The sequence below is a fragment of the Nuphar pumila genome, chromosome 5 (genome assembly GCF_984573655.1).
Source record: "Nuphar pumila chromosome 5, dmNupPumi1.hap1.1, whole genome shotgun sequence".
Lineage (NCBI taxonomy): Eukaryota > Viridiplantae > Streptophyta > Magnoliopsida > Nymphaeales > Nymphaeaceae > Nuphar > Nuphar pumila.
Window position 1 is genome coordinate 57,789,644 of NC_143253.1, and position 288,358 is coordinate 58,078,001.

Below are 288,358 nucleotides of genomic sequence, written 5' to 3' on the forward strand. Positions count from 1 at the left end.
CCCCGTTGCGAAGCAAATTCAGTGTAGAATTTGAAAATTTGATTTTGAAAGAAATCCAGATTGTTTTTCTTGAGAAAATATTTCCAAACGAAATGAGCTATTTTTGGCAGTTTTTGAAATGAGCTCAGATTTTGAAATTTAATAGCTCGTTGCGAAGCAAATCCAGTGTAGAATTTGACAATTTGATTTTGAAATAAATCCAGATTATTTTTCTTGAGAAAATATTTCCAAATTTAGACTCCCGGGGATAAAAATGTCAATTTTGGAAACCCGGAGTTTGAAATTGATTTCTGAAAAATTTTAAAACTCAATCTGGATTGAAATTTATAAAATTGGAGTTCTGGACTTCGAAAATGGAATGAAATGTGATGAAATGTTATGAAATGCTGAGAAATGATATGAAATAATTAGAAATGACATGAAATGCTAACCCTGAATGAAGAATTTTGGATGTTAGACCCCGATTGACACTCGTACCAGTTCAAAAAGTGTTAAAATTGACAAAATTTGCAAAAATGGTTGAAGAAATGATTTTCGAGCTATGCCAAGCTAGAGTGACACTGGAAATTAGGGTTTGAGCTGGATTAAACTGAAATGAACTGGATTGAGCTGGGTTTTAGAGTTTTAGAACTCAAATGAATTGACAATGATACTGACTCAACTGACCTTTCTAGCTGATTTTTCAAGAAAAGCTGTCATTTTTAAAGAAATGATACGGAATGGTCACTGGAGCGAAGTGAATTACGAACCTGAACTGGCTTTGAGCTAAAATAAAGGTCAGTAATACTGAGATGAACTAAAATCAAGGCTCAAACACTAGCTCAACTGACTGAACTCGGCTCAATTTCAGCTGAAAGAGCTGAAATGGACTAAAATGGGCTCCTGAACACTTAGAAATAGTTTTGAACTGAAACAAAAGCACTCAAACTCCTGGTGAGCTCAAGTTAGACTCTGGGGAGTATGATTGACTATGAATGACTGACTCAGAGACAATTGGCTTGGATTTGAGCAAGAAATGAGCTCATTTCTGAAGAAATGATCCCATTTTGGCAGGAATGATCAGAAATGAAAATGACTTTCTCACTTTGAGCTCAAATGAATTTGAAATGACTGATATTCTAAATGTTCTGAACTAACCAATGAGCTTTGTTGACTCTGACTGACTGAGGTCCGGGATGACCTAGGGTAAAATGGTAATTTTCCTAATAAAAAATGAGTAAAATGGTAATTTTCTGAAACTGACTCGGGGTTTGACTCCTATACTGACCTAACAGGGTTGGCACTACAACGATAAGGGTTGTTTGAGAATGGATGTGAAAATTTTGGGGTGTTTACAGATGCCCCTCTTTGCTACTAAGCCGGCTTGAAGACGAGCTTAGTGACAAAGAAAAACACACCAAATTTTGGCTATAAAAATGCCCCAGTTAGAAGGATCTGACTGAGTATGAAGAGATTAGCCCTGATGAAAATGGTAGATATGAAGTGAAGAATAAAGAAGAAAATTTTACTTCAAAAGAAAGTGAGATTTAGGTTTTGCCCTTAACCTGGATGGGACGAAAAATACCTCATGTAGAAACGAAGCTCAGGTTTGACCCTTAACCTGACCGGGGAATGAAATACCTCATCAAAGAAGGCTCAGGTTTGTACCCTTATCCTGATTGGGCGGAAAATGAAATACCTCATCAAAGGAGGCTCAGGTTTATGCCCTTATCCTGATTGAACGGAAAATGAAATACCTCATCAAAGGAGGCTTAGGTTTGTACCCTTATCCTGATTGGGCGGAAAATGAAATACCTCATCAAAGGAGGCTCAGGTTTGTACCCTTATCCTGATTGGGCGGAAAATGAAGTACCTCATCAAAGGAGGCTCAGGTTTGTACCCTTATCCTGATTGGGCGGAAAATGAAATACCTCATCAAAGGAGGCTCAGGTTTGTACCCTTATCCTGATTGGGCGGAAAATGAAGTACCTCATCAAAGGAGGCTCAGGTTTGTACCCTTATCCTGATTGGGCGGAAAATGAAATGGATTCCACGAAGGAAGAAACCATGATGGAACCTTCGGATTTCCGCACAATGAATCCGATAGGGGTTTTGCAAAAGGATGAAATTGGAACTACAACATCAAAAGCCCACATAGAAAATGGCCATGGCGAAACGACAGATTGCAAATATGTCGCTGGCGCATGAATGGAAGATGCATGCATCTGGCATTGAACGCACTTGTTCACAAAACGATAACAATCTTGTTGCATAGTTCTCCAATAATATCCTGCTCGGATGATTTGTTTGACAAGAGTTTGGTAGCCAACATGACCACCGCAGATACCTTCATGTGCTTCTTGCACAACTTCTTTGGCTTCTTCTTCGTCCAAACATCTAAAATATTCAGAGCTGAATCCACGATGATAAAGGACGTCAACAAGAATAAAATATCGAGCAGACATGCGCTGAATTGCTCGCTGCTCTTTCTTTGAGAGTTCTGAAGGAAATTCACCAATTTCAATAAAATTCTTGATGTCGTGATACCAAGGCTTCTTCTTTTGCTCAGCCTGGTTTATCTGCTCTACTGGGACGAAAGAAGGTTGATCAAGTCTGCCAATTTCAAAGGAGCGACAAGATTCTCCGCTCTTGAAAGACATGATGGATCCGAGATTGGCTAAGCTGTCTGCAACTTGATTGAAATCTCTCTTGACATGGAAAAGTTGGAATTCTTTGAAATTGCTGACAAGAGCTGAGGTGATCTTCTGATAAGAAAGTAATTTCTGATCCTTCACTTGCCATTCGGCTAAGACTTGATTGACGACGAGCAAAGAGTCGCCATAAGCATGCACTTTTTTGACATTGAAGTCTTGTAGAATTTTCAGACCTTGTATCAAAGCTTCATACTCGGCCATATTATGAGTGCACTGAAAATCTAATTTGAGAGAAAAGGGGATCATCTCCTTCTCAGGTGTGATCAACAGAATCCTGATTCCTATGCCTGCCATATTCTTGGAACCATCAAAGAATAAATTCCAAATTGGAGATTGTTGAACATTGCAGATCCGCTCATCGGGGAAATCATCCTCGGCTTTAACATCCTCTGCCAGAGGAAAATCTGCCAATTGATCTACAATTGCTTGACCTTTGATAGATTGCTGAGAGACATATTCCACATCATACTGCATTAACAGAACTTGCCATTTGGCAATCCGTCCACTGAGGAATGGTTGCTCTATAATGTACTTGAGAGGATTTAATTTGGATAGAATCTTGACTTCGGACGCCAGCAAATAGTGTCTCAACTTCTGACACATCCAAACCAGAGCTAGACATGTCTTCTCTATTTGAGAGTATTTCTTCTCGTAATCAATGATGGTTTTGCTCACATAGTAAATGGCATGCTCTATCAGGCTGCCTTCTTCATATTGCATCAAGAATCCGCCGCAAGCAACTTGATTGACTGAAATGTATAGGAGTAGGGGCTTCCCTAATTCTGGCGGTTTTAAAACAGGAGGGTTGAGCAAATATTTCTTTATGCGTTCGAACGATTGCTAACACTCTGGTCCCCATTCGAACTTCACTCCTTTTCTGAGCAAATGATTGAACGGCTCACATCTCATGGCCAAATTGGATATGAATCGCCGAATTGATTGCATGTGTCCTTGAAGGCTACGCAATTCTTTGAGATTAGTCAGGGGCGGCATGTTAATGATAGCTTTGGCCTTAGCGGGATTCACTTCTATCCCCTTTTTGCTGACTAGAAAGCCCAACAGTTTGTCAGATTCAACTCCAAAAACACATTTTTGTGGATTGAGTCTTAGCTTGTAAAGAATGAGTCGCTTGAAAACTTAATTGAGAGCTTCGATGTGATCTTTCTCTTCTTTGGACTTTACCAAAATATCATCGACATAGGCATCCATGATTTTGTGCATCTGATGACGGCCATAGCACGCTGATAAGTGGCTCCCGCATTCTTAAGCCCAAATGGCATGACTGTATAACAAAAAGTGCCCCAAGGAGTAGTGAAAGACGTCTTGAACTGATCACGAGCGGCCAACTTGATCTGATTATATCCGGAATATCCATCCATAAAAGAGAACATAGCGTGACCTGTTGTGCTATCAATCAAAAGATCAATATTAGGAAGTGGATAATCATCCTTAGGAGTCGCTTTATTGAGATCTCTGAAGTCGATGCAAATTTGAACTTTACCATTTTTCTTGGGAACAATGACAATATTTGCTAGTCAATCTGGATAGTCAATGGTTCGAATGAACCCTGCTTTGAGTAGGTCTTCCAGACCTTCCTTAACTTGTTGTTCCACTCGAGGATCCATCTTTCTCAGTTTCTGCTTAACCGGCTTGACATCTGGTTTTAGGATGAGACGATGCTCAACCAATTTGGTATCTAGACCTGACATGTCTTCATACGTCCACGTGAACACTTCTTCATGTTGCTTGAGAAAATGGGTGAGCCTTTCTTTCTCTTCCGGGCTCAAACTGCTGCCAATCTTGAGAATTGTAGGATCGTCTTCTGATCCAATATTGATATCCTCAGTCGGATCCTGAACTAAGGATGATGGCTCATCTTGTTTCTGAATTGCTGCAAATTCTGGTAATTCTTGAACAGCTGAATCAAATTCTACAGGTTCTTCTGACTGCCTTGTAATCTGACTACATTCTTTTCTTATTTTAACCTGATGAATCACTGTTGGCTTCGAAAAGGCCTCTGGATTAAGAACGAGCTTCTTGATAGATCGGAAAGACATTCTGAGAATTGAAGAATAAATCGATTCAGGGAAATTGCCCATCATAAAACAAACTGCTTTTATTGAGAAAATAATTGAAAAAATAAAAGAGCAAAATAATGGCAATTTTGTAAAGATTGGATAATGAGATGTAAAGAGACAAATGAAATCCAGACAGACAAAGGAAATTTGCAACTTTATTGAAAGATTGAATTGAGGACAATGATTGAAATGAAACGGGATATCATCCTAAATGTGAAAAGAAAAGAATAGAAATGAAAGACAAGCAGATTCCCTTAGTGCGTCCCTTTGACAAAGATAGTGCCCTTCTGAGATCTTCTGCCCTTAAAGACCAATCCGGCCCTCTGAGGATAGTGCGGAGGAATTACTGGCTCGAGACGACCATCTCCATTTTTTCCCAGGCCTTGAAAAGGCTGATAGCCATGCTTTACCAACAGATCAAATCCCTTTTTGGCTTTCATGAATTGAGAGAATAGAGGATGATCTTTGAATGTGCTGTAATCAATTCGTCCTCCAATTTTGAAAAATTGTGGGCCTCTTCATCGAGTCATGGCCACTGTATGCTCTGGCTGTTCTATCGTCTGCAGTATTCCTGAGTTTTCTTCGAAACTGGCCTCATCAATGCCCCTAATGCTAGGGATATCAGTAGTGAAAGTGGGCCTAGGAACTATGGGTTATGCAAGCCTCTGTTCTGGATCCTCGCCCAAGACTGTTGTGATCATCCCACCTTTTGACCACTTAACACATTGGTGCAGAGTGGATGGCACAGCGTTCGTGTTATGGATCCAAGGTCTTCCCAACAACAAATTATACGTCGGTGGCACATTGACCACATGAAAAAGGACAGAGTGGACTGAATAGTCAATGAAAATTTCCAAGAAAATTTTCCCTTTCGTCGTTTGGCCCTGATTATCGAACCCGTAGATGGTGATTGGGTCCCGAAAAAAGTGGAAGAGTAACAAAAGAGTCCGAGCCATATCTGGCAGAATGGTATGTTCCAGACCACTATGCTGATGTAAGGTCGAACTCTGGCACGACTTCTGATAGCAGCCGCATCTCTATGTGCTTTTGTCTCTGAGAAAACTGTCGAACACACCGCTCCGGATGATAGTAAGCACAGAAGAATGGACCAAGCAACTTGAATCTCTTGCCATATGCATAGGTGTATCTGGGAGGCGATAATTCTCGATCAAAATAGTCCCATACCACTTCTTCTTCCTGCAGATAATCGATCATGAATCGGTACTGCGCAACTGGAAGAAGTTCCTTGCTGTTGTATTTGAATGAACTAGCTCTGGTCGGCACATGCTGAAGGAACCAAGACTGAAGAGCATAGGTACATCCCTCGACTAGGATGGACTCTCCAAGTGTGAAGCGGGTCAATCCTCTGTATAGAAAAGCAAGCGCGGCCATGGCTATCGAGAGACGGCTGGTCTGTCGACTTCCCCATCTTCTAAAAAACTGAACTATTCTGACATCCACATAATTCTGTCCATCTGGAAAGAAAGCAAGTCCCACAGTGCACAAAACCATCGCATGCTGAATTCTCTCTTGAGCTGTTCTGGACAACGAGCTGACTTCTGCGAATTCTCCATACTGCCGGTAGATCTCGATCAGGCTCACGTACTCATTCCCATTTTCTTCAATCAGTGGCCAAGACTTACGCCCTGTCATGCGAGCCACGACATCTTTAGGGTCGAGACCCTTGACATTAATTAGAAACTGCTGCTCTAACGGATCTCCAGGCTGACCGGCTGGCTCAGGCAGTCCCATGATCTCTGAAAATTCATCCATCAGTAGTGTCATCTCGCCCCACGGAAACCAGAACGTGCAGGTACGTGGATTCCATCACTCTGCTAGCGCATGGATCAGATTGTCGTTGACTGTCAACTTTCCCACTGCAGATGTCAGTTCCAACCCGCAATCGCTTAAGTGGTCCAGAAACATACGAGAGAAGTTTTTTAACCAAACATAGTACCACCGGGGGAAGAAGGGTCCGGTGATGAGAGCTCGATGCTCAAGAAGACTTTGTCGCACCTCGTAGGAGATGTGACCCTTAGGAAAAATGGAGTCGAGCTGACTGGATGCCATTGGACTGAAAGATAGTAAATTGGAATTTAGACATTAGAAAAATACAAGAATTTTGAAAATTGCAGATAGGATAAAAAGCTAGAAATTCGAAGTCCAAAAGAACGAAAGAATGGAAAATAACCTAGAGTTTTGAAGAAAAGGTGGATAATTTAAAAAAATCGTCCAGGGTTTTTGAGAAAAAGGAGATATTTCATAAAAGATGAAAAATGAGGTATTTTGGAAAATTGTTCGGTATTTTGGAAAAATTGGGAAAAATATGAGAAAATAAGGCGAAAATGAATATCATACATTCAATTACAAACAATTATGCACATACAGCAATCCCTAAGAAGCCGACTCTAAATGCATTGATTTTGAAAGAGCTTTAGGACCCTAATCCTGACTCTAGGCTCAGATCAACTGTGTCCAATCATGCTATGCTGATATACTCGAGCCGAGGCTCGATGTACGTGGCATAAAACTCATCTCCGGTTCTAGGCTTGTGTTTTCCCAACATCCTTGAGCGCCTGTCGATATACATTGGACTATGGCCTTTGGTACGTGGCAGGGGGGCGTTAGCCCAAATAAGTGGCCCAGTTGTGAGGCTATGTCCCGAACTATGGTTCTGGAAGAGCGCCCAGCAACATGAAGACCGGGTAGACATAGGTGGGGTGGTTTTTGAAAATATAAGCACATGCAGGCAAACAGAGGGCTCTAAGTCCTAAAGAGATAGAATTTTGAATTTTTTTGAAGAAGCAAACATTGTTTTCATACAATTCCTAGATTGAGGAGTGTTGTATTTCAGACCTAAGTCTATGTGAGCATGAATAATTCTTCTCAATTGGTCCTACCAAACCATGCCTAGTCTATATGCAATCCATGTCAGCTGGGTTCAAGTCTAGGCTCTTAGGTTCACATGATATCAGGAATTAAAGCTGACATTCCATAGAACATAATTTTGATAATTGAGCTAAGTTAAAGTACATAATTGATCAGGCGAAGACAGGTCCCATCACGGTCGCCAAACCTGTTATCATCGCAAAAAAAATTTTCCCTCCCTTGCGAGAGAGAAACGAATTTCGCGAGTCTAACTCGACCAAAGTTTTGAAAATGATTTTTGAAAATTAACTCGCCTCCGTTTTGAAAATTTGTGAGAAAATTTTGTGGAATGGGATCCGCCTGTCAGTACGAGGTGCAACCGTTCCTGGCGCCTTTACCAGGGGTAATTGAACCAAGGACCAATTATGTGCTTTAACTCGACTCAAATAGCTAAATTATGCTCTATTTTCCTAGAATGCACAAAGAATCAGGCTTGTGCTATGAAATTTTGAAAATAATGCAAGTTTGGGAAAATATGATGTTTGCTTTGGAAAATTGAAATATGCTTGAAAATTGATTGGAAAAGTACTTGAAAATTGAATTCTTGAGAAAATCATTGAATTTCATTGGAAATCAGAAATTTGCATTGGAAAGTGATTTCTCAAGAAAATTTGAACTTTAGAAAATTGATTTTGAAATTTGGAATTGCTTTTCTGAGAAAATGGATTTGAGAATTCTGAGAAAATCTAAGAAATTCATTGGAAAATGACTTTTGAAATAAAAAATGGATTCTTAGGAATCTGAGTTCTCAAGAAAATGGGAAATCTGAGAAAATCGATCTTTTTTTTTTTTGAAAACTTGAGACTTTGAAATTTGAGAATTTTAAAACATTGGAAAATCTTGGTTTGAACTTGGGAAATGCTTTGAAATCTCTTTTGAAAACTCAGGATTTTGAGAAAATCAGATCCTGAGAAAGACTTGGAAATTCTTGAGAAAATTGAATTTTTTGAAATTGAAATTGGAAAATGAATTTGAGAATAATGCAATTTGAATGATATGAATGAATGGATATGAATTTGAAAAGGGAATTTCAATTGAGGAATTGGGAAATCCTTTTAAAACTTTGAGAAATGCAGTGCATTTTGAAGTTAGCCTAAGTGTGTAGGTTGAATGTGGCTAATACGAAGATCATAAATCTTGGTTTTCTTTGTATTCTCTCTATGGCCATAAATACGAATCCCACCGAGTTTATAAACTCCATAAGAGCTTGTGCACGTGTCATTCGTGTAAACCATAGTGAATTTGAAATAATATGCATGAATCATACATCACATATTGAAATTTGCATAAATTAAACTATATGCAATGCAACTCTATTCTAAGTAGAAAAGTAACTCTTATTCCAAATATTACATTGATTTTTACATTGAACTGAAATAAAAGAAATAAAAACTAAATCTTCTTCTTGAATGTCCCTGCAAAACTAGAAAACAAGGTTAGCACAAAAATGTAGGTTTTTCTGAATTTATCCGAAAATATGGGAAATTATCAGATATTATTCAGATATAAACCCAAATTCATACCCCCTTTGATATAAACATGATAAATAATGAATAAATTTCTAAAATAAACTTGAAAATCCGAAATTAGGGTCAAAATGACCAAAATACCCCTGATGACCTTAAAATCAAAGTTTTTTTAAAGAAATTTTTGTAAATTTTGGAATTTTGAAAATCAAATGAAATAAATCAAACATAATATGATAAAATATGATGATATGCATGAAATTTTGGAGAATTAGAAATTGAAATTTCGAAATTTAGGTCAAAATGACCAAAATACCCCTGATAACAAGACTATGGCCTTGAAACCAGAGTTTTCTGAAATAAATTTTGCAAAAATGAAAAATGTGAAATGAAAATGACATTGAAATTAAGCCTAATATAATTTTATATGCTCATGTACATGATAAAAACCTTAAAATGATGAAAATATCATAAAATATCAAATTTAACCTGATTTTCGTTTGATTTTCGCTTCTGAACTTAAAGATAAACTAACACATGGAGCAAATGAACTTGGAATTAAGCCAAATTTGGCATGGACACATACAATATCCCTAAAAACAGAATGGAGATCGAAAATCTAATATTTTTGTATTTTTAAATATAGAAATTCAAGTAAAAACCCTAACTTTTGTGATTTTTGCCTAAAATATTGATTCTAAAGGAAATTTACGATATCAAACTTCCATAAACTTTTCCCAAATTTTATGGGGTGATAGAGGACAGTAAGGCAAGGATTTTTTCTTTTTACACTTTATAGTTTTGACCTATGGTCGGAGCTGTACCACTCCGGCAAGTCGGATCGAAATCCAGCGACTCTAGGATTTAGGGGAAACAGACAGGTTTCGGTAGAAAACATGGAAAAAATGAAAGACAGATTGGAAAAAGGCTGAAATTTTGGAAAAATGTCCCTGACAAACAGAGGAAGATTTGATCTTTTGACACCCTTGGGATTCGGGTTACGGTTTGGAAAAGGACACACTATTATCAGAGACCTAAATCTCTGAAATTTCTGGACATTGGAATCTGTTAGTCAGAAAGAGAAAATCTGGACAAAATACTGAAACAGATCCAAAAATTCCCAAATTTTGTAAAATGACAGGAAATAGTGTTAGGAATAACTTTTGTGTTGAAAGTTATTGCAAACAAGCTACATATTGGGCGGGCTTGATGCATTAGGGTCTGTCTATACCCTGACGAAGGAAAATCGAGATTTTCTTAAAAGTCTGGGAAATCCGATTTTTGACAGAGGTCAAAATTAATTGGAAAAACTTAAAAATTTCCAGATCACTATTAGATTCCATTATGAATCCACTGTGATTTTTGGAGGACTATTTGGATTTCCCATGAGGGTGGTGCCGGAGGTTCTTGTCTGCTAAAGCAGAAATTAGAAGTTCTGGAAATGGGAAATCCCAGTTTGGGATTTGATTGGTTTTAGAGGGTCCTCAAACCCAAATTTAACCAGATTTTCGGCATGAAAACAAAAACATATAAATACAATTACTCTAAAATTTACAGAATTTATCAATGCAAAAATTCACATAAAATAATGCATGGACTTTGCACAAAATCAAGACCTATCTAATTGAACATGCATTATGATACTAAAGTGATAATATAGACTAAATATAAAACCTACAACTTGTATCTAGCATGGAAATCAATAAAATAAAAGCAAACTGAAGAGGGTATGAGTTTTATTTTAATGTGGCTAAATGAAGGAGAGATCTTACTCATGTATCGGGTGGATCCTCTTTCTTATATAGCTTGGATCATGAGATGCAAATGCTTTCAACCATGTAAAAAAAAATAATAACAATATTATTTTAACTTACTTGGGCTTAGCTTCAATTAACTTGAGTTGGCTGGGGTTGGAGAGGAGATTTGAAGGTAGAAGGATGGCTAGAGCTAGACACCGGTGGGAGGAGCTTGGATGCACCGGCTGGAAGGTATTGTTGCTGCCTTAGTTGGAGTAGCTGGAAGAATGAAGTCACAATGGATGAAGAATGGAATGCTGTGGAGGTGGATGGGGCGTCTTGCTGCTAAGGAGGTGCTTGGTCGTGATGTTGAAGAAGAAAGGTAGATCGATGCTCCCTTTGCTGCCTTGAAGACGATGAGTTGCAGTGGCTGCTACCGTGGGGAAGCTCAAGCCATGGCATTCATGACTGCTGAAGAGGGGATGGCTTAGGCTGGAGTTGAGGATGTTGCAGATCTGCTGTGGGAAGGTGAAGGCGGTTGAAGATGGCGGCAAGGCTGAAGCAATGGCTGACGTTGAAGGAGGGAAGCTTCAAAGAGGCGCCCCGGCTGGTGGCTGGGCGTCCAAATCCTCTTTGGGAGCTGTTGTAGAGAGGTTGGAAGGCTGCATGCTGGTAGTGGTTGCTGCAGCAAAGGGAAGAGAAAGAGAGAGTTCAAGGGAGAGAGAGAGAGAGAGAGAGAGAGAGAATGAGCGTCTCTCTTTTCTTTTTGGTTTTTATCATAACTTAGGTTTTGATAAGTTCAAAACCTAAGTTTCTAATAATGCATAATGCCTTTAATCCCCCCAGCCATACGTGAATGGCTGTAGCCTTTATCTTTTGGGGGGAAATCCAAAGGGGAATAAGGAAGAAAGGGGAAAGAAGGAAGGGAAGGAAAAGGAAAGAAGAGGGGAAGAAGGAAAAGGAAAGAAAGGGGAAGAAAGGAGAGGGAAAGAAGAAGGAGGGGCTGGAAAGACTATACGTGAATGGAGGGAGAGGAAAGAAAGAAAGAAAAAAAAAGAAAGAAAAAGGAAGAAAAAAGAAAGAAAAAAGAAAGAAAAGAAATAATGAAGAAAAGAAAAGAAAATAAAAATAAAAAAATATATAAAAAAAGAAAATGAAGGAAGAAAGAAAGGAAATGGGCTGGAGGTTTGGGTGACCCCCTTGTGGGTCCCACCTTAGGAAGAATAAAATAATTTTAAAAAAATTAAAATAAATAAAATAAAACAAACAAAAAAAATAAAGAAAAAGATAATTTTTTTTTCTTATAAATTAAAACAAGAAAATGCAAATGGATGGGCCATCTCAAACCGGGTCCAAATTCCACTTTTGCAATTCATTTTGACGATTAAAGGGGTAAAATAGTCTTTTCAAAAAAATTCCAGACGAAACGAGCTATTTTTGGCAGTTTTTGAAACGAGCTCGGATTTTGAAGTTCAATACCCCGTTGCGAAGCAAATCCAGTGTAGAATTTGAATATTTGATTTTGAAAGAAATCCAGATTGTTTTTCTCAAGAAAATATTTCCAAACGAAACGAGCTATTTTTGGCAGTTTTGGAAACGAGCTCAGATTTTAAAATTTAATAGCTCGTTGCGAAGCAAATCCAGTGTAGAATTTGAAAATTTGATTTTGAAATAAATCCAGATTATTTTTCTTGAGAAAATATTTCCAAATTTAGACTCCTGGGGATAAAAATGACAATTTTGGAAACCCGGGGTTTGAAATTGATTTCTGAAAATTTTTAAAACTCAATCTGGATTGAAATTTATAAAATTGGAGTTCTGGACTTCGAAAATGGAATGAAATGTGATGAAATGTTATGAAATGCTGAGAAATGATATGAAATAATGAGAAATGACATGAAATACTATGCGAAATGCTAACTCTGAATGAAGAATTTTGGATGTTAGACCCCGATTGACACTCGTACCAGTTCAAAAAGTGTTAAAATTGACAAAATTTGCAAAAATGGTTAAAGAAATGATTTTCGAGCTATGCCAAGCTAGAGTGACACTGGAAATTAGGGTTTGAGCTGGATTAAACTGAAATGAACTGGATTGAGCTGGGTTTTAGAGTTTTCGAACTCAAATGAACTGACAATGATACTGACTCAACTGACCTTTCCGGCTGAATTTTCAAGAAAAGCTGTCATTTTTAAAGAAATGATACGGAATGGTCACTGGAGCTAAGTGAATTACGAACCTGGACTAGCTTTGAGCTAAAACAAAGGTCAGTAATACTGAGATGAACTAAAATCAAGGCTTAAACACTAGCTCAACTGACTGAACTCGGCTCAATTTCAGCTGAAAGAGCTGAAATGGACTAAAATGGGCTCCTGAACACTTAGAAATGGTTTTGAATTGAAACAAAAGCACTCAAACTCCTGGTGAGCTCTAGTTAGACTCTGGGGAGTATGATTGACTATGAATGACTGACTCGGAGACAATTGGCTTGGATTTGAGCAAGAAATGATCCCATTTTGGCAGGAATGATCAGAAATGAAAATGACTTTCTCACTGTGAGCTCAAATGAATTTGAAATGACTGATATTCTAAATGTTCTGAACTAACCAATGAGCTTTGTTGACTCCGACTGACTGAGGTCCGGGATGACCTAGGGTAAAATGGTAATTTTCCTAATGAAAAATGGGTAAAATGGTATTTTTCTGAAACTGACTCGGGGTTTGACTCCTATATTGACCTAACAGGGTTGGCACTGCAACGATGAGGGTTGTTTGAGAATGGATGTGAAAAATTTAGGGTTTTTACACTAACCAAACAGACTGACTTATTGTAGTTGTTACTCTAGAGCATTACACACTTTGGTTAAGTGGCTACTCTCTGTTGGTTAGTTCCTACTCTGTTACTTTAGCTGCTACTTTCTGTTGTTCAGTTTTTGCTTTGTTACTTTAGTGGCTGCATTTTTACTTACTTATAGTTTTATAGTCATGTAGCACGTGCACCTACCTGACACGCACTTGTACTTTTATTTCAAATGTTTGTAATTGTTCCATCATGATAGTTATAGTCTGGTACTTAGCACACTTGTATCATGCTGCCTACTTTTTGTTTTTCCTTAAAAATGAAAATGCATGGATGGTTTGACTCACCAGCTCGCAAGAGTACTGACCCTGTTTTATGGAGATACAGGTGACAAGTAGATGCAGCGCGGTGCGACGGCGCACAGCAGGAGCCTTGAGACCCACACTTTGCAGCAGATTTTGGGCTTCTTCTGGTTTTGGGGTTTGAGGGGTTGTACCTCTCCTTTTTGTGAGACTGTCCCTTTTTGTACCCAGTCTCATTTTTGTATCATTGTAACTATTGCGGAAATGAAGAATATTTTACTTGTCTACTGTGATTTGGTTTTCTCACTGTGGCTCGCTCAGACTTGCGGCCTTTGCTTTACCCTTGTTTTCCCTCCTTTACTTCCGCTAGTTGTTTTTCACTCTGGATATCCTTTAAAAAAAATTTTTTTGCTCAAAAACCAAGGGTTTTTACAAGGTCGGGGTTTGGGGCGTCACAATAGTTCTCCAAATTCTCATTACCACGACTCTTACTTAGATTCCTATAACACTCTCTTTTAACCTTAATAGCTAATTTGACATCCTCGTTCCACCATGATATATCCTTACCTAGCGGTGCACCGCCTTTATACTCAACCAATAGCTCCTTAGCCACTTTTCTCATGGAACCCGCTATCTTATTCCACATTGATTCTGAATCCTCCTTAGTACATCAATCAACTTCCTTAACTACCTGCTCTACAAACATTCCTTGTTTAGCTCCTTTCAGTGCCCACCACTTAATTCTAGGATCTATCCTATGTCTATCCCTTTTGCGACTAAGATCTAAAATTAAGACTCTATGTTGTGTAGCTACACTTTCTCTCGGTATAACCTTACAATCGAGGCAAAACCCCCTATCTCTCTTTCTAAGTAGGAAAAAATCTATCTGACTCATATTAACCCCACTTTTAAATGTTACTAGGTGAGACTCCCTCTTCCTAAACCAAGTGTTTGCTAAGATCATATAATAGGACAAACCAAAATCTAAAATCCTTTCTCCACTTTAGTTTCTTTCTCCTATATCATAGCCTCCATGGATACTCTCAAATCCATCCCGACTAATGCCTACATGTCCATTTAGGTCACCGCCGATGAAAAGTTTTTCTCCATACGATATCCCTTGTACTACTCCATCTAAATCTTCTCAGAATTGACACTTAATGGAATCATCTAAACCTACTTGAGGTGCATAAACACTAATAATATTAATAATATCCGTACCTAATACTAATTTAATAAGTAAAATCCTATCACCCTTCTACAAACCTCAACTACATTATCTATAAGCTCACGACTAATAACAATCCCTACTCCATTCCTAGTCCTATTTATTCCTGTATACCAAATCTTATATCCCTAAGGTTCTATCACTTTTGCTTTCTCACCTACCCATTTGGTCTCTTGTAGACATAAAATATCAATCTTTCTCCTACACATAACATCTACTAACTCTACCAGCTTACCCGTTAAAGACCCTATGTTCCAAGTGGCTAACCTAAGTTTATATTCTTGAACTATCTTCTTTACCCCCACCCGTCCAACAAAATGAGAGAACCCTTGCCTATTTGATACCACACTTGGGCGTCGGGCGCCGGCGAGGGCACAAGAGGTCCAGTTGCAAATAAATTACATTGCACATAAATTAAAAAATATCATTTCATTTGCAAATCGCTATAGAAAATAGTATATCGAGATAAGATCTTCATAATACAAATCATTTCATAGCCAAACCATTAGTCATGATGTATTGTAGCTAAATACTCATATTTTTTGTAAATGAAACTGGTTGTAAATCACGTCAATTTGTATTTATGAAGTTACCGCGATAACGATATGTCTTTGTTTGTCTTTATGAACGATATGGATATGTAATATCGCAATTTACTCATATCGATTTGCAACTGTTACTAAAATATTGTTTTAGTATAAACTTAAATCGGTATCAAGTTGTAAATCGATTTGTATTTATGAAGTTACCTCAATTTATACTTTACTAAGTCTAAACATCGTGTTGATTTGTTTACTGTTTTTCTTTTCTGCCTTTTATGAATCAGTCATTGTGTAAATCGTTTCATGGCCAAACCATTGGTCATGATGTATTGTAACTAAATACTCATATTTTTTGTAAATGAATGTGGTTATAAATAATGTCGATTTGTATTTATGAAGTTACCACGACAATGATATGTCTTTGTTTGTCTTTATGAACTATATCGATATGTAATATCACGATTTACTCATATCGATTTACAATTGTTACTAAAATATTGTTTTTGTATAATACTTAAATCAATATCAAGTTGTAAATCAATTTGTATTTATGAAGTTACCTTGATTTGTATCGTTGAATTTACCTCAATTTATACTTTTCTAAGTCTAAACATCATGTCAATTTGTTTATTTTTTTCTTTTTCGCCTTTTATAAATCAGTCAATGTGTAAATTGTGATAGGACATATCGTTCACATAGACAAAGCTCATAAAAGCAAATCGCGATGGGATCGTTCCTGCTTTATGTCCATGGTTGTACAAATATTGCGATAGGTCAAACAAATTTGGTGGGATGGGATGTATTCGATCGAGAGGATGGGTTTATGTGGGGGAGTGATTGGATTGGGTTGGTTATGAGACCTATTTAGCTCTCATCAAATCTAAACTCAATCTAAACTATTATATATGTATATAGATACACATTTACATATATATATTTTAATTAAATTTATTTGGGTCTCAAATGAACCCAAATTCTATTTATTTAAGTAGGTTCCATTTGGAATTTAGATAGATCCAAAACTTATTATATTCTACTAAAATTCATTTGAATATCAAACTAATCAAAATCTATATTTTTTTAAGTAGGATTCATTTGAGTTAAGTGGATCCAAACAAATTTCACAATATACTAAGAAGATTCATTTAGATCGTAAGTGAATCCAAATCTTGTTTTCTTAAGTAGGATCTATTTGTGTCTCCAATTGAATTCAGATCCAAACAAATTCATTTTACCTTCTTGAGATCCATTTAGGTCTCAAATAGATCTAAAAGCCTTATTTACTTATTGGAATCCAATTGAATCTCCAAATAGGAACACATCATTTATTTACATAAAGGGATCTAATTGAATCTTCAAGTATATTTGATATCTTATTTTCTTAATAAGATCCAATTTGATCTTTAAATGGATCTAAAATACTTTTTACATTAGAGGAGATTTATTTGGGTCTTAAATGAATCCAAATCTCTTATAGGTCCTGTCCAAACCCTGATCTGAGTCTAAACAATTGGTCATGATGCTGATGATGTCGGTTTTCTTTGATGATGATGGTCATGAATTGTATCTAAGCCAAACCATTAGTCATGATGTATTGTAACTAAATACTCATATTTTTTATAAATGAATGTGGTTGTAAATCATGTTGATTTGTAGTTATGAAGTTATTGTGACAATGATATGTCTTTGTTTGTCTTTGTGAATGAAATTGATTTGTATTTACGACGTTACCGTGATTTGTATCGTTGAAGTTACCTAGATTTATACTTTACTAAGTCTAAACATCGTGTCAATTTGTTTATTATTTTTCTTTTCTGCCTTTTATGAATCAATAATTATATAAATCGTGATAGGACATATCATTCACATAGACAAAGCTCGTAAAAGCAAATCGCGATAGGACAAATCGTTTTCGCTTTATGTCCATGGCTGTACAAATCGTGATAGAACACTTCCTCTATAAAAAATAAATCATGATCTGTTATAGAAAGAATTATATAATTATAGAATGTTACGTTATAACAAAAAATTATAATTGGTTGCAAGCCAATCGGTATCAAGCAAATCGCGATAGCACGTAGCCTTCATACGTACAAATCATTTCAGCCTTGTATCAATCATTGTGTAAATAATAATAGGAAGACAACTCGTAAAAGCAAATCATAATTTCCACAGTACACAACGCTAAACGCTTTTTCGATTTTTATTTATGAAGGTCGAACATTACAATGATTTGTTCAGTGATACTTGTATGTTACACTTATTAAAAAAAAAATTATACAATTATAGAATGTCACGTTACAACAAAGAATTATAGAATTACAATAAATAATTATCGGGATACAAAAATCACATAATGTTTATTCAGTAGCACTTGACGACTCAGACGGACTATGACATACAAATCGTCTCTTTCTTTTCCTTGGTGGACTCTCTTTTCTCGGTGGCCTCTTGGTTCCCTCGATCTTATTAAAACCATTGGTAATCATCTCTACTAGTGTACCATATTGTGATCGCATTTGTCTCCAAAAATTCTACACCTGCTTTCGTAACTTCTTATTCTCCCTCTCCAACATCTCTAACCTTATGGCAGAGACTACCTTCTTCTTTGTGAGTTGTGTTGGCTCATCATCATGTATTGCAATTGAGGGAATCATAGTTGTAGCCGGAGGGACACGATGAATGTTATTTCTATGCTGGGAGACGAAATGTTGGGGGACAGAAGGGACCTTACTTCCACGTTGCTTCTTCTCAATCTCCAGATTTCGACGCATGGGTTCCTAATATGTTTTGAAATAGCTGGGGTCATATTGTCGTTCTTTATAATCATATGTTATGGCATGAACACCTCCTTCATTCCAGCTATCCAATTGTTTTCTGAAGCGTTCTTGCCAATTCACGTTCCTGACCCCACTGAAAAAAAGTCGTTTCTGGGTCTTGGACCCAAGTCGGGTCTGTGCATGACAATACCCAATTTTTGTACTGGATCAGATCAAGATCCAAATAATGAAAGTGTGTTGTAATTATGTATATTGTTAGAGGGTAGTTTTGTACCCTAAAATTATGTATTAGTTATATACTCAATCCCTAATATAATGAAAACATGCTGGAACCTTTTAACGTGTTTTTGCAACCTCTTCTCCAATTTTTGTTTCTTCTTTCCTGCACAGGTGAATATGAAGATCTTTATGTTTTAACATGGTATCAGAGCAGTGTTAAAAGTTGGGCCTGAGATTGCTTTCCAGAAGGAATGTCCAAGGAGATAATCTGAGTTTTTTTAAGTCAGGAAAATATCTCTATTCAACCTAATTTCTACGTGCGCCTTCTTCCCCATTTCTTTTCTATTCTATTTTGATTCTGGTAAGAACCCAATTTCTGGGTACGTCTCCTTCCTCGTTTCTTTTCCATTTCGGATCTGGTAAGAACCCATTTTAGTGTGCGTCCTCTTCCCTTTTCTTTTCTGTTTCTGTTCGGGTAAGAACCCTAACATCTTTTTCTCTTTTTCTCTTCTTGATTTGACGTCAGTATATTCTCCTTCTCTTCTTCAGATCTGATTCTCTCAAAATCAGTTAACTGATCCCAAAACCATAAAAAAATGAGGCGATTCTTGTTTTGGATTCCTCGATCTGGATATTCAGTAGTTGAAATTAATGCTTGTGGTATTTCCAGTTTTTTGAACTATTCAAACCCCTATTTCATGATTTTATCAGATCTGGAACCACTCTTGTGTTGATATTCATTATTGAGCTGTTTAAGTCTGAATATTATACTCTCTGAGATCAATATTGTGTTGCTTCAGTCTGCAATATCCGGTTTCACGTTTTCACGATTGGCATTGATTCAATTTTTGATATTCAGGTTTTGCTTTGAAAACTATTTAATCAGTTACTTTTCTGAACATACCAGAATATAATACATCTGCCTATATATAAAAAAAAGGCAGATTGTTCCTTTTATCTTTTCTACAGTCTTCTTTTTCATTATCTTTGCAAATGGACTCACCCTTCCCACAGTCAGGCCTTTTCTCTAACTTTCTTAGCCATTTGGTCTCTGAAAAGCTGAATAATTCCAACTTATTGACCTGGAAAGATAGATTGTTCCTTTTATAAGGAGCTAGGATCTCTCTGGTCATCTGGATGGATTGGTCTCAACCCCTCCAGAGTTCACCTCGCAGGAAAAGAGGGATGATAAAGGGGCACAATTCATTGTTCTTCTCAAAAATCCAGATTATGTTGCTTGGATGAAAAGAGATCAAGCATTAGTAGCATACATCACCTTAACACTCTCACAGAAAGTTCTTGTTGCCATTCTCGATGATTGTTCAGCCAAAGAGCTATGGGACAAGTTAGTTCAGACATATTCGCAGATCTCTGAAGAAAGAATTGTGTTTCTCAAGCGAGAATTTCAAATGTTGAAGAAAGATTCAATGTCTATTATGGAGTAAATGAATAAAATGAAAGGCATTATATATCAGTTGGCCATTGTGGGATGCCTCATCAGTGATAAAGACAAAGTTCAGCAGACCTTGAGTGGATTGGGGTCGGACTATCATGTTCTGTCTCCCAGAGCTTACAAAATTTGAAGATCTTCGTGCAAAGCTACTGCAGTATGAAATGACCCTGAAAGGGTTTTCTGAGGACACCCATGTTCATTCAAGAACTCAAGATGTGTTGGCCACGAGACTGACTTATGGTAGAGGCAGAGGAGGAAATTCTTTTCGAGGAAGGGGAGGACAAGGGAGAAATGTTTTTGGTGGTCGTGGTATTCTTCCAACGCTCAATATACAGGGACAAAGGCCCATTCCTACCTGCTTCCTATTGTAAACACACCAAATTTTCACTCACCTTCCTAACATCTCCACCAATCATCATATTTTGGTTCTCCGAGATGATCGGAGGGCAAAATGGTCATTTTCTGAGATAAGACCTTGCAGAAAGTCCAAAATGAATTCTCAAATCTCAAAATTTCTCTATTTTGGCTCAGAAACATCTCCAAATCGCAAATTTTTAAAATCCTACTCTTGACAAGAAGCTAGAATTTCTAATTCCTGAGTCAGAGTGGTATTTCTTGAGACATGTCTTTGCATATCATTGCATGAACATTTCATATCATTTCACTGCACAGCATGTTATTTCGAGATCCAAAATTCCTGATTTTCAAAATTATCAATCCAGATTCGAATTTTAACTCTTTCAAAATTGATTTCAAATCCCTAGGTTTTTCAAAATTGTCAGTTTCCCTCGTTTTAACCCCTAGGACTCCGAATTACAAAAGTTTTCTCAAGAAAACAATCTGGATGGTTTTTTATATTGATTTTAAAATTTCGTCAATTGGAAAGAAGGGGACACAACTTTAAATTTAGAAGTTTTTATTTCAAACTTTTGCAAAAGAACTGAATTTCTTTACAAAATCTCTGCATTTTTTTTTATATATTTTGCTCTGAAGGACCATTTTCCTTCTAAATTTTTGAAATCAAGCCAAATTTTACTTCGTATTTTCTAATTTGCCTATTATACAAATTCCAAAAAGAATTTATTTTGATTTTTATTTTCAAATAAATAACGTGGGACCCACCCTAAAGTGGCATCACACTCAAATTCCCAGGCATTTCTCTTAGTTTCAAGCAAGGCCCACCCTGGGGTGGCGCAAATTTACAAATCCTTTTCTTTTCATTTTATTTATTTTACAAAATAAGAAAGTGGGCCCACACATAGGTGGCGCCTCACTAGAGCTCCCTGCAGAGAAAAAGCAAATAAAATTTTATTTCAAAAAGTTTTTCTCAATCAGGCTGAGGTGGCACCACCTTAAAAAAAAAAAAAAAAAACCCGTTTTACCCATCTTTCTCTGTTTTACTTTTTCAGCCCCCAAAGGGCGCCACCGTGAAACCCTCATTTTACCTAAGTTTTGAACTCAAAAATCTCCTTCAGAAAAGAACGTCGTCCTCTTCCAAAAAAATATGGCGAGTTTTCAAAATTTTTCAAAATTTTTCAAAAGTTTGTTCGAAGATTTTCAAATGCTTTCAAAATTCGGTTGAAATTTTTCAAAAAGGCTGCTCTTTCGGGAAAACCTCGGAAAAATCTTTAAAATGGAACCCAAATGACGGCAAAAGGGCCCGATTTTTGGAACTCCGACTGGCTCTTCGATGGCCTTCCCTTTTTCTCATTGACTCTCCCCTCACGATTCTAGGGGGATTTTCATCTTCCTCAAAAGGAAAAACTAGAGGACTCCAGCGGATCTGCAAGGTGCACGGAAGAATCCCCCCCATTTTCCTGCTACTGGTTCTGAGCCTTGCGCTTCTTCCACTCAATAGACCAGTCTTCAAAGGGCGACAAGGAAGGCATCCAGTTCAAGTGATCGGGTAAGGAACCCCCTTTACATCTGCAACTCTGCAAATTAGTTATCGCATTCATATTACATATATGGTAAATCCATTACAGTCGTTGATGTGATTTACAATTATGGTCGTTCATGCGTTGAGGATCGGGGATGCCTCGCAATGGCATCATCGATCCCTCAAAAAGATAGGTTTTAACTGCATTTAGGTCTGATTTATTTTCAAGATCATAACCCTTACAAAACAATAGTTGCTTTTCAATAAAAGTTTTTTTTTTTAGATTCATATACAAGCTTTTCTTTCATTATATATCATTACTTTCATCAAAGTTATCATAAAAGCAGTTTATGCAGGAATTTCTTTTATGCTACAGATAATCTTGTTTTATTGAAGCTCCAGTCCCATGTTCGTGATCATATTGTCATTTTCATGAGTTTCCTTACTTTTCTTATACATTCTTTTATCTGATTTCAACCTAGCATAACTCTTTTGCATTTCATACCTGCCTACACTTTCTTGGGTTAGGCGTCTATAGGCTATAATGTCAAGCGACATCCATGAGGATGAATCGTACAGTAAATGAGTGTTGATTAACCAAAGCACTACATTCAAATTTAATTCCGTCTCTTATGATGCCTCATTCTCCATTATGTCAACAATGTTGGTGTCAATAGACTTTAACAGTTTGTGGCTTCAAGTATTTCCCATTTCATAAACAGTTAAGAGGATTTAATCATTCTGTGGTTTGTTTTGGGCATCGCTGAATTTTCCAACATTTGACACAAACATGAAATGTTGTGTTCTTCTAAGATTTCTCATGCTGATGAATGATAATATGGATCTGTTTAAGCATTAATATTCCATTTGATTCCAGTACCCTATATTATCATGTTTCTGATCCTGTAAGATTTTATATCATTGAAATTGCTTTATGTAATTATCTGGAGTTGTTGTATACCTTAGTTTATATAATAGCTATAGCCACATTATAGTTTATTAAAGATCCCCTGTAATGAAGTATCCTGTTGGGCATTCACGTCTTTCATTTTTTTGTCATCCTTATAATTTATATAACTCCTGTTCTTACAGCATTTTCGCCTTCCTGCACTCCATAGCATGTTTACCTCTCATTTCCAACACAAATATGTGCACCCATTACACCACTATATAGCAGTGTATTTTATGAACCAGTTTAAAACCTCAACATTCTAGGGGTAGGCTATTTCTCACCGTTGAATCACAATCCATCTATGTAAATGCCCATCGGCATTAACATCTAGTGTCCCCTCACTTGCATACAGTTCATTTATATAATTCGTTCTCTACGTTTGCTTTCAGATTCTGGGCATTGATTCATACATCGTCATAGCCTATTACAATTACCGATTTTAGTTATCTGTGTCAACGTCTGCAGCATGTCTATCGTTGTATTCCTATTCCTTTATTATTATTATTTTTTTCTTTCTGTATGTCTTTTTATGTTAATAGCACATTCGTGAATGTATTTTACACTCTACTACCTGTATCTTCTTATAAGCCCATCCTATTTGTTGTTTCTCTGTAGCCTCTACAAACCAACATACTCTGCCTTCTGTACAGCAGAATATACATAAAATCTACCATGTACATCTGCAAACAATCTCATCTAAAGTCTTTTTATCATCATATTTGTTGTAAGATTGGTTTATTTGATTCATTGCATAAGATAGCATGATAAAGCATTGTTTTTTTATTTTGCTAGCTTAGTGACATCATTCCTATCATTTAGATTCTTCTGCATCCAGAGTTTAGTTCTATGTTAAACAATCATCATAGATTCTATTGGTAATGGTCAGTCTAGCTATATTTCATTAAACCAAATCATGTTAGTTATGATAAATATTGTACCTTCAATCAGAAATTAGTCATACTCCACCATAGTATCATTGTATAATATACACTTTCACTTATTTCATCCCCTAATGCAACATCCACTGTAGCATTTGCTGTGAGAACTCAGTACATTGAACATGACTGTTGAAGCAAAATATCATTTATGCTTGCTCAAAATGATAAAACCTACGATCATGATATAAGCCCCACACCTATATTGTGCAAACATTTAGGAAATATACTAGCCTCTAGATATTAGTCATCTAAGGTTATCTAATTAGGACGTTTATGTATCAAAAATATTTTTTTTTTACTGTCTTTCATTTATCAATTCTCATATAGAACATAGTATCTGTATGCTGCATATTTCATTATATTCTTGTTTCTGTTTTGCTAAATCATTGTGTCCCCACCCATTGTATCAATGTAGTTAGTGCTATCAAGACCAACGTCGGTTGAATAGTAGTAAGGAATACACATTTTTCCAACAAATTCCTCAGAAAATTTTTCTGGATATCTTTCTCAAAGTGTATTCATCCATTCAAATAATTTGCATCATGAAATCAACTGTATTTCTCAAACTTTTTCTCAAGAAAAAATTCATTCCAAGGAAATCAATTCCTCAAGAAACTCTGAAAATTTCCAAAGTTGGATTTTTCCAAGTCAAGTTTTCCATGATTTTCCCTAGAAAATGTTCTTTTCTTAAGATTCATTTTCAAAAGGAGTTTCTCATCATTCTTAAGAATCAAAATCGATTTTCAAATACTTCAAGGCTGAGATTCTCAGAATTTCAATTTCCTGACTTTTGATTTTCCTTCTCCAAAGAGTTTTCCTATGAATTTTCAATCATTTTCCAAAGAAAATTGTCAAATCTGGAGTTTTCTTGACAAACATTTTTCCTTTCAATATCTATCTTTTGTCAAGAATTCTTTCTATTTTCCCAAGATTCTCATTCCTTCATGATTTTCCTAAACCTTTATAAACTTTCTTGAGATTTCAAATCCTTTTATCAAAGTTTTTCTAAGAGATTGATTTCCATTTCTTGCTTGAGAAAAACTTTTTCAACTCCAAAGCATTTCTAAGCATACATCATGTTTTCCAACCTACATTTTATAAAGTTTCATAGCACATGCCTGAATTCTCTGTGCATTTAGGATAGAACACGATTTTGATAATTTAACTAAGTTAAACACACATTTGATCCTTGGTTCGATTACTCCTGGTAAAGGCGCTAGGAACGGTCGAACCTCGTACCGACAGGTCGAGCCCCATCCTATGGATTTTTCTGCTATTTTCAAAATGGAGGCGAGTATTTCAAAACAATTTTCAAACTCTGGTCAAGTTTGACTCGCAGAAGGTTTCCCCTCTCTCTCACAGAGAAGGAAAAAATTTTTGCGACGATAACACCTATGCAATAAGAAAGGGCATATTAAGGCATATTGTTGGTTCAACACTTAAAACAAGGGAAGAACTCCACAAACAGAGGCTAAGAGGGATGGAGAAGTAAAAGAGTTGCTATTGTCAGCCCTGGCAGGCTTGAATATGAAACTAAATGATAAAAGCATTTTGTACGTTGATTTCGGAGCAACGACACACGTCTTAGGTGATACAGGTAAACTCTTGAATCTTACTCCTTATGTTGGTAAGAGTAGCATAGTCACAGGAGATGGTTCTCATCACTCCATCTCACATATTGGAAATGCCATTATACCCATGCCCAAGTCTCGTCTTAATCTTTCAAATGTTATTCATGCACCTAATATCCAGAAGAACATTGTTTTTGTCTCAAAACTTGTTGATGATGTTAATGCCTCAGTTGAATTTACTCCCTCTTCTGTTTATGTCAAGGATCTCCGCACGAGGGAGATATTCGCTGAGGGAAAGAGACAGGGCAACATGTACATCTTCCAAGATCTCTCCTTCTCTGTTCATTCTGCTTATTCATCCTTGAAGCCTCATCAACATCCATATTTTGTTCCTTCTAAATATGCGTTTGCCATCTCTGAATGTAATAAGCCAACTCTTTGGCATAGTCGTTTGGGTCATTGTGGTCGTCATTTTATTGAAAAACTTGTCTCGAATAATTTCATTCCTAAGTCCAGTCTAGGTTCAAAAGCTAGTGAAATAAAGTGTCCTAGTTGTTATTTATGTAAGAGTCATGTTTTGTCCTTCAATTCAATTAATAGGAGAGCTTCAAGGCCTTTTGAGATCATATGTTCTAATGTCTGGGGCCTTGCCCCGATTGCTTGTGTTTTTGGTAGCAAATATTACCTTATTTTCATTGATAGCTATTCACGCTATACTTGGATATTCCTAATGAAACACAAATCAGAAGTTTTTGGATTGTTTCAAAATTTTCATTCCTTTGTCAAAAATCATTTCTTTACCAACATTCTCAATTTCCAATGTGATGGAGGAGGTGAATTCTCTTCTAGTGATTTTGTTAGTTTCCTTCAACATAATGGGATAAAGAGAAGAGTGTCTTGCCCACATACACCTCAACAAAATGGAATTGCAGAGAGAAAGCATCGACATATTATTGAGAGTGCAATGAGCATGATGCACGGGACTAATCTACCTATCACTCTATGTCCACAAGCTTTCCACTCCACAGTCCATGTGATAAATTGATTGCCCATGACAATTTTAGAAAATAAGACACTATTTTTCTCTCTATTTGGGATACACCCCGACTATCATGAATTACGTGTGTTTGGATCTATTTGCTATGTTCACATTGACAACTCATTGAGAAATAAATTTAAGGACAAAGCCTTAAAGTTCAGGTTTGTGGGATATGCTGAAGACTATAATGGGTATAGGTGTTATGATCCATTAAGCAAACACGTCAAAATATCAAGGAATGTCATTTTTGACAAGATGAACTTTGACAATTAGCTTGTTAATCCAAGTTTTTATATTGCTAGTTCAAGTCCCAATGTTGAGGTATATGATCTATGGTTAAGTTTAGAACTATTCTCTAATGCTAGAGAAGATTGTCCTACAGATTGCAGCCAGAAGGAGATATGTCAGGAGTCATCAAATGCATCCCAACCAGAAGAGGTTACCGTACAAAACTTGGAGCCAGTAAGGTATAAGGGTGTTGTATACACCCGCGAGAGAAAGAGCAAGAGCCCTCATCCATTCCTTGTGATAATGATTTTGGTCCTTCTACTTCCGCTCCACAGATGTTGGACATCAGAAGATCCACTCGGACCCGACATCCGCTTGACAGGTGGGTAAGCTATAAAAAATTTTCATTGAATTTTCAACTGTTCCTAACATCCATAAATAAAGAGGATGAACCTCTCACATTTTATCAAGTTGCAAACTCTAGAAGATTGGTCGAAGCAATGAATGAAGAAATGGAAGCTTTACATGAATGTGGTACATGGGAAGTTGTGCCTAGACCACTAGATAGAAATATAGTTGGGTCAAAATGGGTGTACAAGATAAAATATAAACCAGATGGGAGCATTGAAAGGTATAAAGCTAGACTTGTAGCCAAAGGATTCACATAAGAACAACGACAAGATTTTGATGAAACTTTCAGTCTTGTTGTTAAGATGGGAACCATTCGTAGTATGTTGGGTCTAGCACTACAAGAAACTTGTGGATTAGCGACGACCTAAATCCGTCACTAATCCGACACTAATCCATCGATAAACAACTTAGCAACGGATTAGCGTCGGATAGCTTCCATCACGATTTTTTTGACGCTAATTAGCGATGAAATATACCTGTCGCCCATTCTGTCGCTAAGTAGCGATGCAATGTATGTGTCGCCAGTTCTGTCACTAAGTTACGACGAAATAACGAATGTCAACATCCGTCGCAAGGCCGTCGTTACTATACGGCGATTTTGGTGTTGCGACGGATTTATAGTCATCGCTAATCCGTTGCTATATTCAACGCTAATAGTAATTAGTGACGGATATATCCATCGCTAGTCTATCGCAAACAAGGAAAAAAAATATTTGAATAATAAATAACGAGAAAAAATTTCTCGTGATACATTTTATATTTCCTGTGAAAAAAAAAACAAAGTACACATCAAAATACATATAAAAGGGAACTAAAACAATTAATTGATCCACTGTAAAATTCGCAAGTTCTAATTACTTACAATTCAACATTTACATTTTTGAAACAAAAAGAAGGTAGAACAAATTCAACACATGAATCTAATCATCGCCAAGATTTTGTGCGTCCTCTTGTTCATTGTCTTGATTTGTCCCTTCAGTTCCACTACGCTGATTATCGCCAGCAACCTACATGAGAAAAGAAAGGTTAGTATTGATAAACAAAATATAATGAAATAAATTATACTCTATATGTGATTCTATCATGCTCATATGTGTTCTAAGGCAGTAAAAAAACTGTATATGTGATTCTATCATGCTCATATGTGTTCAAAGACAGTAAAAAAACTATATATGTGATTCTATCATGCTCATATGTGCTCTTAAGGCAGTAAAAAAAACTTATATGTGATTCAATCATGCTCATATGTGTTCTAAGGCAGTCAAAAAAATGTATATGTGATTCTACCATGCTCATATGTGTTCTAAGGTAGTAAAAAAACTTTATATGTGTTTCAATCATGCTCATATGTGTTCTAAAGATAGTAAAAAAACTATTTTTGTGATTTTATCATACTCATATATATGTGCTCTAAGGCAGTAAAAAAACTATATATGTGATTCTATCATGCTCATATGTGTTCTAAGGCAGGCAAAAAACTATATATGTAATTATATTATACTCATATGTGTTCTAAGGCAGTTAAAAAACTTTATATGTGATTCTATCATGCTCATATGTGTTCTAAGGCAGGCAAAAAACTGTATATGTGATTATATCATGCTCATATGTGTTCTAAGGCAGTAAAAAAAGTTTATATGTGATTCTATCATGCTCATATGTGCTCTAAGGCAGTCAAAAAACTTTATATATGATTCTATCATGCTCATATGTGTTCTAAGGCAGGCAAAAAACTGTATATGGGATTATATCATGCTCATATGTGCTCTAAGGCAATCAAAAAAACTGTATAAGTGATTCTACTATGCTCGTATGTGCTCTAAGGCAGGCAAAAAACTGTATATGCGATTATATCAAGCTCATATGTGTTCTAAGGCAGGCAAAAAAAATGTATATGTGATTCTATCATGCTTATATGTGCTCTAAGGTAGTAAAAAAACTGTATATGTGATTGTATCATGCTCATATGTGTTCTAAGGCAGTAAAAAAAAACTGTATATGTGATTCTATCATGCTTATATGTGCTCTAAGGTAGTCAAAAAACTGTATATGTGATTCTATCAAAAAACTGTATATGTGATTATATCATGCTCATATGTGCTCTAAGGTAATCAAAAAAACTGTATATGTGATTCTACCATGCTCATATGTGCTCTAAGGTAGTCAAAAAATTGTATATGTGATTCTACCATGCTCATATGTGTTCTAGAGCAGTAAAAAAATTGTATATGTGATTCTATCGTGCTCATATGTGTTCAAAGGCAATAAAAAAACTGTATATGTGATTTTATCTTGCTCATATGTGTTCTGAGGCAGTAAAAATATTATACTAAAATATTATATAAAAGGTTAGTATTGATAAACAAAATATACTGAAATAAATTATATGCAATGCACCTAAGTTAAGGCAATTAAAGTTATATGAAATCTAACGACATGCAATATATCACATGAAACTTTCATACCTGAGAGGCAGCTGCAAACGAAGCTCCCCTGTTCTCCAAAAAACTGTTGAACTCATCCCGAAGAACGTCGGCAATTATTTCATGGAAGTAGTCACACATTGTGTCCTTAACGATCTAGCATACATCATCCCAAGAATCAGTCGGATGCTTGGAGTTGATGTTGATGGGAGAAGTCTCTGAGTCGTGACTAGAGGAAGCAACGACTGGTGAGGTGTTCATATTACTCCCAAAGCCGAACACACAACCCTTTTTGGTTTCACCTGCTGCAGTCACCCATGCTGTAGGATCAAATGATGAATGCTGAGTAGAGTCATCCCCATATCGCTCTACCATCTGTTGCTCATATGACTCCTACAAAATAATGTTTACAGTATGAATTAATAATTAAGAATTACAATGTTTATGATAACTTGTATATTACAATGATTATTAATAAAATAAATACATACCATTGTCGTTCTCGCCTTCTCTGATTCGAACTCTCTTGTGGTCTTACGTTTATGTGTTTGAACAAACACATCTTTGTATGGCATAATGCTTTCTTTTTTTGCTTTTTGCGAAGTGAAACACTACAAGAAAATTGCCAATTAGCGACAGATATTTGCGACGGATTTTTTTGTCGCAAGGTTGTGGCAGATTAACGAGAGAAACTGATCCGTTGCTAAGATTTATAATATTTACGAAACTAGTGACAGAAAAACTTTTGTCTCTACATCCATCGCTAGTTAGCGATGACTTAGCGACAACAGGTTTTTGTCGCAACACACGCAATGGTTAGCGATGGAAATATTTCCTCGCGAACTGGTCATGTAAATTTACGATGGAGTTGCGACAAAATTAGGTCGTCGCCAAATCCATCGCTAATTTTTTTGTAAATCCCTAATCAGAGCCCTTTTTTCTCTTTCCTGTTTCGTCTCTCCCGCCCGCCTGACGCAATCCTCCGCTGCCCGATGCACTCCTCTGCCGCCTGACGCACTCCCCAGCCCGCCGCCCAACGTCTGTCGCTCCCCAGTCTGCCGCTCGCCGCCCGGCGTCTCCTAGGTAAATCCCTCTTTATTTTTTTTTCGGCAGAGGGGGCGCCTGCCCCTTTTATTTTTTTTCGGCAGGGGTCACCCCTCATGCCTCGTTTGTTTTTTCCGACAGGGGGGGGGGGGGGCGACTCTCTGCGTGTTTTGTTTTTTCCGACAGGGGGGTGACCCCCCTGCCTCATGGTTTTATTCGGGCAGGGGGTCGCCCCCCTGCCTCGTTTGTTTTTTTCGGTAGGGGGGCGACTCCCTGCCTCGTTCTTTTATTCGAGCAGGGGGTCACCCCCTTGCTTTTTCGGTAGGGAGTCGCCCCCCCTACTTCGTTTGTTTTTTCCAGCAGGGGGGGGCGACCCCCTGCCGCATTTTATTTTTTCCGGCAGGGGGGTGACCCCCCTTCCTCGTTGTTTTATTCGGACAGGGGTCGCCCCCCTGCTTTTCTGGCTGAGGGTCGCCCCCCTGCTTTTCCGACAGGGGGTCCCCCCCTTGCCACTTTTTTTTTCGGCAGGAAGGGGCGACCCCCTGCCTCATTTTTCAAAATCTTTTAAATATTCCCCTTTTGCCCCTGATATCATTTTCTGAGCAATTGAGTCTCTTTTAAATCTAAATTCCAATACCTTTCTCAAGTTTTACTGAAATTAATTTTATTTTATATATCTGATTTGGTTTCAGATCCGGACCCATCATCCTGATCCAAATCTGAGTCTCATTGTCCAATTTTTAAGAAAATACCAAAAATAGTTTATAAATAGCTCGGACAGTCCATCCGACATCCGTTTGGATCCATCACATTGTATTTCTCGATTCGAGTGTCAAAACTCGAATATTTTCTCAAAACCTGGGTCCAAACCCCTTTTTCTGAAGAAATTTCCCCAAAATGGCCTGAAATTCTCGGAAAAACATTTTTTTTAAATATTTCTCAGAAAAATACAAAAATTTAGTGTTTAAACTTTGTTTTCATAAAATCTTAGTCTTTCTATTACAAAAATACAAAAAAATGGAAAAATGATACAAAAAAAAAATTTGAGGAAAGCAAATGGTTTTAAAACATGAAAAATTAAATTTTTGCCCAAAACCTCTTTTTGAACCATTTTTTTTACAAAAGTTCTTTCAAGGGGGCCTTCTTTTGGAAAATTGGAAAAGAGGCAACTGCCATCTCCCGCGCATCCTCTCTCTCGCCTGCCTACCCTCCATCTTCAAACAACTTCTTCTCCCTTAACCTCTGATCTTCAACCAACAACCCCTCTCTCGAAACCTCCCTTTGCTCTTTAAAAGGAGAGCACGCAGGAGGGAGAGGGGATCGCTTCTTCACCCTCTCATATTTTCCATTATGATCCATTCTTCACCTCTCGATCGGTTTTCTTCTGAAGGAAGGACTTCAATACATTTTCCTCACTTCAACATTTCTTTTTCACGGATTTTGCTTTCTCTCTCATCGATTTCTTCCCCTCTGAGTCACTGAAAAGGCCCCGGCTCCTTCTCTCAGAATTCTTGCAAGCAAGGTAGGTTCCTATTAACCATCTCTCTGATTGTTTTCTGTTGATTTGTGTTTTAAGCATCTTCTTCCTCTGTTTCACATAAGCACCATATGCCTCATTGGTTCGTCTGTAGCGAGACCAATTGGCATATTGCTACAGGAATCTGGCCTTCTGCAGGGTCACATTTTCTTGGGTTTTCTATATTGTTAAAAGAGTTTGCATTCGATCAATCACTTAATCACATTTTATTTTATCCATTTTATTACTATTTTCACCATATCTAATGTCTTTTTCAGTTTGAATTACTTATTTACTTATTTATTTATTTATTTATTTATTTATTTTTATCATTCGTTGAGCTACATCGTTCGATTCCATCCATTTTGATTGGCATCCCTCAGCCATCAACCTAATTCCATTTTGCCTGGACCTAATTCACGGTGAAATTCATCTGTTCTACAGTGGATTTCATCGTGAGTTCATCTTCTATGAAGATCGCCCTTATATTCACGGTGGAAGTCAATATCGACATTCCATTACAGCAGTTGGTGATCTGGAATCCAGATCAGAGCTGCTATGAGACACATCATCTGGTCTGGAGTTGCTGAACAAATGTCTCTGTGTCGGTTGGTATTTGGCATAGCTTTTATCCTTCATGAGAGGTTGATCTGAAACTAAATCAGAGTTGTTGGGGAACTCTTTACCCAATCTGATTGAAAAAATTTCACTCACAACGATTGGAATTCCCCTGATTTACTGTAAGAGCCGTCTTACGACTGGATTTCCCCTGCTAAAGAGGGAGCTCTACTTTGATTTATAACCACATTCGTTGCTCAGTCATCCATAGAACCATTTTTTTTTACTTGCATTTGGTTTGGTATATATATATATATATATATATATATATTTTCCCCTTTTTTTGTCATAGAGTCCATTACAGTATAGGTTTATGCTTCATCATAGCATAAACTTATGCTCTTGTTTTCCTGTATCTTTATTATAGTGTAGGTTTATACTTAGGAAAATTTATTTCCAGAAGCTTGTTACAGTATAGGCTCATACCATTGCCATGATATAAGCATTTGTTTTCTCTCTCTATGGTCCATTATAGCAGGTATAGGCATATTTTCACTCGTATTTTGTTACAGCACACATATGCTTTATTCTCTAAGACTCGTTACAATACATATGTGTGCTCTCCTTTATAGATTTCATTTGAACGTATATAGATTTTCATTCCCTGTATAGCCTAGATCCATGATTTACCTGTCATTTCTCATCTTCAGCGTGAGTATGTGGTTTGTTCCAGGAGTTTTTTTTTAATATTTCATCTTAAAAGGTGCTTATATTTCGTCCACAGTATGTCATCTCTCATAAATTGTGTTAATCATATACACCATTTCCCTGCCTTCCACAACACACAATATTCATTTTTTTTTCTTTCTCTCTTTTACTGTAATTTGTGTGTTTTCTTTTTTTTTACAACACCTACATGAAAGCACAATATCTCACTCAGAAGTGTTTGCTGAGATGATGGTTAAAATCTCGCAACTCGATCTGACAGCAGCTCATTACCACGCAAAGATCTATCACATCCAGTCTAGGAGCCAGTTAGAAGCTATAAGCTCCTACTTGCCCCTGTACTTACATCTTTTAAGTAGCAAATACCTTATCGTGTTAAGCAATTTACGTGTAAAACCTCAAGCCATTGTTGTGAAAGGACATCTGTGAATGTTCTATCACAAGGGCAAGTAAATTCTATTCTTATTGATGATTGTCCTAAAGATGGAGGCTACGAAAGAAAGTCATGAAGTGGGATTTTATGTTACTCAAAGCTAGCTCAATAAATGATATTGAGAAGGATTACAATATGAGGGCTGTATGTGAGGCGACTATATCATTGAGCATATAAATCTGTTTGGTTGTACTTAAGTGGTTGATTTTTATTTCGTCAATCTATTATGCTAGGCTTATACCATCCCCTGCACATCCATGCTATGGCACCTGTGGCAGCACCCATATATCATTGCATCTTTCATATTACACCCAGCACTTTTGGCATCATTCACCTGCTGTAATCACACTTCACCTGTTATATGCACTGTACATATATGTTCTGCATCCATACTACCCCCTTCAAAACCACCTCCAAAATCAGTCATCAAAAATGGTCATTCTAAGAAGAGGCTGGCTTCAAGAATGAAAGATTTTCATGAGAATGGTAATCTACATAACATGGTGTCTAGCAGTGGACAACATCATACAATGATTGCTCCAGAAATTCACTTAGTTGAAGAGGTTTCAAAACAGAGTTCACCACTCCGCTTGGATGTTGAGGTTGATGCGAGTTCAGCTACTGCTGCTTCTGCAGCTGCAATAAAGGAAGGGATAGAGGAAGCAGAAGCCGGGCTAAAGATTGCAAAAGAATCCAGGGAAAGAAGAAGAAACACTCTAAAAAGCAATAAGAAGTTGGCAGACAGAGAAGGGTTGTAACCTGTTGCCCTGTTGTTCTATCTCCCTGCAGCCTACCATCAGCTCATATCCAGCTACGAACACCTTCATCATCATACACTTCCCGCAACTACCTGTATCATTCTCATTTGCACACCTGCTGCACTTACACTCCCACACACCTCACCACCGTATAGCATACTTGTTGATAGTACTTTTTCCTGTTGTGCACTCATTCACTAGCATCACTAATACCCTCTGTTTCATCTTCTACCTGCTGCAAGTCATACCTTTCTTCTTCGGTCATTGTCATTCACCACCCTCTTCGCACCAACACAGTATCACAACTACCTTTTGCACAACACCACTTTACATATCCCATCCATATAGCCCTATGTGCCACACACATTTACTTATGTACCCATATCTCAGCACCTTCACTCCATCTTCCACACACTTACAACAGTATCTAACACTGTTGTAGCTTTCCCTATACCTTCAGCAATGGCCATGACACTCCCCATGTGCAAATGCCTAGCACAACCCTTACCCTGTTGTAAATTTTTCACAGGAGCATAGCAGTACCCATGAGCTTAGGGTACAGCCCATGATCACCTCTTCTTCTCCTAACACTCACCTCTACTTAAATGGTTGCCCCTTCACCATGTTTAGCACTTACAACTCCTTTATCATGATAAATTTCTACATTTATCCACTTATTCAAGGCTTGTAGACTCTAGCATTGTTCTCATCCACCTATGTTGTATGTAGGTCATATGTGGTTTATATATAGGTATATATATACATACATATATATATACGCATATATATACATACATATATATATACCCATATACATATGTGTTGATAAGTAGGTATGTGTGTATCTGCATGGAGATATGTCCATATCACTTCTTATATCTTAAAATCATAAATATCCTGACATATGGGCACCTCACATTTGGTATAGTTTAAATGTGCAATTCCCTTTTGCTTTCATACTAACTGTATTATTTTGCAGGGGATATGTAGAAAAGATCATTATTTGGAGTTATAAATTCAATTTCGTATATTGTAATAGCTAGATCTTAATGAGAATTTACATTTCCTATTTTAGATAGAATGAATGAGCATTGTAAATATCATAAATTGCTTATTTTCATGCATCTCTGCCTTTATTTCTCAAATTCTCACAAATGGCTACACGAATGGCACATGCACCATTTCATAAGAGGTAAATTAATCCTAAGTTAATGATTTACATCAACGGCCATAGTCGAGATGTAAACAAGACTTAGGATTTTTATCTTTTATGAAATAACATTGGGTCCACACTGGATCCATTCTCAGAACTCATCATATTTTTCTTAAATATTTTCTTCTTTTATCAGAATTTAACTTAAAATTAACTCAAAACATATACCAATGGCCATAGTCAGGGTATATTGAGAGTTCATTTCATTTTAAATTCTATAAAAGCACCAAATGTATTTCATTCTTCTCTTGAATCTAAATATAGATTATTATATAATACATTCAATGACCATAGTCAAGGATGTATTATATCTTCAATCTTATTTTAATTCATTTAAAGAATGGAATAGCTTTTCAAAATCCAATTTCAAATTCTTTAAATTCATTCATCATTTAGGATAGAACTGCATCATATTTTCAAAATTCCTTTTTCAAAAACTCCTAGTGATGTAAATATCTTTCTCAATCTATCTTCAATTCTTATAAAATCCAATTCATCCTTTCATTTTCAAATTCAATTTCATTTTCAATCTCAAAGTTCAATTTAACTTTGAGATTTCAAAGTCATTTTTATATTCAAATTCAAATCAGATTTCAAAGTTCAATTTGACTTTGAAATTCCAAATTCATTTTATATTTAAAACTCCAATCAAAATCAAAGTTCAATTTAACTTTGAGATTCTTGATTCATCTTCTAAATTTCAAATTCAATCAAAATTCAAGGTCTAATTTGACTTTGAAATTCATTTGTATATTCAAGATTCAAATTCTAAATTTCATTTTTTTAAAGTTCAATTCAAATTTGGATGTTCTTAATTCATCTTCTGAATTTAACAACTCCAAATCCATTTTAGGATCCAGGATTCAACACTCAAATTGGATCTCAGACTTCAGATCCAATTCCCCTTTAGGATCCAGAATCCAAATTTCACTTTGGATCTTAGACTTCAGATCCAATCCCATTTTAGGATCCAGAATCCAATTCCACTTTTTGATCTCAGATTTCAGATCCAATTCTATTTTAGGATTCAGAACTCAACTTCCATCTTGGATCTCAGACTTCAGATCCAAAATTTCCTTTAGGATCCAGAATCCAAATTTCATCTTGGATCTTAGACTTCAGATCCAAATCCAATTTAGGATCCAGAATCCAATGCCACTTTGGATCTCAGACTCCAGATCCAAAACCCATTTTAGGATCCAGAATCCAATCTCATCTTGGATCTCAGATTACAGATCCAAAATCCATTCTAGGATCCAGAACCCAATTCCATCTTGGATCTTAGACTTCGGATCCAAATCCATTTTAGGATTCAGAATCCAATGCCACTTTGGATCTCAGATTCCAGATCCAAAACCCGTTTTAGGATCCAGAATCCAAATCTCTACCTTGGATCTCAGATTTCAGATCCTAAATCCATTTTAAGATACAAACCCATTTTAGGATCCAGATTTCAAATCCAATTTCATCTACAGATCATATCTGAATTCCTTAAATTCATCTCTATTTTTTTTTTAAACACCATTTGGATTTTTTAGATCTATTCTAAATTTCAAACTTCAAAATCCAAATTCAATTCCATCTCAAGTATTCATTTCCTTTCCTAAATTCAAGTTCAAATTCAAAAGTCTATTTCCGACTTTGAAACTTCATTTCCTTTCATTTTAAAGCTTCAAGTCATTCCTTCCCAAAATCAAGATTTATTCTTCCAACTCTGATTTACTTCAAAAACTTAGAACTTCTATGATCTATCTCAAGTTTTAAGTTAGATTCAATCATTTCTTCACTCCTTTACCAAGTTCATCTCAGAATACTTGGAAATTTCCAAATCAAATTTTTCGAAAAGAGCATACATCCTTGCATTGCACAAGCATGATTCTTTGTGCATTTAGGTCTTTAGGATAAATTCTTAGATAATGTTTAGGCAAAGCAAAAGGCATAAATTCGATCCTTGGTTCGATTACCCCTGGTAAAGGCACCAGGAACAGTCGAACCTCGTACCGACGAGCGAATCCCGTCTCTCCATTTTTCTCGCAAAACATTTCAAAAACGGAGGCGAGTTAAATTTCTAAATATTTTCAAATTAAGGTCAAGTGAGACCGCGCAAAAGAGTTCCTCTTCTCTGTTTCTCTCTTTTCTCTTCTCTCTTTCTTTTCTTTCTTTTATTTTTCTCCCTTCAAAAAGGAGGAAAATAGAGGTCAGAAAAGGAAAAGAGAAGGAAGAGAGAAAAACCACAAGAGAGGAAATTTTTTGCGATGATCACAATTGCCCCCTACCTTATTTGTTTATTTGGGCACGGGGTCGCCCTCGTGCCTCCTTTTTTTCCGGTAGGGGGGCAACCCCTGCCTCGTTTGTTTTTTCCTGCAGGGGGTCGCCCTCTGCCTCATTTTTTTATTCGGGCAGGGGGTCGCCCCCCATGCTTTTCCGGCAGGGGGGAGGGGGGCGACCCTGCCTCATTTTTTGTTTCGGTAGGGGGTCGCCCCTAGCTCCTACCTCATTTTTTTTTCGGTAGGGGGGCGACGAGCCGGGTGGTGCCCGACGATCACCGGGTCCCTGGACCACAGCATCACCCCATGCCAGCCGCTCCGGGGGACGATCACTGCCTTCAAAGACCTCATGCTGCTGTCGTACATCGTCGGCCTACTGACTGGCCGACCGAACTCGAGGGCGGTCGGGCCGAACGGAGAGGTGGTCGACGCCCGGGAGGCGTTCCACCTCGCTGAAATCCTGTCTGACTTCGATATTTATTCTAATTTTTTTTCTTTTGGCAGAGGGTGACTTCATTTTAACACAATGCCTTTTGCATATTTCTTAACGGATCTCGCTTGTGCCCCTCCACCCGTGGTAAGTGACAAAAATAATGCAAATCGGGTAAATATCCGTGATAAGTAAGTGATGCAAGCACATCACATGTTATTTAATATTTTGGATGCAACACTTTACTGTTCACATACTCTCTTAGTTGTTGATATCTAGGACTGCTTTGTTGGAGTTTGGAGATCCTGCTGAGCATGATTTTAATGTATGAGAATAGAAGTGTTCTTAATTTTGGAGTACGGATTCCATGTTAGGCATGGTAGTAGTTAGCGGGGTATTGGAGTGTGTTTGCTGCAGGTACATGTTTGATATTTTTTGATATGAATGTTTTCGATGTATTGCAATGTTTGATGTGATTGCGTTCATGCATGTAGTTACTTTCAATTTGATTATGACTTACATATGAAATTGTATAATGAAAGCATGTTTTAAATGAATATATCGTGTTATGAATAGTTTGCACATGAAAATATTAAGTTATCAATACATGCATCATAATTCTTGTGATTGTATGACATCATATATTGCATGATAAATTTGATATTTTCTTTATCATAGCATTCTGATGATTCTCTTTTTAATTAGTTAGGATACTATTCGTAACATCATACGATAAAATGACTACAAACCGTGAATGGATGTATTGTAGGATAGTTGACAATGAGTTATCGCATGAATATATGGATGGTGTTGAAAGTTTTATTGAATTTGCAACGGCAAGTGTCAGTACAATAGATCCTATAGGTCAGATTAGGTGTCCCTGCAAGATTTATAAGAACAATCAATTTGTAGAACCTCATGGCGTTAGACATCACCTATACATGAAGGGTTTTGTGAGCGATTATCAGAATTGGACGTTTCCTGATGAAGAATTTAGAAACAATTTTGATGCACGGGTGAATGTGGTGCATGATAATCCATATATGGATTTGCTATTTGATGCCGCAGGAACAAAACTGGGTTCTGCTATGGGTCCTAGTGATGTAACAACTGCAGTAGATGAAGAATCACCAAATGATGCAGCCAGTAAATTTTATGATTTACTTAGAGATGCTGATGGGCCACTTTGGAACGGTTGTGAGAGACATACTGCAGTTCTTCAACTAATGAATTTGAAGTCCGAGTATAATTTGAGTCAATCATATTTTGACCGTTTATGCATGATTGTGAAGAGTATGTCGCCCAAAGATGAGAAATTGCTACAAAATTTCTATCGTGTGAAGGTTATGGTCAACGCTCTAGGTATGGGGTATAAAAATATAGATGCTTGTCCAAATCGCTGCATGTTGTATTTCAAGGATCAGAAAAATAACATATCATGCCCGTCATGTGGGCATCCTCGGTTCAAGCCAAAGACAAGAGGCAATGGTAGCTCAAGATCAAAAGAAGTTTCATACAAGTCACTCCGCTACTTTCCTATCACTCCTAGATTGCAACGATTGTATATATCTTCAAGGACAGTTAAACACATGAGATGGCATGCAAATAAAGTTCGACATGATGAAGATAAGATCACGCATCCTGTTAATGCGGAAGCTTGAAAGCACTTTGATCGTACTCATCAGAACTTTGCAATGGAAGTGAGAAATGTTAGACTCGGTCTATGTACAGATGGATTTAATCCATTTGGGGGTAGATCAACTCCATACTCATGTTGGCCAGTATTTGTAACTCCATACAACCTTCCACCAAGCATGTGTATGAAGCGTCCAAATCTTTTCTTGTCTCTATTGATCCCTGGTCCGACCTCACCTGGCCAAAATCTTGATGTATATTTAAGGCCATTGATTGATGAACTAAAAGTATTGTGGGATGACAGTGTTACCACGTATGATGCTTACAAAAAACAAAATTTCAATATGAAGGCCGTTGTTCTATGGACAATCAATGACTTCCTTGCATATGGTATGTTAGCTGGTTGGAGCTCACATGGGAGGTTGGCATGTCCATATTGCATGGAGGATACAAAAACTTTTAGATTGACACATGAAAGGAAGCCTTGCTGGTTTTAGTGTCATCGTCGATTTCTACCCAGCGACCATCCGTTTTGACGACAAAGGAATGCGTTTTGAGCATGCACAACTGAAATGGAAGGTCCACCCACAAGATTGTCTGGCATAGAGATTTTAAGAAGATTGCGATACTTTTCAGATGTATTAACAGATGCCCGTAGTTCGACGCCCTTCCTTGGATTTGGGAAGGATCACAATTGGACAAAGAAATGTATTTTTTGGGAACTACCATATTGACCGACCTTATTGATATGACATAATTTGGATGTCATGCATGTGGAGAAAAATGTGTTTGATAATGTGTTCAATACAGTAATGAATGTTAAAGGGAAAACCAAGGATAATCCGAAGGCCCGTATGGATTTAAAAGTAATATGTAAAAGACCAGAATTGGAACTCAAAGAGTATAATGGCAAAGTACTGAAACCAAAGGCAAGGTACGTGCTTGGACCTGATCAAATAAAGCAGGTAAGTCAATGGTTGAGACAGTTGAGATTTTAAGATGGATATGTCTCTAACATTGCTCGGGCTGTGAAGATTGATGATGGACAGTTACATGGGTTGAAGAGCCCTGATTGTCATATCTTTATGCAACGATTGATACCCCTAGCATTCCATGATATGTTAGACAAACCTATAATGGAGGGTATTGTCTGAGTTGAGTGGATTTTTTAGAACATTGTGCGCATCGAAAGTCATAGTATCTGATGTAAAAAATCTTGAGGACTCTATTATCACTACTGTTTGTCTGCTAGAAAATATTTTTCCGCCAACATTTTTCGATGTTATGAAACATTTGATCATATATTTGCCATATGAACTAAGGGTTAGTGGTCCTGTGCAATATCGGTGGATGTACCCATTTGAAAGGTATATGTTTTCTTATATTTGTCTCTTCAATGACAGATATTTCAAATTTGAAATATATATTTTTGATAGATGCATGTTTGACATAAAAAAAAGGTTCGTAATAAAGCAAGAGTAGAAGGCTCTTTTTGTCATGCGTACACTTTAGAAGAGATTTCAAATTTCTCATCTATGTACTTTGAACCTCACATTCCAACACGTTACATATATCTGCCTCGTAACGATGATGGAGAACAAGTAACTATTATTGACAAACTGTCGATATTTCAACCATTTGGGCATGCATTTGGTAGTTGTCGATCAAGACTCTTGGCAAATCGAGAGCAAGACGCAACACACATCTATATTATTTTTAATTACTCAGCGATCGACCCATACATCGAGTAAGTATATGTAGATGCAACACAATTCTAAATTCTTTTATGTTCTATATGTGCATATATCGTTCGGTAATATAAGTATTTGTGGTTTGCAGACTAATTGATCTGAAGTTGCGAAGAGAAGTTTCACATCTCATTGATGCAGAAGTATAAAAAGAACGTGAACCTAAGTTTATAGAGTGGTTGAAAGAGTTGGTAAGAACGCTCACATAAATTATGTACTTGTAAACAACACTAAGTTACTTAATTGGTCGTGATCACAATCATTGTTTATGTTTGTATGTAGGTCCGCCATGATAATGCTAAAGATCAAGGAATATGTGATTTACAAAATGGTTCGACTAAAGTTGTGCAATGTTACAACGGGTATATCGTAAATGGTTATCGATTCCATACAAAAGACTACGGTATAAACAAATCAACGATGAATAGTGGCGTGTGTGTCAAGGGTAACAACTACGGTGAAAATGAACATGATTACTATGGTGTTATAGAGGAAATAATGGAGTTGACTTACTTAGGCATTGTAAACACCCCAAATTTTCACTCACCTCCCCGACATTTCCACCAAGCATCGGCATCCAGCCTCTGAAATCGCCTGAGGGCAAAATGGTCATTTTCTGAGCCTGAACCTTGTAGAAGTCTAAATTTCATCTGCAAATCTCAAAATTTCTCTATTTTTAGCTCGGATGTTCAAAATTCTACTCCTGACAGGAGACGGGAATCCCCAAAGCCCGGTTCAGGATTACATTTCATAAGACATGGCATTGCACATCATTGCATGAGCATCTCATATCACCGCACTGCACAGCATGTCATTTCGAGGTCCAGAACTCTCGATTTCAAAATTTTCAATCCAGATTTGAATTTCAACTCCTTTTAAAATCAATTTCAAAACCCTGGGTCTTCAAAATTATCAATTCTTCCCATTTTACCCCCAGGACTCTGAATTTCAAAATATTTTATCAGGAAAACAATCTGGATAATTTTCAATAAATTTCATCTCAGATTTTGCCCTTTTGTCAAACAATTTCAACTATCATTCTTTTACAAAATCGCCCTATAGGGGCCAAGTCTTTTCAAAATTTCTGTTTTACCAATTAGTCTAGATTTTATGAAAATTCCAAAAAGAGGTTGTTGTCTTGTCCTTATTTCAATAAAGAAGCAATATGGGACCCACGCTGAGGTGGTGTCACACAGGCTTTTCTTTTGAAAAACCTGAATTTTGAAAAACCCAAAAATATAGGAGCCTTGTCCCCTGGATTGGTGCCACTTTTCTTTTCTCTCTCCTCCCATTTACCTGCCATGTGTCAGCATAGGGTTCACCTAGAGGTGGCGCCACATGTCACCTTCTCTCTTCTGCCATCCTTTGACACGTGTCAGTGTGGGGGCACCTTAAGATGCCGCCACATGTCATTAGACATCCTCTTCATTCCATGCCATGTGTCAGTGTCCACCATCTTCACCCTGTGCCATGTGTCATTCCAAGGCCACCATGAGGTGCCACGTGTCATGTGTTGTCCTGTTCAGAAAAAGTAAAGCTCGTCTCCCCTGAGGTGGCAATAGTTGAAGTGTGTCTCCAGCAGAGGACATGTGTCAATCTCTCCCTCCTTTAGAAAAAGCAGACTGACACATGTCACCTTCTGCTTTTCTCAGAAAAGCAAGTGACACATGTCATTTCTAGCTTCCTTCAGAAAAAGCAAATGACACATGTCATTCTCTGCTCTTCTCAGAAAAAGCAAATGACACATGTCATTCCCTGCTTTTCTCAGAAAATGCAAATGCCACATGTCATTTTCTGCCTCCTTTAGAAAAAGCAACAATTCAAATATTCAAACTCCAGGCTGAGGTGGCGCAAGTCCTGAAGTCTCCTCCCTAAATTCATTTTTTGAGATGGTGCCATGTGTCCCTTTCCCTCCTTTTCCTCCCTCTTGCCACATGTCATTGTAGGAGCCACCCTGAGATGGCGCCACATGTCAGTCTTTCCTTTTCTCTAGAAAAAGCAAAAATTTAAATTTCAAACTCTCTCTGAGGTGGCACCATCTGAATCCTCTGCCTTTCCTTCTGACACATGTCAATGTAGATGCTCTAAGGTGGAGCCACATGTCAGTCTCTCCTTTCATCAGAAAAAGTAGAATTCAAACCCCTCTGAGGTGGCATCTTCTGCTTCCTCTGCTCCTACCTTCTGACACATGGCAGTGTGGAGCCACCCTGAGGTGGCACCACATGGCAATCTATCATTCTTCTAGAAAAACCAAGCTTTGAATTTCAAACTCCAAGAGGACATCCTCTGAGGTGGCGCCATTTGGGAGACTCCTGCAGAGAAAATCAAGCAAGCTTTTTGAAAAATTCCAAATTTCCCTGCTGAGGTGTCTCACTCACAAAATTCTCATTTTTATTTTCTCAAAAAATCAAAATGGCATGCCCTAAGATGGCGCCACATGAAAGGTCCAGATTCACTGTGTTTGAATTTTGAAAATCTCCAAAATTTCTACATATACCCTAGCCCATGCCCAGTTCAGAGGGAGCCCTGTTTGAGAAATGAACTTCAGAATTCCATTTTCTTTCTTTCTTGGTTTCCTCTGGATTAACGCCCCTCTAGAGCCCATTGTCAAGGTAGTCGTTCATTTAGGGAGTTCCAAAACTGCAGGAGAACACAAGGTAAGCCCCTATTCCAATCGATTTCATCATGATTTGATTCGTGTTGTCGTTTGAAGAAAGAGCTCATCCGAGGGATGGATTGAGCTATTCTCGTAAAACAACATATATAAAAATATTCAATTATGCTTCCTTGATGATTTTTAGCATTCATGCATTTAGCTAAATTTAATTTGTATTTTATTTCGTCAATTTAGCATGTTTCATGAGTTAATTAGGTTTAATTTAGCATTTATTTCAATTCTGCTCAGTTTCAGTAACTCTCTGTTTTTGTCAGTCAGTCTATACGTCATTTCATGCGTCTAATTTTTGTAAAAAAATCCCAAAAAATCATGACGGGCGTCTTTAAATGTCCCTAGAAATACGCAAAAAATTTGGAAGCATTTGAATTAATTTACTGCAGTAAACATTCGAAATGGCAAGTCGGGTTTTGTTACCCGGGATGCGTTTTAAACATTCATTTCCGACTTGTAAAATCGAGAGCTCCCTCATGGAAGATCCAATTTTCTATCCGAAAGATGTTCTGAGCTCAAGAGGATGTCTAGTGTTTAACCTGATTTTCTCAGAATTTTATGATTTTGTTTAATGTCTGATAAAAATCTGAGAGTTCGGGACACGTGTCAGAGCCTGATTTGGGCCTCTGATACTTTGGATCGACTTAAGGCTATGGGTTCTCTTTGGGTATTTATCCAAATCTAAATCTATAAAAAGTGAATGTCATGTTCAGGATGTCCTTTGTTTGCATCTGAAAACCTGTGATTTTTAGAACAGTTGTGATATATGTTTCAGATTTTTCTTGTCAGTCACCTGTTTGGTCACATTTGTCTATTCTGTCGATTTAGGAATAAAAAGTTATATTTTTATCTGTGTTTATATTGATCAAATGCCAAAATTATGAACATGAAAGTTGTCTCTGTAGATGTCGTGAGTATCTCTGTTAAATATCAGAAATTTACATGGCTGTTTTCTATTTTTGTAGCATTTGTTATTAGATTAGGTTGATTTTACCTTCGTCAGAACCAAATCCCTGTTACCGAGTTCACCATGGCTCAAATCCCGAGGCTGTAAAAACCAAAAATGTTTGATTTCGGGTCCTTTAGCAGTCTGCAAAATATCAGAAGTTTTTATGGTGTAAATCTTGCATTATCATATTAAGCATTGCATTTGGTTCGGGTCCATAGGCAAAATCCACCCTTTTTAGGACTTTCTTTAAATTTTAGCATTCAAATCATATCATTTCGTGATTTTTAGCATTCTAAGTTGTTTATCAGAGTAGGTAGATGCTTCATACCGAATTTGGTGTAATTTGGAATTCATTTAAGGCTTGATTTAGCCATATCATCAAAATAAGGCCCTGTGGGACCCGGATCCAAGCGAAAAACAAGCGAAATTCGTTATTTTGGATAAATTGCAAAATATCAAATTCTGATTTTACAGTCCTAATGTGTTTAGCAGCATGTCATCATGCCTCATACTGCATTTCATCATCATTTGATTCAATTTGAATTTCGAAATCTCAATTTTACCAAAATTTCCTTCAAAAACCCTTATTTTAAAGGTATAACTTTAATATTAGGGGTATTTTGGTCATTTTGACCCCAATTCCGAATTTCAAACTATTTTCTACTAAATTTATTGCATTTTCATCATTTCAAATATCAAGGAAGCATGATAATAGGGTTTATATCCAATTAAATCCAATAATTTCATAATATTATTGGAAAATCTTGGAAAAACCCACATATTTGAGCTAACCTTATTTCAAGATTTGGCAGGGACATTCAAAAGAAAGAGTTGAAGTCTGCAAATTTCTTTTATTCCATTTATTTAGTGATGTAATAATGTAAACCTTGGCATAAGATTTTAATTTCCTGCTTAGACTAGGATGCATATCATATAGTTTGAATTTATGCAATATCCTGTTTATGTGATTCATGTACATTATTTCAAAGGCACTATGGATGTACACGAATGGCACGTGCACCAACTCTTAGGGAGTTGATGGACTCGGTGGAATCCATATTTACGGCCCTAGTCGGAATATGGACGAGACCCAGATCCATCATCTTTCTACTAGTCACATTGAGCCTACACTCTTAGGCTATCTCAAAATGCACATCATATTTCCAATATTTTCAAAACATTGTGCATTAAATCAACTAAACTCTAAACATATTCATGGCCACAGTCAGAATATGTGAATGGTTTACTTTGACTTAATACACATTTTCCAACAAATTTCTTAGAAAATCTTTCAAAGTGCATTCATTCAATCATATCATTTGCATCATAAAATCATTGGTTTTCTCGTGATTTTCTTAAGAAAATTTCATTCTCAAGAAATCAATTTCTCAAGAAACTCTGAGGATTTTCCAAAATCGGTTTTCCCAAGTCAAGTTTTTCCACAGTTTTCCATGGAAAAGGTTATTTTCTCAAGATTTTCAAAAGAAGTCTCTCACCTTTCTCAAAGATCAAAATCGATTTTCAAGTATTTCAAGGGTAAGATTCCCATGATTTCAATTTCCCAAGTTCAATTTTTCCTCTCCAATGAGTTTTTCCTATAAATTTTCCATCATTTTCCTAAGAAAATTCTCAAAGTCCAAGTTTTCCTGAGAAGTGTTTTCCTTTTCAAATGTTCACCTTTTTCTCAAGAATCACTTCTATTTTCCCAGGATTTTCAACTATTCATGATTTTCCCACAACTTTATGAACTTTCTCGTGATTTCAAAACCCCTTTCTTCTGAGTTTCCTGAGAAATTGATTTTCCTAAAGAAATAGCTTTCAACTTCAAATATTTTCCAAGCATACATCATGTTTTCCTACTTCCATTTTTCAAATCTCATAGCACATGCCTGAATTCTCTGTGCATTTAGGATAGAACACGATTTTGATGATTTAACTAAGTCAAGCACAATTTTGGTCCTTGGTTCGATTACCCCTGTTAAAGGCGGCAGAAACGGTCGAACCTTGTACCGACAGGTTGAGCCCCATCCCATGGATTTTCCCGCAATTTTCAAAACGGAGGTGAGTATTTCAAAATATTTTCCAAAATTCGGTCAAGTTTGAATCGCGAAGGTGTTTCCCTCTTTCTCTTCCGCAAGGAAGGGAAGACGGGGAAAAATTTTCGCGACGATAACAGGCATAAATAATAGGGTAACTTTATTCAAGTGTCATTGGTTTGATCCAACTGCAACAAGAGTCGACAAAGCCTCAGGCATTGTGGAGGTGAATCATAAATCAAGGTTTGGAACATATGAACCATTCATATTAGCCTCGCAAGCTCAACAAGTTTATTATACTTCATATCCGATTACAAAAAAGTCAGATAGAAATGAATGGTGAGCAGTTTGCAAGGTGAAGTCCAAACTATACCCTGAGTATGATCAGTTAAAGGAAGACAAGTTAATTGAAGAGAGTTATTACTATCAATCAGATGATATCTATGACTTCTCTTATGGTCACAATGTTGCGCATGATATGCATGTCATATCTCTATTGGTTGATGAAACATTCACAGAAGAATGTGATCCAAATGATATACTAAGTGGATGGACAAACAATAAAGAAGAAGATGAAGAAAAAAAAGATAAAGAAGATGAAGAAGAAGAAGAAGAAGAAGAAGAATATGAAAGTCAAACAAGTGATGAGGAAGAATTCTCAAGCTAGTGAGCAAAATCTTGTAATACAAACCTCTATTTGAATATATTGCAATACTTGATGTGAATGATTTGAATTATTTGAATGTATTGCAATACTTGATGTAAATGATTTGAATGTATTGCAATACTTGATGTGAATGATTTGAATGTATTGCAATGATGTGAATGATTTGCAGGTATTCCAATGATTTGAATGTATTGCAATACTTGATGTGAATAATTTGAATTATTTGAATGTATTGCAATACTTGATGTAAATGATTTGAATGTATTGCAATACTTGATATGAATGATTTGAATGTATTGCAATGATGTGAATGATTTGCAGGTATTCCAATGATTTGAATGATTTGAATGTATTGCAATACTTGATTTGAATTATTTGAATGCATTGAAATGTATTGCATTAATGTGAATGACTTGAAACAATTTGAATGTATTGCTTGACATTTTTTATTTGTTAGAATATGATTCGTGGAGCTTACAGTGGTCGTTCATCCAGTAGTAGCCAGACTTAGCCTTCATCTTCACGGGCTCCTTTGATAGGTATATCATTTAACTAATTGGATGCTTGATTAGTTGAAATGCGCATTCTGAGAATTTTTAACGTAATTTTTTACAGATGATGTTTCGCCTGTACATGACCCACCTACACCAGTTGATCATACAAGTCAGGAGCCAACACAGGATGCAGAGTCTTCTCAGTCTAGCACAAGAAGACTCATTCGAATAGTGTATATCGATAATCGACCGTAAGTATTTCATTTTCACTTATTGCATATCTTATAAATATTGTATATTGATATTTATTGTGTACCAATTCATGTGCAGCACAAGGTTTGAGCCACAAGAAGTAGTACGCGATATTAGGAATTCACTACTTCAACATCTACCAGGACCAGTCGCTCAATGAAAAGAGTATCCAAAAGAGGTGATAGACAGATTGTGGTCATCATTCACGGTATACAGTTGTTTGTCATAGTTAATGTGTTTCATATTTAATTTTTTGTTATAGTCATGTCTACTAACTTTCTGAAAATATATATAGGTTTTGAATCATTTCGTGACAACGATGGAGGAACATGATGTAAGGAAGGTGTGACAGAAGGTAGCTGCCAATCAATTTGCAGACATACTGCACAATATGAAGACTGCAGCAAAAAAAATATCTAGCGGAATAGATGAACCACTACAATGGAAGGGCCATGGCCCTATTACTGTCAGGAGAGATTATTGGGAGGGAATGTGCGATAAGTGGATGGGAGATGCATTTCGAAACCGCTTAGCGAAGGCTGCACAAAATCGAGCTAAAATGTCCGAAGCCCATCTACACAAAGGTGGATCTAGGACTTTGGGGAGCCACCTGAAGAAAATGGTAACTCATCAATATATATTGTCAATTTTATAAGTATTGTTGCAAACCTGTTAACTAAATCTTTTATCATTTCACTTCGCAGGAAGCAAAAAAAGGAGGCATTGTGCCATACAAGGATGTGTTTGTTGAAACACATAAACGTAAGACCACGAGAAAGTTTGTATCAGAGAAGGCGAGAACGATAATGTTATGTATTTATTGTATTAATAATCATTGTAATATACAAGTTATCATAAACATTGTAATTCTTAATTATTAATGCATACTATAAACATTATTTTGTAGGAGGCATATGAGCAACAGATGGTAGAGCGATATGGCAATGACTCTACTCAACATCCATCATTTGATCCTTCAACATGGGTGATAGTAACAGGTGAACCCAAAAAGGGTTGTGTGTTCAGGTTTGGGAGTAATATGAACACCTCACCAATCGTTGCTTCTTCTAGTCACGGCTCACAGACTTCTCCCGTCAACATCAGCTCCAAGCATCCTATTTTTTATGGTGATGATGTATGTCAGATCGTTAAGAACACAATGCGTGACTACTTCCATGAAACAATTGTCGACGTTCTCCGAGATGAGTTCAACAGTTTTTTGCAGAACAGGGGAACTTCGATTGTAGGTGCCACTCAGGTATGAAAGTTTCATGTGATCTATTGCATGTTGTTAGATTTCATATAACTTTAATTGCCTTAACTTAGGTGCATTGGATATAATTTATTTCAGCATATTTTGTTTATTAATATTGACCTTTTAAATAATATTTTAGTATAATATTTTTAGTGCCTTTGAACACAGATCAGCACGATAGAATCATATATACAGTTCTTTTACTGCCTCAGAACACATATGAGTATGATAGAACCATATACACAGTTTATTTACTACCTTTGAACAAATATGAGCACGATAGAATCACATATACAGTTTTTTTACTGCCTTAGAACACATATGAGCATGGTAGAATCACATATACAGTTTTTTGACTGCCTTAGCGCATATATGAGCATGGTAGAATCACATATACAATTTTTTGACTGCCTTAGAACACATATGAGTACAAAAAAATCACATATATAGTTTTTTGCCTGCCTTAGAACACATATGAGCATGGTATAATCACATATACAGCTTTTTGACTGCCTTAGAGCACATATGAGCATGGTAGAATAACATATATAGCTTTTTTACTGCCTTAGAGCACATATGAGCATGATAGAATCACATATAAAGTTTTTTTACTGCCTTAGAGCACATATGAAAAAGATAGAATCACAAAAACAGTTTTTTTACTGCCTTTAGAATACATATGAGCATGATTGAATCACATATAAAGTTTTTTAACTGCCTTAAAACACATATGAGCATGGTAGAATCACATATACATTTTTTTCACTGCCTTAGAGCACATATGAGCATGGTAGAATCACATATACATTTTTTTGACTGCCTTAGAGCACATATGAGCATGATAAAATCAGAGACAGTTTTTTGACTGCCTTAGAACACATATGAGCAAGATAGAATCACATATACAGTTTTTTTGCCTGCCTTAGAGCACATATGAGTATGATATAATCACATATATAACTTTTTGCCTTCCTTAGAACACATATGAGCATGATAGAGTCACATATACAATTTTTTGACTGTCTTAGAGCACATATGAGCATGATAGAATCACATATATACAGTTTTTTTGACTGCCTTAGAACACATATGAGCATGATATAATCACATGTATAGTTTTTTGTCTGCCTTAGAACACATATGAGCATGATAGAATCACATATAAAGCTTTTTTATTGCATTAGAGCACATATGAGCATGATAGAATCACATATAAAGTTTTTTTGACTGCCTTAGAACACATATGAGCATGATATAATCACATATACAATTTTTTGCATGCCTTAGAACACATATGAGCATGATAGAATCACATATACAGTTTTTTGACTCCCTTAGAGCACATATGAGCATGGTAGAATGACATATAGAATTTTTTTGACTGCCTCAGAATACATATGAGCATGATATAATCACATATATAGTTTTTTGTCTGCCTTAGAACACATATGAGCATGATAGAATCACATATAAAGTTTTTTGACTGCCTTAGAGCACATATGAGCATGATAGAATCACATATACAGTTTTTTTTACTGTCTTACAACACATATGAGGAGGATATAATCACATATACAGTTTTTTGCCTGCTTTAAAACACATATGAGCATGATAGAATCACATATAAAGTTTTTTTACTGCCTTAGAACACATATGAACTTGGTAGAATCACATATAGAGTTTTTTTGACTGCCTTAGAACACATATGAGCATGATATAATCACATATATAGTTTTTTGTCTGCCTTAGAACACATATGAGTATGATCGAATCACATATAAAGTTTTTTTACTGCCTTAGAATACATATGAGCATGGTAGAATCACATATAGAGTTTTTTTGACTGCCTTAGAACACATATGAGCATGATATAATCACATATATAGTTTTTTGTCTGCCTTAGAACACATGAGCATGATAGAATCACATTTAAAGTTTTTTTACTACCTTATAACACATATGAGCATGATAGAATCATATATACAGTTTTTTTGACTGCCTTAGAGCACATATGAGCATGATTGAATCACATATAAGTTTTTTAACTGCCTTAAGAACACATATGAGTATGATAGAATCACATATACAGTTTTTTTACTTCCTTAGAACACATATGAGCATGATTGAATCACATATAAAGTTTTTTTACTACCTTAGAACACATATGAGCATGGTAGAATCACATATACATTTTTTTGATTGCCTTAGAGCATATATGAGCATGATTGAATCATATTTAAGCTTTTTTTACTACCTTAATAACACATATGAGCATGATAGAATCACATATAGAGTATAATTTATTTTAATATATTTTGTTTATCAATACTGACCTTTCTTTTCTTGTGTAGGTTGCTAGCGATAATCATCGTAGTGGAGCTGAAGGGGCAGATCAAGACAATGAACAAGAGGACGGCCAAATCTTGGCGATGATTAGATTCATGTGTTGAATTTGTTCTACTTTCTTTTTGTTTCAAAAATGTAAATGTTGAATTGTATATAATTAGAACTTTTGAATTTTACAGTGGATCAATTAATTGTTTGAGTTTCCTTTTATATGTATTTTGATGTGTACTTTATTTTTTATTCGCAGGAAATATAAATTGTACAGGAGATATAAATTGTATCACGAGAAAATTTTTCTTGATATTTAATTTTCAAATAATTTTTTTTATTTTTGTCCTTGTTTGTGACGGATTAGCGATGGATATATCCGTCGCTAATTACTATTAGTGCTGAATGTAGCGACGGATTAGCGTTGACTATAAATCCATCGCAAAACCTAAGTCACCGTATAGTAACGACGACCTTGCAACAGATGTTGGCATTCGTTATTCCGTCGCAACTTAGCGACGAAACTGGTGACAGATACATTCTGTCGCTACTTAGCGACGGAATGGGCGACAGATATATTCCATCATGAATTAGCGTCGAAAAATTCATGATGGAAGTTATCTGTCTCTAATCTGACGCTAATCCGTCGCTAAGCTCTTTAGCGACGAATTTAGGTCATCGCTAATCCACAAGTTTCTTGTAGTGAAATGATAAAAGATTTAGTTAACAGGTTTGTAATAATACTTATAAAATTGATTTGTTTATATATTGATGAGTTACCATTTTCTTCAGGTGGCTCCAAAAGTCCTAGATGCACCTGTGTGTAGATGGGCTACGGGCATTTTTGCTCGATTTTGTGCAGCCTTCATTGAGCGGTTTCGAAATACATCCCCAGGCCACTTGTCACACATTGCATCCCAAACATCTGACCTGATAGTAGGAGGTCCATGGCCCTTCCACTGCAGTGGATCATCTATCCCGCCAGATGCTTTTCTTGCTGCAGTCTTCATATTGTGCAGCATGTCTGCAAATCGATTGGCAGCCCCCTTCTGCCACACCTTCTTAGCATCATGTTCCTCCATCGTAGTCGCGAAATGATTCGAAGCCTATAAATATTTTCAGAAAGTTAGTAGATATGACTATAACAAATAATTAAATACGAAACACATTAACTACGACAAACAATTGTATATCGTGAATGAGGACCACGATCTGTCTATCACCTCTTTTGAATACTCTTTTCATTGAGTGATCGGTCCTGGTAGATATTGAAGTAGTGAATTCCTAATATTGCGTACTACTTATTGTGGCTCGAACCTCGTGTTGCACATGAATTGGTACATAATAAATATCAATATATAATATTTATAAGATATGCAATAAATGAAAACAAAATACTTACGGTCGATTATCGATATACACTATTCGAATGAGTCTTCTTGTGCCAGACTGAGAAGACCCTTCATCTTGTGTTGACTCCTGACTTGTATGATCAACTGGTGTCGGTGGTGGTCATGTACACGCGAAACATCATCTGTAAAAAAATACATTAGAAATTCTCAGAATGCGCATTTCAACTAATCAAGCATCCAATTAGTTAAATGATATACCTATCAAAGGAGCCTGTGAAGATGAAGGCTGAGACTGGCTACTACTGGATGAACGACCACTGTAAGCTCCACAAACCATATTCTAACAAATAAAAAATGTCATGCAATACATTCAAATTGTTTCAAATCATTCACATCAAGTATTTCAATACATTCAAATAATTCAAATCAAATATTGCAGTATATTCAAATCATTGGAATACCTGCAAATCATTCAAATCACTGCAATTTATTTCAATACATTCAAATAATTTAAATCAAGTATTGCAATACATTCAAATCATTCAAATCATTGGAATACCTGCAAATCATTCAAATCATTGCAATACATTTCAATACATTCAAATAATTCAAATCAAGTATTGCAATACATTCAAATCATTCAAATCATTGGAATACCTGCAAATCATTGTAATACATTCAAATCATTCACATCAAGTATTGCAACATATTCAAATCATTCACATAAAGTATTGCAGTACATTCAAATAATTCAAATTATTCACATCAAGTATTGCAATACATTCAAAACATTGGAATATATTCAAATAGAGGTTTGTATTACAAGATTTTGCTCACTAGCTTGAGAATTCTTCCTCATCACTTGTTTGACTTTCATATTATTCTTCTTCTTCATCTTCTTCTTCATTGTTTGCCCATTTACTTGGTATGTCATTTGGATCACATTCTTCTATGAATATTTCATCGACCAATGGAGATATGACATGCATATCATGCGCAACATTGTGACCATAAGAGAAGTCATAGATATCATCTGATTGATAGTAATCACTCTCTTCAATTAACTTGGCTTCCTGTAACTGATCATACTCAGGGTATAGTTTGGACTTCACCTTGCAAACTGCCTACCATTCATTTCTATCTGACTTTTTTCTAATCGGATATGAAGTATAATAAACTTGTTGAGCTTGCGAGGCTAATATGAATGGTTCATATGTTCCAAACCTTGATTTATGATTCACCTCCACAATGTCTGAGGCTTTGTCGACTCTTGTTGCAGTTGGATCAAACCAATGACACTTGAATAAAGTTACCCAATTATTTATGCCTAAATAAGTCAACTTCATTATTTCCTCTACAACACCGTAGTAATCATGTTCATTTTCATCGTAGTTGTTACCCTTGACACACACGCCACTATTCATCGTTGATTTGTTTATACCGTAGTGTTTTGTATGGAATCGATAACCATTTACGATATACCCGTTGTAACATTGCACAACTTTAGTCGGACCATTTTGTAAATCACATATTCCTTGATCTTTAGCATTATCATGGCGGACCTACACACAAACATAAACAATGATTGTGATCACGACCAATTAAGTAACTTATTATTGTTTACAAGTACACAATTTATGTGAGCATCCTTACCAACTCTTTCAACCACTCTACAAACTTAGTTTCATGTTCTTTTTGTACTTCTGCATCAGTGAGATGTGAAACTTCTCTTCGCAACTCCAGATCAAATCGTCTGCAAACCACAAATACTTATATTACCGAACGATATATGCACATATAGAACATAAAAGAATTTAGAATTGTGTTGCGTCTATATATACTTGATGTATGGGTCGATCGCAGAGTAATTAAAAAGAATATAGATGTGTGCCGTGTCTTGCTCACGATCTGCCAAGAGTTTTGATCGGCAACTACCAAATGCATGCCCAAGTGGTTGAAATATCGACAGTTTGTCAACTACGGTTACTTGTTCTCTATCATCGTTATGAGGCAGACATGTGTAACATGTTGGAATGTGAGTTTCAAAGTACATAGATGAGAAATTTGAAATCTCTTCTAAAGTGTACGTCTCACAAATAGAGTCTTCTACTCTTGCATTATTACGAACCTTTTTTTTGAGGTCAAACATGCATCTATCAAAAATATACATTTCAAATTTGAAATATCTGTCATTAAAGAGACAAATATAAGAAAACATATACCTTTCAAATGGGTACATCAACCGATATTGCACAGGACCACCAACCCTTAGTTCATATGGCAAATGTATGATCAAATGTTTCATAACATCAAAAAATGCTGGCAGAAAAATCTTTTCTAGCAGACAAACAGTAGTGATAATAGAGTCCTAAAGATTCTTTACATCAGATACTATGACTTTCGATGCGCACAATGTTCTAAAAAATCCACTCAACTCAGACAATACCCCCCATATAGGTTTGTCTAACATATCATGGAATGCTAGGGGTATCAATCGTTGCATAAAGATATGACAATCAGGGCTCTTCAACCCATATAACTGTTCATCGTCAATCTTCACAGCCCGAGCAATGTTAGAGACATATCCATCTGGAAATCTCAACTATCTCAATCATTGACATACCTGCTTTATTTGATCAGGTCCAAGCACGTACCTTGCCTTTGGTTTCAGTACTTTGCCATTATACTCTTTGAGTTCCAATTCTGGTCTTTTACATATTACTTTTAAATCCATATGGGCCTTCAGATTATCCTTCATTTTCCCTTTAACATTCATTATTGTACTAAACACATTTTTCTCCACATGCATCATATCCAAATTATATCGTATCAATAGTGTGGGTCAATATGATAGTTCCCAAAAAATAGATTTATTTGTCCAATTGTGATCCTTCCCAAATCCAAGGAAGGGCATCAGACTACGGGCATCTGTTAATATATCTGGAAAGTATCACAATCTTCTTAAAATATCTATGTCAGACAATCTTGTGGGTGGACCTTCCATTTCAATTGTGCTTGCTCGAAACACATTCCTTTATCGTCAGAACGGATGGTCGCTGGGTAGAAATCGACGATGACACTCAAACCAGCAAGGCTTCCTTTCATGCATCAGTCTAAAAGTTTTTGTATCCTCTATGCAGTACGGACATGCCAACCTCCCATGTGTGCTCCAACTAGATAACATACCATATGCAGGGAAGTCACTGATTGTTCATAGAACAACGACCTTCATATTGAAATTTTGTTTTTTGTAGGCATCATACGTGGTAACACCGTTATCCCACAATACTTTTAGTTCATCATTCAATGACCTTAAATATACATCAAGATTTTGGCCAGGTGAGTGTTATCATCGCAAAATTTTTACTTTTGCAAATCAAACTGACCTTTGAAAAAGATTTTGAAAATAACTCGCCTCCGTTTTTAAAATGCGGGATAATTCCGAAGAATGAGACTCGCCTGTCGGTACGAGATTCAACCGTTCCTGGCGCCTTTACCAGGGGTAATTGAACCAAGGATCAATCAAATGCTTTGCTTTGTTCAACTTGTCTAAACCATATTCTAATTCCTAAATACACAAAGAATCAGGCATGTGCTATGAATTTCTAAAAATGCACATTTGAAAACATGATGTTTGCTTCAAAGATTGGAAAATATTTGGAAGATTCTTGGAAAATAAACTCTCTGAAAATTGTGAATTATTTTTGAGATGCTGTATTTGAGAAAGTGAAAATCGATTTCTGAAGAAATATAAGGGTTTTGTGAAAATCAATTTTCAGAAATGTGAAATAACTTTGAAAAACTTGATTTCTTTGAATTCAAACTTTGAAATTGAAAATCTAACTTAGAAAATCGAATTTGGAACTTGGGAAATACTTGAAATATCATTGGCAAATCCATATTTTGAGAAAATCAATTTTTGAATAAGACTTAGAAAAATTTGAGAAAACTGATTTCTCCTAATTGAAATTGAAATTTGTAAATGCATGAATTGAATGAATATGGATTTGAAACACTTGATTTTGAGGAATTGAGAAAATCTTTTTGTATTTTTGAGAAATGCAGTGCATTTTGAAGTTAGCCTAAGAGTGTAGGCTGAATGTGGCTAATGTGAAGATCATAAATCTAGATATCCTTCATATTCTGACTATGGCCATAAATACGAATTCCACCAAGTTTATAAACTTCATAAAAGCTAGTGTATGTGCCATTCGTGTAGACCATAGTGAGTTTGAATATGCATGAATCATCATCCATCACACATTAACATTATTTAAAAAAATAAACTATATGCAATGCAGCCTAAGCTAAGCAGGAAATGTAAATTCTTATTCCAAAGTTTAATTTAGTTTACATCACTATTGAAATTTAAATACATGAAAAATAAAGTCTTCAATGTACCTGCAAAACTAGAAAACTTTGTTAGTGATGATATGTTGGCTTTTCTAGATTTATCCAGCAATATCAGGAAATTGCTTGATTTTGCTAGATATAAGCCTTTTTGCCATGATTCCATTAAATCAAAATGATAAAGTATGAAATAAAATTGAATAAATAAGGAAGATAAGATATGAAATTTCGAAATTGGGGTCAAAATGACTAAAATACCCCTGATAACAAGACTATGACCTTGAAATTAGGGTTTTTAGAAAGATATTTGGTAAATGCAAATTTTGAAATACGAATAAAGATAAATCAAACTAAATATGATGTGACATGATTAAAAATATGAAAATTAGGGTTAGGGATTTTGAAATTTAGGTCAAATGACCAAATTGCCCCCGATAGCAAGACTATGACCTTGAAATCAGGGTTTTTCATAAAGATATTTTGGGTAAAACTTAGGTTTTATGCACTAAATGAAATCAAATGAGCATCAAATCAAACCTAAAGCATCCTAATATGATTATGAATATGATTAAACCCTAAAAATACATGCTTATACACGAAAATCCAAGAATATCATAAATTTTGTGATTTTTGCAGTGTTTTGGAATTCTTCGGGTGCTCTGTTTTGAAATTCAAAGCATTCAAGCATCAAACGGATTCTAAAAATTCTCAAAATTGGTACCTGCACTTGGTATAACCCTAATATCAAATTAGAAGTATAAAAACAATTTTTTGGCATTAAATGAATCCGAAAATAGCATCAAATTCTAAAAATATGCTATTTTTGACCTAGTTCACCAACCAGTCTCAGTCCAGGACCCAAACCAGGGGTTAAACCTCCATAAAAATATATGAAATTTTACAGAGACCAAATAGACAGGAGAACAGAACTTTGCCTTTTTACAAATCTGAAAAAGCACTTAGGATCAAGGAGATCCCCTTCCGGCAATCCGGGCCTGAATATTGCAAACCAAACATGAGTTAAAACAGACACTGCAGATTACAAATTCCGGGATAAATATCAATACTATTCTAAAATATCTAATATTTTAACAGCAAATAGTTGACTGAAAAATAACAATACTCATTTTTTATAGATTATGAATCGGATCTGTAGTTTGGGATTTATAAACAACACAAGTCTGATTAGGGTTTTGGAAAACCCTAACGAGTTTTAAATTGAAAATCCGGGTCTCTGACAGAGGAAAAATACTAAACAATAATAAAAAATTCTGAAAATTTCACAGTAGCTATATCTAATCAATATAAATCTATGACACTTTACAGATCTAAAATCGGATATAAGATGAGAACAATATCATCATAACAAGTTACCCTCTTGATTTTAACAACGATTTTAAAGTTTTAAAACCCTGACTTGATGTCTGATTTTTTTGACAGAGTTCCCGAAGTCCAAAATCTCGGATTTTTTTACAGTAGTTCAATCACATATGCATGCATCACATATAAAAAAATCCGAAATAAACAACAAGGATGTAAATCCGAAACAGCATGCTCTTTTCTGTTCTAAACTAAAAACACACTGAAATCTAAGAAACTTTAGAAAATATGCATTAACTAATAAAAAACAATAAAAAAAACCATAAAACATTAAAATAAAAATTATTTCTATTCTGTAAAACGTGTAATAAACATGAATAAACAAACAAATAAATAAAATACAGGGAATCAATGGCTGGAATTTGCTTTCACCTTTGAAATCATGGATTTAACCCATTTAATGGGTAAATCTCACGTTTCGTCGGTTAAGAAAATGAAAAACGTACCTCTCATCGATTCTAATGGATTAGAATCCTTGAAATCACCCTCAAACTGAGTTAGATCATCTTCTTGGGTCGATTTTGGGGTTCTTGGATGAAATCCATGGTTAAATTCATGAACACAAGAGTTTCCATGGTGAAATCTATTGAAAAATCATAAAAACTAATAAAAACTAATAAAATAATAATAAAATAGTATTAAATAAACTCACCTTGGGGCTGCAGATGCAATGGAGGAAGGTGGAGGTGCTGGAGAGGAGAGAGAGGCCACGAAAATTTGAGAGAAAAGAAGCCCCTTTTGACCTCTTGAAGTCCCCTATTTATAGGTTTTCAAAACCTCCTTAATTAGGGTTAATTAAGAGGTTTTTCATTTTTTCAGTACTCTTTCTAATAAATCCACTAAAGGGGACAACGATTTTTTGGAGAATTATAGCCTAGGTGGGACTCTAATTAATCCCTAATTAACCCCTAATTAAACCCTAGAAAGTCCAAATGTGATGCCACTTGGCATCTTCCACATTTGGTTTTTTAAAAACCTTTAAAAACACTAGTTTTAAAAACTAAACTTCAAAATGGGTTTTCAAAATGATATTAACTCTTCTAAACCCCTAACACTAACTAAGACACTGACTAACCCTAGTCTAGCCCTGACTTACTCGAATATGGTGCCACCCCGAGTGGGCCCTACTTGAGTTTTTCAAAAAGCGATTTTAGAACTTGAAATTGAAGATGTTTTCAAAAGGATTTTCAAAAGCAATCTTAAAATTAGAATTTTTGAAATGGCATAGGGTTCTAACCAAGTCATAACTCCTCTGGATATGGTGCCAACTGAGTGGACCCGCATCGAGTTTTGAAGAATTTTGAAATAAACACTGAAAATGGTTTTGAAAAGGGGTTAAAATCAATATTTGAAATTCAAGATCTTTGAAAATAGGGTATCAAGCGAACTGGAACTCCGAGTTAGAGTCCTGAACTCTTAGGATTCTGAGATTTTGGATTTTAAAAGCCAAATGAAGGAGTTTCTGAAAAGATTTTATCAAAAATGATGCAATAAGTCAAAAAATACTGTCAGGGTTAGACTCCTAACTCAATCGGGACTCTGAAATAGAGTCCTGAATTAACTGGACTCTGTAAAATGACCTAATTTTTTAAAACAAATGAAAATGGAATAAAAATAGACTTCAAAACAGACTCCTAACTGGACTAGGACTCCGGGATAGAGTCCTGATCGGACTGAAACTCTAGATTTTTTTTTGGTATTTTCTGAAAAACGGATGAAAGAACTTGTGAAAGCAGTGAAAACAATAACAAATATTGAAATAAGACAGAGTTCCGATTCAACTGAGACTCTGAGGACAGAGTCCTGATTGAACTAGGACTCTCAGATTTTTGGATTTTCTGAGAAAACAAATGAGAGAATTTTGAAAATCAGTTAAAAATAAGATGAAATTGAAATTTTTGTTCAGAGTCCTGATCTGATTAGGACTCTAAGAAAGAGTCCTGATTCAATCAGAACTCTAAGAATTTTGGTTTTCTGATAAGCAAATGATGAAATTTGGGCAAAGCTTTTGAAAACCAGTGAAAATGAAGTGAGAAAATCAATTTTGGATAGAGTCCTGATTCGATTAGGACTCTGGGGATAGAGTCCTGATTTGATCAGGACTTTGGGCTAAAACCTCAGAATTTTGAAATTCTTTGATAAAAGTATAATAGTTTTGGTAGATTGAAAGATTTCTAAAAGATTCTCTCAAAATTGAAATCAGGATCAGAGTCCTGATCCAACTAGGACTCTCTGAACAGAGTCCTGTTTTGACTGAAAATCTGATTTCTGACTCATTTTGAAAGATTTTGAAAGATTTGATTGAAAATGGATAAAAATAGTTGTAAAAGATTAGAGTCCCAATCCAATTGAAACTCTGAAGAAGAGTCCTGATCTGACTGGACTCTTGAAGAAGAGTCCTGATCCGACTGGACTCTTGAAGAAGAGTCCTGATCCAACTAGGACTCTGAAATTTTGGCCAAAACAGCAGATTTTGAAAGGTTTTCTTCAAAGACAGGTAAAAAGGTAGTGAAAAATAGAGTTTTGATCCGACTAAGACTCTAGAAAAAGAGTCCTGATCCAACTAGGACTCTAAGATTTTTGATAAGTGAAGGAATCCAGAAGCGACACCACCTAAATGGGCCTCATCTGAGAATTGAAATCAATTGAAATTGAGTTTGAAATGAATCCAGATCATTTTCTAAGAAAGTATTTCAAAATATAAGGTCCCGGGGGTTGGAAAATGACAAAATGTTGATTAAAAACCCAGGTTTTAAAATTGTTTTTGAAAGAAAAATTTTAAAAACCCGAATCTGGATTGAACATTTTAAAAACAGGAGTGCTGGATCTCGAAAATGAGATGGGATGACATGCAATGCTATGCAATGCAATGAAATGGTATGCCGAATGCATGCAATGATATGCAATGACACATGGAATGGACAAACACTGGATGAGGGTGAAAATTTGGGGTGTTTACAGTGAGGTCGGACAAGGGATCAATAGAGACAAGAAAAGATTTGGACACTTCATACATTAGCTTGGTGGAATATTGTATGGAGTTACAAATACTGGCCAACATGAGTATGGAGTTGATCTACTCCCAAATGGATTAAATCCATCTGTATATAGACCGAGTCTAACATTTCTCACTTCCATTGCGAAGTTCTGATGAGTACGATCAAAGTGCTTCTAAGCTTCCGCGTTAACATGATGCGTGATCTTGTCTTCATCATGTCGAACTTTATTTGCTTGCCATCTCATGTGTTTAGTTGTCCTTGAAGATATATACAATTGTTGCAATCTAGAAGTGATAGGAAAGTAGCGGAGCGACTTATATGAAACTTTTTTTGATCTCGTGCTACCATTGCCTCTTGTCTTTGGCTTGAACCAAGGATGCCCACATGACGGGCATGATATGTTGTTTTTCTGAATCTCCAAATACAACATGCAGTGATTTGGACAAGCATCTATCTTTTTACACTACAAGAAAAACCCTGATTAGCGACGAAAAAAATCTATCACAAATTAGCAACAGAATTAGCGAGAGAACGTTATTTGCCGTCAATCTTTGAAATTAGCGATAAAACAAATTCTGTCGCAAATCTGTCGCTAATTATCGACAGATTGGCGACAAAAAAACTTTCGTCTCAAAACTGTAGCAACTTAGCGACGGAATTAGCGAGAAAAATATTTCATCGCAAATCTGTCGCTCATTAGCTATGGATTTGTGACGGAATATTTTCCTTGCTAATTTCATCGCTAATTTTCGTTTAAAGCTGTCAAATTAGGGTGCTAACCGCCCTCTGTCTCTCTCTCGTTGCCCTTAGGGTGATTTAGCCTAAACCTGGTAACCTGTTGGTTAGTCGCAAGGGATCAACTGTTAGGGTGGAAGGGGCACAACTCCTTCCGCCTTTTTCTTTTCTTCTCAGATGGAGAGGGGTCGGTTGATGGAGTCGACCCTCTCTCTCTTCCTCTCTGTTGCAGGGCCCCGGTCGACTGGCCCTCTCTCTCTCTCTTAACTCTCTCTTGAAGAGTTTTTTTTTTCTTGCAACTCATCGGCAACCATGGCTACCAGCCGGATTCGTACTTACGGTGTCGCTGGCAGTGGTTTCGGTAAGCTTCCCCCTCTTTCTGCAACTTTGTCGATTTTTTTTCTTCACACCTCTTTCTCTGTCACTCTTTTGTTTGATCGACGGGTGGAGGAGACACACCGTGAGGGCTTTGGGTAAGGATAAACCTCACCTCCACTCGACGATCTTGGGGGGTGAGGTTTATCTCGTCCCCCCTATCATGCGATAAGGGGAAGGGGGAAGGCGGTGAGGTTTGATTTCTATTATAACAACAGGGTGCCCCACCTTGCATCTGTTGCCATATAGGAGGAGGAGAATTTTCTATTATAACAACAGGGTGCCCCACCTCCTCTATTTCGCTTCTTGTTTCGATGTTCTAGAGAGGCAGCATACTAGAGTCTGTCTGGTGCATTATCTACAGAAATAGGAAATCTGACCAATATTATCTCTAAAGAGATACCTGCAGAGCTGGGGAAATGTTATCGTCGCAAAATTTTTCCCGTCTTCCCTTCCTTGTGGAAGAGAGAGGGAAATGCTTTCGCGATTCAAACTTGACCGGATTTTGGAAAATATTTTGAAATACTCGCCTCCGTTTTTTAAAATTGCAGGAAAATCCATGGGATGGGGCTCGACCTGTCGGTACGAGGTTCGACCGTTCCTGCCGCCTTTAACATAGGTAATCGAACCAAGGACCAAAATTGTGCTTGACTTAGTTAAATCATCAAAATCGTGTTCTATCCTAAATGCACAGAGAATTCAGGCATGTGCTATGAGATTTTGGAAAATGTAAGTTGGAAAACATGATGTATGCTCAGAAAACCTTTGGAGTTGAAAGATATTTCCCAAGGAAAAAGTCAATTTCTCTGGAAACTCAGATGAAAGAGGTTTTTGAAATCACGAGAAAGTTCATAAAGATGTGGGAAAATCATGAAAATCCTAAGAAAATGGAAAGAATTCTTGAGAAAAAGGTGAACATTTGAAAAGGGAAATACTTCTCAGGAAAACTTGGACTTTTAGAGTCTTCTTACGAAAATGATGGAAAATTTATAGGAAAACTCATTGGAGAAGGAGATTCAAAACTTGGGAAATTGAAATCCTGGGAATCTTAGCCTTGAAATACTTGGAAATCAATTTGGATCTTTGAGAAAGATTGGAAAACCCTTTTGAAGATATTAAGAAAATAACATTTTCCAAGGAAAATCGAGGAAAACTTGTATTTTGGGAATCCAACTTCGAAAATTTTAGAAGTTTCTTGAGAAACTGGTTTCCATGGAAAACTGTGAAAACTTGACTTGGGAAAACCGATTTTGAAAATTCCTAAGAGTTTCTTGAGAAATCGATTTCTTTGAGAATGAAGTTTTCTTAAGAACCATCGAAAAATAAATTCCAGACTGGAGATTACTGGATATTGCAAATTTGCTCATCTGGGAAATCATCTTCGGCTTTCACCTCTTCTGCTAGAGGAAAATCTGCCAATTGATCTGCAATTGCTTGGCCTTTGATTGACTGCTGCAAGACATATTCTAAGTCATACTGCATCAGTAAGACTTGCCATTTTGCGACCCATCCGCTTAGGAAAAGTTGCTCCAAGATGTACTTGAGAGGATTGAGTTTGGACAAGATTTTGACTTCTGATGCCAGCAGGTAGTGTCTTAGCTTCTGACACATCCATACCAAAGCTAGGCAGGTCTTCTCTATTTGAGAGTATCTCTTTTCATAGTCTATGAAAGTCTTACTCACATAATAAATGGCATGCTCTATCGAGCTGCCTTCTTCGTACTGCGCCAAGAATCCGCCGCATGCGACTTGATTGACTGAGATGTATAATAAAAGGGGTTTTCCCAATTCTGGCGGCTTCAAGATGGGAGGATTGAGAAGATACTTCTTGATCCGATCGAACGATTGCTGACATTCTGGTCCCCATTCGAACTTCACTCCTTTTCTGAGCAAGTGATTGAAAGGTTCGCATTTCATTGCCAAGTTGGAAATAAATCGCCGGATTGATTGCATACGTCCTTGAAGGCTACACAGTTCTTTGAGATTTGTTGGGGGTGACATATCAATGATAGCCTTTGCTTTTGCTGGGTCGACTTCAATTCCCTTTTTGCTGACCAGAAAACCCAACAGTTTGCCTGATTTGACTCCAAAAACACACTTTTGCGGGTTAAACCTTAACTTGTAAAGGATGAGTCGCTTAAAGACTTGATCAAGGGCTTCAAGGTGATCTTCTTCCTTTTTAGATTTCATGAGAATATCGTTAACATACGCATCCATGATTTTGCGCATCTGATCATGAAATATAACGGCCATTGCTCTTTGGTACGTTGCTCCCGCGTTCTTGAGTCCAAAAGGCATGACTGTATAGCAGAAAGTGCCCCAAGGCGTAGTGAAGGAAGTCTTCGATTGGTCGCGGGCGGCTAACTTAATCTGATTGTAGCCGAAATATCCATCCATGAAGGAGAACATGGCATGTCCTGTCGTGCTGTCGACTAGAAGATCGATGCTTGGAAGTGGATAGTCATCCTTCGGAGTCGCTTTATTGAGGTCCCTGAAGTCTATGCAGATCCTTACTTTGCCACTTTTCTTTGGGACAACGACGATATTGGCTAACCAATCTGGGTAGTCAATAGCTCAGATAAACCCTGCTTTGAGTAGATCTTCAAGTCCTTCATTGACTTGTTGTTCTATTCTAGGATCCATTTTTCTCAGCTTTTGCTTAACTGGTTTAGCATCTGTCTTTAAGACGAGACGGTGTTCGACTAATTTTGGGTCTAAGCCCGGCATATCTTCATATGTCCATGCGAAGACTTCTTCATGCCGCTTGAGAAAATTTGTAAGTCTTTCCTTCTCTTCTGGACTCAGACTGGTTCCGATCTGGAGAATTTTGGGATCTTCCTTTGAACCGATATTGACATCTTCAGTCGGATCTTGTACTAGAGGAGATGGTTCGTCCTGCTTCTGAACTGCGGCGAACTCGGGTAATTCTTGAAGAGACTGATCATATTCTGCACAATCATCTGACTGCTTTGCAATCTTGTCATTTCCTGTGCTTGCCTTGACTTTGTGAATTTCTGTCGACTTCTGAAAAGCCTTGGGATTGAGAACGAGCTTGATTGTCCGAGAAGTCATTCTGAAATTTTAGATAAGAGATTTGGCTCAGATAAAATTGCCCTCTGTAAGACAAGCAATCATTTGAAGAGAACTTATGCATAAAATGACATTAAAATCATAAAATGAAGAGATAGACAGAAAGGAGATAGATGGCATCCAGATAGACAAAGAAACTTGGAATTTTATTGATTTTGAATTGATCAAAGATGTTGATAAAATGAGACATTTATTTTGGAAAGAATAGAAATAACAAATGTTCTTCAATGTGCCCCTTTGACAAAAATAGTCTTCTTTGACGAGCATTCGCCGGAGAACCCTAGTCCTGCTCTGTGGGGACGATGCTTCTGGATCACTGGCTCGATGCGGCCATCTTCATTTTTACCCAGTCCCTTGAAGGGTTGATAACCATGTTTTAGGAGCAAATCAAATCCCTTTCTTGCCTTTATGAATTGAGGAAACAACGGGTGATCCTTAATGGTACTGTAGTTGATCCGGCCTCCAACCTTGAAGAATTGAGGGCCTCTCCATCGGGTCATGGCTACCGTGTGCAGAGATGGTTCTGATGATGCCTGGAGTATTTCTCGATTTTCTCCGTGACTTATCTCTTCACTTTCCCTGATGCTGGGAATATCCGCGGTGAATGATGGCCGGGGAATCATGGGCTGTGGGAGCCTTTCTTCTGGGTCTTCTCCCAGTATTGTGGTAATCATTCCACCTTTTGACCATTTTACACATTGATGCAGGGTGGAAGGCACTGCATTTGCGTTATGAATCCACGTCCTTCCGAGCAGCAAGTTGTAGGTGGGTGGCACATTGACCACATGGAAAAGGACGGAGTTCACCGAATAGTTGATGAACACTTCCAGAAATATCTTGCCCTTGGCCGTTTGACCATGGTTGTCAAATCCGTAGATAGTGATGGGATCTGGAATATATTCTTCATCCTTGATCCCTAATGCCTTCGCGGTCATCTCGGGACATATGTTAAGGCTACTGGCTCCATCGACCAGCACATGGGGTACCGTCATTCCTCTCACTCGAACAACGATGTACAAAGCATTATTATGAAAGGAATGAGGCTTTGGGAGGTCCTCATCCGAGAAAGTGATTGGCGTGTTGGTCATGGCGGAGTTCACAATCTGTGCCATGTCTTCAGGAGTGGTACTGGGCTTAACTTTAATTTTCCTGAGTAAATCATCCAGTACTTGCTTGTTCTTGCTAGAATTCTTGGCCAAGTCAAAGATGGAAACATTAGATAGAGCGGTCAGAGGCTTCTGACTTAAATTCTCCGGCCTGGGTTTGATAATTTGCTTGAAGAAGTCAGGAGTTCCTTTTGACTTGGGGGCTGACTTTACAGGTGCTTCAGAAACTTTTATCTTGCCCAATGCTGAGATTAGGTCCATCTTCTTGGAATCAGGAGTTGCTTGTCGTAGCACTGACACCTGATGCTGAACTTGTAGATCTTATGCAGAACACGACTTGATGTGTTCGTGAGGTAGGAATGGCTGTGCGGACACTACTGCCGTGGTGTGCGAAGGAAAGGGGTGATTGAGAATGTCCATTTTCTCTTTTTCTTCTCCTTCCACTAGAAGATTTTTTTCAATAAGATCTTGTATAATGTTTTTTAGAACAAAGCAGTTCTTAGTGTTGTGTCCCACTGTCCTGTGGAACTTACAAAATTGATCTTTCCACTTCCTCATAGGCACAGGGGGATCAACCAATCTGGGCAACTTAACCATCTCTTTTGATAGCATATATTCGAGCACATCTTCGAGTGTTTGGTCTAAAGGAGTAAATTTTCTATCATAACTCTATCCTTCATGTCTAGTCTTCTCACGCAGTTTCGGCCCTTGATCCTGCTGAGGAGGCTTGCTGTATTGAGGGGCAGGCTTTGCTTTCTGATCTTTGTTGTTTGAGCTGCCTGCACCGTAGCAGTAATCCCTTTTCTGCCCTTTGTGCTGATTTTGGCCTTTGTTGGTAGAATAGGTGAAGTGAGCTTTCTTCTTCTGCTCAACTTGGAAGTTGCTTTTGGAAAAGGTGAAGCCTTCATAGACTCCATTTTTCACACTTAGTTCGAGTCATTCGGCTCCTTCAGTCAACTCGATGAAAGTCCTAGATGGTGCTGTGGAGATCAATCCTCTTAATGGTTGCGAAAAGTTGTTGAGGATTAAGGACAGGGCGTGCCTTTCTGAGATAGGATCTCTCATTTTGTTGCAGGCTGACCTCCATCTGTGAATGAAGTCCCGTGCTTTTTCATTTTCATTCTGCCTGAGATTGCAGAGATGACTCAATGTAGGAATCACTTCTGTGTTGAACAAGAAGCGTTCGATGAATAGGTTTACTACTTTGTCGAACTCCTTGAGTTCGATTGGGTTGATATGCTCAGCATACCACTTAGCTGCAACTCCTTCCAAGCTGCGAGGGAAGCATAGAAACAATGCTCGGTTATCCCTCTTGAATCTCGAGCATTCAGCAAAAAAAGTGGCAAGATGGGCTTTTGGGTCGCCAGAATCGTCGAATTTAATGAATTTTTGAAGAAGATTTTCCAGATCATCATCCCCTTCTAGGCCGTCGTAGAAGTCCTCACTGGTGAAGACTTTCTTGCCCTTGTCGCGGGCTTGCAGATCCTTGACAACTCAGGCCATTTCTTTGAATTGCGCTTGCAAAGGTTTTTCTATATCCTGACTCTTAGATCTGTGGCTTTTTCTCTGTTCTCGGCCTCGCTTCTGAAATACCGGAGGCACTTCATATTCTTCGTTTGTATCTTTAGTGGAGTCTGTTCCATCTGAGATTTCTTCCAGCTGAATTTGCTTTCTGGAAGCCCTCTTATCCCTTTGACCATGAAACTTTTCTCTGAATGGGTTTCTTTCCGAGCTGGTCTCGGGCTGCTCATTCATCATTTTGTTCATCATCTTTCGAAACATGGCATACATTTGAGGATCTATGCCATCATCTTCTTGTCGCTGCTCTTGACTCCTCTCAGACCGGGGGGAACCCATCTCTTCTTCTGAGGCCGACGAGTACTGAGATGCCGCTGTCCTTTTGCCTGATCTTGTTTGCACCATCAAATGCTGTAAACGCTCTCTGCAGGGCAAAGACATGATTAGACTCTGTAGGACTTGGTTTTTGGAAGAAATATTTGTTGAAAATATGGTAGACAATTTGAAAAAGATATCCCATTACTAAGGACTGAGTCGTCGCGAGAATCACGACAATTGTGTTGTCATTCTTTTTGCAAGAGAAATAAACAACGAAAATATGCCTTGTTACCTAGGCGAGGTTGTCAAACTACAATGGAAAGAGAGAGAATTTTATTGAAATGAGAAAGCATGGTTTTATTGATCTTGACAAAGAGGTGGAGGACAAACAATTTGCCACCATTTATGATAGTCGGCAGACACTCTAGGACCTGGAAAGATTTTAAGAGAGACAAAGGAATCCCAGCTGTAGCGGGCAGAATGATATGCCTCGGACCATTGTGCGGAGGTGAGATCGAACTCTGCCATAGCTCTTGATAACAGTCGGGCTTCGACGTACTGCTGCCTCTGGGAGAACTGCCGAACACATCTCTCTGGTTGGTAGTAAGTGCAGAAGAAAGGTCCCAGCAACTTGAACCGCTTGCCATAAGCGTATGTATATCTGGGAGGAGATATTTGCCGATCAAAATAGTCCCAAACAACGTCATCTTCTTGAATGCTGTTGATCATGGATCGATACTGCGCTACTGAAAGGAGTTCTTGACCATTGTATCTAAAAGAGCTTGCTCGGGCTGGAACATGTTGGAAGAACCAGGATTGAAGCACGTAGATGCAACCTTCAACTAAGATAGATTCTCCAAGTGAGAATCGAGTCAGACCTCGATATAGGAAGGCGAGCGCTGCCATGGCTATGGAAAGGCGATTGGTTTGCCGACTTCCCCATCTTCTCATAAGCTGGATTATTCTGATGTCCATGTAGTTTTGTCCATCTAGAAAGAGGGATAATCCTATAGTGCACAGAACCATTGCATTCTGAATCCTTTCTTTAGCTGTCCTTGATAACGAGCTGACTTCAATGAAGGTCCCGTACTGGTGGTACAACTCGAGCAGGTTGACATATTCATTTCCGTCCAATTGAATCAGGGGCCAGGATCGGCGGCCTGTCATACAGGCTAATGAATCTCGGGGGTCCAAACCCTTGACATTGATAAAAAATTGATGCTCTAACGGATCTCCTGGTTGCCCGGCTGGTTTTGGTAATCCCATGATTTCTGAAAATTCATCCATTAAAACAGTCATTTCTCCTCATGGGAACCAGAAGGTACACGTTCGAGGATTCCATCGCTCCGCCATTGCGTGGATCAGGTTGTCGTTGATGGTCTGCTTTCCGACTGCTAACGCTAGTTCTAATCCGCACTCGCTCAAATGGTCCGGGAACATTCAGGAAAAGCTTTTTAGCCAGGAATAGTACCACCGGGGAATGAAAGTTCCGGTGCTGAGGGCTCGAAGTTCAGGACGACCTTGTCGCACCTCGTAAGAGATGTGACCTTTAGGAAAGATAGGATCGACTTGACTGGATGCCATCAAACTGAAAACAGAGAAAGACTCAGAATGAGACTTAGGAAAATGTGGAAATTTTGAAAAATTTTGCAGACAAGATAAAATGTAGTTGAAAATTCGAGATCCAGTAGAACGGGAGAATGAAAAATCACCTAGAGTTTTGAAAGAAATTTGATATTTGAGAAAATCATCCAGGGTTTGAGAAAATATCTTGTAAAAAATAAGGATATTTTGAAAAAGGCCTAATAAGTTGAAAAACATTGGGAAATATAAAGAATTGAGGAAATAATACAATCACATCCTGCACAAACATTTATGCACATTCAGCACTCCTTAAAAGGCTGACTCTAGATGCATCACTTTGAAAACAGCTGTAGGACCCTAATCCTAACTCTAGGTTCAGATCATCTTTGTCCAATCCAGTTATGCCGATATACCCGAATTGAAATCCGAGGTACGTGGCATAGAATTTCAACTCCGGTTCTAAGGTTAGGTTTTCCAACATCCTTGAGCGCCTACCGATATACTTCAGACTGTGGCCCGCGGTACGTTGTAGGGGGGCGTTAACCCAAATAAGTGGCCCAGTTGTGAGGCTCTGTCCCGAACTATGGTTCTGGAAGAGAGCCCAGCAACGTGAAGACCGGGTAATGATAGGTAAGGGAGGTTTGAAAAAAATGATCACATGCAAGAAATAGAGGGCTCTAAGTCCTAAAAAGATAGATTTTGAAAATCCTTGAAGAAGCATACATTGTTTGCATTCAGATCCTAAATTGAGGAGAGTTGTATTTAGACCTAAGTCTATGTGAACATGAAAATTTCTCCTCAATCTAGTCCTACCAAACCATGCCTAGGCTATATGCAGTCAATGTCAGTTAGGTCAGAATCTAGGCTCTTAGGCTCACAAGATATAAAGAGTAAAGAGCTGACATTTTGTGAACACAGTTTCAATAATTGAACTAAGTCAAGCATAATTTTAATCAGACAAGGACAGGTCCCATCACGGTCGCCAAACCTGTTATCGTCGCAAAATTTTTCCCGTCTTCCCTTCCTTGTGGAAGAGATAGGGAAATGCTTTCGCGATTCAAACTTGACCGGATTTTGGAAAATGTTTTGAAATACTCGCCTCCGTTTTTTAAAATTGCGGGAAAATCCATGGGATGGGGCTCGACCTGTCGGTACGAGGTTCGACCGTTCCTGCCGCCTTTAACAGGGGTAATCAAACCAAGGACCAAAATTGTGCTTGACTTAGTTAAATCATCAAAATCGTGTTCTATCCTAAATGCACAGAGAATTCAGGCATGTACTATGAGATTTTGGAAAATGTAAGTTGGAAAACATGATGTATGCTCAGAAAACCTTTGGAGTTGAAAGATATTTCCCAAGGAAAAAGTCAATTTCTCAGGAAACTCAGATGAAAGAGGTTTTTGAAATCACGAGAAAGTTCATAAAGATGTGGGAAAATCATGAAAATCCTGAGAAAATGGAAAGAATTCTTGAGAAAAAGGTGAACATTTGAAAAGGGAAATACTTCTAAGGAAAACTTGGACTTTTAGAGTCTTCTTAGGAAAATGATGGAAAATTTATAGGAAAACTCATTGGAGAAGGAAATTCAAAACTTGGGAAATTGAAATCCTGGGAATCTTAGCCTTGAAATACTTGGAAATCGATTTGGATCTTTGAGAAAGATTGGAAAACCCTTTTGAAGATCTTAAGAAAATAACAATTTCCAAAGAAAATCGAGGAAAACTTGTATTTTGGGAATCCAACTTCGGAAATTTTAGAAGTTTCTTGAGAAACTGGTTTCCATGGAAAACTGTTAAAACTTGACTTGGGAAAACCGATTTTGAAAATTCCTAAGATTTTCTTGAGAAATCGATTTCTTTGAGAATGAAGTTTTCTTAAGAAAATCATGGGAAAACCAATGATTTCATGATGCAAATGATATGAGTGAATGAATGCATTTTGAAAGATTTTCTAAGAAATTTGTTGGAAAAATGTGTATTAAGTCAAAATAAATCCTTCACATATTCTGACTGTGGCTATGAATATGTTCAGAGTTTAATTGATTTGATGCACAATGCTTTGAAAATATTGGAAATATGATATGCATTTTAAGATAGCCTAATGGTGTAGGCTCAATGTGACTAGTAGAAAGATGATGGATCTGGGTCTCGTCCATATTCCGACTAGGGCCGTAAATATGGACTCCACCGAGTTCATCAACTCCCTAAGAGTTGGTGCACGTGCCATTCGTGTACATCCATAGTGCTTTTGAAATAAAATGCATGAATCATATAAACAAGATATTGCCTGAATTCAAACTATATGATATGCATCCTAGTCTAAGCAGAAAATTAAATCTCTTATTTCAAAATTTACATTATTACATCACTAAATAAATGAAATAAAAAGAAATTTCAGACTTCAGCTCCTTCTTTTGAATGTCCCTGCCAAATCTTGAAATGGGGTTAGCTCAAATATGTGGGTTTTTCCAAGATTTTCCAATAATATTACGAATTTATTGGACTTAATTGGATATAAACCCTATCCTCATGCTTCCTTGATATTTAAAAGAATGAAAATGCAAGAAATTCAGTAGAAAATAGTTTGAAATTCGAAATGGTGGTCAAAATGACCAAAATACCCCTAATTATAAAGTTATACCTTTAAAATTAGGTTTTTTTAAAGGAAAATTTGGTAAAATTGAGATTTTGAAATTCAAATTGAATCAAATGATGATGAAATGCAATATAAGGCATGATGACATGCTACTAAACACATTAGGACTATAAAATCAGAATTTGACATTTTGCAATTTATCCAAAATAACAAATTTCGCTTGTTTTTCGCTTGGATCCGGGTCCCGCGGGGCCCTGTTTTGATGATATCGCTAAACCGAATCTCAAATGGATTCCAAATTACACTAAATTCTGTATGAAATATCTACATACTCTGATAAAAAGCCTAAAATGCTAAAATTCATGAAATGATATGATTTGAATGCTAAAATTTAAAGAAAGTCCTAAAAATGGTGGATTTCGCCTATGGACCCGAACCAAATGCAATGCTTAATATGATAATGCAAAATTTACACCATAAAAACTTATGATATTTTGCATACTGATACAAGACCCGACATTGAACATTTTTTGTTTTTACAGCCTTGGGATTTGAACTATGATGAGTTCGATAACGAGGATTCGGTTCTGACGGACGCAAAATCGACCTAAGCTAACAAAAAAAAAACAGCCATAGAAATTTTTGATATTTAACAACGCTACTCACGACACCTACAGGGACAACGTTTATGTTCATGACTTTGGAATTTGATCAACAGAAACACAGATAAAAATATAACTTTTCATCCCAAAATCGACAGAACAGACAAATGTGACCAAACAGGTGACTTACAAGAAAAATCCGAAACAGATATTACAACTGTTCTAAAAATCACAGGCTTTCCGATGCAAATAGAGGACATCCCGAACATGAAATTCACTTTTTACAGATTTGGATTTGGATCAATACCCAAAGAGAACCCATCGACCTAAGTCAATCCAAAGTCTCAGAAGCCCAAATCAGGCTCTGACACGTGTCCCGAACTCTCGTATTTTTTTCAGACATTAAAAAAAATCCGAAAAATCTTCGAAAATCATGTTACAAACTAGACATCCTCTCGAGTTCAGAACATCTTTCGGATCGAAAATCGTATCTCCCATGAGGGATATCCCGATTTTGCAAGTCGGAAAAGACATTTTAAAATGCATCCCGGGTAATAAAACCTGACTCTCCTTTTTAAACGTTTACCGCAATAAACGAATTCAGCTCTCTATGAATTTTTGGCACAATTCTAGGGACACCTAAGGGCGCATTTTATGATTTTTTTAGAATTTTGAATAAAAAATAAATGCATGAAATGACATGTGGACTGACTGACAAAAATAGAGAGTTACTGAAACTAAGCAGAATTGAAATGAATGCTAAATTAAACCTAATTAACCGATAAAACATGATAAATTAATGAAATAAAATACAAATTAAATCTAGCAAAATGCATGAATGCTAAAAACCATCAAGGAAGCATAATTATGTATTTTTTATATATGTCGTTTTATGAGAATAGCTCAATCCATCCCTCGGATGAGCTCTTTCTTCAAACGACACCTGAATCAAATCATGATATGAAATCAAGAGGAAAAGAGATGCACCTTGCTTCGTTACGCAACTTTGAAACTCTTGAAAAGGGACTGCTACCAAGGGCTTCGTTTGTCCTTCGATCCGGGCTTCGGGTGATTCACCAAGATCGACCCATGCTTGAATCGAATTGGCCGCTGCACGAGCAATGTAGGTACTTCACTGCACCTTCTCCACTGAGCCCAAGGGGGCGTGAATTCCAAAGTTAAAAATCATGTTATGAAGAAAATCTAGGTTGAATTTCAAAGTCCAAAAGAAGCTCCCCTAGGGTGGGCGTGGAGCCTTGTTTTTATAGAATTTTTCTGAAAATTTTGAATTTCAAACAGACTCAATCTGAGCCCTCCATGTGGCGCCATCTCAAGGGTGCTATTTTGACTTTTTTGAGAAAATAAAATGGGAAATTGTGTGGGTGAGACACCTCAGCAGAATTTGAAAATTTTCAAAATTTGGGGTCTGCTTGATTTTCTCTACAGGAGGCTCCAAAATTGCGCCACCTCAAGGGGTGCTATCTGGGAGTTTGAAATTCAAAATTTGGCTTTTCTGAAGCTTCTCAAATGGCGCCACCTCAGGGGGCTAGTTTTATAAAAAAATAAAATAAATAAAAGAAGTGAAGCCAAGTGGGGCTCTGGAATGGCGCCACCTCAAAAGGAGGTTTGAGGTGTAAAGTTGGAAACAGTAGGAGCATGCCATGTGGTGCTACCTCTGGAAGCTCTTGACACATGTCAGAAGGATCGGAGTGGAAGAAGCAGACTGTGCCACCTCAGAGGAATTCAAATTCTACTTTTTCTGCAGGAAAGGAGAGGCTGACATGTGGCGCCACCTTAGGGTGGTTCCACACTGCCATGTGGCAGAAGAACAGGACTGGAAGAAGCAGAATACGCCACCTCAGAAGGGGGCTTTTCTACTTTTTCTGATGCAGGGAGGTTTGAACATGTGGCAGACAAGTGTCAGCTGTCTGGAGGTGCTTTCTCAAATGGCGCCACCTCAGAAGGAGATTTGAATTTCAAATGGGGGTTGGCTCTGGAGGAATGGAGGATGGACATGTGGCAGTTCCTCAGAGTGGCTCCTACAATGCCATGTGGCAGGAGGGAGGAGTAAGTAACATGTGGCACCATCTCAGACCAGATGGAAAAAGTAGAGTTCAGGATTTGCGCCACCTAGGCCTTGTCTGAAGATTTTTGAATGGTTGCTTTTCCTGAAGAAAGCCAAGAGTGACACTTGTCTTCTACTTTTTCTGAAGGAAGCTAGAAATGACATGTGTCATCTACTTTTCTGAAAAAAAGTAGGAGAAGACATGTGTCATCTGCTTTTTCTGAAAGAAGCAGAGAATGACACATGGCAGAGGGAAGAGAAGGAGGTCCAAGCCATGTGGCACCATCTCAGACAGAATAGAAAAGGTGGAGCTCAGGATTTGCGCCACCTCTAGAAGGATTTGAATATTTGAATTCTAGCTTTTTCTGAAGACAGCAGGAAATGACATGTGTCATTTGCTTTTTCTGAGAAGAGCAGAGAATGACATGTGTCAGTCTGCTTTTTCTGAGAAGAGCAGAGAATGACACGTGTCACCTGCTGCAGGAGAGAATACCTCAGATGGCGCCACCTCAGAAGGAGACAACTCTACTTTTTCTGGAGGAAGCTAAGAGTGACACATGTCTCCTACTTTTCTAAAAAAAGTAGGGAGAGACATGTGTCAGGTCTACTTTTCTGAAAGAGGGAGAAGTTGACATGTGTCCTCTGCAGGAGACACACTTCAAATGGCGCCACCTCAGAGGAGACAAGCTTTACTTTTTCTGGACAGGACAACACATGACACTTGGCCTCTCAGGGTGATCTATGGAATGACACATGGCGCAAGGTGAAGATGGTGGACACTGACACATGGCATGGAATGAAGAGGGTGTCTAATGACATGTGGCGGCTTCTTAAGGTACCCCCACACTGACACTTGGCAAATAAATAGGAGGAGAGAGAAAAGACAAGTGGCGCCAATCCAGGGGACAAGGCTCCTATTTTTTTGGGTTTTTCAAAATTCAGGTTTTTCAAAAGAAAAGCCTGTGTGACGCCATCTCAGTGTGGGTCCCACATTGCTTCTTTATTGAAATAAGAACAAGACAACAACCTTTTTTTTGGAATTTTCATAAAATCTGGGCTAATTGGTAAAACAGGAATTTTTGGAAAGAGTTGGCCTCTGTAGGGCAATTTTGTAAAAGGAAGATATTTGAAATTGTCAAAAGGGCAAAATCTGAGATAAGGTGGCTGAAATCCATATTAAAAACTATCCAGATCATTTTCCTGAGAAAATATTTGGAAATTTAGAGTCTTGGGGGTAAAATGGGAAGAATTGATAATTTTGAAGACCCAGGGTTTTGAAATCGATTTTAAAAATAGTTGAAATTCTAATCTGGATTGAAAATTTTGAAATCAAGAGTTTTGGACCTCGAAATGACATGTTGTGCAGTGCAGTGATACGAGATGCTCATGCAATAATATGCAATGTCATGTCTTATGCAATATAATCTTGAACCAAGACTTGGAGATTCCTGTCTCTTGTCAGGAATAAAATTTTGAACATCTGAGCTAAAAATAGAGAAATTTTGAGAGTTGCAGATGGAATTTGGACTTTTTCAAGGTCCGGGCTCAAAAAATGACCATTTTGTCCTCCGGCGATTTCAAAAGGTTGAATGATGATGCTTGGTGGAAATGTCGGGGAGGTGAGTGAAAATTTGGGATGTTTACAGGAAACTTTCAAAATTAAAGACACTTGATCTTTCTAATAACAAATTTTCTAGACCTCTCCCTGATAGCCTTGGTAAGCTCACCAGTCTTCAATATTTGTGAGCTTTTATCCTTTTTTAAGTTTTCACTGTGTGTGTGTTTTCTGTTTTTCCTTCTCTTTCTTCACTTGTAATGTATGGTCTTATTTTTCTTGAGGTAAATAACATGGTCATGGTTGAGTGCATGCAGAAGGTTAAACAATAATAGTCTTTGTGGAGGTTTTCCCGTTTCTCTTGCTAAAATCCCACAACTTATTTTTCTGTAAGTTTAGTCTCCCATTTATTTTTCACTGAGAAGTTGAAGTGCTAAATTCCTAAGATGTTTCTAGATATGGTGATGTTTAATGACTTTTAGATGCCATGATGTTACAGGGACTTGTCTTTCAACAATTTGAGTGGACCCGTGCCCAAAGTTCCTGCTAGAACATTCAAGTAAAAATGTTTTATGGCATCCTTTGTTATGTTCTTTTCATATTGTTGTTTTTTCTTATGTGGGTTGTATTTTATCTGATGTTAGTATTGAAGGCAATCTTCTAAAATGCAGGAGCGGTTCTACACAAGATTGTTCCACAACTCAGTCAACTGTTCTTTCTTCCCCTCCAAATGCATCACCTGGTACGTTTCTTTCTCTCCATCCACTATTTCTTCTTCTTCCTTTTGTCACTGTATGTTTCAACAGGACTTTCTACAATTTAGCATTTTGGTATCTAAAGATCTGTTTGTTGCCTTTTTGTCATTCTTTTTTTATTCAGGAAAACAAAAGGGCCATAAAGTTGCTGTTGCATTTGGAGTTGCTCTTGGCTGCACTTCAGATGCCCTCCTTGTTTTAGCTTTTGTAGCTTGGTGGAGAAAGAAGCAAAACAAGCAAATGATCCAGGATGACTATGGTTGGTCCTTTTCTTACTTTTTAATCTAAATTTTATCATCCCCCGAAAAAATTTGTTGTAATTTTTTAAAGCACACTTTGGAAACAAATGTATAGTTGTATACTGTCTGTATTGGAAAGTTAATTGTGGTATGAGATGATCACACTTTGGATCTTTTCTCAAAATATATGATTGTCATGAAATTTTGGTACATTGCGGTTGATTTCTGAAGCCCTTGGAAAGCCAACTCATGTTGCAGACACAACTCAAAGCATGTTTTCTACTAAAGAAACTGTATATATCACATTTATAAGGTTAGATCTGTAGGAGTGGAACAAATTGACAAATGTGTTGTTTTCTACTAGATTGCAGGTACAAAAGACTAGCAAATTTATATCCTATTAGGAGGCCTTCATGAGCAGTTCCTATTAGTTTTGAAAGTGTTGTTAAATGCTTGGTTGTGCTTGCCAACATCAAACAGAATCAGGCATAAAAAGATATTTCTAGTAGAACCTAATCTATGTAGGTGATTGTGCATTGGACTTACTCTGTTGACTCTTTCGGTCATATTTTTTCATAAGAATGTATATAATCTGTTACATGTTATTTAAGAGTGGAAGACAAAAATATTTCATTTTTGAGATATTAATCATAGCTTTCTCTTCTTTTATGACATGTAGCCTCATTGCAATCTTATATTTTAAATTTGATGTTTCAGATTGCTTCAGTCAGGTAACAAATCGTACCTCTGGCCAAGGTAGGCTTTCCCATTCCATATTCTTAGTGCGCAACTACTTTTTTATTCTATCTCAGGCTTAGTTTCTGTTAGATCTTTTGTAGAGATTTTGGCACTATTTTGCTTTCTCATGATTTAGTTTTATGTTATCCTTGGGCGCTTCAGCAAAGCCTTTGGTCATCTCATTTTTGGGGTCGAGTGGAATATATGCTGGTTGCACTGATCTGGCTTATCAACAAGCTGTGGAAGATGGAGCTGATGTCCTTGATTGCCCAGTTCAAATGACGAAGGATGGATTTGCTATATGCTTAAACACTTCAGAATTGAAGAAGCGAGAACAAGTGGGTCTGATGTTATTCATTTTGAAGATTGTATATGTGACCTTGTCGACACATTCAGGTTGTCTTTAAAAAAACTCTGTGCAATGACATTTGCAGTGCACAATATTGAAATGAAATTAAAAAAATAAATTTTCTTCATTTAGTAGCTATTGTAAAGGAATGGAAGCCCACATGTACTGCTAACATATGGTATCATCTTCTCAATGCTAATTTATCGGGCATATTTGCAAGTGGAAAAGTAGAACTCTGCCTCTGGAAAAGTGGTTGACCTCAAGACCAATAATGAAGAGAAATTTCATTGCCCCTGGGAAAGGCACATGAGGCACGCCTCGGGGCTCTTTTAATTTTTTTTTTAAATTTTGCGACGGATTAGCGACGGCTATTATCCGTCGCTAATATTTAGGGATTATACGTTTTGCAATGGATTGTATTCCGTCGCACAACCGTCGCAAACTTGGCCGATGAAAAGTTAGTGGTAGAATTTATTCGGATATACTCTGTCACAAATCTGTCGCTAATTAGCGACAGAATTGCAACAAAAATAAGTCATCGCAAATCCGTCGCTAATTAGCAACGAACTGACGACAAATAAATTCCATCAGAATTTAGCGACTAGAATTATGCGATGGACGATATTCATTGCTAATCTGTCGCTAAACAGTTTAGCGATGGATTAGCGACGGATATCGTCCACCGTTACTTGGCGTTTTTCTTGTAGTGTTATACCCCATACCTAGAGCGTTGACCATAACCTTCGCACGATAGAAATTTTATGGCAATTTCTCATCTTTGGGTAACATACTCTTCACAATCATGCACAAACGGTCAAAACATGATTGACTCAAATTATACTCAGACTTCATGTTCATTAGTTGAAGAACTGCAGACAAGATAGTGTGACTCTCGCAACCTTTCCAAAGTAGCTCATCAACATCTCTAAGTAAATCATAAAATCTACTAGCTGCAGCGTTTGGTGATTCTTCATCTACTGCAGTTGTTATATCACTAGGACCTATAGCAGAACCTAGTTCTGTTCCTGCGACATCAAATATCAAATCCATATATGGATTATCGTGCACCACATTCACCTGTGCATCAAAATTGTTTCTAAATTCTTCACCATGAAACATCCAATTCTGATAATCACTCACAAAACCCTTCCTGTATAGGTGATGTCTAACGCTATGAGGTTCTACAAATCGATTGTTCTTACAAATCTTGTAGGGACACCTAATCCGACCTATGGGATCCACTGTACTGACACTTGCCATTGCAAATTCAATAAAACTTTCAACACCATCCATATATTCATGCGATAACTCATTGTCAACTATCCTACGGTACATTCATTCACGGTTTGCAGTCATTTTGTCATATGATGTTATGAATAGTATCCTAACCAGTTAAAAGATAATCATCAGGATGTTATGATGAAGAAAATATCAAATTTATCATGCAATATATGATGTCATACAATCACAAGAATTATGATGCATGCATTGATAACTTAATATTTTCATGTGCAAACTATTCATAACACGATACATTCATTTGAAGCATGCTTTCATTATACATTTCACATGTAAGTCATAATCAAATTGAAAGTAACTACATGCAAGCATGGATACAATCACATCAAACATTGCAATACATTGAAAACATTCATATCAAAAAAATGTCAAACATGTACCTGCAGCAAACACACTCCAATATTCTGCTAACTACGACCATGCCTAGCATGGAATCCGTACTCCAAAAATAAGAACACTTCTATTCTCATACATTAAAATCATGCTCAGCATGATCTCCAAACTCCAACAAAGCAGTCCTAGATATCAACAACTAAGTGAATATGTGAATAGTAAAGTGTTGCATCCAATAAATTAAATAACATGTGATGCGCTTGTATCACTTACTCACCATGGGTATTTACCCGATTTACATTGTTTTTGTCACTTACTTACCACGGGTGGCAGGGCACAAGCGGGATCCATTAAGAAATCTGCAAGAGACACTGTGTTAAAATGAAGTCACCCTCTGCCGAGAGGAAAAAAAATAAAATAAATATCGAAGTTGGACGAGATTCCAGCAAGGCGGAACGCCTCCCAGACGTCGACCACCTCTCCGTTCGGCCCAACAGGTTTTTGAGTTCGGCCGGCCAGTCAGTAGGCCAGCGATGTACAACAACGACACGAGGTCTCTGGAGGCAGTGATTGTCCCCCGGAGCGACAGGCACAGGTTGATGCCATGGTTCAGGAACCCGGCGATCGTCGAGCGCCCCTCGACCCGTCGCCCACCCTATCGAAAAAAAAAATGAGGCAGAAGGGGCGACCCCCTGCCGAAAAAAAATGAGGCAGGGTGTCACTCCTCTGCCCGAAAAAAAAGAGAGACAGGGGGCGACCCCCTACCGGAAAAGCAGAGGGGCGACCCCTTGCCCAAATAAAAAAATGAGGCAAGGGGGGCGACCCACTGCCCAATTAAAAAAATGAGGCAAGGGGGGCGACCCCCTGCCGGAAAAAAAAAGAGGCAGGGGGGCGACCCCCTGCCGGAAAAAAAAAGAGGCAGGGGGGCGACCCTTTGCTAATGGAAAAGTAGGGGGGCGACCCCCTGCCCGAATAAAAAAATGAGGCAGGGGGTGACCCCCTGCCAGAAAAAAAATGAGGCAGGGTCCCCCTCCCCCCTTGCCAGAAAAAAAAATGAGGCAAGGGGGCCGACCCCCTGCCTGAATAAAAAAATGAGGCAGGGGGGCGACCCCCTACCGGAAAAAAAAATGAGGCAGGGGGTTTCCCCTTCCTGCCGGAAAAAAAAAAGAGGCAGGGGGGCAACCCCCCCTGCCGGGAAAAAAAATGAGGCAGGCACCCTCCTGCCGGAAAAAAAGAACGAGGCAGGGGGGGGCGACCCCCTGCCAAAAAAAAAAAATGACCCACTTACCTAGGAGACGTCGAACAACGGGTGGCGGAACGGGGGGCAAGGGGTCGGGGGAGTGACGGGGGGCGATGGGCCGTGGGAGGGATGGGCGGCGGACCAGGGAGCGACAGGCGGCGGGCCGGGGAGTGCGTCGGGTGGGAGAGGGCGACAACCAGGGGAGTGCGTCGGGCGGGAGAGACGAAACAGGAAAGAGAAAGAAGGGTTCTGATTAGGGATTTACGAGAAACTTAGCGACGGATTTGGCGATGACCTAGTTCCATCACAACGCCGTCGCAAATTTACATGACCAGTTCGCGACAAAATATTTTTATCGCTAACGTCGTCGCTACGTAGCGACGAAAAAACCATCATCGCCAAATCCATCGCTAATTGTCGCGGGTATTGTGACAAAAACCTGACGTCGCTAATTAGCGATGGATTTGGCGATGAAAGTTTTTCCATCGCTATTTTCGTAAATATTATGATTTTTAGCGACGGATTTGTTTCTCTCGTTAATCCACCGCAAAGTTGCGACGGAAAAAATCCATCGTAAACTTCCGTCGCTAATGGCCATTTTTCTTGTAGTGTAGCCATTGAACATGGATGGACGTTGAGCTAGTTAGATGTAAAAAATACCTTTTTACATGGGGACCTAAAAGAGGAAGTCTATATGGAACAACCCACCAGGTATGCAGAATAAGATGCCAATCACTATGTATGCAAGTTGAAAAGAGCTCTCTATGGATTAAAACAAGCTTCTCGGTCCTGGTTCGAGAGTTTTTCGTTGGAAATACAGAATCACGGTTTCTCTCGGTCTCTTCTAGATCACTCATTATTCATCTACAATGAACAAGATGTGACCACTCTTCTGTTAATATACGTCGATGATATTATTATCACAGAGAACTACAGAAGTCATGTTAAGGAAGTAAAGAAGCTATTAAATTAGAGATTCAAAATGAAAGATCTGGGTGATCTGCAATATTTTCTTGGGGTGGAAGTTGATAAAACATGTGATGCACTTACTCTTACTCAACACAAATACACAATGGATATTCTTAGTAGGGCAAGCATGAAAGATTGTAAGCCATTGGCAACTCCAAGCATCGTCCATCAGAAATTGGGTTCTAAAGAAGGGGATTTATATGAAGATCCCACTAGATATCATAGCATAGTGGGCATGTTACAATACCTGACTTTTACTAGACCAGACATAGTCTATTCGGTAAATCAAGTATCTCAGTTTATGCATGAACCTCATACACCGCACATGGAGGTAGTTAAGCGAATACTTCGTTATCTAAAGGGTACAGTTGGTGATGGGCTGGTGTACAAGAAAAGTGAATTAAATAAAGGTGGCCATAAAATCATTATCTATGTTGATGCTGATTGGGCGGGTGACCCAAATGAACGACGGTCAATATCTGGTTATTGTAGTTTCATTGGATCAAACATGGTCTCTTGGAGTAGTAGAAAGCAAAAGGTGGTTGCTAGGTCGAGTACAGATGCTGAATACCACTGCTGAAGCTACATGGATAAGACATCTCCTAACAGAGATGGGAGAACCAATTGTTAGATCACTTCTGTTGTGTGATAATCAAAGTGCCATCAATATGTCCTTTAACCCCATCTATCATAGTCGAGCAAATCATATTGAGATAGATCAACATTTCGTTAGGAAAAAGGTTGACAAAAAGGAGATTGAGCCTATGTTTGTGCGAACTGAAGAGCAAGTTGCAGATATATTCACCAAAGGACTTACAAAAGACAAATTCTGGTTTCTAAAGGGCAAGTTGTTCATGGTCCAGGACCATGCACAACTTGAGGGAGGTTAAAAAGAAGTCGTTTTTGGGTCTTGGACCCAAGTCGGGTCTGTGCATGACCGGACCCAAGTCGGGTCTGTGCATGACCAGACCCGATTTTTGTACTGGATCATATCAAGATCCAAATGATGAAAGTGTGTTGTAATTATGTATATTGTTAGAGTGTAGTTTTGTACCCTAAAATTATGTATTAGTTATATACTCAATCCCTAATACAATGAAAATACGCTGGAACCTTTTAACGTGTTTTTGCAGCCTCTTCTCCAATTTTTGTTTCTTCTTTCCTGCACAGGTGAATGTGGAGATCTTCATATTTTAACACCCACCACTATTCATCTTTATTCTCACTATCACAGGCTGCTTTGGGGTCGACTGTCCCAATCCAGCTTGTAGGAGAACTCGACTACCATGCTGTAACTCGACTTCAGATTTGCTAAACAACCAAATATCGCAGCCAGACAGTCTCGCAGCCTCAGCAACAAACTCTTTGTCCTTGTCCTCCCCATCTCCATACGGTCTCCACACAACCTGTATATTGGAGATTGTGGTTTAAGTATAGACATAATTATTCATGCTAATGAATGCTAAATATTAAAATGATTTATAATAATGAGTGCTAAATATATTACAATAATTGTTACTAATGAGTGCTTTGTATTAAAATGATTTACACTAATGAATGCTAAATATTACAACGATTTACAATAATGAATGTTAAATGCTAAAGCGATAACGCTTTGTACTAACAAAGACAAAATCCTACAACGATCATTATTTAAGAATGATAAACATTACAACGATTTACACTAATGAAAGTTAAATACTAAAGCGATAACGATTTGTACTAAGGAATATGATGTCTTCTTTTAAATCGTTGTAATTTTGAAAAGATTTTTATATGAAAAACATGTGAAAACCAGACATCAAATAATAAAAACTGGTTCTCACTAGTGGATGAGACCGAGTCGAACTCAGGGAATGAGAATATTTTGTATTCAAGCACACAATTCTAACTATTCTTTATTGCTGAATTATTGAAATGTAAACTGTTCTAAGAAAAGTAAAAACAACTAGCTATTACAACAAATGAATACCCTTCGCAGAGGGCGTAAAGTGCAATATTTACAAACCCAATTAAAATTCTAAGTCTAAACTGAAAAGTAAAATCTTCTATCTTCGTACTTCGTGTCACGTAGTCTCTTTTGCTCCAATATCGTGCAATCCTGCACAAGTCAAAAGGACACGAGCAGTACCAGAAATAGAAATATACTTGCTAAATGATCTAATGAAATCACAATTCACTAAGAAATGCTAAACAAGTAACTACTTAATCTACTAGCAAAGCACTTAACAACAACTAATTATATCTAGCTAATTATTTACTAACATCTAACAAATAACTAATATTCAATTAACTAATGTCGAACCAAAAACAAGGAATGGACAAAATAAGAGATTTATATAAGGAAAAGCAAAACAGTTATTGAAACAGGAACAAAATATTGAAATTCAACAACAAATGAAAAAATACTAAACAAGGAAAATGATTGAACTAAGTAATTTGAAAAAGATATGAATCATAAAAAAAAACATTGAAAACAAAGAATGCAAACAATCGGAAAATGAACAGTAACAGCTATTAAACTTTGAATAACGGATTGAGTTCAATTAATCAATCGCCAGCTTCTATCAGACACTTTAAGAAAATCATAGTTCAGCTTTGAATAGTTTCAAATTGAACAGAATTTTACATTGCTGAACAACATTTCTGCATATTAGTGAAATACAGTCAATTCAAATACTCAACAACTCCAATGGATGCCTGGATTCACTCATGCGATCAATTTCAGTTTGATCGAATGCATATGTAATGTAGATAAACACTGGAGATGCAACAGTTGCAGGAAATCACTGTAAATTTAAAGCTCAAAAACAACTTCAATTCACCAGAAAGATCAGATGATCTATTACCGGAAAAAAACAGAGATGCCGGAAAAAGAAAATACGATAATAAAAAATTAGAAACAAACATATCGATTTGCATTTTAATCACTTGGAAATATCTCAATCTGATTTCTTCAGTTGATCAAACAATGCTCACTCATACTGAAATTTCTTAAACATCATTCAGTTGATCAATCCAGATTTTCATTATCCAAGATTTACTCACCGGAAAACAACAACCGCACGGTGATCAGAATTCCAGAACTTATCTTTCACCGGAAAATGCAAATATCGATCCAGATGATCGATAATGCTTAGAACAGATTTTTTTTTTATTTTCTGATAACAAGAAACAAATTCACTAAATCTGAATCAAGAATTTGATCAGATCATCAAGATTTATTCATCAGAACAGCATTCCAGCAGAATACTTGTCAATCACCGGAGTTCTTCACAGAATTTTTTTTTTCGTTTTATGTTTCTTGTTTTTTTTTTGCTTTTTTATTTTCCAATTTGAAATTCAAACATTATGATTCAGAAAAAATTAAACCGAAGAAGAAGAAGAAGAAGTAGAAGAAGAAGAAGAAGAAGAAAAAGAATCAAAACTTACCAGAGGGGTTAGGAAAGAAGCTGGCCTCCACCGTCAACGCCATCGCTGTTGAAGAAGCACCTCCACCGGAAACAGGGAAGAAGAGAGATCAAGGGAGAAGGGGAAGAAGGAGGTAAGAAAACAAGGTGGAGGGAAAAGAGGGGTTAGAGGAGAGGGCTCTGGCGCAAAAGATGAAGACGGGGGAAAATTTCCCCTCCGTTGGGTTTTTAACAACAAGCAAACCGGTTTGAACCGGTTTGTTGCTGTTTGTTTTTCAATTTAAAAAAACTCCAAACCGGTTCAACCGGTTTGCAACAGATTTTTTTTTTTTAGTTTTCAAAATCACAAACCGGTTTGTAACAATTTCTTCAAAACACTCAAACCGTGTAAACCAGTTTGTTTTATTATTCTCAAAAAATCTAAAAACTGTTTTAAAGAATTTTATTTGCTAAAAACCTCAAAACTCAACTAAACAAAAGACTATTTCTTAAAAATATTTACACTAAACCTCATTTCAACTTATTTTATAATTTTTTTTTTAAAACTAACTAACTATATTCTCAACTCTAATTTTTATTTTATTTTTTTAGGAACTCACAATGACAAACATTAAAATATTCATTAAATTGCAAAATAACACTAATTTTCAAGCATTTTCTCTTTTTAATTCATTTTAGCTCATTCACTCAAAACCAGCATAAAATTGGGTTTTAAATCAATTTTTTATGAAATCATGCATATTTTTTATATGAAATAACCCTAAAATATATGCATGATCAGAATACAAAATCCTACAATGATCATTACTTAAGAATGTTAAACATTAGAACGATTTATACCAATGAAAGTTAAATGTTAAAGCGATAATGATTTGTACTAAGAAATACAAAATCCTGCAACGATCATTACTTAAGAATGTTAAACATTAGAACGATTTATACTAATGAATGTTAAATGCTAATGTGATAACGATTTGTAATAACGAAGACAAAATCCTGCAGCGATGATTACTTAAGGAAGCTAAACATTACAACGATTTATACTAATGAAAGTTAAATGTTAAAGCCATAACGATTTTTACTAAGGAATACAAAATCTTGTAACGATCATTACTTAAGAATGTTAAACATTAGAACGATTTATATTAATGAATGCTAAATGTTAATGCGATAACGATTTGTACTAATGAAGACAAAATCCTGCAGCGATGATCACTTAAGAATGCTAAATATTTCAACAATTTATACTAATGAATGATAAATGCTAAAACGATTTCAAATCATTTACCTCATTTAATTGCAAACCATCTAAAATAAACTTAGCATTATCCTCCTTGACATTTATTGTAGCCCACCGACCGATCTTGAAAAAACCACAAATCGCACGACCACACTAAGGACGCAAGGTGAGAATATGCTGTCACATCCAGGCCTAAAAAAATAATATATTAATAAAACTATAACCTTCAAGGATCTTAGTCTACAACTAGTAAATATGTAATAAATAATTACCTGGATAAATGGCCAAAACCCTTCGACAGTTTTTGTACCCTTACTTGCACAATAAAGTTGATTGTACAAGTGTATGAGCATAGCAGCACCCCATGCATAGTTATCGACTTCATCTAAGTCTTCCAAGAACTGCAACCACAAGTAACTTAATATCGAATCAGACAAATCCGAAAATAAAGTAAGTCCAAAAAAATAAAGAAGGAAGTCACACAACTCTTGGCCAGCACTTTCAGATGCCCATGTAGCAGACCGACCTTCCCATTTATTATAGAAAGAAGAAACTTTCATCGATGTGGAATTGCTTCCACCAGAAATACATTGACCCTAGTCCTCCATCGACATTCCCAAAAGGGTTGTGCACTTGTCCCTTATATTATAGTTTGAATCCCGTGCTAGGACAACACTTCCATGGCACTTAAGACTCGTAATCCACGCCATATTTTCTAGGGTCATGGTGATCTCAAAATAATCAAACTGGAATGTATTCGTCTTATGATTCTACTTATTGACCAGGTGGGTCATGGTGCTCTAGCATGTTTCAAAATAATGTTGGTCTAGAAGGCCGCCAAAGTGCATATTTTATAATTAGTCATTCTGATATTCACTCAGTTGTCCATACCATGACAGAACTACAGGTCACTGACACCGCCCTTTGAACTTTTCACCAGGTGCTCTACTTCTCTTCTAACCTCCTTGTAACACAAAATAACATATTATTCATATCAAATCATAATTAGTCTCATTTGTACTTCTACACGTTGTTGTACATAGTAATTGTTATATATAATAATCGTTGTACACTCGCTATCACTGTAATCATATACATAATAATCGATGTCAAAGTAATCGATAAACATACTAATCACTATTACGGTAATCGCTATACATAGGTCACAATAATCGCTATCATAGTAATCGTTATACATAGTAATCACTATACATAATAATATCTATCATAGTAAATCGTTACGTAATCGCTATATGTACTAATCGCTATTACGGTAATTGCTATGCATAGGTCACAGTAATCGCTATACATAGTTATCGCTATCACAGTAATCGCTATACATAGTAATTAGTATCATAGTAATCGCTATACATAGTAATCACTATCATAGTAATCGCTATATATAATAATCATTATCATAGTAAATCATGACAGACATGAGCGATTTACGTACCTTGGTCACACTTTTCTCCTATTCATCCCCTCCCTCCCTCCTCTGCCTTTCTTGTTGCTCTATCATTCGCTCCTCCTCTTCCCTAGATGGTGTTTCTTGTTCTCCATTCATTCTCTCCTCCTACTCTCCTCCTCTACCTTTCTTGTTGCTCCTTCGCTCCATCGCCTCCCTTCTCTGCTTTTCTACTTCTTCCTTCGCTCCTTCGCCTCCCTCCTCTGCTTTTGTATTTCTTCCTTCCTTTTCCTTTCCTTCTCTTCATCCTCCTGCTTTTTCCTTTTCCTTTTCTTATCTTCTTCGTCCTTCTTCTCCTTCCTTTTCCTTTACTTCTCTTCCTCGTCCTCTTTCTCCTTCCTTTGCCTTTCATTTTCTTCCTCATCCTCATCCTCCTTCTCCTTCCTTTGCCTTTCCTTCTCTTCCTCGTCCTCTTTCTCCTTCCTTTCCCTTTCATTCTCTTCCTCATCCTCATCCTCCTTCCTTTGCCTTTCCTTCTCTTTCTTATCCTGATGCTTCTTTCTTTGCCTTTCCTTCTCTTCCTCCTTCTCCTTATTCTTTCTTTGCCTTTCCTTCTCTTCCTCCTCCTTATTCTTTCTTTGCCTTTCCCTCTCCTTCTCCTCCTTCTTCAATTGTCTTTCCTTCTCTTCCTCCTTCTCCATATTCTTTCTTTGCCTTTCCCTCTCTTCCTCCCCCTCCTCCTCCTTCTCCTTCTTTTTCTTCAATTGTCTTTCCTTCTCTTCCTCCTTCTCCGTATTCTTCCTTTGCCTTTCCCTCTCCTCCTCCTTCTTCATTTGCCTTTTCTTTGTCCTCCTTCTTATTTTGCTTTTCCTTCTCTTCGACATCGTTCTTCTTCTTCTTCTTCATCTTTAGTTCTTCCTCATCCTTCTTCCTTTGATCTTCATCTTCAATATCTGATGGATGAGGCTCAGCATTATAAAATTCTAATGCTTTGTCCCTGTCTTTATCATTCTCAATCTTTAATATATTTTGGTACATTTCATAACACTCATATATATCGGACTAGCGGATAATTTCTTCAGTAGTCATCCCCTCGAACGATGGGGATTTCTTATCTTATGAATTTTAGTCATTTCTAACCTGCACAACACATAAATTTAACCGCATCATTATATGTTACAACCGCCTCCCCAAGTATATATTATTATAAATTATCATATTTGTTACACAATCACCAACATTACAAATCATTGCAATATTTGGCTTCATAAGTAAACATCATTGTAAGATTTAGCAAACTTAAGTACAAATTGAGGTAATTTTATAAATACACATCGCTACTGCATCAAACGTATAAATTGTTGTTGTTTCAAACATATAAATCACTACTGATTTAAATGTATAAATTGTTCATGTTTCAAATGTATAAATTGTTGTAGAAATCGCACCGTTCATAAGTACATATCGTTGTAACGTTTGGGCTTCATAAGTAAACATCATTTTACGATTTAGCAAACTTAAGTACAATTCGTGGTAACTTCATAAATCATAAATACACATCACTATTGCTTCAAACATATAAATGGTTGTTGCATCGAACGTACAAATTGCTATTGCATGAAATGTATAAATCATTGCTACATTCAAACATACAAATCATTGTAGAAATTTAGCCTTCATAAGTACATATCGTTGTAATGTTTGGCCTTTATAAGAACAAATCGTGCTAACTATTTTTCGATGCATAGAAGGTGGATAGGTACAAATCAATTTGTTTCAGTATGAAAATAGGTGTTATTTAGAATGAATAGTACAACTAGTCGTAAGATTTAACATTCAGATTTATAAATCAATTTGTTTACATAACGAAACCTTACACGAAACTCACCGACATGACAGGAGTTTTGGTAATTCGACAATGGAGGAGAAACACACAGAAGGTAGATGTAGTCGATGGTGGCAACGATGCTCCCATTACGCAGACGACGGTAAAGGGTGCTCTAGGGGTAGCAAACGATGGAAAAGGGTGCTCCAGTGACAGTAGACGACAACAAAGAGTGCTCCGGTGGCAGCATACGATGGCAAAGGGTGCATCGTTAAAGGGAACTCCTGTTATAGCAGATGGTGCATCATCAAAGGAGTTTACTGCTTAGGGAAAAAATGAAACATTTGGACTTTAAAGAGTTAAGATCATCCACTCTTTTCTGGATGGAGGATATTTTTGTCCTTTTCTTGAACCGTCGTTTCATGGCAGGAATGGTGAAAAAGGGTACTTAAGTCTTTGCAACCACACCAGACTCTGATGCTAAGTGATGCCGACACACATAGGGATACAAGCCTCATATGCTTATATATATGGTGCTTATTTAGAACCCTGAACATGCACCTGCATCTTGGGGGGGGGGGAACATATAACCTGCTTCGATGAATAAGTGATATATCGATGGCCTCGATGATGCATAGAAGATAGTCGGGTGCCAGAGGGCAGCCATTATTGTTGCTATATATCTCTAGTGTGTTATGTTGGTCTTGGTAGTGATTTTACTGTATTTGTACCATTATTATCATGTAATTTGTTTATTCTGAAATTATAAGTTTGAAAGTGACAACATGTGCTTGTGCGCTTATGTTCCTTGCTCCATTGAAAAGCTTGTTTTTCTAAAATAATTCCATCTCTTTTTATAGGCTATTCTTGAAAATATGAAGAAGCTGAACTATATTCTTATTTGAAAGTTCATCCATGTATTGGTCCTGATCAATGTTGTCAGTAGCGGTATCGACCCTGTATCGTTTGGCCAATGATTCAGGCGGATGTGCCTATACCGATACTGAAGTGAATCAAATCTGCCAAAAAATAATTAAAAAATATTATATGTCAATTAGAACATAACACGTGTTAAAGCCATTAAAATAATATTAAAAACAATTGTTAGTATTTTTTATATTTATTAAAAATAGCAGATTCAAGAGTAAAGCATATCGATTTTCTGCTGATACAAGCTGATATGCAACAACATTGGTCCTGATAGCTGATGTACAGGAGTGAGGAAGCCCCATGAGACTTTTTCCTACCAAAGTTAGAATTATCCCATCAAAAATAAAATATTCACTACAAGAAAAACTATTTTTATTGATACACTAATAGCGCTAGTGAAAACCTTTACTAGCATAAGAAGTCTACCAAAAACAACCCCAATAAAAGTATCATTGTTAATGCATTTACTAGCGCAACCTTACCTTGCCAGTAAATATGGTTTTCACTGGCACAAATTTATGCCAAAAAAAATTTAATACTGGCAGAGTTATGCGCCAGTAACAATATTTCAAAAAATGGGACTTTTATTGGCGCAAAATTGCGCTGATAAAAAATCTTTACTGGCATAATATTGCCTAAGTAAAGATATTTCAAAAAACAAAAGGATCTTTTACTGGCACAAAACTGCTCTGGTAAAAAATGTTAATTGATGCATTTCATGCGCCAGTAAAAAACATAATGAAGAACTTTTTTTTGGCACAGTTTTTACGCTAGTAAAAACAATTTTTTTTTAAATAAAAGCAATATAGGAGTTTTTGATGCACGAAATTCATCCCGTTATCTTCTAAAAAAGAATTTCACATATTATTCCCTAAACACATATTTGAGTCCTTCCCTTTCACAAACATGAAACTAGGAGAAAAATAATTTATATCCAATTACATATTGAAGACAAGAATACTCTCCAACGTCAATAACAATCATATTTCAAGCAACAAAGCTAGAAGGAATTGTTGGCATTCTTCAAAACAGAACTGAAATGGAAAAGCAGGAATACATACCGATAGACGACATGGATGAAACTAGCGTACACGGGTGCTCGGCATTCTCCTCAGCCAATTGATGCCCACAATGAACCCAGACCATCAAGTTGATGGTGAGCACGACCCTAAACCCAAAATGAGAAATTAAAGAGGACACCCCTTGGTTGTTCTCATCAAACAACCATACCTCAATTTATAGGTTGAGAGTGTGGGGGGTTACATACATGGCATTCATGTATGTGAACCCTTTATATGCCATATTGAATGTGAACCCTTCACATTTACGTAACCCCCTCATCACTAATTCCCTACTAGTGCCCCACTAAAGCCTTCATTAGTATCTTGTATCAAACCAGGTCACACTTAGGGTTGGACCCGATCTGAAATGTTCAACATTCTCCCACTTGACCCATTGACACAGAAAGGCACAAAATCGAGGTTTATACCATTATCTTGAATTAATTTTTTTCATGTAGGTTCACATGTTATCCAGTATCACAAGAATGTATCATATGAGTCATGGAGATGAACACCTCTTTATAAAATGTTATATTTTCATATACTACAATATCATTTATTTTCATTGCTTTAGCATGTCAAGATTACCTTTATGAATAGGTTGGTCTCTAAGCCATTCTATTGATCCTTTAATATTGTTATTCTGTTATTCTCTCTACCCAAATGAGATATCCTTTATGCAGAATCAACAATACACAAAGCTATAAAGAATCAATTTAGTTTCACAAATGTGATCACATATAACCATAATGTATTGTCATACATCAGAAGAAACCAAATAGACCCATCCCCTTTACATGTTGGGAATATAATCCCAGTGCTAACCCTTTAGTAAGGGGATCCACAGTCATTTCCTTCATACCGATTGTATAAATACATACTAGATTATTCTCAGTCATCTCTTTATCAACAAAGTATTTTAACTTCGTGTATTGACACAAGGTTGAGTTCTTGTTGTTATTCAATAAGGACACGATAACTTCATTATCACATAAAATCTTTAGTGCCCTCCCAATAAAGTCCATTATACCAAAATCCATAATAAAGTTTCTAACCCATATGGCCTGAGATAAAATCTTATATAAAATAAATAATTTCTGCCCAATGGCTTTCAAAAATTCCTTCATTGTCCGGTAGTGAGATATGACACCTCGAATATTCTTAATCACTCTTGCAATGTGCTAAGATTATTTAAGCACTCCTATTTCTCATAGACAACCTTCAAAGTAGTTGTTCTATTCTTTGTATGAGTGAGAGATTAATCACTTTATATGATATTTATATTGAAAAAGGTAAATGTGAAATTACTTATTATTCACCTTTTTTGGAATAAGCATAATTGGGTCATTATCATTCCACTTTGTTGAAAACTATAACACTCATAGTTGCTTCATCTCCTCTATTCAATTGGTAAAACTAGCAGATCATGTAACCAAAGACAATTCATCACTGTACCTTTGGGTACAAACATGCTTCATGGGTTGGTATACACATCTACTATTGCACCCAGTGTGAATTTAGAACACAATGACCTACCATTGGGTAGAATCATTGTTTCATAAAGGCACACAATTATAATACTGAATCTTAATACAATCCAAAGAATCCTCAATCAACACAACTCAAATCACTTTGGTGATTGCATGAGTCAGTTAATTAAGATATTTTACTGTAAACATATTTGTATTATAGATCATGTCCATGCACACATAATAATACATGTATATTCATAATAAAATATGTATTATATCATTAAAAATATAAATTCATGCTTCAACTTATATGCATAAATAAATTTTGATGAAAACACATCACATATGTCATGAATTTAGTCATAATTCATGCTTAAAATATTATGCGTAACTTAAATAACATAAAATGCATGTATTAGACATGCATAAGTCATGTTTTCTTGATAAACACCTATAAAGCATGTAAAAATGACAAAAACATGCTCTTATAGGTAAAACCCAGGGTCCTTAGTTTGAAACTAGTCTAAAAATATTCTGAAACGGCCCTGAACCGATCAACCAAGGGCCTGAAATGTCGGCGGGGCACGACCATCTCAAAGGCTCTCATCCTAGTCGAGACCCAAAAACTTCGACGTTCAAGTCATGTGCAGGTGGAAGACCGCATCCTCGTAGATGCCATAAACGACATCGAAACGCAGGAGGGCGTCGACCTCCTTCGGGGCGAGCGAAGCCGTGAAACGCCAAGTCATATGTATAGATAACCCGGTCCATGACCTCTGGTGGCCAGCTGTGGACAACCACAACCCACTGCCAGTTTCAATGTAAGGTGGATCCAGGTGGGGTTGACCCCTCCCACCTAAAATTGAAACAACGACAACCACCCATCGACCGGCCTGCTCAGGCGATGGGAGATTTCGACGAGTGTCGCAAGAACGTTGAAACACCCACATGCATAGGACTGCGAGGTGTGAACCCATATACCATTGTTGGCATTCTTCAAAACATAACCAGAATATAAAAGTAAGAATACATACAAAAGACACCATGGATGAAACTAGCGTACATAGGTGCTCGACATTTTTCTCAGCCTATTGATGCTCATAATGAGCCTAGGTCACCAAGTTGATGGTGAGCAGGACCTTGAACCCAAAATGATAAAAGAGGACACTCCTTGGTTGTTCTTGTCAAGCAACCATGCTTCAATTTATAGTGGGGGAGTGTGGTGGGTTACATACATGGCATTTATGTATGTTAACCCTTCACATGCCATATTGAATGTGAACCCTTCATATTCACGTAACCCCCTCCCCACTAATTCTCCACTAAAGACCCTTAGTGTCTTGTGTCAAACTGAGTCACACTTAGGGTTGAACACGATATGAAATGTCCAATAAGAATTGCATGGTATCAACTTGCACAAAAACAATTAAAAGGAATAATAAACCCCACAACCAACAACAAGCAACAATGGCATGAAATGAAAGTACTATTTTAATTCATTATAATCGTTACTCAAAAACATACATGCTATGACCCAAAATCACAGACAAATTTAGAAACAATGAAAGTTAATATGTATATAGACAAGTAGACCATTAAAACTATAGATATCCAATTTGCAAATTAAAGTATCTTGATTCTTAACTATCTAATTATGAAGCACTTGCCAACAACATCTGTAATCTGGTGACAAATAGGAATTGCATCACAAGTATCTCATCTGAATCCAATCACTTGCCAAGGAGAAACACTTGTGGACAGCAACGATGATCTAAACTTAGGTACATGCCTTACCATAGAAAATGCTTCATTAAGTCGTGATGGTTGTGCCATGAACCAAGAAACCTTCCGCTGCAAAATTCAAACAGATCCGTCAAACAGCTACATAAATAAACAGTTGCACCTCAAGAAAAAATTAACTGGTGAATTATCGAATGTAATGCTTAGCAATTGAATCAATTAAAAATATTAGCTTAAGGATCACAGTTAAAATTTCCCAGCATAACTTAATTGTTCTTGTGTTTTGAACTATACTTTGAGCATGATAAGTTGACAGCCTTGCAGTGGTTCTCAAAGGACTAGTGCTAGGCAATCTCACGAGTTCTAGGTTTGAAATTCATCCACATAACCAGTAGTAAATGATGAAATTCCACTAGAGGGGGGGTGAATAGTGAAATACGATGCAGATCGATAAGATAAAAAATAAGGCAATAAGGCACAACACAATAAACACAAGATTTATACTGGTTCGGCCGAGTTACTGACCTACATTCAGTCCCCAAGTAAAACACTTGAGCCTTCCACTATAACATCCGAGTCACCGGATAAATAGTACAACACCCTCTTCCTCAGAGGTCTACTTCTCTCAACAGAGAAGGGAAAACACCCTCTTCCTCAGAGGTCTACTTCTCTCAACAGAGAAGGAAAAACACCCTCTTCCTCAGAGGTCTACTTCTTTCAACAGAGAAGGAAAAACACCCTCTTTCACAGAGGTCTACTTCTCTCAACAGAGAAGGGAAAAACACCCTCTTTCACAGAGGTCTACTTCTCTCAACAGATAAGGGATACAACAGAGATCAGAAAGTTACAACACTTTCCTATAGAACCTTCAGAATGATATGCAGAGTATGAATGCATGTATGAAGATTCTCAAAATGATGTTTTTCTTTTCTTACACACTCTTGTATTTTTCTGAGAGCTTTTCTAGACTTTTGTTCTTTCTTTTTCTCTTTCTTTTTCTAAGCTCTTTTCTCAGAGTGTCAAGCAGGAATTTTTCTCGTTGAAAGTTTGCTTGTCTATTCACACTGTTGTGTTTGTATATATATAGTCTTTAGAAAACTAGTCGTTATCTTTTTAAAATGATTGTCCTTTTGGGATATGAGAAGTCAGGTCATTTCAAAAACAATTTAGTGTGAAAAAGATAAGTGTACTATATTGCTTTTTCAAAAAGTCTTCTTTCCATAAGAAGCATTTTTGGAGTACACTATTCGTTGGTGTATTTTAAATGAGTCATTCTTTGTATTAGGTCTTTTCTCATAATAAATGTTCTGTAGTATTTTTGAACGTTGAAGTGTAGTTTATATAGCTTTAAAAAAATTAGTCGTTGCCTTTTTGAAATCGTAGCCTTTTTGAGATGTGAAATGTCAAGTCATTTCAAAAACCAAATTCGTGGATGTTTGAAAAAGTCTTCATTCCATAAAAGTAAAATACAGGGTTCATTAGTCGTTGTAAAATTTTAGGTAATATATATTTTATGTAAAAAGTCTATTTCTTACAATAGTACATTGAACATTGGGTTGTAGGCTGTCATGTAGTTTTGTCTTTATCCTAATTAATGATTTATGGTACATAAGTACTTCTTTACTTTAAATGAGTGTAAGTACAATAAATGCTTTGAGATATTTATTTGTACATAGTCATATCAAGAGTTTTCTTTATGATGTGTTTTTCAATGTCTTCAGAGAGAATGAGGACTACAAGAAAGTCGACATTCTTGAGAAGGATATTTAACAAGGATTTCTTACAGGAGGTATTTAATGCTATACAAAGAGAATGATGACTTCAAGTAAGTCGACATTCTATGGGTTTGTAAAAAGGTAACTAGAGTCTTTTCAACATATATTATATTTGTATTTAATGTTTATGAGTAAGTCAACATTCTATGGGTTTGTAAAAAAGTAACTAAAGTCTTTTCAACATATATTATATTTGTATTTAATGTTTATGAGTAAGTCGACATTCTTGAGTGTGGGTTTTATTTATAAATAAATAGTCATTTCTCAAATGCTTTTTTAGGTGACATTTAATGCTTAAATGGTCATTTCTTATTTTAATAAAATAATATTTATTTTCTCAAATCGTCAATTCTAAAATGAATGGTTGTGAAGTACACTAAATGCTTGAGTAATACTTATATTACAAATAGTCATTTCTCAAATAAATGCTTGTGTATTATCTTTTCATAATTTGTCTTTTCTTACATAAATGTTTATGTATTATGAACCAAAATTTCTTACGTAAAAATTTGTGTATTATGAACTAATGCATTTTGTCGTTTCTTACATAAATGCTTATGCATTATGAACCAATACATCTTTTCACATTTTGTCTTTTCTTACATAAATGCTTATGTATTATGAACCAATACATCTTTTCACATTTTGTCTTTTCTTACATAAATGCTTATGTATTATGAACCAAAATTTCTTACGTAAATGTTTGTGTATTATGAATTAATTCATTTTGTCTTTTTCTTTCATATTTGAAATCATTAGCTTTTATATCTTTTCAAGTTGTCTTTTTCATAAATGCATGTTAGAAGGTACAATTAATGCTTTTGAAATCATGAGATATTATATCTTGTCAAAATGTCTTTTTCATAAATGCTTGTAAGAAAGTACAATGATTTGTTTCAAAAAGGTGTTTTTAAAATGCTACAATATACATAACGTATCCTTTTATGAAAGCTTAACTTTTTGTAAATAAATGGCTTGTATGATTTCAAAGCATATAGTCTAATATGAAATATGCATGCTTCTGAAGGTTCTGTTACATATGACTCTAAAGAAGAAAAAAGTCTTCATCTTGAGGAAGCCGATCTTCTTGGATAATCTTTATGAATGTATGGCCCAACAAGCTTTTTCTTCAGAGTAGTATGATTGCATCAAATAGTTGCACTTGATCAAGTTGTCTTCACTCTTCTTAAGTGAAATAACCTTGCATCAAATACTCGTTAAATACATGGCACATCATATTCAGTCATAATATAACATATTCAGTTTCACATATGAAAGCATATCATATTTATCATATCTCATGAAAGCATATCATGTATTTATCATGTATCATATATATGCATCATGAAAGCATATCATATTTATCATGTATCATCAAAACATAGTTTCTCAACATTCTCCCCCTTTTTGATGATGACAATATATGCGCCCCCTGTCACTAAGCCATATATATTATGATGATTTAAATATGATATCAGAAATAAAAAATGCATAGAAATAGTAATCATAAAAAACACCAGAATTAGCATAAAAAAGTTTGTGTATACTTCATGTGTATGAGATAAAGTGTTAAACGTTTTTCTCCTACATAGGAGAGGTAAGTTTTCTCTCCCCCTTTGTCATTGACAAAAAGGAGGGATCAGAGTCGAAGAGTTAATATTATAGACTAGGTTGAATCAAGTTGAAGACAACAAGTCAAGAAATGGATTTCAAATAATACATGGGGTGATCCATTGTTTTGAGACAGAGTAAAGAAGGAAGTGAGCTCAATTCATGTGAGAGAGATGAATAGAGATAAAGTCAATCTGAAAAGACATAATGAGAATTTTTAAGTTTGGCGTATAAAGAGAGTGATGACAAACATGGATTTTCAAATAAGACATGAATAGAGAAGAGGACAAAAATAATTAATGAGTGATATGAGATGAAAGAGATAAAGAAATGTCATGATTGCTTATTTAATATAGAAATAGTTTTTATGGAAATAGGTCATAGGGTGATCATGTGATGTGTACTTTGAAAGATATGACATTTTTGAAAGAAAAGAATGACTAAAAAAAATGTGTCATGATTAATGTGTTTTCATATTTGTAATTTTTATGAGTATACGTAAATATGAGAAGGACACACTTTGACTTTGAATAGTGGTAAGAGAGATGATGAGACAAAAAGGTATTCATGAGTGAAGAGTAATAATTGCTTATATAAGAAGTATTTTTATGGATATACGTGGAAGGAGTAAAAGTAGACATAAAGAAGGGTGATACAAATTTGTAGAGAGATAAGAGTGGTCATAAAGGACAACAAACACTTGATGTATGACATAAAGTAAAGTTATGATTGATAGGAATTGATGTTTTGCTTGAAAGACATAGTTTTTGAAAAAGATAAAATATAAGAGGTCAAAGATCACAGATGGAGTCTCACTTCATATGAGATAGAGAGAGAAAAAAAAAGTGGTACTAATAGTACTTATGAGAATAAAAAATGAAGGACAAGTTTTTCGAATAATTTTTCATAAAAGGTGTGAAGGATGAAAGAACGATAATAGATTGTACTTAGGATATGATATAACAGATGATGTAGTAAGATTTTACGTGAAATATGACAGCTTGATTTTGAAAAAGGTGGTGAAGAAAATAAGAAGGATAAACACTCGATTTATTTAACATAAAGTTTAGTGAAGTGTCTTAATAGGAGGAAAGGAAGTCATGAAAAGGGATATATCACTTGAAAAAATAACATAAGTGAAGAACACAATATCATGTTGAATCTCAGATAGCTTATCGTAAGAGAGGTTTTCACAAGAAGACAAAAGTGATAAAAGGTGTTATGAGATGGGTGATGTGAACAGAGTCATGATAGCTTTACTTAATATTAATTTTTTTTTCTTATGGATATGAGTGAAAAGGAAATAGGACAAGGAGTTATTATTGATGTGTACTTGAAAGATGACAAGTTGAAAGACATAAAGAATGTGTCATGATGAATGTGTTTTTATGAGTGTTTAGAGTATACATGAATATAGTTTGACTTTGAATAGTGAAAAAAAAAACATATAAGAAAAAACATCGATAAGAAGGAAAATAAGATTTTAATAGAACTCATAAGAAGTTTTAGTCTTAATAAATGTGATTAATTATAAGTCACTTAGTTTGCATATTCCTAATTCTCTTCTAATTCGTGTAAAGTCTTCATGTTTCAAAGGTTTAGTGAAGATGTCTGCTAATTGTTGATTAGTGGGTATGAATTCGAGTTTAATTATGTTGTTTAAGACTTGTTCTCTTAAAAAGTGGTGTCTAATTTGAATGTGTTTAGTTCGAGTGTAAAATAGAAAAGTTTTAAGTCTCGTACCACGCACGAGGTGCTTGTTTTAATCCATATAAAGCACGTTTTAGTTTAAAAACATGATCAGGAAATTGTTCATTTTTAAAACCTAGAGGTTGTTTTATATAAACTTGTTCATTTATAAAACCATTTAGAAAAGTACTTTTAACATTCATTTGATATAGTTTAAAATCCATATAGCTTGCATATGCTAAAAACATTCTTATAGATTCAAGTCTAGCAACAGGAGCAAATGTTTTATCAAAGTCAGTACCTTCTTCCTGATTGTATCCTTGAGCCACTAGCCTTGCCTTGTTTCTTACAACATTACCTGATTCATCCAGCTTATTTCTGAAGATCTCACACATCATTTCTTTGGAACTGGTTAAGTTCTTCAGACATTGCTAGCATCCAGAACTCGTCTATGATGGCTTCATCAATCTTTTTAGGTTCAAGTTGAGAAATGAAGGCCATATTTGCAATATGTTCCAACTGAGCTTTTGTTTGAACCCCCTTGGTCAGGTCTCCCAAAATCTGCTTTTGAGGATGATCTCTGATTTCAGCAAATGTTCTTTGATGATCATCTTCATTAGATTCAGCTGTGTTATCTAAAAGAAAATCTGTACTTTCAAGATCATATTCATTAGTCTTATTATAAACAGATTGACCAATAGATTCATTAAAACTGACATGCATAGATTCTTCAATAGTATTAGTACTCTTATTGAAATATAGCATGCAGTATTAACAACTTCAACCCCAAAATATTTAGCAAGATTGTTATGTTGAAGCATAGTTCTGGCAGATTCTTGAGGGATTCTATTCTTTCTTTCTACTACACCATTTTGAGGTGCAGCTCTAGGAAAGACAAAGTTATGAGAAATACCATGCAAGTTACAAAAATTTACAAAAAGATCATTATCAAATTGTCCTCCATGGTCACTACGAATTTTGATAATAGTGGAAGATTTTTCATTTTGTAACTTTTTACATAAAATTTCAAATTCACAAAATGTATCACTTTTGTTTTTCAAAAATATTACCCAAGTAAATCTTGAGTAATCATCTACAATGACAAAAGCATATTTATTATGATTAAGACTTGCTACCCTAGAAGGACCAAAAAGATCCAGGTGGAGAAGCTCTAAAGGTCTTTTACTTGAAACAACAATTTTTGATTTGAAAGATGATTTTGACAATTTTCCTAATTGACATGCATCACAAAAATAGTCTCTTTTAAATGGTATTTTAGGTAACCCACGAACCAAGTTATTTTTAGCCATTTTAAAGATATAATTAAAGTTAACATGTCCCATTCTCATATGCCATAAATTTTGAGAGTCATTATTTACTTATGAGATAATGTTCAGTAATATTATCTGAGTATAATTCATATACATTATTTTTCTTTATACCTTTTAAAACAATATTTTCGTTTGTGTCCACTATGAGGCATGCATCATGTTTTAAAACTGACATTATATCCTATGTCACACATTTGACTGATGCTTAAGAGATTGTGTTTTAAACCTTTAACAAGGAGAACGTCTTTGATAAGAGATTTATCGATATTACCAATATTGTCAATACCAATTATCAAACCTTTGTTGTTATCTCCAAAGGTGACGGTTCCTCCTTCTTTATGATGAAGAACAACAAAAAGATCTGGATGTCCTGTCATATGTTTTGAACATCCACTGTCTGATATCCATCTGTTCTTCTTTTTCAATGCCTGCAATAGATCAAGTAGAAACTCTTTTTGGTATCCGATCGGGTCCCTTTTTGTTAGATTTTGGAACCCATATCCATTTTGATTTGGGTTTATCTATAATCTTAGAGGAGTACAAGGAATTAAAATTAAGATTATAATACTCCTTTTCAGGTTCAGAAGAACCTTTGACAAAAGTGGTCTTTTGATTCATACAAGAAGGTTTGCTGAAATGAGAGTAACCAATACCATTCTTGTAAAAAGAGAATTTTTGAGAGGATAGGAGTTTATCCAAGTTCTCTTTTCCCTTGGTAAACTTGAAAACCGTTTTCATAAGGTTTTCAGTTTTACTTTTTAATTCTGAAATTTCTACTTGAAGATTTTTAGTCTTGGAACTAGTAGAAGAGATTTCAGAAGTAAGCATAAAATTTTTCTTTTTCAACTCAGAATTTTCAATACTGAGTTTTTCATTTTTCTGGGAAAGCTCTAAATTTTCAGATTTTAAAACTTTATTTTTGAGACTCATTTTTCTAGATTCTTCAAATAGTTCTTGAAAAGCATCTAGAAGTTCTTCAAAGGAAAAGTCAGAAATTTCACTTACAGAGCTTTCATTTGCCATGAAGCACATGTTTGCAGTTTCGGCTTTATCATCACTTGACTCTTCACTAGTGGATGGTTCTGAATCATCCCATTGAGCATGGAGAGCCTTCTTCTTGAAGAACCTTTTCTTTGGTTCCTCGACTTTAGATCTTCTCATTAGTAGAGGACAGTCACGTTTTACGTGACCTGGCTTATTGCATTGATAGCACATGGTGTCTTCTTTAGAATCTTTGTATTTTTTGGACAGCCTGTTCTTTCTCATGAAGCGCTGGAATCTTCGAGTAAGTAGCGCAATTTCAGATTCTTTTTCTGAGTCCTCATTCTCAGAAATGGCTGGGAAGGCTAGATTTTTCTTTGGAGGTTGTTCTTCTTCCTTTCTTTCCTTCATATGAACTTCATAGGCCATAAGATTGCCTATTAAGTCATCCAGAGTAAGCTTGGAAAGATCTTGGGCTTCTTCAATAGCTGTAGTCTTTTTCTCCCAGTCAGTTGTGAGAGATCTCAAGATCTTTTTTACCTTATCAGTCTGGGAATGAGTTTCTCCCAGAGATTTAAGATCATTGGTGATATTGGTGAATCTAGTGAACATTTCAGTAATGGTTTCATCTTTGATCATCTTGAAAAGTTCGTATTTTCGAACCAATGATGAGATCTTAGCTTCTTTTACTCAGTTTGTTCCCTCATGAATAACTTCCAAAGAATACCAAATATCATGAGCAGAATCACAAATGGATATTCTGTTAAATTCATTTTGGTCTATGGCACAGTATAGAGCATTTATGGCTTTTGCATTTAAGTTTGCCATTTTTCTTTCTTCATCAGTCCATGAAGAGTAGTCTGATGTAGGAGAAGAATATGGACATTCTACGATATTCCATACAGCAAAATCTATAGACTTGAGAAATATGTTCATTCTACATTTTCAGTAGCCATAGTTAGTGCCATTAAAAAAAGGAGGGCGAGATGAGTGTTGACCTTCAATATCACGAGCATAAGAGGTAGATGCCATATGTGCTGGAAGACTTGTTATGTCGAAACCAGCAAACCTGCTCTGATACCAAATGAAATTCCACTAGAGGGGGGGTGAATAGTGAAATACGATGCAGATCGATAAGATAAAAAATAAGGCAATACGGCACAATACAATAAACACAAGATTTATACTGGTTCGGCCGAGTTACTGACCTACATCCAGTCCCCAAGTAAAACACTTGAGCCTTCCACTATAACATCCGAGTCACCAGATAAATAGTACAACACCCTCTTCCTCAGAGGTCTACTTCTCTCAACAGAGAAGGGAAAACACCCTCTTCCTCAGAGGTCTACTTCTCTCAACAGAGAAGGAAAAACACCCTCTTCCTCAGAGGTCTACTTCTCTCAACAGAGAAGGAAAAACACCCTCTTTCACAGAGGTCTACTTCTCTCAACAGAGAAGGGAAAAACACCCTCTTTCACAGAGGTCTACTTCTCTCAACAGAGAAGGGATACAACAGAGATCAGAAAGTTACAACACTTTCCTATAGAACCTTCAGAATGATATGCAGAGTATGAATGCACGTATGAAGATTCTCAGAATGATGTTTTTCTTTTCTTACACACTCTTGTATTTTTCTGAGAGCTTTCCTAGACTTTTTCTCTTTTTTTTTCTAAGCTCTTTTCTCAGAGTGTCAAGCAGGAATTTTTCTCGTTGAAAGTTTGCTTGTCTATTCACACTGTTGTGTTTGTATATATATAGTCTTTAGAAAACTAGTTGTTATCTTTTTAAAATGATTGTCCTTTTGGGATATGAGAAGTCAGGTCATTTCAAAAACAATTTAGTGTGAAAAAGATAAGTGTACTATATTGCTTTTTCAAAAAGTCTTCTTTCCATAAGAAGCATTTTTGGAGTACACTATTCGTTGGTGTATTTTAAATGAGTCATTCTTTGTATTAGGTCTTTTCTCATAATAAATGTTCTGTAGTATTTTTGAACGTTGAAGTGTAGTTTATATAGCTTTAAAAAAACTAGTCGTTGCCTTTTTGAAATCGTAGCCTTTTTGAGATGTGAAATGTCAAGTCATTTCAAAAACCAAATTCGTGGATGTTTGAAAAAGTCTTCATTCCATAAAAGTAAAATACAGGGTTCATTAGTCGTTGTAAAATTTTAGGTAATATATATTTTATGTAAAAAGTCTATTTCTTACAATAGTACATTGAACGTTGGGTTGTAGGCTGTCATGTAGTTTTGTCTTTATCCTAATTAATGATTTATGGTACATAAGTACTTCTTTACTTTAAATGAGTGTAAGTACAATAAATGCTTTGAGATATTTATTTGTACAGTCATATCAAGAGTTTTCTTTATGATGTGTTTTTCAATGTCTTCAGAGAGAATGAGGACTACAAGAAAGTCGACATTCTTGAGAAGGATATTTAACAAGGATTTCTTACAGGAGGTATTTAATGCTATACAAAGAGAATGATGACTTCAAGTAAGTCGACATTCTATGGGTTTGTAAAAAGGTAACTAGAGTCTTTTCAACATATATTATATTTGTATTTAATGTTTATGAGTAAGTCGACATTCTATGGGTTTGTAAAAAAGTAACTAAAGTCTTTTCAACATATATTATATTTGTATTTAATGTTTATGAGTAAGTCGACATTCTTGAGTGTGGGTTTTATTTATAAATAAATAGTCATTTCTCAAATGCTTTTTGAGGTGACATTTAATGCTTAAATGGTCATTTCTTATTTTAATAAAATAATATTTATTTTCTCAAATCGTCAATTCTAAAATGAATGGTTGTGAAGTACACTAAATGCTTGAGTAATACTTATATTACAAATAGTCATTTCTCAAATAAATGCTTGTGTATTATCTTTTCATAATTTGTCTTTTCTTACATAAATGTTTATGTATTATGAACCAAAATTTCTTACGTAAAAATTTGTGTATTATGAACTAATGCATTTTGTCTTTTCTTACATAAATGCTTATGCATTATGAACCAATACATCTTTTCACATTTTGTCTTTTCTTACATAAATGCTTATGTATTATGAACCAATACATCTTTTCACATTTTGTCTTTTCTTACATAAATGCTTATGTATTATGAACCAAAATTTCTTACGTAAATGTTTGTGTATTATGAATTAATTCATTTTGTCTTTTTCTTTCATATTTGAAATCATTAGCTTTTATATCTTTTCAAGTTGTCTTTTTCATAAATGCATGTTAGAAGGTACAATTAATGCTTTTGAAATCATGAGATATTATATCTTGTCAAAATGTCTTTTTCATAAATGCTTGTAAGAAAGTACAATGATTTGTTTCAAAAAGGTGTTTTTAAAATGCTACAATATACATAACGTATCCTTTTATGAAAGCTTAACTTTTTGTAAATAAATGACTTGTATGATTTCAAAGCATATAGTCTAATATGAAATATGCATGCTTCTGAAGGTTCTGTTACATATGACTCTAAAGAAGAAAAAAGTCTTCATCTTGAGGAAGCCGATCTTCTTGGATAATCTTTATGAATGTATGGCCCAGCAAGCTTTTTGTTCAGAGTAGTATGATTGCATCAAATAGTTGCACTTGATCAAGTTGTCTTCACTCTTCTTAAGTGAAATAACCTTGCATCAAATACTCGTTAAATACATGGCACATCATATCCTGTCATAATATAACATATTCAGTTTCACATATGAAAGCATATCATATTTATCATATCTCATGAAAGCATATCATGTATTTATCATGTATCATATATATGCATCATGAAAGCATATCATATTTATCATGTATCATCAAAACATAGTTTCTCAACAAATGAGAAAGGGACTTCAAAACATGTAATTGTGTTTCCATCAACAAAGAATGGTCTACCTGTGACCAAGTGAAGCAAGAGGGCCATCCCTTGAGGTTTATCACTTTTGTATCACAAAGTTCAAAGAAACTCTTACCATTTTTGTATGGTGGAGCAAGGACTTCTGGCAGAAGTATGGTATAAGGCAATCAATAGTTGAGAGCTTGAACATATCATATTAGAAACCCAAAACTCTTACCATTTTTCAAAATATAAACAGACAAATCATGAATCTAATCATCTGATATATTTGACAAGAAAAGAAACTTATGTCCAAACTTGAAATACATAAAAGGAAGTACCAAGTATTATCTTTTAACATTGTCATCAAGTTCAACTTTGTTCAAGATAATGCATAAAAGTATTTATGCTCTGAAAAGGATGGTCTTCAAGCAAAAAATCTCCATGTTGCTGTGAAAAATCCAAATATTTTCCCTATTTCCATAACAACTAGCATGATCCACCTGTAACATGATTGGAAATATTAAACTTGAGCAAAAACAATTGAAAATCTTGAAAATAATAAAGAAACCCAAATAAGAGAAAAACATAACTAGTATTCTATTTGTTTTGCTGTAAATAAAAGGGCTTCGTGATTCATTCTTTTTGTGGTGGGGCATGAAAGACTAAGGTGCAATGCCCCATGTCCCGTTTGGTACTAGTAGTGAGCTCGGGCTAACAAGGAATAGCTAATTAGGTCTTAAGTGTCCAGATTTCTTTGGTAGGATAGACGGATCTCCAAAGAAATTCTAAGATAAAACCTTTACAGATGAAGAAACTGCAAATACACTATTCCCAACACAAGAAGATTAAACTTTCTGAAAAATGCAAGGCTTCTTGATCAGTAGATCAGATTCAGAATTTTCTTTTGTCCAAACATTTTATCAGCAGATGATTTCAAAATGAAAATACACATTCAGATGGTGCAGAGCGGCAGATGAACAACCATAATTACCATTATAAGAACCCTTATCTAGCCTTATTTGAATGTCAAAGCTTATGTACCAAGACAAAAGATTGTAACCAAGGAATCAATATTAGGCACACCTTTCGAATTGCCTGTATAACAAGTTTTAGCACAAACCCTTCGTCAAAAGATACAAATATATGATACAAACTGAATCTGATTTTCCAAATGGAATAAAGAGGTTGTCGATCCCTTCAACCTCTTCTTATTCTGGTGGGAGTGGACTGATGAGATTCATCTGCAGCATCAAAGAGACAAGATTAACCGAACAATAACAATGGCAGATTCAAAGAACAAAATAGAGAAAATAAAACCCTAATAGAATTTGAGAGAGAGAGAGAGATTTTATCCACCAAGACACCCTCTTCTGTGTACGGGGTGCATTTGCATATTCACGAGATGCCCTCTCTTCTCGTGCTTCTTCTTCTTCCAGTTATCAGAGAGAGGCCGACACACCCTCTTCTTTTTCTTGTGCGTTTGCATATTCACGAGACACCCTATTCTTCTTGTGTGTTTGCAGAATTTCAGGAGATAGAGAGAGAAAAGATTCTCGAAAAATGTTTGGCATAAAAAAAGAAAGAAGGGAAGGAATTGTTTGGCGCAAAAACAAGGCTTTTTTGCTAGCACAATCTAATGTTGCGCCAGAGAAACTCATTTTTGTTACTAGTGCATGCTGGAGCTGCACCAGAGAAAACCTTCTATGTGGTGCAGTTTATTTCTAGGCCAGTAATAGCATCTTTATGGGGTGCACCAGTAAAAGTTGTTTTTCTTGTAGTGATTAGTGTAAAACAAGCAGTTACATGTATGTAGTGAATTTATTTATTTATTTAGAGTTTGTTGTAACTTTTTCTCAATTTGTTGTAATCTATTTATTTTTCTATGTCAATTGTATACTAAATAGGTTGGACAATTTAAGGTTTGAATTTTGTTAATTTTGGCCAATACAAATAAAATTGATTTATATTTCTTTTATCAATGTTCTGTTGATACATATCCAAATTAGCGAAGCAGGTTATATGTTCCTCCCTAGAACACGCAGGTGCGTGTTCTCGGGTCTGAGCACCCTTTGCCATCATCTGTTGTCGCCAGAGCACCCTTTGTTGTCGTCTGCTGTTGTCGGAGCACCCTTTGCCATTGTTTATTGCCGCCAGAGCACCCTTTGTCGTCGTCGTCATCTATTATCGTCGGAGAACCCTTTGTCTTCGTCTGTTCGTGAGAAATAGTTGAACTACCAGAAAAATCAATATTTTGTTTATTGTTCATCATGATACGAGGGTGTAAACATCGAATTGAGTAGGCAGAGAATAATGATTTACAACAGAGATAATGATGGCAATGTCAAACTAAGTAGAGTAGCGATTTATAATAGAAATCAGATAAGAGAGTAACGATTTACAGTAGAAATCAAATCAGAGAGAAGCGATTTATAGTAGAAATCCGATAAGAGAGTAGTGATTTAAAGTAGAAATCAAATGAGAGAGTAGTGATTTACAATAGAAATCAGATAAGAGAGTAGCGATTTACAGTAGAAATCAGATAAGAGAGTAGAGATTTACAATAAAAATCAAATCAGAGAGTAGCGATTTATAGTTAAAATTAGATCAAAGAGTAGCGATTTACACTAGAAATCAAATCAGAGAGTAGTGATTTACAGTAAAAATCAGATAAGAGAGTAATGATTTATAGTAAAAATTAAATCAGAGAGTAGTGATTTATAGTAGAAACCAGATAAGAGAGTAGCGATTTACAGTAGAAATCAAATCAGAGAGTAGCGATTTATAATAAAAATCAGATAAGAGATTAGTAATTTACAGTAGAAATCAGATCAGAGAGTAGTGATTTACAGTAGAAATTAAATCAGAGAGTAGCGATTTACAGTAAAAATCAGATCAGAGAGTAGCGATTTACAGTATAAATCAAATTAGAGAATAACGATTTACAGTACAAATCAGATTTTGTCTAGCTCAAGTCTTCATACTTGGCATATCCGTATCCCACGCATCTAATGATAGCTTCTTGAGCTTCGCTTAGTCGTGCGGATACAACACGGGTCTTTGCCGAGTTGGTCCAGTCGTATACCGATCATGACACCTTCACAAAGGTTATGCAGGACTGACTCAACAATGTCCATCCACTCATACATTCAAGTATTGCTGAACCTAGAGCCAATGCATTGTTTCGATATTTAACCTCTTCCACCCTTGGTACGCAGGCGAAGCAATTGTCCGGGCATCAACTCAACATTTTGGGGGTTGATTATTCCATGTATTTTAGATACCCCAGAGGCCTGTTGACCCTATCCATAGTAGGGCGGTGTGTTTCAACCGGGAGAACGCTACTAGGCCCATATTCGGATGCATGCTCTACTTGCAGTAGTTGGGTTCAATCCTTAGATCTTAAGGATAACCACGACCTCAAAACCCATGAGTGACTGAGGCCATCGTGGACTCTATCACATTCAAAGTAAAATACATGTCACTCAAGGTTGTATCATCACTGTCATTCCACAGTGAGCATAATTCCTGAAGGGGTCTGCCAGTCTTACGATTACTTGGTCAGATATTGCATGTCATTTAGGCAGCCCGTGCCTCAGCACTACGGGAGTATGTACCCGACCCCATTTAGTATGCCCCAACTCAGTCATTAACTGAGGGGGATACCCCTAACATGAGTTTCAACCGCGGGGTATATGCGACCTTAAGTCTTATTCATATGCATGCTGAACACCGCTCTCGGCACTGCGGCCATCACGAGCATCACACTTATTCCGGGTGAAAACAACACACTCTGGCTTTGCGGCCCTTACGAGTCTGGTTGTGTAACCGTTCTTAATGAGCATGCATATGACTCAATCTAAATAGATCGATTGCTCGTCGTATTTTATGCAACGAGTCCACACATAGTCAATGCATAACCTCTACTCTGGCTCAGCGGCCCTTACGAGTAAGGTGCCCTTACAAGTATTTGGGAGACGAGCCATTCTGGCATCGTTCCAACAATGGACATCATTATGTCGTTCAATCAGTTCTGACAGCTCTTCTGCCAACCATTTCGTCAGCACATCCCATGCTCTATCGGCAGTGTTGCGACGATCCTTTCTACGTTGTAGAAAGCATTTCATGAACTGGGTAACACTCTGCTATATGACGAAGTATCCTGCTACGGTCTTTCTGAGCTATTTTTAGCTTCTTCAAAAATTTCTACAACACTTCCTTTCTTTGACGGAGAAAGTGTGTGTTTCCTTTATCCATTTCAGCGACATCTCCCCTCTTTGGTGAAAAATTATTACGCTTAACTCAAGAAATGGATGTGCATCGTTGTGCGTATATTGCATCCATCAAGGTTGTTTGGAACCTTGGGTCATAGCCAAGTCATACGTAAATGACTTAGTATTTACGAAAAGAGCATTTTGCCAAAAAATGAAGCCTTTCCAATAGGGGCTTCATTCGTCAAGCAAAATCTTGAACGAGGAGCGGTAAGGAAATCACATTGGCGATTTGGAGTTGATCTCTATTTGAACGCTCATTTACGTGCCATATACGTAATATAAGCAGAAGCATGTGCTTTATATGGCGGCTGCGTAAATGAAATGCATATACATATTGTTTAGGGTGTGTAACTAAATGAAACATTCTACATATATATTTGCAGAAAGCAGGAGCCTTGGCGTCTTTCAATGCGACGACGTAATGTAAATGCATAATCGAAAGTGCATTAATAAAAAATTACAAAAAGCAGGAAGTCTTGGCATCATACGATGCGACGACAAAGGTAAATTACAAGGCCTTGGCGATAAAATACGATGACAGTTACCAGACGATATATACATGAAGTTTGACATCCAATGAGAGTTACGAGGCGAGCGGGTAAACATCAAAGTGTCTCGAAGGGCTCAACCAAGAACTAGGGTAAGATACCACTTTTAAGAACGCATATACTGCGTATTCAACATATATATCCGACGATAGTTACAAGGCAAACAATTGAACACTGAAGTATCCCAAAGAGCTCAACCAAGAACTAGAGTCAGATACTACAGAAAGTATATGCTATATACAAACAAACAAATACTTGAAAGAGATGGATCAATGAAGCGAACTTACTTCAAATCGTGGAAGAAACGACTCTGGGTTGCTCCTTCTGCTTCGAGCCTTCCTTCGAGAGGTCAGACTAGGTCAGATGAGGTTGACCTAGTTGAGAAAGAGGTAGAGCAGGTCAAGTTGCTCAACCTAAGTGATTTGAACCAAATTGTGTTCGGTCCAAGTCAACTGGGTTCAGCAGGTTCGGTCTTAGCCCAAGCAGGCTAAGTCTAGGTTCAAAAAATCAAACTAGAATCTAGACCAAAAAAGACCTTGACTTTGACTTTAAACCAAACCAGGTTCAAGTCAAGTCAACTGAGTTTGGACCAAGTCAGGTGAGCTAGGACCAGATTAGGCAGGCTAGGACCAGATCAGGCAGGCTCAGACTAGGTCAGGTGTGCTAGACTAGGTAGGAGAGGTTCAGAAAGGAGGAGAGAGAGAGGGGGTCAATTTTTATGAGAAGAGAGAGAGAGAGCTCTCCTATTTATAGATTTTTAGAAGGCATATTCCATGGAATATGCTATGAAATATTCCTTGAAATATCCTATAGAATATTTTAAGAATATTCTAGATATTTTTTGAAGAATATTTTCGTTGGTCCCGCCAAGATTCTCGTGGGTCCCACAAAAATGTTGACTTTTTCGGCGATTTTTTTTTCAAAAAATTCTGAGTACGCCATTCCCTTCGTATTGACGTAATTAAGAAAGTTGGCTCGAGAAAATCTCTTGATTTCGTACAAGTAGGAAGTTATGACTTTCAGAGTATTTGAGCATATATTCGTAACGCGACGAATATCCTAAGTATAACTGGTTCGTAGAAATTGATTCGTTTCTCATTCTGAGTGAAAATTCTATTTTTACCGGTAAATGTCTTGTTAATTTTATTCAGAATTTATACTGAAAAATTGCAAGTCGTACACACACATTAGGATTAGAATGCTCAGATAAAATGTTAGGGTCTATTTGGATGAAAATCCAAAAATTTAATTTTTTTGATTTTCTATTTTCTGAATTTTTAAAAGTTCAATTTTTTATACCCTGTAACAAGCAAGTAAAAATATAAAAAAGAGATAACTCACATCCATGAAACCATTCAAAGCCACCAACAATGGCCTTTACTCGTTTAGACAAGTAATCAAACAGTTAGAATGAATGATAAAACCTATGAAATTAAACCTTGATTATATTGGTCAAAAATGCCCAAAAAAAACCCGTGAAGCAATTAAGCTAAAAATTGAAATGCATGTAAAGAAGAGCCAATTAAAATAATTGATAAACATAAACACAATAAAGAGAGACTGCACTATATATATTTACTATAAGACAAACCCCACATCACAGAAGCAACTTCTCTGCAACAATAATTTACTAAAAACCATCTTGGCATTCACAAAGCCAAGATGACATATGAATGCAAAAGCAATATAACCAAATACTTTTCCAATCTCATGAATCAAAATGTTCATAACAAAGAACCATGTTGATGGATTTAAAGAGAAAATAATGCATAAATTGCAATCCATGTTATAATCTAGCCAAAACTCATGAATTAATGTCCTAAGTAAGATAATTTGCAATGAAGTTGAATGAGCACCGCTTGGGAACCAGTAACCTAGAAGAACTAAATGAAACCATACAAGTACTTATTTGTGAGGAGAAATTTGGGGCCGTATTAAAGTACTTGTCATTTCCACACTACTTAGATCGAAAACAACCAAGACTAAGAACAAAACCACCATACACTGCAGCATCTTATTCCAAAAATACCGTTCCCATGGTCTGGATCTAGGATCTGACTAGAATTTTGGGCAACAGAAAAACAGGTGCAACATGCTACAAACAGAACAACACAGAAACAGGGATAAGATGTAAACAAACCCCCAAAAAAAAAATTTTATTTTCTCTCACGATTTCATACTTATCGATTCCATCGCCCACTAGCATCTCAAATTGTCCCAGCAGTGACGCCTGTTGCAAAGTGGGTGGTCGCCATAAACACAATGCATCATAATGCGAATGATTGCGTAGCACGCAGACGCAAAAATGAAAACCCAGAATTTTGCTTAACGACATTTCCAACGATCAATGACCCATCATGATAGCCAATAGGAAAGGAACCACAACCACACAAAGGAAGAGGGCGCTCAATCGGGGTCTCTTCCCTGTTGAAACAAACATGTCGGTAAGAAATATATGGTGGGACCCACGTAATTAGATGAAAAAAAAACTGCTTTCCTTTCTTGGGTTCGTAACCTGATCTTCCCCTGGGAAAGCACTTTACCCCAAAAGTGCCTCTTTCAAAGGAAAAGAGGCTTCCATCAGTGCCCCCTTAAAAATTCCTCGGTTTTTTTTTCACACAACTCGTTCTGGGATTTTGGGCTAAAATGCCTGACGGTTCCTGAGTGGAATGACTTGAATCAGGTAAGCGATCTATGCCGTTGCCGAGTTCAAGGCCCCCTGGTCGAGGGCATGGGTTCAATCGGGCATGTGACTCGGTTACGTGCTCAAGAGACTCGGGCCAAGCCTCTTTTTTTTCTTTCTTTCTTTTCTCTCCTGCCGCAAGTAATCCTGCCCCAATATCGACAATGCGTTGGAAGATCAAACAGATCTAGGGACGAAGAAATTACGCCAACCTACAAATAGGATCACAACCAATCTCTCCACACAAACAAATGGATTAAAAAGATTTAACCTAAATAAAAAACCATAATTCAATCTCATATGCCACCACTATAACAAAAAGAAAAAAAGTAACAAAGAAGAAGCAGCAGCCGGAGGAGGAGAAGAGGTGCCGCCGTCTGTTGAGGTCGGGATAGGAGGAGGCCATGAGAGAGAGAGAGAGCCGAAGAATAAAATTTTAAAAAGAGCCCATCAAGCCCTAATTACAAACTCTATAACGACCACATAAATGTCGCCGCTATAGAGTCTATAAGTACACCATATAACAACGACACAAGAATGTCACTATTATTGATCTATAACAAGTATATTTTATTAACGGCAATATACAAGGTCGCTATTACAAAGTAAACCATATAACGATGATATTTATATATCATCGTTATTGATCTTTAACAGCGAGATTATTGACTGTTAAATATTGTTGCTATAGTATTTTAACGATAATATTTAATGGCCAGATAATATCGCCATTAAACACATTTAACGAACATATATTTATGTCGCTGTTGTACCCAGCAAGTAGCGAAAACAAAAATATGTCGTTATTACAGCACTCTTTAACGGTGACTTTTGTTGTCGTCATTAAAGAGTCACCGCTATTGACCCTCCTATCCTTGTAGTGGTAGTTTCATAGAAAGAGAGAGAGAGAACTTGTGTGAACAACAAATAGCCAGAGGGCAGACCAACGGAGGCAATGGCATCTCGATCTCGCAAAGAGGGCAAAGGGCGGAAGAGAGAGAGAGAGAGAGAGGGGAGGCAAGGGAACCACAGGTGGGGTCGCAACCTAGACTCGCAGGGAGGGCTGGAGAGAGAGGGAGATTAGGACATAATCAAGGGGGAGAGGGAATTGGGGAATGCCGACCCCCTTTGGGTCAGACCCAGCCAGGGCCCATGTATTAAGCGGCCATATCCCCCTTGAGAGATTTCTACAGGTAAGGCTAGGCACGTGCCCACCCTCCTTGCAACGTGGCTCTGCCCCCTATGATTACACGTCGAGAAAGTGGAAAAACATAATGAATATACGGCGCATAAGTTCCTGAAAATGGCAATACAGACGCGTACAAACCTACACTTGTATGTTGGGCAGCAGGTCTCTACACTTCGGGAAAAAGGGTGGCCTCAGGATCAAATCTCTAAATGAAGGCAACTTGGTGCTACTTGCGAAATGGTGGTGGTCCCTAGCGACAAGCGAGCATGATTGGAGAACGTATCTCAAAACCAAATATTCTCAACATCAGCAGGCCTGGAAATGGAATCCAACTACATCTTACTCCCTCGCCTACGTGGAAAGGCTGGTGTGGCGCCTGGGAAGTGTTCATGGAGTATATCTGTAGAGTACCGGGTAATGGTGCACATAGATCCTTTTGGTTAGACTGTTGGCCCAATGAACAGTCCCTTGTATGCCTTTAAATTCGCAGCCTCACCAGATGCTACAGTGCGTCAATGTTGGCACATCCCGTTACTCCTGGTTGCTCTCAGGAAATGAAGTTGCGATGCATCGACTCTTATTACGCTCAATGGCAGAACTCAGTTTGTCCAAGGGAATACATGGGATGGTACTTTCAAGACATCTCCCTTATATCGGCCTCTCTTCCTATTGTGCATGGATATCCTACCAAAATCACTTTTCTAGGTCTCCATGTCCTACAACTCGTGAGAAAAAATTACTAATTTACTGTTATTTTAGAAGTTTGACCGTAAGACTGTCAATAGAATGTGTTTGCAATGATGCTTGAACTCGTGACATCTCTAAAATAAAACTTGAGTTAGCCACTACACCAAATACTTGTTTGTTGAGACATTTAAAAAAAAAAACAATTATATAACGGCGACTCTTTAACGGCAACATAAAAAGTCGCCTTATTAGCTAAGCAATAATGGCCATTTTAGAATTCCCCGTGAATGCCTTGACACCGAACAAATGTCGTCATTATGGACATATCTATAATGCCGCCTTAAGATATATATCATCGTTATAGGTATGTTTATAACGACAACATTATATGGCCAATAACTATATCACCATTATAAAAAGACCTATACTGGCGACCTTAGATATCACCATTATAAGTATGTTTATAACGATGACATTATATGGCCACTACGAGGATGAGGGTCAATAGCGAAGATGCTTTAATGGAGGTAATAAATGCTGCCACTATTGATAAACTACGACACACATGTCGCTGTTATAAACATACCTATAACAGTGACAATTGTCATCGTTAAAGATACGTCTTGAACGACAATATTGTTTGATTGTTAAATATTACCATTAAAACCACTTTAATGACAATATTTAAAGGTCAATAATGTCGACCTTAAATATCAATAAAGGCGATATATAAATGTCATCATTATAAGGTTTTACTCTTTGAGTCTATAATTAGGGCTTGACAAGCCCTTTTGAAAACTCTCTCTCTCTATCATCCCTCCTCCTTGCTCGGGTGACGTTGTCAGACCCCGGCCTCCCTCCTCCCTACTTGGGTGACACCACCATACCCCAGCCTCCCTCTCGAAGGTTTCCCTCTCTCTCTCTTCCTCCTTCTCTTCTCTTTCTTCTTCTTCTTCTTCCCTCGTTGCCGCAAGTGTTGAACCCAACCCTGACTGGGTTCCACTATGTCAAACTTAGCCTGGGTTGGGTTGTGCTTTTTTTGTAAATTTTCTAATTAACAATATTTTTTTTATTTTTTAAATGAAATGAATGTTTTTTTCTGTGTTTTTTCTTTTCAATGAACATTAAACATGATTTTACATACTTAATTTTAGTTAGAAACTTACAATTTTAGGGTGGTTTTTTCAATTAACATATATATGAAATTATGAATGATGTTTGGTTGGGCTTAGGATTTTTTTTTTATTTACTTTTTTTGTAAATAGCATGAAAACATGTATGTCGTGTATTTCATATATTTTTTATTTACTTTTCAATTACTTTTTTCTTTACTTTTTCAATTATATTCATAGTTCTTTCGAGTCCACATGCATAATGATTAATGGAAGCATAGGTCACACACATATTCCATTATTGCTTGGTATTTTCTTGTATACAAGGCATACTGAAAAACCTTATAAAAATGGATGTATCTCCATGTGTATAGTCGTATCCATGCTAACGCATGCCAGTTATAAAGGGGTTACAAAGGGTTTGCTTATTGCTACAGTCAATTGTATTTAAAAATTAAGACATGTTAGTCATATTGAACAACTTCATAAAAATGACTCTGTGTTCATGTCTACAGCATTAACGCATCATATAGAAGCAAGTTATCAATGGGTTAGAAAATGGGACGCGTTATGCAAATCTGCATGCACAAATTATAAGTTGATCTAGAGTAAACTTATTATGTTCACAATATTAGCCTATTTGGGTGCATTGTACTGAGCATATTCATGTTAAATGCGTGTCACACAAGTCTATTTCCATTGATACTCCTTTATAATGTAATACAAATGAGTTTACAATATTATAGTTTTCACATTCTAGTTCTCATATTTAAGTTCTCATATTTCAGTTCTCATATGCTAATGACTCATTAATATATATAATTTTATAGGCATTTTTTAGAATTTTAGAATTTTATGTTTTTATTTGTAAATGTCATTGATCAAAGATTCTCTTGTTGAATATAGTGGGGTCATCGTCTGTGAATATGGATAAATCATGGATACACTTTCATAATAGAAGTTCTGAACCTTATACATTTGGAATTGATCGATTCATTAAATTGTCATGTGCTCATGTAGATTCTACTGGTAGAATGCGATGCTTATGTCAGGACTCTAATAATAAAAAATATAAAGTTATACCATTGATCAAACTACACTTGATTGGATGTAGTTCTACTATGAAATATATTTAGTCCCATGTGAGTATGACCCAAACCTACGTAGATGAAGTTGTGCATGTACATCATGATGAGAGCAAGGATACAACAAAAGTTTATGATCGAGTCGAAGAAATGTTGAACGACATAATTATGAGGACAATATTGGATTCAACTCCAAATGATGATGGTGAACACACGCCCCTTAAAGACTTAATGGGTGGTGCTCAGAGCGATCTATATTCAGGCTATACAAAGTTAACAAAAGTAGCTTTCATTCTCAAATTGTTACATATCAAATCAATAAATAATTGGAGCAAAAAATTGTTTGACCTGCCAATTGATTTGTTAAAGGAGGCATTGCTAGAGTGAAAAAGATTGTCAAACTTTTACTACAAGGCAAATGAATTTGTCAATCACACTGGCTTTGGTTACGTGAAGATATATGCATGCGTGAATGACTACGTGCTTTTTTGGGAAGACATAATAAGAAAGAAATGTGCCCAAAGGGCAATGCTTTAAGATGGAAAGCACATAAAGGCAAATGAATAAAAGTTTCTCAAAAAGTGTTATGATATTTTTTTGTAAATCTGAGATTGTAGTGCTTGTTCATGACAACAAAAACAATATAAAATGTGAAGTGGCACAAGACCCGACGTGCAAGTGATGAGAACATACTAATCTATTCATCAGATTCTGCAGTATGGAAGGAGTTTGCCAGAGAACATATATCTATTATGACAAAACCTCACAATGTACGTCTCGGCTTGGCAAGCGATGATTTTAATCCATTCAAAAATATGAGTCTGTTATACAACATGTGGCTCATAGTATTATTGTCGTATAATCTGCCTCCATCGAGTACACATAAGGAGTTTTTTGATTGGTTGAAGGATATGATGTTTTCTAACGGCTACACATCTAACATTGGGTGATGCATAAACATAAATGATGTTAAATTTTTTAGAGTAAAGAGTCATGATAGCCACGTCTTCTTCCAATGCCTACTTTCTATTGCAATTTATGTATATCTAAAAAAGACAATCAACATGCCTCTAATCCTTCTGAGCGACATATTCAGACCATTGTATGCAAAAACATTGAGAAGAAATACTTTAACAAAGATGAAGAAAAATATTCTAGTAATTTTATGCACTTTAGAAAAGATATTTTCACTCATATTTTTTGCAATCATAGTGCACTAGCCAATCATCTACCACATAAGGCCGAACTTGCAGAACCAACATAATATCGTTGGATGTATCTGATCGAGAGATTCTTTGGTAGATTAAATAGAACTATGATGAACAAAGTATGAGCAAAAGTTTTTATTGCACAGGCATATATTTCAACAGAATATACACCATTTTGTTCAATGTATCTTAGTGGTATTAATACTACATTTAACCATCGGGACTGGCATGATGATAGGCCCAACATGACAAAGACACCTGGTTTGTATGTATTCTCATATGACATTTGTGTGAAAACCAAAGACAATTTACCACTTGTACTTTCAGATTTGGAACGTGCGAGAGCTCATTAGTATGTACTCAACAATTGTGTTGAATGTAAGCCATATCTAAGAAAATACAAACAAATAATCCATAGCTTGTGCAATAATGTTCAGAAAGCAACAATACGACATGACCACGAGTTCACAAGTTGGTTTCTATAGAATCACGAGAATGCTTTTTCAGAATTATAATTTCTCGTAAGAGGATCTGAGCGTGAATCACAGTCCTATCAAACTTGTGATATAAATGGAATCAGGTTTTATACACAGTCTCACAGTGAAGATCGTAGTTCTCAGAACAATATGGTAATGATTATTTGTGAAGGCTATATAGGAGAACCTAATGTACACTATTATAGTGTTCTAAAAGATATTATTGAATTTAAATATATATGACCAAATTGGGTGTATACATTTAGATGTGATTAGTTTGATAATAGGTATATACGTAAGGATAAATACTTTATATGTGCCAACATGTCTCACCTATTTTAGCCTCTTAAGCTATGCAAGTATTTTATATTAGAGACCCCACAAAGAGAAAAATATATATAGCGCAAAAGATAGTACCAAAAACTGTGTACGAAATTCTACCATCTTCATTTGAACAGAACGAAGAACATGACAACAATATGTATCAACTAGACGATTGCGAAGGGGTTAATTCATTACCCCCATGCACCATCGATGAAGATATCATGCTGTTACACCACGATGATTCAAAGGATGAATGATAAATATTATGATGCATAATTTCATGAAAGATAAAGGTTGCAATTGAATCTAAATATCATCACCACAACCATACTAACTTTCATGCGTCATAACCAAGTCAAGCAATGAAAGACTTCAGTAACTATCAAGCCTACCTCCAGAGCTATCATACGAGGGTAAGTTTCTTATTTTCTAAGTTTATTTTTTATATAGTATAATGCTAAATATGTTTAATCTAATAGATTCTTAAGTTGTTTGCAGATTGAAATAGATGGACAGAAACCGATGGTGAGTGCATTTTATAAAATATTGGATCGTCTTCATACCTACAAAAGTATCATATGAGAGTAAGTTTCTTATTCTCTAAGTTTATTTTTTTTAGAAGAGATGTTTGGAGTATATGTTTATATTTGAATGGATGTATGTTTGAAGATGTTTGGCCTGTATTAATTTTTACCATAATGAAACTGATTATATATATATATATATATATATATATAAATTAATTTAATATATATATATATATATAAATTAATTTAATGTATATATATTGAATTAAAGTTGATATCTTCTTGAATGTGACAAGATACAACAACAACAACAGCAACTACGCCTTCATCCCAAAACCATTGGGGTCAGCGATATGAACCAAAAAAGAAATTCATTTGGGGTCTTCCACATGAATCCTTTTCCTCCAATCATTTCTATCCAATGCCATGTCCTCGGTGAGGTTCAAAGCATTCATATCCTTTCCTATCATCTCCATCCAAGTCTTCCTAGGCCTACCCCGACCTCTTTTAACTAATATATTTTCCCATTTCTCCAACCTTCTAACTGGAGCATCATTAGGCCTTCGCCGAATATGTCCAAACCACCGTAAACGATTCTCTCACATCTTATTTTCAATGGGTGCAACACCTACCTTCTTACGTATCTCCTCGTTCTGAATCTTATCTTTTATTGTATTTCCACACATCCATCTAAGCATCCGCATCTCAGCTACACTCATTTTTTGAATATGATGTCTCTTGGCAGCCCAACATTCCGAACCATATAGTAAAGCAGGTCTAATAGTCGTCCTATAAAACTTTCCCTTCAACCGCAATGGCATTCTACGATCGCACATCACTCCAGTTGCACTTTTCCATTTCATCCACCCAACCTTTATCCTATGATTTACATCCCCATCAATTTCTCCATACTTTTGAATGATGAATGTGACAAGATATTTTGTTAATATTATCTTTATGCTTTTCCAGATTCTCATAGAAGTGTAAGAAAGGATGAAAGCATTATCAAGTCTTGAATCATAATGTGATTAAAATATATGTAAGTCATACTGCTATCTTCATCATTAACATTATCATAATTGTTTTTTTCAACAAAATTTTTTTGAATTATCAAATTATCGTTGAAGTGAGTTTGTATCTAGTTTGGAGAGGATGTATAGTTAGAGATGATGGATGCTTATTTTTTAAAGTGTGCTTGTTGCAATTTTAGGGAGGATGTAGGAGAGGGGTTGTATATGATGTATGTTTGTTTTTTGAAGTGTATGTTTATATTTGAATGTATGTTTGAAGTTGAATGCTTAAGGAGGTTGAAGAAACATATTTATTTTTTAAAGTGTATGTTTATATTTGAATGTATGTTTGAAGTTGAATATTTGAAGGAGTTGAAGAAGATGAAGTGCATGTCTATATTTGAACTTATGTTTGAAGTTGAATGTTTGAGGGGTTGAAAAAGATATTTGAATGTATTTTTGAAATGTATGTTTATATTTGAATGTAGGTTTGAAGAGGTTTGAGAAGTGTATATTTATATTTTAATGAATGTATGTTAAAGATGTTTAAAGTGTATTTTAATATAATGTATTAAAAAAAATAAGCAAACGAGGTTATTTGATTAAAAATATTAAAAGTATGATGGACATTTTAAAATTGAGAAAACCTCATCTCAAGAGGGTTCTCTTTTCCTCACATGGGAGAAAATCGTCACAAGTCAATAGGTGGCAACTGATCACTGCTACTACTTATTCCCTACGTATGCCTTTGAGTCATCCCTTCTCATTTTACGTGGGCCACCTCCCTCTCTCCTTCCTCCTTTCTTTCAAGATCCCTCTGAGCGCTTCTTCTGTGCCACTTTTGAGAAGGAGAGAGATGTCACACTCATCGTCAATGATGGCCTCCGACTCGAGGTAGCCGTCTACGGAGAAATAGTATGTCCCTCTAGTGGTCTCTCCGCAGGACCTCCCCATCGATTACGCCGGCTTCATCGTCGTCGTCTTTGGCGTCATGCTCCAGGTAGCGTAACCATACCTCTTCCACCCACCATTCTCTTCTTTTCCTTTGATTTTATTGCTCTCTGTTGTGAAATCTGGTCATTTTTCTGTACTTGAGGTTGATTCGATATGTACTTCTTTGTGATCCCAATTGGTATTCTTTGTCTCTCTTGGAGATTTTGATCCATCTGCTCTTTGTCTGTAACGACCCCAACTCATACCCCTTAAAAAGTGCATTTTTTTTTTTTTAAAAACAAGTGCGGAAACAATCCCAGAGATCGGGGCCTTTACAGTTCCACTCACCATTAGATAACCAACCAGCCACAAGAGATCTTATACTCACCTTTCATACCAAACTAAAATCAAACCAACTTTACTCATTCAAATGTAAAGAGTCTGAGACATAATTAATTAAAAGTAAAGAAAGCAAAAAGAAAGAAACAAGTCGTCCCAAGAATCTGCTATGTAGTCGTGTGGTCCCCTCATAACTCCTTTAAGAAGCAAGTCCTCTCCACTAGGCATCTAAGGTTGCTAAAAACATAAAAAGTCAGGTATCAGAATCCAAAAAATTCTGCGTACGAATCCCTCTAATGAATCAAACAAGTAAAAAAAACATAAATAAGATTCATACAATATTTTAGAGGGATATAAATATAACACATTCATAATTCAAATAATCATTCATGCAATACAAAACATTTATTAAGCATGATGAAACATTTAATAACAACAGAGATCACAATCTAAGCATTAATAATCACTACAAGAAAAAATGTAATTAGCGACGGAAATTTGCAACAGATGTTTTTCGTCACAAATTTGCGATGGATTAGCTAGAGAAAACTATTTGTCACTAATTACCGATGGAGTAGCGACAGACAAATTCCGTTGCCACTCCCTCAGTAAATAGCGACAACAAAAAAATCATCTCAAACTCCGTCGCAACTTAGCAATGGATTAGCGACAAAAGTTGTTCATTGCTATGAAAGTCACTAGTTAACGACAGAATTGGCAACAGAATATTCTCGTCGCAAATCTATCACTATTTTTCGATATATGCCCCTCTAAGTCATGCAATTCTCTCTCCTCTCTCTCTGATTTTCCCCAAAATTAAAGCCTAACGTTCGCCACCCGTCTCTGCCAATCCTCCTGTCCGCCCCTCTCCCTCTTTGAGATTTTTCGGCGACCACCGCCGTCGGCAACCTCAGCCACCGGCGACAGTGTCGTCGGCCTCCCCTTTGTCTCTCCCTCTGCTAACCCGACATTTCCTGCGTTTTACGGCAAGCCCCGACAACGATCACCATCGTCGGCGACCACCTTAGTCGGACAACCTTCCTGCCAGACCTCCAAGACCCTCGAGGAACCCCCTTTGTTGCAAAGCTTTTCTTCTTCTCATCTTTTTCTGTGTGTTGTTGAAACTATCGACGCCAGCATTCACCGCCTCGTCGGTCCTCAAGTAACAACTTACCTCTCTCCCCTTGTTTTTTTTTACAAGTATAAAGTGTAAGGCTCTGAGGTGTACGCCTCATAAGCCTTGAGGCGTACGCCTCGAGGCAAGGTGCGCCTTGAGGTGAGGAGTATGCACCTCATTTTTTTGGTCATATGGGGGCTTTGGCTCCCATTTGACCAAAATTTAGGGTTGCAAATCATTCTCTCACTCGGTGCTCTCTCTCGTCTCTCACTCATCTGCTCTTTGTATGTTTTTTAGTTATTTAGGGTTATGCCTATTTCCTCTATTGATGTATGATGTATCTACATGACCGAAACAAGTTTCTTTTGCTTCACAGAAGATGAAAACTAATGTTTTCTCTTTGATGTTTTTTGTTCCTGGCATTTTCCTACATTCCTGCTCTTACCCATTTTGAGTATCTTGCTAGGCACATCTGATACTTTGTTTAGTGCTCTTTGTTTAGGTTAACCTTTCCTTTGTAATTATTGTATGCAAGTTTTCCCATCTTTTTTATTTGCTCCCTCTCTGGCTTTTTATTTGTGTGTTTTTCTTGGATATTGATGTGTTTTTTTATGTTCAATACTTCGTTTATTGCTCTTTGTTTACGCTAACCTTTCCTTTGTAATTGTTGTATGCAAATTTTCCTATCTTTTTTATTTGCTCTCTTTCTCTCTGGCTTTTTATTTGCTTGTTGACCTGAATGAACCCGACTAACAAAGTAGTTTTTCTCTAGTTATCTAGAAAAAAAAAGAAAAATAAAATGTTTGATGTTGAAACTACTAAAGGTTGAAAGAAAAAAAGTTTGCTGACATGACCAAGTAATGCTATTACTAGACCCAAGGGGTTTGGTATAGTGGGATGGGGCCTACGCCGTTTGACAGCCAGCCTAGGTTCAAATTCCATGGGCATCACTCCCTTGCATAAGCTAAAGCTTGGCGACTCCCTGAAGTCGAGGGTAAGCCCTCGGAGTTTTATGTTGACAGGACAACAACCGTAAGTACGATAGGCTGAGTCAACGTGGCTAGGTCTTTGTCTTTGCGCTTGGGGCCGTTTCTCCTAGTAAAAATAAAAAAATGCTATTACTACCATCTACTTTTCTTTTCCAATGGAGGTTCAAATTATAAAAAATCAGTATTCACTACCATGACTGTGGTAGGGGGGCATGATAAAATCTGAGAAATTGATCTGTCTGTCAGAGCAACAACTAGTGAATTGTGGTGTTCATGATAAAGACAAGTGTTGCAGTGATGGATACAATGGACACAATTGGCCCATCTATGCAACCAACTAGTGAGCTAAGAACAAATGCAACCTACCCTTACAAAGTGTCTGATGGGACATGAGATACTACCAAAAATTAGTAAGCATGTGACGATCATAGCCCATTATGAAGACATGCCTCCCAATGACAGAAAGTGTAGTAATACATGCCATTGAATTGCATAGTAGCCAGATTCTATTGCTGGAAATTCTATCTTTCTTTTGACTCTATACCTAAAGCCTATTTGATGTTGACTATGGATCTAATATAAGCCATGCAATTACTGCTATTGGGTTGCACAAAAATGAAACAAACAAGTACTGGATATTGATGAACTGTCATAGATTAGAGAAAGATTCAGAACTGTCCACAAGATCCGTTTGGATCAACTTTTGTTATTTAGATTTGTTTGGCGTGGTTAATTTCTATAGATTTCTTTTCTTATATATAGGGATTCTTAGAGACTTTTAGAGTTCAAAGGTTGGATTGATTATTTATGGTAATTTTTGTCAATTTATGCTAATCATCCTTGATTTTCAATAGATTTTAGTTTATCATAGATTAGTTCACAATGGTTTGCAGAATGTAATGTAGATTTTTGCACTCAACGTTTATAAGCCCTGCATCATAAACCCTCGGGGTGAACATGAGTATGAATCATGATTTTAGTGAAAGAAAAGGCTTGTGCAGTGCAGTAGAGGACATCTCACCTTGTTTAAGAGATACCAAGAAAGACCAACTCATTCTATACCAATGGTAATGAGTATCTGTCAGTTCGAATTTACTATGCCCAATTAATTATGGATCTTAGGTCTATCTTTGTGCATTGTCCTAGTCCCAATTTTAGGCTTTTCACAAACCTTTGAGCTATAATTGTAAAAAAACTCCTCCTGATTATTGTCAGAACTTATGGCCATAACGATGTGCATGCTGAATTTTCTTTTGGGAGAAACATGCATATTGAAATCAATTATATATACATATATATATGAAAACCTACTAAATGAAACATGATAGTGGATTTTGAGTATTTTCTTTGAAAGTCCAACCCCATAGATGTGTTCAGCACCATTGATTTACTAGAAATTGATAGTTGATCATGCATTTTGCATGAAAAAATGGTATTTGGTGTCTAAAAAATTTATGAAAATGGTAGGTTGTTGATTTTTGAAACCTTAGTAAAACTTATCCAGAATCAAATGTTCCAAAAAGTGATTCCTATAAAAAGAAACATATATAGAACACATCTGTACGGTCTGAATTTTGAAAAAATACCAGAAATACATAAAAATCCAATAACATGTTACATTTAACAGGTTTGGTATTTTGTAGGTTTCCATTTCCCATATATAAAAGTCAGCTGACAACATGGTTTAGAAGTGTTATGACTTTTCCATGTCCATTAGGAATCTCCAGGTTGGATACTGTTCAACCTTAATTTTACAATGTTGAACCACCCATCCAGGTCTAGTATTCTCGAGTCTTCACATATACAATTTTTTTACTGCCTTAGAACACATATGAGCATGATAGAATCACATATGAAATTTTTTGACTGCCTTAGAACACATATGAGCATGATAGAATCACATATGAAATTTTTTGATTGCCTTGGAACACATATGAGCATGATAGCATCACATATAAAGCTTTTTGACTTCCTTAGAACACATATGAGCATGATAGAATCACATATACAGTTTTTTTACTGCCTTAGAGCACATATGAGCGTGATAGAATCACATATACAGTTTTTTGATTGCCTTAGAGCACATATGGCATGATAGAAGCACATATACAGTTTTTTGACTGCCTTAGAGCACATATGAGCATGATATAATCACATATATGGTTTTTTGTCTGCCTTAGAACACATATGAGCAAGATAGAATCACATATACAGTTTTTTTACTGCCTTAGAGCACATATGAGCATGATAGAATCACATATACAGTTTTTTTTACTGCTTTAGAACACATATGAGCAATGATTGCAATGATTTTAATAATTTGCAGTATTCCGGTGATTTGAATGATTTGAATGTATTGCAATACTTGATTTGAATTATTTGAATGTATTGAAATACTTGATGTGAATGATTTGAAACAATTTGAATGTATTGCATGACATTTTTTATTTTTTAGAATATGGTTCGTGGAGCTTACAGTGGTCGTTCATCTAGTGGTAGTCAGTCTCAGCCTTCATCTTTACGGGCTCCTTTGACAGGTATATCATTTAACTAATTGGATACTTGATTAGTTGAAATGCGCATTCTGAGAATTTCTAACGTATTTTTTTACCGATAGTTTTGCTTGTACATGACCCACCTACACCAGTTCATCATACAAGTCAAGAGCCAACACAGGATGTAGGGTTTTCTCAGTCTGGCACAAGAAGACTCATTTGAATAGTGTATATCGATAATCGACCATAACCATTTCGTTTTCACTTATTGCATATCTTACAAATATTGTATATTGATATTTACTATGTACCAATTCATGTGCAGCACGAGGTTCGAGCGACAAGAAGTAGTACGCGATATTCAAAATTCACTACTTCAACATCTACCAGGACCGATCGTTCAATAGAAAGAGTATCCAAAAGAGGTGATAGACAGATTATGGTCCTCATTCACGGTATACAGTTGTTTGTCATAGTTAATGTGTTTTATATTTAATTATTTGTTATAGTCATGTCTACTAACTTGCTAAAAATATTTGTAGGTTTTGAATCACTTTGTGACTACGATGAAGGAACATGATGCAAGGAAGGTGTGGCAGAAGGTGACTGTCAATCGATTTGCAGACATGCTGCACAATATGAAGACTGCAGCAAGAAAAACATCTGGTGGGATAGATGATCCATTGCAGTGGAAGGGCTATGGACCTCATACTATTAGGTCAGATGTTTGGGATGCAATGTGTGACAAGTGGGTTGGGGATGCATTTCGAAACCGCTCAGCGAAGGCAACACAAAATCGAGCAAAAATGCCCGAAGTCTATCTACACACAGGTGGATCTAGGACTTTTGAGAGCCACCTGAAGAAAATGGTAACTCATCAATATATAAACAAATCAATTTTATAAGTATTATTGCAAACCTATTAACTAAATCTTTTATCATTTCACTTCACAGGAAGCAGAAAAAGGAGGCATTGTGCCATACAAGGATGTGTTTGTTCAAACACATAAACATAAGACCATGGGAGAGTTCGTATCAGAGAAGGCAAGAACGACAACAGTATGTATGTATTGTATTAATAATCATTGTAATATACAAGTTATCATAAACATTGTAATTTTTAATTATTAATTCATATTATAAACATTATTTTGTAGGAGTCATACGAGCAATAGATGGTAGAAAGATATGGCGATGACTCCACTCAACATCCGCCTTTTGATCCTGCAGCATGAGTGACTGCAGCAGGTGAACCCAAAAAGGGTCGTGTGTTCGGGTTTGGGAGTAATATGAATACCTCACCAGTCGTTGCTTCCTCTAGTCACGGCTTAGAGACTTCTCCCATCAACATCAGCTCCAAGCATACGACTGATTCTTGAGATGATGTACGCCAGATTGTTAAGGACACAATGCATGACTACTTTCACGAAACAATTGTCAACGTTCTCCGGGATGAGTTCAACAGTTTTTTGCAGAACAAGGGAGCTTCGTTTGCAGGTGCTTCTCAGATATGAAAGTTTCATGTGATGTATTGCATGTCGTTAGATTTCATATAACTTTGATTGCCTTAACTTAGGTGCATTGCATATAATTTATTTCAATATATTTTGTTTATCAATACTGACCTTTTATATAATATTTCAGTATAATATTTTTACTGCCTTAGAACACATATGAGCTTGATAGAATCACATATACAGTTTTTTACTGCCTTAGAACATATATGAGCATGATAGAATCACATATAAAGTTTTTTGTCTGCCTTAGAGCACATATGAGTATGGTAGAATCACATATACAGTTTTTTGCCTGCCTTAAAACACATGAGCATGATAGAATCACATAGATAGTTTTTTGATTGCCTTAGAGCACATATGAGCATGGTAGAATCACATATACAGTTTTTTTGACTGCCTTAGAACACATATGAGCATGGTAGAATCACATATATAATTTTTTTGACTGCCTTAGAGCACATATGAGCATGATATAATCACATATACAGTTTTTTGCCTGCCTTAGAACACATATGAGCATGATAGAATCACATATACAGTTTTTTTTATTGCCTTAGAGCACATATGAGCATGGTAGAATCACATATACAGTTTTTTTGACTGCCTTAGAACACATATGAGATGGTAGAATCACATATACAGTTTTTTTACTGCCTTAGAGCACATATGAGTATGGTAGAATCACATATAAAGTTTTTTTACTGCCTTTAGAACACATATGAGCATGATTGAATCATATATAAAGTTTTTTAACTGCCTTAGAACACATGTGAGCATGATATAATCACATATACAGTTTTTTGCCTGCCTTAGAACACATATGAGCATGATAGAATCACATATACAGTTTTTTTACTGCCTTAGAGCACAAATATATGAGTATGATAGAATCATAAAAACAATTTTTTTACTGTCTTTAGAACACATATGAGTATGATTGAATCACATATAAAGTTTTTTTACTGCCTTAGAACACATATGATTATGGTAGAATCACATATACATTTTTTTGACTGCCTTAGAGCACATATGAGCATGATTGAATCACATACAAGTTTTTTTTACTGCCTTAAGAACACATATGAGCATGATAGAATCACATATACTATTTTTTTACTGCCTTAGAACACGTATGAGCATGATAGAATCACATATACAATTTTTTTACTGCCTTAGAACACATATGAGCATGGTAGAATCATATATAGAGTATAATTTATTTCAGTATATTTTGTTTATCAATACTGACCTTTCTTTTCTCATGTAGGTTGCTGGCAATTATCAGCGTAGTGTAGCTGAAGGGACAGATTAAGACAATGAACAAGAGGACGCACAAAATAATGGCAATGATTAGATTCATGTGTTAAATTTGTTCTACCTTCTTTTTGTTTCAAAAATGTAAATGTTGAATTATAAATAATTAGAACTTGCGAATTTTATAGTAGATCGATTAATTGTTTTAGTTTCCTTTTATATGTAATTTGATGTGTACTTTATTTTTTATTCACAAGAAATATAAATTGTATCACGAGAAATTTTTTCTCGATATTTAATTTTCAAATTTATATTTTTAATTTTTTTTCTTGTTTGCAACAGATTAGCGACAAATATATCTGTCACTAATTACTATTAGCATTGAATGTAGCGACGGATTAGTGACGACTATAAATCCGTCGCAAAACCAAAGTCATCGTATAGTAACAACGACCTTGCAATGGATGTTGGCATTTGTTATTTTGTCGCAGCGTAGCGACAAAACTGACAACAGATACAGTCTGTCACTACTTAGCGACGAAATTGGCGACAGATATATTCTGTCGTGAATTAGCATCAAAAATTCATGATGGAAGATATGCGTCGCTAAACAACTTAGCGATGAATTTAGGTCATCGCTAATCCACAGGTTTCTTGTAGTGGATATTTAGCATGCATTAAGGAACAACATCATGCATTCATCAATATATCACGATTAAGGAAACAACTAAATATGCATGATTTAATGCATAGCAAGAATCTGCACGATTCGAGTGCAATGCATGAATAATTTATTATCTTAAATCAAGTTCTCTTTCATATGCATGTCCCTATTAGGATGCACACACATTTAAGTTCCACTTTTTTTTATTATTACCATTTCTCGCAGATACTCAAAACAGGTAAAATCCCAGAGGTCAAGTTACGTAACCAGGGTAACTTAGCACACAAGTTGTATTTTATTACTAGGTTCCAAACTTAACCCTCGACCGATATTAGAAAATAACACCATCCATCGAAACATTGGAAATTAGCATCCAATGTCGGGGACATCATGAAAATCATCATCCACTGGCGCCACTTTCTTGGTATACTAAAACAATAGCTGTGTCTACACACCACCCCTAGGCAAAATGGAGGACTCTCCTTAAAACCGTGGCCAGGAGAAGAACCTCAATATCAGGTTCTGGGGCAACAACAACGCACATAGAGATTTAGTATCCTCACGATTTTCCCAAAAACCGCAATATCCAAGATTCACATACTAAAGAAGGGACATCAAGGAAATATAAATTACATTGTTCTTTACTTTCTTTTATCTTGTTATTAATTCATCTATTTTACATTTGCAAATCAACATGCAGAATTAATAACATAAGCTTGCAATCTAGCATGCCAAGCTCTTCACGGGACCACAGCCCGTGGCATCATGTAACAGTGCAATAAGACAATAACATCACATTTGGTTTTTTTGCAATGCACGAACAACTAAATAGAGAGCGACACATGCCAAAGGATTACATAGACCAGGATGATCCCTTTGATTATCAATGCATTCATATGCAAAAATCATCAATCGCATGCCACTATGCATTACTTTCACATGCTTTTCAATGCACATTCATGTATGAAAACTTTTAAGATATGCATGAAATAATAACATTCATAAGCATATGCAGCACACACTTATCCAAGTTAAATGCATGCTTCCATTCAATACACACATTCATACCCAATGCATGCTTGTACTCGCACATTCATAACACATGCATGCTTCCATGCTGTACAAATTTTAATCAAGCATGTGAACATTCAAGTGATGATGCACATGCTAAATGCATCGATTTAGTGTATGCATACACCTAAGACGCAACCTTGAACTATTGCTTTAATTCAGCATGATGTATAAAAAACGAGAAGATGGAACATATCCTCCTTTCACACGTATAAGGCTGATTATAATACCAAATACATATATGGAAGTTTACAAGCATTTCATATGCTAAGTCAACCCTCACTTATGCATACATTCAACACACAATCACATATGAATCATGTTTGTATTCTCAATACGTTTTTAGAATACAGACTTACAAAACTTTAAAAGTTTAAAATACACAACACACATACATATTTTTTTTTTAAAACATGCCCAGTTGGCTACTCGGCTGGGCTCACCCGCCCACTAGGCTCGGCCTGTCAGGTCAGCAGAATTGGATTTGGCTGGTCTGACAGCCAGCACAAAAAAAAAACTCTTTTTTTTTGTAAGGGGCTGCCAGCACATGGCTAACTGACTAGGCCCTGATCCAGTCCAACTGACTAAGTTCGACTGGGTCTGGCAGGGCACCGCAGTACACAGAGTGGGTCTGTGCAATACTTGCCAGAGCCTGGTATAAAAAAAATAACCTCACCTGCAAATTTTATAGTGCTTGATTTCTAAGCAATTTACAAATTGCAGGGAGCAGAGTCATGAAATGCATGTTTCTGGCTTATATATAACAAAACACAATGCAGTTATTGAAATTACGATGGTGCAGGTTTAGAAGTGTATTAAAAATTGCAAATCCTTAAGTCTGGAAGTGTACACCCATGATGACTCGCTATTCTTCAAAGCGTTTTACCATGACATGTGATGCAAGCTTCAGAAGCACTCGACTTGCAGCTTTTGAACCAACTTTGAGAAGTGAGCTTTTGACAGCATTAACAAGCTCCCAATGACATTGATTCAAACATGCTTATACAGGTCTTTGCATTAAGATTTTACATAGACTTTGAAGGGGATGAACGTGCATCTTAATACCCAGTTTTAAACTAAATCAACAACATGACTTATGGTTTAATATGGAAATAACATACACAGTAATCGTTCTATCAACACACAAATCACAATACATGTTTTCCTTCTTTATTTTTGATGACAATATACTTAAAATAAATTCTAGATTCACATGCCCAACTAATTCATAACATGGGTCTTTCAATAAAAATCGATGATACTATGGTGCACACACATGACAAACTATATTTTTCGTAGATTAAAATTTTGTTTTAATATAAAGATACATCCACATGTATGTTATTCCACAATGACCTTCAAGAAGATGAAACACATGGATTTCATCCATGGATCTTAGAGTAAATGTTCAGATTTACTCCACATGTATTTCTACTAAAATACCGCATGGAAATCTAATCCATGTTCTTTTTCTCACTCTCCGCTTAGGTTGAGGAGGAGATGCTGGTGTGTATTGAGGAGAATTCAGTGATATACGCCAAATTATCTTGGGGCCTACATCAGGAACTTCATTCGTCATTGGAGATAGAGGAGGAGAAGCTGGCACGTACTGAGGGGAATGAGAATGAGGTGCTGGTGAGTACTGGGGAGAGTTTGGCGAAGTGCGCAAATCTCTGTCACGGTCGACGACTTCAAGCAGTACTGGACTGGTTTCTGACGCTACGTCTTCTACAGTTTCGACGTTACCTTTCCAGATTTCATCTCCCAGCTTAAGCTGGCACTCAACCTCAATATGCCCTCTAAGGCCACAATAAGCTCAATCACTTAGCTTATGGGCTCAATATTGTCCCACGTGTTTCAGCTTGCATCTGGCACATGGAAGTGTCTGATTTGCAATCACTCGGTTGTTGCTCATAATAGTTTGAATCACTTGGTTCAGGTCTTCTATGCCTTGAGCCAGATTGCACAAAACTTCAAGCACTATGCCATGTCTCACATCAGACGACATTTGGCAACAGACATATATGTGCAACAAGAAAAGTAAATAAAGCAAGAATTAATGAAAAGCTACTCAGTCGAACATACTTACAGTGTGATGGCCGATGCGTGCAGAGTCTTGAACCACACTTCTAAACACTGCTTTGATACCAAAAGCTGTAATGCTCTAAAAATAACAACTTGAAAATCCTTGGATTTTAGAGAATTTTTTTTTTGAAAGGTTGCGTAAAGCAGAAAAATCGAAAGAGAAAAACTAGTTGGAAATCTTTGAGTGGGTTACAGTCCAAGAAGTTAAGCGAAAGCAATATTACCAAATGAACCTTCATAGATACAAAATGAGACTTGAAAGATATATAATTTTCTTTTTACAAAATGTCTCTCAAAAGTGGAACATTTCCCCAAAAAGACTACCAGAATCGCAAAAAACTTTAGAAGTGTGGGATCCAATCCTCGGAACACATCGGACCCCATCGCACAACCTATCAATCACCTGCACCCCATAAAACGAGGTCAGTACTCTTGCGAGTTGGTGAGAAAACCACATAGTAACCAACTTATGAAATGCAAAGGTAACTTATCATGATGAGACACTTAGAAACATTTAAATACATGATTATGTATTTGAATCCAAAGTGAGCATATGCATCATAATCAAAACTTAGTAGAACTAAAACAGAGTATTATAATATTCAGCAGGAATCATGATATCAATAGTGTGCATATAATCTAAATTCTACAAGAGAAACCTGTACCATGAATCTAAAATGAAGAAAACAATGGTGGAAGGACAGTTGGAGAAAAGCGGATCGCCTTCTTCTTCTTCCTCTCTTTTCCCCTCTTTCTCTCTTTTTCTCTCTCTCTCTTCTCTATCTTCCCTTTCTTTTTCTCTCTCTTCTCCCTTATTTTTTTCTTTGTTTTTCTATATATAAAGAAGGTAAGAGGGGCTGACCCTCCCCCCCTCTCTTCTCCAGCCCATCTAAAAGGGCTGGAGAGAGAGGACTCTCAATAAAAATAAACTCTGTCCATTAGGGGTTTTTCGAAAAATTTAAAACTCCTTAAGTTTGACTTTTCAAAATTTTGTTAAAAAGAACACTTAGTCTCTCAAATCCTCTTAAACTCTTCCATAGGTGTTTTAGGGCTCTTTCAAGAGTCCTAAACAAACCTCAAAATAAATTTTCATAATTGCATTAAATTAATTAATTATTTAATATTAAATTATAATTAAATTTTAAAAGTTTTCAAAAATTATCAAATTAATGTGGGAGGCTTCTTAACATAAATAAACCCCAATTTAAAGGTTTTTGATGAATTTAAAGTTAGAAAAATCATTGGGCATGGATTTAGATCTGGATCCAAACCCATCTCTGAAATCCAAATGGGTTCTAAACTGGATCAAATCTAGATTAATATGGGTCTTGGATAGAGTCCAAATCCATATTAATTTGGATCAAATCGATCAGATCTGATCTGATCCAAGTCTGGATCTGAACCGACAAGCTGCTCAATTTTTTAAAAAATATGATTTTTGGCCCAACCATAGCCCGAATCGAGAAAAATAAAATGTTGTTGTGCTCAAAATTCTGAGACGTGTCCAACGACATATTACACGAATATCAAATTATAAATTTTACCAAAAAATAACTCAGATTTTGCTCGAATTTTGTATGAATTTAAAGGTAAAAAATAAAACTTTTCCTCACATTTTGAGTGGCACGTTTAGACCTAGTTGATGAGACTTGGGCCAAGTCTAGACTCAAAAGAATCGATAAAAAATTGTGGCTCAAACGATTTTTCTCCCAGATTTAGCCAAATTTTAAAACAAAGATCTGAAAATGACTAAGTATAAAAATATGTGATATTACATTGTTTGTGTCAAATTTCTGGAGATTCATTTTGAAACCAGGGGTGATGATGGGGTTGGTTCTTTAAAGGGTATTTGAACTCATCAACTTATCTAGATAAGTGGAATTAGCTGGGAAATTGCATTATGTTCCATAAATTGACAATCCATCCTTATTTCTGTTTATCTGGATAAGTGGGTTCATCCAGCCACAACTTTAGGGTCGTGGGTTTCTTGAATAGTTTTGGGAATCATCAGAAATCGAACCTGAATTTGATTTTTGAAAGTCTCAAAAACTTATATGCCAAGTAAATCCATAAGCTCGAGAGCCATTTACACCTACAATTCCACCCTCCCTCAAGTTTATATTTCCTTTTAACAAACCTGGTCCAAGACTTTCTTATCGGTATGTAAGCACCATCATCATTTGGCAATGAAGGCTCCATTAATAAATTTCAATCTCCTAATACCCAAACCACCAATATCAATTGGAAGAGTAACTATGATCCAACTAACCAAAGTTGTTTTCCTTTCTTTACCAACCCCTTTCCAAATAAATGACTTCATCACCTTCATAATTCTTTTTTCAGTTTTTGACGAGATTATGAAGACAGACATGATAAAAGGTGTATTGGTTAACACATGTTTAACTAATATAACATGGCGTGCAATGAATAAATGCCTTGGCTTTCATAATTGAAGCTTCAATCTCATTCTGTCCTCTGCCAATTCTCATTGTGAAGCTTTAGCTAGGTCCTTAACTAATGGCATGTTTGTTGGGGTGATGTGGCTTTGTCATGCCACATAAGGCATGAGATCAAATAGAGTCCCTCTCCTATCTAACTAAGGAAACCCCAACCTCACTGAGGGTTTCTCTCTTTGTTTTGGAAACTTAGTGTGAGACCTCTATATAAAGAGGTATAGAGGGTGGTTCCAAGGGGTGAATTTCAAGAGAGGTTCTTTGAGGGTTCTTGTTCACAAGGGTGAAGGGCCGCTTGTTCAGATTGTAACAAGAGAGGAGAAAGAAGGTGGTGCAGATTTCGGTTTTGACTTGTATGGTCGAGGTAATCCGTATATTAGTGTATTTTTTCTTGTTCTTGATAGCCCTAGAACATCACATATTTGTCAGTTTCAATAAAGATTTTTCTAGTACTCTCTCTGTGGACATAGGCAATTTTGTCAAACCACGTAAATTCATTGTCTTTGTGATTTTGATTTCTTTCTTGGGGTACAGTACCCTCCTTACACAAAATATGTTCTCAACAACCTCTTTTGTGGATTGATCCACGTTGAATAGCTGCAAGTCACACTTTGATTTGTTGATTGTTAAGCCTGAGGAAAATGCAAAAGGTTGGCAGATAATCCATGTCCTGTAAATTTGGGACACAATCAAATGTCATGAGCAACTTGAGCTAAAGAGATCTCACTATGCAGCATAGTTGGTGATATGAATACCAATGCAGCTGCTTTCCTAAACAAAGTCTCAAAATTGTCTAAACCCTCTCCTATGCTATTGATTAAGTGTTGACAGTAAAAAGCCTTGACATAATCCATGTTGTAAGTAGAAAATAGTCACCAGAATTGTCATTTATGTTAACCAAAACTGTTGTTGATATAAGTTCTTTGATCCACTGAATCCACAAAGGCCTGAACCCCATGTATCTCATATTATTGAATAGAAAATCCTAGTGAGTCAGCCAAAGGCCTTCTTGAGCTCCACTTTAAGAAAGCTGGTTTCCTGGGATGGCCACATTTGCTAGCATGATGCATTCTTGTATATACAATCCATGTGCAAAAGCACACTGGAAGGGATCAATTATAGCATACAAAATAGGCTTTTGATTTGATAGCCAAAGTTTTCACTAGTCTTGTTAATGAAACCTGATATAGAAATAGGGCGATAGCTGTTAATCTCCACAATCCATGTTGTAAGTGGGAAATAGTGACCAGAATTGCCATTTATGTTAACCGAAACTGTTGTTGATATAAGTATTAAGATGTCGTATATGGACTGGGTTCATGTTTGGATCCAGATCCAAATGTTATATTCAGCGTGTGCCATTATTCATGGACATCATTGTATTTTGTTTTATTTATTGAGGGCATTACTGTCTATTGTATACTAATGCTATTCTTTATAATAAGAGAAATTAGGTCATGACCCATTAAGATCGTGGGTTTTCATGACTACAACAACCACGTCTCTCTCCTCCACCTTATTTTTCTTGCGTGAACAGGTTTTGGTGCTACCTCCTCTAATCTTCACATGGTATCAGAGCAACCGAAGGTGTGTTCCGAAAGATTTACAGCCTCCTTCAAGTCTTCCTTAGTTTTCTCTCCTCTTGACTTTTCCTTCTTAGTGTTTCTCAAGGTATTTTCTTAAATCTGATTGTTAAACTGTTATTCAAAATTTGTTTCTTTTGTCTTGACGTCTTGATTCCTTCCTTTCTTTCTTCCCATTATTTTCCTTCGTCCCTTTCTGATTTGAAAACCCTTCTTTTCTTGATCTACATCTCTTAAAAACTGTCGACCTTTTCTTCTTTGTTATTTTGTTTTACGATAGACCCAAACACTTTCTTTTATTACTCCTGCCTACGTGAACAGAAAGTTACATATCTTCACGCGTGCTCTCTTACTAAAGTCTATCTTTCTTTACCCAAAATATATTGTCCTTATTATTCAATCTGCACTCTGTTCACGAGAACAATTTTTTTTTCTTTTATCTCTTTCCTGTTGAACATCATTTTTAATATCACTATTTTGGAATTTAGGATAACAGAGCATTAACAACTTCCGTTATCCTTTGTTTTGACGCACCAAATCAGATTCCAATAATAATCTGATTTGACGTGCGGTCTGTATATCTCTACAGCAAAAAAAGAAGAAGAAGGGGAAAGTCGAACCACTACTAAAGCAGAAGCTCTTATTCCATTGTGATCAATGTGATCCCTTCTCTTTTCATTATTTGTATCTTTCTTTTAATCATGAACTCTTTTACTTCTCAATCTAGTCTTTCATCCAACTTTTTAAGTCAACTTGTTTCTGAAAAGTTGAACAATACCAACTTTCTGACTTGGAAGAGGCAAATTGCACCTTTTATTAGAAGCCAAGACCTTTCTGGACACCTAGATGGATCAGTCCTAGTCCCACCAGAATTTGTCATGCAAGAAGCTAAGGATGAAGATGGGGTTGTTTCCACCAAACTGGTCTAAAACTCTAATTTTATTTCTTGGATGAAGCATGACCAAGCTTTGGTTGCTTATATTACCTCTGCTTTATCTCAAGAAGTTCTAGTTGCTATTTCTGATGATTGTTCAGCAAAGAAGCTATGGGACAGATTGGTTCAGACATACTCACAGATATCAGAGGCCAGAGTTCTATATTTGAATTATGAATTTCAGTTACTCAAAAAGGGATCCATGTCGATTATGGAATCTCTGAATCAGGTCAAAAACATCACAGATCAACTAGCAGTTGTTGGGTGTGCAGTGTCAAATAAAGATAAAGTACAACAAACTCTAAGTGGATTGGGTCAGGAGTATGATGTTCTTGTTACTTCTTTGCTGTGCTTGCTTATTTTGCCTGGCTTTGAAGATCTTCGTGCTAAATTGCTACAATATGAGATGACATTGAAGGGTATGACGAGTCAGTCTACGGGGCAGACCGATACTCACGATGTCCTTGCTACTGGGGTCGCTTTTGGATGTGATTGCAGAGATAACCTTTTTGCAGGAGGACGTGGTAGAGGTAGAGGACCACAAGGAGGACGTGGGCTATTACCAACTTCGAGCATCTCCTTTTCTAGTAATCAAAATAAAAGGACTATTCCCACTTGTTTTCTGTGTAATAAGCGAGGGCATATCAAATCCAACTGTTGGTTTAATCCACAAAATAAGGGAAAATCTCAAAAAGGACTATCTTCATTAAATAAAAGGGAATTAGAGACACTTAAGGTCAGTGGAGAAGCGAAGGAACTCCTCTTGGCTACACTATCTGGGTTAAACCTTAAGCAGGATGATCAAGGAGTATGGTACGTTGACTCTGGAGCGACCACACATGTTATAGGTAATGCTGGTAAGCTTTCTACTTTAATTCCTTATTTTGGTAAAAACAACATAGTTACTGGAGATGGCTCTCACCACTCCATTTCACATATTGGAAATGTACATATTCCTTTGTTAGAGTCTTCTTCACTTCCTTTATCTAATGTCTTTCATGCCCCTGACATCAAGAAAAATATTGTTTCAGTATCTAAGCTAGTAGATGATAAGAATTCCTCGGTTGATTTTACTCCTTCTATTTATGTCAAGGATCTTCGAACGAAGGAGACGTTCGCTAAAGAAAAATGACAAGGGAACATGTACGTCTTTCAAGAGGATCCTTCTATTCGTGGTTCTCGTGTCTTGAAGTCAGACCTTAAGTCTGCTCAGTCACCGTCCACAAAGTGTGTTCTCTGTCTAGCTAAATGTAATAAGCCAGACATCTGGCATTCACGTCTTCGTCATTGTAATTGTTTTTTTATTGAAAGGCTTGTATTAAATAATCTCATTCTTGAGTTTAGTTTGAGTTCTGAGTCAAACAATGGAATGTGTTCAAGTTGTGAACTTTGCAAAAGTCATGTTCTTCCCTTTGTGTTGATGAATGAAAGAGCTTCCAGACCTTTTGAGGTTATTTGTTCTAATGTTTGGGGACCTGCTTCTGAATCTTCTCTTTCTGGTAGTCGATATTATGTTTCTTTTATTGATAGTTTTTTTCGATACACTTGGATATTTTTCATGAAACACAAGTCTGAAGTCTTTAATATTTTTTTTTGCTTTCATGCTTTCGTTAAGAATAAGTTTCTTCTAATATTGTGCATTTCCAATGTGATGGAGGAGGGGAGTAGTCCTCTAGAAAATTTTTTGATTTTCTCTAAGATAGTGGGATTAATCGTAGAGCGTCTTGTCCACATACTCCTCAGCAAAACGACATTGCTGAACGAAAACACCGACATATTGTTGAAAGTGCGATGAGTATGATGCATGATAGTGGGGTTCCCATTAGCCTCTGGATTGAAGCTTTTCATTCAGCCATTTATGTCATAAATCGGCTACCCTTGCCTATTTTGGACAATGTATCTCCTTATTTTACTTTGTTTGGTGTGCATCCCAATTATGATGAACTGCGAGCTTTTGGATGTATATGCTATGTGCATATTGACAAGACCTTGCAAAATAAATTTCAGGACAAAGCATCTAAGTGCAGATTTGTAGGCTATGCAGATGATTATAAAGGCTACAGGTGCTATGATCCTGTAGAGAGGCGCATCAGAATATCTAGAAATGTTGTTTTAGATACAGGCAACTTTGGGAATAGTGTTGATACTAGTACTACTGTGCAGCCAAGCCCTAATGTGTCTATTTATCACCCTTGGTTAAGTGCATAGCTTTTCTCTAACGTGGATGGGGATCATTCTTCTGCCTATATACATCACTCTTCATCTTCAACAAACAACTCAATAGGCCAGAATGATATTCATAGTGTCGTCCCATTCTTAGATGTGGGCAGATACAAAGGGAACATCTATACAAGAAAAGGAAGGGAACCAACTCTTTCTAATGAGGAACAATCAAGTGTCGCACCTGATCCATCTCCGTCTTCCACAGAACAAGTGCTCTTAAGGAGATCGGAAAGGATTCGACATCCTATTGAAAGGTGGGCCAGTTATGAAAACTTCACCATGGATTTCCAGCTCTTTTTACCCAAAATTGAGAAACAAGATGAACCAATCAATTTCTATCAAGTTGTTCAGTCAAATAAGTGAATTGAGGTGATGAATAAAGAAATGGAGGCTCTCCATGAGTGTCAAACTTGGGAAATTGTCCCACGACCTTCAAACAAGAAAGTTGTTGGATTGAGATGGGTGTTTAAAATTAAGCATAAGCCATATGAAAGCATTGAATGGTATAAAGCTCGCATAGTAGCTAAGGGGTTCACACAGAAATATGGACAAGATTATGATGAAAGATTCAGTCCATTGGTCAAGATGGGAACAATTTGAATTGTTCTTTCCCTAGTTGTTGACCATGAATGGAGTCTCAATCAGCTAGATGTGAAAACCGCCTTCCTTCACAGAAATTTGAAGGAAGAAGTATATATGGAGCAACCCCCAGGGTATGTTGAAGGTGATTTTAAGGAGTATGTATGTAAATTGAAGAGAGCGCTTTATGGCTTAAAGCAGGCTTCTAGATCTTGGTTCGAGAGTTTTTCGTTAGAGATTCAGAAGCATGGTTTTCGTCATTCCCAACTCGATCATTCTTTATTTATTTGTCAAGGTACACATATTGTTATATTGTTGTTGATATATGTTGATGATATCATCATCACAGGCAATGCACCAAGCCATATTCAAGAAGTCAAGGACTTACTGAGTAAGAGGTTTAAGATGAAAGACCTTGGCACTTTAAGATACTTTCTTGGTGTAGAGGTGGATGGAAAAAGAGGGAAGTTGACTTTAACTCAACATAAATATACGTTAGATTTACTGGAGAAAGCAGGAATGACTGATTGCAAACCGCTAGCCACCCCTAGTGTAATCAATCAAAAGCTCAGTCTCCAAAATGGGGATCTGTATCATGACCCCACCAGATATCGGAGTCTGGTAGGTATGCTTCAGTATCTTACCTTTACTAGACCACACATTGTTTATGCTGTCAATCAAGTCTCTTAGTTTATGCATGAACCACGAACGGGTCACATGGATGTTGTTAAAAGGATCCTCAGATTTTTGAAAGGTACTATTGGAGATGGACTTTCGTATATTCAATCTTTGTGTGAGAAGAATGAACATAACATTTATGCTTATACAGATGCCGATTGAGCAGGGGATCCTGATGAAAGAAGGTCAGTATCGGGTTATTGCCACTTTATTGGCTCTAATCTGGTGTCATAGAGTAGCAGGAAACAAAAGACAGTGGCTAGATCTAGTACTGAGGCCGAATACAGATCTATGACTGCTACCACTGCAGAAGTTACGTGGATTAGGCAGTTGTTGACTGAGTTGGGAGAAGCTATCTCAAGTTCTCTTTTACTTTGTGATAATCAGAGTGCCATATAGATCGCCTTCAATCCCATCCATCATAGCCGGACTAAACATATTGAGATCGATCAACATTTTATCAGACAAAAAGTTGAAGATAAGGAGATTGTTCCTTAGTATGTCCGCTCGGAGAATCAAGTGGCTGGTTTGTTCACTAAAGGTTTAACGAAGCACAAGTTTTGGTTCTTAAAGAACAAGTTGTCCATGGTCCAAAACCATGCACAACTTGAGGGAGGCTATTAAGATGTCGTATATGGACTCGGTCCATGTTTGGATCCAGATCCAAATGTTATATTCAATGCATGCCATTATTCATGTACATCATTGTATTTTGTTTTATTTATTGAGGGCATTACCATCCATCGTATACTAATGTTATTCTTTATAATAAGAGGAATTAGGCCACGACCCATTAAGATCGTGGGTTTTCGTGACTGCAGCAACCACGTCTCTCTCCTCCACCTTATTTTTCTTGCGTGAACAGGTTCTGGTGCTACGTCCTCTAATCTTCACAATAAGTTCTTTGATCCACTGAATCCACAAAGGTCTGAACCCCATGTATGTCATATTATTGAATAGAAAATCCTAGTGAATGAGCCAAAGGCCTTCTTGAGCTCCACTTTAAGAAAGCTGGTCTCCTGGGATGGCCACATTTGCTAGCATGATGCATTATTGTATATGTAATCCATGTGCAAAAGCACACTAGAAGGGATCAATTATAGCATACAAAATAGGATTTTGATATGATAGCCAGAGTTTTCACTAGTCTTGTTAATTGAACCCAATATAGAAATAGGGCGATAGTTGTTGATCTCCACAACCCCACTACTTTGGTATTAGAATGATATCTACCGTGTTTAACTTCTTCAGCAACTTATGACCTTTCTTTTGAGTCAAGGCACATCAGAACATGTGTCAATCGCGAGCTTAACTGGTCACTTATATGACACTTGAAAAGGAGAAGATAGATGAAGGAAGTGAAAACTGGAAAATAATTTCTTGACCTAGTTGTTTGTTTGAAAATGCCTTGACAACCATGTAAGTTATGGAAGTTTCTTCCAGAAATCTCCACAAGTGCATCTGATTTTGTAAACTGACAGCATTACATGATGGAGACTTGATTTTTGTACTATCTTGGACACTAGTCTCATTTTTGGTTTCCTTTTTCTCTCCTCAAGATTTAGATTAGCCTTTTTTTATTATGTAGTTTTATTTTGCATGACATTTTCTTGTTGGAAAACCAAAAACTGCAAAAAATTAGGTTTCAACAAGAAATTTTACTGTTTATTTTGACTTCACTTGCCTACTAGGAAAGACCTTCCATCATTAGCTAAAGGCCTACCAACATCCTAGGATGCACATCTTTGTCACTGAAAGATACTTTTGTAATGAAAGCCTAGTCATCTTTTCATTAGCACTTTTCCTATTAATGAGCTTTTTGGAATGTGTAAACACCCCAAATTTTTCAGGTTCGTTCCAGACACCCTCTTTCACAGATGCCAACCCCCTGCAGGGCAATGTAAGAGTCTCACCTCTAGGTTTATCCCGGTCTAGAGGTCATTTTACCCCCATTTGGTCAATAAAATTACCATTTTACCCCTGAGTCACCCTTGGCTCTTTGTCAGTCAGACTTAGCCAAACTCACCTTAAGTTCAAAGAAGTTAGAATATTGGTCATTTTTAGCTCCACTAAGCTCACGATGAGCTGTGTCAGCTTCTTCGAGCTAAATTTAGTTTATTTCTAACTCAAATTTTAGTCAAATTATCCTTGATTCAGGTAAATCCAGTAGATCCGATCCGCATGAGTATAATTTGAGTTCATCAGGAGTTTGAATGGTCCAGTTCCAGTTCTAAGTCACTTTTTGCACTCTCGGACCTCCATTTTAGCTCATTTTAGCTCATTTCAGCTCAATTCAGTCCAAATTGAGCTAACTCTAGTTAGTTGAGCTAGTGTTTTAGCTCTAAATTTAGTTCATCTTAGTATAACTAACTTCCAATTCAGTTCATTTAAATCCTATCCAATTCAAATTAGTTCAGGCTAGTTCAGTACTGTGTTTTTACCCCTGCAAAGCGAAAAAAAAAAAAATTTCTTCAGAACATTGTTTCTATCATTTTTGCAAACTGGGACAAGTCCCAATTCGGACTCGGATTAATTCCTTTATCTGAAATTTTATCTATATCCGAGATTCAATCCATATTTCAAATCGAACACTGGATCCAGTGTTGGATTTGATGTCCATTTTCTATTTTCAGGCCCAGATTTTCCATTTTTTTTTATTATATCTAGGATCCAATCATCATTTGGATCCATTTTCTTCATCTTCCTTCAAGATCCAGATTCAATCTTTTTCAAAACCTCGGATCCAGATCCTTTTCAAAATCCAATTTCAAAATTAATCATCTTATTTCAAAATAAATACAATATTCTCCTTCTTTCAAAAATTTATATTTCAAAGTTGGATCCCTTTTAAACTTTGATTTGGATTTCAAAACAAAAATGGATCCAGATCTAGATTCAAAACCCAATTTCTATCCAATTTTTAAAACCAATCCTTACATTTCAAAATTCAAATCCAATATTTTAAGAAAAACTTTCAAAAATAAATCTAGATCCAATTTTTAACTTCATTTGGATTTCAGATATCAAAATGGATCCAGATCCAAATTCAAAATCCAATTTTTATCCCAATTTCAAAAACAATCCTTGAATTTTGAATCCAAATTCCATATTTTTATAAAATCTTTCAAAATTCGATCTCGATCCAGTTTTAATTCAATTTGGATTTCGAAAATCAAAATGGATCTTAAATCCAATTGAGATCCATTATTTTCAATTTTCAAATCCCCTTTATTTTTCACCATTTTATTTCCCTTTTTACTTTTAAATCTTTCATTTAAGATTTTAAAAAGAAAAAGAAAAAAAAATCTCTTTTATAAAGGGGGCGCCACTTGGCATTTTTCAAATGTTAAGATGGATTTTCATTTTAAAACTTTGCTCTAGCTTTAAAAACCTCTTTTTTACTTAAATTTAACTTCACCCCTTTATTTTTAAAAGACCCACATGGCACCCACTTGCAAAGTGGAGCCATGTGTCAAGATATTTTTGAAATACCTATTTTGCCATTTTGAAAAATCAAGAAAAAACCCACATGGGGTTGGCGCCCCCCATGAGAGCCTCTTGATTGCTACCTCAGCCCTATTTCAACTAATTGGCATTTTGGGCATGCCCAAAATGCCTTATTTCCATCTAGAAATAGACCCCCTAAGGGGGTCGAATTGGATAACTTGAAGAATTTGAGAACTCCCTTGAAAGTTAGAGTTCTCTCTCTCTCTCCCTCTTGCTTGGAATTGGCACCAAATTGGAGAGCTCCAGCCCTTCTTCTTTCTCCTTCCTTCAGCCAAGGTGAGTTCTTTTCCTTTCTTTCAATTAATTTTTTATTTTTTTAATTTCTCTAAATATCGCCCCCCTCCTTTCTTCTTCTTCTTTCAATTTATTTTAATTTCATAAGTAGCAATCACATTTTTGTATTGATTTTGTTTATTGACCCATTCAAATTGCCATTTGATTCATGCAATTTCATTTTAGCCATTAGAATTATGAGAATTGATCTTCTATAGATCAAATCTCATATTCAATTGGCCATATTAATCTCAATTCATGCCTCAATACTTTAATTTTGTTTATGAATGCATTTTTATCTTAATTTTTCATCATTCATGCATTCATTCATGATTTAAAGCATTAGATCTCATGTTTTGATCATCAATGCATGTGTAATTTGCTTTTATCGTGTTCAATTGCCTTCAGATGCATTTTCAATTCTGACCCGTCTTTAGATCTGTTAATTCACCTGTAATTAGCACTTATTTTGATCTGAATTTTTTACTTCAACTTTATGCATATGTTTTCGGAATCTCCACAAAAAATCAGATCATTCTGAGGCTGTTTGATTCACTTAAAAAATCAGGATTCGGGACCTATTATTTTGCACCATTTAGATTATCCCTGAATCAGGGTCGACTTGTCGGAGTGATTTCTCCCTAACCGAAGATGATTTTTCCTATTTGTAAAATATAGTGTCTTCACAATTGAATCTATCCTTTCTCTGTAATTTTGTATTAATTTCTATGGTCATTTCATACCTGATTTTGATCAGAAACCACAACCCTGTCACCCTGTGTCATTTTAATGGCTCAGTGTTTAGCCCATTTTATCAGAGCTATATCTCCTTAATGAGAGATTATTTTTTAGATCTGTAAAAAGGGTTTTTTTCATCTGCATGTTTAGTTCATTCATGCAAATGTTCAATAATTTTTATGGTGAATTTATATTTTATTTTTATTTAAAACCAAAACCCTATCTGTTTACAATCTCAGGCATTGCTCAGACTCAGGATCAACCTGTTGCAGTTATATCTTCTCAATGGAAGATTATTTTCTAGATATGTAAAAAGAAGTTTATTTTTTAGAATGTTTAGTTTATGAATGCCAATTTTCATAAATTTTTATTGCCATTTCATATTCTATTTGGATAAAAAACCAGAACCCTATGATTTTTCTTTGTCAGACTTTACACAGGTTTTGAGCCAATTTGCTTGGATCAGATCTCCCTAATGGGAGCTCATTTTTTAAATCTATAAAATGGATGTTTTTTCTTTGTATACCTAGTTTACCTCTACAAATGTTTAGCCATTTCTATGGATATTTTATATTCTATTTGGATTAAATATCAGAACCCTATCATCTTTCATCATTAAGCATAACTTAGATTTTAGCTCATCTTGTTTAGATTAGCTCTCCATAATGAAAAATCATTTTCAAAATTTGTAAAAAGTTTTTTTTTATTATGTGTTTAGTTTATCTTAATAAACTTTTATAAATTTTCAGTCTTATTTTCTATCTCAATTCTATCAAAAATCGAGACTGATTATAGAACGTCAAGTTCTGTAACATATTCATTTCTTGAGATGAAACAATGACTTTTCAAAGTCACCATTTCCAAACCAGAATTGATTTTTTATTTCTGCAAATTGGAGTTGTTTTATAGTTGCGTCGAACAACTTCTCCCATAAATTTGGGAGAAATTGAGTCGGTTTAGCCTCTGAAACACTTAAAATACAAAAACTTGTCTGCTAAAACCCAATCTCCTGCTTCTGAAATTAATGTTATGATGTTTCATTCATATCTCAAGTTTTAAAAATGATTTTGAAGTTCTGTAAATAGAAAATGTTTCTATGATGTGCTATGAATCAATGGATTTATTTTGAGCTTGATTTGAGTTGTTTTAGACCCTCATTCACTTAAAATGCTCTAACAGGTTTCTTTATAAATCCTGGTTTTACAAATTCCTGTTTTAATTAGACAAAAGACCCTAATTCAGGTTTTTCTTCAATCTTTTCTTGCATTTTTCAATTCTAAGGTGTTCCTATGGTTGTTAGGAGTCTCCATATCATTTTTTATAAATTTCTATGGTAATTTGACCCTTTATTCATTGCATTTTTCAAACCGATTATATAAAAAGTATTTTTTTGTTAAAATGAAGTTAAATTGGGCATTTAAACATTTTAAAATTCAATTTTCAACTCTAATTCGTGTATTTCACAAATTGAAAATATTTTTCATTCAATTATAATGCCTTATCTTCATTTTAACAAGTTTTAGAGTTTATTTGCCTTTACTTTCAACAATTTTCAAGGTCTGTTTTATAAAATTTTCAACTTCAAAGTTAAATTCATTTTAAATTCAAATTTTAAAGTGAATTTATATATTTTAAAACTCAATTTCAAAAATTTGAAATTCCAAAACACATTTTCAAAATACTTTTATAAATTCATGCATCATTTGCATTTATTTTGTTTAATTTTTCTTTATTTTTGGGGCATAAAAGGCTAATTTTGGTTATTTTCTTTAATTTTCCAATAATTAAAGGAAAGTCCATAAAAACCTGCATTTATTCCTAACAAGTTTGCTAATTTTGCAAGAATTTTCCATTTTGTCATTTCATCAATTGATGTATTAATTCAAGGGTTGTAATTGAGTAATTAATGAGAATTTTATTTTATGCTTAGTAAAAGGAATGAATGAACATATAATTTAAATTTAATTTTTCATGATTAATTTGTTTTATTTTTATTTTTATTTCAATTACACTATGGTGAAATATGAATGACACGTGCACCACTTTAATAAAGAATAATAAAACTAAGTAAAGTTTGTATTTGTGGCCATAGTCAAAATACAAATAATACCTAGAATTATTATTCGTTATTAAGGAAAATTTTGACCTACACTCTTAGGTCATTTTAAAAAATCATCATATTTTGAAATATATTCCTTTTCTTTCTTTATTAGAATTAAAATAAAGATTAATTCAAAGTATATTTATGGCCATAGTCATGGATATATGAAAGATTAATCTTATTTAAATTTTATAAACGCAAAAAAATCTTTTTTTTATATAAAATTTTGAATAATTCTCAATTTCTTCAAAAACTTTTTAATAAAATAATGCATTCATCATTTATGATAGAATTACATCATTTCTACCCTTTTTCTAAATTTTAAAATTGTTCAAAATATTTTCCAAGTGATTTTTGAAATATTTTTCTAGAATATTTTGTTTTATTTTTAAAATACTTTTAAGCTTATTCCAATTTTATTTTCAAATCATTTTCAAGTTTATTTAAAATCATTTTCAATTTTGTCTTCCAAGTAATTTTCAAAATAATTTCAATTCCAATTTCAATTCCAACTTCAATTTTAATTTTACTTTCAAAGTAAATCCAATTTCAATTTTAATTTTAATTTTAATTTTAATTTCAATTTCAGTTTCAATTTCAATTTCAATTTCAATTTTAATTTCAATTTTAATTTCAATTTCCAAGCAACTTTAAATTCAACTTCAATTCCAATTCAGATTCAATTTTAAAATGATTTTGATTTCAAATTCAAATTCAAATTCAACTTCAAATCTCAATTTCAATTTCAAATTCAGACTTAATTTCATTCAATTCCAATTTCAAATTTCAAAATAAGTTTCATTTTCAAATTTTGATTCTAGTTTTTTCAAATTCAATTTTCAAATTTCAAATTCAGTTTAAATCTCAAATTCGATTTCAACTTTCAATTTCATTTTTAAATTTCAATTTTTCAACTTTAAGTTCAAATTCCAAATTCCAAATATCATTTTTAATTTCGATTTCATATTCAAAACAATTTTAAGTTTTGATAATTCTAAGTGATTTTCAAAATCATTTCAAGTCGATTTCAAGATACTTTCAAAACCATTTTCCAAAAACATATTTTCAAATCAATCTCGAAATCACTTGGGCCTTCAATTCTAAAATATTTTCCAAACACTTTCAAATTAAAGCACTTTTTCAAAGCATACATCATATTTTTAAAATCAAAATTTATAACACATGCATGATTCTTTGTGCATTTAGGATTTAAAATAATTTTTGAGGCAAATTTAGGCAAAGCAAAGGCATAAATTTGATCATTGGTTCAATTATCCCTGGTAAAGGTGCCAGGAACGGTTGAACCTCGTACCGACGAGCGAACCTCGTCTCCCAATTTTCTCGCATTTTTAAAAACGGAGGTGAGTTATTTTCAAAAATCTTTTTCTAAAGGTCAAGTGGACCTTGCGAGAATTTTTCTTCCTAAAAAGAAGAAATTGTTTTAGCAATGATCACATAATGGTACCTCCCCATTAAATCTATACACTAGACACACACTTGTCCTTAAATGGATGTGCTTAGGTATTTCGATATTAGGGTATAATTAACGTTGGTATGTTCTGGCCTGCTAGCTAATTGTGCCATGCCCAACCTGGGTCCTTTATGTGTCTTGACATCATAGTCACAGGTATAGGCAGCATTTTAAAAATAATGTGATAATATAGTTATAAATTCACAAAATGATATTAAAGGCAAAATGTCACGATATTTTGTTATATATATGTCGTAATAATATCATGATGTTCAGTTACTTTTATTTTTTTTTGTTTCTTTTCTACATCTTGAATGGTTTTTTCTTTTTCTTTTTTATATTTTTTACTGATCACTTTTATTATATGTGTACTCTATTATGTGAACTTTTTAGTTTCTTACTTATGTATGCTATTTTTATATTTTTTAAGCATTGAGGTTTTTCTGAGATTTTCTCAAAATTATCAATTAAACCTATATTATTGCGAGAAATTGCTTGGCCAAGATATATCTGAGATCAATATTTGTGACTATGCTTTATGTATACATGTATGCTAAGATAGTGAAATTTACTTCTTTTTATTGCTCATCTATGTTATCTACCACTAGATAATTCCCCTTCTATCTAGGTAAAGCCTTTATATGGTTACTTATCTCTCCATTAGATCATTTAGTGCTTCTTTTTAAAAAGTTTAGTTACATGATTTTTGTATAACAAATGTGGCCTGGATTAGTCGGTTATATGAGAAGTTATATCTTTTTCCTGATGGACACACTGTTTCATTTGTTTTTTCTTACTGAAATGTGTATGAGATTTCTTAAGTTGATTTCCTGAAAAGAAAAAAAAATGGAAGTTTGGGAATATAATATTTAATGGTGCAATCTTAAATTGCTTTGACTAATGAGTCTGAAGCACCTCAGCTTAGGGAACCCTTTGATTGTTGTAAAATAAATTCATTTGTTAATCATTTTGCTTTCTGTAAGATCTTGGCAATTTGTGTGGTTGTTTATTCTGCTTCGTTGACAGTAGTAGAGTGAGGTTTGCACAACTGTATTTTTCATCTGATATTTTATTTTGATCTTGATGCAGTACAAGCTTTGCTCATGGTTGGCTCTCATCTTTTGTGCTCAATCATTGGCAAACATGAAAAATGCGAAAACTGATATGAAACAAATGTCAATGGCTCTGATGTAAGTTCGTGTTGGTCTATGGATTGCATAATCACAGTTGTTGCATTTTTATTTAATTATTATATTTTTTATTGGTAGCTATTAGCCATTCTTTCAGTCTTATTTCATGTAATAAATCCCAATATCAGGATATTATTGCAAGGGAAAATCTTGAGATAAATTAAACAATATGCTTTCTGAGACAAATCTTAAGAAATTATCAGCATTATAAAAAAACATAACCAAGAATATGATTATTGGTGGTAAAGTCACAATATTCTGAAACTAGGATTGAAAATTCAACTTCAGAGGAAGGACTAGTAGTAGAGCACAAAACCATCCATTATGGTTCTACATCTGTTTCAGATTACTAGGTTATTCATATAACAAACTTATAATCTCCCAATATATTCTTCTATATTTATGTTTCTCAAAATTTCTTTTAGTTTCACTCTTGGTCCTCTTGTATATTTGTAATGTTTTATTGGGTTCGGTACCGGGTCTACCCATGATGTGCGAGATCCAGACCCGGCCCAACTTTTGATGAGGGGGCGGTTTGGAAACCGCCCACCTCCCCATCTTCTCCTCTTGTTCCTCTTTTACGTGAAATAAAAGTGAGAAGAGGGAGGAGAGGGTACTGGAGTACTCTGCATGAGAGAGAAAAGTGTGCACAGTGAAACACACAGAGAAAGAGAGATCTTGTGCACAATGAGTGCACATTTTGAGAAGAAGAAGAAGAAGAAGATGGTGAGGCTATCTTCATTGTGACAGTGCATCATGGAGCACTTGGATTCGTGGATTCATCGTTCTCTCCAAGTGAAGGCACACATCCGTTGAGCAAGACAAACATCAATGATCATTTTTTTGCTTCCGCTTCAAAGAGGTATTTATTTTATCCTTTATTGGTATCAAAGCAACAAATTCTTTTTTTATGCCATTTTGTTTGTGGGTGTATCCCTCGTATGCACGTGGTTGGGACCATGTGTGTTCATGGTGAACACACACGGCGGAGCCGCCATACAACAATAAAAAAAAATTATTGTTTTGACCGTGCGACAGTGGCCGCACGACCAAGGTGAGGGATCTGTCGGCTGTAGAGCCTAGACCAGGCCTGACCTCCGACTAAGCCCAGTGGCTAGGCCGCAGGCCTGGCCGTCGGCCAGGCAGACCAATGCAGCCGCAGGCCAGGCCTTTGGCTAGGCGGGCCGCTGCAGCGCAGGCCCGACCTCCAACCAGACCCACTGCGGCATGGCCGCAGACCCTATTTTTTTTGGGTTGGATCCTGGCATTCAACCAGGGTCCATGTGGGCAGAGGCTCATGGCCTGCGGCTGGTGTCGCAGGCCATTTTTTTTGTTGTACCCTGGTTTATGTTATGCATTTATACATATTTGATGCATGTATACATATTTTAAATATGTATGAGATGTGATCATGTTGATTATTTGAAAAGTTTGAAGTACTTTGGAAGTACTTACTCCATGAGTTAATGCTTTATTTATACAGTTATAATACAGTTTAGATGAATATAATCATCTTAGGGAAAGTGAAAGATGATTATGAACGTAGTGAGCTTTCGATTCCATGTTGTGAGAAGAATTATATATTATCTAATAATGTGATTATGACTGTATATAGATGTGCTAGTGATTATATCACAATATGCATGAATAACATAATTATGTATTGTGTCTTTATTTAGGACATGGCTGCACCAAGTAAATTCAAAATGGACTTAGTACGGATTGAGAAACTGAACGGTGATAACTATGATATATGGCATATGAAGGTTCAATTTACACTGGAGGAGGCTGAGGCCTTGGAGGCTCTCAACCATACTGTAGAATGACCTGAAAATGGTAATAGGGCACAATCTCGTAGGGACATGGAAACCTATGAGAAATGGAAGTGCATGAATACTTTTGTGCGTGTCACCATGCTATGTTCTATGCAGAATGACATCATGTGCCAATTTAAGCATTTTAAGACTGCTCAACAGATGTGGATGGCCTTAAAGATAAGTTTGGAGAAACATCATCCACAAATCTTAGAAGGCTGACCATCAGGTTCGATTCCTACAGGAAGTTTCCTTAGCACACTATGAGCCAACATCTTAGGGAGATGGCAAATATGATAAGAGAGCTCAATAGTGCAGGACATATCCTTATAGATGAACAGCAGGTCCAGGCTGTGATTCACTCTCTGCCACACAGTTGGGAGCATATAAAAATTAATATGACCCATAACGAGAGTATTAAGACTTTCAATGATATTGCCCATCATGTAGAGCTAGAAAATGATCGCCTAGAAGCGACTCAACCATCTAGCATGAGGGCATATGTGGTAGAAAACTCGAAGAGGCCAAAATCTTTTAAGAAGAAATTTTATGGACCAAGAAATTTCAAGAAGGGACAAGACAAAGAACAAGAAAAGAAGCCTTATCAGTGCTCTAGGAAGTGTGGTAGCAAGAAAAATAAGGCGAATGCAAAATGCTTTAAGTGTAGCAATTTGGGTCACTATGCTCGTGAATGTCATGAGTAGGAGAAGGTACATTCTCTTATAACTCTTGATTTATGTGCAAATGTTTGTAGTTGTGCACTAATTATTGAATCTAATCATATATAGATTTTAGACTCAGGAGCCACCGACCATGTGACCAAAGACCGCACAAACTTCATCGAATACAGAAAAATGCTATCTAGTTTGAAGTGGTTGTTCCTGGGGAACAACACTAAAGCAGAAGTCAAAGGGATCGGGACCTGCAAATTGGATTTACGAGAAGGACGATCTTTATTATTACATGATGTTCTACATGTTTCAGTTTCTGCTTTGTTTATGTTAAACTATAAAATTGTATTTGGAGATGTCAATGTTGACATCTTTTATGGACAAACTTTAGTTTTTTCTGGTTTCTTAATGAATGGTTTCTATGTGTTGGACACTGAACTTAAAAGTTGAATGTTAGTAATGAATGTTTTTCTCTTGTTTCAACTGCTAGTAATATGAATGTGAATGTATCTATATGGCATGCTTGACTTTGACATATAGGTCAAAAGAGAATGGATAGGCTCGCACAAGAGGGTCTTTTGGGATCCTATGCGAAGATTGAAATGCCTATATATGAACATTGTCTCACTGAAAAAGTGACTCGATTGCCTTTTGGAAAGGCAGTTAGAGCAACCTATCCTCTTCAATTAATTCATTCCAATATATGTGGGCCAATGAATGTGGCAGCGAGGCATGAAGCCTCTTATTTCATTACTTTCATTAATGATTATACACTATTTAGCCATGTGTATTTAATTTCACATAAATCTAAAACATTGAATTGCTTTAGATCCTTTATAAACATGATAGAGAATCAACTTGATCGTAGGATCAAGGCTTTGAGAATAGATCGTGGACATGAATATCTATCTGAACAATTCATGAAATTGTGTGATTATTAAGAGATAGATAGACAATTGACTACTCCTCGAACTCCGCAACAAAATGGTGTTGCAGAAAGGAAGAATAGGACCCTCTTAGAGATGGTCAGGTCCATGATGATGCAGACAAATTTACCCATTTCTTTTTGTGGTGATTGTTTGTTGACTGCAGCCCATGTATTAAATCGTATACCAACTAAATATATTTCTTCAACTCCTTACGAATTATGGACAGGTAGAAAGACTGATTTGGCTTATCTTAGACCCTAGAGGTTTGCTGCATATGTCCATGATCTTTTCCATCAACATGAAAAATTTGGTCATAGGAGAAAGAAGTGTATCTCTATAAGATATTGTGAACATTCAAAAGGATATGTATACTTAGAAGAGAATACAAATGGGAGTATTTCTGAGATAGATTCGAGAGATGCCACGTTTATTGAGAGTGATTTTCCTAAAAGAGGATAGATAGAGCGTAATTTTCAATTCTATGAATTGGGTGATTCAAATCAGTCTAAAGAGATTGATCATCATATTTTAGAGATACAAGAGGATATGTCTATACCACTATTGGATAGTAGGAGTAACATTCAAGTAGATATAGACTTGGATGAAGATCTGGAAACTCGAAAGAATTCAAGGCAAAGAATTCCTTGCTGGAGATTCCAAATCGAAGGGGAAGCCTTTGTGGTCATGCCTCAAGATAATGAGATATCTAAGAGTGTTAGAGATGCTCTATTTTGTTCTAAAATGGATGAATGGTGTAAGGAAATGGAAGAGAAAATGAAATCCATGGCATCCAATGAGGTTTGAGATCTTGTTAATTTTCCAAAAGAAAGAAAACCTATTGGGAGCAAATGGGTTCGCAATATTAAGAGGAATGCCGATGGATTTATCGAGTGATACAAAGCATGTTTAGTTGCTAAAGGATACACACAGATGGCAGGGATAGACTATGAGGAGACATTCTCTCCTATTGTCAAATTGACCTCTATTCGCCTTTTGTTAGCCATAGTGTCACATATGGATTTAGAATTACATCAAATGAATGTTAAGACTGCATTCTTAAATGAAAAACTAGATGAAAAAATATATATGAAACAACCTGAGGGGTTTGTTACTGCTGGATTTGAGTGCAAAGTATGCAAGCTTAAACGATCCACTTCTGGATTGAAGCAGTCATCCGGATAGTGGTATTTAAGGTTTCATGAGACCATCATGAGCAATGACTTTGCTATGATTGATGAGGACCACTGTGTTTATCTTAAGCGTCAAGGTAAAAAATTTATAATTCTAACTCTATATATGGATGATATTTTATTAGCTAGTAATCATTTAGAGTTTCTGAAAACTATTAAAGAATGATTGTCTATTCATTTTGAAATGAAAGACATGGGTGAAGCATGCTTTATGTTGGGCATAAAAATTAAAAGAGATTGTTTAAAAAGACTTTTTTCTCTTTCACAAGAGTCATATATAAAGAAGGTCTTAAAATGATTTCATATGCAAGATTGTAAACCCATAGATACTCCTATTGTAAAAAGGAATGATTTAAGTCTTAATGTGTGTCCAAAGGAGTCAAAAGAAATAGAAGCTATGTTCAAAGTCCCTTACTCCAGTGCAGACATTGGAAGGTTGTCAAGAGGATTATGTGATATCTTAAAGGCACATCAGATTCAGTTCTTTGCTACCATGGTGGTAACATGCGTCTAGTTGGCTATATAGATGCAGATTGGGGCGAGGACCCTCATGAGCGTAAGTCTACGTCTAGCTATGTGTTCTTGATGAACAATGGTGTTATATCTTGGTGTAGCAAGAAGCAGACGTGTGTAGCCTTATCCATAATGGAAGCTGAATTTGTTGCAGGCTTGTTGGCACTGCAGGAATGTGTTTGGTTAAGAAGATTCATCAAACATTTGGGAGTCACTTCTGATGCAAAATTTCCAGTGATTTTATTCTGTGATAATCAAGCGATAATTGCGTTTGCCAAAGATCCCAAGTTTTATAGTAGAACCATACATATAGATACGAGATGCAAGTATATACACGACATTATATCAAAAGGCAAGGTTGCCTTGGCATATGTTAATACCCAAGATATGGTGGCAAATCTCTTTACTAAGCCGATTAATAAGGATTCTTATGTTAAGCGTGTAAAATCTATGAGTATTTGTAAGATTTGATATGCTAATGTTATTCATATTTCTTTCTATGATTATTGTATAGCATGTTGCACATCTATATAAGTATGCTACGAAGTTTGAGATAAATCTTCCCACACGGATTTATCGCCTTAGACGCTGCTTGTGACGGAAATGAGATGAGATGTAACAAAATTCAGGCTTGCTAAATTAATAAGCATGGCAGATTTTGGGGATATCATGTGTTAATAACTCAAAAGAGTGGGAGTACAATGAGTTATGATATCTGCCATATATACATATATAGGATACATCACCCTAACAGGGTTAGGATGAGGTCTCATGTATATTTAACTATATGAAGAGATCGATCTTGCTATCTAAATGTCAAGAGTAACCAGGTTGACTACATCTGAGGACTTGGATAGACATTGCATGAGAATGTGCATCCTGAAGGACTCAAGTTAGTTTCTCGGGGAGAAATTGAACTAGTATAGATCTGTACGGCAAAATAATTTATAGTGTATGCATACACTCACTAGAGTGCGATAGTCTTGCCGTAATACATGAGTCATACCACGTATGTCACACCATAACTATAAGTCGACCACAAAAAAAAATGAAGAATGATCCCTGCTTCTTCATTGTGTGAGTCTTTGATATATATATATATATATATATATATATATATATATATATATATATATATATACTTTGGTGTCCTTATTGACTTTTAACCTTATTTTAAGGAGAAAGATGAGTGTTGTTACTTTAGCATGTTGCTTAAGGCCATGTCTGATCCGGTCTAAAAGAACATGTCTGGGAAAACAACTTATCTTGATTCAAAGAATGAGTATTGGAAAGGAATTTCATTTGACATTTTTAGATTATGCACATGTTAAAAAACTAGCTTATTTTACCACATCCTAGGAATGTTCGGTTTATGATTAAACATGTGACATAATAGAAGGCCTTATCTGACATAACTTGGCACTATAAATATGTGCAGAGAGATTCAGTATGCTACAATGTAAAAAATGTATTTGATCTAGGACACAGTGAGCTTCTTACCTGGCCTGTGCAGGTATACCTTGTGTCATCTTATTTTTTGCAGATTTAGGCTATTATGTTACACTAACCGGTACATGATATGCCTTCATTCCCTAAGCTCACGGGTCGCATGATACATTTGTCAGTATGAATATCCGATGCCATTCACCATTTGAGCACATATGGTGTTTCTTCTTTTAAGATCTTTTCCGATCATGTGCCAATGGAAGAATGTTGGGTTGGGTATCAGGTCCACCCACGATGTGCGAGATTCGGACCCGGCCCACCTTTTGATGAGGGGGCGGCTTGGAAACCGCCCACCTCCCCATCTTCTCTTGTTCCTCTTTTACATTAAATGAAAGTGAGAAGAGGGAGGAGAGGATATTGGAGTACTGTGCGTGAGAGAGAAAAGTGTGCATAGTTAAACACCCAGAGAAAGAGAGATCTTGTGCACAATGAGTGCACATTTTTAGAAGAAGAAGAAGAAGACGGCGAGGCCATCTTCGTGGTGACAGTGCATTGTGGAACACTTGGATTCGTGGATTCGCCGTTCTCTCCAAGTGATGGCACACATTCGTTGAGCAAGACGAACATCAACGATTATTTTTTCGCTTCCGCTTCAAAGAGGTATTTATTTTATCCTTCATGTTTCAACTATGATGACCCGATTATAAAGATTTTTTTTTCTATTGCTTAAAAAACACCAAAAAAAATTTATTATTTGTATAAATGTGTCTTGTAATGCAAAGTGTTAGATGCACATGTCATTAAATGGAACTGCAAGAAGAAAATTTATCATTATGTGTGTGAAAATATACCCTAAAAAGCCGAATTTTTGTTGTCAAATTGAACTTTTCATTTTTTTTTTAATGTGTATGCAGCCATGCACATATTCATATACATATAAATTATCGTAGTGCATAGTGATGTTTCAATATCAGAATCCCATGTGATAGGTTGAAATGTTAGACTCAGTGAATCATCAAAGGCCCTGGGTGACTGGAAAACATTAATATATTTGTTAAGCTGGTCTCAGATCCAGAGGAATCAGAGGTTCATTGTTTTGGTAATGGCCCTTTAAACGTCAAAAGACCACCAATGGGTTACTGAAGATCAACTCTAATCTATTGCGACAGGTGTTACAACTAGGTTTAGTGCATTCATAGTGAAGCTGTGAATTATTTTTTTTCTCTTCATCAAGTTATATTGTGCCCTGATCACTTAATCCTTGACCTAATGTGTGAAGTCCGGTCCTGATTATGTTAGAAAATACCTGGATTTAAACCAAGTTGTGCTGTCATCTTTCAGGTCCAGTCCCTACAACCTTGTATAGTGTTGCTTTTAAGTGGTTGATAAATGGTTGAGAACAGTTATGCTTGGTGTCTTCTATCTGAAAATAGTAACTGGCATTTTATGGTCTCTTTTCTTGATGGGTGAATCATCTTTCCATCAAATGTTTCACACATTCTGATGTTTATTTTGTTCCATGTCATACATTTCTGGGCTTACAATTGAATAACCTGGGGTGTTTGTGCATGTGGCTGCACCTATAACACTTAAAATTTAGAATTATAAATGGGGTTAATATTTGGTGCTATTGAAGTTTAATTTACTGACTCAATTCATAGGTTCAAGTTTTATTGACTCAATCTGATCACATAGATGTGTTTAACATGGTTAGTTTGATAAGGATCAAACCTTGGACTTTTAGATTTCGATCTAAAAATATGAATTTTTGAGTCATAAAATTTTAACGCATTGTGGGCCATTGATTTTTGAAGCCTTTAAAAAACCCACTTACATGTCATAATCACATGATTCAAAACTCATTTTCCACAAAAAAACCTCCATAAGGTCCAATTTACAAAAAAATCTAAAAAATATGAAAAAAGTGATTTATACTCAATAGTTTTGTGCCTTCAATAGCAACAAATATTAACCCTTAGAAATTCCAGGCTACCTGTTTATTATTAAAGATATTCGGCACAGAGCTTGGCTTGTCTCACGGAGGTGTCTATTGGACTTGGGGTAGGTCCAAGTGTGGGTGTCACTGGATGAGGTATGACCTGATCCAAACCATTGGATTTAGTTTTGGAAATATAAAAGGAGCCAATTAAGAGTTGATGCTGGACCAATATTGTCTGATTAATATGTGGAGCAGGATATGGTTTACGAAATTTCAAACCAGACTCAGGCCCGATTTGAGTCTTGATTAAGATCCCCAAATTTTCAAATTAAAAAACATAACACTACAAGAAACCTGTGGATTAGCGACGACCTAAATCCGTCGTTAATCCGTCGCTAAGCCATCGCTAAACAGTTTAGCGACGGCTTAGCGACGGATTAGCGATGGATAGAGGCCATCGCGAATTTTTGCTCGCTAATTGGCGAAAAACTTATCTGTCGTTAATTCCGTCGCAAATTTGTGACAGATTAGCGACGGACATTATCCGTCGCTAATCTGTCGCTAAATTTAAAAAAAAAATAAAAAAAAATTGATCCCTGTCCGGCGGTATTCCGGCAACAATAAGCCGGACTTATACCGCACCCGACAGGCATTTCACAGACTTGTATCGTCCTTCGTGAACCGGTGCTCTCCGGCATCGCCGTCTTCCGTGAACCGGCGTCGCCTTCCTCCAACAATCGCTCAGCCTCGTCGCCATCCACCGTGAAACGGCGTCCTCCGAACTCGTCGCCGTCCTCCGTCGTCACCGTCGCCGTCCTCCGACGTCGTCACCGTCGCCGTCCTCCGACGTCGTCACCGTCCTCTGGTGTCGCCGTCCTCCGTGAAACGGCGTCCTCCGAAGTCATCGCCGTCCTCCATCGTCGTCGTCGTCCTCCATCGTTGTCGTCCTCCGGCGTCGCCGTCCTCCGTCGTCGTCGTCCTCTGTCGTCGCCGTCCTCCAACAATCTGCCTCATCGCCGTCATGCTCTCCAGCGCGCTCTTTGACGAGGAGAGAGCGGTTTAAATCGCGCGGTCGATTTAAATTTCGAACAAGGAGAGAGGAAAAATTTCACGCTCAGTTTAAATCGAAAATTAGCGAGGGATTTAGCGAGGGAATTTTTTCGTCGCTAATCCGTCGCTAATTAGCGACGGATTAGCGACGGAAAAATTCCCTCGCTAAAATGGTTTTCTTGTATTGAGAATTAGCGACGAAAAATTGTTGTCGTTAATCTATGGCTAATTAGCGATGGATTAGCGATGAAACAACTTTCATCGCTAATCCGTCGCTAATTAGCGACGGATTCATGAAAAAAGTTTTCTCTAGCTAATTTGTCGCTAATTTGCGACGGAAAAAATCCGTCGCAAATTTCCATCGCTAATTAACAATTTTCTTGTAGTGTAAAAAGTTTTATTTTACTGGATATGGATCAGGCATGGTTTATCTAATCCTTATAGGACCCTGGCATGGTTTTTCAAATGATTGGTCTGGTTGGATCCCGGATCCAGACCTGGCACCAACGCCTCAAAGTATGATCCAAGTTCGGACTCAACCGGGTCCAGATAAGCTCTTACCAATTGGAAACCCTGGTCCAGGCACAATACTTTTTTTTTTATATTTACACGAACAAACCGCCCCTAGGATCAGAGACCTAGCCGCACTGCATCTGCCGGCCATACTTATGATCACTGTCCTGGCATCCTAATGCTCTATGGGATTACCGCTTGCCCCTAGGGAGTCACCATGTTTTGGCTTGTGCAAATGATGACGCCCATGGGATTTGAACCTAGACCACCTGCCTAGCGGCCTAGACCCATCCCACTATGCCAAACCCCTTTGGGGTGTCCAGGCCCAATACTTGATTTAGCTTTTTTTCTAGATGGGCCCAGGCCTGGGTCAATAGGCACGGCAGCATGAATGGGCTATCAATTGGGCTGCTTAGGATGTCAAGTCCATGTTCAAGTGGATTCCTGCCCCTCCAAGCTTGTCCTGCTCTGGTTGCATTGTTATAAAATCATCTCCCTTCTGGATCTACTAGCCCCATAAGTTACCAGAGATGATCCACAACTGGCTGCATACTCCTTCAAGCAATGGGAATATTGGGGCCCCAATACGATTAGATCAGGTCCGGACTCCAATTCCATCTTGAGGTGTCGGTACTCTGTAGGTGCCTGGTTCCCACCAGACTTTGCTTAGGTAGCATCAGACCCGGTTCTGCATTTGGATAGCAAGAGCCAGTCCCATTGAAATCTTTATTTTAAGTTGTTCAATGTGTAAACAATTCTTGATCATAGTCCGGTTCCAAGTGGAATTCATGTATGATTTGCAAATTTCTAACGCACGCCTGGATCCATATACTAAAAACTTGCCGGTGCGACCCAATTATTTAATCAGACCTACCTTAGTAGGTTTAGACCTTAATGCTGTTAAGTTGGGGTTGTTGTCGAGTTGGTTAACAGGCCAACTATTTGTTTGGCCTACCAACGGGGGGGGGGGGGTTGGGGGCTCCACTTGTTTGGTAGGAGTTGTTAGTGCACGTCGCCTTGTGTTGGGACGTTGCAATTCAATTAACTGGAGGCCTTCCTAACCCCGGCTTGCATATCCAAAAAAAAAAACATTTGTTTGGGCTAAGATTACTTTGGATCCAACTATGCAAAATGCACTCTTGCTCTAATTTGATTCTCTTAACTGCATTTGGTAAGCCAAAACTATATCTCATGATGCGGAATTTGATTTTTTTGCTACTGAATCCAATAAATATCCAAAATTAACAGATATCCAAATGTTTGCATGTTACGCATCACATTATCAGAAGAATGCTTTTTGTGACTATTGTTATAAGTTTTTTTGCTTTCTTTCTCCAGTTATTTGTTAGACTGATTGTAGTGCATTTTCTGCTGTTTTGAAGGAAACTGAAATGCTCCATATGCTATGTCATGTGGGCATTTCACTTACCATGTGTGTCTTGTGTCGACATGACACGGCGGCTTCGAGTACACATGGCACTGTGGACCTATGTCACATGGGTACTGATACGGAGGGTACAACATGATAATTCCAAAAAATGTGGGTACGGAGATACGGTTATATATATATATATATATATATATATATATATATATATATATATATATATATATATCACATAAATACAAAATAAATTCAAAATAAACTGAATATAATCTAAATATATATATGCTATATCTAAAATATATATTATATACTGAAAATATGAAGTTATAAATTGAAAATATAATTAAAAATTATAAATTTAATACAAACTTGTACGTATGGAGAGTAAAATGGTGTGTCCGGGTGTTGACGTGACATGGGGATACGCGTGTTGACACGGGTACAGAAGGAAAAATGGAATGTCCGGGTACCATAGCTGTGGACGCAAACATGTATTGGATACAGTTCACTTACCAGGCGTGTATTATGCCAACACAGCACGACACCATGATACTTCTTGGAGACAAACATGTATTGGACACAGCTAACATCGTGCTCTTAATTTTATTTATTTCTTTTTATGATCTTAATGCATTTTCCTTTAACATTTGTCATTAAATTGTATTACATTTTTTCAACCTTCAACTTAGGTTTATTGTTACAATGACAGAATTGTTCAAGAATTTGTAATTAAGATGACATTATATATATATATATATATATATATATATATAGAGAGAGAGAGAGAGAGAGAGAGAGAGAGAGAGAGAGGGGTAGCTGCCTACACCCTCTCATGCTTACACTGGCCAATACGCACGTGTCCTCTATGCACACATTAAATTTTTGAAAACAACTTTCAGCGACAGTTAGTGCCCACTGCTAAATCTGTTTTAATGTGTGTCATGGGCCATCCACGATGGACGGCCCTGGGAGTAGGCTGCTGTAGGCATCATATATATATACACAAACACACACACCCCAGTCGTACTAAAATGTGGCCATGTCTATGTACATAATCCATGTGTCATTAGCAATTTGTGATTGATCTGAATTAAAACATATGTATTTACCGATGGTGGTGCAAGTTTTTGATTATCTATGTAAACTATAAGATATTTTTGGGTCAATTTATTTAGACTGAATCTACTTGCAGTTGTTCATGCGAACCAGGAAAATGGAGAGGGTGGTGTATGTTCGCCCCCGATGATTCACTGAATCCCACGTCTGTGTTCGGGGCTTTGAATGAGCACCACGTATACAAGCACATGGGGCTCGTATTCCTGTGTATGTTGACATAACTTTGCATCGGACTCTGGTGTTGTTGCAAAGACTTAAGTACCCTTTCTTGCTATTCTTTTCATAAAGTGATGGTTTGAGAAAATGACAAAATGCCCTTCATTCAAAAAAGAAAAAACAAACAGTTCAAAAAAAGGACAAACATGTCCTTCATCCAGAAAGTCGAGGATGATGTTGACTCTTCAAAGTTTTCTTCTTCTTTCTCCGTTCAAAAAAAGGACAAACATGTCCTTCATCCAGAATATCGAGGATGATGTTGACTCTTCAAAGTCTTCTTCTTCTTTCTCTGTAAAACACTGTAAAACCCCCTCTCTCTCTCTAGAGAAGAAATCAAGGGAGGCAAAGAGTTCTCCCTGGAGAAGGCCATGAACATCAACCCTCTCACTCTCTCTCCCTTCTCTCTCTACTTCTGTGCACATCCAACAGACGATCCTACATTGCTCCATCGCCATCTTCTTCTTCTTCCTTCTCCGTAAAACACTGTAAAACCCTCTCTCTCTCTAGAGAAGAAATCAATGGAGGTAAAGAGTTCCCCCTGGAGAAGGCCATGAACACCAACCCTCTCACTCTCTCTTCCTTCTCTCTCTACTTATGTGCCTAATTTAGAGTTTTTGCCCTTACAGGAGGGGGGTCCGGGGGCTCCCCCCGGCGCGGATCCCGCTGCGCGGTCAACGGGCGGGGGGCCGCCTCTGGCGGGGGACTCGGGGGGCAGCGCCCTCCGGACCAAATTTTTTTTGGGCCTTCCCACAACGATTTGTAGTATTATCGGGCTTTCCTACAGCAATTTGTAGTATTTTTGGGTGATTAGTGGAAGACACTACAAATCACAAATTGCTATAGTGATTTGTAGTGTCTTCCGTAAATCGCTATAACGATTTGTAGATTAGTGTCTTTCGCAAATCACTATAGCGATTTGTAGTGTTATTCAGTAAGCAAATCGCTACTCGAATTAGGACAAACTTGTTAGGTTCATATCTCCCTAACCGGAGGTCATATTCCAAATCCGTAAAAAGTGGTGTCTTTGTTATTGAGTCTAGTTTATTTCTGTTAATTTTCAGTGATTTCTATTTTAATTTCATTCCTCATTTTAACTAAAAACCAGACCCCTATTATTTTGTGTTATTTGAGTTGCACAACACCATTCTCGCTTGACATCCACATCTTGATTTTGTCATGCTCCTTGTTGGATTTTCCATTGATTTCTTCCAACCTTCCTTGGAACAAAAATATGTCTTTCTCACCACGATACTCTGTGCATTTTTTGACCACGACACTCGGGACCCGTGCCGGGGGGAGCCCACGGACCCCCCTCCTGTAAGGGCAAAAACTCTAAATTAGGCTCCACAATGAATCAAGTTGAACGATGCTACCCACGTTGGGAGGAGCCCCCAAACCCTTCTCCTATAAGGGCAAAAACTCTAAATCAAGCTCCACAATGAATCAAGGTGAACGATGCTATCCTGGCTGGGAGGAGCCCTCAAACCCTCCTCCTATAAGGGCAAAAACTCTGAATCAGACTCCACAACTCATCAAGTTGAATGATGCTACCCACGCTGGGAGGAGCCCTTAGACCCCCCTTTCTGTAAGAGTAAAAACTCTGAATCAGACTCCACAACTCTTCAAGTTGAATGATGCTACCCACGTTGGGAGGAGCCCCCATACCCCTCTCCTGTAAGGGCAAAAACTTTGAATCAGGCTCCACAACGAATCAAGTTGAATGATGCTACCCACGCTGGGAGGAGCCCCCAAACCCTCCTCCTGTAAGGGTAAAAACTATGAATCAGGATCTACAACTCATTTAGTTGAATGATGCTACCCACGCTGGGAGGAGCCCCCAAACCCTCCTCCTGTAAAGGTAAAAACTCTGAATCAGGCTCCACAAGTCAATGTGCAGGTCAGCCGGTGCTTGATGGAGCAATGTAAGATCTTCTGTTGGATGTGCATAGAAGCAGAAAGAGAAGGGAGAGAGAGAGTGAGAGGGTTGATGTTCATGGCCTCCTCCAGGGGAGATTTCTTTCTCAAATAATCCTGCAGTGCAGAGACTGGGTCTTAAATAATCATCTTCGAGGCACTTAAGTCTTTACAACCAATCCTTTTCAAGAATCGTCATTTTTTTTGCACCAATGGAGGAGAGGGTACTTAAGTCTTTGCAATCGCATCAAACTCCAATGCTAATTAATGCTGACAAACATGGGGATACGAGACACACATGCTTGCATACGTGGTGCTCTTTGGGACCCCCGAACATGAGATGTAGCTAACTGCCCTGTTCAGGGGGGGAACATATTACCTGCTTTGAGGAAAATGTGTACAACCTTCCCTTTTGGGCCCTTCATTTAGTACTCTCTATTTGTTTCATCATTATAATATTTATTGTTAATAATTGGTTAATTGGTGATTTTACCAGGTTTGCTATCATGGGATTGGTGACAAACTATTTGACCGCTTCAAGGTCGGCAGCAGGCAAATAAGACCCATGCAATGCAATGGTATTGTATCATTCATTTTAAAGCTGAAATACTGCTTGTAAAATTTCTCTGAGATAATAGTAGACTCAAGAAAGGCATCACTTTTAATTTTGCCAATTCATTAACGTTTTGGTTTAGATGGAATAGGTTTCCTGTCTTCTATTTGTGAGAGATCTAGTTCGGTTTTTTTAAAAGCGGACGACTTTCATGGTTATCTCTAGCATAGTTGCATAAATAAACAAAACCTTTTTCATTATTTCAATGTTATCCTTTCCTGTGTGTGTGTAGATTAACATTAATCGTGATGCGCATATGTACGTATCATAGCTAACTTGAGAGTGGATCTGTTTAGTTTTTTTTATGTTTATCTAGAGAAACCTGGAAACCGACGTTTCAAGGCTTGCTTGTACTGAAACCATGCAATAAAAAGAATTTTTTCTCACGGAAGCATTCCAAATTCAAAGCATGTTTTCTAGTAAACAAGTAATGATAAAGGCATCTACAGGTTCAGATTAAGCCAAAATACATGCAACGGTGACCTTTTGAACGTGCTCATTTCAGTCTGTTGTCAAGTTGGTTAGGACGAACCAGTTACTGTGTGAAGGACATTACTGATAATCATCATGTTAAAAGTATGCACAATTTCTCAATCACAAGTATATGAACAATTTCTGATACCAACAAAAATGTTGGGGTTCTAGTACTTTTTTGGTTTTTTGGGCTAAACCAGTGGAAAACCCAGTCATGAACTCATAGGAACACCAGTAAAACGTTGGGATCCTCCCTGACTGCAGGAGGTACACCCAGCCTTGGCTTGAACATGAGCACACACGATGTTGTTCAAACTCAGAATGCGGGGTTAGCACTGCCTTCCTCTCTCGCCCACTACCATATGAGCGGACCTTTCAGGTCCTGGGGTACTTCTAGTACTTTATCTAAAAAAACATGTGGTTACTGAACCTGGTCATATTTTATGTGAAGCTCATATTATGAACTTTGATATTATTATTATTATTATTATGGGTAGACAAGCTGAGGTTAGGCTGATCTCCACCTCATATTATGATCCTATCATGACCCTTAATGCTTCCATTATTAATGGAAATTATGGACTCAGAGAGTTGGTTGGAGTAATTGAAAAGTTGCAATTCATGAGCTTCACCAGATTCTGCGTGATGCCAAATATAAACATGCTTCTAGCAAAGCCAGTCATATGAGCTTTAAGTGTGCTTACCATTTGGATCTACAACTTCCTTGTCGACTAGCTTGGGGATGCAGAGTAAGAGCACTAGGAATCATGTTCATGCCAGTGAGGATGCAATTTTTTGTATGTTTAGTCGCTTGGCGAGATTCAGGGACCATCCCATGCTCATGTCGGCAATCACACTAGTGATTTTGTCTTCCTCATTCTCATTGATTCTTTTCATAAGCTCTACCAGGGGCCCAAGCACGATTAGTTCTACAGAGTTGCATAGTTTGTCTAGAGCATAGCGGTTCTCGCCAGGAGCAGGCCATTAGGGACGGTCAAAAACTGGTTCTTCTAATTACGGTCGATGCAAATGTTTTCTGGACATGCTTCTGTTATGTTTGTGGCAAAACTCAGTGTTTTTGAAGGTGACAATGAAGCCTATCTTGGCTAGGTGACGACTTGGAATATCAAATTGACCTGATTCGTAGCTTGTTTAAAAATTGAAATTTTCTAGTTTAAATCATGTTTTGGACAAAAATCTTGAGGATACCATTTTAAAAGTAAAAAATGCACTTGATATGAGCCTTGCCTTAAAAAAGGCCCGAAATACTTTGCTTTTAAGAAAAAACCTTTTACAAAACTATTTTGGTTAAAATTGAGGTGACATACATTTTTTGTATAATGTGAATGCCTGATCCCCGTTCTAAGTTATGTAACCCTTACCAGTACTTTGGAACTTTTCACAATACAACAATCCTTTCTTCTCCCTTGAGAAAATATTTGCACAAGCATTATCAATGGGCAAACCTCATGCTTTAGTGCTCCCTTTCCCAGCACTAGGCCATATCACACCCCTAAATAGTAAGACCAAAATAAGGTAACTTGTCCATATCTCGTATTTTTTATCATCAAATGCATGAAATTTGGTTTTTCACTTACAAAATAAATTAAAGTTGACGATGTTAGCTTTCCAACACATCAAATCATGCCTTAGTCTGGCATTCGGTTATGGTGATATGGACAAAATAAATTAACTTGTTGAAACTGTATTAATTTAGTTCTATGAATGAGAATCAAAATAAAACACAAATAAAAACTAAAATAAAAGTGACTAATATTAAATTTCATGATTTTTTTAATGTAAGAATTAAATTTTTAACAAAATCAGAAAATGATGACTACCAATTTATAGAAAGCACATGGAAGTGAGTGAGAAGAGTGAAAAAACACATAAAAAACATGAAAAGTTGAGTAAGAGAACATATAAGAATAGTAGATGAAGCGTGTGGAAAGCATAAGAGAAGCGTGGGGAATCGAGGTTCACATAAAGTTTCGGAAGTGAGGAGTATCGCGCTTTCGAAGTGAGTTTGCTTCTAGTAACTCTGGTTTAAATTATAGGGTTTTATCTTTCAATGTGACAAAAATCAGCTTAATATGACAATAAGATAGAAAGTTGTAGCTCAAACAAGCTGATTTGCTTAATAAAACTTGTTTTTTTAGGTAAGTTCTATTTTGAGTATTATTTTGATGCCTAAAAATAATTAAATTTGATTTTTCACTTAAAAGATAAATTAAAGTAGATGATGTTAACTTTTTAATGCATCAAAAATTACCTCAACCTAGCATCCAGTTAGAGAGATATAACCAAACAACTTAACCTTCCATTGCACTCTTGATTTATAACTGATAACAAGTTAATTGTGATTAACAATCTTTGAATTGTCATCAACAATAAATGAATTGTCACCGGCACTAGCCCAAAAGTGCACTTTTCATTGGGAATGACTTACTTATCGTTAGCATGGTTTTACCACTATTTGGTCTAGATTCATGCGTAGATTAAGGATAACTTTATAGAAACTTCTTGTTCCTGTTATCAAAAGCTCAAGAATTTTGTCCAATGAACCTAGACCCTATTTAAGAACTTCTAAAATATATCGAGTCTATCTTCTCATTCCAAAAAACTTAGCCCCTAATCTGGTAACTCTAGCAAATTAGAAAGTGACCTCATGACATCCAGCCAATAGGATTATGACATGTCATCCAAGGGTGAACATTCAAATAACTTGGTTCTTGCATATGCCATGGTAACTATGCAATACATGAATCAGAATTTTTTTTTAATAACAGAGGAGAATCAACTCACTCACTGGCGAGCTCATTCGCATAAAAACCCCAGGTCCCCCACCCAGCTTAGGCCTTGTGGCAAAGGAGGCAAACCCATAAGTTTCAAACTTGTGGCATCCCTTAAGCTTGATGACGTTCATGAGTCGCCCCTACCAGATGAGCGGAGCCTTCATGGGATGCATCAGTCACAATTAGGTTTAATTCTCCAAGGTCACTTCTTGTAACTAAAGCATGTAAGTAGTATAACCACTGAATTAGCATAGCGCACCTCCATATTGATCAAAAGCTTTTGAAAATTTTCCAAATTTTTACACAAGATCACGAAGAGATCCATGCTCTTCGATAAATTTGATGGTACAGGGTTTCCAAGCGATAAACAACCAATCCAGTTATCGAATAAAATACCAGCCATTGACCCAACTTTGTTTGGTTGGCTGAATCTTGAAGATGTAGATGAACAAGTGAAGATGTTTCATTATCTTTCGCTGTGTCATGAAACAGTTAAGGGGGATCATATCTTATGCAACTCATTCTCTGAGCTCGCGTCTCCTGCTGTCAAACTCATTGAAAACGCCATTCCAATTGGCCTCTTGTTCTTGGACAAGCAATTGAGTCACCAGTTATCTTCATTGTGGATAGTGGACTCGAGTTGGCTTGACCGGCAACCAGCTTTGTCGGTCATACATGTATCATTTGGTAGCATCACCCTCTTGAACCAGCACCAAATTCATGAGCAAGCATATGGGGGAGGGTGGTGTATGTTCCCCCCCGATGATTCACTGAATCCCACGTTTGTGTTCGGGGCTTTGAATGAGCACCACGTATACAAGCACATGGGGCTCGTATTCCCGTGTATGTTGACATCACTAAGCATTGGAGTCTGGTGTGGTTGCAAAGACTTCAGTACCCTTTCTTGCTATTCTTCTCATAAAGTGATGGTTTGAGAAAATGACAAAAATGCCCTTCATTCAAAAAAGAAAAAACAAACAGTTCAAAAAAAAGGACAAACATGTCCTCCATCTAGAAAGTCAAGAATGATGTTGACTCTTCAAAGTCTTCTTCTTCTTTCTCCGTAAAACACTGTAAACCCTCTCTCTCTCTAGAGAAGAAATCAAGGGAGGCAAAAAGTTCTCCCTGAAGAAGGCCATGAACATCAACCCTCTCACTCTCTCTCCCTTCTCTCTCTACTTCTGTGCACATCCAACACACGATCCTACATTGCTCCATCAAACACCGACCGACCTGCACACTGATTGTAGCATCATTCAACTTGATGAGTTGTGGAGCTTGATTCATAGTTTTTGCCCTTACAGGAGGGGGTTTGGGGGCTCCTCCCAGCGTGGGTAACATCATTCAACTTGATGAGTTGTGGAGCCTGATTTAGAGTTTTTGCTCTTACAGGAGGGGGTCCGAGGGCTCCTCCCCGGCACAGATCCTAGGGGGGGCAGCGCCCTGCAGACCAATTTTTTTTGGGGCCTTCCAACAGCGATTTGTACTATTATTGGGCTTTCCTACAGCGATTTGTAGTATTTTCGATTCTCCAACGAGCCCCACAACGATTTATAGTATTATCCGGCTTTTCAACAACGATTTGTAGTGTCTTTCGCAAATCGCTATAGCGATTTATAGTATTTTTGGATCTCACTATAGCGATTTGTAGTGTCTTCCGCAAATCGCTATAGCGATTTATAATATTTTTGGATCTCACTATAGCGATTTGTAGTGTCTCCCGCAAATCGCTATAGCGATTTATAGTGTTTTTGGATGTCACTATCGCGATTTGTAGTGTCTTCCGCAAATCGCTATAGCGATTTATAGTATTTTTGGATCTCACTATAGCGATTTGTAGTGTCTTCCACAAATCGCTATAGCGATTTATAGTGTTTTTGAATCTCACTATAGCGATTTGTAGTGTCTTCCGCAAATCACTATAACAATTTGTAGTGTTATTCAATAAGTAAATCGCTACCCGAATTAGGATAAACTTGTCAGGGCCATATCTCCCTAACCGGAGGTCATATTCCAAATCCGTAAAAAGTGGTGTCTTCGTTATTGAGTCTAGTTTATTCTTGTAAATTTTATATAATTTTTATTGTCATTTCATTCCCTATTTTAACTAAAAATCAGACCCTTATTATTTTGTGTTATTTGAGTTGCACAACACCATTCTCGCTTGACATCCACATCTTGATTCTGGCATGCTCCTTGTTGGATTTTCCATTGATTTCTTTCAACCTTGCTTGAAACAAACATATGTATTTCTCACCACAACACCGTGTGTATTTTTTGACCATGACACCCAAGACCCGTGCCGGGGGGAGCCCCCAAACCCTTCTCCTGTAAGGGCAAAAACTCTGAATCAGGCTCCACAATGAATCAAGTTGAACGATGCTACCCACACTGGTAGGAGCCCCCAAACCCTTCTCCTGTAAGAGCAAAAACTCTGAATCAGGCTCCACAACGAATCAAGTTGAACGATGCTACCCACGCTGGAAGGAGCCCCCAAACCCTTCTCCTGTAAGGGCAAAAACTCTTAATCAGGCTCCACAACGAATCAAGTTGAACGATGCTACCCACGCTGGGAGGAGCCCCCAAACCCTTCTCCTGTAAGGGCAAAAACTTTAAATCAGGCTTCACAACGAATCAAGTTAAACGATGCTATCCACGTTGGGAGGAGCCCCCAAACCCTTCTCCTGTAAGGGCAAAAACTCGGAATCAGACTCCACAACTCTTCAAGTTGAATGATGCTACCCACGCTGGGAGGAGCCCCCAGACCCCTCTCCTGTAAGGCTAAAAACTTTGAATCAGGATTTACAACTCATTTAGTTGAATGATGCTACCCACGCTGGGAGGAGCCCCCAGACCCCTCTCCTGTAAGGGTAAAAACTCTGAATTAGGAACTACAACTCATTTAGTTGAATGATGCTACCCACACTGGGATGAGCCCCCAAACCCTCCTTCTGTAAGGGTAAAAACTCTGAATCAGGCTCCACAACAGTCAATGTGCAGGTCAGTCGGTGTTTGATGGAGCAATGTAGGATCTTCTGCTGGATGTGCACAAAAGCAGAAATAGAAGAAAGAGAGAGAGAGTGAGAGGGTTGATGTTCATGGCGTCCTCCAGAGGAGATTTCTTTCTCGGATAATCATGCAGTGCAGAGACTGGGTCTTAAATAATCATCTTCGGGGCACTTAAGTCTTTACAATCACTCTTTTTCAAGAATCGTCATTTTTTTGGCACCAATGTAGGAGAGGGTACTGAAGTCTTTGCAATCACATCAAACTCCAACGCTAATTAATGCTGACAAACATGGAGATACGAGACGCACATGCTTACATATGTGGTGCTCTTTGGGACCCCCAAACATGAGATGTAGCTAACTCCCTTATTCGGGGGGGGGGGGGGACACATAACCTGCTTCGAGCATATGGGCTCGAGCATACTGGCAGACCGTTCCTATGGGTTTCTAGGTCGGACCTCATGTACCGATCAGCCGTGGCCTACCCCGCTGGGTTCACGGGTCGTGTGGCCTATCGGGGCCATATAGTGGAGTGGGCCCCACAACAAGAAATGCTTTCTCATCCTTCTGTGGCTTGCTTCTCAACTCATTGCAGTTGGAACTCAAGTGTGGAAGGCATCAGCCATGGGCTTCCCTTATTATGTTGGTCATACTTTGCTGGCCAACCTTTAAATCAGAATTTGCATAGTTAAGGTGTGGGAGGTGGGGTTGCAGTTGTCAAGAGGCAAGGATGGAATAATTGGAAGAGAAGAAATCAAGAATAAGTTCGAGCAAGTTGTTAAATGATGAAGGAATAAGGAAGAGGGTCATGGAGTTGAAGGAAAAGGCGAAGAAGAATGTGATGGACGGTGGTGAATATTCCAAGAATTTAGCTGATTTCATTAATCACATCACGAGGAGACTATAGGAATGAGCTTATGTTGAACCATATTTGAGGTGCACCAATAGCAACAAATTGTTGGCATGAACCTTGCTACCATTGGCTGGACAATAGAACATTTAGAAGCATTTTCTTTTATTTTTGTTCCCTAATTGGATTAGGAAACTTCCTTTTCAAGAAAAATATTGGGAAAACCTGAGTACATATATAATTATTTAGAAAATAAAAAGTGCAGAAATATGAAATTTAAAACATGATAATAGTCTGAAAAATTGATACAGCAATATACTAGAATTAAGCAATATCCTGATTTTCTTGTGAGACTATCTGGAATATCACATCCTTTGAATTTCATGACATTCTTTAAATCGCAAGATTCAAATTGTTTCTCATAACTTACTATTGATCTAAATCAATAAAATGACTATTTTTTTGGATTGATCTCGAGGAACAATTCAGGTGAACACTCCTTTAGAGAGCTCGCTTTAAGTCAACAATCAAATGAATGACTGTCCCCCACCTAAGTCATGGAAAACTAAGATGAAGCAGAAAATGCAGCAAAAGCATTCGGTTTAAGATGTACCCATCTGAAATAGTTATAGAAGGTTTTGCTATCACACACTTTACAATTGCACTTGAGGTAAATGGCAAATAATCTATAGGTGAAACCAGATTTCCATAGTAAGAGTATGCCAATCCCAGATAAGATGGCAAATTCTCCATGACAAATCTCTTATTCAAGGTCTGCTTCCTAAAAATGCAGTATCAGTATCCTCGAACAAGATTACTGAATAGTATTGATGCAAACTCGTCGCCCGATTTACGAGGGAATCTACCAAACTACCATCTACTGCTGTGATTATCTGAAAATATCTAATTTTATCTAGAAAAGCAACAAAAAACTGAAAATAAAAGAAAATTTAAATAAACTAAATTTATCTCATATCAAGAAAGATCTCCCCTTTTAAATAATAAGCTGATTTCATTATTCTAATAAAAACAAATTACCTTTCAAGACAACCTTCTGAGAAGATAAAATCTGTCCTAAAATGTGTACATCTGATATAATAATCCAAACACAAAAATAACCAAAATAGCAAATAAAGATAAAAAATACAAATGAATCCAAATGGAGTTTTATGGACCCGAGTCTTCTGCTCTGCTCTTGCATCAAGTATCCAAACTATTATGTGAGGCAACAAAAACGTTCATATGGAAAAGTGGCACTACCATCGTTGAGGACTCAGTCAAATTGTTTTTTCTCAGTTATGTCACAAAGATACGTGTACATGAGGATGCTATTGGATCATTTTTCAGATCACACAGTTTCACAATCAACATCATGATATAAATCAAGAAATAAATCAAAATGAAAATCATAATAAATAGATGATCGAAACAAGAACAGGGAGCAAGTATGTCGGTTTCCGCATCATACCAAAATCTAGACAAAAGCAAATCGACAACCAGTTGCGTAGAACACAATAAAAACAACATGAACATGTTAATATTATGTAAATGGTTAAGGCATACGAAAGTACTCCCCTTAGAGAAGATTCGCCCCCACATACAATACAAACAAGGTCCGGCATCCTTTCCCCAGGATACAATAGCCTCAACGATCAAAATTGGTGCACTCTGACGGATAGTCCTTCGAAGACAACCTCTTCGAACCAATGTTGCAGAAAAATCCCTTTAGGAAAAACTCAGGAGTGAGAGAGAGCGAGAGCAATTGAGAGAGAAAACGCAGAGTCTTGAATCTGCTGTGCCTTTTTGAATCTGTGTAACCCCAGCCCTAACCACGCTTTTATAACCCATGAACGATTACAAAACATGGAAGGATCTCGTTATGGAATCCGAGGCACTGAGACCCGTTAACAGAATTCGAAGAGTTGAGATCCGTTACAGAATCTGAAGAGACAAGACTCGTTAGCGAGCATGAACTACGAGGAGTCATGACCCGTTATCATTTCTCATAACCCATTAAAGCATCCAAATAAACACAGAAACTTTGGGCAAAAAGGTACTTTGGAGTTGATTGGATATGACCCTAAAGGGCCAATTACCGACCCGAACTGGCACGGCATGGCGGGTGGGCGGGCGCGCGCGCATGTGTGGTAGTCATCCCAACCTCTTGTTCTTAGGAACAAGTGTGAGTTTACATGTAGGTTATAAAGCCTACAATAAACTCAAACACTTTCAATATGGGACTATTTCATGTCATCAAGTCCAACCTTTTCTAACAACCCACATTTTTCTTGATTTGAATTTTCTCTCACCTCCCCTTCTTGCACCCAACAGATGCATGCATGATATGGGCTCGACTAGCAAGCTTGAATTTTTTTTGAAAAATAGGACGAGTACACTAAATTTTCTATTTTAATTAATAAAAAACTATTTTTTAATATTTTCATATTACAAATACATGTTTATCGAAATAACACCAAAAAACACTTTAAAAACTTAAAATATTCACGATACATATCACTATCCATGTCCAGGTGTCCGTGCGTGTTTGTTCATGTCACTAGGAACACTACCAAAATGGCATACCGTGTGACACAGCTACTCAGCCATTATATCTCATAAAGGTTGCCATAATAATGATAATAATTATTGTATATTTTTCATTGGAAGTAGCTCTAAGTAGGGCACACAAGGGCTCCACCTTCCTAGATAGTGGTGACGGTTGTTTGTCACCTAACATAGAATGATCACGATTCCAAACTCAAAAGCTGCCATAGTAGGAGAACCTCAAGTGTTACCAATCAGAGGCCTGCTAATATATAGCCAGTCATGAAGGTTTTTCCTTAGCCTAGCAGAAAACTAAAGCTGTAAATAGTTTATTTAACACTTCCTCATTTAGATTTTTTTTTTTCATTCAACAGAAACTTCTTCAGTTTTTCCAAATATTCTGAACGTTATAATGGTGTTCATGTGCACGTCAGCATGCTCATGTGAAGCCACGTGAGTTCAATGACTCTTTCTTCAACAAAAACTTCAAAGTCTGTGAAAGTAAAGGACAGTGTATAGAAAAAAGGTGGACATTCTTTCACTTATTTACACTAAGAAGCCCACGAGTCATGTGCTTCAAACCAACTCTACATATTTTTTAATTTGGAGCACATGCTCAAGTTGACAAAATTGGCTCTACTTGACCACAATCTCAAGTTGGTCCCTCAACTTTTTTGTTTGAAAAATAAAGTTTCAAAATATTCAAAAAACCTATGAGGAACATGTTTCCCAAATATGGGAAGCGAGTTACTATAAAAATCGGTAGGTTTCCCATGTGATGTGAAACGAGTTTCCCACTCGATGGGAAACAGGTTTCTCACAAGTTTCAAAAAGCATGAGCTTTTGGTTTCGAAAATGGTTTTGCAGGAAACAAGTTTCCCACATGTAAGTAGAGTTTCAGGTAACCCTGCTTAGGATTCTATGTTAATCATATCCATTCAACTTATGCATCTGGATGGCTATGGTTAGTCCACATCTATATGAGAATGTTGAGGAATCCTGGCCGTTGGTTGAATTCCTAGGATCAACATAGGGTGGATTCAATCACATGTCATGATGGATCCATGCCCCAAACCAAAGGTGACAACCCCATGTTTCTTAAAAGTCCTTCGGTCTCACTCTCAAAGTTTTCATTATAAAACCTTTAACAATATCGCTAGGTATTGGAAAGAGGATTAGGTGCAATCACAATACACAAAATGTACGTGTGGCACTGCACCTGGCCGAGGGTGGCCAGTTGTGGATCCTCAAATTTTGAAACCAAAACAAAGGTAGTCAGAAAAAATGTTGGTTTCGAAAACAGGATCTGAATATAAGACTAGTGAGAGATGTAGGATCCGCTCCTCAATTTGGGTGCTTTTCCTCCACTGAGCAGGGATCAGCAGCACCCGAAACTTTAAAATCTTTAATATCTGGGCTTTAGCTTGCAAGGGTCCTATCTTGTAGGCTAGACCTAAAAGAAGGTGAACTTCATGGTGTGAGCCACCATCAAGGCATGAAAAAGCATAAAAACATGACAAATATGATATACATTAGAAAAATCTATATTTTTATAATACTAAAAAAATAAATGCAATAAAAAATATAGAGAATTTAAATCTCACCTTGGGTTTAGGTAGCCATTCTTAAAGATGTTAATGATCACATATATACTTTAGTAGCACTCCGGCTATGCACTAGCTATAGTTGGCTGGGTGAGACAAGGGATCTAGACCTAGATTAGCTTTGGGTTGACTCAGTTGGGTTGGACTTAGGTGGGCAAAGTCTTGGTGCCGGGCTAGGTTGATCTTTTGGTGCAGAAGAGCTTTTTTACTTAGGATCTAGATCTAGATGTTTGACTAGAGAAATAGGTTCCTATATATATTTCTTATTGGGTATGGATCTTAATCTTATTGGGTTGAGGATCCAAAGATTTGGATCCACTCATGGATGAAATGTTACAATTATATTCCTTCGATGTTATGAGGTATCTTTTTATTGGCTAGAGTTATCTAGAATAAAAAGATGGATATGATAGGTTTCAAAAGTTTCTAAATAGGGTATATGTTCATTGGACATAGTTCTTTAGCTTTTTGGGATATGAACATAAAGTTTATAAAAAGTTATCCTTAATCCATGCATGAATCTCAACCAAATGGTGGTAAAACCATGTTAACGACAAGACAAGTTGATGACAAGTAGCATTGATGACAAGTGGGTCATTCCTGATGACAAGTATAATTTTGGGTTAGTACTGGCGGCAATTAACATGTTGTCAACAAATACAAGTTAACTTATTTTGAAAATATCTCCCTAATTTGAAAAGCTAACTTCATCTAATTTAATTTATATTCCAAGTAAAACATCAAATTCGATCATTTTATGAGTGAAAATTATATTCAATATAGAACCTAAGTAAAAAGATAGGTTTTGACCAAGCATATCACCATGTTTTAGCTATAACTTCCTATCCTATCATCATATTAAGCTAATTTTTATCATATTAGAAAGCTAAGATCCTCCGGTTTAAACCTTATTAATAAAATTTGTCAATCCCTAATGACAATTCAATGATTCTTAATGACAATTCAATGATTCTTGATGACAATCTTTGTATTGCTAACGACAATCTAATTATCGTTAGAACTAAACCAAGATTGTTTCAACAGGCTAACTTGTTTTGGTCATATTTTTCTAACCGGATGTCAGATTAAGGCTTTTGATATGTTAAAAAGCTAACATCCTCAACTATAATTTATATTTTAAGTATAAAACTAAATTTAATTGACTTAATGGTAAAAAATACACTCAAAGTTGGATATGATTGAAGAAGATGGTACAAATTACCTTATTTTGGTCATAATTGTTTGTTGGAATATCAAATTGACCTAATTCTTAGCTTGTTTAAAAAGCTAAAATTTTCTAGTTTAATTTATCTTTTAGAAAAAAATTGAGGATGCCATTATGATGGTAAACAATATACTTGAACTGAGACTTGCCTTAAAAAAGACCCAAAATACCTTGATTTTACGAAAAGACATTTTGCAAAAACTATTTTGGTCAAAATTGGGGTGTGTACAGGTGCGCCAATTTGTTGTCGAGCGTGCGAAGCTTGGGCGCTAACAAAGAAGTAGATATAGCGATTTTGATAAGACATAAATATTGACTCTGATACTATACTTTTCAAAAAAGTCTTACGAAAAGACAATGAAATGACAACAAAATGTGTGGTCTATAAATTAAGGCATGTTTGTGGTTTCATATGAGGGTCTCTTTGTGATGCTCTTCTATATAATCAGAGAGGTCTTGGCCGAACAACAATAGGTTAAAGACTAATCTAATACCTTATTTTACATGACGACTTTTTGATGGTGACACCTACAAGGGACACGGGTCACAGACGTGTTCTCGAACAACAACATACACAACTACCATACACACCCTAAACAAAACCTAATAAATGCTAACAAGACCTAAAAACATAACCAAATGCACATATTGGGCCCTTGGAAAAGGGAGAGAGAGAGACATTACCAACATTTATCTTTCTCGATTTTTCAAGCACCTATTGGGTCCTTGGAGTCTAACAAGTGGGAAGGCATTAAATGTGCCTCCCCCTAGCTGAATCCAAACCATTGGTAGGCTGGATATAGACCCGCTCTAGTTTGGATCTAGCATGGCTAAATTTAAAAAAAGCCAAAAAAAAAATTAGAAAACTAGCAGAAATCCCACAACACCCTCAAATGGCCTGAAAATCCTAACGGCCATTGGAACTATCCTAACTAAAAAATAAAAATGCAAGATATATAAAATAAATCTAATTTAATCAAAAGTTGAGTTTTGGACTCCTCACGCTTGGTGTGAGCTGGGTTCGAATGACTGGACTCAAGCTCTCCCAGATGCACTGCATCAGTTCCCCCGAGGTCAAAAAGCTTTGTCTGCAAAGCCTGCACCTAGCTCGATAAATTGCCTTGGTACATAAAAATAATTTTCATACGAAATACGTAAGCAATATCATATCGAAAAGGGAAATTCAATCAATAAGCATTCTTATTGATAAGCGCAAGGAAAACAAAATAACAACCATTCAACATTTCTTGGGATAAGACTAACAACTTATTAGGAAATTTTAAATCATCAACAAGTAACAAAAAGAGCCTATCAACTAACATATCAAATAAAAAAATGAATTCTCGCTAAGAATATCACATTGAAATTTAAACACATAATTCAAACTAGTAAGTGCTAAAATAGAAGTAAAATATAATTTAAATTTCATTGACTCGAATGATTTATTTGCCAAAAATATGCATTTAGGTAGCATCAAATTGTTCTTTCCTCAAAGTAGATTGCAAATGAAACGTATGATTGGACATATCCTTGTAATATATTAAAATATTATTAGGAATAAAACTTACAATTCTCTAGGCCATCACGTAAAGTAGAACTATGCCATGTTGGAAAACTTGACAAGCCAAGATACCACTTGAAGGCGATGCTTACGAGGGACACAAGTCATAGATGTGTTCCTTAATACTAATGTATGCAACTAGCTTACACACCCTCAACAAAACCTAATAAACCCTAACAAGACCTAAAACGTAACCAAATGCACACACACAATCTAGGCAAAATCTAAAATAACTTGAATATGGTTGAATTTTCAATGTATATTTGGATGCCCAAAATAAAATCCAACACATGTAAATATATTAAAGTATTATTTTAAACATGCAACTAAAAATTCAGACCTAAATAACTATTTCAAGTTTGTTGAGACGTTTCACTAACACTGTTTTTTTTCAAAACTTAGGTAGAAGCATTCTCTTCTTTCTCCTTAACTTGAGTCTCATATTGGTGGACCCGAGTGCAAGCATACTATGGTGATTTAGATAACTGTGAGACTTCTTTTTTATTATTAAAGTCAACCTAAACTCTAGGGATTATGACAAAAATTTTCAATTTTGGTTCAGCTTTGCTAATTATGTGGACTTCTTCATTTTAAATGCAGCTTAGTTCCAAGCCGGCCAAGCATTATTCATCATTAAGACATAAGTTCAAAAAGGGCTTTTAGAGCACACATGAAAAGTTCAAACTCCAAAAGTGGCTTGGGACTCATTTGCTACTTTGTTTTCTGAAGCAAATAACGGCTCGGTTACAACTAGAAAATGAGAGTGGCATGATTACTCAAGGTAATATGTTCTATCTCGCTACTTTATGAAAATCAAGAGTATTTGCAATGTGATATCCCAAATTGATCATGAATCTAAGATTAGTGTAACCCGAACTTGAGGAATTCTTATTGGAGATTTAAAGTCTCAGTACGGTGGATTTATAGCAGCCATTAGTGGTTGGCCGAAGCAACTTTTGTTGCTTTAGTTAGAGAGCCTCTAGGTTAATCAAGAGATACTTGCTAAGTTGGTAGGTCTTTCGATGAAGGACAATGATACGACGCTCCTTATTAGGGATCAAAAGTCAAAAAAATATATATAACCCATGTCAAAGTCTAACCAGAAGTTTGTTCGAGCAAAGAGAGAGAGAGCCTGAGACACAATGTATTGATAAACGAAGAACTCAATAATGTCAAGAAAAGAAAAAATGCTTTCAATATTGCAAAGCAGGTCACTTTGCTCGATATTATAGAGTGAAGATTGATGAAGGAAATGAAGCGACTACCAGTAGCTCAAAGCATGGGGGAGCTCGAGATGAGTCGCAGGAAAATGCCTTCTTATACTCTATGGAAGCCGAAGACTTTGGAAAACTGAATACAACGGTAAGTTGCAATTGGGCAAGTATTAGAAGTATAAAACAGTGAAAATCAACAATCAAAATTACACTACAAGAAAAATGCTAATTAGCGACGGAAATTTGTGACAAATTTTTTCCGTCACAAATTTGAAACGGATTATCGAGAGAAAACTATTTGTCGCTAACATTCAAAATATTTGCAAAATTAGCGATGAAAATATCTCTCTCGCTAATTAGCAATGAATTAGCGACAACATTTTTTGGTTGTCAAAACACTAAAAAAATGCCAATTAGCGACAGAATTAGCGAGGGAATTTTTTCGTCGCTAATTAGCGACGGAAAATTTCCCTCACTAATTCTGTCGCTAATTTTTGATTTAAACCGTCCCACCTGAGGCGCAAAATTTTTCCTCTCTCCCCCGTTCAAAATTTAAACTGATGTGAGATTTAAACCGTTCCCAAACGAGCGTTCTTGTGCCTGATCTTTCCCTTCGGTCCCATCGGAGCCCAGGCATCGAGGAGGTCAAGCGACCACTGGCAAGGCTTGTCAGACGATCCCGCTGGATGATGAAGCGGAGCCTCATGCTTGCCGCCGTAAGGCTCGCCGGACGATCCCGCTGGCTGATGTCGATCGCCGCGACAGCCGTCGCCCAACTCTGACGCAGTTGAGGAGGGCAAGGGAATCTCGATAAAGGGCGTGTGGATCACGAGGCGGCCGTTGTACCTGGACATGCAGGCGACATCGCCGATGGACCCGCGGGTGCTGGACGCGATGCTGGCCTTCTTCACTGGCCGCTTCGACAACCAGCATTCCCGCACTCACCTCTACGGCTGAGAGTCGAACGAGGCGGTCGAGCGCACCAGGGAGCAGGTCGCTTCCCTTGTGGGCGCCAATACCAAGGAGATCTTCTTCACCTCCAGTGCCACCGAGACCAACAACATCTCCGTCGAGGGCCTCATGCGCTTCTACCGCGACAAGAAGCGGCACGTCGTCACCACCCAGACCGAGCACAAGTGCATCCTCGACTCCTGCCGCCACCGGCCTCGTCTCCGTCGTGGCCTTCAACAACGAGATCGGTCCACTCTGACCTCTGCGAGACCCAATCGGAGATCTTGGGGCCGAGGGAGTACAACTTGCTGGGATCCGGTGGTGGGTCATCTTCCTCTTCCGCCGCCGCCGACAAATCGGTCCAAGTCCTGCCTATTGCTGTCGGAATACCGCCCGACAAGGAGCAATTTTTTTATTTTATTTTTTTTTTTAAATTTAGCGTCATATTAGTGACGGATATTATCCGTTGCTAATTTAAAATAACAAAGGACTCGCGATGGATATGATCCGTTGCTAATTTAAAATAGTGACAGACGGATCATTTCCATCGCTAATCCATCGCAAATCCATCGCAAATTAGCGACGAATACGTTTTGTCGCTACTTAGCATCGAAATATGAAAGCTATCCGACGCTAATCCATCGCTAAACTGTTAAGTGACGGATTTAGGTCGTCGCTAATCCACAGGTTTCTTGTAGTGTTATTGGATAGTTGACTCTGAGTGCTCAAATCACATGACTGATGATGATTTTGGTCATGGCTGCTGTAATGTTTAGCCATTTTCAAATTGCCGGTTTGTTCAATAGCTCCCAGAAAATATCATCAGCAATGCCTGTGGCGCACGGGCAGGTGGGGGCAGGCTTTACATGTTTTGCTGGATCATGCGTCTAGTTCGAGATTCTAAGTAGTGGGCAGCAAGATGGAGCTTTTGACAGGCGTAGATATGGTCACAATACTTATTAATCTGTTGAAACAAAGTTAGTGCATGTGTTGGTAGGGAACAGAATACGTCTTCCCAGGTATTTTTCATAAGGCTTGGTGGGGAACAAAACTCAAATTGGCTCTGTTTCACTGGTTATACTCTCTTCTGTGTTTTGCTTTTCTCTGTCTGTTTCTATGTGACCTTTCTGTGTTTCACCGTGGGTGACTGCTTGTCACTTCCTTTAATTAGTATCACTGCATTGACAGAATAAAGAAGATGCCTTTATTGCTTTAAAAAAGAAATCAAAAAACACAAAAATCTAATACAGAAACTGCAAGCCTGCTGCTTGGCTTGAAACAAACATGACTGATGATGCTTTTAAATGTTTCAGCATCCAACCAACAGTGGCAAGAATTGGTGCTAGTCTTTTATTGCCATGGTGCACCTCAAATATGGTCCACTTAGAAGCACATTCCTATGGTTCCCTCTTGATGTGATTAAGGAGATCATCCAAGTTCTTTGAAGATTCACCACCGTCCATCACATTCTTCCTCGCCTTGTCCTTCAACTCCATGACCCGCTTCCTTATTCCTTCATCATTTAACAGTTGCTCCAGCTTATTCTTGATTTCTTCTCTTCCAATTGTTCCATCCTCGAATCTTGACAGCTGCAACCCCACATTCCACACCCCAACTATGTAACTCTGATTTAAATGTTGGTCAGCAAAGTAAGGCCAACATAAGAAGGGGACACCATTGCTCAAGCCTTCCATCGTTGAGTTCCAACCGCAGTGAGTCAAGAAGCAAGCTACAGAAGGATGAGAGAGCACTTCTTGTTGTGGGGCCCACTCGACAATCCGCCCGCGATCGGCCACACGATCCGTGAACCCGACCGGGTAGGCTGCAGCTGATCGGTCCATGAGGCCCGGCCTAGAAACCCATAGGAACGGCCTGCCGGTGAGCTCGAGCCCATGTGCTAGCTCATGAATTTGGTGCTGGTTCAAGAGGGCGATGCTACCAAATGAGACATATATGACCGTGCGAGCCGGTTGCCGATCGAGCCAGTCGAGACAACTCCAGTCCTCTGTCCATAATGAAGATCGCTGGTGCCCGAGTTGGTTGCCTGAGAGCAGGGGGCCAATTGGGATGGTGTTCTCCAAGAGTTCGAGAGCCGGGGACTCGAGCTCGGGAAAGGAGTTGCATAGGATGCGATCCCCCTTGACTGTTTCGAGACACATCGACATATAATGGAAAAACTTCTCTTGTTGATCTACATCTCTAATATGCAGCCAAGGAAAGGAAGCTGCAGGGTCCATGGCCTGCATTTTATTGGAGAACCGGATAGGTTTGTCATCTCTTGGAAAACCTGTCACGGTCAAATTTATGTTAAAATTGGAAAAAGTTTTTGAGGAGGTTTGGATGTGTAGGTCAAATTCCCACCACCCACAAATAATTTTGATCAATTGCATTTCCTAGTTACCGTATCATATACAAATTAAAGTCGATGTTTTTTTTTTATGTTTATTAAGATGATTCATGGCTAGACCTCGTGGTGGCAAACGCTCAAAACGGCAGGAAAATCCCTATGAACAATTGAAATTGCTCATATTTCTTGTTTTTCTGGCAAAATAATGCTAAAATAAATTAAGCAAATAAATAAAAATATGATTACAAGAAGAAGTAAAAGTAAAAAATATATAAAAATAAATGCGTCCCTTTTTCAAGAAAAATAGCTGGTAAAAAAATGTAAATATCTTGATAAAATCTATGATATTTACCTTCTATAAAAACTGGGATATTTTATCATTTAAAACGGTGAAATAAAATGATGGCATGTTTTTTTTTTTTTTCAAAATATCACCAATATTTGTCGCACTAGAGAAGACCTCACATTTTGATTTGAGTTGGCTTCAAGTTATGTCCGGTGCCAAGAATGCCCACCATAAGCCCATGAGAGTTTCGCCTTAGTGGTTAGGATGTCTGCTATTTGACGCCTGACATGTGACAATTATGGTTTGAACCCCAAGGAAAGCATCCCTTACCGTGGGGTCAAAGCTTAATCTACTCTCCTATAGGCATGCATAGGGACATCAGGTTTTTTTTTTTTTTTTATAGGCAAGCTGGGGTTAGGCAGACCCTTACCTGATATCTCTTAAGCCCCACGTGGCAGAGGAATTCCAACCTTGGCCTTCAACTTTGGCAAAGAACCCTGCTAAACACATGGGATACCACCTCGGTGGTGGACATCAAGGGTTTTACACACCAGAGGTTTGCCACTGTTAGGGGTGGCAATCGAGTCGGGTTGGCAGGTTGGTGGGTCAGCATACCTCAACACGAACCCAACCCGTTTATTAAACGGGTCGGCTGTGGCAAACACAAACCCGACACGGCACGGTTAACCCGTTTAATAAACGGGTTAGGTCGAGTAAACTGGTTGGCGGGTTAGCGGGCGGGTTGGCGGGTCGGGTTCGGGTAAACGGGTTGGATAAACAGGTTGGCGGGTTGGGTTTGGGTAAATGGGTTGACCCACCTGCCTAACCCGTTTATTAAACGGGTCAGCCGGGTTGGCATACCCCTAACACGAACCCGACCCGTTTAATAAACAGGGTTAGGCGGGTCAACCCGTTTACGAAACAAACCCGTTTAAGTCAAACCCGAACCTAGCTAAGAAGCAGGTTGGCAGGTCGTGTCAGATTTTGCCACCCCTAGCCACTGTGTGGTCAGTGAGACTTGAGATAAAGGGATCACTTAAGTGCATCCCATACGTGATACTGCCAATCACATGACTGCATTTTTTAAGGGGGCCTGCACACTCTGTTGTCTTGGGCTGTCACATAAGGGATGCACTTAAGCGATACCTAGATCTCCACTCCCTCGGCGCAGGGTGGAATTGAGATCAAAGGAGCAGGTGACATTAGCCAATCACATGACAATATTGTATGGGGCCCACATGAAATGTGGTTATGTGATTGGCTGTGTCAAATAGCCTTGGCACTTAGCCACTCTCTAAATTGAGGGCAGGTTATATGTCCCCCACCCGGACATGCATTGTAGCTACAGTGCATGTTTGGGTCCTGACTGAGCGCCGTGTGGCGCTCAGTCGGGTGTACGGGACCCCATACACTCGTAGGCGAGTGTACGGCGGTGTACAAGAGGACCCATACACCTGATTGAACAGCATTGGGTGCTCAGTTGAGACCCCGAACACACATTGTAGCTACAGTGCATGTTCGGGAGAGAAGACACAACACCCCCCTCTAAATCCCTGTCCGTGGTTTTTCCTTGGCCTAGCCAAAAAATAATATCTGTACCCACTATATGTAAGGCTAACTCGACTACATAGGACACTTGATCTTAGCTAAAAGCCACAGGAATGTAAACTAGTGAGAACAGATAATGCAGAAACAGATAGAATGTGTGGTAAGTGGGGTCGCGTGTTAAGCTGAAGGCCCGTGATCGAATTCAGCTGGTGCATGTGGGGCTGCCAAAGCTTTATAATGCTTGGGGCATGTAAGGCTGGGTGGTTGTGTCCTCAACTTAAAGTTTCACTTGGCCCTGAGGCAGGCTCATTAAGTGGCCCAGTTCTCGGTGAGGGTTTTCTTTCATCAAAAAAAAAAAAGGAATAGTAGGCATATACAGTGTGACCACCAATTGGCTCAAGAACTATCTAGGTTAAACAAAATTTTGAGAAGCTGATCACAAGAGCAAATCCAATACTCGACTAAGTACTTTGCCAAGGTATTCAGCCCAGTGGGTGGATGTCACACATCAGTGTTCTTCCAACTTTAATTCTTGCCCAGCATGACGATCTGCTACTGTTGTGTTAAGTTCACTTACCATTTGAATCTATGACTCCTTCCTTCAATAGCATGGGGATGCTGAAGAAGGTCGACATGGCAACAGCTGACGCAGGCCAGAGAGCCACCCTGCGGATGTTCAGCTTCTTGGCCACATTGAGAGTCCATGCTATACAGACATCAGCAATCACACATGTGATCTTGTGATCTTCTTTTTTGTTGATGTTGAGTATGAGCTGCTCCAGTGGCCCTGGCATCTCTTTCAGGATAACATGGCAAAATGTGCCGAACAAATTCCGGTCATCCCCACTAGGCCAGCCATCAGGGATGGCCGCCAACCGTATTTTTCCATTGTAGATGCCACAGAGATTCGCAGGTTGTGCTGCCTTTACGCATTCATGGACGTACTCGGTGTTGACTAACGTAACTATGAAGCCGCGATCAGCTAGGCGATGAGAGAGCTCCATTAAGGGCATGATATGGCCTTGAGCAGGGAAAGGGATGACCAGAGCATGTGGGATACTCATGGTGAATCGTTTGAAATAGAACGCAAAGGTATGCTATTAGCTATATTTGTTTGTGTGTGATAATATATATATATATATATATATATATACACGCCTGTTGTATGTAGTGTGTGAGTGCAGATCAGGCCATATTGTATATAACCACCATCCAAGGTTTAACTATATTCAATTCCCACTGCACATCTCACTTGCGAAGCATAGGAGTGCGGCCTACACACAACTCCATCAAGTGAGATACAGCATATTTGGTTTAGTTGATGCTTGATAGTATTGTAGTATATAGTAAGCCCTATTGGCCTTTTAATATGTTTAGTAATTTATTGTACGGTTGCCATGTTACAAGATTTTTTTCATAGGGGTCCCTGACCATCAGCTATCCTCCCATGCCATGTGGAGGGCCTCTACCAATGAAAACGACTCCACCGGTAATTAAAGGCTGGATCCGGTGAGAATGGATGCAAATATAAAACCACCTTTTACTTTTTTCTTTAGTTACTGCTTTAATGAGAGAGAGAGAGAGAGAGAGATTCTTGGTGGTCATTAAATCATTAAGCTGAGTTTACAGGTGAAAAAATTAAGTTAGGCATATCTAGGCAAAGATACAATCTTAAACTTGTTTTCCGATCAGATCTAGACATGATTGAGTTTTCTCACATAAAAATTAAAAATAGGTCATCTCTGATTTGAATGTCACAGGTTGATTTAGATATAACAATCTGAATTCAAATATCAATCCAATCTTAATTCAAATCTGAACACAGTCAAACATAACAAAACCCAATCTTAAAATGAAAAATCTATATATTGTCCATGGGCCTTCCAACAGCGATTTGTAGTATTATCGGGCTTTCCTACAACAATTTGTAGTATTTTCGGGTCTTCAATGAGCTTCATAACGATTTATAGTGTTATCCGGCTTTTCAACAACGATTTGTAGTGTATTTTGCAAATCACTATAGCAATTTATAGTGTTTTTGGGTCTCCAACGAGCCCCACAGTGATTTATACTGTTGTTGGATCTCACTATAGCGATTTGTAGTGTCTTCCTCAAATCACTATAGCGATTTATAGTGTTTTTGGGTCTCCAACGAGCCCCACAGCGATTTATAGTGTTGTTGGATCTCAGTATACTGATTTGTAGTGTCTTCTGCAAATCACTATAGTGATTTGTAGTGTCATTCAGTAAGCAAATCGCTATCCGAATTAGGACCAACTTGTCAGGGACATATCTCCTTAACCGGAGGTTATATTCCAAATCCGTAAAAAGTGGTGTCTTCGTTATTGAGTCTAGTTTATTTGTGTAAAATTTTAACAATTTCTAGTGTCATTTTATTCTCCATTTTAACTAAAAACCAGACCCCTATTATTCTATGTTATATGAGTTGCACAACACCATTCTCGCTTGACATCCACATCCTGATTCCGGCATGCTCCTTGTTGGATTTTCAATTAATTTCTTTCAACCTTGATTGGAACAAACATATGTCTTTCTCACAATGACACCATGTGCATTTTTTGACCACGACACCCAGGACCCATGCCGGGGGGGGGGGTGTAATACCCAAAATTTTTTAATGATTTATAAATTCTGAAGAAAATTCAAGTTTTAATTTTTATTTATTCTGAATGTGAATTATAGTGTTAAAACCCTTATTTTTATGGTTAGTATTGTTCAAAGTAAAGATCTGAATATATATTTAAAATCCTGATAAAATTTTGTTGAGGCTTGTTCAAAAATCAGAATTCAGGGACATTCTAGTCATTAATCAAATTGTCAAAGGGTAGCTTAGTAATTTGCCAATTCAGTGGCATTTTTCGGTAAAATATCCAACTATATAAGGTCAAAATAGTAATCTTCCTTTTAGGATATTTTCAGGGAATTAATAAAATTGTCAGGGACGAAAATGGTAATTTACCATTCTCAATGGCAGGCTATGTAATTTATTGAACTACAGAAGGACACTCAAGTAATTCTAAATTCCCTTATAGCATTTCTGAAAGATGGAATTGAGCCAAGGTTAACTTGGGTATTAAAAAGTAGCAAATTGAATAAAATATATTAATTTATAATATTTTAATCTCAGACCATGGTTTTAGAAAAACCACTGGCCCAAAACCATGGACAGGCCATGGTTTTCCAAAACCATGGGAGGACAAGTGTCACTCCTCAGTGAGGAGGTGACACTAAGCCCCTCTCTCTCTTTGACACTTGTCAGAAGAATGACAAGTGTCATTAAAAAAATTAATTTTTTAATTACTTTGGTGACAAATGTCACCAAAGTGGGCCCCACAAGGGGGGGGGGGCGACCTCCCTTCTCTCTCCTATAAATACCCCCTCACCCCCTCTCTCTCTACCCAAGTTCAAAACCCTCCCTTCTATCTCTAAGCTCTCTCTCTCCTACTTTCTCTCTCTACCTTTGATTTTCTCTCTCTAACTTTTAAACCAAAACCTCCGTAGAATCTCAGATTTTTTCTGAGAAACCTCTTCTAGCCTATTTCCTCTTTCTTTTAGCGAAGTCCGTTCTTCTGCAAGAAGCTCCGTTAGATCAGAAACAGCCTCGGAAGCACTACCTGCAGGAGTTCTGCTAAACTTAGCAGAAAAGTCAGATTTGGATAGCGAAAGCGCTGCTCAAATCAACTAAACAAGGTTAGTATTCAAGAACCATCTTCTGAATTCAAATTCTCCTTCTAAACCCCAATTCTACTTTGTGTGGATTTAAATTTTGACAATTTTGTCAAAATTTAATCCAACCCAGCCTCTACGCAAGGGAAGTTCTGTTCAAATTTTTTTAAATATTTTTAAGTATTCCGAACTACTTTAGCAGTAGTTCTGGCAAAATTTTCTAAAAGACTTTTAAAAAAATTGAGTTTTTATAGCAGGAGTTCTGTCAAAATGATTTAAAGATTTTTGAAAAAAGTAGAATTAGTATAGCAGTAATTCTGACCAATTTTTTAAATAATTTCTAAAGATTAATTATTTTAATCAGAATTTTGGCAAAAGCTTTTTAGATAGTTTAGAAATTTTTAGTAGAAGATATATAAAAATTTTTATAATTATTTCAGAAAAAAATCGATTTTTATAAAAGAAATTTTGTTAAAATTTTTCAAAAATCCTTTTAAATATTTAAATCAAAATTTTTGAAAAATCTTTATAAAAATATTTGTGACGCAAAGTCATGTTCGAATTCTTACAACTCGAATTCAAGTTCAAACCCTTTTTCGAACATTTGAGTTATTACAGAGGAAACTCTGTGAAAATTCTTATAAAAGTTTTAAAGTCAATTACAAATAAATTTTTAGATTTTTAATAATTTCTTCAAAAGATACTTCTTTAAAATATAGGGCAAATACTACTCGAAATTCGATATAAAAATATTAACTAATATAATGAATTCTATCATATTAAATCAAAGCACGAGCGCTTTATCCTGTTCTCCTTAAGTTCTATCAAAATCCAAGTAAGTTATTCTATCAAAATCTTATAATTTTATATTAGACATGCTTTTTATTCATGTTTTTAATTCATGCATGATTATCTAAATTTGATTCTTGATCAAATGCATATTTTAATATCCGCATGAATAAATATTTGTTTTGAATGACAAGATTTTCAATCTTATGATTTGAATAAAATTTGGATGGATACTATGATCAAAACTTTGATTTTGATAAAAGAATTTTGTATAGCATGTTGATTTTCGAAAGATTTTATTGTTGCGGGAGTCATGTCTATACAAACTTAATTCTCGCCTTCATAGGCGAATGCTCGTTGTGATAGAGCAAAATTCTGGATGGGCTGGATACATATGAACCGTGTTTGTTTGAAAGGAATGATTTGGCTATTGAGCCTAGTTTTTGAAAAGATGAAAAGTCCTATAAAAGAATCCTTCAAGCCCATCTAGGTTTAGCCTACCCTGGAAGGGGTAGTGGTACAACCAGAAGTGACATTTGTGAAGATGATGATTCTTGGGAGCGATAGATTCCCTGGACCTCCTGTCACTCGGGTTGAGGAGGTCGAGACAACGGGTCTCAAGGCTGCCGCATGCCAGTGGATGCATCCAACTCTCCTTGTTTGCTCGCCATTGCTGAGAATCTTCCCGGTCGTTGACCGCTCGCATGGGAGCCCGTTTCACTCAGGTATCCGGGTAATCCACAATAGAATAATATACCCCCTGAATACTTAGTTTGAGACCGGAGTACTCTCTACCGTACCAGGAGGGCGTTAATATCGAAACAATGACCTTTTTCTTCCACAGATTTTGATCTAAAATTATGCATTGTTGATTTAACACATAATCATGTTTTAAATTGTTTTTAATTGCCTTATTTTTAATTGCATAATTATTCTTGAATGAATGCATTTTGATTTGTAAATTATTGAAATCATGCTTAATATTTGAATTGTATGGTTTTGATTAATGACTTACTTGACTATCATAAGTCTAACCCCGTTTTATGGGGATTTCAGGTTCAAATATGGAATAGGAAATCTTACAATGGATGTTGGACAAGTGTGGCATCGAAGAATCCAGATTCCCAAGATCCTGAGATTAATTTAGGATTTATTTTAAATTTAATCCTAAATGTTTTCATTTTTGAACCTTGTGAAAAGACTATGTATATAATGTTGATATAAATTATTGTTGTTTTTGTTGTTAATTGGAATGTGACGTGCCTGAGGTTTAGGAAACCGAAAATCAAAAAATATTTCCGCTGTTTAAAAAAAAAAAAAAAAAATCTGCATTTTTAAAGGTTTTAAAACCCCGAGGCGTTACAGTTGGTATCAGAGCAGAGTTTTGGAAAATCTGGTTCGAGATCCACCTTGTTCATACATTACACTGTAAGTATGTACTTTAGATTTTTATTTTATTATTATTGTTAAATCATTATTTTTCTTATAGATGACTCCTCAAGATCTGGTCAATATCATTGAAGAACTTGTCAAGGATGTTCAAAAGCTAGAAGAATCACAGACAGTACAAAAACGGGTGGTGAATAATTTAGAAAATCAAGTTCTAAGTCTCACAAAAGAAAAAGAAAACTTAGAAAAATGTCATAGGTGTTTACAGACCCATTTATCACAACCTTGCCCACTGGAATTGGAAGAATGTTTATTTTGTGGAGAAGTTGGGCATATAGAAAAAGAATGCCAAGTGAAGACAGGTTGCATTAAAAGACAGCAAGCCGCTGAAAACCTACCAGATCAACAATCTCGTGTGGTTATTCTTGCTCCTCCTCCTCCAATGAAACCTATTGTCATTTCATCTGACTCACCCATAGTACCTGCTTCTGCACCCACTTTAACTCTTTTGGACTTTGTATTTTCACTCCAACCTCCTGATCCTATATATACCCCAAGAGAACCTACGGATGATCTTAGCTTATATTTAGGAAATCCAGATAAACAAATTTATAATATAGATCCAAATGTTGCAGGACCTTCTCATCCACCAGGGCAGATTAGGAACAAGAGGAATTATTTGGGAAAATTCCTCAAGCTTCCATAGGATATCTTTTGTTAACTTTTGTTAAATATGTAAATTCTTGTAAATATGGGTTTTGATGTATATATATGTTCATATGAATAAATGTTCTTTCTACTTTAATCTAAGTCTGATCATTATTTATCAAGGATGCCTCGTCAAGCATCAAAGAAGCAACCCAAGGAGTAGAATGGTCAACAAGAATTCATTATGGAAACATTAAATAATTTGGCAGCTGTTATAAGAGATCAAAATCAGAATAGGCAAGACTCAGCTACATCTTCAAAATCCTATCAAAACCATAATGAAGTATCTTATGAGAAGTTTCTCAAATTAGATCCACCTACATTTTCAGGAAAGATGGATCCAGAAGCTGCAGAGGTTTGGATCCGAGAAATAGAAAAGATTTTTCGTGTTCTGACCGTACCTGAAGATCGTAAGGTCAACTATGCAGCATACAGATTAAAGGGAGATGCAGAAAGATGGTGGGCATCCACTTTAGAAATTAAATTTAGCAATGGATCCGTTACTTGGGAGCAATTTGTTGAAATTTTCTATGCTGCATATTTTCCCAAGCATGAAAGAAGCCGTAAGATGAGGGAATTCCTTGAATTACTACAAGGAGGACTCTCTTTATCTGAATACATTACTAAATTCAGAAATTTAGAGAAGTATTGCCCAAATGTCTATAATACGGAAGACGAGAGGGCAATGAAATTTACTAGAGGATTGAAACCAGTTCTACGAACCAAAGTCCTCACTAGTAGGCCAGAAACTTTAGACAAGGCGGTGGAAATCGCTACATTGATACAAGAAGATTGAGAAGAAATACAGAAGAATCAATCTGGCAGAACGGTTTCTCAATTCAGAGGCCAAAGGAGTTGGCCTAAAAGAAATTTTGAAGGAAGAAGGTTCATCCCTCCAGCAAAGAGGCCACGACAGCAGTTTCAAGTCAATCAACCACAACTACTAGCTACACAACTACCAGCTAGATCGTGTCAGAATTGCTATCGATCCCATCCAGGACAACCCTGCCCCCGAACAACTGGTGGTTGTTTATATTGTGGTAAGTCAGGCCATTTTATTAAAGACTGCTATAAAAAGGAAATGGATGAACATGCTCGAGGCCTTATTAGACCTCGCCCTCAACAATAACCCCAGTATTCGTACCAGCAACATCAACAACAGCAGCAACAACAACAACCACAACAACAACAACGACCGCAGAATAAAAAAGTACCAGGTCGCGTTTATGCCGCCAATATTGATCAAATACCTAAGGGTGACCTGATTCAAGGTACTTTATTTATAGCTGGACATGCTGCTTTTACTCTATTTGATTGCGGTTCAACTCATTCTTTTATTTCCAAGAAGTTTACTACTTTACTTAATATGCCTATCAAGTCTTTGAACTGTGCTCTGGAAGTGGTCAACCCAGTAGGATGTAAATCTTTTTGTGGGTTATACTTGCCGAATCTAGAAGTATATATTGAAGGACAGAATTTACCTGCTGACTTAATTCTATTAGACATGTCAAATTTTGATATTATATTGGGTATGGATTGGCTACATTAACATCATGCAAGAATATTTTGTCAGGAAGGAAAAGTTACTTTTTCTCAACCAGGTATTCCTAAGGTAGAATTTAGATTATCCAATTCTACTCCTAAAAATCGAGTTATTTCTTCTTTAAAGGCCCAGAAATATTTGAGGAATGGATGTACGGCCTTTCTAGTCAGCATTACTCTTGCCAGGCCAGCAGAAAGTTCTCTTGAAAGTCTGGATATTGTTCATGAATTTTCAGATGTTTTTCCTGATGAATTACCAGGACTTCCTCCACATAGAGAGATAGAATTCGGTATTGAGTTAATGCAAAGAACTGCACCAATTTCTAAAGCTCCTTATAGGATGGCTCCAGCAGAACTCACAGAATTAAAAAAGCAATTATTGGAATTAATGGAGCTAGGATTTATTAGACCAAGTATGTCTCCCTAGGGTGCACCAGTATTATTTGTAAAGAAGAAAGATGGGTCATTAAGATTATGTATAGATTACAGACTTCTTAATCAAGTTACCATAAAGAATAAATATCCGTTGCCACGAATTGAAGATTTATTTGATTAATTACAGAAGGCTAAGGTATTTTCAAAGATTGATCTTAGATCTGGATATCATCAACTTAGAATCAAGGAAGAAGACATTTCTAAGACAACCTTTCGGACAAGGTATGAACACTATGAATTCACTGTCATGCCTTTTGGACTTACAAATACACCAGCAGCCTTTATGGATCTTATGAACCGTGTGTTCAGACCGTTTGTAGATACATTTGTGATTATTTTTATTGATGATATTTTAATTTATTCTGAAAATAAGGAACAACACCAGGAACATTTAAGGATTATTTTGGATACTTTGAGGAAAAATCAGTTATATGCCAAATTTTCTAAGTGCGAATTTTGGCTGGAAAAAGTTATGTTTTTGGGTCATGTAATTTCGAAAGATGGAATCTCAGTGGATCCTACTAAAGTAGAAGCAATATTAGAATGGAAACAACCTAAGAATATTACAGATATTCGAAGTTTTCTTGGACTTGCTGGATACTACCAAAGATTCATTCAAGATTTTTCCCGTATAGCATCACCAATGACTAGACTTCTGAAGAAGGGTGTTAAATTTGATTGGGACATTAAATGTGAAGAAAGTTTCCAAATTTTGAAAGAAAAGCTCACTACATCTCCAGTGCTTACTTTACCCTCGGGACATGGTGGATTTGAGGTATATGCAGATGCTTCTGGTACTGGTCTAGGTTGTGTATTGATGCAACACGGAAAAGTTATTGCTTATGCATCAAGACAGTTGAAAAATCATGAGAAGAATTATCCAACCCATGACTTAGAACTTGCAGCAGTTGTTTTTGCACTAAAGATCTGGAGACATTATTTATATGGAGAACAATTTGAAGTATTCAGTGATCACAAAAGCCTCAAATATTTGTTCTCGCAGAAAGAATTGAATATGAGACAGCGACGTTGGCTAGAATTTATTAAAGACTATGAGTTCACACTTTCTTATCATCCTGGAAAGGCGAATATTGTAGCTGATGCTCTTAGTCGCAAAACTAGAGACACTTTGACAAGTCTCATAGACAAAGAATGGAAACTTATTGAAGATTTCATTAATTGGAAACCCTTTGCAACTGATACAGGAAGGATTTTATTATCAAACTTAATTGTTCGACCAGAAATCCTCATCCGAATTATTTCTGAACAAAATAAGGATTCTCAACATGAAGAATTTTTAGCTCGAGCCCAACAGGAAGATGATGTTTCTTTTCGACTTAAAGAAGATGGGAGTATTTTGATGAATGATCGAATATGGGTACCAAATAACCCTGAATTGAGAAATGAAATCCTTGAAGAAGCCCATAAAAGCAAGTATACTATCCACCCTGGAAGTACAAAGATGTTCAAAGATTTGCAAAGAAAGTACTGGTGGACTGGTATGAAGAGAGATGTGGCAAATTATGTTTTAAAGTGTTTGATTTGCCAACAAGTTAAGGCAGAACATCAGAAGCCAGGTGGAATGATGCAACAAATTGAAATTCCACAATGGAAATGGGAAGAAATTACTATGGATTTCATAGTGGGTTTACCAAAAACTCGAAAACAGCATGATGCAATTTGGGTTATTATTGACCGATTAACTAAATCAGCTCACTTTCTACCTATTCGTATAAGTCAATCTTTGGAAAGTCTGACAGATTTATACATTCAAGAGATTGTAAGACTACATGGAATACCATTTTCAATTATCTCTGATCGTGATCCCAGGTTTACTTCTCGTTTCTGGAACCAACTTCAGCAGGCTTTGGGAACAAAATTAAAGTTCAGTTCTGCATTTCATCCCCAAACTGATGGACAATCAGAGCGTACTATTCAAACTCTGGAAGATATGTTACGCGCCTGTATGCTAGAATGGAAAGGAGATTGGGATATTCATATTATGCTAGCTGAATTCGCTTATAATAATAGTTATCATACCAGTATTGGAATGGCGCCATACGAAGCTTTATATGGAAGACCTTGTCGATCGCCACTCTATTGGAATGAAATTGGTGAACGAAAGTTAGAGTCACCAATGATACTACAACATTATACTGAGCAAGTAAATTTGATTCGAGACAGACTACGCGCTGCCCAGAGTCGACAAAAAGGATATGCTGATCAAAGACGGAAAGAACTCGCTTTTGAAGTTGATGATATGGTCTTCGTCAAAGTATCTCCAACCAAAAGTGTGTTCAGATTTGGAAAGAAGGGAAAGTTAAGTCCTAGATTTGTAGGACCTTTTAAGATTCTAGAACGAATCGGTGAAACTGCTTATAGAATCGAATTGCCTCCTCAGTATGCACAGATTCATAATGTATTTCATGTTTCAATGCTGCGAAAATATGTTTATGATCCATCTCATATTATCCAGTATCAAGATATAGCAATTCAAGAAGACATGACTGTTGAGGAAAAGCCTATAGAAATTATGGATAGAAGAGATCAAATTTTGAGAACAAAGACTATTCCTCTGGTTAAAGTCAGATGGCAGCATCACGGAATTGAAGAATGTACTTGGGAACCTGAAAACAGCATCAGAGAGAAGTATCCAGAATTGTTTGTTTAAATTGTACATAAATTTCGAGGACGAAATTTTTCTTTTAGGGGGGTAGAATGTAATACCCAAAAAATTTTAATGATTTATAAATTCTGAAGAAAATTCAAGTTTTAATTTTTATTTATTTTGAATGTGAATTATAGTGTTAAAACCCTTATTTTTATGGTTAGTATTGTTCAAAGTAAAGATCTGAATATATATTTAAAATCCTGATAAAATTTTGTTGAGGCTTGTTCAAAAATCAGAATTCAGGGACATTCTAGTCATTAATCAAATTGTCAAAGGGTAGCTTAGTAATTTGCCAATTCAGTGGCATTTTTCGGTAAAATATCCAACTATATAAGGTCAAAATAGTAATCTTCCTTTTAGGATATTTTCAGGGAATTAATAAAATTGTCAGGGATGAAAATGGTAATTTACCATTCTCAATGGCAGGCTATGTAATTTATTGAACTACAGAAGGACACTCAAGTAATTCTAAATTCCCTTATGGCATTTCTGAAAGATGGAATTGAGCCAAGGTTAACTTGGGTATTAAAAAGTAGCAAATTGAATAAAATATATTAATTTATAATATTTTAATCTCAGACCATGGTTTTAGAAAAACCACTGGCCCAAAACCATGGACAGGCCATGGTTTTCCAAAACCATGGGAGGACAAGTGTCACTCCTCAGTGAGGAGGTGACACTAAGCCCCTCTCTCTCTTTGACACTTGTCAGAAGAATGACAAGTGTCATTAAAAAAATTAATTTTTTAATTACTTTGGTGACAAATGTCACCAAAGTGGGCCCCACAAGGGGGGGGGGCGACCTCCCTTCTCTCTCCTATAAATACCCCCTCACCCCCTCTCTCTCTACCCAAGTTCAAAACCCTCCCTTCTATCTCTAAGCTCTCTCTCTCCTACTTTCTCTCTCTACCTTTGATTTTCTCTCTCTAACTTTTAAACCAAAACCTCCGTAGAATCTCAGATTTTTTCTGAGAAACCTCTTCTAGCCCTTTTCCTCTTTCTTTTAGCGAAGTCCGTTCTTCTGCAAGAAGCTCCGTTAGATCAGAAACAGCCTCGGAAGCACTACCTGCAGGAGTTCTGCTAAACTTAGCAGAAAAGTCAGATTTGGATAGCGAAAGCACTGCTCAAATCAACTAAACAAGGTTAGTATTCAAGAACCATCTTCTGAATTCAAATTCTCCTTCTAAACCCCAATTCTACTTTGTGTGGATTTAAATTTTGACAATTTTGTCAAAATTTAATCCAACCCAGCCTCTACGCAAGGGAAGTTCTGTTCAAATTTTTCTAAATATTTTTAAGTATTCCGAACTACTTTAGCAGTAGTTCTGGCAAAATTTTCTAAAAGACTTTTAAAAAAATTGAGTTTTTATAGCAGGAGTTCTGTCAAAATGATTTAAAGATTTTTGAAAAAAGTAGAATTAGTATAGCAGTAATTCTGACCAATTTTTTAAATAATTTCTAAAGATTAATTATTTTAATCAGAATTTTGGCAAAAGCTTTTTAGATAGTTTAGAAATTTTTAGTAGAAGATATATAAAAAATTTTATAATTATTTCAGAAAAAAATTGATTTTTATAAAAGAAATTTTGTTAAAATTTTTCAAAAATCCTTTTAAATATTTAAATCAAAATTTTTGAAAAACCTTTATAAAAATATTTGTGACGCAAAGTCATGTTCGAATTCTTACAACTCGAATTCAAGTTCAAACCCTTTTTCGAACATTTGAGTTATTACAGAGGAAACTCTGTGAAAATTCTTATAAAAGTTTTAAAGTCAATTACAAATAAATTTTTAGATTTTTAATAATTTCTTCAAAAGATACTTCTTTAAAATATAGGGCAAATACTACTCGAAATTCGATATAAAAATATTAACTAATATAATGAATTCTATCATATTAAATCAAAGCACGAGCGCTTTATCCTGTTCTCCTTAAGTTCTATCAAAATCCAAGTAAGTTATTCTATCAAAATCTTATAATTTTATATTAGACATGCTTTTTATTCATGTTTTTAATTCATGCATGATTATCTAAATTTGATTCTTGATCAAATGCATATTTTAATATCCGCATGAATAAATATTTGTTTTGAATGACAAGATTTTCAATCTTATGATTTGAATAAAATTTGGATGGATACTATGATCAAAACTTTGATTTTGATAAAAGAATTTTGTATAGCATGTTGATTTTCGAAAGATTTTATTGTTGCGGGAGTCATGTCTATACAAACTTAATTCTCGCCTTCATAGGCGAATGCTCGTTGTGATAGAGCAAAATTCTGGATGGGCTGGATACATATGAACCGTGTTTGTTTGAAAGGAATGATTTGGCTATTGAGCCTAGTTTTTGAAAAGATGAAAAGTCCTATAAAAGAATCCTTCAAGCCCATCTAGGTTTAGCCTACCCTGGAAGGGGTAGTGGTACAACCAGGAGTGACATTTGTGAAGATGATGATTCTTGGGAGCGATAGATTCCCTGGACCTCCTGTCACTCGGGTTGAGGAGGTCGAGACAACGGGTCTCAAGGCTGCCGCATGCCAGTGGATGCATCCAACTCTCCTTGTTTGCTCGCCATTGCTGAGAATCTTCCCGGTCGTTGACCGCTCGCATGGGAGCCCGTTTCACTCAGGTATCCGGGTAATCCACAATAGAATAATATACCCCCTGAATACTTAGTTTGAGACCGGAGTACTCTCTACCGTACCAGGAGGGCGTTAATATCGAAACAATGACCTTTTTCTTCCACAGATTTTGATCTAAAATTATGCATTGTTGATTTAACACATAATCATGTTTTAAATTGTTTTTAATTGCCTTATTTTTAATTGCATAATTATTCTTGAATGAATGCATTTTGATTTGTAAATTATTGAAATCATGCTTAATATTTGAATTGTATGGTTTTGATTAATGACTTACTTGACTATCATAAGTCTAACCCCGTTTTATGGGGATTTCAGGTTCAAATATGGAATAGGAAATCTTACAATGGATGTTGGACAAGTGTGGCATCGAAGAATCCAGATTCCCAAGATCCTGAGATTAATTTAGGATTTATTTTAAATTTAATCCTAAATGTTTTCATTTTTGAACCTTGTGAAAAGACTATGTATATAATGTTGATATAAATTATTGTTGTTTTTGTTGTTAATTGGAATGTGACATGCCTGAGGTTTAGGAAACCGAAAATCAAAAATTATTTCCGCTGTTTAAAAAAAAAAAAAATATGCATTTTTAAAGGTTTTAAAACCCCGGGGCGTTATAGGGGGAGCCCTCGGACCCCTCTCCTGTAAGGGAAAAAACCCTAAATCAGGCTCCACAACGAATCAAGTTTAACGATGCTACCCACGCTGGGAGGAGCCCCCAAACCCCCATCTTGTAAGGGCAAAAACTCTGAATCAGGCTCCACAATGAATCAAGTTGAACGATGCTATCCACGCTAGGAGGAGCCCCCAAACGCTCCTCCTATAAGGGCAAAAACTCTAAATCAAGCTCCACAACTCATCAAGTTGAATGATGCTACCCGCGCTGGGAGGAACCCTCAGACCCCCCTTCTGTAAGAGTAAAAACTCTGAATCAAGCTCCACAACTCTTCAAGTTTAATGATGCTACCCACGCTGGGAGGAGCTCCCAAACCCCTCTTTTGTAAGGGTAAAAACTCTGAATCAGGATCTACAACTCATTTAGTTGAATGATGCTACCCACGCTAGGAGGAGCCCCCAAACCCTCCTCCTGTAAGGCTAAAAACTCTTAATCAGGCTCCACAACAGTCAATGTGCAGGTCAGTCAGTGTTTGATGGAGCAATGCAGGATCTTCTGCTGGATGTGCACAGAAACAGAAAGAGAAGGGAGAGAGAGAGAGAGAGGGTTGATGTTCATGGCCTCCTCCAGGAGAGATTTCTTTCTCGGATAATCCTGCAGTGCAGAGACTGGGTCTTAAATAATCATCTTCGGGGCACTTAAGTCTTTACAATCACTCCTTTTCTAGAATCGATATTTTTTTTGGCACCAATGGAGGAGAGGGTACTTAAGTCTTTGCAATCGCATCAAACTCCAATGCTAATTAATGCTGACAAACATGGGGATACAAGATGCACATGCTTAAATACATGGTGCTCTTTGGGAACCCCTGAAAATGAGATGGAGCTACCAGCCCTGTTCGGGGGGGGGGGGGGGGGGGACATATAACCTGCTTCGCAAAATAACCAACACCCAACAAAAATAATTAGTTATTCCATTTTCATCATTCTTTTAAGCTTACTGACAGTTTCAAGTTGTCAACAAGGAAAAAAATATTGAAACTGATAGGGAGTAAACTCCCTCCCTCTCTCTCCTCTCTCTTTTGTGAGTGATAAATTAAAACGGCAAAATGACCGTATATGACAAAAATGTCGTGTTTTGAGATGTTCTATTTTCAGAAATGATAAAGATGTCATATTTTAAAGCCATAAGAAAGACTATAATAAAGAGAATAAGTCAAGAGGTTTCAGCAGCTATGAAAATTCTAGCAATTTTTCTACCAAGCAAGAAGAAAGATAATCATCCAGCAAACTGAATCCAAGAGTGAAGAAGATTGGGGAAAGTATTTCATGATTAAAACAACAAAAATTGTTGTTTTAGCATCAATTAATTATAAAAAAGATTGGATCATTGATTCTGGTTATGCACATCATCTAACTGGTAGTGCTTTAAAATAACTTCCGAACTTATGATGACAAAGATGCAGTTATTCCTGTCCATGTCCTGCAGGAAGGAGTCATCACTATTCTTGGAGAAAAAGACAGGGAATAAAGCAAAATTTTCATATCAAATGTAGTTGACTCAGGGCAACATGTCCCATTCGGTCCAAAGGATGTAATTTTTTTGCAGAACATTAGAGGCTTCGATGTGGACATGGTACTTACCGATAAGTGTGTAAAAGGCTTATTTGTTTTATTTGCCACTATGCCTTATATTGACAAGATGAATGCAAATGATGGATCATCAATGCAAGATTAGGTCATCTTAGCATGTATAAACCGTGAATCATAATAACCAAAAATCTAGTTAATGTGTTGCTAAAATTTTCTTTTGAAAATGAAATATGTGAAGGATGCCAATATAGAAAGGCTAAAGCAGGTTATATGCCCCCCCCCCCCAAGAGGGCAGTTAGCTACATCTTGTATTCGGGGGTCCCAATGAAAACCACATATGTAAGCATGTGCGGTTCGTATCCCCATGTTTGCCAACATCACCTAGTGTTGGAGTTTGATGCGATTGCAAAGACTTAAGTACCCTTTCCTCTATTGGTGTCAAAAAAATGACGATTCTAGAAAAGGAGTGATTGCAAAGACTTAAGTACCCCAAAGATGGTTATTTAAGACCCAGTCCCTGCACTGCAGAATTATCCGAGAAAGGAACCCCCCCTTGAGAAGGTCATGAATATCAACTCTCTCACTCTCTCTCCCTTCTCTTTCGGCTTCTGTGCACATCCAGCAGACGATCCTATATTACTCCATCAAGCACTGACTAACCTGCACACATATTGTAGCATCGTTCAACTTGATGAGTTGTGGAGCATGATTCAAAGTTTTTGCTCTTACAAGAGGGGGGTCTGGGGGCTCCCTCCGGCGTGGGTAGCATCATTCAACTTGATGAGTTGTGGAGCCTGATTCAGAGTTTTTGCCCTTATAGGAGGTGGGGTCGAGGGCTCCCCCTAAAGTGGGTCCCACTACGCAATCAGGGGTCCAGGGGGGGCCGCCCTTGGCAGGGGGCTTGGGGGGCAGCGCCCCCCGGACCAAATTTTTTTTTAGCCTTGTATAACTTTTTTCTTTTCTTTCCCTCTTGTAACTATTGAAAATGAGCAATAAAGTGTTTTGTTTAATCATGGTGCTCATGTTTCCTTCAGTTGTTTCTTGCTCGAGGTTTTTATAACACCCTTTCCCATGATTTGTCTGTTGTTTTTTTTCTATGTGATTTTCATAAATCGTTACTCGATTTGCCATTTTTTTTTGCTACGCGATTTTCATAAATCGCTACTCGATTTAGCAATTTACCATTTTTTTCGCTACATGATTTTCGTAAATTGCTACTCGATATAGCGATTTACAAAAATCGCATAGTGATTTGCCATTTATTATTTTTTTGCTACATGATTTTCGTAAATCGGTACTCGATATAGCGATTTACAAAACTCACACAGCGATTTGCCATTTATTATTTTTTTTGCTACACGATTTTCATAAATCGCTACTCAATTTTGCATTTGCCATTTTTTTTGCGCAATGCATTTTTCATAAATCGTGATGTCGAACACTGCCCCCTTGAGCACGATCTTCGCCGTGATCAGGCTGTAGTCGCCAGCCATCCCAATGGCAGTCTTGAGGTTCATGATGGGGAAGCCGGAGGCTATACTCCGTTGTAGGTGTACTAGAGGAAGATTCTGTTGTAGGTGTCCCTCAAAGGCATAGGAGGAGTCACTGTAGTCAGTTGTCCGCTGAACAAGAGCAGCATTCCGGCCACTGCTAGTAGAAAGAGGATGACGATCACCATCAGATTGCTGGCTCTTTGCCTCCCTTGATTTCTTCCCTAGAGAGAGAAAGGGTTTTATAGTGTTTTACAAAGAAGGAAGAAGAAGAAGAAGAAGATGACAACGAAAAGTTCAAACAAACATTTTTGATGGCTCAGGTTTGTTTCGCCAGATCACCATTGGATCACCGGCTCAGGTTCATTTCACTGTTTAGACTTTGAAGAGTCAACATCATCCTCGACTTTCTGGATGGAGGACATGTTTGTTCTTTTTTTGAACTGTTTTTTTCTCTTTTTTTGAATGAAGGACATTTTTGTCATTTTCTCAAACCGTCTTTTTATGGCAAGAATAGCAAGAAAGGGTACTTAAGTCTTTGCAACCGCACCAGACTTCGATGCTAAGTGATGTCAACATACACAGAAATACGAGCCCCATGTGCTTACATACGCTCATTCGGACCCCCGAACACAAACGTGGGATTCAGTGAATCATCGGGGAAGAACATACACCACCCTCTCTAGAAAGGCACATCGCCTTTCATTTAATAGGTCTTTTTCCAAATGCAAGGCTCCATTAGATGTTATTCATAGTGATTTGATGGGACCTTGTGATACACCAACCTATTGATTGTTATTGGTTGATGATTTTGCAAGATACACTTGGGTTTATTTTACAAAAGAGAAGTCAAAAGTATTTTAAAAATTCAAAGAATTCAAAATGACTATTAAGAGTATTCTTGAGAGAAAAATTAGGAGACTATGGACCGATAATGGAGGAGAATTCACTTCCACTGGGTTCTTTTCTTTTTGTCAAGAAAATGGGATTAAAAGAGAGCTCACATTTGCCTAAACATCACAACAAAATGTTGTAGATAAAAAAAAATAGGCATATTATGAAAACTTGCAAGAGTTTGATGCATGCAAAGAATTTGCTCAAAGCTTTGTCGGCAAAGGGCATGGCATGGGCAACCTATGTGACAAATCAAGTGCCTCTTTTGTCCAATTAATTTGAAGTCACCTTATGAGTTGGTGTTTGGAGAGAAGCCTAGTATTAAGCACCTGAAAGTGTTTGGATCAATTTGTTATGTTCATGTGTCAGATGAAATGAGAATCAAATTGGATGCTAAGTCAAGAAAGTGCATCTTTATTGGTTATGATGAAAGAAAGGATGAAATTGTATGGATCCAAAAACTCATAATTTCAATGTTTCTAGAGATGTTTTTGATAAAGTAACTTGTTACTATAAACAAGATATTTGACTCATTTGTGGGGTGGATAATAAAGTTAGTATTCAAGTTGAGCCAATTGAAGATGTTACCTTGCCAATGACTCCAAATGCTCCCATTACATCCAATGAACCTTCTTCTTCTATGAGGGGACCAAAGTGACAAAGAAAGACGAGTTCAAGTTCATGCAGGCAGGGAGAGCAAGCCACTGTTAATGATGTGCAAAATGTTCAACCTCTTAGACGATCTAAGAGGCAAATTATACTACCAGCTTGGTATAGAGATGAAAATTGCATAACTTTGCATTCATGTTTCCTATCTAGCCTCGATGACAAGTGTGAACCTTCTTGCTTTGATGAAGCAAGAAGAAATAAAAAGTGGGATGTTGTCATGGATAAAGAAATAACTTTTCTCTTAAAAAATGAAACTTGGGAGTTTGTACCTAAGCCCAAAGATGTGACACCTGGGTTTACTCAAAAGCACAAGCCAGATGAAACCATGGATAGATTTAAAGCAAGGTTTGTTGCCGAAGGTTCTTCTAAAAAACATGGAGAAGACTATGAAGAATTTTTAGCCGCGGATAAAATGACATTTGTTTGGGTGGTGATCTCTTTAGCAGCTTATCATTTTTTTAGAGAAAACAAAGTATCATGAGCATTAAAAACATAGTATAATAGTAGTACATGAGCTGGGGACGAGATGTCCCCCTAATGCCAAGAAAGAAGGAATATGGGGTAATAATAATAGAAACGGAAGCATCAAATTCATGAGCCTCCAAACTATGGAAGGTCAATCTAAGATAGTTCTTAATCTGGCCATTTGAGTTTGCACCTCTCACGAAGATCCCACTAGATCATGTCGAGAATGACACACATGCTTTTGCATTTTCCCTAAAAGATTCATCATTTAGTGGGGCGGGCGCGCGCGTGCGCGTGCGCGCGCGCGCGAGAGAGAGAGAGAGAGAGAGAGAGAGAGAGAGAGAGAGAGAGAGAGAGAGAGAGAGAGAGAGAGAGCTCATATCTCTTTAACCTTTCTTTTTATTTTTTTTAAACATAACCCTTAACTAGCATGATTTTTTTTCATCATTAAAGATGTTTACTTCATGATTTTTTTCGTGCTAGTAAAGATCTTTACTTCACTCACATATTTTTTTTTTGCGCTAGTAAAGATGTTTACTTCACTGGCACAAAAAATAGTTGATCCAATAAAGATGTTATATTGACACAATGTATGTCACGCCAGTATAATGTACCTCTTTACTGGTGTGAGCATATTTCACGCTAGTAAACATGATTCTTTTCTAGCGCTCCATAGGAGGCACGCTAGTAAAAAAGTAATTTCTTGTAGTGCCATCTACTCATTTGGTGCACCCCATACAAAATTATTTGTATTACATAAAAGACGACAATCATTAAATAGATGTGCAATTGACTCCTCTTCCAAACCTCACATCCTACATTTTCTCGCTCAATAAAATCCCCTGGCTTTTAAAAATGAATCAGTTTTGAATTTTCCTTGCATCTAAAGCCATGCAAAGGTAGATCCTCATGCCAAGAGACTCCATCCCCAAAGGGTACCATATGGAAAAAAACTAATTGCGGCTGGACATAGGGCCCGATATCAAAATCTCACCGAATACCTTACATAAAAAAAAAAACCCTCCAACTTATTCTATCCACCGTGTCTCTGAGAGGAGGACAGGGAAAGAGAAATAAAAAGGCTTCTGAAGAAGACACTTATGTAAAAAAAGTTTTTTTATATGGTGAGATTGACAAAGATATTTTTATGGAACAACCACCCAGATATAAGTCTCGTACACATCCATACTTTGTCTTCAAACTTAAGAAGGCATTGTATGGCCTAAATCAAGCTCTAAGAGCTTGATATGGAAAAAATTTTAAGTACATATATTTTTGTGGCTATATCACTTCTAACTTTGATTCCAGCTTGTTTGTTAATAAGCAGGAGAATTTGCATGTCATTGTACTATTATATGTGGATGACATGATCATAATTGATAATGATGATAGAGAAGTTGTTAAGCTTCAAGATGAGCTATCAATACGTTTTGAAATGAAAGACTTGGGTGAACAAAGTCATTTTCTTGGCTTGGAAGTAGAAAATATGAAGGATGGGGTTTTCTTATCTCAAAAGGGTTATGCTAAAAGAATCATCTCTAGATTTGGGATGGAAAGGGGAAAACCATGTTAAACTACTCTTAATCCAAATTTGAAGTCAAGGCATGAAGATGAAAAACTTCTTGATCCTCAACCTTATCAGGCTCTTAGTGGTAGTCTTTTATATTTGACCATTACAAGATCTGACATTGCATTCTAAGTTGGACTTATTAGTAGGTTTATGTGAGAACCACAAAAACCACATTTTGAAGTTGCTAAAAGAATCATGAAGTATGTGCTCTTCACTTCTTGTCATTCAGTTGATCGAATCTTGGGTTAGTGCATATAGTTGCACTAATTGAGAAGCAGCTTGTTTAAATAATTAAAATTTGTCTTTCTCCACAGGCCTTGACAGACTCCTTGTCTAAAATGTAGAAGGCTCGAGCGCAAGCCACACACTTGGACCAAACTCTAGAAAGCTTGAGTAAGTTTTTGAAAACTTTGAAAGGGCATGATTTAAACCCCCTTGTGGTGAATGAATGCAACACCCTATCTATTAGAGTTGCCTTTTTTATGTGTAGACTTTGTGATCAATGTCACCTATATACAAATGAAATGAGTTTAATGGGATTTACCATGGTTAATCGAGTCTGGTTACATGATCAAACTCAGCTTGTTTATATTGCCAAACCTAGGCTTGGTGCTCATGCTCAACTCATTTGCCTTTTTCAAACAACCCTAAGTGGGGCTTAAACAAGTTGATTGGTCTCTATCAAGACCTATTGATAGCAACCCAACCCAAGACATTCATGTTGTATTATTTAGTGTTTTTAAATTGGTTTTGGATATCCTAGTTAAATAAATTGGTTTGCTAATCCATGTAGGTATATGGAAAATAAGGATTAGGATAAGGTATAATTTAGACCATTGCAAATAAGAGGGTCAGTAGAGGCATTAGAAAGGAGGCATGAGAAATTCATGCACAAATTCAAATTAACATGCTTGATGGGGGCATTTTGGTCCTCCACTGGGTTTCATGCCCTCTTAAGGAAAATGGGAAGTGTGGAGAGAGTATCTCTCCATGATAGGGATGGCCAACCTGGGCCTCCCATTTGAAACATTTGAATTTGCCTCTTTTTCTATGAAAGGATCTTGTAATCTAGCATTTGATTACCACCTAAATAAGAATGATCCTCTTAGAGGTATTTTTATCTTTCTTGGCCTACTTTTTCAATATGATAGGTCACCTTCCTTGAAAGGAGAAGGCTCTGAAGTTATCCAGAGAGAGTCCCCTAAACCACCCTTTGCCTTATCTCCTCTTTCTCTCTCACTATCCCACATTCTATGCCACCTAGATTCCTATCTCTCTCAACCTCTTTATTCACACATCTCTCTCTTCCTTACCCTCTCACATTCTAACCTTCTCACTCCCTCGCTTTTATCACCCTCTCATGCACTTGCCTTTCTCATCAGCATCACACAACTCTAGAATCCTCAATCTGCACGTCACCTTCCCCCTGCATATCCCTATTATCGCACCCCCATCCTGACGACCATCCTTGGCTGGCTCTTATGATCCACCATACTCTGACCCCAATGTATAAAATCACCTTGAGTAGCTAACATTTGGTAACAGAGCAAGTCCATCATGGGATCCTGAAGACTTTCTCTCAACTGAAATGGCCTTATGCAACAAGGGCCCAAGCCCTTCACAATTTCACACATGTGATAGTCAATTGTGATGATTTCCACCTCTATATCCCTTCTTTGATCCTTCTAATGGTAAGGCATATATCTCTGACCTCTTTAGAACATGAGATTCCATATCCTCACCTAAGAGAAGGTGATCTATCAGTGACCAGAGGTGTTGAAGGGTGCCAATCTGATTCAAATATAACACTTTATGGTGTTTGATCTATCATGTTATGTAGTCATTATTTGCAACTTTGAGATCATGTTCTATATTTTTGGTACTTCCAAATCAAACTTAAAATCATTCAAATTCGACCTCTAGTGACTTTGATTTGACTTTTTGAAGTTAGGCCAAGTTTTCGCCTATTCTTAGGAAGGATTGACTCATGCCTGCATCTAAGTTCAATCTTCAAAAATTCATTCGTATAGTTTGACAGTCCTAAAAAATTTACCTTAGTTAGTCCTACCTGTCCTAGACAAAAAATAAGATCCCTATCTGTAGATATTGTCTTTTTATCTGACCCTGTTAGATCCAACATCTAGATCCTAAATTGTTAACATCTTGTAACTTTAAAAAATTTCTGAGACCCAATCCTATAACAATAAATCCTAAAAATTTTACTATAGGAAACCATATTTGTTAGCATTCAAATTCCTTTTATAGATATCAAAAATTTGTTCGGATCTCTGAGATCTAGTCCAATCTTTTAACCTTGTCTAAACCTAGAAACTGAACATATAACATCTTGACCTAGCTCAGAAATAAATTACTTTCAGCATACAAAAACCTTAAAAAATCCTATTTTTTTTCATACATGATACCTCTGATGAGAAGACCAAACCCAAAACCAACCTTAAACCCATGGCTAACCTTCTACACTACCTGAATCTCTAACCGACAACAATCCATCCTATAGGGAGACAACACTTAACTTGTAGTCATGGTGACTCATGGAGCCCAAGACCTCGTAGACGCGCTACAGACTGAGATTAATAATAAAATTAAGGAATTCGATGCAAGAATGAGCAAATTCTTGAATTACCAAGGGAATAGAGCATTTGGAGGGTTCCTTGACCAACAACTTGGTCATGCCAATGGGGGAACCACATGAAGCAACCTTGTCTCAAATTTCTCACCTTCACTAGCAAGGATCCAACCAACTGGAACTTCAAGGTTGAGCATTATTTTTGAGTGATGCAAACCCCAAAAATAGAAAATGTCTCCATCACCTCCATCCATCTAGAGGAAGATGCAGTGGGCTGGTATCACTGGTTAAAAGAGAACCTTGACGTACCAATGTGCATTTATACTTTGATTTGGTACTTCTGTATACATGACTTATAATGTAAGGTTGTCTAAATTGACACAAATTGGTAGTGTAATGGAGCCCCCGGCCGAGTTTGAAAGGCTCAACATTTTGGTGTTTGATTGGTCCCAAGAAGCTCTCATTGGGACTTTTATCATAGGCCTTTGTTACAAACTCTAGATCAAGGTGCAAGACAATCACCTTACTAGTGTCCTCGAATGCTTCTAGCATGCCCACTTAGCAGAGGAGAAGTTGCAGAATCAAGGGTCCAACAACATTCAAATTGAATTCATATCCATATCTCACCATAACCAAACTCATCCTCCTTATATGAGCGGATGCAGCATAGTAGTTCACACTAGTGGGTCCAAGCCCACTTCAAAGCCTTATCTTAATTCTATAAATATAAAAGTACAAAAAATTGTCCTTCAATGCCATTGTTAAAAGACACAAAAAGGGGTTGTGCTACCATTGTGATCAACTTTGGCATCACAACCACGCATGTAAAACCAAGCATTTGTATCTGGCAAATAGTGATAATGAAAATAATGATGGTGAGAAAGGAGAGGAAGAGACATTTGAGAACGAGGATCCACTCGGAGATGAGATAGAAATCTCACTTCATGCTCTTACATGGGTGAACATGCCCTAATCCATGAGAGTGTTGGGTACTCTCAAAGGCACCCCGATATCCATCCTCATAGACACATGAGGCACACACAACTTTCTTCGTACTCAAGTTGCCAAAAAGATCAAGTGTCCAACTACTTTTTACAACCCCTTCAAGGAAGTAGTAGGAAATAGAAGCAAATTATAGTGCCAAGCAAAATGCTAGAGTTTGAAAATCAAGGTTCAAGGCACCACCCTCAATTTGAATGCCTTCATGCTTCCTATCGAGGGATCTAATCTCGTATTAGGGATGCATTGGCTGAAAACCTGGGCCCAATTTTGTGAGATTTTTAAAAGTTGGCTATGAAATCTAAAAAAGGGGATGAAAATGCCAAAATCCAAGGAGGCCAAACTCTTTTCAAACCTGCAGTAAAGATGTTCTTAGGAACACCCCTACTTTGACTTCAGGAAGATAGTAGAAAACTAAACTAATCAACAATAAACACCACAAAAGAGTATTAAAAGACTGAAAGAACCTTGGAACTTGAAGCAACATGTCCAAAAAAGAAACAAGCCCAATACAAGAAGATCACTACCTGCCACCTTAGCTTAAGAGATGATAGTCTATGTAAAGAAAGAAGCTACAGGTACAACTATAAGAAAAGGTCAACATTGATATTTGATCTAGGAGGATGTGAAGAACCAGCAATTGGGGAGACATCCCAAATTATTAACTTTGAGGATAGGGTCATTTTAAAGAAAGCAAAATTGACAATAGTCTGACCCAAGACATTCATATTGTATTATTTTAATTAGTTTTGAATATCCTTGTTAGATAAATGGGTCTGCTGATCCATGTGGGTGTATGGGGAATAAGAGTTAAGATAATTTAGACCATTGTAAATAAGAGGGTCAATATAGGCATTAGAAAGGAGAGGCAAGGTCAATTCGATCATAAATTCAAATTAATGTGCTTTATGGGGGCATTTTTGTCCTCCACTAGGTTTCATGCCCTTTTAGGGGAAAATGAAAATTGAGGAGAGAGGATCTCTCCTGGACAAAGACAGCTAGCCTGGGCTTCCCATTTGAATATTTGAATTTGCTTCTTTTTTCTATAAATGGCTCTTGTAATCTAGCATTTAATTATCATTTGAACAAGAATTGTCTTCTAAGAGGTTTTTTTTGCCTTTTTTGGCCTACTTTTTCAGTAGGATAGGTCTCCTTCCTTGGAAGGAGAAGGCTCTAGAGTTATCCAGAGAGAGTCCCCTAAACCACCCATTGCCTTATCCATCTTTTCTCTCTCACTAACCCATATTTCATGCCACCTAGTTTCCTATCTCTTTTAACCTCTCTAACCTCTTCATTCACGTATCTATCTATCTCCCTCACCCTCCCATGTTTCAGCCTTCCCACTCCCTCTCTCCTATCACCCTCTTATGCCCTTGCCTTCCTCATCAGAACTCACACGACCCTAACATCCTCTCTCTACCCAGCACCTGCCCAATGCACATCCCTATTATTAACACCCCATCATGGCAACCTTCCTTGGCCGACTCCTATGATTCAACATAATCTCACCCTAGTGTACTCTCAAAGGCACCCCAATATCTATCCTTACAGACACAGGAGGAACACACAACTTTCTTCATACTCAAGTTATAAAAAAGATCAAGTGCCCAACTACTTTCTACAACCCATTTAAGGTAGTAGTAGGAAATAGAAGCAAATTATAGTGCCAAGCAAAATGCTACAATTTGAAAATCATGGTTCAAGGCACCACCCTCAATTTGGATGCCTTCATGCTTCCTGCCATGGGAGCTTATCTCGTATTAGGGATTTATTAGCTACAAACCTGAGTCTAATTTTGTGAGATTTTTAGAAGTTGGCTATGAAATTTAAAAAAAGGGATGAAAATGTGAAAATCCAAGGAGGTCAAACTCTTTACAAACCTATAATAAAGATGTTCTTAAGAACACCCATACTTCTATTTCAAGAAAAAAGTAGGGAACTCAACCAATCAACAATAAACATCAGGAAGGAGTATGAAAAGATTGAAAGAACCTTGGAACTTGAGGCAACATGTCCAAAAAAGAAACTAGTCCAATATAAGAAGATCACTACCTGACACCTTGGCTTAAAAGATGATGGACTATATAAAGAAAAGAAGTTGCTGGTACAACTGGAAAGATGGGTCAACATTGATATTTGATCTAGGAGGATATGAAGAACCCAGTAATTGGGTAGACATCCCCAATTATTAACCTTGAGGAGAAGGCCATTTTGAAGAAAGTAGAATTGACAACAGTTTGACCCAAGACATTCATATTGTATTATTTTTGTATATTTTTAATTAGTTTTGGATATCCTTGTTAGATAAATGGGTCTGCTGATCCATGTGGGTGTATGGGAAATAAGGTTTAGGATAATGGATAATTTAGACCATTATAAATAAGAGGGTCAATATAGGCATTAGAAAGGAGAGGTAAAGGCAATTCAAGCATAAATTCAAACTAACATGCTTTATCGAGGCATTTTTGTCCTCCAATAGGTTTTATGCACTTTTAGGAGAAAATAGAAATTGAGGAGAGAAGATCTCTCCTGGATACAACCAGCCAGCCTGGGCCTCTCATTTGAATATTTGAATTTTCTTTTTTTCTATAAAAGAATCCTGTAATCTAGCATTTGGTTATTATCTGAATAAAAATTGTCTTCTAAGAGGCTTTTTTGCCTTTCTTGGTCTAATTTTTCATTAGGATAGTTCTCCTTTCTTGGAAGGAGAAGACTCTAGAGTTATCTAGAGATAGTCCCCTAAACCACCCTTTGCCTTATCCATCTTCTCCCCCTCTTTAACCCACATTCCATGCCACTAGTTTCCTATCTCTTTCAACCTCTCTAACATCTCCATTCACGTATTTCTCTCTCCCTCACCCTCCCACGTTTTAGCCTTCTCACTCCTTCTCATGCCCTTGCCTTCCTCATCAACCCTCCCCATCCTGATGACCTTTCTTTGCCGACTCCTGTGATTCAACATACTCTAACCCTAGTGTAGCAAACCACGTTAAGTAGCAAAAACCTACTAATATATAGCATCTTTGTCCACAAAGACAGCCATTTAATTTGGGGACTCCAGCCATTGCCGAAAAATCAATCTATTAGTCTCTTGTATATAAAAACCTATGTTAATAATGAATTATAAAATCTCATCACAAACTTATATGACATACATGGAAGATATAATAGAATATAAAAGAAATAACTAATTGGGTTTTGTTACTATAGAGATGATATTTGATTGGGGTTGGTATTGTGATAGGATTGAGTTAGAAATCATGTGGATTGTTTTGACATAGAGACTACTATGTTATTTATAGTTGTGTACACTATCATGCAAAATTTTACTTTTGCATTTGACCTTTTGAAAAGTTTTTTTTTAGAAAACTTGCCTCCGTTTTAAAAAATATAGAAAAAACTTGAGAGATGAGACTCGTCAGTCGGTACAAGGTTCAACCATTTCTAGTGCCTTAACTAGGGGTAATTGAACCAAGGATTGAACAATACACCGTGTTTACTCAAATGTCTTAGAAATTATTCTAAGTCCTAGAATGCATACACATAAGAAAGTAAACGCACATGACATGATTTTGAAAAAGAGTTAATGGAAATATGATGCATGCCTAAGCTTCTTGAAAATACTTTGAAAGAAATATATTTTGAGATATTCTAAAATTGAATTTCTAAAAGGATCAAATGATTGGGCATGTGGCCTTGTGAGCCCATGCATAATGCAACCTAAGTCTAAATGATGCATGGATGTAATTTATAGGAATTCCTTTTTTAAAGACTTAAAAAAAATCATTGATAAATCCCCTTGTTTTAGAAAACTCTTTTGATAAAAAGGGATGTTTTATCCTTATAGAATTCAAGTGAGATAAATTCATCATATATCCGTGACTATGGCCACAAATATGTTTTAAATATATCTCATTAGATTCTAAAAGGAGGGCTTTATAAAATATCTAGGAAACTTTTTAAATATGCAATGATTTTGAAAAATAACCTAAGTGTTTAGGCTTTTGCAACTTAAAAGAGGTTAATAAAACTTGAATTTCATTTGTATTCTGACTATAGCCACAAATACCAATTCCACTAAGTTTGTTAACTTCTTAAAAGAAGGTGCACGTGCCATTCGTATTTTGCCATTGTAGAATTTAAAACGTACATATGCATGACAATCAATAGCAATTGATATTAAGAAAATCAACTATATGCTTATGCAATCATAAGCTATGCATGAATAAATGAAACTTCTACTATTTTTGGTATTTGATTATAATTTAAATTGAGAAATTGCATAATAAAATAAAGAATGAAAAGGCAAAAATAAAGTCTTAAACTCTCCTGCAAAATCAGTAAACATGTTAGTAGAAATATATAGGCTTTTCGAGATTTATCTAATAATATCTAGAAATTGAAGGATAGATTTTCTCAAAATAAGCTTTTTCCATGCGTTCATAAAACAAATTCCCTAAATAAACTAAATAATGATGCATGATTTAATAAACTATAAAACTAAACATATTTCAAAAAGTAAAATTTCAAAATTGAAGGTAAAATGGCCAAAATACTCCTAAAAAATTAGACTAATTGACAAATTAGTCTTTAAATGCCAGGGTTTTAGAAATGGGTTTTGAAGTATGCCTAATCCGAAAGGCTAATAAGTTCAAATTGACACCAAATCAAGTGGAGAGCACCTTGACACAAACAAAAATATAATCAAATTTTAAAACTATAAAAACTATTTATAGAAATGATAATATAAACAAGAAAAGGTTGAATCTGGCCTTATTTCTGCAGAACAAGATTCAATAGAGAATTGGTTCTTGAAAAATAACAAAATAAAATATCAAATGACCTTATAAAATTCTGAAAATTGACATGAACACTTATAACAACCCTAAAAATAGCATGCAATAAAAAAAACACATTTAATAAATACTAAAAAAAAATGAAATTAACAAGTGGAAGCGGGCTACAGAACGGGATATTCTGTACCTGTCATGGTTTCAGGAAAAAATAAAATACCAAACTGATATGAAAAAATACATAACTTTCCAAAAATATACTAGACACGATAATGAATAGATCTCTTTTTATGGATATGAAAAATTATCTCCGGTTAGGGAGATATAACCCCGAAAAGATAACCCTGATTATGAACAATGACCTGACTGTGCAGAAAAATAGGTTCTAGTTTTCGGCTAAAATAAAATAGAAAACAGACTTAAAAGATTACCAAATTCATCAAGAATAAACTAGACATGAAGACGAAGAAGTCACTTTTTACGGATTTAAAAAATTATCTTTGGTTAGGGAGATATGACTTCGTCAAGTTGACCCTAGCTGCGAATAGCGGCCAGACGGTGCAGAGGATAGGTTTTAGTTTTGATTTTTGAAAATAGGTCAAAATTATGTCGAAAAATAATGAAATTTGGCCAGATTCACGTAGGCATATGAAAATACATCTTATAAAAAATTCAACACGAAACGACAAAAATAAATACATAAATTAATGATGCTAACATGAAGACTAGAATCAAGATTTTTGAGCATAGGCTATTAAGACAAGATTATACCTAATCTAAACATGCATAAAAAGGAAAAAAAAAAAAGATTGAATGTTCTTGATTATATATAAATGTAAAGATGTTGTAAATCTAGATTTATAATGCACATAAATTAAAAGAAAAACAATGAAGCATGGTATTCATCTTGTTGTAGCCGATTGAAAGAAGGGATTCAACCTATGAAAAGTCGAATCTCAATCTTCTTGCGGTTGTAAAAGAAAACACATCTATAATAAAAATAAATAACAAAATAAATAGAAAAGAGGAGAGATTACCTGGATTATGACGGCCTTCCTTTCTTCACCCTTGCTGCTACAAAATAAATTTAAAAAAAGAAAAAGAACTAGAGGAGAGGGGGCGACACTTAGGGAAGGAGAAAAGAAAGAAAAGTGAATCAAGAAGGGAATGAGAAACCAAGAGGAGAGACCCTTTGAGCGTCTCCCTTGAGTCCTTTTTGCTAGAGAAAATTGGAAGAGGATAGGGATTCTCTAGTGTCCCACATTTGTTGAAACTAATTAGCAAAATAGAAGAAATCAACCTCCTTAGAAGAGTTCATATTTGGAGTGTTTTTGACTTTTTCTGTTTCAATCTAATTAAAACACCTAACAAAGAAAATAAATTATGAATTAGAAGTCTTTAAATGTGGCACCATTTGAGTGGGGTCCACATTTGATTTTAAAACAACTAAAAGGTTAAAAACAAAAAGGATAAAAAGCAAAAACAAAGTCCTAAATCAATTAGTTATTGTTGAGAAACTCTGTTTTGATGTCACATAATATGATACACTGTCTCATTTGATTTTATATGATATGATAATATGTCCTCTTGAAAAATGTTATATTATGACTGAATATGTTTTGCCATGAATCTAACGAGTATTTGATGCAAGGATATCTCACCCAATAAGGATGGAGACTTCCTGTTCAAGTACAAATATGGTGCAATCATACTCCTTGAAGAAAAAGCTTGATGAGCCATGCATTCCTAAAGTTCAAATGAAGAGATCGGCTACCTCAAGTTGAAGACTTCTTTCTTCTTTAGAGTCATATGTAACAGAACCTTCAGGAACTTGCATATTGCATATTACATACTCATTCATAAACACTATATCATCAAAGTATACGATAGTTTCAAAAAGCTCCTTTTTGAAAACTAATAATTGTACCTTCTTACAACCTTTTATGAAAAAAACATTTTGTCATGTAATAATTGTACCTTATACTATATACAAGACAACATGAAAAAAGGAATGTAGGAAAAAGACAAAAACATAAAATCGGCTACATGGAGAAAACAAATATTATATGTTTTTGAAAAGACTCTAGTTACCTTCTTTAAAGAATTATTTCTAATATAAGAAGAAGACAAAAACATAAATCGGCTACACAAAAGAAAAACAAATATAATATGTTTTTGAAAAGACTTTAGTTACCTTCTTTAAAGAAATGTTTTTTAATATAAGAAAAAGACAAAAACATAAATCGGCTACACAAAAGAAAAACAAATAAAATATATTTTGAAAGGACTCTAGTTACCTTTTTTACAAAACCATAGAATGTCGACTTACTTGAAGTCATCATTCTCTTTACAAAGCATTAAATACCTCCTGTAACAAATCCTTGTTAAAATCCTTCTCAAAGAATGTCGACCTTCTTTTGGTCCTCATTCTCTCTGGAGACTTTGAAAAACACAACATAAAGAAAACACTTGACATGACTATGTACAAATAAATATCTCAAAGCACTCATAGTACTTACACTCATTTAAAGCAAAGAAGTACTAATGTACCTCAAATCATTAATTAGAATAAAGACAAAACTATAACCCAACGTTCAATGTACTATTGTAAGAAATAGATTTTTTACATAAAATATGTATTACCTAAAATATTACAACGACTAGTGTACCCTCTATTTCACTTTTATGGAAAAAGACATTCTCGAACTTCTCTAAAAGATGTTTTTGAAATGACATAACATTTCACATTTCAAAAAGTTACAATTCCAAAATGTAACGACTACTTTTTAAAAGCTATATAAACACACTCAAATAAACTATTCAAACAATGGAATGGAATAGACGTGTGCGCTTACAACGAGAAAAATTCCTATTCGATATTTGAAAAGAGAGCCTTGAAAAAGAAAGAGAAAAAGAAAAGAAAGAAAAGAGAAATAGTCAAGTCCAGCTCTTTGACAAAGAGTATCCTCTGAGTGACAAACAGAACATTCTGAGAATCCTTCATTCGTGCATTCATATCATTCTGAAGGTTCTATAGGAAGTATTGTAACTCTGTTATTCACTGTATTCCTTCTTTGTTGAAAGAAGTAGACCTCTGTGAAAGAGGGTGTTGCCCTTCTCTGTTGAGAGAATAAGACCTCTGTGAAAGAGGGTGTTGTCCTTATCTGGTGTGAGAAGAAGACCTCTGTGGAAGAGGGTGTGCCTCTTCTCTGTTGAGAGAAGAAGACCTCTGAGGAAGAGGGTGTTGTACTATTTATCCGGTGACTCGGATGTTATAGTGGAAAGCTCAAGTGGTTTGCTTGGGGACTGGATGTAGGTCTGGATACTGACCGAACCAGTATAAATTCTGTGTTTTATGTGTTGTGCCTTATTGCTTAATTATTTTATTTTATCGATCTTTCTCATATTTCACTATTCACCCCCCCTCTAGTGGAATTTTAGTTATCTGAAATAACAAAAAAATAAGAAAATAAAGTGAGGAGAATAATTTAAAAGTGATGCAACCTAGGTGAGTCCTTTCTAATGTGAATTTGATCTAAGATCCATTTTGAAATTCAAGCCTGACAAAAACCCAAATCAAAATCCAATCCAGATCTTGATCTAATACACATTGTTTTTTAAAAAGGCTTTTCGAAATACCAAATATTGAAATGCAAAAGCACTAGATTCGAATTAAAATTTAGAAAAATCAAATTTTGAATCTAGATTTTAAACTGGATGAGAAGAAAGCTCTGAATTCAGATCTGGATCTGAAGTTTTTAATGACAAATGGATCTGGATCTCAGACAATGAGTGTGACCCATGCTTAAAAATGGTGGGTGGATACTGGATCAAAGATAAGACATTTAAAATGGATCCTAGAAAGTAAAAGGGTAAGTCATATCTTGGATCAATGATGAGCTTGCAGAAGCGGATCCCGAATCAAGATAATATGGTGGAAATGGATTTTGGATATTAAATAAGAATTGAAGAACGGATCCTGAATAATAAATGATTGATAAGTGGACCCTGGATATCTAATATAGAGATCCAGGTCTAAGAAAACAAATTGGACTCTGGATATAGATAACAAGTTGAATTGGATAAAAAGGTCGAGGTCTAGAATAAAAAAATAGATACTGGACAACAGATCCAGCATTGGATCGAATCAGGTATCCCATGTCCAAATCGCAATATGATTTAGATCTCGGATGTAGATATAATCTCAGAAAATGAATTGATCTGAGTCTGGACTAGAAGTTATCCCTGGCTTAAAAATTGACCAAACGACCCCTCTGAATAGAAATGATCAACATTATAAATGATTTTGCCCTCCTGGGCATGAGCATAAAGTAGAGTGAAGTGTGACACTTAGAAAACAAGGTTTGAACTGGCTTGAACGAGGTTCTAAGGTTTCTGAACTCAGATGAACTAAAAACACTATCTCGACTAGACTCTTAGACCAGATGATTAAAAACAGACACAATTCTAAGTGAAATGGTGAGAAATTTACTATGCAGTGAGGTAAAAACCAAGAATAGTGTAGTGAGCAAAACACTGGGTTTGAACTAAAACCACGATCAACTGAATTAAGATAAACTAATCCAGAGTTTAAATAAACTAAATCCTAGCTAGGGTTAACTCAATTTTAGCTGAAAGGAGCTGAATTAAGCTAAAATGAACTCCAACAATATAAGAAAACAAGTTTGAATTGAAGCTGGACCACTTGAACTCCTGATGAACTCAAGCTAGACACAGGGGAACAGAATCAATTGAAACTGACTGACTCTAAGACAATTGGATTGAATTTGAGCTAGAAATGAGCTCATCTCATATGAAATGAACTAAATTTAGCTGAAATGAACAAGGTCTATTTTTTTTTTGAAATCGACAAATATTCCTGGTAACATATTGGCAACAAATCTTGTTATCCTTTACGAAAAGAATTACTTGATATCAAATTGATGAATTCCCTAAAATGAAGGTTGGACCTCTCTTTCCCCAAAGAGAGGCTTAGGTTTACCGCTTACCTGAACGGGTGTGAAATAAGAAGACTCCACTTTTCCCTAGATAGAAATGGGTCTTTTAAAGAGAAATTAAGTTTTTGTCAAAACTTCTTAATCTTAGGCTTCTCTTTTTGAAAATGGCCAATAATAAAAGTTGAAAGTGATCATAGAGGAGCAAGTTCCATCATACTCTCTCTAGAAAAAAGGATCCTCTATGAAGGGGGGGATGAAATAAGTTAACAAAGGGGCCACAAAGAAACGAGTTTCCGTCGAAACTTTCTCTGAAAAAAGGGTTCTTTGTGTAAAATAAAAGAGTAGTTGTTTTGCAAATAGCTTCACAAAGAAACGAGTTCCCTTCAAACTCTTCCTGAAAAAAGGGTTTCTGCGAAAGTAAACAATGAAAGTAGTTGCAAAAGGAGCGAGTTCCCTTATACTCTCCCTAGAAAAAGGGTCCTTTGCAAAAGGTGAAAAATAATCAAAGTATTAGGTCAGTTTGAGAACTGGTTTCAACCCGCACGTTGAATTTTTGAGTAAGATTGGAATTGATAAAAAGATCAACCCAATGGTTGAATTTTGAAACAAAATAGATCTGATAAAACTCAACCCATAAGTTGAATTGAAAAGGACCAGTTTAAAAGTTGTATTTGATGAAAGATTCAACCCGCGGATTGAATTTAGAAGACCGGTAGAAAACTAGTTTGATAAAAGAGGTTCAACATGAGGGTTGATTTAGAAAAGACTGATGGAAACTAGTTTTTTGATAAAAAGAGGTTCAACCTAAGGGTTGATTTAGAAAAGAACTGGTGGAAACTAGTTTTGATAAAAAGAGGTTCAATCTGAGGGTTGATTTAGAAAAGATCGGTGAAAATTAGTTTTGATAAAAAGAGGTTCAACCCAAAGGTTCATTTAGAAAAGGACCGGTACTTTGAAAGCTCTTTGTGTCCATGATGGAGATTTTATGAAAATTTTCAATTTCACCCCTTTGACCTAAAAGGGTACAGAATTTTAAATAAATCCTTATAGGTAGCCCTATCGCTCTTATGGATGATCTCAGGATTATCCCTTATCCTGAATGGGCAGGAAAGAAAATTGATTAGAAGACATGATGTCTCGAAAGTTGATAACAAAAGAATCTCTCGATCCTGCCTATACATAAGATGTTCTGGGTGAAAACAAAGTTTCATGATAAAAGATGCCCCAGTATAGCTGTGAACACCTCAAAATTTTCAAATTTTTGCAAATATTCCCTTTTTTGCCCTTGGCCCCATTTTCTGAGCAAATTGAGTCATTTCTCGCTCAAAACTCCAGTTTATTTCTCGAATTTACTGGAATCAGATCCATTCTCTATATCTGACTCAATTTCGGATCCTGATCCAACATCAAAATCCAAATATGAGCATCATTATCTAAATTTCAAATTGAAATTACAAAAATATCTTCTTAATGGCTCACACCGTTCAATCAATATCCATTTTGGATCCACCATCCTATATTTCTCGATTTGAAGTCCAAAACTCGAATATTTTCTCAAATTTTGGATCCAAATTCCATTTAGGATTCCAGATTCCGGATTCAGCTCCATCTTGGATGCCAGATTTCAAATCAAAATACATTCCAGATTTATAATCCAGTTCCAGTTCCATTTTCAATTCTCATTTCTAAGGCCAATTTCAAATCTATTTCTCAAATCTGAATTCAAATTCAAAATCCTATTTTAGGTCTTCAATTCAAAAACTCTTTTTGAAAATCGATTCTTAAAAATCGATCCAAATTCAAAGTCCATTCTGACTTTGAAAATTCATTCTTATTTCAAAATTCCAATTCTAAATTATTTTTCTCTTCATCTGAAGAAATCTGATCATTCCGAGACTTGGGAATTTTAAGTCTCTTCTTCCAGATCTATTTCAAATTCTGAGTTAGATTCAGAATCTAACTTTTTTAAACCAATTTCAAATCTTTGAATCATTTCTATTTCATAATCACTTGGAAAATCTCAAAATTTCATTTCTGCATTTGCATTGCACAAGCATGATTCTTTGTGCAATTAGACTTAGAATAAATTTTTAGATGATATTTTAGCAAAGCAAAAGGCATAAATTTGATCCTTTGTTTGATTACCTTTGGTAAAGGTGCCAAGAACGGTCGAACCTCATACCGACGAACGAATCCCGTCTCTCCATGTTCTCGCAAATTTTCAAAACGGAGGCGAGTAATTTTAAAACATTTTCAAAAATTTGGTCAAATGAGACCTTGCAAAAGAATTCCTCTCTCTTCTTCCTTTTCTCATTCTCTCTTCTTTTCTATCTTTTATTCCCCTTTACAAGGGAATAGAGGCTAGAAAGGCCAAGAGAAAGAAAAGAGGAATGAGAAGAAATTTTTTTGCATGATCACAGAAGTTGGCGACCGTGATGGGACTCGTCTTCGGTGGATTTTGAAAAAATTTATTTTCATTTCAAAAATCTTCTTCATCGCCAACTCCTGTGATCATGGAAAATTTTTTCTTCTCGTACCTCTTTTCCTTCTCTTGGCCTTTCTAGCCTCTATTCCCTTATAAAGAGGAATAAAAGATAGAAAAGAAGAGAAAATGAGAAAAGGAAGAAGAGAGAAATTCTTTTGCAAAGTCTTATTTGACCAAAATTTTGAAAATGTTTTAAAATTACTCGCCTCCATTTTGAAAATTTGCGGGAAAATGGAGAGACGGGATTCGCTCGTCGGTACGAGGTTCTACCATTCTTGGCGCCTTTACCAGAGGTAATCGAACCAAGAATCAAATTTATGTCTTTTGCTTTGCTAAAATATCATCTAAGAATTTATTCTAAGTCTAAATGCACAAAGAATCATGCTTGTGCAATGCAAATGCAGAAATGTATGCTTTTGAGAAAATAATTTAGAAATTTCGAGATTTTCCAAGTGATTATGAAATAGAAATGATTCAAAGATTTGAAATTGGTTTGAAAAAGTTAGATTCTGAATCTAACTCAGAATTTGAAATAGATCTGGAAGAAGAGACTTAAATTCCCAGGTCTCAGAATGATCAGATTTTTTTAGATGAAGAGAAAAGGAATTTAGAATTGGAATTTTGAAATAAGAATGAATTTTCAAAGTCAGAATGGACTTTGAATTTGGATCGATTTTTAAGAATCAATTTTGAAAAAGAGATTTTGAATTCAAGACCTAAAACAGGATTTTGAATTTGAATTCAGATTTGAAATTGGCCTTAGAAATAAGAATTGGAAATAGAACTGGATTGTAAATCTGGAATGTATTTTGATTTGAAATCTGGCATCCAAGATGGAGTTGAATCTGGAATCCTAAATGGAATTTGGATCCGAAAATTAAGGAGATATTCAAGTTTTGGACTTCGAATCGAGAAATATAGGACGGTGGATCCAAAATGGATACCGATTGAACAGTCTGAGCCATTAAGAAGATATTTTTGATATTTTTATAATTTCAATTTGAAATTTGGATAACAGTGCTCATATTTAGATTTTGATGTTGGATTTGGATCCGAAATTGAGTCAAATATAGAGAATGAATCTGATTCCAGTAAATCTGAGAAATAAACTAGAGTTTTGAGCGAGAAATGACTCAATTTACTCAGAAAATGGAGCCAAGAGCAAAAAGAGAATATTTGCAAAATTTTGAAAAATTCACAATAGCAAAGGAAAGAGATGTTGAACGAAAAAAAAAAGGATGACATAAAGGAAGTTTTGAAAAATGTTTGTAGGAAAGACAAGAAATAAGTAAGAATCTAGATATAATGTACAAACAAAACAGAGGGACAAACAACAAGAGTCAGGTTGGCAAAAAGGATATCCCATTACTAGAGACTGGGTCATTACTGATATTGTAACAATTGTGTTGTTATTCCCTAAATGAAAATAAACAACTAAAGGATGCCTTGTTACCTAGGAAAGGTTGACAACCATGAAGCGAAGATGCCACATAAATAGAATGGAGGCATTATATGAAAAGAATGAAGAAACAATTAATAGTAATCAGACTAACAATTAAGCAAGCGTGTTCCATTATCAGGAACTGGGTCATCAATAAAATTGTGACAATTACATTGTTATTCTCTAAAGGATAATAAAGAATTAAAGGATACTTTGTTACCTAGGCGAGGTCGTCAACCATGATGAAAATGCTGTTTTGACAAAGGATGTCTTTTGACAAGAAGATTTATGAGAAAATAAGAGAACTTCATTAAATGAATGATTCAAAAGTACAAAATTATGGACAAAAGGAGGGTGGGTGGATAATTTCCTACCACTCTAGATAGTTATAAGACACATTGGGTCCAGGAAAGATAGAAAAAGTGACAAAAGAGCCCCAACTACGTTTGGCATCATGGTATATTCTCGACCACTGAGCGAATTTTGGATCAAACTTTGGAACGATGCCTCAGAGAAGACGAGTGTCAATGCGCCTTTATCTCTGCGAGAACTGTCTGACACATCTCTTTAGCTGATAAATAACATAGAAAAATGGCCCAAGCAACCTATAACACTTGTCGTGCCCATAGGTGTAGTGAGGAGGTGACTCCTGCTAGTTGAAGTAGTTCCAAATGATTTCGTCTTTATTCAGACTCTCAATCAAGGCTCGATACTGAAGGGTAGGTTATGGCTATTTTCTATTATACCTAAAGAAACTGGCTCTTGTTGGCACATGTTGGAGAAACCAAGATTGCAAGGCATAGGTACACCCTTCCACGAGGACTACCTCCCCAAGAGTGAAGCGGGTCAAGCCATAGTAAAGAAAGGTCAGGGCGGCCATGGCAATAGAGAGGCGATTGGTCTGCTTATTTTTTCATCTTTGTAAAAGTTGAACGGTTCAGATATCCACATATCTTCATCCATCCTGGAAGAAAATCAATCCTACGGTACATAGAATCATAGCATGTTGAATTCTTTCTATGGCAGTTCTAGATAGTGTAGAGACATCCTCATATGTTCCATACTGGTGGTAGAGCTCAAACAGATCGACATGTTGGTTTCCACATTCTTCAATAAGTGGCCAAGATCTACGTCCTGTCATTTAGGCTAGAGCATCTCGGGGATCAAGTTCTCCCATATTGATTAGGAATTGTTGCTCTATGGAATTGTCTAACTAACCAGCTGGTTTAAGTAGTCCCATGATGTCAGTGAACTCGTCCAAGAGCAAGGTCACCGAACCCCACAGAAACCAAAAGGTGCAGAAATGTGGGTTCCAACTCTCTACTAGGGCTTGGATAAGATTGCCATTGATAGTGTGTTTGCCCACGACCGATGCTAGTTCCAACCCACAATCATTCAGATGGTCTGAAAGCATATGAGAGAAGTTGGTGTACCAAGAGTCGTACCACCGAGGAAGAAAATGACCAATGTCTAGGATCTTATGCTCTAGAAGACCTTTCCTTATCTCGTATGAGATATGGCTCTCAGGAAAGACATTATCATTTTGGCTGGATGCCATTGGAATACACTGGAAATGGAGAATGACGAGGGTTAGAAAAAGATGACAACATAATCTTAAGGGGAAACAAGATTTATTGAAGATAGGATGTGGCAGGATCAGATCTGGTCAAAATCAAGGATAAAAGGAGGAAAAAATACACGCCTGTGTTTTTAAAAATAAAGAGGGAATTGAGAAAAGACACCCAGGATGTTGAAAAAAATTGTTCTAACATACAACATATGCAAAAAACAATTGACAAGGATGCTAAAATCAAATCCAAACCACAACAGAGCTACACAAACAATGATGCACACACAACACTCCTTAAAGGCTGACTCTAATATGCAAATATTGAAAAAAGCTTGTAGGTTACTATCATAAATCTGGGATTCCAGATCATCTGTGTCCAATTATGGTATGCCTATATACTTGAGCCAAGGCTCAATGTACATGGCATAAAATATCTCCAAGGTTCCTAAGGGTATGGCTCTTCAAACTCCTTGAGCACCTGTCGATATAACTTGGACTATGGCCCATGGTACTAACAAGGGGGCTATTAGCCCAGATAAGTGGTCGAGTAGTGGGGCTTAGTCCAAAACTATGGTTCAGAAATAAAGCCCAACAACGTGATGACCAGGATAAAATGGGTAGGGGTATTTTATAAATATGATTTAATCATGTACAATCAGAGGGCTCTAATTCAATAGGGCCTAAGATAGAGCTTAAAATAAAAAGAGAGCATATGCTTGCATACAAGGTTTGCATTCAACAACTAGATTGAGGAGGGTTATATGCAACCTAGGTCTAAGTGAACATGAATAGACCTCCTCAATCAGTCCTACCAAATCACACCAAAGCCTACATGCACCAATGTCAGCTAGGTCAGATTCTAGGCTCCTAGGTTCATAAATAAAGGCAAACATTATAGAATAATAACTTAGACAATTAAAGAAGACAAGGCACAAGTTGAATCAATTTTAAGACACATCCCATCACGATCGCCAAAACTGTTATCATGCAAAATTTTACTTTCGCATTTGACCTTTTAAAAAGTTTTTTTTTAGAAAACTCACCTCCGTTTTAAAAAATACGGGAAAAACTTGAGAGATGAGACTCGCCTGTCGGTACGAGGTTCAACTGTTCTTGGCGCCTTAACCGGAGGTAATTGAACCAAGGATTGAATAATACGCTTTGTTTACTCAAATGTCTTAGAAATTATTCTAAGTCCTAGAATGCATACACATAAGAAATTAAACACACATGACATGATTTTGAAAAAGAGTTAATGAAAATATGATGCAAGCCTAAGCTTCTTAAAAATACTTTGAAAGGAATATATTTTGAGATATTCTGAAATTAAATTTTAAAAGGATCAAATGATTGGGCGTGTGGCTTTGTGAGCCCGTGCATGATGCAACCTAAGTCTAAATGATGCATGGATGCAATTTATAGAATTTTTTTTTTAAAGACTTTAGAAAAATCATTGATAAATCTCCTTATTTTAGAAAACTCTTTTGATAAATAAAGGTTTTTGTGCCTTATAGAATTCAAGTGAGATAAATTTGCCATATATCCATGACTATGGCCATAAATATATATTTTAAATATATCTCATTATATTCTAAAAGGAGGGTTTTAGAAAATATCTGGGAAACTTTAGAAATATGAAATGAGTTTGAAAAATAACCTACGTGTTTAGGCTTTTGTAACTTAAAAGAGGTTAATAAAACTTAAATTTCATTTGTATTCTGACTATGACCATAAATATGAATTCCACTAAGTTTGTTAACCCTTTAAAAGAAGGTGCACGTGTCATTTGTGTTTCACCATTGTAGAATTTAAAATGTGCATATGCATGACAATCAATAGCAATTGATATTAAGAAAATCAACAATATGCTTATGCAATCCTAAGCTATGCATGAATAAAGAAAATTTCCACTATTTTTGGTCTTTGATTATAATTTACATTGAGAAATTACAAAATAGAATAAAGAAAGAAAAAGGAAAAATAAAGTCCTGAACTCTTCTGTAAAATCAGCAAACATGTTAGTAAAAATATGTAGGTTTTTCGAGATTTATCCAACAATATCTAGAAATTGAAGGATAGATTTTCCCAAAATAAGCTTTTTTCATGCGTTCATAAAACAAAATCCATAAAAAACTAAATGATGATGCATGATTTAATAAAATATAAAACTAAACATATTTCAGAAAATAAAATTTTGAAATTGAAGGTAAAATGACGAAAATACCCATGAAAATTTAGACTAATTGCCAAATTAGTCCTGAAATGCTAGGGTTTTAAAAACAGGTTTTGAAGTATGCCTAATTTGAAAGACTAACAAGTTCAAAAAGACACCAAGTCGGGTGGAGAACACTTTGACACAATCAAAAATATAATAAAATTTAAAAACTATAAAAACTAATTATGAAAACGACAATATAAATAAGAAAAAGTCAAATCTGCCCTTAATTCTATAGAATAGGATTCTGTAGGAAACCAGTTCTTGAAAAAAAACAAAATAAAATATCAAATGACCTTCTAAAATTTTGAAAATGGAGATGAACACTCCTAACAACCCTAAAAATAGCATGCAATAAAAAAAATAGATTTAATTAATACTCAAGAAACATATATTAAATTAATAAGTAGAAGTGGGCTGTAGAACAAGATATTATGTACTTACCACGGTTTTAGGCCTAAATAAAATATAAAACAGATATAAAAATCATAAAACCTTCTATAAATAAACTAGACATGAAAATGAAGAAATCCCTTTTTATGGATCCAGAAAATCATCTTCGGTTAGGGAGATATGATCCCGACAAGATGACCTAGATTATGAACAATGACCTAACAGTGTAGAAAAATAGGTTCTGGTTTTGGGATAAACTAAAATATCAAACGGACTTGAAAATTTACCAAATTCATTAAAAATAAACTAGACATTTAGACGAAGAAGTTACTTTTTACAGATCTGAAAACTCATCTCCGAGTAGGGCGATATGACTCCATCAAGTTGACCCTGACTGCGAATAGTGGCTAGACCGTGCAAGAAATTGGTTTCGGTTTCGATTTTTGAAAACTAGACAAAAGGTGCCAAAAAATAATAAAATTTGGCCAGATTCACGTAGACATATGAAATTATATTTCATAAATTTTTTAGCACGAAACAATACAAATAAATACATAAAATAATGATGCAAATGTGAAGACCAGAATCAAGATTTTTGAACATACACTATTAAGACAAGATTAAACCTAATCTAAACATGCATAAAAAGAAAAGATTAAATGTTCTTGATTCTATATGGATGTAAATATGAAGTAAATCCAGATTTATAATGCACATAAATTAAAAGAAAAATAATGAAGCATGGTTTTCATCTTGTTGTAGCCGATTGGAAGAAGGGATTCGACCTGTGAAAGGTTGAATCTTAATCTTCTTACAACTGTAAAAGAAAACACAACATCTATACTAAAAATAAATAACAAAATAAAGAGAAAAGATGAGAGATTACCAAGATTATGATGGCCTTCCTTTCTTCGCCCTTGCTGCAACAAAAAGAAAAAGAACTAGAGGAGAGGCACTACAACAAAGCAGCAGATTAGCGACGACCACATTCTGTCGCTAATCCGACGCTAACAGGCGTAGCGACAATGAGGCGACGGTATGCTTACGTCGCGAATTTTTTGATGCTAACTGGCGACGGATTTATTCCGTCGCCAGGTTCGTCGCTAATTGCGACGGACTAACGAGCGCTGTATTCCATCGCCAATCCGCCGATACTAAACGGCGACCACGACTTGGTGACAGATTTACTTCCATCGCTATGCCATCGCTAGATTTATATGAATAGCGACGGATGGTTTCGTCGCTAATCCGTTGCAAACACGAAAAAAAATTAAAAAAAAAATTATTTGAAAATTAAATACCGAGAACAGTACAATTTATATTTCCTGTACAATTTATATTTCTTGTAAATAAAAAACAAACCATACAAAAATTCCATATAACAAGAATCTACAACAATTAATCGTTCCACCTTAAAATTAACAAGTTTAATTATTTACAATTCAACAATTACAATTAGGAAACATAAAAAAATAGAACTTCTTCAACACAGTTCTCTAATCATCTCCAAGATTTTGTGTGTCTTCTTGTTCATTGTCTTTATCTGTCCCTTCAGCTCCACTACGCTGATTATCGCTAGCAGCCTACACAAGAAAAGAACAGTCAGTATTGATAAACAAAATATAATGAAATAAATTACATACTATATGTGATTCTATCATGTGCTCATGTGTGATCTAAGGCAATAAAAAAACTATATATGTGATTCTATCATGCTCATATGTGCTCTAAGGCAGGCAAAAAGTTATATATGTGATTCTATCATGCTCATATGTGTGCTAAAGCAGTCAAAAAATTGAATATGTGATTATAGCATGTTCATATGTGTTCTAAGGCAGCTAGAAAAACTCTATATGTGATTCTACCATGCTCAGATGTGCTTTAAGGCAGGCAAAAAACTATATATGTGATTCGATCATGCTCGTATATGTGCTAAGACAGTCAAAAAATTGAATATGTGATTATAGCATGCTCATATGTGCTCTAAGGCAGGCAAAGCAAAAAAAATTATATGTGATTCTATCATAAATGATATATGTTCTAAGGCAGTAAAAAAACTCTATATGTGATTTATGCATGCTCATATGTGTTTTAAAATAGTCAAAAAACTGAATATGTGATTATAACATGCTCATATGTGTTCTTAGGCAGTCAAAAAACTGAATATGTGATTATAACATGCTCATATGCGCTCTAAGGCAGGCAAAAAAACTTTATATGTGATTATGCGCTCATATGTGCTCTAAGGCAATAAAAAAAATCTATATGTGATTTTATCATGCTCGTATATGTGCTAAGGCAGTCAAAAAACTGAATATGTGATTATAACATGCTCATATGTGTTCTTAGGCAGTCAAAAAACTGAATATGTGATTATAGCATGCTCATATGTGTTCTGAGGCAGTCAAAAAAACTTTATATGTGATTATAGCATGCTCATATGTGTTCTAAGGCAGTCAAAAAAACTTTATATGTGATTCTATCATGCTCATATGTGTTCTTAGGCAGTCAAAAAACTGAATATGTGATTATAGCATGCTCATATGTGCTCTAAGGCAGGCAAAAAATTTTATATGTAATTATAGCATGCTCATATGTGCTCTAAGGCAATAAAAAAACTCTATATGTTATTATAGCATGCTCATATGTGCTCTAAGGCAGGCAAAAAACTCTATATCTGATTCTATCATGCTCATATGTGCTCTAAGGCAGGTAAAAAGTTATATATGTGATTTGATTATGCTCATATGTGTTCTAAGGCAGACAAAAAACTGAATATGTGATTATACCTGAGAGGGACCTGGAATCAAAGATCCCCTGTTCAGAACAAGATTGTTGATCTCATTTCGGAGAAAGGGGGCGACGATGTCATTGAAGTAGTTATTCACTGATTTCGTAACGATCTGGTGTACATCATCACCAAAAAGAATAGTCTGTTGCTTGGAGCTTATGTCGGCGCAAAAAGTCAGTGAGCCGTAACTGGAAGAAGCAATAACTGGTGAAGTGTTCATATTACTCCCAAACCTGAACACGCGACCTTTTTTGGGTTCACCTGCTGCAGTCACCCATGCTATAGGATCAAATGATGGATGTTGAGTAGCGTCATCACCATATCGCTCTATCATCTGTTGCTCATATGCCTCCTACAAAATAATGTTTAAAGTATTCATTAATAATTAATGATAACATTATAATAACTTGCATATATATTGTAATGATTATTAATAGAATAAATACATACCATTGTCGTTCTCGCCTTCTCTGATACGAAGACTCCCGTGGTCTTCCGTTTATGTGTTTCAACAAACACATCCTTATATGGTACACTGCCTCCTTTTTCTGCTTCCTGCGAAGTCAAATGACAAAAGATTTAGTACACAAGTTTGCAACAATACTTATAAAATTAATATTATATATTGATGAGTTACCATTTTCTTCAGGTGGCTCCCAAATGTCTTAGATCCACCTATGTGTAGATGGGCTTCGGACATCTTCGATCGATTTTGTGCAGCCTTCGCAGAGCGATTTCTAAATGCATCTCCCGCCCACTTATCGCACATTTCATCCCAGTAATCTCTTCTGATAGTAATAGGACCATGGCCCTTCCATAGTAATGGATCATCTACTATGTCAGATGCTTTTTTTGCTGCAGTCTTCATAGTGTGCAGCATGTCTGCAAATTGATTGGCAACCACCTTCCTTGCATCATTTTCTTCCACCGTAGTTGCGAAGCGATTCGAGACCTTCAAATATTTTCAGAAAGTTAGTAGACATTACTTAAATAAATTAAATATGAAACACATTAACTATGAGGAACAACTGTATACCTTGAATGAGGACCACAATCTGTCTAACACCTCCTTTGGGTACTCTTTCCATTGAGCAACCGGTCCTGGTAGATGTTGAAGAAGTGAATTCCTAATCTCCCGTACTACTTCTTGTGGCTCAAACCTCGTGCTGCACATGAATTGTTACACAGTAAATATCAATATAAAATATTTATAAGATATGCAATAATTGAAAACAAAATACTTACGGTCGATTATCGATATACACTATTCGAATGAGTCTTCTTGTGCCAGCCTGAGAAGACCCTGTTTCCTGTGTTGGCTCTTGACTTGTGTGATCAATTGGTGTAGGTGGGTCGTGTACAGGCGCAACATCATCTGTAAAAAAATACGTTAGAAATTCTCAGAATGTGCATTTGAACTAATCAAGCATCCAATTAGTTATATGATATACCTATCACAGGAGCCCGTGAAGATGAAGGCTGAGCCTGACTACTACTGGATGAGCGACCACTATAACCTCCACGAACCATATTCTAACAAATAACATATGTCATACAATACATTCAAATAATTCACATCAAGTATTACAATGCATTCAAGTCATTCACATCAAGCATTGCAATGCATTCAAATCATTCGCATCAAGTATTACAATGCATTCAAATAATTCAAATCATTCACATCAAGTATTGCAATAATTCAAATCATTCGTTGCATAAATTATAATACATTCAAATAATTAAAATCATTCACATCAAGTATTGCAATGCATTCGAATCATTCGTATCAAGTATTACAATACATTCAAATAATTCAAATCATTCACATCAAGTATTACAATGCATTCAAATCATTCGTATCAAGTATCACAATACATTCAAATAAAATTTTTAATCATTCACATCAAGTGTTGCAATACAACTCATGCATTTGCATCAAGTATTACAATACATTCAAATCATTCACATCAAGTATTGCAATGCATTCAAATCATTCGTATCAAGTATTACAATACATTCAAATAAAATTTTTAATCATTCACACCAAGTATTGCACTGCATTCGAATCATTCGTATCAAGTATTACAATACATTCAAATAAAATTTTTAATCATTCACACCAAGTATTGCAATACAACTCACATCAAGTACTGCAATGCATTTAAATAGAGGTTTGTAGTATACGATTTTGCTCACTAGCTTGAGAATTCTTCCTCGTCACTAGTTTGACTTTCTTCTTCTTCTTCTTCTTCATTGTTTGCCCATCCACTTGGTACATTATTTGGATCACATTCCTCTATGAATGTTTCATCGGCCAATAGAGATATGACATGCATATCATGCGCAACATCGTGACCATAAGCGAAGTCATAGACATCATCTGATTGATAGTAATCGCTGTCTTCAGCTAACTCATCTTCCTATAACTGATCATACTTGGGGTATAGTTTGGACTTCACCTTGCAAACTGCCCACCATTCATTTCTATCTGACTTTTTTATACTCGGATATGAAATATAATAAACTTGTTGAGCTTGCGAGGCTAATATGAATGGTTCATATGTTCCAAACCTGGATTTATGATTCACCTCCACAATGCCTGAAGCTTTGTCGAGTCTTGTTGCAGTTTGATCAAACCAATGACACTTGAATATCGTAACCCTGTTATTCATGCCTAAGTAAGTCAACTCCATTATTTCCTCTATAACACCGTAGTAATCATGTTCATTTTCACCATAGCTGCTACCCTTGACACACACACCACTATTTATCGTTGATTTGTTTATACCGTAGTCTTTTGTATGGAATCGATAACTATTTACGATATACCCGTTGTAGCATTGCACAACTTTGGTCGGACCATTTTCTAAATCACATATTCCTTGATCTTTAACACCACATGGTTAACCTACGCACAGACATAAACAATGATTGTGATCATGATCAATTAAGTAACTTAGTGTTGTTTATAAGTACAAAATTTATGTTAGCTTCTTTACCAACTGTTTCAACCACTCCACAAACTTAGTTTCACGTTCTTTGTGTACTTCTGTATCAGTGAGATGTGAAACTTCGCTTTGCAACTCCAGATCAAATCATCTGCAAACCACAAATACTTATATTACCGAGCCATGTATCCACATATAGAACATAAAAGGATTTATAATTCAGTTGCATATACATATACTTACTCGATGTATGGGTCGATCGCTGAGCAATTAAAAAGAATATAGATGTGTGCTGCATCTTGCTCTCGATCTGTCAATAGCCTTGATCGGCAACTACCAAATGCATGCCAAAGTGGTTGAAATATCGACAGCTTGTCAGCTACAATTACTTGTTCTCCATCATCGTTACGGGGCGGGCATGTGTAACGTGTTGGAATATGAGGTTCGAAGTACATAGATGAGAAATTTGAAATCTCTTCTAAAGTGTACGCCTCACAAATAGAGCCTTCTACTCTTGCTTTATTACGAACCTTTTTTTTAGGTCGAACATGCATCTGACAAGAATATACATTTCAAATTTTAAATATCTGTCATTAAAGAGACAAATATAAAAAAACATATACCTTTCAAATGGGTACATCCATCGATATTGCACAGGGCCACCAACCCTTAGTTCATATGGCAGATGTATGATCAAATGTTCCATAACATTGAAAAATGCTGGCGGAAATATCTTTTCTAACAGACAAACAGTGGTGATGACAGAGTCCTCGAGATTCTTTACATCTGATACAACGACCTCCGATGCACACAATGTTCTGAAAAATCCGCTTAACTCAGACAATACCCCCCATATAGGTTTGTCTAACATATCATGGAATGCTAGGGGTATCAATCGTTGCATAAAGATATGACAATCATGGCTCTTCAACCCATATAACTGTCCATCGTCAATCTTCACAGCCCGAGCAATGTTAGAGACATATCCATCTGGAAATCTTAGTTGTCTCAACCATTGACATACATATTTTATTTGATCAGGTCCGAGCAAGTACTTCGCCTTTGGTTTCAGTACTTTGCCATTATACTCTTTGAGTTCCAATTCTGGTCTTTTACATATTAATTTTAAATCCATACAGGCCTTCGGATTATCCTTCGTTTTTCCTTTAATATTCATTACTGTATTAAACACATTATCAAACACATTTTTCTCTACATGCATCACATCCAAATTATGTCGTATCAATAGGGTCGGCCAATACGGTAGTTCCCAAAAAATAGATTTTTTCGTCCAATTGTGATCCTTCCCAAATCCAGGGAAAGGTGTAGGACTGCGGGCATCTGTTAATACATCTGGAAAGTATCGCAATCTTCTTAGAATCTCTATGCCGGACAATCTTGAGGATGGACCTTCTGTTTCAGTTGTGCCTGCTTTAAATGCATTCTTTTGACGTCAGAACGGATGATCGCTGGGTAGGAATCGACGATGGCACTCAAACCAGCAAGGCTTTCTTCCATGCCTCAATCTAAAAGCTTTGGAATCCTCCATGCAGTACGGACAAGCCAACCTCCCATGTGTGCTCCAACCAGATAGCATACCATATGCAGGGAAGTCACTGATTGTCCATAGAACAACGACCTTCATGTTGAATTTTTGTTTTTTGTGGGCATCATACGTGGTAACACCGTCATCCCACAATACTTTTAGTTCATCAATCAATGGCCTTAGATATACATCAAGATTTTGGCCAGGTAAGGTCGGATCAGGGATCAACAGAGACAAGAAAAGATTTGGACGTTTCATACACAAGCTTGGTGGAAGGTTGTATGGAGTTACAAATACCGGCCAGCATGAGTATGGAGTTGATCTACCCCCAAATAGATTAAATCCATCTGTACATAGACCGAGTCTAACATTTCACACTTCCATTGCGAAGTTCTGATGAGTACGATCAAACTGCTTTCAAGCTTCAACGTCAACAGGATGCGTGATCTTGTGTCATCTCATGTGTTTAACTGTCCTTGAAGACATATACAATCGTTGCAATCTAGGAGTGATAGGAAAGTAGCGGAGCGACTTGTATGAAACTTCTTTTGATCTCGTGCTACCATTGCCTCTTGTCTTTGGCTTGAACCGAGGATGCCCACATGACGGGCATGATATATTGTTTTCTTGCTCCTTGAAATACAACATGCAGTGATTTAGACAAGCATCAATCTTTTTGTAACCCATACCTAGAGCGTTGACCATAACTTTTGCATGATAGAAATTTTGTGGCAATTTCTCATATTTGGCAACATACTCTTCACAATCATGCACAAACGGTCAAAACATGATTGACTCAAATTATACTCGGACTTCAAATTCATTAGTTAAAGAACTGCAGACAAGATAGTGTGACTCTCACAACCGTTCCAAAGTGGCTCATCAGCATCTCTAAGTAAATCATAAAATCTACTAGCTGCATCGTTTGGTGATTCTTCATCTATGACAGTTCTTACATCACTAGAACTCATAGCAGAACCCAGTTCTGTTCCTGCGGCATCAAATATCAAATTCGTATATGAATTATCGTGTACCACATTCACCCGTGCATCAAAATCGTGTCTAAATTCTTCTCCATGAAACGTCCAGTTCTGATAATCACTCACAAAACCCTTTCTGTATAGGTGATGTCTAACGCCATGAGGTTCTACAAATCGATTATTCTTATAAATCTTGCAGGGACACCTAATTCGACCTGTGGGATCTACTGTACTGATACTTGCCGTTGCAAATTCAATAAAACTGTCAACACCATCTATATATTCATGCGATAACTCATTGTCCACTATCCTACGGTACATCTATTCACGGTTTGCAGTCATTTTGTCATATGATGTTACGAATAGTATCCTAACCAGTTAAAAGAGAACCATCAGAATGCTGTGATGAAGAAAATATCAAATTTATCATGCAATATATGATGTCATACAATCACAAGAATTATGATGTATGCATTGATAACTTAATATTTTCATGTGCAAACTATTCATGACACGATACATTCATTTGAAGCATGTTTTCAGTATACAATTTCACATGAAAGACATAATCAAATTGAAAGTAACTACATGCAAGCATGGATACAATCGCATCAAACATTGCAATATATCGAAATCATTCATATCAAACAAATGTCAAACATGTACCTGCAACAAACACACTTCAATATCCCACTAACTACTACCATGCCTAGCATGGACTCCGTACACAAAAAATAAGAACACTTCCATATTCATACATTGAAATCATGCTCAGCATGATCTCCAAACTCCAACAAAGCAGTTCTAGATATCAACAACTAAGTGAGTGTGTGAACAATAAAGTGTTACATTCAATAAATTAAATAACATGTGATGCGCTTGCATCACTTACTCACCACGGGTATTTACCCGATTTGCATTGTTTTTGTCACTTACTTACCACGGGTGGCGGGGCACAAGCGAGTTCCGTTGAGAAATCTGTAAAAAACACTGTGTTAAAATGAAGTCACCACCTGCCGAAAAAAAAAACATGAGGCAGATGCAGTTTCACAGAACGCAGGGGGCGACCCCTTTGCTGAAAACGCAGAGGGGCGACCCCCTGCCGGAAATGCAGGGGGGGCGACCCCCTGCGACGTGCTGCCGAAAATGCAGGGGGGCGACCCCCTGTCAGAAACGCAGAGGGGCGATGCGACCCCCTGTTGTCGGAGACGCAGGGGGTCGACCCCTTGCCGGAAACGCAGGGGGAGCGACCCCCTGCGCCCTGCTGCCGGAAACGCAAGGGGTCGACCCCCTATCAAAAATGTAGGGGGGGCGACCTCCTGCTGCCGGAAACGCAACGGGGTCGACCCCTTGCTGCCCGAAATGCAGGGGGTCGACCCCCTGCCGAAAACACAGGAGGGGCGACCCCCTGCTGCAGGAAACGCAGGGGGTCGACCCCCTGCTGCCAGAAATGCAGGGGGGTCGACCCCCAGCCGAAAACACAGGGGGGGCGACCCCTGCTGCCGGAAACGGAGGGGGGTGGACCCCCTTCTACCGGAAATGCAGGGGGGTCGACCCTCTGCCGGAAACGCAGGGGGGTCGACCCCCTGCTGCTGGAAACGCAAGGGGGTCGACTCCCAGCCGGAAATGCAGAGGGTCGACTCCCTGGATGCCGAAAATGTAAGGGGGTCGACCCCCTTCCGGAAACACGGCGGGGGGGGGTCAACCCCCTGCCGACGGAAGCAATTACCTGCGCGTCGCCGAGCGGTGGCGGGAGGCTGACGGGGAGCGGCGGCTGGCGAGCGATGGACGGTGGGGGCCGGATAGAGGCCGACGGGTGGCGGGAGGGAGAGGGCGGCGGGCGGGAGCAAGACAGCGAAACAAGAAAAGAGAAAGAGGGATGGGATTAGGGATTTACACGACATTTAGCGATGGCTTAGCGACAGAATTATTCCGTCGCTAAGCCGTCGTAAATCAAAATACCAAAATAGCGACGAAATATATTTTGTCGCTAAGCCATCGCTAATTAGCGACGGATTAGTGGCGACAAAATTCCCTCTCTAAATCCTTCGCTAAAATGGTGTTCTTGTATTAAGAATTAGCGACAAAAAATTGATATCGCTAATCCATCGCTAATTAGCGACGAATTAACGATGAAAGTTGTTTCATCGCTAATCCGTCGTGAATTAGCGACAGATTCATGAAGAAAAGTTTCTCTAGCTAATCTATCGCTAATTAGCAACGGAAAAAATCCATCGCAAATTTCCGTCGCTAATTAACAATTTTCTTGTAGTGAGGGGGCAGCACTTAGGGAAGAAGGAGGAGAAAAAGAAAAGGGAATCAAGAAGGGAGAGAGAGACCAAGAGGAGAGACCCTTTGAACATCCTCCTTGAGTCCTTTTTATAGAGAAAATTGGAAGAGGATAGGGATTCTCTAGTGTCCCACATTTGTTGAAACTAATTAGCAACTAATTAGCAAAACAGAAGAAATCAACTTCCTTAGAAGAGTCCACATTTGGAGTGTTTTTCACTTTTTCTTTTTCAATCTAATTAAAATACCTAACAAAAAAAAGAAAATATGAATTAGAAGTCTTTAAATATGGCACCATTTGAGTGGGGTCCACATTTGATTTTAAAACAACTAAAAGGTTAAAAACAAAAAGGATAAAATTAAAAGATAAAAAACAAAAACAAAGTCCTAAATCAACTAGTTATCTAAAATAACAAACAAATAAGAAAATAAAGTGAGGAGAATAATTTAAAGGTGACGCCACCTAGGTGGGTCCTTTCTAATGTGAATGAAATCTAAGATCCATTTTGAAATTCGAACCTGACAAAAACCCAAATCAAAATCCAATCTGGATCTAGATCTGGTACACATTGTTTTTTAAAAAGGTATTTCAAAATACCAATTGTTGAAATGAAAAAGCACTAGATTCGAATTAAAATGTAGAAAGATCAAATTTTGAATCTAGATTTTAAACTTGGATGAGAAGAAAGTTATGAATTCGGATCTGGATCCAAAGTTTCAAATGACAAATGAATCTGGATCTCAGACAATGAGTCTGACCCATGCTTAAAAATGGTGGACGAATCCTAGATCAAAGATAAGACATTTAAAAAGGATCCTGGATAGTAAAAGGGTAAGCCAAGTCCTGGATCAATGATGAGCTTGTAGAAGCGAATCCCAAATCAAGATAATATGGTGGAAATGGATCCTGGATATTAAATAAGAATTGAAGAACGGATCCTAAATAATAAATGATTGATAAGTGAACCCTGGATATCTAATGTAGAGATCCAGGTCTGAGAAAACAAATTGGACTCTGTATATAGATGACAATGTGAATTGGATAAAAAGGTCCAGGTCTAGAATAAAAAAATGAACACTGACATCAGATCCAGCATTGGATCGGATAAGCTATCCCATGTTCAAACCACAATATGAGTTGGATCTCGAATGTAGATATAATCTGAAAAAAAAATTGTTCCGAGTCTGGACTTGAAGTTATCCCTGGACTGAAGAAATTTGCAACATATTTATGTGAACCTTATAAGAGTTTACACAAATATGTTTTGAAATTTCAACTATGGTTAAATTCACTAAGGAGATTCACAACATATTTGTACGAACTTTCTTATGTTTGCACAAATATATTGCAAACCTCCAAATGGTTTAAAATCTAAGGAGATGCATATGATATTTGCGCGGAGCTGCCAACACAAATATCTTGCAAACCTATGAAAAAAATCAGTCAAAAGAGCTTCACATGATATTTGGGTGGACCTATCATCATTCACATAAATATTTTTCAAACTTTTGCAAGATTAAAATCAAACTAAGGATATTCATATGATATTTACATGGACCTTTCGACATTCACACAAAATATCTCAACATCTTATAGTTGTATGATTTCATACTCATATAAATACTTGTGTTTTTTTTTTGCAACTATGTTGTGAATCTTTTCGATGATTTTAGTCATATTCGAAGGTTCATGATATATTTGTACAAACGTGAGGAGATCCACACAAATATGTTGTGAATCTCCTCTGTGATTTTTAGCCATAGTAAGAGGTTTGCGACATATTTGTGTGAACGTGAGGAGATTGATACAAATATGTTGTGAATCTCTTTAGTGATTTTAACTATATTTGGATGTTCACAACATGTTTGTGCAAAAAGAAGCCTGTGCAAATATATTGTGAATCTTCTTAGTGATTTTAATCATATTAAGAGGTTGAAACATATTTATTTGAACATAAGGAGGTCCACGCAAATATATTGTGAATTTCTTCGATAATTTTAACTTTACTTGAAGGTTTGCAATGTATTTGTGTTAACATCAGGAGGTCTGCACGAATATTTTGCGAATGATAAAATGGTTATAAAAAGTCAAGAATCAGTGATTTTTGGATATGTAGAGAATTTTGGCATATTAGTGGGTTTTTGCGAGAACGTACCATTTTTATAGGACAATATGGTCATTTTTTGAAAAAAATAACCCAAAAATGATGTAGATGGTACTCGCTTTTGGCACCATTACCTGTTTTGGTTGAGACTAGCAAAATATGTCAAACATGGCCAATTCACTGCTGAAAATCTGGCAAACATGGACACTTGATTTTTTATTGACAATTTTAACCCTTTGTCGCCTAACAAATTAGATGCCTTGGTCATGTAATTATCGCCTGAAAAAATCAGGCACCATGTAATTGTTGCCTGAAAAAATTAGGTGTCATGTCAATTGTCGCTTGGAAAAATTAGACACTTAAATTTTTAGGCGACAAAGGGAAAAAGTGTCAAGTAAACAGTAAACTGGCCATGTTCATTATATTTTCTAACTTACAGTTACCAATGGTATTTTCAATAAAAGCGATGGCCATCTATGGCATTGTCTGAAAAACCCAAGAAAGGTTTCCCACTTTGGGGAAGTCTTAGTGTTTTTTTTTAGTATAGAAGTTTGTAAAATAAGTTGCCATTTATTTATCTAGCCTTTAATGAAATGGGTTACATGTCAGTAACTAACTAATAAGTGTCGTTTTATCTCAACTCCTAAATTTGGTTTTTGTCATTAGGTTTGTTGTTTTTTTATGAATAAAACTTATATTTATTAAAATATATCATTATGCTTTTACTTTGCAAAGATGCGTAGTAAATACTCTGAAAATGTTTGAAATTAACATGTTTATGATTCATATTAATTTATTTTCAATTGTGATAGAAGTATTTGATGTCAAATTGTTTTACATTTCAGTTATCTTGTAAGGCTCGGACATAAGGACGATTGAAGACCATCCTCTTTGAAGATTTTCAAGAAATATTTAGGACGGTTAATAGAAACCCTACCTGCTATAGAAAACTTGTTTCCTAGAAAATTGTTACCAAGGCGTGAAACCTAACGTTTCCAAAAACTTATGAAAAATGTGGTTTCCATGGAGAAAGAAACCTGATTTCCGTCACATGGGAAACCTACATATTTTACATGGGAAATACGTTTCTCCTGTTTGGGAAGCATAATTTTCATGCATTTCCCTTAGCTAATAATTATTTTTGCTCTATAAAAAAATGAGACGTGTATGTTATTTAGAGCCTTAAATTGATCGTTTGTGAAAAAAATAGACACACGTCGGTTTAATCCTAAAATACTATTGTTTCCAATTTTGGACGAATATGAATTTTTTTTTGGGGTAAATGAGTTAGTTGCGGCTCTGATCAATTGGTTTATAGTTCAACTCCTAACATTTGACGTATTGTCGACTTTTATAAAGGAGAACGGGGAAATGAGATGCGCCACTTGTGTGGAGCTCATATAGAGCTCATTCGAATTTGTGAAATATACTCATGAACTACTAATATACTCATTCGAATTTGTGAAATCGAACACGAAAGTGTTTGGCTCAGCTTAGCTCGCATAAGCTCATGAACTACTAATAAATACATTTTACATATATATTATATTATAAAGTGTAGTATAAAAGAAATGCTTGAAGAATGCAGCCTACAAGTGATAAGTTTAAAATTCAAACCCTAGAACTGGCTTGAGCTCATCTCGTTTAGCTCAAGCTCATCTTGCGTCACAAGAATGACCCTAGTTTAAACTCAAACTCCACTTGTTCAGCTCATTTGCTAGCCCCTGCCCCAGGGGCGGATCCAGGAATCTTAACTAGGGTCGACACAAACTCTAGCCCTGGGAAACGAGATGAACAGATTGCCATTTGGCTTAGCTCGACTCATAAATTGAGTTCAGCAAGCAAAGCTCTCATCTAGCTCATTTAGGTAAATGACCTGAGCACGAACATGGCAAGCTCGATTGGCTTGACTTGTATTGGTCATTTTATATATTATATATTTATATATACTTTTATATTATATATTTATACATATATTATATATATTATATACATAAATTGTATATTATATATATTTTGTACATGGATTAAACATATATTTATATGTATTATACATATATTTTATATATTATCAAGCTCTAAAAACCATTTTTTTAGAAGATGAGACTCATTGGCTTGCAAAGAGCAGGAGTGTAGCCTTAACGAGCCAAGCTGAAACAGTCCAAACTTGACTTGTTTACCAGTCCTAGCAAATCCCTCCATTGGAGGATTATTGGGCTGACAGAGGGCACATGAAAGGTCAGGGTGATGTGGCCTACACACATTCCACCAACTATGTGGGCCTCATTATAAAGTTGGCCAATAAAGTAAGGCAAACAAAATGTCATGGGTATAATTTTTTTTCACAAACCTGCAACGCGCTAGATTGCCCAGTCTAGCTAGGCCAAAGGCCATGCACCAACACTTTTTTTTTTGCTAAATAATTTTCATTGGCCTTGCACATCACCTCATGCGCAGCTCCCTAGCGAAAGCTGATCAAGCGCATCTTCAAATGTGATTTCCATCTATTCCATGCCGCTTAGTGCATAGTTGTCTTATATCAGCTATTACTTTCAAAAAGACAGCATAGTTGTCTTATATCAGCTATTACTTTCGAAAAGACACAAACTTGCCTTAGTCTTGCATGCCATGAAGCGTATTACGACTTCATATGCAAGACACAGCAAAACCTCGCCACTGAAGGAACAAAACCTTGCGGCCCTTAGTATGAAGACCAGTTGATGATTAAACACAGTAGCGAAAAACACCACCCATACTCATTCGCCAATGCCTAAGAATTCACTCGCCTAGCCCCGAGTCACCATACTTGGTTGAAACCACCTAAGGTGATCCCTGGGGAATTAGCCCTAACCCACATGCACCTCCGTGCATCCAAACGCTATGCGTGAAAACTCTTGCAAGCCGAGAGGTCCTTAACCAAATCTCTAAAGGCAACCTCTGATCCGCTGGCATTGATTAATCAAACAACGGTCCATGTCTGTGTCGTCACACAACGATGCACTAACGACGATATCATTGCTTATCGCGTGTCGTGCTATCATCGCATGTCACCGATCAAGACAACGCATGTTGCGCGTTCTTGCACTCGATGTATTTTTCACTAGATAGAGCTCCGCACACTGTGCATGCCACATTCCAAAAGTTCGGTCCGGGACACGAAAATCCCATTGTTTAATCCTTGCCAGTTACCATAGGCATTTATGCATCAGCAGTCGAGACTATGCCATAAAGGGCATGCAGACGATTCAGCCAAGATTTACATTATTAAAACTCAGTATCAATTAGCCACACCTGACTCGGTGACTTGAGCAAGTCAATGATTTTTTCTTAATTTATTAAAAATAAATAATAAAAAATGTTTTATAAGTACAAAAATTCCTCTAAAATAATATATAACCTAGAAAACGGAAATTCACTTGGGTGATGCCCAATGTAACCCCATCTTGGGTGGGTCCATCATCATTAAAATAACTAGTGATAAAATAATAATTTATGTTATCTGAAGAGAGTTGCTCTTAATAATGCATTGGCACTCCTTTGATTAACACGGTATTTTTTTGTTTTTTTTGTTAGGCTTAGCCTAAAGGAAATTCCCACTCCCCCCACGGAACAGACTGCACGTTGGCAGCCCTTCGGTTTGTAAAACCGTTGAGATTCCTCTTGTCGACGAGAGAACCCCAGCTTTGACTTTGCACCAAGAAATCACCCCCCGATGAATTTCCTGCTTTTGTTGACATTCACAACTTGCGTCTATTATATGAGCAGAACCCTTGTGGGCTTGATATACGAACATTTTATATTGCATAATAGTTCATATGTTCATCAGCATGTCAGCATACTCATGTTAAAGACACATGCTTCTAGTGATTCTTTTTTGCACGAAAACTGCAAAGTTCATGAAAATGGTGGGATTCATTTTTTATTCTCACAAAGAAACCCCATGGAAGCCATGTTCTTCAACCAACCAACAAACAAATGCGTTCAGAGCACATGTTCACGTTCTTAATCTAGTTTTTTTGCCAATCTAATGACACCTGCCTTCCCTGCTTACCACCTACCTTTCTTTATCTGTTCTTTTTCGTTCGAGTAATTTAGTAAAGGCAGTCTCACTGATGACTCGTTTACAAAAAACTCCCCAACTTAGCACAGAATACATGAACAGCTAGGTGATGAGATATCACCTAGGTACAAAAGAAGAAGGATAACATAACAAAGAACAGACCATGACCCCCAACCTTATGCTTGGCACGTCCGTCCAGTACGGCAATCACCTAGCCATTCGAGATCGAGACCAGGCCATCAAAGCTGAAGACTTTTACGCAGGACCTAACTGGTTTTCTTCTCTGTTGGGTTTTAGGATCAGGGTGTGCTCAGTGAGAGAGGAGAAAAAACAGAGACTGTAGAGGAGGGAGAGAGAGAGGGGAAGGGGGAATCTCGTAAGCGGCCTGCTTTACGGGGATGATGCTTGGTTATGCTTGCAGAGTGCGGAGGCTCGGTACATATAGCCTTCCACTGGGTAGCTATTTCTCAATCTATTTACTAGGTGTAAATCTCATTGTCAATTTATTTTAATGCAGATGTTTTGGGTTTTCTGTGAGTTATACACCCACCATCTTATAGTTCCTTGGATTCTCTTTGTGAGCTCTTATGTCCACATTGAAATTATTACTTAGATCCAACATTTTCCACTTAGCCATATGAAGCGAACAACCATATTATATCATAATCGGTGCATCATATATTACATGTAGCACTTCTTGAGTTATATCACTATCTAAGTATGATGTTTTTCTCACATATGGTTATTTTTTCACATAGCCATGTGGGTTTTTTATCATATATTTTCAAGTACAAGGTTTGCACACATAGTATAGGTTATTTCCTACATACTTACATGCACTTTTCTTTACTTTTAAAGTATGATATTTTTCACACATGCTATGAATTATTTCTCCAAATAATCACGTGGGTTTTTCATCATTCATTTTCAAGTACGTGGTTTTCACACATGCTATAGGTTTTTTTTCACATAGCCATGTGATCTTTCCAACATCGTATGAACCATAAATTTTTTTATATATTATATAGGTTTAACCATAATATCATCTTTTTATACACTCATTTCACATAATCATATGAGTTTCTCATCATGTCATAATTTAAATCATAACCCTTAATGTGCAATATCATATTCAAACAAATACATCATAATATGGGTCTTACTTTCTTAGTTAGTCATGGGATTCTTATAGCTCTTCCATTATTCTAACATCGAAAATCATCATATCCACATACAGATTAATGAAGTACTATAAATTTTATTAACTCATAGATTCATGATAAATCATGATTTGCCAAACATAGCAAGTACTCTTACTATTCAAAATTTCACCATAGACAATATTCCCACTATCTATATCATCATCACATGCAACATGCTTTAACTCTTATCAGGTTAAGCACCTGATCATTTTCGATCAGTATATCTAGATCCAAACAGTCATAAATATAACTACTAAAACATTAATATAACCATGTTGAATAACATGCATAAAACTTTTAAAGCATAAAAAAACATATATTCATACATCCATACAAACAAATCATAGGAGCATGATTTATGATGATCATTTATTATCATATACAAATAAATATCTGCATGCATATACGAATTAACTCTCACTTTTCTAGCTCATTGCAATTAAGTAATATGTGCATTAAGATATCACAAAAGAAGCAATTTGCATTAGAAATAAAGCTTAAGTCCATATATCCAGTATCCAATTTGGATATGCATCAGATCCATAATCAATATGAGTTATCATTTTCTGTCTCATTACCATTTGGATATGCCAAACATGATAAGCTTATTCAAAGACTTTAATCTTATCAAATATGATAATAAGCAATTAAACCCCAAGCGTGTCAACATATAAAATCCATTAATAGATCTAAACAAAAAACTATATTCAAATCCATTAGAATTATATAGTCTATATCTAATACTGGCTTAAGATATTATCATCAAGTTTAACATGATCCATCGTAAAAATGAAACTCATGCATAGCTCAAGCAAAACCATTGATCACATAGGATTTTTTTATAAATATTATTGGATCTCATGGTGCCAATATGAATCCAACTTGCTTGTATCATGCAGGTCCAATAGGTTCATCTGAATCCAATGGTATTGCCTGGATCTAAATACATTGAACTGGATCTATTCAGATCCATATAAGTTCAACCTAATCCAATGTATTTTACCAAATCCAATCAAGTCTATTAGAATACTACATGATTCAACTTGATTCAACATGCTCTCATGTCAGCTTTATTAATCTAAGCATCAGATCCAATCCAACTTTATCAAAAAAATTGAACAGATACTAGGTCATACCAGATCCATATATTAATAGGATACGAACATAAACAAATAATCAATCATATCAAAATCATATGCAAATACACAAAGCATTTCAGGATCACAAATAGATATATACTGAAAAAATCTATATTGAGCATCCTCTAGTGATGGATTTGGTGGTTACTAGAAGAGGGATGGTTGATCGATGTAGGGGTTCCAGAACTTTGGTGGGGAAGAAGGCAGAGAGGATGGGAATGTTTCTTGATCGAGCTCTGTTAGGAGGTCATGTCCTATCCTACAACTGAGGTTGTTGCCGATCAATGGGAAGGGAGAGAAGTAGGCTTAGAGCTCAGCGATACAAAAGACGAATGGATCAAACCTATTCAGAGAGGTGATTGTAAGAAGATTGATGAGAAAATCGAGGCAACAAAGATCAAGATGAATACACAATGGAGAAGGAAGGAGAAGAAAGATACAACATGAGAGAGTGAAGAAGAAGAAAAAGAATGTAATGCCCTAAGATTTTTAATCCGTAAAACATGTGAAAATTTAAAACTTTTTTTTCTTATTAATGACATCAGCAAAAACTTTTTTAAACTTGGGTTCAAAACCTCACGTGGATTACATTTCACACAATAATGATTATACTGAATTTAATATAGATAACTTTTTTGCATTGAAGATATTGCAACCCAATAAATGATAATATTTTTAATAACATGTATCCACAATTTAGTGTTAGAGAAAGAAAAATAATTGGCTCTCAGCATCACCACAACATCCCACATCCACTCCACAACTATACCTCACACTTCACTTGAAACCCCATAAAAAGGGTTAGACTCCTAACAGGTATATACGCCAAAATACAATAAACTATATAATACTAAAACATATATCTCATCACTTTATTGTAATACATATAACCATGAAAATTATCCCACTGGTAAATATGGAATGGAAACAATGCAGTTGGTGTACTTATCTAAACTAGTAATTTCAGCGATGTTTTAATAAAAGATGGGATTAAGAAGAACTTTGTTTCACTTAGTTATAGTTTCCTTTGGTACAACGCAACAGAAGAGAACATTTCAGGTATTTATTATGCTATGTATTTTAGATTTCTCAAAGGTCTAACTGCTCGGGGTCCTAAGAGGGTGGCCCATGATCGGGAGATATATAGCTCCCAGAGAAGAATAATAAGAATTAGGATGCATCATATACTAACTCCAATGATTGGGGATCTATCACTTAGGACACATTGATAGCCCCGACCTCCTAACCTTCAAATAATTGGAGACCAACTAGGATGTCTTACTCTCATAAAATATCAAGAAGATAGATGAACCTATCATGTGTCACTCGAGGCTTGTACCACTTACCCTCTCTAAGGTAGCAAATGGTCTTAATGAACTATGAGGGTTGTTTATATCATAACCCATCTGATTGCTCTGGTGCCTTGAGCCATTTGAGCATCTCGCCAATGATGGTGGAACAACATTTATTTAGGAGTGCATGTTTATCATTTATAATTTATATCCTTTGTACTCATAAGGTTCTTCATAACCCCAAGCTCATGACGAAGTTAACACATGAACATGCATGCCTTACACGCCTTATATTATAAATGCCACACCCCATAGTTATCAGTCGGGTTCCTTGAACCTCAGGCCCCATCATGATCCATAAAAGTTTATACATATTCCCAAAGGTACGTCTTATTTCATCTGAAAATTTTCCATAATAGTGGTTCTTTTCTAAAAGGTTTTTTCAAAAGAGTGGTTTACAAAACCCGACTTTCAAAAGGTATTTTTAAAAGCTGTATTTTTTTCTATTTTCATTTTTTTGGTTCTTTTTCTTTATATATTTTTTTTGTATTTTAAAAAAAAAAACTCAAAAACTACGAGATTTCTAAACTATTTATAAATTTTTATAAATATTTACAAAAGAAGGCTTTTCTAAGAATTCGAGTTTATCTTTTTGAAATTTTCTTCAGAAAATGAGTTTATATTCGGATTTAAGAAAAATATTTGAGTTTTTAACCTCGAATTGAGAAATACAGAGTCGTGAATCCAACTGGATGCCGGATGGACTGTCCGAGCCATTCAAAACTTATTTTTGGTATTATTATAATTTTGGTTTGAAATTAGGTAACGAGGCTCAGATTTGGATTTTGAACTGGATCCAGATCCAAAATTGAGTCAGATATAGAGAATTGATTTGATTTCAGTAAATTGGAGCGATAAACCAGAATTTGAGTAAAAATGACTCAATTTACTCAAAAAATGGAGGTCCAGGGGCAAAAAGGGGATATTTACATGATTTTAAAAAATTTGAGGTGTTCACAGATGCCCCTTTTTACTACTAAGCCGGTTGAAAGCCGAGCTTAGTGGCAAAGAAAACACTCTAAATTTTGAAAAATGCCCCGGTCAGCAGATCTGAACTGGGTGTGGAAGAATTATTTTGAAAATATGGCTTCTCAGGCTTAATACCTTATCCTGAATGGCTTTAGGAAGACGAAATCCTCGAAAATGACATGACTGGATAACAGAAATGAGGAAGTCGTGATGGGACTTTGGGAAAAAAGATTCTGAGATGCTGAAAATAAAATTTTTTTATCAAGTCTAATGGGTGAGACAAGATCAACTTTTTGAATGACTCAGGTTTAGCCCTTGACCTGGATGGGACAAAGATATATCAAGATGAATTGAACGAGGAAAGAAATACATGAGGACCTTGATGGGGCATTTTTGGAAAATGCCTCATGAGATGAAGCTCAAGTAGAATCCTATCCTGGATGGATATACAACGCATGGATTCCTCGATGAGAAGAACCATGATGGGACTGAAAGAAAATACCTCATCGAAACGAGGAATCTCATCGGAACAAGGTTCAGGCTTAACCCAAACCTGAAAAAGGAAGATACCTTGAGGGGCGAGGTTCAGGCTTAACCCTTAACCTAAAGGGGACGACCAAATGGAATGCTCTAACAAAGAAACCATGATGGGACCTTCGGAGTTTGGACGAACAAATCCGAAAGGGGTTTTGCGAAAGGAGGAAAATTGGGTTCCCTAAATCTTGGAAAAGGAATGATCTTGGGTGTCTCATTGCTGAGACTGAAATAGCTTTTGAAATGGATGACCTTTCACAGAAAGTTCAGGTTTTAACCCTTATTCTGAGCGGGTGCAACCATACGAAATCCTCGAATGAAGAAATGTGATGGGGCTTGAAGAGATACCTAGCCTGAATGAGGCACTCTTTTGAGAAAATATAAACAACGCTAGGTTGCATCAAAATAGATATTGAATATTTATAACACTTTTGGATAGCCAGAAAATTTTGCCAATAAGATAAAGCTTGTAGTTGATTCAAATGCTTAAGAATGTGCACGTGTGTGCAGAAGATATTCCCTCCTTTTTATCTAGAGTATTTCCTCCAACGAGGTTAACTCCCCCGGATTTCAGAGTGAGATTCAAATTTTTAAAGTTATTGAGTTTCTTCAAGGAAGCTATCCATTTCCTTGATATGAACAGAGAAAAAATACTCTTAATTTCATAAAAGCAAGTAGTGAAAAGACATTAATAAAAAGATTTTGCATAAGAAAAGATGATTTCTGGCAATTTTGGCAGTTTGATATCCTGGGGCTTTTCCCATAATGATCTTTCTGGCACTCTTTTTGAGTAATTGAGCTTTCTTGGGTTTCAGGTAGAAGTTTATTACATTATCCTTCATTTTGGAGATGTCCTGGTTTTTCTTTTTTCTTCGAGGAAGGGTACGTCATAAACTCCTTCATCTTGTAGATGCTCTGATCCTTCTTTTTCTCAGGAACTATACTGATGATATTGGCTCATTAGTTAAAAATATCTAGATGATAGCAGCAATCAAATATCTTTTAGGGTTTGTCAGGAGGTTCAGTCTAGTCGCCTTCATCTTGACGGTGATCTGAACGTTCCATGGAAGGATCCGTCACAAACTCCTTCATCTCGGAGATGATCCAAATCTTCTTTGGCCCCGGGGGTCGAACTCGCATATTTGTCTTCATCTTGACGACAATTGAGAGATCCCCTTTGCGAATATTTGATTGAAGCTTAAATAAATGAATGAGAAGATATATCTTGAGTGGATTCTTTTTATCGCTTAGGATATTTTCACTGCCTGATTGTCAGAAGGTCATCTTTAAACATGCGTCATAGCTATGATCAATATTGATTCACTTCCGGCTTTTCAACATCATTGAATATTTCTTTCGCTAATCATATCAAGGATATTTCTTACATCCTTTTGGTTGATCAACAGAGAGAAGATTTGAATTTTATCCTTTTTTCGCAAAAAGCTTCACCTTTTTTAAAAGAATACTAGAGGTAATCTGAGGTGATTCTTTTGTGCAATAAAATATTGGAATCAACACATATTTTTAGCAGATTGGCAATGTTTTTGAGAATCCTTTGTGAAATAATCACTCAACATAGATTTTGATAGGACCTTCAGCTGAAATTTGAAAGAAATAATATAGAAATATTGGTTTTATCAGACAATCATTGGCTCAATAGGGACTCAACCTAAGAGCCGCAAAAAAAATATTGGATCCGTAGGGATTCATCCTACAGATTGAATTTTTGAAAAATGAATTTGGTTCAATAGGAATTCAACCTAAGAACTGCGAAAGAATATGGATCAGCAGAAATTCAACCTACGAATTGGATTTTTGAAGAATGAATTTGGTTCGACAGGAGTTAAACCTAAGAACCGCAAAAGAATATGAATCAGTAGGAATTCAACCTACGAATTGGATTTTTGAAGAATGAATTTGGTTCGATAGGAGTTCAACCTAAGAACTGCAAAAGAATATGAATCAGTAGGAATTCAACCTAAGAACTGCAAAAGAATATGAATCAGTAGGAATTCAACCTACGGATTGGATTTTTGAAGAATGAATTTGGTTTGATAGGAATTCAACCTAAGAACCTCAGATTAGCAGGAATTCAAACTATAGATCGATTCATGAATGATCTGAAGGGGGTTTAAAATGAGACTTGCGAATCTGTAGGAGTTCAACCTGAAGATCACTGATCAGTAGGAGTTCAACCTAAAGATCGATGGAAGGAATGATCTAAGGATTGCAGATCAGTAGGAGTTCAACCTAAAGGTCGTGGATCAGTAAGCGTTAAACCTAAAGATCGACTGAAGGAAAGGGTCCTGAAGGGGTTCAACCTAAGGACTACGGATCAGTAGGAGTTCAACCTAAAGATTGCAGATCAGTAAGGGTTCAACCTAAAGATCGACTGAAGGAAAGGGTCCTAAAGGTGTTTAACATGAGGACTGTGGATCCGTAGGGGTTCAACCAAAAGATCGTTGATCAGTAGGGGTTCAACCTAAAGATCGATTGAAGGAAAGGGTCCTAAAGGGGTTCAATCTAAAGATCGCGGATCAGAGGGGTTCAACCTAAAGATCAACTGAAGGAAAGGGTCCTAAAGGGGTTTAACATGAGGACTGTGGATCCATAGGGGTTCAACCTAAAGATCGTTGATCAGTAGGGGTTCAACCTAAAGATCGACTGAAGGAAAGGGTCTTAAAGGGGTTCAACCTAAGGACTGCAGATCAGTAGGAGTTCAACCTAAAGATCGCGGATCAGTAGGAGTTAAACCTAAAGACCGACTGAAGAAAAGGGTCCTAAAGGGGTTCAACCTAAGGACTGCGGATCAGTAGGGGTTCAACCTAAATATTGACTGGAGGAAAGGGTCCTGAAGGGGTTCAACCTAAGGACTACGGATCAGTAGGAGTTCAACCTAAAGATCGTGGATCAGTAGGGGTTCAACCTAAAGATCGATGGAAGGAAAGGGTCCTAAAGGGGTTCAACCTAAGGATTGCGGATCCGTAGGAGTTCAACCTAAAGATCATGGATCAGTAGGGTTTAAACCTAAAGATTGACTGAAGCAAAGGGTCCTAAAGGGGTTCAACCTAAGGACTGCGGATCAGTAGGGGTTCAACCTAAAGATCACGGATCAGTAGGGGTTTAACCTAAAGATTGACTAAGTTGAGTAGGAATTCTGGTTCATAAACGGATTCAACTGGTGAGCCATATTGGTTTGACAAGGGTTCAACCTATGGGCTACTGATTCTATAGGGGTTCAACCTAAAAGATCACAATTTAAGAAGGGAGGGTTCAACTCGTGGGTTGAATGGACCATCATCGTTTAGCTGTATGTGGTCCAGTTTTCAGGATTAACCCCTTATCCTGAATGGAGAAGAATAAATCTTTTGAGAAGAAATGATGAAAAGAGATAGAAATTGATGAAAGATTGATTAAGGAAATTGATGGAAATTATCTTGTAAAAGAATTCTCACAAGTAGCATTGTTGCTCCTGTGAGTGATCTCAGAATTATCCCTTATCCTGAATGGGGAAGGAATAGAATTTGCAAATTTTGACAAAATTGATAAAAGGTTGATAAAGAATCAAAAGAATTGATAAAAAAATGATAAAAAATCAATAAAATTGATAAAGAATTGACAAAAGATCTGGCAAAAATTGGTAAAATTTGATGGTAAAACTGAGGATACTTGGAAGATAATGAAAGACTTCAGGATTATCCCTTATCCTAAAGGAAGAAGGACCTCGTAGGACGAGGTTCAGGTTTATCCATTAACCTGAGAGATAAATTCAGGTTTATCCCTTAACCAGATTGGAAAAAATGAAGAAAGGAATACCTCATGGGAAAGAGGCATCAGGTTTATCCCTTAACCTGAAAGGGTATTAGAAATAAAGTTTGGTAAATTTTAATAATAAAATTGACGAAAAAATTGCTAGAATTTGACAAAACTTGTCAATAGTTTGATGAAAATTTGATTAAATTTGAGAAATGAACAAAATGAATTAAATTAATAAAGATCACAAGATTAATTGAAAATTGGTAGGATTTGAGAAAAAGAGTTTTTGTCTAATCTTGCCTGCATATGATGAAGGGAAGACATATGTATCTAAAATAAAATGCTCCAGTATTATGGAGAAGAATGTGAGAATTGATATAAGATCATTGTTTATTGAAACGACTCTTTGAAAAGTACAAAAGGCTAGAACGAACTTTTCAAGTATAAAACTTCTTCAAATGCAGAGTATTGACAGGATCTGACATTTCCACCCCATCTCCGTTGATCATACGATATGAATTACGAGGAAGTGTTTCCTTAACCACATAAGGGCCTTCCCAATTGGGTGACAATTTGCCCCGTGGTCGATGCTTGAGATGAGCTATCGATCTGAGCACCAAATTGTTAACTTGGAATTTTCTCTTAATAACGGACTTGGCATAGTGTCGAGCTACATTCTGACGATACGCTTGAGCATGCTCTGCTGCTTTGAGCCTCTTTTCGTCAAGTAGATCCAGTTGCACAAATCTCTGCTGCTGATATTGATCAAGTAGCAATTCTATAAGGGAGGCAAATTTGAGAGCGGGATTCTGGACATGGAGAGGTAACACTACTTCAGTTCTGTAAACAAGTTCTGAAGGAGTGGCATTAATTGGAGTCCGAATTGTGGTTCGGTATGCCCAAAGTGCATCGTGAATTTTCTCATGCCAATCTCGACCTGTTCTCACAGTCATTTCCAAAATGCGGATCAAAATCTTATTGGTAGCCTCTGCTTGGCCATTCCCTTGAGGATAGTAAGGAACCGAGAAATGATGGCAAATTTTGAATTTAGAACAAAAGGTTTTCATTCTCTTATTTTTGAAATGGCTTCCATTGTCTAAAACAATGTCATGTGGTATGCCGAAGCAGCAAAGAATGTTCCTGTGAATGAAAGAAACCACATGTCGGCCTTCTACTGTGCGCAGAGTGACAACTTCAACCCATTTTGTGAAGTACTTTGTAGCAGCTAGAAAATACTTGTGGTCGTTGGAAGCGGAAGGAGTAATTGGGCCTACGACGTCGAAAGCCCACATAGAAAATGGCCAAGGAGAAACAACTGATTGTAGATACGTGGCTGGAGCATGAATGGAAGGCGCGTGCATGTGGCACTTGACGCACTTCTTCACAAATCGATAACAGTCTTGTTGCATGGTTTTCCAGTAGTACTCTGCTCGGATGATCTGTTTGACGAGAGTTTGATAGCCAACATGGCCACCACAAATTCCTTCATGTGCCTCTTGGATAATTTGCATAGCTTCTTCTTTGTCTACGCATCTCGCATACTTAGAACTGAACCCACGACAGCAAAGGATATCGGCAAGTATGAAAGAACGAGTGGACATGCGCTGAATTGCACGTTGCTCCATTCTTGGCATTTCTGGTAGAAATTCACAGGTTTTAATGAAATTTTTGATATTGTGGTACCAAGGCTTCTCCTTTTGATTGACCTGGTTTACTTGTATGGTTGAAATTAAGGCAGGTTGCTCAAACTTACCAACCTCGAAAGAATGACATGATTCACTGCCTCTAAAGGATAAGATGGAGCCTAGGCTGGTTAAGCCATCAGATATTTGATTGTGCTCTATCCTGATGTGATTGAGCTGAAATTCTTCGAAGCTATTCACAAGAGCTAGGACGATCTTCTGATAGGGGATCAATTTTGAATCTTTCACCTATCACTCAGTGTTAACTTGACTGACAACAAGCAATGAATCGCCAAAGGCATGCACTCTCTTGACATTGAAATTTTGCAGAATTTTGAGGCCTTGTATTAGAGCTTCATACTCGGTCATGTTATGAGTGCATTGGAAACCAAGCTTGAGAGAATAAAGGATCATTTCTTTTTCTGGAATGATTAACAAAACTCCAATCCCTATGCCAGACATATTTTTAGAGCCATCAATGAATAGGTTCCAAACTGGAGGCTGTTGGACATTATAGATGTGCTCATCAGGAAAATTATCCTCTACTTTAATTTCTTCTGTCAAGGCAAAATCTGCCAATTGATCTGTGATCGCTTGGCCTTTAATCGACTTTTGAGAAACATACTCTAAGTCATATTGCATTAGAAGGACCTGCCACTTCGCAATCCGTCCAGTGAGAAATGGTTGCTCAAGAATGTATATGAGAGGATTAAGCTTTGATAGAAATTTGATTTCAGATGCCAACAGGTAATGTCTCAATTTCTAGCACATCCAAACCAGAGCTAGACAAGTCTTTTCCATTTGAGAATATTTCTTCTCATAGTCAATGAAAGCTTTACTCACATAGTATATAGCATGCTCTATCAGGTTGCTCTCTTAGACGATCGCAGATGCTTTGGTATATACATTTGCTGCATTTCTTCTTCAGAATCCTCTTCTGCCGATTCTATTTCCTCAGAGGTGCTGTCATGCTGGACTTTCTGCTTACTAATCTTGACATGCCTTTTTATGGGTTTTCTCTTGATTTTGTTTTTAAATGATGCTTTTTTTGGACCAGCGCCAGTCTGCTCAGACATCATCTTTGACATCATTTTCTGAAATATCTTGTACATGGCAGGGTCAACATCATCTTCTCCTTCTGGGCCATGTCCCCTAGATGATCTGGGAGAGTTTATTTCTTCTTTCTCGATGTCACTGTGTTGCTGAACAGTTTGCTTGCCAGCTCTAGTCTGAACCATTTTTGGGATGCCGAAGTTTTCCTACAGCAGAAAGGAGTGGTTAAAGTGCAGAAGAAACTTTTCGAAAACCAAAATTTTTGAGAAAAGTATGAAGGACTTTGGTAGACAATTTTAAGAGATTATCCCATTACCCAGGATCGGGTCATCACAAGACTTGTGATAATTGTGTCACCATTTTCATGATGATGGAGAAATGTGCCTTGTTATCTAGGTGAGGTCATCAACCATGATAAAAGATATTGAAGAGAAATAGGAGGAATGTCCCATTTACCAGGGATGAGGTCGTCACTAGAATCGTGACCATTTATGCTATAAAATGATTAAAAGAATAAAATTTGGCACAAAAAGCTTTTCAGTAGAAGAAAAGTAAACTTTATTGATGATAAATTCAAAGTCAAAGAGAGGGCGGACAGATAGTTTGTCACCACTCTTGATATTCAGAAGATACATTTGATCCAGGAAATACAGATAGAGAAATGAAGGAATCCCAAGTATATTTGGTTACATGGTATGCCCCAGACCACTGATCCGACTGCAGATTGAATTCTGGCATGTTACCCGTCGAGAAGCAAACGTTGACATGAACCTGCCGCTGCGAAAAACTGTCTGAGACACCTTTCTGGCTGATAATCAACACAGAAGAAGGGGCCAAGCAATCTGTAGCGCTTGCTGCGAGCATAAGTGTAGCGAGGAATTGATTCTTGCCTGTTGAAGAAATCCCAAACAATCTCCTTCTGATGCAGTTTCTTGATCAAGGCTCGACACTGACTGGCAGACTTCGACTTCTTATTGTTGAACCTGAAGGAACTAGACTTTTATGGTACATGTCACAAGAACCATGACTGCAGAGCATAAGTGAATCCTTCCACTAGAATGGTCTCCCCAAGAGCGAAACGAGCCAAGCCTCTGTAAAAAAAAGCTAAGGTTGCCATGGAAACTGAAAGTTGACAGGTCTGCTTGCTTCCCCATCTTCAAAAGAGTTGAGCAACTCTGACATTGATAAAATTTTGGCCGTCCTGAAAGAATGCTAATCCCACTGTGTATAGGATCTTGGCATGCTGAATTTTGTCTTTTGCTGCTCGAGACAAGGTGTCAACTTCTTTGTAGGCTCCGTACTTGCGATAAAGTCCAAACAGGTCGATGAACTGACTTTTGTTGATCTCAGTGAGAGGCCAAGATCTGTTCCATGTTGATCTGGCCAGAGCTTCTTGAACATCTACCCCTTTGATGTTGATCAAGAACTATTGCTCGACAGTATCATCTGGCTGACCAGCTAGTTCGGGCAATCCCATAATGTCATTGAATTCGTCCATCAGTAGAGTCATCTCTCCCCATGGAAACCAAAATGTGCAGGTACGTGGGTTCCACCGTTCTGCCATAGCTTGAATCAGACTTCCGTTGATGGTTCGTTTGCCCACTGCCAATGCCATTTCCAATCCACAATCATCCAAGTGGTCTGGGAACATACGCGAGAAGGTGGTGAGCCAAGAATAATACCATTGAGGGAAAAAGGGATGAGACTGGATGACCCGATGATCCATCCTGTATCTGATAAAAGACATGATCTCTGGGAAAGACAGCATCGAGGGAATTGGACGTCATCAGAATGATACTAGGTTAAAAAGAATGAGGAGAATTAGATAGAATGCAGGACTTACGGATAGATTTGTGAAGAATAGATACAAACCTAGAATTTTTGAAAGATTGAGAAAATTTTAAAAGAATTTTCCAGGGTTTTGAAGGAAATTTGCTATAAAAAGAAATGTAGATAGAGGAAAAATACGCCTGGGTTTTTTAAAATAAAGAGAAAATTTGAATAATATACCCAGGGTTTGAAAAAGGTTTGATATATACAGGAGAATACAAGAAAACATCGCATAACCACAGTTTCACAAACAAGGATGCACATATAGTACTCCCTAAAGGCTGACTCTAAATGCAATATTTTAAAAATGGCTTGTAGGACCTTAATCATAACTCTATGACTCAGATCATCTGATTCCAACCAAGGTACGCCGATATACTTCAGCTAAAGCTCAAAGTACGTGGCGTAAAAATATTTCTCTGGTTCTAAGGTAATGGTTTCCCAACATCCTTGAGCACCTACCGATATACCTCAGACTATGGCCCTTAGGTACGTGGTAGGGGGCGCTAACCCGAATAAGTGGTCTAGTTGTGAGGATCTCTCCCGAACTATGGTTCAGTGAGACAGCCCAGAAACGTAAAGACCGAGACAACATAGGTAGGGATGTTTTCAAAAACATGCTTAACATGCAATAAACCAGATAGTTCTAATGCAAGTCCTAAAGAGATAGAATTTAAATGAATAGAAGCATACACTTTCATACATTGTTTGCATTCATTCCCTAGAATTGAGGAGAGTTGTATTTCAGAACTAAATCTAATGTGAACATGGAATAATCTCCTCAATATGGTCCTACCAAACCATACCTAAATCCTATATGCATTATGTCAGCTAAGACAGAGTCTTGGCTCCTAAGATTTGCATGAAAATGAAGCTGGCATTTGTAGAATAAAGACTTAGATAATATCAAAGCAAAAGGCGAAAATTCGACCGGATGGAGACGGGTCCCATCACGGTCACCAAAACTGTGATCATCGCAAAATTTTTTCTCTCGTGTTTCCTTCTCTATTCCTTTCTAACCTCTATTTTCCTTTTTGAAGGAGAAATAAAAGACAAAAAAGGAAGAGAGAAGAGAAAAGAAAAGGAAGAAGAGAGAGAAACTCTTTTGCGAAGGTCTCACTTGACCTTAATTTTTTAAAAATATTTAGAAATTACTCACCTCCGTTTTGAAAATTTGCGGGAAAAAATAGAAAGACGGGATTCGCTCATTGGTAGGAGGTTTGACCGTTCTTGGCACCTTTACCAGGGGTAATTGAACCAAGGATCGAATTTATGCCTTTTTGCTTTGCTAAAATATTATCTAAGAATTTATTCTAAGTCTAAAATGCATAGAGAATCATGCTTGTGCAATGTAAATGCAGAAATGTATGCTTTTGAGAAAACACTTTTGAAAATCTGAGTTTTTTCAAGTGATTCTGAAGTAAATGTGATAATGGAATGAAGAAACAGTTTTTTAAAGTTGAATCTAACTTTAGAGCTTTGAGATAGATCTGAAAAGATATTTGAAGTTCTAAGTTTTTGAAATAATCAGAGTTGGGAAAATAAATCTTGAATTAAAAAGAATGAAGAGAAAGGGGGATTTTGAAGCTGAGATAGAAAAAAAATGAAGTTTCAAAGTCAAAATGAACTTTGAATTTGAATTTTGAATCTGGATTTCGAAGTGGAGATGGAATTTGAATTCCAGATTTAAAGTTCGAAATCAGGATGGAATTTTGGATTTAAGAAATCCAAATGAAATTTGAAAATAGAATTGGATTTGAAATTTGGATTCTTAGAATGAAATTGGATTTGAAATTTGGATTCTGAGAATGGAATTGGACTTGAAATCTGGGGTCCAAGATGGAATTTGAATCTGAAGTCTGAATCTTAAATGGATTTGAATCCGAAATCTGAATCCTAATTGGAATTGGATCCGAAGTCTGGGATCCAAGATGGAGTTGAATCCGAAATCTGGAATCCTAAATAGGATTGGATCTGAAGTCTGGAATCCAAAATGGAGTTAGATCTGAAGTCTGGAATCCTAAATGGAATTGGATCCGAAGTCTGGAATCCAAAATGGAGTTGAATCCAGAATCTGGAATCCTAAATGGAATTGGATTTGAAAACCCGAATCCAAGGTGAAAATTGGGTTCTAAATCTAGAATCCAAGATGGAGATTGGAAATCTAAATCCAAGGTGGAACTGGATTCTAAATCTAGAATCCCAGATGGAATTGGATTTTGAAAATCCAAATGGGGCTTGATGATGGATCTAGATTTTGGAAATCCAGATTTGAATTGAAAACTTAGAAAAAATCGGATTTTGAGATTCAGAATCAATCTGAGGACTCTGATTTTGAATTGAGAATCAAGACTCAATGAAAAAAATGAAGGATAAACTTGATTTAAAGCTTGAGTTTTGAAATCAGAAGATGAATCAAGAATTGAATTTTGAAAAAATGCTAAATTGAATTTGAATTTGAATCCTGGAAATGACAATGAATTTTGAGTTTTCAAAGTTGAATTCAACTTTGAAATTAGATTTTGAATTGAAAATTGAATTTTGAATATAGAAATGAATTTGAAATTTCAAAGTCAAATGGGACTTTGAAATTGAATTTTTGAATTTTGAAGAGAGATGGGAATTTTAAGAAATAGAAAGAAGATATTGAATTTATAAGAATTAAAGATTGATTTGAGAAGTGAAGAAGACATTTGAATAAGTACCTCAAAATCACTTAGATTTTGAAAAAAAGAATTTTGAAAATATGATGCAATTCTATCATAAATGATGAATGGATTTAAGGAATTTGAAATTGAATTTTAAAAGCATATTCCATTCTTTAAGTGAATTGAAATAAGATTGAAGATATAATACATTCCTGACTATGGTCATTAAATGTATTATATAGTAATCATATTTAAATTCAAGTGAAGAATAAAATACATTTTTGTGCCTTTATAGAGTTTAAAATGAAATTAACTCTCAATATATCCTGACTATGGCCATTGATATATATTTTGAATTAATTTTAAGTTAAACCTAATAAAGGAGGAAAATATCTGAAAATATGATGAATTTTGAAAAGGGATCCAGTGTGGATCCATTGTTATTCCATAGAAGATGAAAATCCTAGGTTTTGTTCACATCCTGACTATGGTCATTGATGCAAATCGTCAACTTAGGATTTAATCACCTTTTATTAGAACGGTGCACGTGCCATTCGTGTGCCCATTTGTGAAATTCTGCAATAAAAGAGGAAAATGATACGAAAACAAACACTTCTAGAATTATGCATGCTCATACATTCTAATCTAATGTAAGAAGGATAAAAATTCTCATTAAATGAGATTACTACAATTCTCAAAATTAAAAATGAATAATAAAAAAAAATTCTAATCCAAAATTGAAGTTAATCTTCCATGCTTCCCTGCAAAACACGAAGTAACACAAGGCAGCAAAGTACGAAATACAAGAATGTCAAGTGAGAATGCAAGAAAGAAAGCAAATATGGGATTTTAATGGATGCGAATTAAAATGCACTAAATGAGAATGAAAATTATATTGTGGAATTGCAAATGCAACTATAGAAATGTATGAATGACAACATGAAGTGCATAATGAAATGCAGTTGAAATGAAATGATATTTAAAATGAAATGCTATGAGATTCAAATGCCATAAGAATGAAACGTGATAAGAAAATGAAATGAGGTGAGAACATGAAATGCCATGAAAGTGAAGTAGGAAAATGAAATGCCATGAAAATGAAGTAAGAAAATGAGATGCTATGAAATTCACCTATTCTGGAAAAATAAAATTCAGTGGGATTTGGAGATGAAATGCCATGAATCAAAGTAGAATTACAATTCCCGTCGATAGCAACTCAGGGATTTTTATTTTCTTATTTTATAGTGAATGAAAAGAAAGAACAGGAATTCATTAATTAAAGAATCATCAACAATTTCAAACAAAGATAATTTTCTGTTATTTCCCAACAAATTAAATGAGGGATTCTGGCAGCATTCTAATAAAGATTTTCTGGCAACTCAGATGAAATTTCTAAGGATATGGAAAAGGCGCTTAAGGCAGCTCAGATCTACTAATCTTTGTCAGCAGATCAAAGCTAAATCCTCTGCAGGTCAAGTTAGAAAAAGGACTTCATAGTTAGCAGAGTAGATTTTATGACAGATCGGAGGAATTCCGACCCTTGCAAATGAATTCTCCGGTAGGTTGTATGAAGTTTTCGGTAAGTTAAATGAGATATTCTCAGCAGCTCAAATCTGATTTCGAATTAATCACTGCTAATGATTCAAGGATGCCAGAGAAGCAGGTTCAACCTCCGATCAGAGTAGAGCTATTTTCACGGTGAATCCAGACTGGATGCCAGCGGTGTTGATCTGGATTGGGAGCCAGAATGAAGTGTTTACACTGAGTTTCATAATAGACGTGAAGATACTTCCCAACAACTGACTCAAATTTACGATTTCTCAATAAAATGATTCTTCCATGAAACCATGGGATTTTCTGGTGAGCAGAGGGGGGGGGGGGGGGTTACGGTGAACCTGAGGTTCACCGTGAAAATTCAAGTTGATCAATGCTAGAGACCCATTGATCGATTCTCAAAACAAAACTCGCAAGAGATCTTAGTATATAGCACCCGATCAAGCCAAAAAACTCAGCAAATTGATGTTAATCAACTCAGCAAACAGTATTCCAGAACACTCAGTAAACAACGCATCAACAAACAGCGTCCGATCGTCGAAAGTCGGATAAAACTTCCAAAATTTGATGGCAAATCGATCTATCAAACTGATCCAGAGATCAGTGGTTCGACGTTGAAGTAAAAAGAAATTAGTAAATCGATCACCGCCAGAGATCATTTGATCAACTTTCAAAACAGAACTCGTCGAAAATCCAACGACAACGGTGATCAAAAGAACTCTGACAGAGATCCGATAACACTCACCGAAGATCAAATAATACCGATTAAAATTTTCAGATATCCGGTTGCTAGAATTCAATTGATCAAAATTCCAACGATCTTTAATAAGATCAGACATTAACAAAATCCCAACAGACCACATCAAGTCGATCCAGATCTCCGATTAAATCTGAGGTCAAAAGATCAGGTGATCAGATCATCGCCAGATTCTAATGCTTTATCGCCGACAATAAACAATAATCGATCAGATGATCGATTATTCTTTATACCAATCGGGTTTCAATCACTGGAAATCTTACCATCAATCGCAGGAGTTCCACAACTCGATTACTGGAAATCAAACCTTAGAACGATCGTGAACAATCAACCAAAACTGAATCAGTTTTATCAGTTTCTTTTAGAGAAATTACTTAAAAATAAATAAAAATAATGATAAGAACATGAGCAAGATACGAATGGCTAATTGATAACAGAAAATAACATGAATATCAGAAATCGAATATTACATGAGAGACCAAGAATATAAACAGAAAATCAAAATCGGGAAAGAAGTTAAACTAACAACAGGGAAATCGAAAATCAAAAAGGAAATTGCAAAAGAGAGAAAGAAATAATGTGGGAATTCAAGGAATTCCATTACTATTGCATAGGGATGTGTTGGGATTGCTATAGGCAACCCAACACATCCATGGTGCGTTAACGGGGCAAATGAAAAAAAAAGAGAATCAAGAAAAATGATGGAGAGGAGAAAAAGGGGCTTACCAGACTACTTGGTGTTGGGATTCTGACGGATCTTCCCTTATATGCTCTTCTTCAGCTCCCTGTGATCATCGCAAAATTTTTCCTCTCGTAACATTCTCTCTCTTCCTTCTCTTTTCCTTTACAACCTCTATTTTCCTCCTTTTTGAAGGGAGAAAAATAAAAGAAAGAAAAGAAAGAGAGAAGAGAAAAGAAAAGAATAGAGAGAAGAGGAACTCTTTTGTGGGGTCTCACTTGACCTTAATTTTTGAAAATATTTGAAATAACTCGCCTCCGTTTTGAAATATTTGCGGGAAAATCGGGGGACGGGATCCACTCGTCGGTACGAGGTTCGACCGTTCCTGGCGCCTTTACCAGGGGTAATCAAACCAAGGGTCAAATTAATGCCTTTTGCTTTGCTAAGAAATTATCTAAGTCTAGATGCACAAATAATCATGCTTGTGTAGTGCAAAGATGTATGCTCTTTTCGAAAATAATTTTGAAAAATTCCCAAGTATTTCTGAGATGAATCTGATGATAGAATGAAGAAATGTTTGAATCTGACTTAGAACTTTGAGATAGATCAGAGGAATTCTAAGTCTTTGAAGTAAATCAGAGTTGGAAGGATAGATCTTGATTTTGAGAAAGAATGATTTGAAGCTTTGAAAATTGAAGTTTCAAAGTCGGAAATGGACTTTGAATTTGAGCTTGAATTTGGGAAAGGAAATGAATACTTGAGATGGAATTGAATTTAGATTTTGAAGTTTGAAATTTAGAATGGATCTGAGAAATCAGATGGTATTTAAGAATAGAAATGGATTTAAGAGATTCAAATTAGATCCGAAAATGGAATTGAAATCTAGAATTGGAATTGGATTCCGGATCCTAGACAGAATGGGATCCGAGATTTAGAAATCAAGATGGACTTGGGTTCTGAATCCTAAAATGGAGTGGATCTGAAGTCTGAGATCCAAATATAGAATTGGGTTCTGGATCTTAAGATGGATTTGGATCTAAAGTCTGAGATCCAATATAGAATTAGGTTCTGGATCCTAAGATGGATTTGGATCTAAAGTCTGAGATCCAATGTATAGCTGGACTTTGGACCCTAAGATGGAATTGGATCTGAAGTCTAAGATCCGATGTAGAGCTGGACTCTGGACCCTAAGATGGAATTGGATCTGAAGTCTAAGATCCAAAGTAGAATTGGATTCTAGATCCTAAAGTGGAATTTGATCTGAAGTCTGAGATCCAAAGTGGAATTGAGTTCTGGACCCTAGATGGAATTTAGATCTGTAATTTGAGATCCGAAGTGAAATTGGATTCATACTTGGAAATCTGGATCCAAGTTGAGATTTTAACTTTGGTTCTTGGAATTTCAACATTGGTTTGAGGATGAATTTCAAAGTCAAATTGGACTTTGAACTCAATTTTAGAATTTATAAAAATGAATCAAGTTGAATTTTAAACTTTGATTTTTTTTGGAAAATGAGATAGAATTTGAAATAGGAATTTGAAGAAGAGATATTCAGAATTACTTGGATTTTGAAAGAAAAGAATTTTTTGAAAATATGATGCAATTCTATCCTAAATGATGAAATGAATTTAAAGAATTTGAATCTGGAATTTGAAAAGCCATTCCATTCTTTAAATGAATTAAAAATGAGATTGAAGACATAATACATCCCTGACTATGGTCATTGAATGTATTATGTAATAACTACATTTAAATTCAAGTGAAGAATAAAATACATTTTTTGTGCTTTTATAGAATTTAAAATGAATTTAACTCTCAATATACCCTGACTATGGCCATTGGTATATATTTTGAGTTAATTTTAAGTTAAATTCTAATAAAAGAAGAAAATATTTAAGGAAAATATGATGAATTTTGAAAATGGATCTAGTGTTATTTTGTAAAAGATAAAAATGCTAAGTTTTGTTTACACCCCAACTATGGCCGTTGATGTAAATCGTCAACTTAGAATTAATTTACCTCTTACGAAATAGTGCACGTGCCATTTGTGTTTTACCATTGTGAGAATTTGAGAAATGAAGGAAAAAATGCATGAAAACAAGCAATTCATGATGTTTATAATGCTCATCCATTCTACCTAAAGCACGAAATGTAAATTCTCATTTAAATCTAGCTATTACAACATGTAAAATCAAATTTACAACCCCAAGTAATGATATCTTTCACATATTTCCTGCAAAACAAACGGGTTAGTAATGAAAAGAGAAGGAAAATCACACATATCATATGGAAATCAATAGTGAAAAGGCCCATATGTTAAGATAAAAAGGATAGAAAGAGACATACATACCTATATATACGTATAGACATGAGAGTTTATACACATACATACATATGTCCGAGTATAACATACATTTAAGGTAGATTGGTGAAGCCAATGAAAAGTGTTGGAAATGAAATGGGTCTTTAATAGTCAACACTTTTGGAGATGACTATGAAGGATAAATGCTAATATGATAAAACACAGGCATATAATAACATATATTGAATGACTTCTTAAGTATATTAGGTGGGTGTCAAGATGAATATGTGAAATTCAACATGATCCATAGATGATATGCTGGTTTTGCTGGAAACATACATGATGAAATGAAATACTAAATGCTGTTGTGAAGAACTGGTATATAGGGGTCTATAGGTATCTATAAGGTGAGCTATGAAGATTGAAAGGATGATGGGTATACGCACAGTAGTATGCAGCCGGATGAATGATCACACCTAGGCCACTGCAATGGGGTGATAGGTAGCAGTGTATGATGGAGTGAAAGGGAGTGAAGAGGTGTGGCTGTAACTGTGCTGGAATGTGGGTGGTTGTGTCAGTGCTGTTTGCAGGAAAACACAGCAAAGGGGAGGTGATACGGGCATGAACAAATGAAGATGCACAGTAATGTTTATGCACTTTACAACAGGAAATGTGATGATATGAAGGTGGTTTTTATACGGTGTGGTATATATATAATGGTGGCTGGAGATTCTGTGTAATACACAAGGGTGATAGCAGGTGGATTGGGTATTATTGCAGCAGGGAAGGGGGCTGAAGATGGAACTGGTAAATGACAATAAGAAATTGAATGAAGACGCAACAACTTGGATGGCTTGTGGAGAGAGTGCAGGGTGTGTGCTAAAAATGGTGGAGTGTGCACATAGTGAGAGGTACTGTAACATATGAGATACAGTGCTTAAGTGGATGTCGAAGTATTTATAGGAGATAGTGGACAAGGTGACTATAGGTGTGGATGGATAACTAAGAGGGCAGGAGCAAGTGATTAAAAACAAAAAAACACCTGCTGCCATGGCTTAACGTTCTGCCACTGGATGCCCAGGAGCCCTTATATGGTTCTTTGCCACCTACAGGAACCATATCATATACAGAATTTTGACAGGAAATTGGTTCTCAGTGAAAGGGGTTTTAGCCATATGCCTCTTGATAATAAACATGCATTTCAATGCCTACCATTCCTAGTTTCAGAGGTCACCATGGACACCCTTGCTTGACTCTTTGCTAATTGGGATAGAGGTCCTGTGGCATTACCTTCATGTTGTTGCAAAAACGACAGGAATTGCTAGTGTGGATGCTGCTAGTCAGATGAGTGGTAAAGAGATGTATGATGAGTGCTGGAAAACAATGACAGCAGAGAACAAATGGTGGAATTAAGCATAATGAGCTAGGGTGCTGCATAGTGATAACGCAGCATGTCCCAGCGTGACTATGAATCTCCTTTCTTATAACGGATTAGAGGGAATCTATAACCAATAAGAGACTGAAATAATAATATTCCTGCAACATCATCAAGACCAGATGATCAAAACTTTTTCTGGTGTGGGTCGATGTGTTGTCACTGGAGGTCCCGGATCACACATGTCATTATTTGTCACCTGCAAAAGCTTTATTCTGTTTGGAAACACAGAATTCTGATGAACTTTGTGAACCTTGATTCCTCATGCTGGAAGGCATGACCGTGGGTATATGTTTCTTGAGAGTGAATGCATGCTCCAACAAATGCCATTTGTCAACTTCAACTATCATCATAAGGCCCCATGACATTATCTCCTCAAGTATCCACTAAAAAAAAAACGCTCCAACTGTTGCAAGACAACAAAAGTTTCTAGCATGGGACTGTAGGAATATCCCTCAGAAGTAACATGATCACTCTAAGGTACAAAACGATCAGCATTAGTCATCCGATACAAGTCTTCAGTTTTCCTTCCTCAAAAGATAGGGATGAAGGCTTTGAATTTAGAATGGCATATACCACAAATTTATGATGAACTATAACATGACATCATTAGGCTTACCCAAAAGCCCATGACACTGAATATTTGACCACAAGCTACTGTATGAAAAATGCATAAATTAATATGAGTATGAACAAGATACTAACAACAAAATTTATATACAAACAACATACTTGGATGATAGAAAAGAAAATCTTGAATATGGATTATCACAGAATGGATCAACTGAGAGGCGTGATTAGATGCACAAGTGTCGACAGACCACCTAATCCTTATCCTGCTATAACAGATTGCAATTTACACTGTCAGCTATACAGAGGAATTAAGTGGTTAACATAGCTGGATGATAGGTCATGATGCAGATGCTAATGAGGAGACAAGTGATTGCACTATAATCAAATCTGTATTCAGGGCCATGTCTAGACCCAGGAGGATAAATTACAAAACTTATAAGGAGAGTCAATGTAACGCCCCAACTTTTTATAGTAAAAATTTTGGAGTAAAAAAATTTTTTTTTTGAAATAGCGGAAGTGCAAAAAACACAAGTCGGGCGCATTACAGGGTAAAACAGAGAAGTACTAAACATACCATTCATTAATTGAAACATTAATGTCATTAACTACATCCCATAACAGAAATGTAAATCTACTAATCAGAGTTCAAACATAAAACACTGAAAAACTTAGATCTCTTGACTACTTCCAAATGCGACGCCATGATGCTCCATTTATACGTTGCCTGAAAAACATTTAAAGCAGAAGGGTCAGACTCCCCTGTCTGCGTAAGAAGCAAAGTATTTATATGTGGTGCTCAGTGTCCTGTGTACAAATATGTGCAACAACTGTAGATATAACTAGCATGGAAGTTTATATCATTCTAAGAAGATAATTATGATTTCTAATTCATGATACAGTGCAAAAGATGACTGAACTAAAGGTATATTTATCTACATTAGTACAAGCTGTAGATTCCACAAATTTCACTAAAGCCAAATCAACAGTATATAATTCTTCAGAGATAAGTTTCCAGTCAACTTAAATTATTTAATGCTTATCTTACTCTTACCCTGTGGGTACGCACAGGCATAGACCTCGTAGCGGACCAAGACCATACGGTGAGACGCCTAGCTCTCACGAAAACACGAACGTCCACGAAGTTCGTACCACCTACCCTCTCCAAGGTAGACTATGGGTCCAGTAACATACACCATCTTTCAGGTGTACCCAGAGCACGAAGAATCTGGTAACATATACCGTCTTTCAGGTATACCCAGAGTCTCGAAGAATCCGGTAACATATACCGTCTTTCAGGTATACCCAGAGTCTCAAAGGTTTTATATTTCATTTTACATTTTCTTTATAACCAAGTGCGAGCTATCGCACTACAAGGGGTCCAGTAACATACATCGTCTTTCAGATGTACCCAGAACCTTAGGAAACCAGTAACATATACTGTTTTTAGGTATACCTAGTATCCCGGGAAACCAGCAACATATACCGTCTTTCAGGTATACCCAGAATCCCATAAGTATTATATATATGCATAATTTTCATTCTTATTTTGTTTGGATCTAGTAACATACATCGTCTTTAAGATGTACCCAGAACACTGGGAAACCAGTAACATACACCATCTTTCAGGTATACCCAGAATCCCATATTTAGGTTATGTGTGCATATTTTTAATTTTATTTATTCTTATGTGCAAGTCATTGCACCACAGAGGTTTTCCAAAATCTCAACCCACATTCGAGGTGATCTTAGTGTATGCACATTACTCACTAGAAACCCAATAGGCGGCAACCATAATTTCCCAGAATTCTGGTTCAACTTTGTGTCGAGTACTTATATATTCGACATTTTAAGATTTGTTTATGAACTCGAGTGTACGTTTCATACCCCCACTGGTTACGCCGCAACCTGGCATTATCCAACTTTATCATTTCTTAAGTGCTTATCTGGCACTCCCAACATTTAGCAAAACCACATGTTCATGTTTGAACTCTTATATTATCTTGAACAAGAAATGATCTTCGTTGTGTAAATATCTGTATCATGTGTGTTCCATGTATTGGACATAATCCTAAAGTCCATATGTGAATCACATATTTAGTTTACCATCAAAACTATTCCCTTTATAGATATTTCAATTGCATTTCACCTAAAAAGTCTTTAGGAGAACTTTTCTAAAAGAACCCTTCATGAAAATCATTTTAGAAAACTCTTTACTTAATTTTTTCATGTTTATTAGTCGACCAATAGACTCACCGGTCGACCAACCTTTTTGCTTCAAATCTTCTAAACAAAAATGTTATTATTTTTTTTTTATAAAATTAGTCGATCAAAAGTTTTATCAGTCGACCGGACAGAATGTCTGTTTTCTGGAAAATTTAGCAGCAGTCGACTGAAGGGTTTATCAGTCGACTGATCATAAAATTAGTCGACCGAAAGTTTTATCAGTCGACCGGACAGAATGTCTGTTTTCTGGAAAAATTTAGCAGCAGTCGACTGAAGGGTTTATCAGTCGATTGATCATAAAATTAGTCGACCGAAAGTTTTATCAGTCGACCAGACAGAATGTCCGTTTTCTGGAAAAATTTAGCAGCAGTCGACTGAAGGGTTTATCAGTCGACTGATCAGAATGTCTGTTTTTTGGAAATTTTAGCATCAGTCGACTGAAGGTTTTATCAGTCGACTGATAAGAATGTCTGTTTTCTGAAAAAATTTAGTATCAGTCGACTGAAGGTTTTATCAGTCGACTGATCAGAATATCTGTTTTCTGGAAAAATTTTAGCATCAGTCAACTGAAGGTTTTATCAGTCGACTGAACAGAATGTCTGTTTTCTGGAAAAAAATTAGCATCAATCGACTGAAGGTTTTATCAGTCAACTGAACAGAGTGTCTGTTTTCTGGAAATTTTAGCAGCAATCGACTGAAGGTTTTATCAGTCGACTGGACATATTATCAGTCGACTAACTATTGTCCCAGTCGACTAATTTTGCCGTTTTTCTGTAACTTTTAAAAGGGTGTATCTTTTTATTTTTCAAACATTTTGATCATTCTAAATGGACTGTTTTGCCACCCCTTTCATCCTCAATGTATGAAATCTTTCAAATATAAATATGAGTGCATTTCACACTCAAAAACATCGAATTCAATCGAATTACCCAATAAGAATGATATATCTTTATTTTTCCTGGATGTGAAATAGCAATCACGTATACATAACTTCAGACTTGATTAAAACCATTCAATCTACAAAGTATGAAAGGTGTATTGAACAAGAAAATACAACCAAACAATAATTTCATGAATAATAATCCGAGATACTTAAGGTTCCACTCCATTTGCCTACTTTATTTTTGTTTCGATCTTGAATCTGTCATGGCTAACACCCACACCAAAAATATATGCATTTTCCTACATAGATTCGAACTGTAGGTTTTGATATGAGTACTACATATCACCAGGCATACACATAGGAACAAAATGCCCTTACAAAGAACACCACAGTGTCCCAACGTTGGCCAAGGGTGTGAACCATTGGCTGAACCACTACATATTAACCTATTGGCGAGTAGGTGTTTCAGCTCATACCACCTAGGTCTCGAGGCCCTAAACATACCTACATATAGGTGGTGCTTGTCGCGTAAACTCCATGATATTGCAACATAGATGTGCAACAAGGCATCAACCACTTACATACAAATAGCAATGCTCCTTACCTCTTTAGAGTCTCACGACGGCAAGGCTGCAACCCCTTCTCTTCGTTAGAGCGGCACCCCACGTCGATAATGGATGTTCACGCGTTCAGCAAGGGAGGTCCACACCGTCCAACAATGGAGGTCGACCACCACCGTGAGAGAGAGAGATACGTCTAATGTAACTCCTTACCAAAAATCTCTCATTTAACTCCTCTATTTAGGGGGAAGTTACCAAATTTTCAAAGCATTAAATCTTCACCCAAATCTCACGGTTTTGGTGGGTGATGTCTATTTCCAACAATGCCCCCTCCTCTCTTTGGCATGATTTCCTCTAACTTCCCTCACTATTTGCTTTATGGGTATCCCTCATCCATGTCACATGGGATTCTCCTCAATCCTTGGTAGAGCTAGATGAAAAAGCCAAAAATTTAGGCTTAACTTAATCCCACGTTTTTACCCTTTTCACCAAGGTAGAAATCATCACTTTCTTGTAAAAAAATTTAATTTGTGCATAGGGGGTTTTGAACTGAGGTTGCAACTATACAACATTGTGTGTCCTACCATAAGTCCACTTCACCACTTGTTGTTTACTTTTGCGAAAATATTCTTTTTATGTCATATTGGGACGTTTTTCCTTGTTGATGGATTTCTTCCATTTTCAAGTAGATTTTTCACCCGTTGGTTTTAAACTTGCACTCGCTTACTTTAAATGTGCTTCGGATCTCACGCTATCATCCCAAAACCATCAGGTTTCCTTACTTGGACTTGTGAACCGAGTCGGATCATCGGATCTCGCCAAGATCCAGATCCAAAACCACTTGTGAGAGTTTGTTATCGGTTTCGTTCTAGAAACCACAAGTCATAAAAATTGTACTGCCTAACTTAAAATCTTACTATTTCACATAACGGATCCCTTTTATTCATTTAGAATTTCATAAATTTCACGGGTTTTACATCCTTCCCCTCTAAAAAGAAATTTCGTCCGCGAAATTACAAACATCACTCGACAAAAAGATTATGATATTTCTTACTTATTGGCACGTCTTTTCTTTCAATGGAGTCGAATCAGCTTAAACTAAATTTTCAGTAGACTTCTTCGGGCAAAACTTAGCAATATGTCCTGGTTGCTCACATTTGAAACACTTGCCATTATAGAGAGGGCAAACTCCGAAGGGATGATCTTCATCGCACCATCGACAAATTTGTTGAACCTTTGGTTGTTGTGATTTCCTTTGTTGTTGGCGGTTCGGGTAGCCTTCCTGCCGCATTCTCTTTTTTATCGGTGGTGTGAACTCCCTTTCACTAGGATTTTTCTCATTAGTACTCACATAAACCTTGATCTGTTGCTCGGGTTTATTCCATTGGTTCTTTTGCTCTTTGACCCAGTCTTCTTCCAATAGGGTCGCTACTTCGATGGCCTCATCGAGTGATTTTGGCCCTCGGGTGAACACCTTGGTTCTCAAAGCTGGCTTCAATCCACGAGCAAACTTCACTGCTCGATCCTCTTCTACGGTGTATACATTTGGGCAATATCGTTCCAGACAACGAAACTTAGTGATATAATCCGGCAGTGTTGTTGCCCCTTGTTGTAGGTCTAAAAATTCTTGCATCTTCTTACTACGTTCATGCTTAGGGAAATATGCAGAGTTAAAAACCTCAATAAACTCGTCCCAAGTAACCTTTTCATTCTGGAACTTGACTGCATAGATTGTATCCCACCACTTCTCAGCGTGGTCCTTCAAACGATAAGTACCGAAGTTCACCTTTTGTTCCTCTGAAACATTCAAAACACAAAAAATATGTTCAATCTCACGTATCCACGTCTCAGCCGCTTCAGGATCCGTCTTGCCCTTAAAAACAGGAGGATCCATTTCCATAAAGCGCTTGTAAGTGACTGCAGTTATATTCTGCCTATCTTGGGCCACCTGTTGAAGGTTTGCTCCCACTTGTTGCATTGCAACCACCTACTGTTGCACAACCTCGGCAAGGTTGTTCACAGTGTCCATGATGTCGTTGCACCTGGCCTCTCATGCCATCTATCAGGACAGAAGCATAATAATAGTTAATCGTTAGGTTACACAATTATGCTTGCTAAGTAATATCCTTAGCAATCTTTCATCGTTCTCAAATGCACGATACACAATTCAAACAGTGCCACAATAAAATTTATTGGTACAATAACTCATTTTATACATATATTCTTCGAACGACCTCAAGCGACACCGCATAAGGCCGCTATTGTCAGAAAATCATAATTCTAGATGACTCACATTAGAGAACTTCCGCTCTAATACACTATCCGGAGAATTACCACTCCAATATCATAAAGAAAGAGTCATCACTCGAATGACATCGTTAGAAGATCCTCATTCTTACGATATTGTTGAAGAATCACCACTTCATTAGATAATCATTATTTTAATGATATTGTTAGAGAATCACCACTCTAACGATATTGTTGAAGAATCACCACTTCAACAATCTCATTAGGGAATCGCCACCCTAATGACATCGTTAGAAAATCACCACCCTAACGGCATTGCTGAAGAATCACCACTCCAACAACCTTCATTAGAGAATCACCTCTCTAATGGCATTGTTAGGGAATCACCAAACTAACGGCATCGTTAGAGAATCACCACTCTAACGGCATTGCCGGAGAATCACCACTCCAACAACCTTCATTAGAGAATCACCACTCTAATGGCATCGTTAGGGACTCACCACCCTAGCGGCATCATTAGAGAATCACCACTCTAACGGCATTGCTGAAGAATCACCACTCCAACAACCTTCATTAGAGAATCACCACTCTAATGGCATCGTTAGGGAGTCACCACTCTAATGGCATTGCCGGAGAATCACCACTCCAACAACCTTCATTAGAGAATCACCACTCTAATGGCATCGTTAGGTAATCACCACCCTAGCGGCATCGTTAGAGAATCACCACTCTAACGGCATTGCTAGAGAATCATCACTCCAACAACCTTCATTAGAGAATCACCACTCTAATGGCATTGCCGGAGAATCACCACTCCAACAACCTTCATTAGAGAATCACCACTCTAATGGCATCGTTAGGGAATCACCACCCTAGCGGCATCGTTAGAGAATCACCACTCTAACGGCATTGCTAGAGAATCACCACTCCAACAACCTTCATTAGAGAATCACCACTCTAATGGCATCGTTAGGGAATCACCACCCTAGCGGCATCGTTAGAGAATCACCACTCTAACGGCATCGCTGAAGAATCACCACTCCAACAACCTTCATTAGAGAATCACCACTCTAATGACAACGTTGGCATTACCCGGAATCACCACCTGAGCCAACACAACTCACCACAATCCCTTTCAACTGTGGTTGGGAAACAAGAATTCCCACAACGCTCTTTCAAAAACCATAACACCCAGAAGTCTGGTGTTATGTAGTCCCCAACTATGACCCTCTCAGGAGTCGATTGCCATCATCGGCAACCCAGAAGCCATTTGCTAAGCATATAACATCATTTACGTTCTCATCACCAAGAACAACTGGGGATCCACAACATCCTCCAACGAGGAACTCAAAGGTTTAACGGGCACAAACAAGACTTTCACCTTTTGTCCGAAAGATTATTTGGGAAGGTACCCCTCATCAATGATAGAGTCACTAACATCTCCAACGAAGTTGGAAAAAGGAAAAACATTAATTTAGAGCCTCATCCGATGACTCTTATCAACAAAATCATCATTTCCAATGCGATTGGGATAATAATTTTGATATTCGTTACGATTCACCAAATCAGTTTCGAGAAGGTAGAATACGCGAGCAATCCCTGGGTTTCGCTCCAGAACTTCAACTCTCGCAGGAGTTGACACGAGACTAACTTGGGAAGCTATGCCCTTAAGTGCATCCATGTTTCCCATCTAGAAAAATATATACCATACTTTAGGTGTCACTCATCTTCTATGTATTCTCTAATGGGTCACAAGATGTAAATTGTCACCCACCAGCTGTATCGCAGCAGCCTGTCGGCCTACCACTTCGGCCAGGTTATGTAGCATCTCCATAAATCATTGCAACGGTTTACCCAAGCCATTCGTTTGGGAAGTAAAAGGCCATTCTAATCTTAGTTATAACTTCATGAAAATATAATATGCAATTATATGTTTTTATCTCTACATTAAAAAAACCATATTTCTACATACTTACAGAGCCATCGCGGTCGCTGGAAGAGCCAAGATCTCAGATTTTTCAGTCCCGCTCTGATACCAAAGCTGTAACGCCCCAACTTTTTATAGTAAAAATTTTGGAGTAAATTTTTTTTTTTTTTGAAATAGCGGAAGTGCGAAAAACACAAGTCGGGCGCATTACAGGGTAAAACAGAGAAGTACTAAACATACCATTCATTAATTGAAACATTAATGTCATTAATTACATCCCATAACAGAAATGTAAATCTACTAATCAGAGTTCAAACATAAAACACTGAAAAATTGAGATCTCTTGACTACTTCCAAATGCGACGCCACGATGCTCCATTTATACGTTGCCTGAAAAACATTTAAAGCAGAAGGGTCAGACTCCCCTGTCTGCGTAAGAAGCAAAGTATTTATATGTGGTGCTCAGTGTTCTGTGTACAAATATGTGCAACAACTGCAGATATAACTAGCATGGAAGTTTATATCATTCTAAGAAGATAATTATGATTTCTAATTCATGATACAGTGCAAAAGATGACTGAACTAAAGGTATATTTATCTACATTAGTACAAGCTGTAGATTCCACAAATTTTACTAAAGCCAAATCAACAGTATATAATTCTTCAGAGATAAGTTTCCAGTCAACTTAAATTATTTAATGCTTATCTTACTCTTACCATGTGGGTACGCACAGGCATAGACCTCGTAGCGGACCAAGACCATACGGTGAGACGCCTAGCTCTCACGAAAACACGAACGTCCACGAAGTTCGTACCACCTACCCTTTGCAAAGTAGACTATGGGTCCAGTAACATACACCATCTTTCAGGTGTACCCAGAGCCCGAAGAATCTGGTAACATATACCGTCTTTCAGGTATACCCAGAGTCTCGAAGAATCCGGTAACATATACCGTCTTTCAGGTATACCCAGAGTCACAAAGGTTTTATATTTCATTTTACATTTTCTTTATAACCAAGTGCGAGCTATCACACTACAAGGGGTCCGGTAACATACATCGTCTTTCAGATGTACCCAGAACCTTTGGAAACCAGTAACATATACCGTTTTTAGGTATAGCTAGTATCCCGGGAAACCAGCAACATATACCGTCTTTCAGGTATACCCAGAATCCCATAAGTATTATATATATGCATAATTTTCATTCTTATTTTGTTTGGATCTAGTAACATACATCGTCTTTCAGATGTACCCAGAACACTGGGAAACCAGTAACATACACCATCTTTCAGGTATACTCAGAATCCCATATTTAGGTTATGTGTGCATATTTTTAATTTTATTTATTCTTATGTGCAAGTCATTGCACCACAGAGGTTTTCCAAAATCTCAACCCACATTCGAGGTGATCTTAGTGTATGCACATTACTCACTAGAAACCCAATAGGCGGCAACCATAATTTCTCAGAATTCTGGTTCAACTTTGTGTCGAGTACTTATACATTCGACATTTTAAGATTTGTTTATGAACTCGAGTGTACGTTTCATACCCCCACTGGTTACGCCGCAACCTGGCATTATCCAACTTTATCATTTCTTAAGTGCTTATCTGGCACTCCCAACATTTAGCAAAACCACATGTTCATGTTTGAACTCTTATATTATCTTGAACAAGAAATGATCTTCGTTGTGTAAATATCTGTATCATGTGTGTTCCATATATTGGACATAATCCTAAAGTCCATATGTGAGTCACATATTTAGTTTACCATCAAAACTATTCCCTTTATAGATATTTCAATTGCATTTCACCTAAAAAGTCTTTAGGAGAACTTTTCTAAAAGAACCCTTCATGAAAATCATTTTAGAAAACTCTTTACTTAATTTTTTCATGTTTATTAGTCGACCAATAGACTCACCGGTCGACCAACCTTTTTGCTTCAAATCTTCTAAACAAAAATGTTATTATTATTTTTTTATAAAATTAGTCGATCAAAAGTTTTATCAGTCGACCGGACAGAATGTCTGTTTTCTGGAAAATTTAGCAGCAGTCGACTGAAGGGTTTATCAGTCGACTGATCATAAAATTAGTCGACCGAAAGTTTTATCAGTCGACCGGACAGAATGTCTGTTTTCTGGAAAAATTTAGCAGCAGTCGACTGAAGGGTTTATCAGTCGATTGATCATAAAATTAGTCGACCGAAAGTTTTATCAGTCGACCAGACAGAATGTCCGTTTTCTGGAAAAATTTAGCAGCAGTCGACTGAAGGGTTTATTAGTCGACTGATCAGAATGTCTGTTTTTTGGAAATTTTAGCATCAGTCGACTGAAGGTTTTATCAGTCGACTGATGAGAATGTCTGTTTTCTGGAAAATTTTAGTATCAGTCGACTGAAGGTTTTATCAGTCGACTGATCAGAATATCTGTTTTCTGGAAAAATTTTAGCATCAGTCAACTGAAGGTTTTATCAGTCGACTGAACAGAATGTCTGTTTTCTGGAAAAAAATTAGCATCAATCGACTGAAGGTTTTATCAGTCGACTGAACAGAGTGTCTGTTTTCTGGAAATTTTAGCAGCAATCGACTGAAGGTTTTATCAGTCGACTGGACATATTATCAGTCGACTAACTATTGTCCCAGTCGACTAATTTTGCCGTTTTTCTGTAACTTTTAAAAGGGTGTATCTTTTTATTTTTCAAACATTTTGATCATTCTAAATGGACTGTTTTGCCACCCCTTTCATCCTAAATGTATGAAATCTTTCAAATATAAATATGAGTGCATTCCACACTAAAAAACATAGAATTCAATCGAATTACCCAATACGAATGATATATCTTTATTTTTCCAGGATGTGAAATAGCAATCACGTATACATAACTTCAGACTTGATTAAAACCATTCAATCTACAAAGTATGTGTGATCATCGCAAAATTTTTCCTTTCTCTTATTGGCTTCTCTCTCTTCCTTCTCTTTCCCTTTTCTAACCTCTATTTTCCTCCTTCTTGAAGGGAGAAAAATAAAAGAAAGAAAAGAGAGAGAGAAGAGAAAAGAGAGAAAGAGAGAGGAGGAACTCTTTTGCGGGTTTTCACTTGACCTTTATTTGAAAATATTTAGAAAATTACTCGCCTCCGTTTTGAAAATGTTGCGGGAAAATGGAGAGACAGGATCCGCTCGTCGGTACGAGGTTCGACCGTTCCTGGCGCCTTTACCAGGGGTAATCAAACCAAGGATCAAATCTATGCCTTTTGCTTTGCCTAAATATAATCTAAGAATTTATTCTAACTCTAAATGCACAAAGAATCATGCTTGTGCAATGCAAGGATGTATGCTTCTTTTGAAAAGAATGTTTTGAAAATCTCCAAGTATTCTGAGATGAACTTGGTAAGGAAGTGAAGAAAATGATTTGAATCTAACTTTAGAACTTGAGATAAATCAAAGAAATTCTAAGTCTTTGAAGTAGATCAGAGTTGGAAGACTAAATCTTGATTTTGAGAAAGAATGATTTTGAAGCTTTGAAACGAAAGGGAATAAAGTTTCAAAGTTAGAAATGGACTTTGAATTTTGAATTTGAATTTAGGAAAGGAAATGAATATTTGAGATGAAATTGATATTAGATTTTGAAGTTTTGAAATTTAGAATGGATCTAAGAAAATTAAATGGTATTTAAGAATAGAAAGGGATTTAGGAAGTTCAAATGAGATCTGAAAAGGGCCTTGGGTTTGAAATCTATAATTGGGAATGGAAGTGGATCTTTAAGAATGAATTTGGATTTTGGAATCTGAGATCCAAAGTGAAATTGGATTATGGATCCTAAAATGGAATTGGATCTGAAATCCGAGATCCAAAAGTGAAATTGAGTTCTGGATCCTAAAATAAATTTGGATCTGAAGTCTGAGATTCAATGTAGAGTTGGACTCTGGATCCTAAGATGGATTTGGATCTGAAGTCTGAGATCCAAATGTAGAATTGGGTTCTGAATCCTAAGATGGATTTGGATCTGAAGTCTGAGATCCAATGTGAAATTGGATTCTGGATCCTAAAGGAAAATTGGATCTAAAATCTGGGATCCAAATGTAAAATTGGGTCTTGGATCCTAAAATGGATTTGGATCTGAAGTCTGAGATCCAATATAGAGTTGGATTCTGGATCCTAACATGGATTTGGATCTGAAGTCTGAGATCCAAAAGTGGAATTGGAGTCTGGATCCTAAAGGAGAATTGGATCTGAAGTCTGAGATCCAAAAGTAGAATTGGACTCTGGATCCTAAAGAGGGATTGGATCTGAAGTCTGAGATCCAATATGAGTGTTGAATCCTGGATCCTAAAGAGGATTTAGAGTTAAATTCAGAAGATGAATAAGAACTTCCAAGTTTAATTTGAACTTGGAAAATGAATTTTAGAAATTGAATCTTGAATACAAATGAATTTCAAAGTTAAATTGGATTTTTTTAAGATAGAATTTGGAATTTGAAATACAAGACGATTCTGAAGTTCCAAAGTCAAATGGGACTTTGAAATTGATTTCTTGAATCCTTTTAAGAAATAGAATTGAATTTGAATTTATAAATAGGATTTGATCTGAGAAATGAAGGAAAGAATTACTTGGATTTTATGAAAAAGAATTTAGAAATATGATGCAATTCTATCTAAATGATGGATGAATTTAAATTTTTGAAATTGGATTTTGAAAAGCTATTTCATCCTTTAAATGAATTTAAAATAAGATTGAAGATATAATACATCCTTGTCTATGGTCATTGAATGTATTATATAATAATCTATATTTGAATTCAAGAAAAGAATAAAATACATTTGGTGTTTTTATAGAATTTAAAATGAAATTAACTCTCAATATACCCTGACTATGGCCATTGGTATATATTTTGGGTCAATTTTAAGTTAAATTCTAATAAAAGGAGAAAATATTTAGGGAAATATGATTAATTTTGAAAATGGATCCAGTGTGGATCCAGTGTTATTTCGTAAAGGATAAAAATACTAAGTTTTGTCCACACCCTGACTATGGCCATTGATGTGAATCATCAACTTAGGATTAATTTACCTCTTACGAAATGGTGCACGTGCCATTTGTGTTGCCATTTGTGAGAATTTGAGAGATCAAAGGTAAAATAAGATGAAACAAGCAATTTCTTAAGATATACATGTTTGTACATTCTAATCAATATTAACAATGTAAAGAATATCCATCCATCATAATATTGAGATTGAAATTGAAATTACAAATTTTAAGCTAGAAAGAAAAATAACATTTTCTACCTAATTCCTGTAAAAATTTCAAGTTTAGCAAAATACCAAATATAGAGAAGAATCTAAAGGACTAAATTGAGGTTAAAAATGCATATACTGATAAGAAAATATTCATTGGAATGCACATGTGACATGTAGAAAAGCATACACTCTAGGCTAGTGAAAAGAGCACATAGGTATATACACATATCTAAGCATGGTATGTATGTCAAAATGAGAAATATATATATTCATATGTAGTATGTGTGACATGTTATGATGTAAGGGCAGACATATAAAACAACATTCTCAAGGCTGGAAGCCTAGATAATTTCAAAGGGAATTTTATCCCTCTTGATCCTTGACACCCAACTGATCTGTAGGTATATCTGTTCCAGTAGGCCGGGCATTCATGACCAACTCTTGCACCAAAATCACATGTGTCTGAAAACTGGAGCATTGTCATTAGTTTCCAGGATATGAGGAAATTTCACACACATTTTCACCAACCATTTTATGAAGACTCTAAGACAGTTTAAAATTTTTGCAAGCTAAGCAACCATTTGATTTCTTCTAGTGTTGCACCAGATTTTCCATATATAATATTTTCTTTTAGAGTTGTTACAAACAGAACAAACTCTTGATCCACCCGAGCTGAAGTTTTCTTCAAATTAACTCCATCTATATGAAACCTTACCAGTTTGAGGATCATAACATCTTTCCACCAAACTGACTACTTGACTCTCCACTACCTCTCTCTCCAACCAGAGTTGTGGTTTATACCCCTTGAGACTTACAAAGGAAAACCAGAAATAATTACCACATCAGGCCCTGCTGGGTAACTGAAATGGAAAGTATATGCTGTGAAGAAGGTGGGATGGGTACAAGAAAATGTGCAGGGAATTGGGGGTTATACAAGTGTAGACGTGGAAGATGCTAAGTAAGGGAAGATAGGGACTGTGCTGGGATTGCAACAGGAAGGTGAAATGCTGACAAAGTATGCCTTGAAGAATACATTTGCAACATAAAAATACTTAACAAAATACCTTCTGCAGGAAACTTACCTCAAGTGCTCTGCTGTAGCAGTGACGATGTTGAGATACAGGGGTGATTAATGCATTATTACAGCAGGCAAGTGGAGGCAATGGCAGTATGGCAAGGTGACTATACAAGGGAATCATAGCAATTAAGGAAGATGACACGTGACTTATATATACAATATATAGGCAGTATAAAATAATGATAAAACAGCAAATGCTTCAATATGAACTACCAGCTATGAGTTGGTTCCTGCTGAGATCAAATCTGTGAGACTCCACTTTGCTGGGAAATGTTGTTATTGGTGAGCTTCTTCAGGATGTATTCAGGATACAAATTCTGTCGGCTCTGCTTCTTTATCAAGAATATAATCTGGCTCTCCGACTGGACTGGATGCATTGTGTTGTACATCAGGACTGCCGTGGGCCAATAGGCTTGGTGGAGACTGTATAACTGTGCAGCAGATGAGTGAGCTGAAGATGATGGGTACAACAGTCTGGTGGAACTCACTAGGGAGTGGGATGATGTGGGATGCCACAGTGGTGACATCATCTTTCTTTGGCCTATGTAGAATGGGCCAGCCTTAATTACAGATAAACTTTAACGTGTCTTCTGCTAGGGATGCCAAATTCTATAACAATCCTCAGCTGTCTTGAGTTTTTCAATCTCCATGGTGCGTTGAAGCTTTGGACCACCTCTCCTCAAAGTTGGTTTAAACATCATAGGCGGCAGGACCATCAATTTTGCAGTGCAAGTCATGCCATGGCTCTCTTGGGGAAGTCACACCTGCTGGAAGAGATAGATTGTGATAATCTTCTTTATGCACAATTTGTAATGTCCAGCATCACAGTCCAAGGTGATGAATATAGATTGCCCCAGTTTCTTGTCAAAAGAGAATACGTTGGGTAGTAGTAGTGGTTGGAAGACCTTCAGGCCATCTTGGGGTTATAATATAAGCAGACAATCTTTCATTTGCTCTGATCTTATTTGCAATTTTCAGTGCTATTTCCATGGGTATTAGGTTGTTAGCACCTTAACATATGCTGTATGTACGCTCATGTAAAAAAAAAAAAATTTGCTCATTTCCATTTTCGGATCCTATGGAAATCCTTTGATAGAATTGGAGTCAATTGAGTGGAATGTTTGTACATGCCATACCTCTGTGTCACTCTTGTCTGGAATTCTTGAAAGTTTGAATAATGAATCATCCTCAGACTTCTTTCTAAAACCCTTTACTAGATCAAAAAGAATTTTTTTTTGTTGAATTTCAGATGGAGTATGTAATGGAGCTGTAAACAATGAAATGGAATTGCTGTAGGTTGTCTATAATCTAGGGATATTATATGAAAAGAAAGAAAAAATTCAGAAACGGAACAGAGCAAATAATGATAGGAAAAAAAAATTGGCGAGAACTGTAAAGAAGATTGAATATCATGGGTTTCAGGACTTATCTTGGTTTGTCTTTCTTAGCACCATTTGTAGAACTCTTACCAAAGCAAGTGCAGTGGCGAGGAAGATGGGATGCGTTCTCATAGCTGATCGTCAGAAAAAGGCGTTACTCCAAGAAAGAGGCATGTCTTCAATCTTGGCAGCCACCTGAAAAATGCTTTATCCCCTGATCACCATAAAAAAAAACATGAGAGCTGATAGCTTGGCATCTTTTCACCATAATATGGAGAATATGCTCATCCCATTCTTGTCCTTCCTGACTACCAAGAAAAAGAAAGAAAAAAAAGAAAAAAAGAAAAGAAAAGACAGAAAACAGAAAAGCCATACCTGATGGGATCATTCATCTAATACTTGCCAAGAGTTTACTCATCAGATCTGGACACTTCTCAAGGGATTGTCCACTGTAATACTTGATCTGCTAAATTTTATCGTTCTTGCCCTTGATTGATTTTTTTT

The 288,358-nt window shown here is 36.6% G+C and overlaps 1 pseudogene; it reads right to left on the reverse strand.

The window, feature by feature from the left end:
• Nucleotides 1-186,753: 186,753 nt before the first annotated feature.
• LOC149837657 (UDP-glycosyltransferase 83A1 pseudogene) lies at nt 186,754-190,601 on the reverse strand (annotated as a pseudogene).
• Nucleotides 190,602-288,358: the final 97,757 nt, after the last annotated feature.